General features: G+C 48.4%; 20 protein-coding genes and 1 long non-coding RNA gene across 39 annotated transcripts; 10 read left to right on the top strand and 11 right to left on the bottom strand.

Moving 5' to 3' along the window:
- Positions 1-9,766: 9,766 nt before the first annotated feature.
- On the top strand, positions 9,767-28,207 carry ZNF335 (zinc finger protein 335). 5 transcript variants are annotated; one of them, XM_045529555.1, is made up of 28 exons: positions 9,767-9,846; positions 10,492-10,742; positions 12,217-12,457; positions 13,308-13,385; positions 13,644-13,949; positions 14,050-14,184; positions 14,984-15,130; positions 16,400-16,652; positions 16,747-16,924; positions 17,851-17,963; positions 18,980-18,998; positions 19,124-19,240; positions 19,325-19,401; positions 19,481-19,641; positions 20,728-20,960; positions 21,947-22,040; positions 22,177-22,271; positions 23,536-23,795; positions 24,848-24,959; positions 25,043-25,417; positions 26,313-26,455; positions 26,532-26,686; positions 26,787-26,890; positions 26,981-27,058; positions 27,300-27,383; positions 27,473-27,538; positions 27,616-27,697; positions 27,781-28,207. In XM_045529555.1, the coding sequence occupies exons 2-28, from the start codon at positions 10,542-10,544 to the stop codon at positions 27,906-27,908; spliced, it is 4,035 nt and encodes a 1,344-aa protein (XP_045385511.1). In that variant the 5' UTR covers positions 9,767-9,846; positions 10,492-10,541; the 3' UTR covers positions 27,909-28,207. The 5 variants fall into 5 exon arrangements, with proteins under 5 accessions (XP_045385511.1, XP_045385514.1, XP_045385513.1 ...); XM_045529558.1 differs by lacking the exon at positions 9,767-9,846 and having other exon boundaries at positions 10,104-10,742; positions 14,053-14,184; XM_045529557.1 differs by lacking the exon at positions 9,767-9,846 and having other exon boundaries at positions 10,104-10,742; positions 27,784-28,207.
- A 617-nt stretch (positions 28,208-28,824) lies between these two features.
- On the bottom strand, positions 28,825-42,166 carry PCIF1 (phosphorylated CTD interacting factor 1). 3 transcript variants are annotated; one of them, XM_045529561.1, is made up of 18 exons: positions 41,789-42,166; positions 40,504-40,571; positions 39,629-39,925; positions 38,245-38,387; positions 38,030-38,154; positions 36,418-36,555; positions 36,089-36,219; positions 35,813-35,967; positions 33,701-33,848; positions 33,528-33,611; positions 33,145-33,244; positions 31,883-32,045; positions 31,008-31,180; positions 30,779-30,865; positions 30,508-30,692; positions 29,742-29,835; positions 29,458-29,633; positions 28,825-29,352 (listed from the first exon to the last, which is right to left on the bottom strand). In XM_045529561.1, the coding sequence occupies exons 3-18, from the start codon at positions 39,712-39,714 to the stop codon at positions 29,121-29,123; spliced, it is 2,220 nt and encodes a 739-aa protein (XP_045385517.1). In that variant the 5' UTR covers positions 39,715-39,925; positions 40,504-40,571; positions 41,789-42,166; the 3' UTR covers positions 28,825-29,120. The 3 variants fall into 3 exon arrangements, with proteins under 3 accessions (XP_045385517.1, XP_045385516.1, XP_045385518.1); XM_045529560.1 differs by lacking the exon at positions 40,504-40,571; XM_045529562.1 differs by lacking the exon at positions 40,504-40,571 and having other exon boundaries at positions 39,752-39,925.
- A 12,480-nt stretch (positions 42,167-54,646) lies between these two features.
- Positions 54,647-63,453, top strand: LOC123622173 (phospholipid transfer protein). Its single transcript, XM_045528337.1, has 16 exons — positions 54,647-54,735; positions 55,345-55,455; positions 55,553-55,652; positions 56,363-56,491; positions 56,765-56,920; positions 57,920-57,983; positions 58,068-58,131; positions 58,837-58,925; positions 59,946-60,122; positions 60,213-60,272; positions 60,928-61,092; positions 61,187-61,254; positions 62,341-62,383; positions 62,485-62,548; positions 62,632-62,708; positions 63,124-63,453. The coding sequence occupies exons 2-16, from the start codon at positions 55,356-55,358 to the stop codon at positions 63,265-63,267; spliced, it is 1,500 nt and encodes a 499-aa protein (XP_045384293.1). The 5' UTR covers positions 54,647-54,735; positions 55,345-55,355; the 3' UTR covers positions 63,268-63,453.
- Positions 63,387-69,240, bottom strand: CTSA (cathepsin A). The gene is made up of 15 exons (XM_045528338.1): positions 69,152-69,240; positions 68,799-68,983; positions 68,518-68,629; positions 68,202-68,252; positions 68,027-68,113; positions 67,638-67,793; positions 67,234-67,325; positions 66,779-66,863; positions 66,128-66,219; positions 65,969-66,047; positions 65,743-65,882; positions 65,004-65,079; positions 64,285-64,374; positions 63,999-64,103; positions 63,387-63,780 (listed from the first exon to the last, which is right to left on the bottom strand). The coding sequence occupies exons 2-15, from the start codon at positions 68,981-68,983 to the stop codon at positions 63,697-63,699; spliced, it is 1,434 nt and encodes a 477-aa protein (XP_045384294.1). The 5' UTR covers positions 69,152-69,240; the 3' UTR covers positions 63,387-63,696.
- On the top strand, positions 67,160-72,237 carry NEURL2 (neuralized E3 ubiquitin protein ligase 2). Of its 3 annotated transcripts, none has more exons than XM_045528341.1 (4): positions 67,160-67,482; positions 68,163-70,304; positions 70,814-70,840; positions 72,012-72,099. In XM_045528341.1, exons 2-3 carry the CDS (start codon positions 69,563-69,565, stop codon positions 70,825-70,827), a joined length of 756 nt encoding a protein of 251 aa, XP_045384297.1. In that variant the 5' UTR covers positions 67,160-67,482; positions 68,163-69,562; the 3' UTR covers positions 70,828-70,840; positions 72,012-72,099. The 3 variants fall into 3 exon arrangements, with proteins under 3 accessions (XP_045384297.1, XP_045384298.1, XP_045384296.1); XM_045528342.1 differs by having other exon boundaries at positions 67,161-67,482; positions 68,163-70,308; positions 72,012-72,068; XM_045528340.1 differs by lacking the exon at positions 70,814-70,840 and having other exon boundaries at positions 67,173-67,482; positions 68,163-68,275; positions 68,496-70,304; positions 72,012-72,237.
- A 586-nt stretch (positions 72,238-72,823) lies between these two features.
- On the top strand, positions 72,824-78,130 carry SPATA25 (spermatogenesis associated 25). The gene is made up of 4 exons (XM_045528344.1): positions 72,824-73,047; positions 73,418-75,377; positions 76,364-76,431; positions 77,599-78,130. Exons 1-2 carry the CDS (start codon positions 72,993-72,995, stop codon positions 74,038-74,040), a joined length of 678 nt encoding a protein of 225 aa, XP_045384300.1. The 5' UTR covers positions 72,824-72,992; the 3' UTR covers positions 74,041-75,377; positions 76,364-76,431; positions 77,599-78,130.
- On the bottom strand, positions 74,684-77,807 carry ZSWIM1 (zinc finger SWIM-type containing 1). Its single transcript, XM_045528339.1, has 2 exons — positions 77,697-77,807; positions 74,684-76,771 (listed from the first exon to the last, which is right to left on the bottom strand). Exon 2 carries the CDS (start codon positions 76,623-76,625, stop codon positions 75,255-75,257), a length of 1,371 nt encoding a protein of 456 aa, XP_045384295.1. The 5' UTR covers positions 76,626-76,771; positions 77,697-77,807; the 3' UTR covers positions 74,684-75,254.
- A 1,144-nt stretch (positions 78,131-79,274) lies between the features above and the next one.
- Positions 79,275-91,540, bottom strand: ZSWIM3 (zinc finger SWIM-type containing 3). Of its 3 annotated transcripts, none has more exons than XM_045528327.1 (2): positions 91,089-91,540; positions 79,275-81,677 (listed from the first exon to the last, which is right to left on the bottom strand). In XM_045528327.1, the coding sequence occupies exons 1-2, from the start codon at positions 91,241-91,243 to the stop codon at positions 79,745-79,747; spliced, it is 2,088 nt and encodes a 695-aa protein (XP_045384283.1). In that variant the 5' UTR covers positions 91,244-91,540; the 3' UTR covers positions 79,275-79,744. The 3 variants fall into 3 exon arrangements, with proteins under 3 accessions (XP_045384283.1, XP_045384284.1, XP_045384285.1); XM_045528328.1 differs by having other exon boundaries at positions 91,170-91,441; XM_045528329.1 differs by lacking the exon at positions 91,089-91,540 and adding an exon at positions 90,728-90,801.
- Positions 80,026-102,948, top strand: ACOT8 (acyl-CoA thioesterase 8). 3 transcript variants are annotated; one of them, XM_045528335.1, is made up of 6 exons: positions 80,026-80,269; positions 93,233-93,369; positions 97,773-97,998; positions 100,002-100,159; positions 100,699-100,893; positions 102,715-102,948. In XM_045528335.1, exons 1-6 carry the CDS (start codon positions 80,259-80,261, stop codon positions 102,831-102,833), a joined length of 846 nt encoding a protein of 281 aa, XP_045384291.1. In that variant the 5' UTR covers positions 80,026-80,258; the 3' UTR covers positions 102,834-102,948. The 3 variants fall into 3 exon arrangements, with proteins under 3 accessions (XP_045384291.1, XP_045384290.1, XP_045384292.1); XM_045528334.1 differs by lacking the exon at positions 80,026-80,269 and adding an exon at positions 91,658-91,890; XM_045528336.1 differs by lacking the exons at positions 80,026-80,269; positions 93,233-93,369 and adding an exon at positions 91,701-91,890.
- SNX21 (sorting nexin family member 21) lies at positions 95,103-108,528 on the bottom strand. Of its 3 annotated transcripts, none has more exons than XM_045528332.1 (4): positions 108,394-108,528; positions 107,834-108,101; positions 107,221-107,378; positions 95,103-95,181 (listed from the first exon to the last, which is right to left on the bottom strand). In XM_045528332.1, exons 1-4 carry the CDS (start codon positions 108,412-108,414, stop codon positions 95,152-95,154), a joined length of 477 nt encoding a protein of 158 aa, XP_045384288.1. In that variant the 5' UTR covers positions 108,415-108,528; the 3' UTR covers positions 95,103-95,151. The 3 variants fall into 3 exon arrangements, with proteins under 3 accessions (XP_045384288.1, XP_045384287.1, XP_045384289.1); XM_045528331.1 differs by lacking the exon at positions 95,103-95,181 and adding an exon at positions 102,945-104,013; XM_045528333.1 differs by lacking the exon at positions 95,103-95,181 and adding an exon at positions 103,494-104,013 and having other exon boundaries at positions 107,228-107,378.
- A 4,241-nt stretch (positions 108,529-112,769) lies between these two features.
- Positions 112,770-115,373, top strand: TNNC2 (troponin C2, fast skeletal type). Its single transcript, XM_045528326.1, has 6 exons — positions 112,770-112,855; positions 114,145-114,205; positions 114,313-114,456; positions 114,541-114,655; positions 114,806-114,942; positions 115,215-115,373. Exons 1-6 carry the CDS (start codon positions 112,853-112,855, stop codon positions 115,244-115,246), a joined length of 492 nt encoding a protein of 163 aa, XP_045384282.1. The 5' UTR covers positions 112,770-112,852; the 3' UTR covers positions 115,247-115,373.
- A 4,120-nt stretch (positions 115,374-119,493) lies between these two features.
- UBE2C (ubiquitin conjugating enzyme E2 C) lies at positions 119,494-123,198 on the bottom strand. Its single transcript, XM_045528325.1, has 6 exons — positions 122,985-123,198; positions 122,344-122,371; positions 121,485-121,571; positions 120,288-120,492; positions 120,123-120,182; positions 119,494-119,739 (listed from the first exon to the last, which is right to left on the bottom strand). The coding sequence occupies exons 1-6, from the start codon at positions 123,083-123,085 to the stop codon at positions 119,681-119,683; spliced, it is 540 nt and encodes a 179-aa protein (XP_045384281.1). The 5' UTR covers positions 123,086-123,198; the 3' UTR covers positions 119,494-119,680.
- An 840-nt stretch (positions 123,199-124,038) lies between these two features.
- DNTTIP1 (deoxynucleotidyltransferase terminal interacting protein 1) lies at positions 124,039-141,212 on the bottom strand. 2 transcript variants are annotated; one of them, XM_045528085.1, is made up of 13 exons: positions 141,047-141,212; positions 140,405-140,475; positions 139,521-139,617; positions 136,246-136,344; positions 131,158-131,226; positions 130,827-130,883; positions 130,521-130,579; positions 129,207-129,255; positions 127,071-127,129; positions 126,910-126,970; positions 126,143-126,214; positions 124,513-124,568; positions 124,039-124,408 (listed from the first exon to the last, which is right to left on the bottom strand). In XM_045528085.1, the coding sequence occupies exons 1-13, from the start codon at positions 141,149-141,151 to the stop codon at positions 124,270-124,272; spliced, it is 993 nt and encodes a 330-aa protein (XP_045384041.1). In that variant the 5' UTR covers positions 141,152-141,212; the 3' UTR covers positions 124,039-124,269. The 2 variants fall into 2 exon arrangements, with proteins under 2 accessions (XP_045384041.1, XP_045384042.1); XM_045528086.1 differs by having other exon boundaries at positions 129,207-129,252.
- Positions 141,213-141,244: 32 nt separating this feature from the next.
- WFDC3 (WAP four-disulfide core domain 3) lies at positions 141,245-154,118 on the top strand. The gene is made up of 7 exons (XM_045528084.1): positions 141,245-141,416; positions 143,275-143,370; positions 143,842-143,973; positions 144,590-144,736; positions 151,859-151,990; positions 153,120-153,305; positions 153,885-154,118. The coding sequence occupies exons 2-7, from the start codon at positions 143,289-143,291 to the stop codon at positions 153,899-153,901; spliced, it is 696 nt and encodes a 231-aa protein (XP_045384040.1). The 5' UTR covers positions 141,245-141,416; positions 143,275-143,288; the 3' UTR covers positions 153,902-154,118.
- Positions 154,119-161,249: 7,131 nt separating this feature from the next.
- Positions 161,250-162,638, bottom strand: LOC123622043. Its single transcript, XR_006729401.1, has 3 exons — positions 162,494-162,638; positions 161,862-161,870; positions 161,250-161,308 (listed from the first exon to the last, which is right to left on the bottom strand). It is a non-coding gene; the product is annotated as an uncharacterized LOC123622043 (long non-coding RNA).
- Positions 162,639-169,108: 6,470 nt separating this feature from the next.
- SPINT4 (serine peptidase inhibitor, Kunitz type 4) lies at positions 169,109-171,652 on the bottom strand. Its single transcript, XM_045528438.1, has 3 exons — positions 171,538-171,652; positions 169,636-169,813; positions 169,109-169,151 (listed from the first exon to the last, which is right to left on the bottom strand). Exons 1-3 carry the CDS (start codon positions 171,650-171,652, stop codon positions 169,109-169,111), a joined length of 336 nt encoding a protein of 111 aa, XP_045384394.1.
- Positions 171,653-174,152: 2,500 nt separating this feature from the next.
- WFDC13 (WAP four-disulfide core domain 13) lies at positions 174,153-189,108 on the bottom strand. Of its 3 annotated transcripts, none has more exons than XM_045528078.1 (4): positions 188,586-189,108; positions 181,529-181,673; positions 179,030-179,180; positions 174,153-177,634 (listed from the first exon to the last, which is right to left on the bottom strand). In XM_045528078.1, the coding sequence occupies exons 2-4, from the start codon at positions 181,611-181,613 to the stop codon at positions 177,595-177,597; spliced, it is 276 nt and encodes a 91-aa protein (XP_045384034.1). In that variant the 5' UTR covers positions 181,614-181,673; positions 188,586-189,108; the 3' UTR covers positions 174,153-177,594. The 3 variants fall into 3 exon arrangements, with proteins under 3 accessions (XP_045384034.1, XP_045384036.1, XP_045384037.1); XM_045528080.1 differs by lacking the exon at positions 188,586-189,108 and adding an exon at positions 183,765-183,883; XM_045528081.1 differs by lacking the exon at positions 188,586-189,108 and adding an exon at positions 181,861-183,174.
- WFDC10B (WAP four-disulfide core domain 10B) lies at positions 181,255-186,465 on the top strand. The gene is made up of 3 exons (XM_045528083.1): positions 181,255-181,632; positions 184,886-185,234; positions 186,162-186,465. Exons 2-3 carry the CDS (start codon positions 185,135-185,137, stop codon positions 186,290-186,292), a joined length of 231 nt encoding a protein of 76 aa, XP_045384039.1. The 5' UTR covers positions 181,255-181,632; positions 184,886-185,134; the 3' UTR covers positions 186,293-186,465.
- Positions 189,109-189,468: 360 nt separating the features above from the next.
- WFDC11 (WAP four-disulfide core domain 11) lies at positions 189,469-193,442 on the top strand. 2 transcript variants are annotated; one of them, XM_045528082.1, is made up of 4 exons: positions 189,469-189,755; positions 191,444-191,586; positions 192,605-192,753; positions 193,265-193,442. In XM_045528082.1, the coding sequence occupies exons 2-4, from the start codon at positions 191,493-191,495 to the stop codon at positions 193,277-193,279; spliced, it is 258 nt and encodes an 85-aa protein (XP_045384038.1). In that variant the 5' UTR covers positions 189,469-189,755; positions 191,444-191,492; the 3' UTR covers positions 193,280-193,442. The 2 variants fall into 2 exon arrangements, 1 of the variants encoding a protein (XP_045384038.1); XR_006729400.1 differs by lacking the exons at positions 189,469-189,755; positions 191,444-191,586; positions 192,605-192,753 and adding an exon at positions 192,761-192,926.
- Positions 193,443-195,687: 2,245 nt separating this feature from the next.
- Positions 195,688-197,180, bottom strand: LOC123622149 (WAP four-disulfide core domain protein 10A-like). Its single transcript, XM_045528287.1, has 2 exons — positions 196,963-197,180; positions 195,688-196,010 (listed from the first exon to the last, which is right to left on the bottom strand). Exons 1-2 carry the CDS (start codon positions 197,060-197,062, stop codon positions 195,862-195,864), a joined length of 249 nt encoding a protein of 82 aa, XP_045384243.1. The 5' UTR covers positions 197,063-197,180; the 3' UTR covers positions 195,688-195,861.
- Positions 197,181-199,456: 2,276 nt separating this feature from the next.
- Positions 199,457-207,046, top strand: WFDC9 (WAP four-disulfide core domain 9). The gene is made up of 4 exons (XM_045528243.1): positions 199,457-199,565; positions 204,998-205,144; positions 206,147-206,288; positions 206,830-207,046. Exons 2-4 carry the CDS (start codon positions 205,054-205,056, stop codon positions 206,879-206,881), a joined length of 285 nt encoding a protein of 94 aa, XP_045384199.1. The 5' UTR covers positions 199,457-199,565; positions 204,998-205,053; the 3' UTR covers positions 206,882-207,046.
- Positions 207,047-209,554: the final 2,508 nt, after the last annotated feature.

Genomic DNA, 209,554 nt, shown 5'->3' with positions numbered 1-209,554 from the left:
TGAATTAAGGGGAAAAAAACACTCTAAAAGGACTACAAAAGAATATGAGATGCTTTCCTTTTATAATCTTGGGGTAGGAACTGCCTTTAACCAACATTTATTGAATACTTACTCTCTACCTAACTTTGTGCTGGCGGCTACAGATGGGAACAAATGGAGGTCCCTCCAGAAACTCATATTCTAGTGAGGGTGATCTCCAACCATGGTTCCCAGGTTCTAAGATTTCACTAACCATTCGTAATAACTTGAAAATCCTTTTTAGAGAAGGGGTCCTCTCACCTTGGCCTTCTGAGTAGCTGGGACTAGAGGTTCACAACCTTTGCTTTTTAATAATCTTAGAGTGAGGAAAGCATTTCTATGCACAATACAAAATCTCAAAGCCATTATGAAAAATATCAATAAGTTTGACTATATAAAAACAAATGACAAAAAACCAAAATAAAACAAATGGCCCTGGTGGGAGGAGGAAATAGAGATAGATTGCTTAATAGACATGAGGTCTTCTTTGGGGATGATAAAAATATTTCGAAACTAGATAGAGGTTGTGGTTACACAACATTATGAACATACTAAATACCACTGAATTGTAAACTTTAAAATGGTTAATTTTATGTTATGTGAATTTCAATTTAAAAATATATGAGGTGGGGTACAGTGGCTCATGCCTGTAATCCCAACATTTTGGGAGGCCAAGGCAAGAGGATCACTTGAACCCAGGATATCAAGACCAGCTTGGGTAACAGAGCAAGGCCCCTTCTCTACAAAAAATTAAAAAATTAGCCAGGCATGGTGGCATACACCTGTAGTCCTAGCTACTCAGGAGGCTGAGGCAGGAGAATGGCTTGAGCTCAGGACTTGGAGGCTGCCGTGAGCTATGATAGCACTACTGCATTCCAGCCTGGGTGGTAGAGCAAGACCCTGTCTCTAAAAAGGAAAGAAAAAAAAAAAAGGAATAAGAAGAATGAGATGTATCTCTATGTAACATGAAAAACTACCCAAGACACAAGACAAGAACAATTAAATTGGGGGAGGATGAAGCAATGTCCATAATAGTCATATGATCCAGTGTGTACATATTATTAAAACAGTTCTGGAGGGTACACAAGGAACCAATAACCAGTTACCTTTAGGGAGTGGCACTGAGATTGGGGGACAGGAAGAGAGATTTATACCTGGATTTTACACCTTTTCATACTTCTTGAATTTTTTAACTATGAAATATATTAATTTTTCATTACTTTTTAAGATTTATTTCTAAATTATGAAATAGAATAGCTTAGGCATAGGAAAAGTATAGATAATAATGAAGCACACCCGGGTTCCCATCACCTAGAGTCATTTGACATGGCAGGCACAATTTGAAAAACCCTGTGCACTATTCTATGACCCCACTTCTCTCCTCCCTCCCTAGAAGCAACACCATTCTGAATTTTGTGTTCTCAGATATGCATATTTTTATTCCCATGCATTTAAAAAAGTTCTTATTACTTCTGTTTGTATCAATAAGCAATATACTGTTTTGTATGTTTTATCCCTTACATAGAAAGTGTTAATCTATGCAGTGTGGCTCTTAGACTGTGCACCGTCCTGCCTTGGACCCTGGAGCTTTAGAGGGGTCCCCTCTGGCCCTCTGCTGTCTGTGCCCCTCTCCATGGGGCAAGGAATTCAGGGGATGAAAGGAATGTGCACACTTGAGCCAGTGAGCCTCCCAGAGATCACACCCAGGATACCAGGGACAGAGGACTCCTAGCCCAAACAGCCTCCGGCCTGCCCCTAGCGCCTAAGCACGACTCTTTCCAAGGTCCACGCTCCTGACAGTGGACCATCTACCTACGTGTGCACCTCCATTCGCATTCCTGCCTTGGATCCTCCCTTCACACGCGTTAAATTCTGTGCATTTGGCAACTTACTTTTCCACCCAACATTACATTTTTAAGCGTTATCTATAACTCCAGTTTGTCGATTTTCAATCCCATTTATCTCCTTCAAGTTCTAAAAGTGTCAGATCCCTGGCCTGCATCCAGAAGATTCTGGTGGGGGGGAGGGGGTAGACGAGCTTCAGCATCTTTCTCTTTTGGAACGTCCTTGTGAGGCAGTCCGGCAGCTCGGCGGGGAAACACGGGGAGACAAACCCCTCTTGGCGTGTCCCCCGGCTCTGCACAGGCTAACACTGCCACTCTGCTGCCCCTCCGCGTGGGCCCCAAGGGCGGCCCGGATGGACATCTGCTCGGGTCCGCAGCCCGGCTTCCCGGTCCAGGCCTGGGAAACCTGGTGGGGGCAGCCGGCGCCCCCTGCTGGCAGCGAAGGGAGCTGAGCAGACCGGTCCCCCCGTCCCGTCTCTCTCCAGCCCCCCTCCACCCGCGCGCTCCTCAGCCCGCCTTCACCCCACCCTTTAGGGCTCACTTAAGGCCTGCTCCACTTGGACACCAGTAATTGTCATCTCTTCTGGCTCCAAAGCACGTTCACCCATAACGTATCCATTCTAATGGCCCCTATTTCTGGAGCCTTTATTAGGGATGGAGGAGTGGCTGAGTCTGCTGGGCTCAAATCCTGGTCTGTCCACACTGATCACTGTGTGACCTCTGGCAAGTCGCTGGACCTCTGAAAAACTCAGTTCCTCATGAATAAAAGGGGGACAGTAATACCACCTACCTCATAGGATGGCTCTGAAGATTAGAGTCAAAGTGTGAAGGGTTTAAAGCGGTGCCCAGCATGCAGCACACATTAGCTACTATTAGCTGCCAGACCTGGGGCTAATAATTTCAGCGACAGAGCACTCACTTGTGCCGGATGCTGTTCTACATTTTTTCCTGTGGATTGTATCATTTAATATCACAGCTCCATGAGGGGAGTGAGCTTATATTCACTCCCACTTTACAGGGGAGGAAACTGAGGCACAGAAAAAGAACTCATGGTGGTGGAGCAAGATTTGAACCCAAGAAAACCTCCAGAGCCCATACTTTAGGCACTACATCTTCACAGTGATCTAGTGAGACAGGTACTATCCCCATTATATAGATGGGGAAACTGAGGCTCAGAGAGGTGAAGTGACTTGCCTCAGATCATACAACTAATTAGTATTTGAGCCATGGCCTGGACTTGACCCAGTTCTGTCTCCCTGCGTTGTCTCCTGTAATACCATGACAACTCCATAGGCGTGGTGACCCTGTGTGACAAGTGAGGATGCTGAACTGAGATGGCTGAGTGACTTGCTCAAGGTCACAGAACAAGTAAGTAGGGAGCTTTTTCTGTTGGAGGTGGGGCCCAAGGACATACTCTTTGGGGCTCGGCACCTCCTCAGTGCCCTGCTGCAGCCCCTGGCCATCTCTTGTCTTTGTGATCACAGCTCGTCTTCCCAGGCATCTGACTTCAGCACTACTTGCTTCCAGGCCAGCCCCAGCACAGCTGTCAAAGTCATGGACTCAAGTTGTCACTCAGCCTGGGCCTGACCTAGGCGTTTGCTCCTAGGCCTCTTGCATGGCTTGGAGCTCAGCTTCCATTCCTCTGACCTCAGGAGACAGCTGGTACGGTGGAAAGAATGGAGGGCCGGAGCCAGACAGTCCAGAGTTCAAATCCAGCCATTCTCCGTCATTTTCTGCACAACCTTGGGCGAATTTCCTCACCCCCAACTCCAGAACTCCCATTTCATCACCTCTGAAATGGGGGTAATGAGCCATGCTTTGCAGGCTGTTGTGAGAATAAAATGCAATGAAGTGTGCAGCATTGGGTACACAATAGGTGCCCAATAAATATTAGATACCTTTGCTAGTCCTTTGCTCCAGACCCTTGTCTCCTGCTGTGCACGCCCCCTCCCCACAGGACCAGAAGTCCCCACCTTCACTTCAAAGATGCTCCCTGGGCCTGTGTAGGCTGTCTCAGCACCAGGGTTGGGCTGGTGTTACAGGCCGTGCATCCTCTGTGGGGCCTGGAGCAGAGGGGAAGGTCACAGAAGCACTGGACTCATGGGCAGAACAATGTTCTCAAACATAACTCAGTCATTGTTCAATGGCCCAACAAAGATTGATTGAGCAGCTATTATGTGCCAGTGACTATGCTTGGTAATGCAGCTCCAGTGGTGAACAAGAAAGATGCATATCACTGCGTGCTTACCTGTTTAATGTTCAGCCACACATAATGATACAAGAAGCATTTATGGAGCACTTGCACTGTTTCCTGCACACTGTTTCATACCACATGAAGTACTACATCATCCCTAATTTATAGGTGAGGAAACAGAGGAGTAGGGAATTAAGTAACTCAGAGTGGAGCTGGGAGTTGACTGCAGACAGTCTGATTCCAGAGCCCATGAGCTTACCTGTGCTGCCACACATTCTCCCTTTTGCTCCTTCAGGTTCCCTGTGAGTACTATTATCTTCCCAGAAACTGAGATTCACAGGGAATGAAGCCTAAGTTCACACAGCACATAAATGTGGATGCTGGGATATGCAGACCTTCAGTTGGTCTGACTCTATGGTTCCTTGCCCCACGTTATCCTACTCAGAGCTGACTCATTCAAAAACCATTTTCTGCCAGGGAGAGAAACAAATCAGACTCAGGTCTGGCTTTGGGAGGCACAGGCCATTGAGGCGGCTGGGGAGTAACGGGCAGCATCCCACTGCAGTGCATGTTCTGATACCGGCAGGTAGGAAATGCTAGAAAACTCAATGGAGGGAGATGGCAATTCTACTGGGAAGGAGGCTTCCTGAAAAAGATGATGCTTAGGCTGGACATGGAAAAGAGAAGAGCCTAGAAAGATCACATGGACTTGGGGGAGAGGCATCGCCTGACCATGCATACAGGATCTGATCCCTTCCTAGGTATGGGATTATTTGGGCCAGTTAATTTTTCTATATATCTCAAATCCATTCTCTGCCCTTCTCCTGCTCTGCTATGTATGGCAGAGGCTGAGGACTGCAAACCATGTTTCCTGGGCTCCCTTGCCAGCTGGCCTTTGGCAGTGGGAAATGGATCAGCCAGCAGGAAGCCCTGGTGACAGATGAGAGAGGAAGAGGAAGGGAGAAGCCAGTGTCTGCCCCCCTTCTCTGCCTTGGGAAGGATGGGGTGGGGGATGCTTCAGTAGTTGCAGTGACTCCTCCGTGGTCTTAGCTCCAGCTAGTCTGTCCCACTGGGGCTTCTCTCTGGGCAGCCCCAGTTTCTGGTCTCTAGTAATACCATCTCCTCCCTTTATACATCCAGCCCAGGGGGGAGGTAGCAGCTTCCTGAGGTTGCTAATCTCAGGTTTGCCTCAACTTCCTCTGGTTGCTATTTCTGCCCATCAAACAACTCTGTATTAAATTCCCTCTTTTGAATCATCTGGCATGGGTGTTTCTCTGGCTAGACCCCCGATATTCTGTGTCTCTGTTTCCTTGTCTCTAGAATAAGGGTTCATTCATTCATTCATACAACAGATTGCTATTACCTGTGTCTGCAAAACTGTGCTAAATGTTGATGATAACATAAGAAACAAGACAGATTAAAGGAGACGGAAATCCAGGCCCTGCCTACCCCTTATGCCTTTGGAATGATCAGATGACATGTTTGCCTACATGTCACCTGCTGCCTGGTGTCAGAAATTATACCATCGTATACAAACAGGCAAACACTATTTGGACTTCAGCCTATTTCCTGACTCCAAGTATGCTGGTCCTACAGACATTTCCGCACTACCCCATTCCCTCCAATCCTGAAAAAGAAATATTTAGGACAAATAAAAGGAAGTCTTCATTTACACCACGGGGAGTCAAGGGACCCATTATCCCAAGTGGTGGTACAGTTTTAAGCTATAAATAGGTTTTTAAAAACAGGTTTAGCTAAACCCGCAGATGGCAGCGGCCTGGACAGAGAAGGTACAGATGAGCCCCAGAGCACCCACCTGCTGACTGCTCTCAGCTCAGCTGCCCTCTTGGGGCATCGAGTACAATAGAAGGAGCACTGCACTGGGAGTCAGGAAGCCAGGGTTTGAACCCCAGCTCTGCTGACCATCAAACACATGACTTTGGACAAGTCATTTAACTGCTCTTGAGCCTCAATTTCTTCAACTGTCACATAGGGATAACAAGAGTATCTAGTTTCTCTGGTTGTTTTGATTATAGTTTAAAATGCAGGCTTGGGCCGGGCACAGTGGCTCACGCCTGTAATCCTAGCACTCTGGGAGGCTGAGGGGGAGGATCACTTGAGGTCAGGAGTTTGAGACCAGCCTGAGCAAGAGTGAGACCCCGTCTCTACTAAAAGTGGAAAAATTAGCTGGGTGTGGTGGCATGGGCCTGTAGTCCCAGCTACTCAGGAGGCTGAGGCAGGAGGATCGTTTAAGCCTGGGAGTTTGAGGTTGCTGTGAGCTAAAATGATGTCACTGCACTCTGGCCTGGGCAACAGAGCAAGACTTTCTAAAAACAAAACCAAAAAAATGCATATAGAGCACCTAATGCAACACCTAGTATTTTGTAAGTGCTCAGTTCAACAAATATTTGCTAGTATGATTGTTATCTACTGCAGGAAATCTGGCCTGGACACTCAGCCATTATCTATTAGACCAGGAAACTTGCTGTGATCTTGAGCAAGTCACTTCCTCTCTTGGCTTCAATTTCCTCATCTGTAAAATGGGAAAATAGTAACCACCCTGCCCGACTCAGAAAAGATAAAGTATTATCTAAGAACCAGGTATTTTCATTATTGCAAGAGAAATGGTACAACAATCTAAAAGTATGAAGTCTCCAGCCTGATTGCTTAGTTTTCAATTCCAGCTCCACCCCTTACTTAGGTAGATTCCTTTACTGTCCTGTGCCTAAGTTTTCTCATATGTAAAATGGAGATAATAATTACCTCATAGGTTGTGAGGATCAAATAAATTAATGTAGATAAAGCACTGTGAACAGTGACTGTCTCAGAGTATTTTAAGTGTTATGATTGCTAAGCATACTTCACATGCTACCTAAATTGCTTTGGGCTTTGGAATCAGACAGACCTGGTTCCATATCCCAGCTCCATCCTCTTGGCTGTGTGACCTTGGACAAGTCACTTCTCTCTGAGCCTCAGCTTCGTCCTCTCTGCAAGGAAGATGATAATCACCCCTGCTTCCTTAAGACACCATGATGCAGCAAAGCACACACACAGTGCCTGGCACATTCCCTCCTCTTTCTCTCTTGGCTCCTGTCCTCTACATCTTTTTCTCAATGGTCCACTTTAACGTCCTTGTGACCCAGAGTCCCTCACTGCTTCCAGAAGTCTCCCTGACAAAGCTGAGGCCACAACTACAGACTGCATGCTCTGGTGGGAAGAATCCTGGATTAGCAGTCACAAAACCAGGATTTGCTTGTTTGTCTTTGTAATGGAAGGATTCTGATATGCTGCTTCCAAAGAGCCGTGAGATCCTGGACCATGAGCTTTCCTTCTCTGGGCCTTGGGCTTCACTTCTGTTTCATGATGAGGCTGTACCTTCCATACCATGACATTTTACAGTCTGGTGATGTGGTGGCAAAGACCAAGGTTAGAGTTGAGTCTCAGTGGGGATGGGAATGGGTGCTGTGGGGCTACTCCTGAGTACCTTGGCCTCAGGGGACGTGACTTGGGCAGAGACAGGATGCATCCTACTGGCATGTGGGGCAGAGTCCCTCTGGATGGCTGAGGAATGGGGTCTATGTTGGGAAGCTGCCTGGGGAGTGCAAAACAAACCTGCCATCATGCCAGGGTTGACCTAGGTCTCCAGGGCTATTCTGCGGGCCTGGTCCTGATGGATGGGGAGGAGGGGGATGGGGGGCCTAACCCGCCCAGAGGCCTCCTGCTCTGTTCCACCTAACAAAGAGGGAAACCTAGGAAATGAAAACTTTACCCAGGAAAGGGCCATATTCATACTCAGATGCACACAAATAACAGCTCAAAGCACCCTTTGTCCTTTCTAGTAAGTTTGTCTATAGGAGTTTTTTGAGATGCTTTTCCCCAAAATTTGTACTTTTTTCTTTTTTGGGGGGGGTGTAGCTTAAAACAACAGAAATCTATTCTTTCAGAGTTCTAGAGCCCAGAATTCCAAAGCCAAGGTGTCCACAGGACTATACTCCCTCTGAAGGCTCTGGCGTATATTCTGCCTTGCTGATTCCAGCTTCTGGTAGCTCCAGGCATTCCTTGGCCTATGGCAGCATAACTCCAGTCTCTGCCTACCTGGGTCTTCACCGTCTTCACATGGCTTTCTCTATGTTCAAATCTGTATTTTTCTTTTTTCTTTTTGAGACAGAGTCTCACTCTGTTGCCCTGGCTGAGTGCCATGGTGTCAGCCTAGCTCACAGCAACCTCAAACTCCTGGGCTTAGGTGATCCTACTGCCTCAGCCTCCCGAGTAGCTGGGACTACAGGCATGCGCCACCATGCCCGGCTAATTTTTTCTATACATATTTTTGATTGGCCAGCTAATTTCTTTCAAACAATCCGCCCGCCTCGGCCTCCCAGAGTGCTAGGCTTACAGGCGTGAGCCACCGCGCCTGGCCTGTATTTTTCAATTGAGCAAAATAACTTAGAGGCACCAAGGCACCTAACTCCCTCTCTAGTGCTCTTCCACTGCAAATACTAGAAAAGGCTTAAACAGAGGGTGGCATTTTGGGCGTCCAGAAGGAAAGGCATAACCTTTCTTAAGGCTTTTTTTTTTTTTTTTTTTTGAGACAGAGTCTAACTCTGTTGCCCGGGCTAGAGTGAGTGCCGTGGCGTCAGCCTAGCTCACAGCAACCTCAAACTCCTGGGCTCAATTGATCCTCCTGCCTCAGCCTCCCGAGTAGCTGGGACTACAGGCATGCACCACCATGCCCAGCTAATTTTTTCTATATATTTTTAGTTGTCAGGTTAATTTCTTTCTATCTTTTAGTAGACATGGGGGTCTCGCTCTTGCTCAGGCCGGTCTCGAACTCCTGTGCTCAAGTGAACCTCCCTCCTCAGCCTCCCAGAGTGCTAGGATTACAGGCGTGAGCCACCGCGCCCGGCCTCTTAAGGCTTTTAAATACACTTACACCATCTACATTGAGGACAGCTGTGTGGGATGTCTTGACCTCCAGCTCTACTCATGTAAAAAAAATTCGTATACAAAGGTCAGGGCGAGGCATTAGCTCCTCTCTTTCAACTCTGCTCGTTTTTCTTTCTCTGGCGCCGGCCTATCCAAAAACCTTACACTCTCCATTTCCCCGACCCTGGCCATCCGAACTTGCCTCCCGAGTCTCCTTGATGTGATTTTGGACCAGCCCTTCCCATTTCCAGGCCTCAGTCTTCCCATCTGTACAACAAGGATTATAGGACCTCCTCCCGCCAGGACACATTAAGCCTAATGGGGCAGGATTCGATTAGGTTCGAGAAGAGAGTTACGTAATCGGCAACGAGCCAGGCAAAACGACTGATAACATTAACGCCTCATAACATCAACGCCTCTTGCGCCAAACCTAGGCCTCTGGTGGCCGCACGCTTTGCTGAGCCGTTCCGGGGGGCGTGGCCAGGCAACCCAGAGCCACGCCCCAAGAGAGCGGGGCCCGCCTCTGCCGCTCCCAGCCCGGCGGCCCAGGGAAGGGACCCAGCAATGACGTCAAGTACCACTTCCTATGTAACCCTCCGCCAAGGGAGAAAGTAGTCCCCAACCCATAGCGGATCTCGTTGCCCATATCGGGCGACATATAAAACCCTAGAGTCTCTTCGGACCTGATTTTGGCTTTGAGGCCTCGGATAGACCTTCCAGAACACTGGAAATCTGTCTTTCCTCGGGCCAGCGGAGGAAGTAGTTCCGGCCTACAGTAGGCCGATGAGTTCCTCCGCAGCGGGGGATAGAGGATGGCGACCTCGTCGATGCCGGAGTCGGAGAGGAACGTGGGTACGAAAGCCTCAGGTGAGGTTCAGGTAGAGTCAGGCCACCCCACTGTACCCTGCCGTGGAGTGAGGTCACACTGCGGGGTTACCCGGCGGCGAGGTCCCGGGCCGGCGGGGCTGTCCGAACAGGGCCCCGGGGTCCCAGGCCCTTTAGTCGCTCTCGCACTTGCCTGAGCGGAAACCGGGCGCCGCCACAAGATGGCGTCGGGCCTGGAGCGCAGGCAGCGCCGGGGACAGCCCCGAGTCGCCAGGCCCCGAGACCGTCGCTGTCAGCCCCCTCCGCAGGGGAGCCAGAGGAGGGGGGAGCGAACCACTGACCCAGGGGGCCTGCGGGCTGTACCACCGACCCTACATCCGGGGGAACTCGGGCGCTGAGCCCGCACGGGCCCATAGAGCAAACTGCTTCACAGGAATCGTGGGAGCGAGGGAAAGGGTCAAGATTACCAGTCATTGACCACCCTCCCAGGAAAGGGCCAGAGCCCGGCAGGCACGGCGTCTCCGTCTAGTTTTCCCAGAGTTCCCCTCTCGATACAGGAGAAAACCCCGCCCGGTCTGAGACTCAATCATCTGCAAAATGGGCGCAAGGGTGCAGCTGGGTTGGCCGCGGGGCCCGGGGCCGGGGAGGTGGCCGGCTTGTTCCAGCCCAGGTCGCCTCTTCTCACAGAGTGAAGGCCCTAGACCCTGCACCCCCCTGTCAGGCGGCCCCCTGAGCCGATGGAGGAGAACGAGGTGGAGAGCAGTAGCGACGCGGCCCCTCGGCCTGGCCGGCCAGAGGAGCCTTCTGAGAGCGGCCTGGGTGTGGAGACCTCGGAAGCCGTGTCCGCCGACAGCAGCGACGCGGCGGCCGCCCCGGCGCAGGCAGAGGCTGACGACTCCGGTGTAGGGCAAAGCTCGGACCGCGGCAGCCGCTCTCAGGTATGCACCTGGCTGGACGGCGTGGGTGGAGCCCGGGACCGCGAGGAGCAGTGCGTGGCAATCAAGAGGAAGCTGCCAGCAAGGCTTGTTTGTAGCTAATATTTGTTGTTTGTGGTTTACTTAGACCTAGGCACCATGCCAAGCCCCTAACATGGATTTTCTCATTTATTCTCTACACTTGGTAGCTACATACCACTTTTCCCCACGCTATACAGAAGAGGAAACTAGGCACAGAGTGCAGACAGAGCCAGGGTTCAAATCTAGGCTGTGGTCTTAGCTATTGTACTACCCACTGTCCTCACACAGGGGCAAGTTCAAGTCCTGGCCCTGCCTTCAGTTCACTGGGTGACTTCTTAGAGCCTCAGCCTTTCTGTCTGTAAAGTGGAGCAGGAATACCTGGGTTGTGAGCTCCTGCCAGACATTCTCTTGGACACACTTTGTAAACCATCTCCTCCTGGCTCTGCCACTTCCTACCTCTGTGATCTTGAGCAGGCCACCCAACTTCTAGCTCTTAGTTTTCTCATCTGTAAAGTGGGAATGATAGGCCAGGCGTGGTGGCTCACGCCTGTAATCCTAGCACTCTGGAAGGCCGAGGCGGGTGGATCGCTCGAGGTCAGGAGTTTGAGACCAGCCTGAGCAAGAGCGAGACCCCGTCTCTACTAAAAATAGAAAGAAATTATATGGCCAACTAAAAATCTATATAGAAAAAGTGGGAATGATAAATTTACCCGCCTCATAGAGTTTTCTTAACGATTAAATGAATTAATAAATGCAAAGCAATTAAAATAGTGTTCAGTGCATAGGAAGTACTCAGGAAGTAACAGTCATTATTATCTGCAAGCTAATGATCATATTTAAGACATCACCTGATAGAGGTACACAGCAGTAGCCCTTACTTTGGGGTCTGGCAAGGATGGGCCATGTGCTCAGCATGTGATGGACCCTGGGGATGCAGCAGAGGATAGGTTTGGTCCAGACCCTTGTGGCGCATACAGTTTGGCATGGGGGACATTACGATGCAGAGTGAACACAGGTGTGGTGGGGGGATACCAGCAGCTGCAGCACTGAGGATGAAGAAGTCCTAACTTGGCCGTGGGGTCAGGGTTGGCTTCCTAGAAGAGATACCAGCTAAGTGGTAGTGAGTTAGCCATGGGGTGATGCTGGAAAGAGTTTTGGAGTGAACAATTTATGCAAAAGTCCAGTGAAAATAGCTCTCCCTGGCTGTGGCTTGGGGGCTTGGGGGTCCCTTCCCTTATTCTAGAGTAGCCCCTGACCAGAACCAGGGCTCCTGGGGCTTTTTCTTGGGGGATTCTGTGACTGGAAAGTGTCTCCCATAAGTCATCAGTGGGGCTGACAGTGTGGGTGGCTCCACTTACCACGTCCTTGGGCCAGACAGCTCTATCTGGTGAGTGTGAGCTGGCAAGCTGCCTTCCCTGGCCCCTGAACTCCCTTCCTCCCTGTTGCCTGTCCCCAGGAGGAGGTGTCCGAGAGCAGCTCAAGCACGGACCCCCTGCCTCATGGCTACCTCCCTGATTCATCGTCTGTGTCCCATGGGCCAGTGGCGGGTGTGACAGGCGGCCCCCCAGCTCTAGTGCACTCCAGCGCACTCCCAGACCCCAACATGCTGGTGTCTGACTGCACGGCTTCCTCCTCGGACTTGGGTTCGGCCATTGACAAGATCATCGAGTCCACCATCGGCCCTGACCTCATCCAGAGTGAGTCAGGCAGAGAGCCCCATAGGGCTCCCCTGCAGAGTCCAGCAGCCAGCTGTGTGGACTCAGGCACATCACCTTACCACGCCGAACGTGTGAAGTGGGCACAGTAACATTGCCTGTCTCATAGTGGTAAATGACATGAGGATTTCATGAGACAATGCAGTTAACTTCTTAGCATAGCACCATAAATAACAGAAACAGTTATTGCTTACTTTGTGCTAGGTACTGTTCTCAACTTTACATACATCAGCTCATTTAATCCTCCCAGTAACCCCAAAAGGTAGATGATGTTATTATCCTCACAGTCCAGACAGGTCTGAGGCACAGAGGACACAAAACAATTTAACCACTGTCACCAGGATGTAGTGGTTGGTGTTGAGCTTTGAGTCTGAGTCCAGAGCACGTGCTCTTAAAGTACCATCCTGTACCTACTATTGTCAATGACAAGTATAGAGGCTGTAGCACCTCAAAAAGCCCTGGGATAGGCTGAGGAGCCAAGCCTAAGAAAGTGGTGTGGGAGCTGGGCCTTGACCCTGAGGAAGTTTGGAGAGGAAGAAGGAGGACTTTCCAGGTTTAGTGGTCAAAGTCCAGACAGCTGGAGTAGCCCTGGTCTCCTGTGTCATTATGGGCCAGTTACTGAGCCAGCATGTCACTCACACCAGACCTCCCAACAGCCCTGCCAAGGGAGGCAGCTGAGGCTCAGGGGCGACACAGCTGATTTGCATTCGCACAGGTGAGGCAGAACTAGTATGGGCCAGGCCTGTCATAGGCCCATGTAGGGTCTGTGGGGTGGGCCTGTAGCTGGGAACCCCCTGCCCAGGCAGTGTGACCTCCCTCCATGTCTGCCCAGGCTGCATCACTGTGACCAGTGCTGAGGATGGTGGGGCTGAGACCACGCGGTACCTAATCCTGCAGGGCCCAGATGACGGTAAGACCCCAGGCACCAGACCCAGGGAGGTCTGCAGTGGGCAGGGGAGCAGGAGAGGACAGGTTCTGCCACGCACCACCTGTGTGATCGTGGCAGGTGATTCACTGCTCTGGGCCTCAGTTTTCCTATTGGCAAGGTGGCCTGTGGTGGGGAATTTGGTTCTGGGCCCTCTGGGCCTGCCTGGGAAGGGTAGCTATAGCTTGAGGCCAACCCTGCCCTCCACTTAACCTCCCCTCTGGTCTCCTCACCCACCATCAGGCGCCCCTATGACATCGCCGATGTCCAGTTCCACCCTGGCCCACAGCCTGGCAGCCATTGAGGCCCTGGCTGATGGTCCCACATCCACATCCACGTGCCTGGAGCCACCTGAGGAGGCACAGGGTGGGCCCAGCTCCCCAGCACAGCCACCCCCGGCCTCTGATGCCGAGGAACTGGACCTGCAGAGCCTAGAGGCCATGATGGAGGTGGTGGTGGTACAGCAGTTCAAATGTAAGATGTGCCAGTACCGGAGCAGCACCAAGGCCACACTGCTGCGCCACATGCGGGAGCGGCACTTCCGTCCAGGTGCGTCAGTAGCAGCCTACCCATCCTGGACTGCATGGGTGGGGGGTGGGGCTGGGAGCCAGACATGGCAAACTTATCTTACCCTCCACTCACCCCCCAGCAGCAACAGCAGCAGCTGGCAAAAAGGGGCGTCTGCGGAAGTGGGGCACCTCGACCAAGACCCAGGAGGAAGAGGGGCCAGAGGAGGAAGACGATGATGACATTATAGATGCTGGAGCCATTGATGACCTGGAGGGTAGGCCACCATGGTTCCTAGGCCTGCCATCCTCACTGCCATCTACAAATATGCACTGAGCTCTTCCCCGCCCACATGGAGGACCAGGAAGGAGGGATTGGCACAGACACACCCCCGGTGCCTCCAGTATTAGGGAAGGTTGGGCTCCGGGACCAGGACCTCTGTGCAGTTGTGCAGGCTGCACACTGGAAACGACCACAAGGGGGCCCTGTTTACACTTGTCTAACGGAAGTATAATGCAAGCACAAGAACATGTGTACTGTTTTTGGTAGCCATATTTTAAAAAGTGAAAAAAAAAGGTGAAATTAAGTTTATTAATATATTTTATTTACCTAATATAGCTAAAATATTATTTTCAATATTGAGCCATAAAAAATTTTAGTTATTTTTTTCCTTTTTTATACTATTTGAAATTTATTGTATATTAATTATATCTCAGTTTGGACTAGGCATATTTCAAGTGCTCAATCGCCACATGTGGCTAGCAGCTGGTGTTTTGGATAGGGCAGTCATAGAATTTGTAGGCTTGAATGTTTCTTCAAACTTTTTTCTATCAGTGGCTGTAAAGTGTCTTGAGGAAGGGGCGCCTTTTTCTAATTCACATAAAGGTGCCATATGAGCTGGCGGTAGGTGCTCGGTGGAGGGATGCTCACGGTCTGGAGGGGGCATCGCTCTGGGCTTGAAGGAGGAGTGGGCAGGGGGCAGGGAAGTGGGCCTCTTCCCAGAGGAGCTGGGCCAGGGGTCAGGGCTGAAAGGGCAGGTTCCAGCCACTGTCCACCTTCTCTTACTGTCCCCACAGAGGACAGCGACTATAATCCAGCTGAAGATGAGCCCCGGGGCCGCCAGCTGCGGCTCCAGCGTCCCTCCCCCAGCACCCCAAGACCCCGAAGGAGGCCTGGCCGGCCCAGGAAGCTGCCTCGCCTGGAGACCTCAGACCTCCCAGATGGTGAGACTTGGTCATGGGAGGGGCCCATGTGGGTGGGTCAGGGGTGGCCTCACCTGCTGTGTGCTGTGGAGCTCTACAGTCTGAAAGTGGGGTGATCTGCAGTCCGTGTAAAGGAGAGTCCTCCCAGACCAAAGTCTAGGACACCCTAACTCTAGAAATGATATCTCAGCTTTATCAAAATGCCTTGCATTGGTAAATCGTCACAGTAAAAGAGAAATTTGGGTCTTTATAACTGAGCCAATAAGATATGTTTTAAATATTACTGAAATGAGGACAGAGGAATAAATCTGAGGCCTGAGGCTACATCATTGGAATCCTGGCTTAGAGCATCACAGGCTGGGACAGAAAGGCCCAGCTGTGAGTCTGAGTGCCAGCTCTGTCCCCCACAATCTCTGTGACTTGGAGCAGATCACTTTGCCTCATGAATCTCCTATTTCCTTGTTTATGAATGGAGGTGACAGTGGCATGTGCCTTTTAGGATTGCTTTAAGAGTTAAACATACACGGAAAAGTATGTGGTAGCTGTTTATGTACATGCAATTTGGAGGGGTTGTTATATTCTTCAGTCTTTTTCTCAGAATAACTTTTTACTGAGGTATATACGTGGAAAATCACACGTATCCTGCACAGGTCAAGGAGTTTTCACGTGGTGAACACATCTGTATAACCAAGCACCCATCAAGAAAGAGGGTGTTACCAGCATTGTCTGTCTCTTTGTTAATTTTTAAAGTGCAGTATTAATATTTAAATACTGTGGATCTTTTTTAAAGAGGTAACACATTTAGATTGTTCAGACTTCAAAATATTTGCAAGTGTGTAAGCGAAGTCTGCGCCCTCCCCTCAATCCTCCAGCCACCCAGTCTCCCTAAGAAACACCAATGTCCAAGCTTCACTATTGCTCCCAAGCCTTAGACTGTTCCTCTGAGGACACTAAGGATTGTGGCCTCCATGTGACAGATGGGGCAAACGAGACTCAGGGAGGGGATGGCTTTGTCTGAGGATGCACAGCAAGTCACTGACAGCCATGTCTGGAACCCAGGCACCTGGACGGGGAGGTCCCCAGCTCTTGCTGTGGCACCAGACAGCATCTGTCAGCTGTAGGGAGGGAGTGTGGTATCCATGCTGCCCTCTGAGCAGGGGCTGTTTGTGTCTGTCCTGCAACCTCATGGGCCCATGAGTGGTCTGTGGCTGGCTGGCTGGCCTCTGGCCCACCTGTTTGTCCGTCCTAATGTGTCTGTGGCTGATTTGTGACCTAGCATGTCTGTGGCAGGTGTGGAGGGAGAGCCTCTAGTGAGTTCGCAGAGTGGACAGATCTCTCTGGAGCCACAGGATCCCGAAGCTCCTAGCTCCTCAGGCCCAGGACAGCTAGTGGCCCTGGGCAAGGCTAGCAGGGCCCCGGTGGAACCTGGTGTCAGCCAGTCAGATGCAGAGAATGCAGCACCCTCCTGCCAGGATGAGCCTGACGTCCCACCCCGTCGCCGTGGTCGACCCTCTAGGCACTTCTTAGGCAAGAAATACCGCAAGTACGTGGAGCATGCATGGGGCAGGCGGTCAGGCCACTGGTGGCCCCTTTGGGCCCCCAACCCAGCCAGATGTCTCCCGGCACTCTCCTGGCAGGTACTATTACAAGTCACCCAAACCACTTCTGAGGCCCTTCCTGTGCCGCATCTGTGGCTCTCGCTTCCTGTCCCACGAGGACCTGCGCTTCCACGTCAGCTCCCATGAGGCCGGTGACCCCCAGCTCTTCAAGTGCCTGCAGTGCAGCTATCGTTCCCGCCGCTGGTCCTCGCTCAAGGTGCGGCAGCCTGGAGGCCAGGGTCACCAGGGAGGATGAGGAAGGGGTGGGCAAAGCCAACCGGTGGTGCTGAGGGAGGATGGAGTTACTGGAGCATCCGGGGTCACCCCCTCCTCCACAGGGCACGTGTCTGCCCCACTAGCAACTGAAGAATGCTTAGCTCACCAGGCCCTGCAGGAATATGCAGAGGGGGGCCTGTGAAGGGCTGCCGTGCACGATGGCACTGCACTTTGTGGACATCATAGATTTGCTTGTTCACCACCGCAGACTGCCAGATGGCTGTAAAACTCTGGTTTCCTCTGATTCAGTATGTCGGAAAGCTTTCCAGCAGATGGCAGTAATGTGTCTAAAGAACAGGGCTCCTTTTTCTCCTTAACTTGGAGGTGCTGTGGGGTCCTGCAGCAGCCCTGAGCGTGTCTCTTATCCAGTACCTGGATAATTTCATTCTCCTGCAGCCCAGTGAGGTTGTAGGTATTTATAGTCCCATTTTAGTGACCCAAGAAACTGCAGCTTGGCCTGGCTAATGTGCAACTTGTTAGTTGTGGGAGGGGGTCAGAGCCCTGTGCTTTGTGCACACTGCTCTGGGTTCTCTGGGTTCCACAGGGAGGATGCCCCTTAGCGCAAAGAGGGGGTATAGGCTGTGGAGCCAGCTCCAAGCTCTGCCATCCGCAAGGTCCCTTCACCCTGAGCTTCAGTTTCCTTCTTTGTCAAATGGTGAGCCCAGCAGAGAGCCTGGCAGAGTGGGTGTCCTTGCTGGGGAGAGTCCCTGGCCTTCATGGGCCTCAGCCCTTGCCCCAGGGTCTGCCGTCCACTGCTCCGTTCTGTGAGCCTGCTCCCGGAGCAGCCCTAAGGCTGTGGGCACGGGCAGGGAAGCGGCAGCAGGGGAAGCCAAGCCCCAGCCTACTCTCCTTTTGTGTTTGTCCCAGGAGCACATGTTCAACCACGTGGGCAGCAAGCCCTACAAGTGTGATGAGTGCAGCTACACCAGTGTCTACCGGAAGGACGTCATCCGGCACGCGGCCGTACACAGCCGGGACCGGTCAGTGGGTGGGTGGGATGGGGCAAGGACGGCCGGCGGAGTGGGAAAGTGGAGGCCCGGAATAACCATGATTCCTTCTTCCTGAGCAGCTGCTCTGGGCCAGCTCCCTTTGCTGCACTTTGCAGACATGATCAGAAAAGCAAGGTCTGATGGGGCTTTGAGGTCCCCAATTCTTTGTCTTCCCTGGTGTGAACTTTAGTTCTCATCTGTAAAGTGGGGGCAGTTGAGGAGATTGAAGGAAATTGTATACCTAAAGGTGCTCAGTAAATGACCCAGAGATCTTCCACACTTCAGGTCCATCTGCTCTTCTCAGTTGGTGCTGAGAGAGCAGACTTAGGACAAAGAAAGAAAAAACCTTAGGGGCCTATGCATTGCTCACTGAATTATGCTTAGATCTGTAGCTTCAGGAAGGAGTTAGCTTTACGGGGGGTAGTGTGTGAGCAGAGGTTGGATTCAGAGATCCTCTAGGACAATGACTCAAACTGTGTTTGTGGAAAATCCAACTCTCCAAGATGCTTATAGGGTTTCTTTCCTTTCCTCTTTCCTCTTTCCTCTCTTCTTTCCTCTCCTCTCTTTTCTTTTTCTCTCCTCCTCCTCCTCTTCCTTCTCCTTCTTTTCTTTTCTTTTCTTTTCTTTTTTTTTCTCTTTTCTTTTTTTGTCTTTTTTTCAAGAAGTTCTGTGGTCAAATAAGAGTAGGGTTACCAGGTTGAGTACCTGTTCAACAGCTGTTTTTCCTGCAGGAGTTCTTAGAGCTTTCAATATGCAAATATGTTTTGTGATTGAGAGAGAGAAGGAACGTAGCATTTCCCGAATGTAGTTGAGTGCAGAATGTAACTTAGGGCGAGCCTCTTAGCGTTTTCCCCAGCTGACTCCAGCTGGGAAACACTGTTGTAAGAGAGAGCGCCTTAGGTGAGCAGGAGGGGTGCTCAGGGCTGAGACTGGGCCTGGTCAGCGTGAGAGGGTCTGGGGTGGGCTTGGGGAAGCTGTGGTCTAATTCCTGGGCCTTTTTCCCCCAGGAAGAAGAGGCCAGATCCGGTGAGTCTGGGGTGCTGGCCCGGGAAGGGAGCCTGTCTGGGGGCTGCCTACAGGGGTGGGGCAGGAAGGGAGGACTTACCTTCCCCCCCTTCTCACTCCATCTGGCCCCTTCTGTACCTTCTCAGACCCCAAAGCTGAGCTCTTTCCCCTGCCCCGTGTGTGGCCGTGTGTACCCCATGCAGAAGAGACTCACACAGCACATGAAGACGCACAGCACTGAGAAGCCCCACATGTGTGATAAGGTGGGTGGGGGTCGAGAGCCAGGCTTGGGGGGTGGGTAAAGGCCCTGGGTGACCCCCCATCTAACTGCACCCCACCCCTCACAGTGTGGAAAGTCCTTTAAGAAGCGCTACACCTTCAAAATGCACCTACTCACGCACATCCAGGCTGTGGCCAACCGCAGGTACATCCCCTGGGAGGCCTCTGGGTATGGGAGCACCCCCTGCCCATCGCTGAGCTTCCCTCCTTCTGACTGCCTCCAGGTTCAAGTGTGAGTTCTGCGAGTTTGTTTGTGAGGACAAGAAGGCACTGCTGAACCACCAGCTGTCCCATGTCAGTGATAAGCCCTTCAAATGCAGCTTTTGTCCCTACCGCACCTTCCGAGAGGACTTCCTGCTGTCCCACGTGGCTGTCAAGCACACAGGTCAGGCTCAGCACACCTAGCCCCACCCCACAGCCCTTCAGCTCCCTGCACCCCCCATTGGAGGCTCAGCTCTTGTCCCCATCCTTCCCCCTCAGCAGCCCTAGCCATGGGAACAGCCCAAGTCCTTCATATGTAAAGAGCATTTCCCATGTGTGTTCACTCTGACTGGAGCTCAAATTCCCACTCAGCAGGCTACTCTCTGCATGGCTCTGGGCCAGTCGCTTGCCCTCTCTGAGCCTTCCATAGTTGTGAAATGGGGAAATCAGAAGTGCCTGCCATGTGGTTACTATGAAAGTGAGCTCCATTTGTTCCCTAAGCCCCCGTGTGTGCTGGGCGCTGGGGCTCATGTGCCCTTGGCAGGTGGAGCAGCAGCAGCAGCGTGTGCTTGGTCCACAGAAGCTGCACAGCAAAAGCTGGTTCTTTGTCCTCCTTGGTGCCTCGCCCTCTGGTAGGCACACTAGGAGAGAACAGAGAACGGGACCCAGCGGTGCCTTAGCCGTATCCCTGTCTACCTGGGGGAGATGATTCACACGAGGAGCGTGTAGTCACGTGACGTTGAAAATAGGCACTTGGCTGGGAACAGTGGCTCACGCCTGTAGTCTCAGTACTTTGGGAGACTAAGCCAGGAGGATTGCTTGAGCCGAGGTGTTTGAGACCAGTCTGGGCAACACAGCGAAACCGTATCTTTACAAAAAATTTAAAAATTAGTCGGATGTGGTGGCACGTGCCTCTGGTCCCAGCTACTCAGGAGGGTGAGGCAGGAGGATCACTTGAGCCCAGGAGTTTGAGGCTATAGTGAGCTATGATTCCACCACTGCACCCAGCCTGGGTGACAGAGTATGACCTTGTCTCTCAAAAAAACAATAAAAATCTAGAAAGAAAACAGGCACTTGCAGGAAGGTTGTGGGTACAGAGGGTGGCTCTGATTCATTTCTGTCCTGGCCCACAGAGTGGACAGTGGCATGTGTTTCCCTAAGCATGGGAATGAATCATTGCAAGTGAGTCAGTCGTAGTGGTCCTTGGGGTCAGGGAAGACTTCCTGGAGGGGGTGGGTAGATGCCAGCATCCCCTGATATGTGTCTACAGGGGCCAAGCCCTTTGCCTGTGAGTACTGCCACTTCAGCACACGGCACAAGAAGAATCTACGCTTGCACGTACGGTGCAGACATGCAAGCAGCTTCGAGGAATGGGGGCGGCGCCACCCCGAGGAGCCCCCCTCCCGCCGCCGCCCCTTCTTCTCTCTGCAGCAGATCGAGGAGCTGAAGCAGCAGCACAGTGCGGCCCCTGCGCAACCTCCCAGCTCTCCAGGACCTCCTGAGGTAGGGTCAGCCGAGCAGGCAGCAGACAGACGGGGTTGAGGGCGTGAGCCAGGATGACGGTGTGATACCACCTCTCCCAACCCCAGCATCCTCATTTGCACATTGAGGTCCAGCAAAGTGACCGGTGCCTCTCTAGGCTGTGTTAACGACTAGCTGAGTCACAGATACGCCAGCCCTAATACAGTAGGGGTGGCTTTCCAGTGCTGGTAATAGAGAATAGTAACACCAGTGGCTTAATCGTGATAGTAGTTTATTATTCTTGCCTACAGAAGAATTCCAGAGGTCAGTGGTCCAGGGCCAGTGTGGCAGTTCCATAATCATCAGGGACCAAGCTCTCTCAATATTTTTGCCCAGCCATCCTGGGCACAGGACTTCCATCTTTATAGTTGTCTCATGGTCTGGTACAGCTGCAGAAGCACCAGCCTTTCTAGCCACATCCCAGGCAGGAAGCAGGAAGAAGGGGTGGGGGAAGGACAGAAAGGATACCTGCCATCTGTCCATCTATATTCCTTGTGAACTTGCTTAGCCACATAGCCACACTTTATCTAGCTGCAAGGGAGGCCGAAAAATGTAGTCTTGTAGCTGGGGCACATTGCTTCCCTGATGAAAATCAGTTCTGTTAGCAAGAAAGAATGGGAGGATGGATTCAGCAGAGATGGCTAGCTGTCTCTGCCACGTGAGCTGACACATGAGTCCCAGAAAGATGGATCACAGTGTGCTGGTAGAACTGAGGCTCTGGAGTCAGGCAGTCTTGGGTTCAAGTCATAGCCCTGCTACCTACTAGGAGTGGGATCTTAGGCCAGCCACTTCACCTCTCTGAGCCTCAGTTGGTTCACCTGTAGCATCGAGCTGGTATATCTTGAAAAATGAAAACAAAGATGAAATAAACCAACAGATGTGAGATGCCCAACACATCAGAGGTGCCTGGTAAACGGCACTTGAATCTAGGCCAACCTGTCTCAGGTGTGGCCACATCCCTACCCCAGATACCCCCAGAGGCAGCACCTTTCCAGTCACCTGAGACCCCTCCGCTGCTTTGTTCTGACACCCTGGGCGGCACCACCATCATCTACCAGCAAGGTGAGTTCTGAGCAAGGGCGGGAGCTCCAGGAGTGGGGCAGGGCAGGGTCATGCTGGTGGGTGCTGGAAGATGGGGGGGTGGTGTTGGGTGCCAGTTTTCCAGCCCTTTGTCAGGATCAGATCCCACCCTACCCAGGAGCTGAGGAGTCAGCTGCGATGGCCACACAGACAGCCTTGGATCTGCTGCTGAACATGAGCACTCAGCGGGCCCTGGGGGGCGCAGCCTTGCAGGTGAGCTGCGTGAGCACCTCCTCCCCCACCCCTGCTACCTTAGGTGCGCAGCTCTGCGCCGGACCCTGGGAATAGAGGAGAGTGATGAATCAGAGCTCCCCTGCTCTCAGCGAGCTCCCTGTTAGCAGGAGAGAGAGCGCCACTGAAATCCAGTGGGCAAGCGCAGAGGGAGACCGGCTGTGCCACTGAGACTGCAGGAGGCCACAGATGCTGTGTGCACTGCTCCCGTGGCTTTGGGGGCCCTGTCCTTGTTCAGTTTTCCTCCCAGCTCTGTGGTCACCCTGTGCCTGTGGGTGCTCCCACAGGGGTCTGAACTAGCTTCCCATCTAGTGGAGTACCCTCAGTGCGTGACACCTCTGACAGGCTGAAGATGCCCACAGAGTAATCTGTCCTAGCCCTCTCTCTCTCTCTCTCGAGCTCCAGTGGCCTTGGCACGTGCACCTCAAGCCTGACATGTCCTCCTCCTGAGTTCATCCCCTTACTTCTCCTGTCCTCACCCAAGTGCCTGGGGTCATCTTCACACCTCCCTGCACATCCAGCCTGTCTCCAAGTCTTGCCTGTGTCCCAGCCTCTTGAAAAGATGGAGAGTGTGTGTTTGAGAATATAAATTCCAAAAACTTGGAGCAGTAACATGCTGCCAGGGGCCAGGGACAGAGAAAACTCCACAAAGGAGCAGGGCTGGCATCAGACCTGGAAATCTTCATATAATTTAGTTCATAGCTATAGAGAGGTATATAGAAGTTTTACATTTTTATTTATTTTATTTTTTATTTTTTGAGACAGAGTCTCCCTCTGTCATCCAGGCTAGAGTGCAGTGGCATCAGCCTAGCTCACAGCAACCTCAAACTCCTGTGCTCAAGTGATCCTCCTGCCTCAGCCTCCAGAGTAGCTGGGACTACAGGCGCGCGCCACCATGCCTGGCTAATTTTTTTTTATTTTTAGTAAAGACGGGGTCTTGTTCTTGCTCAGGCTGGTCTCAAACTCCCGACCTTAAGTGATCCTCCCACTTCGGCCTGCCAGGGTGCTAGGATTACAGGCGTGAGCCACTGCGCCTGGCCTGCCCTATTCTTATTGGTCTGTTTCCAGTTGCCGACTGGGATTTGGAAAACCAGAGTGTATTTTAGAAAAAGCTAGGATTGTGCGGATGAGTGGCGGTGGTACTGGGTCTGGCCATTGTGAGTGAGTTTCAAGGATGGAGAAGGGTCTTGCACACCGGCTCCTCTGCCACATTCCCTGCCCATTGTGCCCACTGGTGCCGTTGCAGGTGGCCGTGGTGAAGTCAGAGGACGTGGAAGCAGGGTTAGCATCCCCTAGTGGGCAGCCCTCCCCCGAAGATGCCACACCACAGGTGGTAACCCTCCACGTGGCAGAGCCCGGGGGCAGCGTGGCAGCTGAAAGCCAGCTAGGCGCCCCTGAACTACCACAGATCACCCTGGCACCAGGTCCATTTGGTGGGGCTGGCTACAGTGTCATCACAGCACCTCCTATGGAGGAGGGGACATCAGCTCCTGGCACACCTTACAGGTGAGACGTGCTCCCCACAAGGCCCCTTTCAGCCTTGTGTAGGTGTCCTGGGGCAGTCAGATTTGAGCCCTAACCACCCAAACCTAGTTGGCAAGAGGCAAAAATCCTGATACATATCAAGGGATTGGGAGGTGGTAGAGTCTGTCCTCAGGAAGTCAGGAGCTACTATTTTGGGGCCACTTAGATGTTCCAGGCACTTGAGCTCCTGATCTCACCTAAATCATTGCCATGAGACCCTCATTTCCCTCATTTTACAAATGAGGAAACAGGCTAGGGAGGTTAAGTAACTGGCGTAAGGTCAGACCTGCAGTAGGGGAGGATTTGAACTCTGGTCCCTTTGGTTCCCACGCCCAAGTGCTCGTTGTCTTAGATGATCCCAAGTGTTTCCTGCTTCTAACATTTGGAGCAAGCTCAGGCTTCTTTGCTGACACTTGAGACCTGGCACCTGCATTTGGCTTCCCTACAATGAGCCACTTTTGGGCAGGAGGAATATTTATATGTTTGGTGAACCTTAGGCCATCTGAGGGAGCCCTGAATCCAAGTCCCAAATTGTTCAGCTGGGACAGGAGTCAGGATTCCAGGGCCCATTCCCTTGGCTAGCACCTGGGCAGGTAGGTCTCTCAGCATCTGCTCTTGGCCTTTGGGCAGCAGGTCCTTGCTGGCCCTGCCCAGGGACCAGGCTCATGGTGGGGATTCCACCTCTGCTCCTTGTTAGCCTGCCCTTCTCCTGCCCCACTTGGCCAGATTTGGGCTGGACCACTGAGGCCCTTGGCCTCCCTGCCCAACCCCCCCCCACCCCACCCCACCCCCGGCAATGCCATGCTTACCAAGGAGGCAGGGTGCTGTGCTAGGCACTTGGTAACCATTTACAAGAGAGCCAGTGGAGGGTCAGCCAACAGGGCAGAGCAAGGGTCATCCCTGGGTCCTTCCAGCTCGAGTCCATCTGTGGTGGCAGGCACCCCTCAGTTGATGCGTGTTGTCCAGAGAGTGGGCTCCTGTGGCCATCCTGTCCTAAAGCCTTGCCTCCTCCTGCCCCTTCTCTGTGCTCACAGCGAGGAGCCCCCGGGGGAGGCAGCCCAGGCTGTGGTTGTGAGTGACACTCTCAAGGAAGCTGGCACCCACTACATAATGGCTGCTGACGGGACCCAGCTGCACCACATCGAGGTGAGGCTGGGGGTAGCCACCACTGCCCTGTCCCCCCGCTCCCTCCCCTCCCCAGCACCTCATGCTCCCTGGGCTCTCCACAGCTGACTGCAGATGGCTCCATCTCCTTCCCGAGTCCGGATGCTTTGACCTCTGGAGCCAAGTGGCCCCTGCTGCAGTGTGGAGGGCTGCCCAGAGATGGCCCTGAGCCCCCATCTCCAGCCAAGACCCACCAGGTGGGGGACCCCCAGAGCTCTGCCTCCCCACCTCCTGCAGCCAGCAAAGCCCTGGGCCTGGTCGTGCCCTCCTCACCACCATCTGCAGCCACTGCAGCATCAAAGAAGTTTTCCTGCAAGATCTGTGCCGAGGCCTTCTCTGGCCGAGCAGAGATGGAGAGTCACAAACGGGCCCATGCCGGGCCCAGTGCCTTCAAGTGCCCTGACTGCCCCTTCAGTGCTCACCAGTGGCCTGAAGTCCGGGTAGGTGTCCCCCACCCCCTTTCTTCTGCTGTCATTCATTGGGCCACTCATTTGTATTACAAACCTTTATTGCCGCCCCCTGAAGCCAGGTCCTCTGCTCCCCTCTAGGGTCAGAGATGACTCAGCAAGGTCCCAGCTCTTAGGGAGCTTGGTCTGGTGGGGAGGCAAACCAGACGTTACGTGACTAATGCAGACAGTGTCCCCAACATGAACCAAGTGCGCAGGGCAGGGAGCACAGACACATGGAGAGCAAGTCACTTGGACATGGGGTGCTGAGGAAGACGTCACAGAGGAGGGATGGCTGAGCTGGGCCTGCAGCAGCAAAGGCACAGAGATGTGATGGCGTGAGGCGTGGCTGGGACAGTTTGAGCTTTCTAGAACTGAAGGCAGAAGGTTGAGGTGGGTGGGGAGCTTGTGTGGAGAAGGTGAGCGAGGCAGGTGCCGGGGGAGGTCCACAGTCCATTTCCGTTTGCCGAGATTTCCAGTTTTCAGATGTGGCCATCCTCCCAGAGCTCAGTGGGGGAGCAGGGCCCAGAGCACCACCCTCCCCAAGGGGTGACCGAGGCCTCATTAGGCAGGACTAAGCCCTAGAATATGGGGCTGGATGGGACCTTCAGAGATCCCCTCATCCGACTCTTCTAAGTTACACACAGATAAACTGAGTCTGTGAGCTGGGACAGAATTTTCCCAGGTCCTGATGGTGGAGCCCATGGCGTTTCATACGTGCAACACAACACAGCTGCACCACAGCTTGGTCTGGTTTGTGCTGTTTACCCAGCTCCTCGTTAGTGCACAGGGCTTGGGTTTTCCTGGGCCTGCTTCCCTGGCCAGCTGTCTGCAGGGACCCGGGGATTTGTTGCCATCTGTCCTGACCCAGCTGGTGGCCCCCCTGCAGGCCCACATGGCACAACACTCAAGCCTGCGGCCCCACCAGTGCAGCCAGTGCAGCTTCGCCTCCAAGAACAAGAAGGACCTGCGGCGGCACGTGCTGACACACACCAAGGAGAAGCCTTTCGCGTGCCACCTCTGCGGGCAGCGGTGAGGCTGGGTGCTGGTGGGGAGGGGCCGCTGGGCATGTGTGGTGGAGCCGCCCTGAGCCTTCTGTCCCCCTCAGTTTCAACCGTAACGGGCACCTCAAGTTTCACATCCAGCGGCTGCACAGCCCTGATGGGAGGAAGTCAGGGACCCCTACAGCCCGGACCCCAACCCGGACTCCCACCCAGACCATCATCCTGAACAGTGATGATGAGACGCTGGCCACACTACACAGTGAGCGGCCCCTGGGCCACGGGGTGGGCACCAGGGTGGATCCAGAGGCACCTCTGGGCCAGAGTATGAGCCCTGGGTGAGCATCCTCCCCTCTGCCCAGCTGCGCTCCAGTCCAGTCACGGAGTCCTGGGCCCAGAGCGGCTACAGCAGGCACTGGGCCAGGAACACATCATCGTGGCCCAGGAACAGACAGTGACCAATCAGGTAAGAGCCAGGACTGGGGGGCCCTGCTGGCAGGCTACGGGCAGGGGTGAGGGCAGAGAACCAAGGCTAGAGCTGGTTTGGCCCTGGCAGGAGGAAGCCACCTACATCCAAGAGATCACCACAGCAGATGGCCAGACAGTACAGCACCTGGTGACCTCTGACAACCAGGTGAGCTGCTGCTGACCCCTCCTCAGCCATGACTCTGCCCTCCCTCTTGCTCCCCACCAAGCCCCCTCTTGGGGAGGAACAGTACCTTTAAAGCACCCCTCCCAGGGTCTGTGCTTGCCAGCAACAACTGCCATTATTGGTACTGGGTGTCTCTGGTCCTCCACTCTACCTGCTTAGCTGAGCCCCTGGGGGAGGGGGCGTGGGGGTGCTCAGCACCTGCCTACAGCCCACTCTTCCTCAGGTACAGTACATCATCTCCCAGGACGGTGTCCAGCACCTGCTCCCCCAGGAATACGTCGTTGTCCCTGAGGGCCATCACATCCAGGTAGGTGAGGCCTGGAGGTAGGGTGGGGCTGGGGAAGGGCTGCACAGCCTGCTCCCAGGAAGGATCACGGGTTGGCTTCCTCTCTCCAGGTTCAGGAGGGCCAGATCACACACATCCAGTATGAACAAGGGGCCCCATTCCTTCAGGAATCCCAGGTAGGGCCCGGGGAGACCGGGTAGAGCTGGGGCACGGGCTCTCCCAGGCCCAGGTCTCGTCATCATCTCTCCTCCAGATCCAGTATGTGCCTGTGTCCCCAGGCCAGCAGATTGTCACACAGGCTCAACTGGAGGCTGCAGCACACTCAGCTGTCACAGGTATGGGGCTGGACCCTGAGGACCACGGGGGCCGGGCCCAGCTCCTGGGCCTCAGGCTCACCATGTTTTCCCCTCCCCGGCAGCAGTGGCTGACGCTGCCATGGCCCAAGCCCAGGGCCTGTTTGGCACAGAGGAGGCAGTGCCTGAACACATTCAGCAGCTGCAGCACCAGGGCATCGAGTACGACGTCATCACGCTGACCGATGACTGAGCCCCAAGGGCCCAACGCAGATCTTGGATATTGGGGCCAGCCCTCCTGGGGGTGGAGGGGGGATCCACCAGGATGCACCTCCCTCTTCCACTTAGGGTCTCCAGATACAGGGCAGCCAGGATCCTGTCACTCCAAAGGAGCCAGACCTGTGCTGCTGGGGTTGGGCGGCAGCCATGGGCCCCGGCCAGGACATGCTGGGTGCCCCAGCCTGCAGGCAGGCTTTGGGAGAGAAATTTATTTTTGTTTGGCTGGACCCACTGGCCTCTCAGTCTCAATAAAGGGACCAGAGTCCAGCCCTGGCCAGCTTGCTTTGTCCACTTGCTGCTGCAGCCTGAACCAGAAGGGAGGGAGGAGCCTGTTCGCAGCTCCCGCACGTGGGCTGTGAGACGGAGGCTGCTTGGCTCCGTGGAGCATCCTGCCCTGCCTCTGTAAGTACAGCGGTCTAGCAGCAGGGCAGACCCTTGGTGCAGACCCAGCAGTAAGAGGTGGCTGAGCTGCGGAGAGCCCACCACACACCTTCAGACCCTGATCCCTGCTGGCCTCAGGGAGCAGGAGCTCTGTGCCTGCAGGCGCTACACACGGAGACCCTTGTGGCTCTCAGGCTGCTGTTCTCCTGAGCCTCAACTATGAAACAACACTCCGTGTGGTGGCTTTGGGCACAGCTGCCAGTCCCCTGTTCCCCAGAGGCCTCCATGCAGGCCCAGCTGTGGGAGTCTGGAACTAGGTGACGCAGGGCCCTGGATTCTTCAGACCTGCTGGGCACAGGCACAGACCACAGGGACCCAGCTGGGGGGGACCCTGGGATGGGGTGTGAAGGTCCAGGGGTCATGAGAAGGAGAGCCTGGATCAGTAGAGGGGTGTGGTCCCGGAAGTAGCCCCAAGTGCCTCAGCCTTCTCTGCCCTCAAGACCCTCATATGTTGTTGGAGGGGTTTCTGTATTTCCTTTTACAAATGAAACAAGGTGGGAACAGGGTGGGGCTGGGAAAGCATGGGGCCTATTTACAGGGGACTTGGAGTGAGTTTGAGGTGGGGTGTTGGGGGATAAAGGCAGGGAGGGAGAGCCCTAGCACAGCCATCATTTCCTATGGCAGTGGCAGCTAAGGTCCTGCTGCCACCCAGGAGGAGGGCCCTGGGGTCCACTCAGTTCCCACAGGGCCAAGTCCCAGCAGTCCATACCAGCATCCCTGGGGCTCCTCCTCCCCGCAGGATGTGTTAAGTGGGGTGAGGCTCGCGGCTAGGGCCCTGCTCACGGCCAGAGTCCCGGTCCTTGGCCTCCGAGGAGGACGATGAGGAGGAGCCAGAGCCATGGCTGCGGCCTGACTGCCGGTAGGCAGCAGTCAGCTCCTGCAGCCGCTCAGGCGTCGGCCCCCACTTGGCAAAGCCAGGGTCGTTCTGTAGGAAGAGCACAGCTGTGTTGTGGACAGCCTTGTAGTGCATTTCCTCCCTGTGGGCAAAGGCAGCTGCTCAGGCTGGGGCTTGGCCTGGCCTGGCCTGACCAGCCCCGCCTGATCATCCCGGCCCTCCTTCCCCTGCCCTCCCCAGCACCCACTTCTTGCAGATGTGCTGGGAGCCACTGCGGTACTCGTGCTCGAAGGCAGGCAGGACCAGCTGGTGGCGTTTGAAGCGGCTCTGCTCCATGCGGGTGAGCGCTGGTGTGGGGGGTTCCCGCCACTCGGGGATGAACACAATGAAGGACAGTGGCTCCAGTGAGCCCTCGAGCAGTTTCTGTGGGAGAGAGCACAGGGTGACATCAAGGGCTGCCCCAAGGTGGCTGGCCATCCTGCCTGTCCCCCACCCCCACCCCAGCAGCAGCACCAGCAGCAGCACACCCACCTCGAAGTGAGAGACCATGGCATCCATGAGCTCCTCGCAGAATGGAGGGTTGGCCTCAAAAGAACCACTCAATGGGGCGAAGTCTAGACAGGGCCTGGGAACAGGGGTGAGCATTTAAAGTCCCATCAGGACTCAGTCCCTCAACAAGAAACTGGTGCCACCCCTACCCCAGGCAGCCATGCTAGAGATAGCCCTGGTCAGGCCAGAGGCCAGCACCCACCCTTAATTTACTCTAGGACAAGGTCTAACCATCTCCATGGAAGGAACGAGGACAGGCTCAGGCTTGTATGCCTATGCCCACCAAGCTGGAGTTCAAATCCAGTTCTGAGCACACTGCCACCACAGAATATGCCACACCCAGAAACTCCCCAGGGTGCTGAGCTTTGGATCTCTTGATTGCTTGGGCATTTCTTCCCCCTGGAGAAAGCACCATCTTCCATCTTTGCTCCCCCTCTGCATTCCCCCCTCCTAGTTTATAAGGTCTCTGAGGTCTGTGTCATCACTTCTCATTCCTCTCAGGGCCTGGAACCACGTGTTCCTATTCCAACCCTGAGCTGAGGAACCCACATGCCTGCCACAGGGCCAGAAAAGCTGAGGCTCCCAGAGGTTAAGTTCCCACAGCTGGTAAGTGGTGGAGGCAGGGGCTACACTCAGGACTGCCTGACTCTAAAGCCCTAAAGCAGCTGGCCAGGACGGGACCTGCGCTCTGGAGGACAGCTTCCCGGGCCTGGGCGACAGGGGGTGCTCAGCAGCCCCTGGCTCTTACCCTCGGGAGCCAAAGTAGCCATCTGTGTCAGGGAAGGCAGAACAATACTGACGGAAGTAGCAGTTGAGGGGGGAGGCGAAGCACTCAAAGCTGACGCCGAAGAGCCGGTGGAGGGCCTCGAAGACGTGCACGGGCAGTGATCCCTGCAGGCCAGTCCCCTCATAGAGGCCCACGCCAAACATCATCTGCAGAGGGGCCATGGTCAGCATCTGGGGCTTGGCCTCCCAGCTCCCTCCAGGGGAGCCCTCCCCCGGCTGTCCCAGGCCTATACCTGGTACCGTCGGAGAAGACACCAGACCCGGGGCAAGAACCTCTCAAAGGCAGAGTCATCAATGCAGCTGTAGCGGTAAAGGAGCCACTGTGGGACAGAAAGTGGTGGGCTTCAGAAGGAGTCCCTCATGCCCTTGTCACTGGTCTCCTGCTAGGACTCTGGTCAAAAAAGACCCCAGGCCCTAACTCATGCCATCACCTGGGGCCCTCCTCCCCACCCCTGTTCTTACCAGCTTGCTGAAGTAGTTGCGGCTGACCTTGACCATCTCTCCCTTATACCGGATGCAGACCACGTTGTTCTCCATGTGCATCTCCACGCTAGGCATGGGGGGTGCAGTCACAGCCAGCCGCACTGGGTAGCAGTACACCAGGCGGGGCTCCACCTCGGGGGCTTCCACCTCCTCTGTGGGTAGAACGAGCAGTAAGGGGCTGCCCTGTCCCCACTCTGCTCAGTCTCACCCTGGGCAGCCTCGGTGCCTGCTGGGTGCTGCGTGCTTTACACACTTGCTTCATGCCAACGGGGGGAAAGTCTCGGTCCACAGTTCAGTAAACTGTGGGTCAGTTTCAGTAGAAAGGGAACAAAAAGCCATTCAAAACAAAAACCAACCCGACAGTTGGCAGGGCCAGAAACCAGTGGTCTGTGTCAAATACACTCAGTACTGAAGCAGGCCCCAGGTGGCCACGCTCGGGGCCTGGCAGGCAGGCTCCGGTCCGTGGGTCTCACTGCCAGGTAGAAGTATGAGCACTGCATCCCCTTCGTCGAAATAGTCATGATGCCTTACACTTGGGAATCTTTGGGCCATCTGTGGTTTACTTGAGTTACCTACGAATACTCACACTGCTGTGGCCAGGTGTGATGCCTCAGTCTGGGGAAACCGAGGCTTGCAGAGGATGGATGGAAACCCAGGTCCACCCCACGACCTATCCCCGGCCCATCTTTCTCCACCAACTTCTGGCTCCCCTTTCTCATCACTTCTCCGTTTGCCGGAGGACAGCAGGTTCTGCCCCAAACCCATCCCTGGCCTGAGGCTTAGCCTCACTTGTTACTTCCGTCAGGGATACAGAGTTGACGGCGTCACACCTGGCTCCCCACCACCTTGCTCACCTGGGATGTTGTTTTCCTTGAGGATGGCAAGGTGCTTCTCTCGGATCCGTTTGACATACTCCAGGGAGATGTGGTAGATCTTGCTGCAGATGCCTTCCACAGAGTCCTTGGCTGCAGCTGAGACATGGGGACCACACTGCCTCCGAAGGTGCTCCAGGCGATCCTGGAGGAGACACTTCCGATCAGGGCACCAGCGGAGGCCAGAGGGCCTCAGCTGGGGTGGCAGGTAACTGTAGGGGTGTTGGATTCCAGCAGTCCTCGTTTGAGACCAGCTCTGCTACTTGCTAGCTCTGTTACTTGGACAAGTCCCTTGGCTTCCCTGAATCTTATTCGGCAGTGTCAAGGAACACAAAATACCTAACAGGGCAGTTTGAATATTAAATGTGATCATTCCCCTTAGGGCTTACCAAGCCCCTGCCATACAGTAAGTGTCCAATAAATGCCAGAAGCTTTTCTTGGGGTTACACTGTACTACTTCCCATAACTACTGGAGAAACAGACAAACCACAGACCAGCACGTCCCAGCTTATAGCATTTGCAGTCTATCGGGGAAAGAACTGATTACAAAATGGGGTGCTTGGTTGTTACAGGTTTGAAATTTGAGCTTTTAGCTACTTGCAAGGATGACTGTAGGCAATTGCAATTTTGCTGAATCACACGTGTAAAACTGAAGAGTGAAATGAGTCACTCTGGCTAGTGAGCACACCTACCTTCATCACTCTCTACGTGTCAAGTACACAGTTACTATCGTGAAGTGCGAAACCTTGTCTCTTGTGAAAAATGGTCCTGAAAAGAAAGCCCATTGCTAGTGCTGGTGGAGATGTTTAAGAAGTGATAGGTTTTGGCCAGAAAACAGAATTGCTTTGGACACATTAAAAGTAGGGAACTGAATCTGATGGTAGCCCTTGAGTATGATATGAACACATACATACAGAAAAAGTTTGTCAATCTCTTTCCAAAAATCTACTCAAGGGAGATGCTGTACATTCTTTAAGTTGAAAAGGCAGCTACTGGTGGTATGTGGCCAAGCATGGGATTCCATTAAAAATGTTAATGGGAACATTCTTTGGGAGAAAGCCAGGAGCCTAGAGAAACATCTCCATAGTCAAGAGTTTGGGGACTGAGGAGTGTCAACGGTCTGTACTGCACAAGGATCGGCAGCTGGGGGAGGCCCTGCACAGCATGGACAGGCAGAGTAGGCTTCCTGGAGGAAGTGGCCACAGAGCCCTAAAACTGGCCTCTTCACCCTGGGGCCCACTCACCATGTAGTCCTCCTTGGAGGCTGAGTGGTCCTTCCGGAGCCAGCTGAAGGTGTCTTCCACGTTCCACTTGACCACCTTCCTGCTGTCGGGAGACGCACTCCTGCCAGTCAAGGGCGGGAGAAGGGTGGCTCAGCTCTGCACGGCGGCCAGCTGTTAAGTTGCCTGCTGCACCCTCCTCACTCCTCCTAGCCCCCTTTCACTGGCTTCTCGGGCACCAACCCCTAGGCTTACACTTGTAGCCCTTGTTCTGCCTTTGGGAGCCGGCCCCCACTTCTGCAACCAAGAGCAATGACAAGAGCCCTGTGTGAGAGTGGCTGGAGTGCCTACAACCTCCCCATCTGATCACAGACCCATCTTGCTTGGGGCAGGAGATGGAGCCACACCTGGACTCGATGAGCCGCCTGGCAGCCTCTGCATATTTAAAGAGCAGGCGCTTGGCTTCCTCCCGGAACTTGATTCGGGATAACCTGGGTTAGAGAGCAGGCAGAGTCAGCACTTCTATACATGACTGGGCACAGAAATCAAAGGGCCCAGGGTCATCCCTGTGGGGCTGTACCTGATAGGAATGTCATTCATGATTTCACGAAACATGGAAGGTGACACAACTGGTTCACAGTTGCTCGGCAACAGAGGGTCAGAGCCTTTGTCCACCACCTTGCGTTCCAGCATCCAGCGGTTGAAAGATTCCCGAGGCGGCTCGATGCCTATAGGACAGGAGAGGTCCTGAAAGCCTGGATTTAATCAACAGGTTCCACTCGGGGCCTGGCACACAGGAGGTACCACATTGGGCAGTTAAGCAAGACACAGTCTCTGTTACTTTAGAAGCTTACATTCTAGGCCACATTTCCCAAAGAATGTTCTGAGAATCACTAGTTTTTTGTTTTTGTTTTTTTGAGACAGAGTCTTACTCTGTCATCCAGGCCTGGAGTACAGTGGCGTCATCATAGCTCACTGCAACTGCAAACGCCTGGGCTCAGGCGATCCTCCTGCCTCAGCCTCCTGAGTAGCTTGGACTATAGGTGTGTGCCACCATGCCCGACATATTTTTTTCTATTTTTAGTAGAGTCAAGGTCTCACTGTTGCTCAAGCTGGTCTTAAACTCCAGACCTCAAGCGATCCTCCTGTCTTGGCCTCCCAGAGTGCTAGGATTACAGGTGTGAGCCACTCAGCCCAGTCAAATCACTAGTTTTAAAAAGAATGCTAAAAAGTATTAAAATAGGGTAAAAAAAAATGGGGTTGGGGGAGATTCTATATTTGAGCAAAATTAAGTAGGTTTATTTACTAATTATAAAAATTTAAAGCCAGACGCGGTGGCTCACGCCTGTAATCCTAGCACTCTGGGAGGCCGAGGCGGGTGGATCGCTTGAGGTCAGGAGTTCCAGACCAGCCTGAGCAAGAGCGAGACCCCATCTCTACTAAAAAATAGAAAGAAATTATCTGGCCAACTAAAATGTATATATAGAAAAAATTAGCTGGGCCTGGTGGCGCATGCCTGTAGTCCCAGCTACTCGGGAGGCTGAGGCAGTAGGATCGCTTAAGCCCAGGAGTTTGAGGTTGCTGTGAGCTAGGCTGACGCCACGGCACTCACTCTAGCCCGGGCAACACAGCAAGACTCTGTCTCAAAAAAATAAAATAAAATAAAATAAAAATTTAAAACTGCAGTCTGAGTACTGATCCATTTCACTTACTCCTGTAATCTGTGAGGTACAGATACTCTCACTTTTATGTTCTTTTACAGATACACGTTGAGCATCCCTAATCTAAAAATTCAAAATTCAAACTTTTTTTTCCCCTGAGATAGGGTCTCACTGTGTTGTCCAGGCGATAGTGCAGTGGGGTCATCGTAGCTCACAGCAACCTCAAACTCCTGGGCTCAAGTGATCCTCCTGCCTCAGCCTTCCAAGTAGCTGGGACTATAGGCACACGCCACCACACCTGCCTAATTTTTCTATTTTTTGTAGAGATGGGGGTCTCCCTGTGTTAACTAAACTGGTCTCAAACTCCTGGCCTCAAGCAATCCTCCCACCTTGGCCTCCCAAAGTGCTAGGATTACAGGCATAAGCCACCATGCCTGACCCAAAATCCAAAACCTTTTGAGTGACAACATGACACCACAAGTGGAAAACTCCACACTTGACCTCATGTGATGGGTCACTGTTAAAATGCAGTCAAAACTGTTTCTTGTAAAATTATTTTCAGGCTATGGATGTAGAGTATATGCGAAACATAAATGAATTTCATAGTTAGACTTGGGTCTCATCCCCAATATATTTCATTTTGTACGTGCAAATATTCTAAAATTCAAAAAAGAAAAACCCAAATCTGAAACAATTCTGGTCCTAAGCATTTCAGATAAGGGATACTCGGCCTGTATATAGTAAGGCACTGAGCAGTGCTTGGCAAATACGAGCACTCTGGAGTGTTCGTGGTGATCTTTGGTACTGATTCCAGCCATCCTCTATGCAGTCAGACAAGGAAACTAAAGTGCAGACGGGTTAAGCGATGAGCCCGAGATGACAGAGCCAGCGGTTAGTGGAGCCAGGATTCCAACAGGTCTGCGCCCTCCACAGCACACTGGGCTCCACTGTGCCACCCCAGCCTGTCTGGCCAAGCTGGCTCTCACTGGAGGCGGATGAGAACAAAGGAGGCCGCGGCCCGAGGCAGTTACCCTCTCGCTGCTGACACAGCTCCCGGTAGTGCTGCCGAAGCTTCAGGATGAGCTGAGAGCGGAGCAGCTCCACTTCGGGATGGGGGGGCAGCACCTCCGAGGGCCCCCGGTGCTTGATGACAGCATTGGTCTGGATGTCCAGGTCCCAGTAGACCCTTGGGGCAGAGACAGGAGCAATGAGGATGCCATGCCTGCCACTACCATACCCCACCCCACTGTCCTGGGTAGGCTGGCTGGCAGCAGCGGGTACCCCCAAGCCAATCAGCAGGGACTCACTCAGTGGGTCGGAGGAGAGCTGCCTGCTGTTTATCTTCAGGAGATGCACCCCAAATCTTCAGTGTTGGGGTTCCTGGGACGCTGGGGGAGCTGGGCACCGACGGGCCCGTGGGTGTCACAGGAATTTCAATCTAGAGCAAAAGAGTCACAGAGGCATCAGTTCAGGAGATTTGGCAAACAGGCTCCATCGAACACTGTGTACACCTGGTGAGCTGCGTCCCAGGCCCCCCTCCTGGCCAGCCTGCGGATGCCCGTCCCCTGCAGGGAGCCTGCTGGCTGCCTAAGCTGGCCACTCACCAGCCAGTTGCTGAGAGCCCGTAGACACTCACCTTGGGCTTCTTCACACCATTGCCGCTTGGCTGCTCTTCCGAGAGCTGCCGCTTTCTGGGCTTGTTCTCAGGCGGGGGGGTTTCCACCAAGCTTGAGTCTTGGGGCAGTGGGGTCGCATTCAGCCCCAAAGGGTCCGACTGGTGGAGGGAGACCAGCAGAGTTGCAACCGGGGCCAGAGGCCTAGGAGCCCCAGTACTTTACAATCCTCATGCCCTCCTGCCCCTGCTCCTACTCTTCAAAGAGCAGAAGGGCTGGGACGCAGGGAGAGAACACCGGGCTCCACTCCTGCCTGCTACTTGCAACTGTGTGACCTGGGTGAGTTACTTCCCTTCCAGTTCCCTCACCTTCGGAATGGCCATGCTGAGCCTTACCTTGCCACTGAGAACGTTATTAAATGAATCAGTAAGTATGTCTTAACATGGCATCTGGCATGAGATCGGTGCTCAGAGCATGTTAATGTATTTTCCTTAAGAACAGAATGAAAATCAGGGCTGGGTGCGGTGGCTCACACCTGTAATCCTAGCACTCTGGGAGGCTGAGGCGGGTGGATCGTTTGAGCTCAGGAGTTCGAGACCAGCCTGAGCAAGAGCGAGACCCTGTCTCTACTAAAAATAGAAAGAAATGATCTGGACAGCTAAATATATAGAAAAAATTAGCTGGGCATGGTGGCACATGCCTGTGGTCCCAGCTACTCGGGAGGCTGACGCAGGAGGATCACTTGAGCCCAGGAGTTTGAGGTTGCTGTGAGCTAGGCTGACGCCACGGCACTCTAGCCAGGGCAACAGAGTGAGACTCTGTCTCAAAAAAAAAGGAAAATCAGTAATAAAGGAAAAACTCAAAAGAAATGCTCATTTTTAAGAAAGCAAGACTCTGTGGATGGAACATCTTTGGTGACACCAAAGTATGTGTGTGTTTAGCAATGTACCCCTAAAGTCATATCAAGGTGTGAGTGCTCTGCCTAATTGCTTACTGTGAGGTCTTGGGCCAATCAATTCCCCTCTCTGAACCTCATGTCTTCACTTGCAAAATGAAGTTGCCAACTGGCTTGACTGTGCCCCATAAAGAAAGGCTGCTCTGAGAGGGACCAAAAAGCCCACACTCCCACCAAATAGCTCATGCCTGTATTTCCCATCACATTGCCGTTTCAGTTCCTAGAACACTCTTCTCCTCCCCTCTTGCTACTCTCACTTAGCTAAACTCCCCACCTTAAACACTAATTCTCAGAGTTAGTGTTTTCCTGTCCCCTCCCCTTCCCCAGACCAGGCCAGGACCCTGATGCACTCTAACACTATTCTTCATACAAGTACCACAATTGTGGTAGACGTGGGTGCTCTGAGAGGGCAGCAGCACATCTATCTTGTTGGCACCTGCATTGCTGTGCAGCGCCCAGCCTGCAGCAGCAGCTCAGTATCCTACCCTATTCTAATCATGTTGTCAGTCTCCTCTACTTGAGTGTAGGTTGTATGAGGGTAGGGAACGTGTCTGTCTTGCTTGTCATTGTATCTGCAGGTGCCAGAACAGCGCTAGGCCATAACAGCTGCTCAGGGTACATTTGGGGAAGGCCAGGTGCCAGAGGCTGCTCTGAGATCCCCACCCCAGGCTGGCACTCACAATCACATCATGTTGGCCCAGCACGGGCATCTCCCACAGGGACTGGTTGGTGAATCGGTTGAAGTAGTAGGGGCGGTTCTCCCTCCGGCTCCAGCACTTCTCCCAGCCCGCATGCACCAGCTCCTCTGCAAATAGGCGGGGGGACCAGCCAGGGTCAGGGCTGCTCCCAGGGTACCCTTCCTACCCCGCCACCCACCACTGCTCCCCGCCAGTACCTGGGAGGTCCTGCACCAGGCGGATTGGCTTTGGAGAACAAGGCTGGCTCTGATTGGAAGTGCCCGGGGAGTGACTCAGCAGGGATGCTTCTTCCCGGGGGCTGCCGTGATTCTCATTGGCCATCTCAGCACCCACACGGGACCTGTCACACACAGGATGGAAGACTGTCAGCTCCACCCCTCCACCCACCAATTATAATCCACTGAGGGCCCCAGTGACCACCCCTAGACATGGAGAAATCCAATCCTGTCCTGGAGGGCTGGTGTGGTGCCACAGGAATCCTGGGATCTAAGCTGCAGATCCCTCACCTATAAAATGGGTACACTCCTTCTGTTCCTTCTGCCTGAAATACCTGTCCCCCAACTCCCTGCCTGGCTTGCTGCTGGGTTCAGATCTTCCAGGAAGCCTTCCTTGACTCTCCCCTCTCCGGGCTAAGTGGTCAGAGTCCCTCCTCAGGGCCACGAACACCTCCATCATAGCACTCAGATGCCTTGGTCTATCAACTGGGCTTGTTTCCCCATTAGACTGTCAGAACTTCCAGGAATAGGAATTGGGTCCAATTCAGCTGTCTCCAGAGCTCAGCTATTAATTCTGCAAATATTTACAAAGTACCAAGAGTCGCAAACAATCAGAACAACGTCTACTCTTTAGAAGCTATTCCTACAAGAAGGAAGAGTGACAACACCTCTTGGGAGATGGGATTTTACTGCTCCCATGTAGTCAAATCTAAACGGAACAAAGCACAGCTGGGGAAGGGGCATGGACCTGAATCAGTCACCTCATTTTACACTGTGGGGCAGGATGCAATCTGTCACCGAAAGAACCAGTGCAACTGATTCTTAATTCAGTCCTTTGTAACACCCAGGTGAAAATTTACTTGCAGCAAGGAGGCCAGTTTCTTCAGATTTGTATTCCCTACTTGCCCCACCGAAGCACACTCAGTACAAGCCTCAGTGGCCAAAGTGGTTCTAGGCCTGGAGCTGTCAGACTACTAGAGACCAACTGTGATCGGACTGGTGATGCTACAGCTGTTTTCAGTATGTCACAACACCCAAAAGAAATCAAACCCTTACCCCCAATAAGACCACAAAGGCAAGTTTAAACATCAATTATGTTTGCATGCTGAAATTTTGTCAATTCATTGTGGTCACACTGTTTACCTCATGCTGATCAGAAGCTCTGATTGGTTGTTAACGACATCATAGGAATCATCGGGACATTGATTTTATTGTACACTCAGTCATAGACGTCTTTGTTAATTTGGAAAGGGGAAAATGAATGGTTACTCTATCAGTACAGTTTGGCAGAGAAAAATGCAGGGGGCAACAGAACATATATACAACAAAATAGGGCTTGATAACAAAAAGGTTTAGAACCACTAACCAAGGGAAGGAAAAGCCAGAGCTGCCTTGGTTCTCCTTGGTTCTCTGGGGAGGAAGAATTCCTGGTGCCTCAGGGGCCAGGCCCATAGGTTTCAAGGCTGAATGAGATCCCCCTTTCTCTCACCCTCTGGGGTCTGCAACGCTAGCATGAGAGGGTTTTCTTCTCCAGCCGGATGGACCCACACGTCACAGGGTCCCACAGAGGCAGAGGGGAGGCCTGCAGGAAGGCTCAGCACGGGTGGGTGGGCTGGTCAGCAGTGGAGCAGACAGGGACCCAGGGGATTCCTTGCATCAGCAGCTGGAGAGCAAACAGAAGAAAAGAGTGTCACAGATCTGTGAACAGCAAGAGGGGCAAGGACACAAAGCAAGTTGGGAGCTCCCAGGGCAGGACACACTGGAGGGCAGGGGTCCTGGAGATTCAGGGAATGAAACTGTTACTTCTCAATCTTCCCAACCAATAGGTTTGCCTTCATGGGCTTGTGATCTGCATGGTTGCACAGGGCTCCAAGTTTGAGAAAGCCCCGAGCTTGGTTTAATGCTCTGTTGTCACGTCTTAAAACTTTTAATAATGTTCCAATGAGGGGCCCACACTGTCATTTTGTACACTGGGTCCTGTCAACTAAAGTGCCTTTAGACCATAGAAAAGTGAACGAATATACATCTCATGGATCTGGGGCATAATCCCAAACCACCCACGGTAAGTAAAAGATACACTTCTTTGAATAATGCCTTGAAAAAGGTAAACACATGCAAACACATTTTGTAACGTATCTCGTTTGTCTTTATTGAAAAATTATTTTTCCCAAGAAATATCCTGTGATATTGATGCACCAGATAGATGAACTCCGCAGAAGGGGCAGAACGAGCATAGCTTACTTAATGAGAGGCCGAACAGGGACACTGCAGGTATTTCCACACAGAAACGGGCTGTGCATCAAAATTATCTGGGGGATCGTAAAAAAAAAAAAAAAAAAAATTCAGATTCCTGTACCTCATGCCACATATTAGGAGCCAGAAATGGCGAGGGGAGGTACATAAGAATTTTCTAAACGCACCCTGAGAATGACTGGGAGACGACGAGATGGCTAATTTTTTCACCTCACACCATTTGAAAAATTTACCAATTTTTTTTATGATTAACAAAAATTTAGCTTTTTGCCCTTCCTTTTGCTTGTCCTGCTGCAACAATGGGTCCGGTGGTCACCTGTGGCGTATGTACCATGCTCTGTAAACCTATATCCTGCTCTTGCCCTATAATCCTGTCTTTCTCTCCTCAATAAACCAAATTTTCGTGCTTGTCTAAAAAATAAAAATAAAAAAAATTAAAAAAAAGAGAGAGAGAGAAAGGAAAATGTAATTCCCTATGGAATCTGGGTGCAGCAGCTCTGCGTTCTGGGCCCGTCTGCAGCTTTCCGGCTTAAAAACGGGAACCACTCGACCTCTATGAGCACGGTCTGGCTAGCATATTGTACGCTCTCAGTAAGACACAGCTGCTCCTGTTAAGATAACATTTTTATTTATCCTGTGACTTGCCGACTCCCACGCACACCGCAGACTGAGAAGCTCGGCTTAAGGATAAACAACTCTATCGGCGAACCCAGTGGAAAACACCAGAAGGAAAAGAGTCCGACTCCAGGATTGGAGGAAGAAAGGGCGGGAGCATCCCAGTAATGTACCAATTAGAATTCTCCGGCCCAGTAGGGAGGAGTCAAAGGGCTTGCAAAGTGCGCAGGCGCACAAGCGCGCGCAGCCGGGGACGAGCCCGGCGCGCGTGCACCTTCCCCCTCCCCCAAACCCAGCGGGGGCGGGCTGTTTGGCGCGCGCGCGCCGGCCCATCTCCCGGGCTCCGCCCCCCGCCCCGCCGCGCGCTCCCGCCCCCGGGCTCAGGCGACTCAGAGTCGGAGCCCGACACAAAGGCGGTGGCGGCGGCAGCAGCGGAGGGGCCTTAGAGGCCGCTCCGCCCGCGCTCTCCAGGCCCACCTCGCTCACCTCGGCCACCGACCCGGCTGCCCACCCGCGGGTCTAAGATGGCGGCGGCGACAGAGACAGGGCAAGCGGCAGCCCCGAGCGGAAAGCGCCGGAGGGGCCACTGCCGTCCGGCTTCGGATCCCCAGGCCTTGGCGCGGCTCGCAGCGGGACCATGGCTTCATGGGACTCTTACCTGCCCGGAGCGGAGTCGAGGGGACGGGGCTACACGTTCTGCTCGACCGCCCGTTTTGCCGCCTCCGCCTCGCCCTCCCCAGCGCCGCTGCCGCCATCTTGTGTCCCGGGCAGGGACTCCGCGCTGCGCATGCGCTGGTACCGCCTTTGAGGGACCTCGCCACGGCAGGGCCGCCATCTTGAGTGTGGCAGGGTCGGCCGGTTCATCAGACCCCACTTGCTTTCGGCCCCCTCCCCTTCCTCCCGTCCTTCCCTGCTGCTCCATCCGCCTCTGTAGAGGGGGAGACAGCTTTGTCGGCCTTAGGGGGTGGACCGACGAAGGAATGAACTCACAAGCGCGCCCCCGCCTTAGTTTCCGCCGCCAGCACGCCCGCTGCAGCCCGAGGATCTGGGTGGGCGGTGCGCCGGCAGGGTTGAACTGAGTGTGCGCACTAGGGGGCGCGGGGCAGGTTTGAAACCTGTTGGCGGCTCTTGCTGGGGCTCAGGCTCTTCCGCCAACTCGGGGGCGGAGTCTTGGTGACGTAGGCGCTGGACGTAGCGGGGAGCTGGGTCCTAGCCCCTGGGCGCTCTGCCACGTCCAGCTAGTCTCTTACCCTCTCTGGGCCTCTGTCGTGTGTCGTGCTAGAATGTTTTCCAGCCTTGCCCCGTGTCCAGGGTACATGCAAATCGAACATTTTCTAATAATGAGCCTGCCCAAGTGGTAAGCGCTCGAGTAGAAGAAACTTAACCGTGGGGGAACGTGTAATAAAGTTGGCTTTTGGCAAAGTTGGGTAATTCTAAACGAAGTACATCGAAGAAGCTTTCCAACACTGACATATCTGTGGCCATTAGTTGCAGTTCAAAGCCTTACTGAGACCAAGCCGGCTACAAAGGTTAACCTAGAAGACTGGCGATTGCTCGGTGCTGCTTGCCCGCTTCCCTGCGGGCTTCTTTGGTAGGGACCTGCAGGCGTCTCAGAATAGTAGCTCCACCCACCCTTGGCCCTCCAAGTTAGCAGCCCTTCCAGTGCTAGCTTGAGAAGAGGACAAGCTTGCCACCTGCTGTCAGTCTGGTGTTTGTGTGAAGCCAGAGCTTTCAGATGCCCTAGCTGTGTGGCCTCTGATGTCCCTGGTCCTGGCTGCATGTGGCTTGGGGGCGGGAGCGCGGTGTCGAAAAACCGAGGCAGTGGTATGAACAGTAATGAAGAACTAAGGTTCTCTAGTTTCTCATTTAGTTTCTTTTTTCTTTTTGAAGCAGGAGTCTCGCTCTGTTGCCTGGGCTAGAGTGCCGTGGCGTCAGCCTAGCTCACAGCAACCTCCATCTCTTGGCCTCAAGCGATCGTCCTGCCTCAGCCTCCCGAGTAGCTGGGACTACACACGCCACCACGCCTGGTTAAATTTTTTCTATTTTCAGTAGAGATGTGTCTCACTCTTGTTCAGGCTGGTCTCAAACTCCTGAGCTCAAGCGACTCTCCCGCCTTGACCTCCCAAAGTGCTAGGATTAAAGGCGTGAGCCACCGCGCCTGGCCTAGCCTAGTTTCGAATCCCTGTTCCTCCACCCTAGATGTGTGGCCTTGAAGGTGTTAACCTCTTTAGTTTCATCAATGGAAGATAATAAATCTACCTAACCTCATAAAGATTTGGTGAGAATTAACTGGGCTAATGCATGTAAAGTACTCCCCAAGGTACCTGGCACTTCGTAAGTGCTTAATAAATGTTAGCTCTTAGCACCTCTCAGTGTTGTGAGGTTGCTCCAAGTAGATATGAGCCCTCCAGAAATAAGCCGCCTCTGTGTAGACACACTAGGTGCAGCAGTTCCTTCCCTCACAGAGCTTACAGGTCAGATGGAAGGCTTGATAGGAAACGCCTTGCCTGGACCCTCTCTCAGACCCACATATGGGGACCACATGTCCTTCACTTGGGACAGTCTTGGTTTATGACTGCTGTCCTGGCATAGTTATTAATATTGCCTCCTTTCTCAAAAGCGCCCTGGTTTGCTTATTTCCTAGGCTAGGAGTACTAGCTCTTCCCTCTCAGCTTGGAATACGCTTTTCTGTTAAATAAAACAAGAGGCTTAAAGAGGATCTTGACTTTCTACCCATTCTTCCTTTATACTCAGATTCCTTGGCTGACTGATTTCTGTTACTAATAACTCCAATTTGGCCAGGCGCAGTGGCTCACGCCTGTAACCCTAATACCCTGGGAGGCTGAGGCGGGAGGATCACTTGAGCTCAGGAGTTCGAGACCAGCGTGAGCAAGACTGAGACCGATCTCTACTAAAAATAAAAAAAATTAACCGGGCATGGTGGCGTGTGCCTGTAGTCCCAGCTACTCAGGAGGCTGAGGCAGAAGGATCACTTGAGCCCAAGAGTTGGAGGTTGCTGTGAGCTAGGCTGACACCACAGCACTCTAATCAGGGCAACAGAGTTTGTATCTTATTTCAAAAAAAAACCAAAACCGGATTTCAAGCCCAGGGTTCCCAATACCAAAACCCAAAGCTGGTTCCATTAGATCACACTGGCTTCCCTCTTGTGTGGAGAAGGGAATCTGGATTCAGGGGAGGTGACTTGTCTGAGTTGACACAGGGGTCCTGGACATTTCCACTTCAATATCGCACAGGCTTCTCTCCTGTGGAGTGCTGCACACTGCTCCGCACCTTTTCATGAGCCTTCCCAAGCTTGTGTCTCCCGATATGCGCCTCATGTCCCCCTCTGCCTGCCTTCCACATGTGGTCAAAACCAGCCTCTCCTCTCCACCCTCATTTCTGCTACCCAGTACTTTTAAACCTTTTTATTGTTAAGAATAGCACAGGTACAGAAAAGTGCACAAAACATAAATGTAAAGCCTAATGATTTATCCCAAAGTGAACACTTGAGTTAGCATCACTCAGGCCGAGGTACTGAATAGTCAAGCAGAAGCCCCCTGCGGGGAAGTTGCTGTTCCGAGTACTTTTGTGATAGTCACGTCCTTGCTTTTATAGTTATGCCACCAGAGAATGCATCCCTAAACACTATGGTTTAGTTTTGCCTCTTCCTTGAACTTTGTATAAATAAAATGATATGGAATTGTTTTGTGTCTGGTTTCTTTTGCAAAACTCATCCATGTTGTTGCATGTAGCTATAGTAAGTTCATTTCATTGCTGTCTTCTGTCTTTCACTGTACATGTAACTATTCTATTGTTGAGGGGTAATCAAAGCCTCCCACCCACCCTCTCAGTCTCCAAACTGGCCTTTGGGTCCTCCAGCCTTGCTTCTCTTGTAGCCCATAATCCTCCCCACAGCCACAGGGATCTCTTTAAGTCTGGCCATATTGCAAATCTCATCAAGTCACCCTGGGCTTAAAACCCTTGAATGCCTCCCTATTAACTGCAGGATAAAGTCCCAAACCCTTAGTTTGGCTAACAAGACCATAATTGTAATGAGCAGAGCATTTACCATGGACTGTGCCAAGCACATTACATACATTCATTTTATTCATGATCTCGACCTTCAAACCATCTCTTCTTGATCTGGTCTCAGTCACCTTGAACTTAAAATTTTCCTCAATGTGCCAGGTTGTCTCCTGACCCTAGGCTTTTGCATATACTATTTGCACTCACTCTTCCTCCCCTTTTGGCCTAATTCAGCCTTCAAGTCTTAGCCTAGATGTCACCTCCACCAGGCAGCCTTCCCTGAACTCCCATCCACCCAGGGTAGGTCAGGTTTCCTCTTCTGTATTCCCACAGTGGCCTGCTCTCATGGCATATGTCCATTTTCTTCATCCACTAGGCTGTGGGCTGCTCGTTCACTATAGCCCAGCACTGTGCCTGACCCTCTGTAAATATGTGTTGACCATGGGCAGAGCTCACTGGGTTGAAGTCTGGGTGACTTTTTCAGGCATCCCGGTTTCTATTCCAGGCTCTGGTTTCTGTGGTGGGAACACCAAGGCAGAGCCCATTAGGATGCCAAGGAAAGCACGAGCTGCCCGCTCTGGCAGAGTCTCTGCCAGCAGCCTGGAGTCCTGTATTCCCAAGATAGGGATGAGCAGTTGAGCAAAGCTCCTGAGGCTTTCAAGTACTCCAGTAGCTTTTCCGGACTACGAAGTCTCGTTGGACAGCAGATCTGGGTAGGGAGAGGTGATTGGCATACGCCGGGCTCCTCCAGCTGGGACCAAGGCTGGCTTCATAGCTTTAGAAAGGCCTGTGCTGGCTTTAATATTCTGCTGTCACTGTCTTAAAAATATTAATAATTTTTGAACAAAGTTCCCACATTTTCATTTTGCACTGAGCCCTGAAAATTATGTTTCCATTCCTGGCCAGGTCGTAGCTGCCAGGGCCTCTGAGGGGCCCGGCTTCCACTCAGGCTTCTAGCCCAGCGTCCACATTAAAGCAGAGATATGAACACATTGGCTCAGATTGCCACATCTCTTAACCCCCTTATTCTCTGCCACTGCAGCAAGAAGCCGGAGAGAGGGAACCACACATCTCTCCTCTGAGGTCCTGGCAGGTGGGGAAGGGAAACCCCAGTGGGATCCCGCTGTGAGTTGCCCCCACCCAGGCCAGGCTGGGCTTCGGCTGCTCATAGACCCTGTTCTGCGGTTTAAATTCCACTAAAGCAGTTTCCAAGGCAAGTGGGCCTGGCCCCAGGAAAGCTGTGGAAGGGACGCTTTCATCCCAAGCTGTGGTTCCCGCAGGGAGTGGCTCCCTGGCCATTCTGGACCAGATGAGAGAAGCCATTTAGGCCAAGAATAGATGAGAGGAATGGGGTGTCTCCTTTAGTTTTCCTGGCCCTGCCAGTGTCTGATGTGGTGTCCTGTTCGCTTTAGTTCTTCACTCGGCTTGGCCCCATACGCGTTGAGTCCTGTCCTAGGGCCTTGAGAGCAAGTGACAAATGAGACCGGCTGTCTGTCTTCAGGGAGCAGTGGGGGAGGCAGACACATAAACAAACCCTCTGCCTCAGGGAGATAAGGGCTCAGTCCGGATGGCTGGCCGGGGGGTGGACACACAAAGGAGAAAACCTCAGAGGAGATTAACTGAATCTTGTTGGAAGAATAGGATTTCTTGTAGGCAGGGAAAGAGGAAGGGTATAGCCAGTGCCAAAGCCTGGCAGTATGGAAAGGTACGGTGTGTTTGGAGAACTGGTCAACTTGGGCACTGCAGGGGACTGGGGAGGTGCAGGTCTTACCAGGGCCTTGGAGTCCAGGTTCAGTCCCTGTTTGGGGTTAGCGCTCAGCATCCGCTGGTGGTGTCTGGTCATAGCAGGATAGGGGTGAGGGGGAACCTGTGGTGGTCCCCTCTGCCTCCCACTCATTCCCTACGATGCCTATTTTTCTGCTTTGGGCAGAGTGGCCAAGAGTCAGGATGTTTACCCCCACAAGAGCTGAGTCTGCAGAATTAATTCCAGACTTCTCCAAAAAAGAAGCCGGGGTGACAGCTGGCAGCTTCCTGAAAGCCTAAGATCAGAGGAAACTCTGACTTAGAGAGGAGGGAGAGGAGGACACCCAACCGAGCCTGGGTCCTGGGACACTTCTAACCCACAGATCTCCACCCTAGCTAGCAAAAACTTTTTTAACAGCTTAGGGTAAAATTTACATACTATGAGATTCACCTATTTTAAAAATACAATTCAGAGATTTTTAGTAAATTTACAGAGTTCCACAACCATTACCACAATTCAGTTTTAGAACATTTCTGTCACCCCAGAAAGGGTTTGTTCACAGTCAATCTCTGTTCCCACCTCCAGCCCCCACTAAACACTGATCTGCTTTCTATTTCTATAGATCTGCCTTTTATGGACATTTTATATAAATATAACCACATGAAATGTAGTATTTTATAACCTGCTTCTTTCACTTTGCATTATGTCTTTAAGATTCATCCACATTGAAGCATGTATTGGTATTTCATTCTTTTTTATTGCTGAGTAGCATCGCATTGTACAGATATACCACCTTTTTTATTTGTTTACCAATTGATAGATACTGGATCATTTCCACTTTTTGGCTATTATGAATAATGCTACTATGAACATTCATGTATAAATATTTGTATGAACATACATCTTCCTTTTTGTTGGGTAGATGCTTAGGAGTGGAATTGCTGTATAGTAAATGTATGTTCAACTTTTTAAGAAACTGTCAAACAGTTTTCCAAAGCAGTTATATCCTTTTTATATTCCTACCTACAAAGTATGAGGGTGCTAGTTTCTCTATGTCCTTGTCAACACTTGTTATTGTCAGTCTTTTTATTTTATCCTGCTGCAGGAACTTTTAAAAAACACCCACTGATGCCTGGGCTCCATCCCAAACCAATCAAATCAGAATCTTAAAGTTTGGGATCCAGGCATAGGCATTCAAAACAAAACCTCCCTACTTTCAAAGCTGCTAATGTGCAGCAAAGTTGGGACCCAGTGATCTAACTTCAGGTCTGAAGTTCTGTCCTGCAGGACACTGAGAAGGAGCTCAAGCTGGCCAGCAGCCTCTCCCACACCAGGAAACACGTGGGCTTGGAGTGGGAGAAAAGACAGCCCCCAAGAAGGCATTTGCCAGTCCCAGAGCAGACCAGCCTTGCTGGAAGGCGAGGTGAAGGGGCCTTGGAGGGGGTGAGATTGTGGAGTTCCAGTTTCTGCACAGCCAGCTGAGGTCCCACGACCTCAGGGATCGCTCAAGCCTCTGAAGAGATTAGGAAAGTATGACATTCCTGGCTGCAGACCAGCTCCAGATAACCCAGGACAAATGCAAAGACATGGGTGGTACCAGCAAGAAGCACGGAGTTTAGAGGCTCAGAGAGGATTATGGCTGCACAGTCTGCCATAAAAGCTCGTCCTTTCGAAGGGTCTGTGGATGATAATAACCACCCATTCTGGAATTCAACAAATGTTTATTGAACACTCTCTATGTGCCAGAACCTGTGCTGAGCACTGAATATACAGCCATGAATAAGAGTGTCAGGCTCCTGCCCCCGCCCCCGTGGAGCTCACAGTCTACTGGAAGAAACAGCCAATAAAGAATTAAACAAACAGAATGACAGGTAATGATGGAGAGGGGGCCTCTCAGTGGGGGTGAAGATCGGAGTAACTATGCAAGGGTCTGTGTGTGAAGATCTGGTCCGGGGAAGAGTTAAGGAAAGCCCGAGGCTGAAGGAGCTTGGAATGTTTTCAGCAGTGGTAGAAGGTGGGGTCAGAGAGGAAGGCAGGCAGGAACGAGATCACCTGGAGTGTTTCAGGGATCATGGCCAGAGTGTGGGTTTTAGTTTGTGTGCGATGGGGAGGATTTTGAACAGGGTAGACAAATATTATAATTTTCATTTTTTAAAAGATCACTTTGGTTGATGCAGGAAGCCTAGACCTACAGGGAGACAAGGTGAGTTGTCCAGGTGAACAATGAAAATGGCTTGGACTAGTGTTGGTGTGACGGAGATGGGTGTATAGATGGGGGACATCTTTGGAGTTAGAGATACCAGGGTTTTCTGAGCATGGGTATAAGAAAAAGAAGGAGTCAAGGATGACCCCAGTGTCATTGATGTGAGCAGTGGGGCCAAAAAGCTGGTGCCATGATCTAGGATGGAGAAGATTGGGAGAGAAGCAGAACCTGGTACTGGTGCGGGGTAGGGGGTGCTCAAATATGGATTTAATGGGGAGGAAGCGAGGAAGAAGGCCAGAGGGCTGTGACGTCCTCATGATTCCTGGCTGGAGGTTGACAATCCTTGCTGGAATTATGTTGAAATCTCAGAGATGGCAATATAAGAGGAACTTGGAAAAATTCAAGAGTTAGAGTGTATTGGCTGCCGCTTGTAACCTTTAGGAAGACCCTACAAAACCAGAGACAAGCTTAGGTGGCCCATCCTAATTACAAAAGGAAAAAGTCACTATCTCCTGTGGCCTCCTCCTTTCAGTTACTTTGAAATGTTATCATTGGCTTATGAAATCCAAACATCTAGATGGCACCACCATGGCTCCCCCACCATTTCCTCAAAACAATAGAGGCTGGAAGGCCCCTACGAAGTGTAATGAAAGCGTAGGCAGTTATGTGGCTCAGAAGACCACAGAGAAAAAGGCCACCATGAGTCAGAGCCAGCTAGCAGGCTGCAAGGGGCATAGAAACTAGAAAGGAGGGTGGAACAGGAAGGAAAAAAAGAGAGGGAAATGGGATAGAAAGAGTGAGCTGCCCAAGGTTAATACTGAAGCCGAGATGGAGAGGCACCAGGAGTGGGGGTGCAAATGACCCTAGGACCCTGGGGAAGCAATGCCTTGTAGGAAACCTTAGAATCCTTGAGTTGCAAACCTAGATGTGACCTTAGGGACCAGGTGGCTGGCTCTTTTCCCAGAAAAACGAACTGGTCTTCGGGGAGGAAATGGGAAAGAAAAAGAGAAAGCAAAGACCAAGTCTCCAAGCTTTAGAAGCCACAGAAGGTCAGTCAACAGCTTTGCTCCAGCGGAACTCAGAGGTCCCTAGTCCTTTATCGCCCTTCTCCCCATTTTGTAAGTGTCCAGCCCCCGCGGGGACTGTTGTGTCCAGCTGCATTCTGGAAGCGTGTGGTCATTGTGTCTGTTTGGGGAGGTGTCATCAGGGTCTTCTGGCCTGACATCTGTCCTCCTCGTACACCCCTCCCTGCATTCCATGGGTTCTCTGTCATGGGTTCCCAGGCACACGAGCCGCAGTGCTCACGGGCTCAGGCAGAGTGAGAAAGCAGGGTGTCATTTCCTGAGGGATAGCTCGGGTGGACCCTGGGGGTTGGGGAGTGGTCAGGAGGGGCAATGGGCTCAGCTTCTCCAAGCCACACAGGGATCCAAAGAAAACACAGCTGGAGACAGGGAGAGGGAAGAGGGAGCCAAGGCTACCCATATTGACACCTTGGGCAGAAATCCAGCTTGGTGTCATCTGGCCAGTGAAGCCTGTGTTTACTGACTTGGACCAGTTACGTCCTCCTACTGCACCTCAGTTTTCCAATCTGCAAAACAGGGGCAATAATAGCTATCTCAAGGCATTGCTGTGAGGATTTCACAGGATAACAAAATAAGAGAGACAACAGAGTGGAGTAGTTCAGAACGTGGGCTCTGGAGCCAGACTGACTCAAGCTAATTCCTTAACCTCCCTGGGCTTCAGTTTTCTCATCTGTAAAATGGGGATAATGATATTTATCTTACAGGATGTTATAAGGTTTAAGTGAGCTAATATTTGCAAAACACTTTCTTTGTCAAACAACTAGTTAATGCCAATAATCAGAGCCATTCATTGAGCCTTTTGGTGTGCCAAGTACCAGGTTCAGCACGTAATGTACCTCACCATATTAAATCCTCACTGCCACCCAGGAACGTAGGGAGGTACTAGATCATCCTGATTTTACAGATGTGGAAACTGAGGTTCAGAAAGATTTAGTTTTTTATTTCCTCTAGAACAGGGGTTGGCAAACTATGGCCCGTTTGCTAAATCCAGTGAGCAGCCTGTTCGTTTAGATGTTGTTTGCGGCTGCTTTCGTGCTATGGTGGTAGAGTTGAGCAGCTGCACTAGAGATCACAGGGCCTGCAAGGCCTAAACTATGGACTATATGGCCCTTTACAGGAAAAGCTTGTTGACATCTGCTCTAGAAAAAGGCAGAAGCAGGATTTGCACCAGGTCGGTCTGGATCCAAAACACTTAACTGCTTTGCTATCTTGGTTTTTTGCAATATTGCTGTGCTGGGTACACCACTGATGCTAGAAAGCATTTTTTCCCTGTCCCTTTGGGTGCTGGGAAGCTCCCCCCTTCCCTCTTCAAAGCTAGGAGTGAAAGTGGGATTTGGGAATTCTGATCCCTCCATCCCTCAAGACAGGTGGTGAGAACTCAGGGAGGCTGTCAAAGCCCATCCTGGGCTGCACACCTGCCAGCATTGCTTTGAAGTATGAGGGTTGAGGGGGTAATGTTTCTGGGGACAGGGGAAACCCATGCAATGGAGAGGGGCAGGCTGAGTAGGCAAGTCCCTGCAATCAAGGCCAGTGACTTGTCTTCTCCTCCCCCAGCCCAGGTCAGGGCTGAATTGAGTCAGCTGAATTGAGGCCAACAAGGTGCAGGAGTTGAGGAAGGATCCTGGGATGGTGTAGGTAGCACCTGCTCCCCAGGGACATTGGAGGGCGCCAAACCAATTCAATCACTCAGCAAATATTTATTCAATACCTACTGTATGCCAGGCACTGTTCTAGGCACTAGGGCCACAGTGTTAAACAAAATTCCAGCTCTCATGGAGACAGACAATAAACAAGAAAGAAAAAATATTAAATCGTAATAAGATCTATAAAGAAAATAAACAAGGCTGATGTGCTTGAGAGTAACTGCTGGATAGGCAGGGAGGGAGGGCCTCTCTGAACAAGTGCCATTTAGGCTGAGGCCAGAACGACAAGGCAGATCAGGTGGAAAAGCATTCCAGGGAGAGGGAACAGCAAATCAAAGGCTCTGAACAAGAATTTGCATGTTAAAGGAAAAGAAAGGCCAGTGTGGCTGGAGCTTAATGAAAAGAGGTGAGTGACCAGATGGAAAGAGGCCCTGTCACACACCTGGGAGCCAGGGCATGGCGGCAGGAGTGATGAAAAGTCATGTATAGCTTATAACGCTAATGACGGTAGCTAACATTTTTTGAGCCCTTACTAAATGTGAACTGCTTATTAAACCCTTTCAATGCACTAACTCATTTAATCCTCACAATCAATCCTATGAGGGAGGTACTTTGATTATACTCATTTTATAGGTGAGGAAACTGAGGCCCAGAGAGGTTAAACACTGGCCCAAGGTCAAACAGCTACATTTAGAACTCACTGGGGCTATTGTGGGGACAGTGAATTGCAAAGGACAAGACCTTGTAAGAGATAAAAATTATACACAGATGAAACTTGCATTTCTGTTAAGAAAATCAGAGGAGGACAGGCACAGTGGCTTATACCTATAATCCTAGCACTCTGGGAGGCTGGGGCGGGAGGATCACTTGAGGTCAATAGAAAAATTAGCCAGGCACAGTGGCATAGGCCTGTAGTCCCAGCTACTCGGGAGGCTGAGGCAGGAGGATCCTCTTGAGCCCAGGAGTTTAGGTTTCTGTGAGCTATGATGACGCCACAGCACTCTAGCCCGGGTGACCAAGAGAGACTGTGTCTGGAAAATGAGAGGAAAGAAAACTAACATCCATCCGGTTTCCTATTTGAGCCATGCTCCAGGAAGGTTACTAGAGTTCAAAGGCACATAAGCACTTCCTCTTCTGGATACCCTTAGCATTTTCTCTGTTCCCCTCATACACTCTTTCTGCCTTGTTTGTTTGTGGTATGCACCCCTAATTATAATAGCTAGCATTTATTTGGCACTAGTGGTGTGCCATATACCATCCCAGCACATGCACTATGCCCATTTAGTTTATTCTTGGAATAACCTTAAATTAGACCAGGTATGGGGTGGCTCATGCTTGTAATCCCAGCACTTTGAGGGACCAAGGTGGGAAGATCACTTGAGGCCAGGAGTTTGAGACCAGCTTGGGCAACACAGCAAGACCCCATCTCTACAAAAAATTAAAAAATTAGCTAGAGAGTTCAAGGTTACAGTAAGCTATGATCTGGCCAATGCACTCTAACTTGGGCAACACAGCAAGAGTCTGTCTCAGAAAGGAAGGAAGGAAGGAAGGAAGGAAAGAAGAAAGGAAGGAAGGAAGGAAGGAAGGAAAGAACCCAAAACCTTACATCATTGTTTCCATTCTAGGATGAGGAAATTGAGGGTCAGAGTGCTTAAGTAAGGGTCCAAGGTCATACACCTAAGAATTGACAGCCTACGATGTGAACTCTGGTCTGACACAGGGTCTAAGCACTTAACAATGGGCTATAAAACCCACTTTTCACTCTTCCATGGACAGTCTATGGGTTCCCCAACAGCAGCCGCACCGTGGCCTCAACCCCTAGTTTCCTGCCAAACAGGAATAATAGGGCTCACAGGTTATCAAGGTTAAATAAGTTAACCTACAACTACGGCGACTAACCATCCTGGTTTGCCTGGGACCGAGTGGGTTCCCAGCAACAGTTTCAAAATGGGGAAATTCCCAGGCAAATCAGGACAAGTAGGTCATCTAAGTGCGTGGTGCTAGATACATGCTCAGTGGACACCACTATTGCTTCCTCTCTCCTCTTCCTTCCATCTGACAACAAAAAGGTAGCAAGTGCCTACTCTGTGCCCTGCCCTGGGAGCTGGGAACCCGTAGGCAGCAGATGGAGGCAGGGTGGGGGGACCGTGCAGAGAATCTTGCTCCAAGAGTTCACAAAAAGATCCACAGTCCTGGAGAAAGGCAAACCTCCCTGGGGCTGATTGTAGTTGCCTGCGTGGTGCTTCCTGCGTTGACAGCATTTGCTTCCATTTGCTTTCCCAAATAGGAAAGGTTTCCAGACCCTTATGATCTTCAGATAGTGACACAAACAGGGGGGAGCCCCATAGCAAAGCCAGGCAAGGAGAGGTCTTGAGATGATTGTAGGTGGAAGGAAAGAGAAAAGATGTGCCTTGGGCATTGACATCGTGCCTGGCCCTGCGTTGCAATAAAGGCCCAAGAGGTAGTTCCTATCATGCACATTTTGCTGGAAGAGGAATCTGAGGCTCAGTGACCCAAGTGAAGTGACTTGCCCAAGACCACGCGGGAAGAGATGAGTAACTGTAATTTGAAACATGGCCCCAGCGAAGCAGGATGGTTGGCGCTGACCGGGCTGACTCCTGCACTTCCCTCCCTGTTGCTGGGCTTGGGTCCCCCACTTGTCTAGACAGCGGCCGGGCTTGTCACGGGGCTCTGTACAGCCCGTTCTACCCTCCCGGCTGCCAGCGTCCCGCCCCGTCCCCTCCCAGCCCCGGAGGGAGGAGGGGAGAGCGGAGAGAGGAGGGGGGTCGGGGAGGCCTGGCTTTATAAAGGCGGCTGGAACAGCCCTGCCCGCCAGACCCCGTCGCCGGATCCCCTGCGCTGCCCGCCGCCCCACGTGACTGCGCCGCCCCCTAGCTCCATCGCTGAGTGAGTTGGGGCGCGTCCCCATCCCATCCCCAGACCCTCGCCGAGCCTCGTGGTGCACTGAGGCCGGGGTGGGGAGGGCAGCCGAAGAAGGAGGCGCTGAGATGGGGGGCACCAGGCAGAATCCCTAATGGGAAGGATTTAGGACCCGGGGGAGCCAGGAGACCGAGAGCCCGCGGTCCGCGAGCTAACCCCTCTTCCCCCGGCGCAGGGCCTAGGAAACCGCAAGCCACCCCCTAGGAATGGGCGTGCAGTCGTTGCCATGGCGACGTGCAAGCCTGCACCGGCCCACTGCTAAAGGAAAGGGGAGGTTGTTAGGGGTGTGGGGGCTGGTCCCCTGGATGTCCAAACTCGTCACGCGGCGGTTGCACGGGGGAACCGAGGACATTCCCTCCTCCGTGCCCCAAGTCCTCTGGGAGCCAGAGTGCAAGTCGCATCGCCTCTCTGAGCCTCAGTTTCCGCACCTGCCAAATGGAGGCAAAATTACTGGTTCCAAGTTCCCCGAAGAGTTATTTGGAGGGTGACGATCCGGGCCACCCCCCTCTTTTGATTGGACGTCCAAGGAGGGTTTTAGTGGCCCGGATAACTCCTGCGACCCCACCCCACCCCCAGGCCCGCTCGCCATGGCCCTACTCCGGGCCCTGTTCCTAGCGCTGCTGGCAGGCGCTCACGCGGAGCTCCCGGGCTGCAAGATCCGCGTCACCTCCAAGGCGCTGGAGCTGGGTAAGGCGCAGGGGCTGGCGGGGACGGGCGGCGGGGGGTGGGGGTGGGGTCGCCCCAGCGGCGGGCGCGGGAACTAAGGGTCTCGCTGCCGCCTCAGTGAAGCAGGAGGGGCTGCGCTTTCTGGAGCAAGAACTGGAGAACATCACCATTCCGGATCTGCGGGGCAGAGAAGGTCACTTCTACTACAACATCTCGGAGTAAGCGGGGGCCCGGGGGCGGGGCCTCGGTTTCCGGGGCGGAGCCTCGGCGGTGGAGGCGGGGCCTAGGAAATACGTTTGGGGTCTCGGGAGACAGGATGGCTGAGCGGAATGGGGGCGTGGCCAAGTCGATGAGGCGGGACTTAAGAAACTGGATGGGACCAAAAAGATAAAGGCCAAGCCAACGCAGGCGGAACCAGGCGGGCGGGCGTGGCCTGCAAAATGTAGTTGGGACAAGAAGGAAGCAGGACCAGCGGATGTGAGGCGTGGCCAGAGAGCACCAGAAAGGTGGAGTCAGGGAACCTGCTGAGGGATGAGAGTGGAATCTAAGGCGCGGGTGGAGTTAATGGGAGGAGTGGGGGAACTAAACCTGTGGTTTAGAATGCGGGAGATAGGGGAATTGGAATATGGGGCGAAGCTTAGGTGATGGAAGCAAAGTCAAGTGACTGTTAAAAGACCAGGTCTAGCAACCCCAGGGTGTGGGAGGGGAAGGAGTGCAAACAAGACTTCTGAGAGATGGGGTGAAGCTCACTTTTAACACCTGGGTCAGGAGGAGCTAATCTCTGAGCCTCCCAAGTCCCAACTGGACACTTGAGGGGCAACAGAAGAATTCATTCCACCCACCCCAGCTTCCCTAGGGAATGAATTTCCCATGGTTAGGGGAGGTCCCCTCTTCTTGGCCCTGTATCTGACCTGAGGGCCTCCCACAGGGTGAAAGTCACAGAGCTGCAGCTGACATCTTCTGAGCTCCATTTCCAGCCAGAGCAGGAGCTGACGCTACAAATCACCAATGCCTCCTTGGGGCTGCGCTTCCGGAGACAGCTGCTCTACTGGTTCTTGTGAGGACCCAGCACCCTTGGGGGTGGCGGGTGGGTCAGAAGGGCTGGGGGTGCTGTGGGGCTGTGGGCAATCTCTTAGCCTTTCCAAGTTTCAGTTTCCCCATCTATACAATAGGAACAATCATACCCACTTCGTAAGGGTTGATAGAATTTGGTAGTATGTCTGATAAACCGTGCATAAGAGAAGCCTTATTAAGAGGTATCATGATGTGTGGGGGCAGTGAAGACTCAATTAAGCTCCCAGCTGGGATGACCATTAACCCCCCTCGGCAGCTATGATGGGGGCTACATCAATGCCTCGGCTGAGGGTGTGTCCATCCGCACCGCTCTGGAGCTCTCTCGGGATCCCACTGGTCGGATGAAAGTATCCAATGTCTCCTGCCAAGCCTCTGTCTCCAGAATGCACGCAGCCTTCGGGGGAACCTTCAAGTAAGCCCTGTCCCCAACCCCAGTGCCCCCACTTTGAGTCCCACAGCCCATCCGCATAGTGCAATGCAAAGTGCACAGGCTTGGGGGTCAGAACAGCCGGGTCCAAATCTCAGCTCCACCATTTCCTGGCTGTGTGAACTTGGGCAGGTCACTGAAGCTTGGTGACTCAGTTTCCTCATTGGTGAAATGGGGATGATAATAGAACCTGTTTTATAAGATTCTTGTGAGGATTATTTGTGCTAATATATGTAAAAATATTTAGAACAGTGCCTGGCATACGGTAAGTGCTATCCACTTAGATAAGAGTAGTGTGAGGATTAATATGCACAGTTGGGTGTGCACTGGGTTCTCAATAATTGGTAGCTCTAAATAATAACAAAAATAACAACATAGTTCCAGGTTCTGGGCTGAGAAGGGGACATTGGTCTGATTCTGGAAGAGGGTGGGGGAGAGAAGATGGTGGATTTATCATCTGGTGTTAGTACACTGTCAGTTTTATTTGTTCAGCAAACAGTGTGTATGCCAGGCCCTGAGGATACAGAACGGAGCTCGAGCCTAGCTGAAGGGACAAAACATTTGTTATCTGGGCCTGGAGAGAAAGAGAGACAAAAAAGTACTTTGAGGATTCAGAAGAGAGTGATCTGGGAAGACTGCCTGGAAGAAGAAGCATCTGAGCCCAGACAGGGGGAAATGCAGGGTGGGAGCAAGAGGGTGGAAAGGAGGGGTGTCAGTAAGTGTATGCATGCGGAGATGCTGAGAGCACGTTTGAGGAACTGTGGGTGGATTCATTTGGCTGGTGGGGGGAGCGGGCAGGTCAGGAGGTCTTGAGAATTAGGCTGGAGAGGGGACTTGGGCCTGGATCTTGGCAGAACTCCATGGAGGAGCTGGTAGTTCAGGCTGAAGCTGAACTATCACTTTTCTCTGGTCACTGTGATTTCTCCTGGACCTGGATTGGGGCAGGGCAGGGTCTGGGCTCACCTGGCTCTCCTCACCTCACAGGAAGGTGTATGATTTTCTCTCCACATTCATCACTTCAGGGATGCGCTTCCTCCTCAACCAGCAGGTATGGGCAGTGGCAGGTCGGGGGGTGGCAGGGTGGGAGTGCCCTCTCTTTGAGAAGGCCCTGACTCTGGCCCCCACCTCCCAGATCTGCCCCGTACTCTACCATGCAGGGATGGTCCTGCTCAATTCCCTCCTGGACACTGTGCCTGGTGAGTTGGCGAGGCTGGGCGCTCTGGGCCAGGCCCGGAGTTGGTGTGGGGGTGAGGCTGGGTGTGCAGCTGTCATGCAGCATCTCAGAGTAGGTCCCTGCGCTTGAACAGTCCTGGGTTCAAATGTGGCCTCTGCTGCTGACTTGCTGGGAGACCTTAGGTAAGTACTCATTTCTCTCTGGGCCTTGGTTTCCTCACTTGGCTGGCAGTGCCTCCCCCTGGGGTTGCTGTGAGGATTGTCTGAGGGGATGGCTGTCAAGGTCCTCAATAAGTATTTGCTGATCGTTGGGTGCCCGTTTGTCTTAGCACTTAATAGTTGCTCAGTTAATGTGAATTTCCTTTTCCTAACCTGTGACCTCTGTCTACTGTGGGGCAGAGACCTTGTCTCATTATGTCCAACACACAGGGCATGGGAAGGGAAAGAGGAGGCAGGAGAAGCCAACAAGGGAAAGGAATCCTGTGCCATCTTGTTTAGTGATTTGATGAAACCCCTGTAGTAATAGTAGTAAAAATAAAAATAATAATAGCTAACGTTATGGAGCACTTTCTACACACTAGACACTAAGTGCTTTCCATACAAAACTAGTCTGACCCTCATAACACTATGAGGGAAGCATCACCGGTATCTCTGAGATAGAGGCCCAGAGAGGTTAAGTGCCTTGCCCACATCACACAGCTTTGAATGACTTGAGCCCCTCCTTGCAGTACGCAGTTCTGTGGATGAGCTCGTTGGCATCGACTACTCCCTCCTAAAGGACCCTGTGGCTTCCAGCAATCTGGATATGGAATTCCGGGTGAGCTGCCTGGGCTGGTATGCGTGTGACCTCTGACCTCCTCACCAGACTCCCTCCCTGTCCCCTAAGTTGCTGGTTTTATCTTTCCAAAGCACAGCTCAGATGAGCCACACTTAACACTGGGAGTGCTGTGGCTCCCGCTGCTGCAGAATTAGGTTCAGCCTCCCAGGTCTGGCATTTGACCTGGTTGATCTTACCCGGCCCCACCTTTCTAACTTCATCCTGCTTCTCTGCGACTATTCTTTCCCACACACGGCCTCGCTCCCCACTTCTGGGCCTCTGCTCGCGCACTGCCTTTCCTACCTCCCCCGAAGGAGCTGGACGTAAAGCTCTGTGCACACAATCTCACCCTCTCACCACCCTGTGAGTCAGGTGCGAACGTTACTCTCATTGCAGGGACGTGGAGACTTACTCCTAGAGGTGACATCACTCGCCCAAGGCCATATAGCTAGTGTGTAGCCACTACCTTTGCTCCTCCCAGGGCAGTGTGGCAGGGAGTTCCAGAGCCTGAAATTCAAACCCTGGCTCTGCCGCTGACTAGCTGCATGAACATAACCAAGGAAGTGGCTTCACTTTTCTGTGCCTGTTTCCTCATATGTAAATGAAAATAATAGAAACATAAGAAAACGCACGTTGTTATGTGGGTTAAAGGAGTTATGTGGGTTAAAGGAGTTGATCTACGTAAAGGGCTTAAAGAGTACCTTGCACAGCATAATTACTATGTACAGTATATACACACAATAGCTATTATTACCGCCTCTAGCCTTCAAAGCCCACTCAAATGCCAGGAAGCCTTTCCTGACCTTTCCTTCTCCAGTCTGATGGGATCTTGCAGCACTCCAGCTGGCCTCCTTACAATGCATTTTAACAGATGTGCTTGTGAGTCCCCCAAGAACAGCTACTGGGTCCGACTCCGCACCATCACCCCACAGCGCCTGGCGTAGGGCTGGGAGATACCTGCTGTCAGTCTGGGTGCTGGGCCAGTCTGCCTTGACCCTGACCCTGAGCCCTCAACCCCAGGGGGCCTTCTTTCCCCTGGCCGAGGGGAACTGGAGCCTCCCCAACCAGGCAGTGGAGCCCCAGCTGCAGGAGGAGGAGCGGATGGTGTATGTGGCCTTCTCTGAGTTCTTCTTTGACTCTGCCATGGAGAGCTACTTCCGGGCAGGGGCCCTGCAGCTGTCGCTGGTGGGGGACGAGGTATGTTCGGGCCCGTCTGTGGGACAGGTGAGCGGGAGCCCGAGATGGAGGTCCTGGTGACCCTGCCTCACCCCCAACTCCCCTGTTCAGGTGCCCCATGATCTGGACATGCTGCTGAGGGCATCCTACTTTGGGAGCATCGTCCTGCTGGTGAGTGTTGGCCGGAGCAGGGCACGCCACCTTCACGCCAATGAGGGACCAGGGAGGGCTGTGGGTGGAGTCCCCAGAGGCAGCCATGGAGGAGACAGAAGGCCAGGCCTCTTGCCTATGGCCAAGTCCCCTCATACTTTGTCAATCCTGTTTCCAAGTCCTGTGGAAGGGGACTGCTGATTCCTGCCCTGTCTCCTTCACACAGCTTTTGTGAGGATTGGCGAGAACCCAAGCTTTGCAAGTGTAGGGGCTTTGAGTGATTAACACCGGGTGTGCACAGTGGCTCACGCCTGTAATCCCAGCACTTTGGGAGGCTGAGGAGGGAGGATTGCTTGAGCCCAGGAGTTTGAGGCTGCAGTGAGCTATGACTGGGCCACTGCACTCCAGCCTGGGCAACAGGCTAAAAATAATAATAATAATAAAAATTTTTGTAAATAGATAAATAAAAAGAGAAGGGAGACCTCTTGGTGTGGGCCAACGCACAGAGGCTGGAGGCAGGTCTTGAGGGTTTTAGAAACCAGACCTGTCTTCCTCTTTGTAATCTTGGGGTCCCCAGAGGGCAGAAGCTCCGTCCCCGTTCCTTCCTCTTCCTCTGTGGGGGCTCTCAAGGGAACAGAGCAGGGGGACTTGACACCCCTCCCCCCTCTGTCCCCAGAGCCCAACAGTGATCGACTCCCCACTGAAGCTGGAGCTGCGGGTCACGGCCCCACCGCGCTGCACCATTAAGCCCTCAGGCACCACCATCGCTGTCACTGCCAGCGTCACCATTGCCATGGTCCCGCCCAACCAGCCTGAGGTCCAGCTGTCCAGCATGATCATGGTGCGAGCCCCAGAGTGGGTGCTACCAGCTAGGCGTCAGGGAGAAGCGGGCTGCAGCCCTGTTGGGTAACAGCCACCTCCCCGCTTTCCCGCAGGACGCCCGTCTTAGTGCCAAGATGGCCCTCCGGGGGAAGGCGCTGCGCACGCAGCTGGACCTGCGCAGGTAGGCAGATGCAGGGGACCTGGGCAGGCCCCTAACCTCTTTGTGCCTCGGTTATCTTCAGGAGAATCACACCCCCCCACAGGACAGTGGAGCCTAGATTCAGTCACGGCTATAAGCCACTGGGGCGCTGGGGTCTTTGTGAACGCACACAGAAGTGCTTTATTGAAGCGTCATTTCCTCTGCCCCTCTCACAACCAGAGGCAGGCAGAGCAGGTACTATGAGAGTTCAGCAAACTGGCCCAGCAAGGTTAAGTAAAAAACCCACCGCCACACAGCAAAGATGGTAAGAACCTAGGTTTTGACAAACCTCAGCACAGCATAGCTTTGTGACATTGAGGCGAATGATTTTATCTTTCTAAACCTCACTTTCTTCGTGTGTTAAATACAGGGAAAAATAGCATCTACTCTCTAGGGCTGTGCAGTCCCGTATGGTAGACATTAGCCACGTGTGACTGTTTACATTTAAATTAATTATAATTAGATAGTTCTTCAGTTGTACTAAGCCATGTTTCATGAGCCACATGTGGCCAGTGGCTACCACAGTGGACAGTGCAGACACCAAACATTTCACAGAAAATTCTACTGGACAGTGCTGTTCTAGGGGGTTAAATGACATAATGCAGGGTAGTGGTTAAAAGCCTGGATTCCAGAGGCAGTTTCTGACACCACCTGTGTGGCCTTAGGCAAATTACTTAACTTCTCTGGGCCCAATTTTCCTTATCTATAAAGTGCAAATCCTAATCGTGCCTACTCTTAGGGTTGTTATGAGGATTAATCAGTTGGTGCAGTATTTTAATATTTAACTTTTTAAACGTACTTAGTATCTGACAGGGAGTAAGTACTTCGAACTTTTTTTTTTTTAATAAAATAAATAATACCAGCAGAAGTCTGGCATATAGAAATGCTCAACAAATGGAAAGCGGCAGACCTGGAAAAATGGAGACCCCAAGAGGGAGAAATGACTTGCTCAAGGACTCCCACCTGGTGGGACGTCTGCCACTGAAACTCAGGGACCTCGTGGGCCTGAGGAAGGAGCTTCCAGGCTTCCTCCCCACTGGGCTCTCCGTGCTCATTTCTCTCCCACAGGTTCCGAATCTACTCGAACCAGTCTGCACTGGAGTCGCTGGCAGTGAGTTGGGAATGACAGGTGGGCCAGGGCGGGGGCCAGGGCTGCAGCCAAGGCAAGCCCCACCCACTTGCTGTTCTGTCTTCACCCCTCCTCCCTCGCAGCTGATCCCACTCCAGGCCCCTCTGAAGGCCATGCTGCAGATCGGGGTGATGCCCATGCTCAATGGTAGGGTTGGGGTTGTGAGGGAGGGGAGGGGAGGAGGCGTCAGCTGGGTGGGCCCAGACTGAGCCAGCTGCTCCCGCCCACAGAGCGGACCTGGCGTGGGGTGCAGATCCCACTGCCCGAGGGTATCAACTTTGTGCGCGAGGTGGTGACGAACCATGCGGTGAGTGGGGGAATGATGGGGATGGGGGGCAGAGCCTTCCCCTCTCTCTCAGCGCCCCAGCTTCTCCCTTACCAACTGCTCCTTCCATTTTAATCTTACATCACACTCCTCCAGCCCTTTGCACAGGCCATGCCTTCCCCTTGGAACACTCTTTTCCGAAACCACTCCAACGCCTACTAATCTTTCAGGTCTTAACTAAGAGGGCACCTCTTCCAGGAAGCCCTCCCTTGATGCCCAGTCCATGTTCCTGCAGCCTCCATTTTAGCACTCTTGACAGTTATGGGAAGTGCCTTGTTGCTCTGCCTCTCCCACTAGATTGAGAACCCCTGAAGGCCAAGAACTCTGTCTCTTTATCTCTAAACTCTAGCCTCAGTAACTGAATGACTAAACGAGACTCCCCTGTCCCACTGCACAGGGCTTCCTCACCATTGGGGCTGACCTCCACTTTGCCAAAGGGCTGCGAGAGGTGATTGAGAAGAACCGGCCTGCCAATGCCAGGGACGCCCAGGCACCCAGTGCCCCGCCGGCCTCCACCCCAGCCTCCACAGCAGCTGTCTGAGCCCTCAAGCCCGACCCTGGTGGCTGCATGCAGGACTCCGATCCCTCTCAGCCCCTCCCGCCCCACGTTCACTGCCTGTAGTGCCCGCCCTAACCCCCAGTGCCACAGAGAAGACAGGGTTTGAAGCTGTGCTCAATTTAATCCCATAATCAGTCAATCCATCAATTACAGTCCGTCCACCCCCTCCCCCTGGGCTGTCCTGAGCTCTGTTGGGTTCCTGGGATGGGATCAGTGCATCCAAAAGGGCATTATTTAAGCAGGGAGGGGGCCAGGCCACTCCAGTCGGGGACTGCTGCAGGAATAAAGTGCTGACTTGCCCCTGGGTCATCTATGGGAGGCTCAGGCTGCCCCTGTGCGTAAAGGACCTCTCCTAGTGGGAGAGGCTGGGAGGGGCTGGATCAGGCAGTAGGGAGCTGGTCCCCGTGGTCATCAGTACGGCTGCTTGTTCAGGAATCGGGAAAACATGGTGAAGGCAGCTAGGGGCTTGTCAGTGGGGACCATGTGTCCGGCGCCCTAAGAAGCAAAGCTCTGCGAGATTCTGGCCCCCACCATGCCCTCCTCGTGCAATTCCTCCTCCCAGGGCGCTTTATTCTTCCCAGCTCCTCTCCTCCCCTCAAAACTTGCCCTTACAGGGGCCAGATGGTCACCCAGCATAAAGGAAAACAAGGGGAAAGGGGGTGGGTTCTGCTCCTCCCCCTCCCGCCCAGTTTCCCTCACCAGGCCAGGCCTACCTTGATGGTGAGAAAGGCAATGTGGGAGAACTCCTTCACGAAGCCGGCGATTTGCTCCCCGCTCTCCCCGTAGTTCACTAACCAGGGCCGGCGCTGCACCTCCATCTGCCCCAGCGGGAAATGCATCAGCCTACAGCAGCCCCGGCAGCCCTGCTCACACCTGCCAGCAAGACCTCGGGGCCGGGAACTACCTCCAGGTTTGCGCTATTGGCCAGCCACTCCCAGGCACATCTGCCCCCTGCCCCTACACCCAACGTCATCCCGGGGCCAGGAACCCCTACCTTACCTTCTGGTTGAGGGAATCCACAAACCACTCATCCCCCATGAAATTGCAGGCCATGTCTACATCTCCATTGTATAACAGTATCTTGTATTTCTGGAGTAGAACGGGGAAAAATGACGGCTCTGGAATGAGCCCAGGCCCCAGCCCATCCCTGGTTCAAGTACTACCCACAAGGGAATTCAAACGGCTCAGCTAAATGGCACGAACCAGGACAGGCTCATGTTTTTTGACTGCTTACTGCATGTCCAGAGCTCTACTAAACACTTTATCTATGAAGGTAGATACCATTAGTATACCATTTTACAGATGGGGAAACTGAGGCTCAAGATATTTAAGATACTTGCCCATGGCTAGTAAAGGGACTTGTACCCAGGCCACCTGACTCCAGAGCCCCTGCTCTTAACCACTGTGTCGGACAGAACCTGGTGCTAGCCTGGCTGTACTACAGCCTTGGACAAGGTCCTCTCCCTCCCTGGACCTCTGTTTGCCATTTGTGACATGATCCAACTAGCTCTTCTCACCCTAAAGGCTCCTTGACTGAGGCAGACCTGTTGGCCTGCAGTAGAGCAGCATGGGGTGGGAACAAACCCTGCCAACCACAAGACCTTGGGCAAGTGACATCACCTCTCAGAGTTCTGGCTTCTCCTGTCCTGGAGGGGACTCTAAAAGGGCCCCCAGCTTGCCAGGCTGCTAGTGGATCCAGCTGTGCTGTCCGCACTCACCTGTGCGTTGAGCAGCTTCAGGTACTGAGAGTTCATGCTTTGGTAGAGACGGCGGTACTGCAGATTAACCAGGAAGCTGCCGGGGGCATAGGGGCAGGGCCCAGGAAGACCGGTCGGGGGAAGAAAGAGTTAACAGATCAGACCATCTCTCCTACCCCAGCCTCAACCCAGCAGGCAGACAACTGGGTTTCACTTCCCTTTTTGGCTGTGTTACCTCTCTAGGGCTGACCTAGATGGGGGGCTGGGATTCAGAAAGCCTCAGTCCACCCCCATTTAGAAAGGTACAGGGATACTTTTTGGTAGTTACAATGACTAGGATGCGATGGCATTTAGTGCCTAGGGGCTGGCAGGTGTGACAGTCACAGCATATAACAGGGTAGAGCACGAGCACTGACTAATCAGAACGGACCGCAGTGGCCCCTACTCTGCCAGGCATCAGCCTTTAACATGAGGTCCCGGGAGATCTGAGTGGCTGGGGATGGTATCAGAGTGGGCGTTCAGATGGCATCGATTTAGCAAATACCATGGAAGTAATAGCTATTAACAACCGGTGTGGCCACTTAGGGATGCACTGGCTGAGTAGCAGTCATCTTAGGGGTCGGGGATGTCAAACATCCTGCACAACAACGACTTTCACTGAGAAACCCTAAATAGACGATCCCTGGGAACCTTTCCAATGCCCATAAGCCCCAACAGCCTGCCACAGGTCGCCACGCCAGAAGTGGCCACAGAACCTCACTTGCACATGTCCCAGCGGGGCAGCTGCTCGGGGATGTGGAGGGCCTTCCGCACATAAGGGTCATTGAGGTAGGTGGAGGCGGCTGTGGTGTTGGTGCAGGGGGGGTCCATGCGCACCCTATTCCCAGTACGCAGCAGTGCCTGGGGGGGACACAGACACAGCATCGGGGCATTCGCTTCCCTGCCCCTCCCCAGCCCTCTGGAAGGAAGCCCGTGCCCTTGCACACCTGATGCCATGTCCGCTTGAGTGGCAGGCGAGTGAAGATGTTACCCAAATCCTGGACCACAACAGTGTCGTCCTCATACCTGCAAGTAAAGTCAGGGTATGGGGTTGAGCCTCCAGATGGGGCTGGGGTTGGCACAAGGGGCACTATGGCAGTACCTACCTTAAATGGCTGGGCACCCCCCCAGCGCATGGGGCATAGAGGTTGTAGATGTTGAGGCCAGAGCTGCTCACGATGCGGGACACTTCCTGAAGCTGCAACGACACACCAAGCCACCATGCTTTGTGACCCCTGGCTTCTCCGTGACCTCACCAACTTGTCCCAAAATTTACTGCTCTCATATTTCACCTCTTAGTATTACCCTTCACCCACTGTTTTCATAGGTAGGGAAACTGAGACCGAGTGGAAGGAATCTTTCAGACCTGGGTCCAAATCCTAACACCACTATTTCCTAGCACTGTGACTTCAGGCAGTGACTTCAAAATTCATGACCTCAGGTTCCTCATCTGGAAAATGTGGACAATACTATCTCCCTTGAAGGAGAATACTGAAGATTAAAAATTGGCATAAGCGGAGTTCAGCACAATGCCTGGTACTTTGCAGATGTTATGTGAAGAAGTCCTTGCCCTGAAAGTCACAGGAGGTGGTGGGAATACACATGCAGACGCGTGTCCCAGAGAACACGAAACTGCTGAAAGGTGCAGGATAGATAGCAATGGGGATGGGGGACAGGGAGTCCCCAAGGAGGGGATGTGGTCCTGTTCTCAGGATTAGGGGAGGCAGGGCTGATGCAAAGTAAGGGCAGAAACTCACATTGGTCACGCATTCTGGGTCTTTGTTGTCATAGAAGTTACACTTGTTTTGAGAGCAGCAGTGAGTCTGGAGGGAAGACCAGAGCCTATAGGAGATTGGGGTGGAAAGTGTGTCAGCCCATGGTGGGCAGGGGGTGAGCACCCTCTCCCCATTCTGCCAACTTCCCATCAGGACCTGACCCTGGGGGGCTAGGAAAGACAGCACAGGGTTTGGTGTGGGGGGTGCCAAACTTGGTTCCCAAAGCTGCCCCAGGGCCATACAGGCAGCCCTCGCAGTCCCTCTAAATTCTGATCTCTACTCTTAGGGCTGTTCGCACCAAGCCCTTCCAGCAATCCTAGTCCCCACCTCTGCTCATAAACCAGACCAGGACCTGGGATATCTTGTGCCTGAAGGATAGACCTGAGATCTCGTGCCTGCCCCACCTTAGAGGTTGCCCAACTGCCCCTGTTTCATACCTGTTCCCCAAAAGGCCATGGTAGTAGGCAAAGTAGACCAGGGAGTTGTCATTCTGCTCATAGGAGGAGAGCCCGTTGCCCACGGCGAGTCCCTGTGAAACACCCAGGGTGCTCAGCTCATCTGGAGGGTGAAGAGGAGGAGCCTCCCTTGACCTACACCTAGACCTTCAGCAGTCTGGAAGCTGAAACCCAGGCTGGGTGGGTGGGGCAGGCCACTCAATGTAAAGAACAGAGCTGGCAGCCTGACAGGTGAGCTTCCTGTTGTGGGAGGTGTGCAAGCAGATATAGGGCAGGGAGGTTCTGATGGAGGCTGGGGTGGATGGGGACGCTGCCCAGTCTGACCTTGCTAACCGCAAAGCTATGGCCACAAGGTGCCCCCCTTCCCTCCTGCAGCTGCTCTGCACCTGGAGGTTCATGCTGGGGTCCTGCATGACCAACACAGCCAGAGTGGGGATGTAGATGCCAGCATAGCTCTCTCCAGTCAGGAAAAGCGGGTTGTCCTTGTACTCCGGGAAGAGGGAGAAGAAATCTTTAAGGGCCTCAAAGTTGCTCTGGGCGACCTGGAGATGGGAGGATGGAGAGAATCAGGAGGCTCTGGTATTTGAGCTGGAAAGAAGCTCAGAGATAATGACACCAGCCCACCCTGTTGTGCAAGAGGAAGTAACTTGGCCACAACCACATTACATAGCATGTGACAGAGCCAGAAATGGACTCTGAGGCCATGCTGTCTTTCCCCACATCACACCACCTTTGGAGACCCAGGCAGTCTGGGCCAGATGGGCAGGCACCTCACCTCAGTGTCATTGGTTGCATAGCCCTTGTCATCAGAGTAGGAGAAGCCCACCCCAGCTGGGGACTCGAGGTACAACATGTTGGCAATCTAGGCGGGAGAAGGAAATGAGCTGAAGAGAGTCCCCCACCCCATCCAGGTGCCAGACGCCCGACAGGACCCACAGCTCCGGCTATACCAGGTTCCAAGAATAGGGGTTGTACTCCAGGGTGACACCATCTGGCTGGACCTGAGGAGGAAAGAGATGGTCCAGTAAGTCCCAAGGGCCATGAGGGTGGAGGAGCAGGGCCTCCATGGCCGGCCCTTTACTAGTGGGCAAAACTCCCTGAGAAGCACAGGTGGTCAAGCCAATGGGATAGATGAAAAAACAGGCTCAGGAGGAAGAAAACATTGCCAGAAAATTGCAGTCCTCATTCCCAGCCTTTCTCTTCGGGGCCTAATCCTCCCCTCTCTCTTTCTCGGGCTATGGGAGGAGAGAGCTGCTGTCCACTCACCAGGAAGGGGCCGTGCTCGGTGAGCAACCCATCTAGGGAGCTGCAGCCGGGACCCCCGTTGAGCCAAAGCACCACAGGGCTGTTCTCGGGATCCTTCTGGGACTCCACAAACCTGGGAGGGGGGTCAGGACAGGGTTGGCACGGGTGGAGGGGCCCCTTCCAGCCCTGCCAGCTCCCAGGCGCCCTCAGGGGACTTCGGAACGCCCCACCATCCGCCATCCCCCCGGCGGGCTTCGCAGCGCCTCGCTCCCAACCCCGCCCCAGGAGGCAGGGCGACAGACCAGTAGTGGAAACGCTTGGAGCCGGAGCCCTTGAGGTAGCCGGAGAACTGGCGGAAAGACGGCTGCTTGGCCAGCCCAGGGAGGAACTGGACCTCGTCCTGCTGTGGGGCAGCCTCGCCTCGGGGCGCCGAGGATCCGAGCAGCAGCAGCAGCAGGAACAGCGGCGACAGCGCGGTTCGGACCATCTGCGGGGGGCATCCCCGGGGCCAGCAGTTTACTCGCTCCCCGGGGAGGAGCTGGCGGCGCGGGAAGCCCGCGCTCCATCCCCAGGTCCCAACCCGCCGGGCCTCCTCCGCCGCGCACAGACCCAGGGCTCAGGGATCCCTCCCTTCCAGCCTCCGGAGCCCGCTCACCTCGGCTCCTCTGCGTCCTGGCTCTCCCGGAGGCGCCCGGGACTGGAAGTCATGTGTACGCCAAGTCACGTGGGCGCCGGCGTCACGTGACAGTTTTCCTTGGCCCCACTTTAGGCCCGGCGGGGCGAGGCGGGGCGGTCAATGCCGGGTCAAGGACCCGGGGCCTCGCAGGTCGTAGTCCCGGCGCCCGCGATCAGATGATCCTGGTGTGGACTGCCAAGTTCCCGCGGCCTCCCGGGGGCCCGCTCGAGGCGGGATGACTGAGCAAGCGGCGCTAGGACCCCTGGGCAGGGCCTTGGGGAAGGGAATTGGGGTGGGGGAAATGCCTTACATGGTCCCCTAGTGGTCACCGTCTGAGCCCGCCGCCCGAAATAGCTCCTGGCGCCTGCTGGCCGGCCTCATGGCTGGGAGATGGCTGCGGCCTCCGGCCCCGTGGAGTTGGGTGCACCCCGGGGACCCGCACGCCCGGAACCCTCTCCCACCCGCTTCCACCGGGTGCACGGTGCCAACATCCGCGTGGACCCCACTGGGACGCGGGCCACACGCGTGGAGAGCTTCGCCCACGGCTTGTGCTTCAGTAGCGAGCCGCTGGCCCCGGGCCAGTTGTTCCTGGTGGAGATCGAGGAGAAAGAGCTGGGCTGGTGCGGGCATCTGCGCCTCGGTCTGACTGCGCTGGACCCCGCCAGTCTGGCCGCCGTGCCCGAGTTCTCGCTGCCCGACCTGGTCAGCCTCGGCCACACCTGGGTCTTCGCCATCACGCGCCACCACAACCGCGTGCCCCAAGAGGGGCACCCGGAGACAGAGGCAGCGGCCCCCAGCCGACCCCCGACCCTCCTGGTGGAACCATATCTGTGCATTGAGCAGTTTCGCATTCCCCGGGACCGCCTGGTGGGCCGCAGCCGGCCAGGGCTCTACAGCCACCTCTTGGACCAGCTCTACGAACTGAACGTGCTGCCTCCGACCGCGCGCCGTAGCCGCCTGGGCGTCCTCTTCTGTCCGCTCCCGGATGGCACGGCCGACATGCACATCGTCATCAACGGCGAGGACATGGGCCCGAGCGCGAAGGGGCTACCAGCTGCCCAGCCCCTCTACGCGGTGGTGGATGTGTTTGCCTCCACCAAGAGCGTGCGCCTGGTCCAGCTCGAGTATGGCTGTAGGTATCCTGCCCCGTGGGCAGCGACCCCGCCTGGCCCAGTGTGGGCACAGGCAGGGTGGGGACAGGAACCTGCTAGGACTCCCTAAACAGCTAGATAGGCCTTGGTCTGTCCAGCACTAGTTTAGAAGTGGAAGAATCTGGCTTCAATTTGCACCGGTGATCTTGCACAAGTCACTACCTGGCTCTGGGCCACCTTGGCTGATTAAGATGCCCTACAAGTTCTCTCTTTTCATTTTGACAGTGTTTTCTGTATTATCCTAGGACAGGGATTCTAGGTCAATTTTATTTTATTTATAATTTTTTTTTATTTCAGCATATTATGAGGGTACAAAAGTTTAGGTTAGGTATTTTGCCCTTGCCCCCGAATCCCCCCCAAATCAGAGCTTCAAGCGTGTCCATCCCCTAGACAGTGCGCATCGCACTCATTATGTATGTATACACCCAACCCCTCCCTCCCCCACATCTGCCCCACACCCGATTAATGTTATTCCTAAATGTGCTCTTAGGTGATGATCAGTGAAACCAATTTGATGGTGAGTACATGTGGTGCTTATTTTCCCATTCTTGGGATACTTTACTTAGTAGAATGGGTTCCAGCTCTATCCAGGAAAATACAAGAGGTGCTATATCACCATTATTTCTTATAGCTGAGTGGTTCTAAGTCAATTTTAGATTGGGCCTCTTTGAGAACTGTATGCTCTTTACACTTGATCTTAGCGAAAAGGCCAAGAAGTGATTTTTTTTTTTTTTTGAGACAGAGTCGGGCTAATTTCTCTATTTTTAGTAGAGATGGGGTCTCTTGCTCAGGCTGGTCTCAAACTTCTTTTTTTTTTTTTTGAGACAGAGTCTCGCTTTGTTGCCCTGGCTAGAGTGAGTGCCGTGGCATCAGCCTAGCTCACAGCAACCTCAAACTCCTGGGCTTAAACGATCTTACTGCCTCAGCCTCCCGAGTAGCTGGGACTACAAGCATGTGCCACCATGCCCGGCTAATTTTTTCTATATATATTTTTATTTGTCCAGATAATTTATTTCTATTTTTTTAGTAGAGACGGGGTCTCGCTCAGGCTGGTCTTGAACTCCTGACCTCAAGCGATCCACCCGCCTCGGCCTCCCAGAGTGCTAGGATTACAGGCGTGAGCCACCGCGCCCAGCCTCAAACTTCTAAGCTCAAGCAATCCTCCCACCTTGGCCTCCCAGAGTGCTAGGATTATAGGCCGCGCCCAGCCTTGTGTGCTCTTTCATTAGAAAAATGCTCATATATTTGGGCGTATCAATTTAGAGGCATCACACACCCCGGATTGAGAGCTTCTTAATCCTGAGGTCTGGTTCATTATACTCCCTTTAAGCATTTTATTTATAACTCTGCTCATGTTTCATGAATTCAGTGAACTAGAACCCACGCTGCCAGGCCTGTGCTGGAGGCTGTGGTTGACACAGGCAAATCAGACATTAACCTTCCCCGCAGAAGCAAGTGAAAGGACAAAGGTTTATGCTGAGTGTAAAGACAGAAACAGCGCTGTGGCACTGTGATAGTTCTCAGGGAGAAGTGCTTATTTCAGCCACATGAACAGTCCCATGAAGCAGGCTGGGCCCAGAGGGCAAAAAGGACTTGCTTACGTTAATGGGCAAGACCTAGATCTTCTGGGCCTCGGCCTCAGACCCACCCTCCCGTTCCGTTTGCCTTTGACAACCATCTTCCCACAGTGCCGTCCCTGCAGACTCTGTGCCGCCTGGTGATCCAGAGGAGCGTGGTGCACCGGCTGGCCATTGATGGGCTCCACCTGCCCAAAGGACTTAAGGATTTCTGCAAGTACGAGTGAAGGCCTGCAGCTCCCTGGAGAGGGCCACAGGAGCGCATCCTGGCCCCAGAGCCGTGGCTGGTCTGAAGTTGGCCAGGCAGGGCCAGAAATAAACACGGCTAATGCTGACACTCTGATCATTGGAGGGTTTCCTTGTCCCTACAGCCTGTGAGAGGCACTTGTTTTAGAATCACTCTGGGTCAGCAGGTGAGAGCATTTTAGATGTCATCTAGACCAGTGGTCCCTAGCCTGGCTACTCGTCAGAGTCACTGGGATACAGAGTGCTGATGTCCCACACCCCATCTCTAGAGATTCTCATTTGATTTGTTGGGGGATTATGCGTGACATTGTTTTTGGTAAAAGCTCCCCTGGAGATTCTAATGTACAGCCAGGGTTGAGAAGCATTTTCCTAGAATAGCGGTACCAACTTTGGCACATATTATAATCACTGGAGGAACTTTGAAAAATACTGATATCCAGGCCTGACCCTGGGTCTCATGCTGCAGGGCACAAAGCACTTGTCTCCTTTATTTCGATCTCTGATCATTTGCTGTCATACAAATGATCTCCTTTCATCCTCACAACTCCTACTGAGGTAGTGGGCAGTTATCACCCCCACTTTACAGATGAAGATATCAAGGAACAAAACTGTCCAGGTGACTTGCCCAAGGTAAGGGCAAGAACCTAGAACACCCAGCTCCTGGTCCAGTGCTCTTTTAACCCCATCCCATTGTCTTGTACAGATTCTAGAATGAACAGGTCAATGCTGTGAGGTGGGTTCAAGGTGTAAAGGGGAAGGACTATGAGGTGACATTCTGGAAGGGTGGAGAGGCTACGACAGGAGGCAGATGACTATTCCCTCACAAACAGGGGCTTTGGGGCAGCCATGTCCTACTTTGTGTCTCCACAGACTCATCCAGGTCTTCTGCTTTCTGGTCAAGGTGAGAGGGGGGCACCTGAACTTCCTTTGAGAATTTGCTTTCTGGCTCTGGGGAGGTGGAGGTTCTGCTGGGCATTTGGGGGCTGGCCCTGGAGTCAATCCTCTTAGAAGAAAAGCCATTCCAAAAGTCCTTGCCAATCAATAACTTGTCCACTCATTCATTCAACAAACACTTCTCTATCACCTACTCAGGGCTGGGGACTGGAGTATGGATATGAGTAACACCTCGTTCCCAATCTCTAGACATTCTTTGTGGGCCGGTCTTAATTGCTTCTGTTCCCATGCCCATAGGAGCTCTGCTCCTGTGCCCTGCCCCTCAGGGCCTCCTCCTCAAAGAGACCAAGAATAACATTCCATCTCATTCTCTGCAGGTGGGGCTGCTTCTCCAGGCTCATCCCTTGGCCTCTATAGTCCTGTAGAGCCAGTGATGGTGGCCTCTGGTGGAGTAGGCCAGAAAGCTGAGCAGGTGGCACCTGCTGCCCGGGCCTGGGGCCCAGCCCTGGCAATGCCGGACGCCAGGGGCTGCCCTGGGGGGGCTAGCTGGGAGACGCTGCAGAGGAAGGAGTACAGCCGATACTGCCACAAATTCCCCAATGTGAGGCAGCCGGAGAGCTTGGGCTGGGAGGACAGCTGCTCCAGAAGCAGAGCTCCCCACCTGGGTGGCCCCAGCAGGCCTGGGCCCCTGCTGCTGTGTGGGCTGTCACCAGGGGTTCTGCCGACACCCTCTGAAGCAGGGGGGAAGGAGGCCGGGTCCCAGCCTGACATCTGCATCCTTACCCTGGCTATGATGATCGCTGGCATCCCCACTGTGCCCGTCCCAGGCCTGCGGGAAGAGGACCTGATCCGGGCTGCTCAAGCTTTCATGACGGCCCATCCGGAGCCAGAGGGAGCTGGGGAGGCAGCGCGGTGGGAGCAGGCACATGCCCACGGAGCCTCTGGGCAGGTGCCGCTGGTGAGATCCAGGAGGGGCCAGCCTCCTGGCTCCTGCTTGTAGCTGGATGAAATAGCACCAGACACAGAGGGTGGCTTTTCCGTATGGTTCTTGGGCAGACAGGGTTGGGGGCCTATGGCAAGGAGGGCGATAGGGTGGGTGGTTGAGCCACTTTGACAAATTCCAGTCCTTCAGTAGGGACTTCCTTACCCCAGGGAGTTTCTCCAGATACCACTAAGACAGGAGATAGGTCTTGTCAGATAGATACGATTAAAATTATCTGAGGTAGGGGGCCTTGCTCGAAGAGTCAAGGCTTCTTTTTATTGTTTTGAGGACTTGATCAAAATTTCTTGTATAAAGTTATAGGCAATGTGAACTCCCCTCTTGCCTTAAATTTCCCAGCATGTTGAAGGCAGGTCGTAGGATCACAGGCAAGCAAGGAAAATTAACATTTAGTTGAACACCCACTAGGTATGTCCACTCTTTAATCTTACTGCCTTTGTGGCCCCATTTTTACAGATAATCAAATTGAAGTTTAGAAAGGTGACTTGCCCAAAGTCCCATAGCTAGTAAAAAGTAGAACCAGGCTCAAAAATCAGACACAGAAGGAATCAGGATTCACAGGTAGTATCAGACTCCAGAGTCTATTCTTTCCATGATATACCCTAAACTGCCTTCTACAGAACAAGAAAAACTAGACAAGTGCTAGAATATGCAACACTAAATTTTATTGACCCCAGGATGGGGCAGGGAGAAAAATAGTGGAAGCCTGGCTAAGCCAACTGCCCTGAGGGGCCTCTTCCTCTGTGGGAAGGCTCCCAGGCCAGCTCACTCCAGGGAGGTAGGTCAGGTGAATCATCTCATGACTGGGGCGGCTGTTACCAAGCCCCAGGCCTCAATCTCACCGCCCAATCTCTTATCTCTTAGATCACAAGTTGCCTACTTTTGTATGACCCTTGAGTTAAGAATGGTTTTTACCTTAGGAAAAGGTTATCAAAACAAAACCAAGAATACACAACAGAGACTGTATGTGGCCAAGAATGTAAAGTATTTATAATACTATTGGGCCCTTTAGGGGGCTAGACACCTTCTAGGTAGCAGGCTATGGTAGATTAAAAGACCCTTGTCCTTCTTATTCTGGAAGGAGGGCCCATGGAAGTACACTAGTGGGAGTGGGAGTGTGTGTGTGTGTGTGTGTGTGTGTGTGTGTGTGTGTATGTGTAGGGGTGGACGTGAGTGTGTGCACATGCATGAGCATCTCTGGGCATCGAGAGTAATCAGAGTTGGACCTGCTCGTAAGGGCCGATCCAGCTGTCGGCCAGTTCCCGCAGGGTGCTGTACCTCCGCTCAAACTCCTCCTTACTGCAGTGCTGCAAGAGCCGACCTACCTCCTCGGTGAGGTGAGTCACTGCCAAGTGCTTATCCAGGGTCTCATTCCACTTGCTGCCCAGGATGCTGTCTAAACTGGTGGCACAGTCTGCTGTCCACTGCGCAGGGAGCATGTCAGGCTGGAGGACCTGGTGGCGGGCACTGAGCATGGCTAGGATGTGGCGGCAGGGCAGGTGGAAGGCCTGGTTAAAGTAGCAGCTGCAGCTGGCGGGGGGCTGGGGTTGCACCTTGTGAATGTCTTCCAGGATCTGTATGTTCATCTTTTCTGAGCCAGAGCCGATGAGGTGTGTGGATTTCTGGACCACAGCAAGCTCGCCCAGGCAGAGCTGGGCCGCTGGCGCTGTGCAGATGGCATTGAGAGAATGCTGGATGCGGGATTCCACTAACTGCTCCACTTTGGGGATTTCAGGGCTGATGTTTGAAGGGGCAAGATCGTTCTGGGGACTCAGGCCCAGGTGGAAGCTTCCCTTGTCTCCAGAGTTCTGCTGCATGTATCGGAACAGAGAGGCCATGCCCTGTTTCGCAGATGGGGTGGTGCCAAAGAATTGGCTGAGGATGCGGGTGGTGACCTCGAGGCTCTGGAAGTAGCGGCTGCTCTCAGCTCGGCTTCTCCAGCGGTGGGCCAGCCAGATACGGTCGTTGAGCAGCCAGTGGGAGTGGAGCTCAGGCAGCTTGGCTGGGGGGATGCAGTTGCTCATGAGGGTATACAACTTTCTCAGGTTGCCTGCTGTGGCTGAGCACATGGTGCTCTGCAGGGAGGTCAGGAGCACCCTTTCCACGGGCCTTTCAAGGGATAGCTGATAGAACTTGCCTTGGAGGAACTTACAGATGTGGAAGGCTGAGAGCAGGACCTCAGCTGTGGGGAACTCCATGGCTAGGGTGGGCAGTGAGACGAAGTGGGGATCCACCAGGATAGTACAGACTCTTTCCCATGCTGGGTTAAACTTCTTGAACACCTGGAACATCTGAGCCAGGCCTTCAGCATCCTCCTTTGCAGGGATGGCAAAGTAGACTGCCCGGGCAAGATGACCTTCCAGCTGTACCTGAGGTCCATCCACCAGGAAGGTATATAACACTTTGCCCCTTGGGTTATAAGTGCGGTGGATAAATAAGATCTCAGGGAAATGGGCAAAGACACCCTGCATAAAACTGCTCTGGTAGTTCAAAGTATCTAACTGGGCAGTCTTGCTAACCTGGTGCAGCAGCATAGGTGGGCTTAAGTCATTAACCAGAAGCCCATTCAGCATTGTCAGGGCCATGGGGGAGATGGGAGATGGCTAAATGCTGAGATCAAAATACTTTCTCTGTGGGGATGCTGTCCATGAGGCTTTGAGTCTGTCAAGCTCCAAGTAAGCTGAGGCCTGAGGCTAGACTGTAGTTCCCAGATCTTTTCCCAAGGCTGGGCCTGTGGAGAGGAACAGAAGTTTAAAGGGACAGTAGGGAGTTGCCGCTTCAATTATTCATCCAGATAACATTTATTGAACACTTACTATGTGTCTGCACCGTTCTGGGGGGAGATACACAATAAATATGTAAACAAGGATATATTAGATAATGAAGGTTACAAAGACCACACACTAACACATCAGAGAGCAAACTGGGAAAGGGAGGGATACTTTAGTTAAGGTAGTAAGGGAAGGCCTTTCTGAGGGGATGGAGGATGACACTGGAGCTGACACCTAAATGGTAAGAAGCCAGGAAGATACTGTTCCAGGGGATTTAAATAGCTGTGAAGGCCAGAGCTGCATGTGGCCTATTTTTTTTCCCTTAAAAAATAGCATTCTAAATATGTGTATAGCATTTTATATTTACAAATTACTTCTTGGCATCCATTTTTTCCTTTGGTCCTGGCATATATAAGATAATTGCAATTGCCCCAAACTTGCCGTGTGATTGGGCAAGTCAGTGACCCTTTCTGAGCCTGAATCCCTTCCACCATAAAATGGGGCTAACAAATGTGCATAGCTTCTCCTGCCTCTACTTATATCCCTCCACTAATTGCAATGCTCTATTCCAATGTTCCCTGTTTGGCCCTAAACTGGGCTATTGTCCCCATTTTACAGGTGAGAAACTAAGGCTCAAAAAAGTTAAGTGACTTGCCCACCATTACTCTGCAAGTAGCTGGAAGCCAAGTCTTGGGCTCGGGATCCTGACCGCTTCCCACAGTACCTGGGGTCCAAAAACCAGGAATAGAGAAGGAATACGGCCTTTGACCTCTCACCTCTAACCTAGGTGGGAGATGTGGATAGCTGACGTGCCCGTTCGGAGTACGGCTGGAGCCAGATGGGAAGTCACCCTCCCACCCCTTTGGGAGCTGTGTGATAGCTTACCGCGGTGAGCAGCTGCCTCACGCCTCCACCCCTTCAGAAATCACTCACTCACCCACAGCCTGGCTCCGTCGCCATTTCTCCCTATTTGACCCTGCCTGCGACTGTGACTGACGTCCAGGCTCACCAACCATAGCGTCAGCTTCGCGGTGACTCGGGCCAATGGCCTGAGGAGTTCGCTTTCGGGCTTTAGTGCCAAGGGCCAATCGTAGCCCGGCGATTCGTGGGCGGGTGGGGTTGCCAGGGTTACGAGGGCTCGGCTGGCGATAACCAATGAAAGACCGAGGACACGTGCATCTGGGGGAGTCTGAGCCCTGAGGCTGGAACTCTGGAGCCTCCCTTCGGGCTAGACGATGGAAAGGGCATGTTACTATGGAAACTCCCTCAAAGGCCGAAAATGAAAAGGAAAATAAATAGCTGTATTTTACAGAAACCTCTTTTTGTGTGCGTCAAATTCCAAAGCCGCAGGGGGTTAGGAAAGGGTGCATATGTGGTTGAACTGTGTATTCCACCTTATGCAGGAACTGAGGCTCAGGTCTCAAGTTCTGCCTCTCCCTCGAGGGTCGGGAGCCCAACCCTTGGAGTTGAGGGAATCCAGATCCCCTTGAGCAAGCCGAACCTTGGTGTTCCAGCCCAACCTCCTTCAGAACTTCACAGAAGAAACAGGTGCAGAATGGCGCTGTGACTTAAGGTCCTAGTGAACTAGTGCAAGAGCTGACTGCCATCTTTTGTCCTCAGTTCCCCTGAAGATGGCAGACCTAGAAAGCTGGGTGGCTATCAGGCTTTAGATGATTAAGATTACCAACTAGCAACACCAAGTCAGTGTTGGCAGTTATTACTGCATCAAAAACGTTTATATAAATCTAGAGGAGAAATTAGAGATTAGAACAGGCCAACATGCTAATTTTTACAGATGAGGAAACTGGGGTCAAAGAAATTAGGGACTTGCCCACAGTCCCCCAGCAAGTTGCTGGCAGTCAAGTCTAGGATAGAAGTTTCTTACCTCCCAGTCTCTTTGGCCTCCTCCTGCTAGACTATAAGGCAACCTGAAACCAACCTTGAAGGCTTGGCTGGTAAAAAGAGGGCAAAGCAGTCCTTGAATTTGAGACATCTGGTTTTCTATTTGGCTCCACAATGCCTTTAGGTTGATAATACTCAATTTTCTTTAAAATCAATAAATCTAGCCAGGCGTCATGGCTCACACCTGTTATCCCAGCACTTTGGGAGGCTGAGGTGGGAGGATTGCTTGAGCCCAGGAGTTCAAGACCAGCCTGGGTAACATAGCAAAACCCTGTATCTACAAAAAATTTAAAAAAATTAGCCAGATGTGGTGGCACATGCCTGCAGTCCCAGCTACTGGGGAGGCTGAGACAGGAGGATCCCTTGAGCCCAAGAGTTTGAGGTTACAGTGAACTTTGATCATGCCACTGCATTCCAGCCTGGGTGACAGAGCGAGACCTTGGCTCATGAATGAACGAATGAATGAATCCACCCTAGATCACCCACTTCCTGACAGTAAAGTCAGGAGTCCCACTGCTATGCAATTCTTCTTGCTTCCCAGATCAAGCAGAACACACTTCCCCTGCTTATTTGATTTTATTTAAAAAACAAAACAAAACAAAGCTTTAATGAATAAAAATAGTTACAAATAACAGATTCTTCATAAAGAGCAGCAACAGCTAAAGATCACCCCCCTCCTTCCCTTTGTCCCTGAAAATAGGCCCTTTTACCAGACCGATTTTGTCTCACCCTATCCTAGGGCAGGGGTTCATCTCTGTAGGGTGAAAAAGATGTGATCTCAGAGGTTGGAGGAGACAAAGAGTGACCTTTTAGCATGGAGATAACTTTGGCCTTGAACAATGAATGAGGCGGAAAAGGGCAGACTCAAAGGACTGTCACACAGTGGGGTTCTTCTCCCTATTGTAACAATCTTTCCAACTTTACCTAGGAAGACAATGGTTAAAATGCTGACCCTTAGCATGTCCTGCCCACTTTGAACTCTCAGATTTCTAAGGAGAGAGGTTTTGGTCCCATGTGTTAGTGCACGTGCTTCAGTCATAAATCATGGCTGCAGCAGGAGGGAGTTCCTCCCCTTCCTCTTGCTTTCCCCAAAGGAAAGGGAGACAGCCCACATCCTTAAAGTCTCCTGGCTGCTGACTGGACTCAGGCAGCTGACAGGGGTCAGCCCAGATGTCCACGATCTTGCGCAGGGTGGAATAGCGTTCCTCCAGCTCTGGCCCCTCAGTCTGCATTAGCAGGTTTGCCAGCTCCCTGCTTAGGTCCTGAATCATGTTGTTTTGTCCTTGCCTCTCAGGCTGGCCTGTGTTTGGGACCACACCCTGGCCCTGGAGCTCCCCACTGGGCCCAAGGAGGTGCTGGTACTTCTTCTGCCACCGGCGGCACACCATGGCTTCACCAACGGGCTGCTGGCTGGTGTGCAAAAGGGCCAAAATGTGCCGGCACGGCAGGTGGTACCACTGTTGAAAGGAACAGCTGCAGCTACAGCCATCTTTGCTAACCTGGTGAGAGTCCTCTAGCAGCTGAACGTCCACTGAGGAGCCAGCCATGTCCACCAGGTGGGTGGAATTCTGTACCACCTCCCACTCATTTTGGCACAGCTTGTAAGCTAGTTCAGAGCCACTCCGGTGCAAGGTGTCTAGCATGCCACCCTGGGAGGGCTGCACCTGTGGCTGCTGCTCCAGCTGCATCTGCTGTGAGTCTGGTTTTGTCTCTTCCACAGGGAGTCTGGTGAGGCTCCCACCACAAATTCTAAAAGCCTTCTTAGACTTTGGCGGCATGCTTGCCGGCCGGGCTCTCTTTAACTTGGGAGGAGCAGTGGGCAAGTTCTTCAAGCCTTTGGTATTAAAGAAGTCTATGTAATCCACAAAGCAGAGGATGCAGTCCAGCAGGGACTGCTGTTCCCGAAAGAGGCTTGACACTTTGCTGGTGACGATGTCTAGGCTGTCCATGTAGGTGTTACACGCGTGCAGGCCTTTCCTGACATGCATGTACCACAGCAGTTCACAGGTGAACCAGTGGGCCTGTAGGAAGTTGAAGAGATCCTTATCTAGTAGGGCCTGGGACATCTGACAAAGATTTTTCAGGCTGGCATCAGAAGTGACAAATACAGCCTCCCGAAGAGCTTCCTTCATGAGCCTTTTAAAAGATGGATGTGCTGAACTACGGTGCAACTTCTTCTCCAAGAGTCGGGTTGTGTGGTAGATGGAGAGGAGGATGCGGGCGGCAGGGAAGATCTCCTGCAGGACGGCCCGGTGAGGGAATGAAGGGTCCACAAAGACCACCTTGACCTTAGGCCAATCAGAGTTGAACTCTGTGAAGATGCTCAGCATCTTGGCCACAGAGGTGGCCGTCTCGGCTTTGAGCACAGCAAAGTGTACCACCCGACCTTCTCGTTCCTTGTTCTCCACCAAGAAAGCATAGAGGATGTGGCCCTGGGCGTTCTCCACCCGGTGCAGCAAGAGATTCTCTGGGAAGCGGATGAACAGGTCACTCATCTTGCTGCTCTGGAAGCTGAGGCGGTCCAGATCTTGGCTGTCACCCACACTGAAGGAAGCCATGGAACCCTCATCTACCTTAAGAAAGTTCTTCATCACTTTTGCTATCTTGGCCAGGTCAGAAGGAGTGATGCCTTCCTGCTCTGGCTTTGAGGGCACTTGTACCTTATCTAGGCAAAACAATGTTTCAACTGGGGACTTTTCAGTGTCAAGGTCTTTATTGATTGTTGGTTGCACAGGCTGGAGTTCCTGTAGGCACATTGTCTTTTGAGATTTGCCAGCGGTGTCTCCTCCAACAGCAGCAGTTTTGGCGTCACCATGTATATGCTGGGTGTTTAGCTCACTGATGAATAGTCTATCTAGTCTCTCGTTGTACCTCAGGAGCAAGTATGCCGGGCACATGTCTGCCTCCCGTGTTCTCTTCCTGTTTGACTGGGTCCGAATACAGACAAATTTCACCTGCATATATCTAGGGAAGGTAGAGGTGACAATCAGAAAGGTGCTGACCAACCCCCCTTATAAAGATAAGATCCTATAGGGATTTATATTGGCTGATATGTCTCTTGGAGACCACAATATAGTATAGAATTAAGGTTGGAAGGTTTACATTATCTTTCCAATCCCAAAGTATTCAGCTCTTTCACCTAGACCCTCTCCAACTACAACCCCCCTTCGTGTTCTTCCATGGCAGTTCTTAGCCCGAACTCCTTTCGTTCTCTCTGTTGCCTTCTGTAGCTGCCAACAATTCAATCTGAGGCAGTACAAGAGAAAACAGACAAGAGGCAGCAGCAGAGTGACCAGCTGGTTACCGTCATTCCTGTCCCTTGGGAGCTACTGCCTTCTCTTCCTCCTCCAGACTGCAAAGATAAAATGAGGCTCTAAGGACACTGGACTAGATCAGTAGTTATCAGCTGAGCTCTTCAGGGTCCTGCAGGGTTAGGGTGTGTTTGGGAAGATTTCTGTTTATCTTTAATTTAAAGGAAAATGTCCACATTCTAAGAAAGTTTGATAACCACTGGGCTAGACGATCTTTAGGGTCCTTTCTAGCTTTGCCATTCTAGGCTGAAAGTGATGATTTAAAGGAGAGGAGTAATTAAACTGAATATTTCTTCTTTTTCTTTTCCTATCCCCATTCAATCCATGTTTCAAAGGCCAAATCAGGTCCCACCTCTGGAAAGCCTTTGTGGATGTTTCCAAGACACAGTGATTGCTCCTGTCTCTGAATTCAGAGCATTCACCTAAAAGGCTAAGCAGATTCTCTGGGTGGCAGTATTTAGTGCTTAAACAGGGAGACACTGCTGGCTGACTGTCTCTGGATTTGAATCCCAGCTCTGCCACTCAGAAGCTGTTCAACCTTGGGCAAGTCACTTCACCTCTTTGTGTGCGGTTTCCTCATCATAAAATGAGGTGATCTCATTAGGGTTGTTAATGAGGATTAAATGAGCCACCGGCAAAATATTTAGCCCAGAGCCTGGTTCGGCCTTATATTTATACTAAATGAAAGCTAGCTATTGTTATTATTATAGTACCCATGCCTTGTGACACTCTCTTGAATGTTTATACAGTGCCTTTCCAGTTGGATAGGGATGTCTTCAGGTGTCAGGACTAAGTTATTCCTCAGTTTATCCCACGCACTAACACAATGCTATTCCTTCAGCAGATGCTTATCAACGTATGCTTATCGATCAATGAATGAGTCATGGACCACCAAAGGGTGGGAGAGGTCATACCCCTGCCTCCTTAGGGAGTGTCCCAGCCCAAAGACCAGTGGAGGGGAAAGAAAATCTCAGCCCCTGGCTTGACTTGGCATAGCCTGGAAGCCTTACCCACACTTTTCCAAATACTCTAATCCAGCTGGTCCTGTTTGCTCACCCTGTGGGGCAAGCTTAGGAAAACAGGATATGACAATCCCATAATAACAGGGTGGAGGGGCCTGGGGCTGAGAATGTCTGTACCTGTTGTGTGCACAGTGCAGGGGCGGCACCGTCTCCAGCTCCATGCCAGGAAGGGCTGGAGCAGTCCAGTAGCATGGCCAGGCTAGTGAGGGGTGACCACCGCGTGGCCCCTGCCTTATCTCCCCAGTCCTGTTTTTCACCCTTCCCCATCTTGTTTTTTGTGTCCTACTTCCGTGTCCACTATGCTGTGTCTCACCTGTGGGCCTTTGTGCACACTGGTCCCTTCATCTGGAAGGCCCTTCCCATCTTTCTTCATCTCAAAGCTTACTTAGCCTTCAGGACTACGTGCAACCGTCATCTTTTCTAGGAAGCTTTCTTCAGCCCTTAGATAGGGCCCTATCCTGCTGGCTCAACATCTTAGCCTAACTCTAGCTCATCAAATTATATTGACTTTATGTGCATTCAGTGAATGTTTGTTGAGCTATTCCAAAGAAAGATATTGGTCATTGCCGACCATAAAGCTCTTTCTACTATTCCTGGCTCCATTAATGTCTGTACTTTCCAGGATGGGAACCTGGACATTCTTTTCAATTCCCCCTTCTCATCTATATCCAGTATATTTTTTTTTTTTTTGAGACAGAGTCTCGCTCTGTTGCCCGGGCTAGAGTGAGTGCCGTGGCGTCAGCCTAGCTCACAGCAACCTCAAACTCCTGGGCTTAAGCGATCCTACTGCCTCAGCCTCCTGAGTAGCTGGGACTACAGGTATGCGCCACCATGCCCGGCTAATTTTTTTCTATATATATTTTTAGTTGGCCAGATGATTTCTATTTTTTAGTAGAGATGGGGTCTCACTATTGCTCAGGCTGCTCTCAAACTCCTGACCTCGAGCCATCCACCCGCCTGGGCCTCCCAGAGTGCTAGGATTACAGGCGTGAGCCACCGCACCCGGCCTTATATCCAGTATGTTAAGTCTTTTTAATTCTTCCCTACCACTGTTACACGTATTGAGGATTTATGATATACCAGGCTATAGTAAGCCCCTAATATGCATCATTTTATACTGGGGAAAAGGTTCTATTTTCACCTACATTTTATAGTTACAGAAACAGGCTTAAAGAAGTTCTCAAGGATAAGAATCTGGGATTTAATCCTCCAGCTAAGACCTGAGGATCTGAGATTTGCACTGAGTTTGCATTGTCTACAGTCTGACTAGTTAACCATTATACTGCCTGTCTTCCTTCAAAATATTTCTACTTTCTCCAAATTCCCATTTTTACTCTCCTCATCTTGGCCCCCAACGCATTGCTTAGTTCAATAAATTCTTTAAAGATCTCTAAACATACCATCCTTGCTGGCGTCATGAATTTCAGACTTAATGGGTACTAGGTTGAGTTATCTTTTTCTGCTTCCTTTAATCTTTTATATTGAGATATAACTTGCAGTGAAGCACACAAATCTTTTGTAAAAATTCATTGTGCACCATGGTTATTTTAGTTAACTGAATGATTAAATAGGTATATAAGTAATAGAACTGAATAAAGAGTGATTCACTCTCACTATAGGGATTGGTACAGATTAACTAAAGCTTTTCAGTTATTTTACATAAGATTTGTGTCCTTGTGGTATGTAAATTGCACCTTGAACAATGAATAGGATTTTATAGGTGGAGAATGAGTAAAGCCATTTTGGACAATATAACTTGAGTTAGGAAGAAGATTGTGGGAGTTAGAATTTAAATTTAATAAGTTTAAATTCCACTTATTAGCTATGTGACCTTGGACAAGTCACTTTACTTCCTCTAACTAAGCCTCCAATTTCTTATCTATAAATATGGAAATAACAATGATAGAGTGCTGATCTATGAATAATCAGTACCACTTAAAGTGAATTCATTAAAAAGGCTGGGACAGGAAATATGGATGCCAATCCAGCATCCTTTTGTCCCTTTCTGCCTTCCTAACAGAGGGCCAATTTCATTCAGGTTGCCATTCTTCCCCCACAGAGCTACGTGCTTCAGGGCTAGTCTAAGCCAATTAAAGTAATCTCATTAGGAATGGGCATGGACAATTCTGGACAAAGAAATATGATAGGAAATCTGCAGGAAACCAAGGAAGGCTTTTTCTTCTGGATGTGACTCCTGCATTTGTGCCATGTGGAGAAGCCATCCTCAGGGCAAAGCTGAAACCTGAGGATGGCAGAATGGAAAGATGTAAAGAGCCCAGGCCACTGAAACAATCATCTCTGGAGGCCCACCTCTGGGCTTCTAAATATTGGCAACTAATAAGTCATTTTGAGTCTGGGTCTCCAGTTAATTACAGCCAACAACATTCCCAGAAACACTTCATAGGAAATAGTAGAAAATAAGATTTGGGTGGAACTTTACCTTTAAAAATAGGACTAAAATTATGAAATTATTATTATATTCAGCAAAAGTAGGTTAAAATGGCAGCTTTGTGCCAATTCTTAGAATAATGAAAGAACGACTTGGAGCATCAACTGTTTTTTTTTTTTCCCTAGTATAATTTTCCCAAACACTTAGATAAATTTCCTGTTTCCCTTTTGCAATATACAAAGGTCAGTTTTGCCAAAATATTCCTGAGCTTTATCAAGTTTCCCAAGGGCTTAATTTCTTTGCTATAACAAATCCTCTGCTTTTCAAGTTTCTATCATCTCATCACCCTTGTTGATTTTCCTTCTCCATTTGTTAACTGGTATAAGGCTGGAGGTTCTCTATCATTACTTTCAAGGAATTCACCCAGTCCTACAACTCTTAGGAAATGTGCAATTTCGGTTTCCAATTGGTTTTATTTGCACTGTACTACCCTGATGTTTGCCACATCTATTCATTAGCCAGAAACTGACTACCAAACATATTGACTGGCAGGGATAAGCAGGAAGGAATGGTTCAATAGTGACTAACTTAATAACTAGTTTATTAGCATGATTTTTGCATCATGATTTTTGCTTTTCCACATGGTCTTGCAAGCTGATAAACAGGGTATAGCCAAAAGGTGTGGTAAGGATTAAATGAGACAATGCCTGTAAAGTCCCTGGAATGTTTCTGGAATGAGTTCCAAATAAATGTTTGGGTTTTCCTTTCTTTTTTTTTTTTTAGCCAAAACTAAAAGAAGCTACAAACAAGTGTTATAAAAAAGAGATAACAGGCCGGGCGCGGTGGCTCACGCCTGTAATCCTAGCTCTGGGAGGCCGAGGCGGGTGGATCGCTCGAGGTCAGGAGTTCGAGACCAGCCTGAGCAAGAGTGAGACCCCGTCTCTACTAAAAATAGAAAGAAATTATCTGGCCAACTAAAAATATATATACAAAAAAAATTAGCCGGGCATGGTGGCTCATGCCTGTAGTCCCAGCTACTCGGGAGGCTGAGACAGTAGGATCGCTTAAGCCCAGGAGTCTGAGGTTGCTGTGAGCTAGGCTGATGCCACGGCACCCACTCTAGCCGGGGCAACAAAGTGAGACTCTGTCTCAAAAAAAAAAAAAAAAAAAAAGAGATAACAGCTAAACTGAACAGCAATGGAGAGGGACATCAGAATACTTACTTCATAGACTATTTGAAGAACATCAATCCCCAAAAAGGCATAACAAAAACACGACAGCCATAAAAATATGAGAGGGGAAACTGGGCATAAAATCAGACACTTCCCATTTGATAGGGATGTTAAAGAACAATAAAAATGGAGGCCACAGTTTAGATATATCCCAAGGCAAACTGCCCATAGCCACACAGCCAAACTTTAAGGTATCCCGATTTCCCGGAAATTCTAGCTCTAATCATAAACAAAACACAAAATAGGCTTTGCACCCTTGTCGGCAGGATTCAGTGAAATTAAACAAATCAGTTAAAGACAAAACAGTTTAAATAGCTCTACTTGTTGTAAACAGAATGTTAATGTATAACAGCCAATCACAAAAAAGGTCCAAATACTTCTTCCCTTAGGCTTTATAAACTGCTGTGACTGCTGTGACTTGGGGCTTCCTACTATGTTCAGTTTGAAGTCTCTCTGTTCTCAAACTGTTCTTTTGTACACACAATGAAATTTTTAAGACTTTCTAACTTGATTCAATTTATTTGGTCATTTAGTGGTAAGTCTCAAAGCACATTTCTTTGATCATTTTTAAAGTGCCAACCACTTTCTATCATGTGTTATAGTTACAGCTTCAGTAAATATTTACTGAGCATTATTTTACAGGCTATAAGCATTTTCTTATTTAATCATCACCACACCCTCCTCATTTTATAAAGGATGAAATGTGTCACAGAAGTTAAAAGTCTTGCCCAAGGTCAAGGGTAAAGGCTGTCTCTCTTACTCCACAGCTCTTACTTTTAACCATCATGCTAGCTTTTCCTGAACTTTAAAGAATCGCCAACTACTTTTATATCTGCCATAACCACCCATATAACATTTGCACTATATTTTCAAATGGTTTTTTTTTAATTTTTTTAATCAAATGGTTTTCTTTAAATTAGCTCACTTACTTTATTATGACAAGGAACTTTATGTTTAAATATTGACATAAGAACTTACTATTAAAATAATCTAGGGCTGGGCATGGTGGCTCATGCCTGTTTAATACTGGCACTCTGGGAGGCCCAGGCAGGAGGATCGCTTGAGCTCAGGAGTTCGAGACCAGCCTTAGCAACAGTGAGACCCTGTCTCTACTAAAAATAGAAAAATTACTCAAGTGCAAGCTACTCAGGAGGCTGAGGCAGGAGGATCGCTTGAGCCCAGGAGTTTGAGGTTGCAGTGAGCTATGATGACACCACTGCACTCTAGCCGGGGTGACAGAGCAAGATTCTGTCTCAAAAAAACAAAAAAACAAAAAACATCTCACCTGACCACCCAGTAGTACGTATATTTGGCTTTGGAAACTTCTACTAACTTACCTCCTAAAAACACTTCCCCCATCTTCCCTCCAGTTCTCAAGAGCGGCAATCGTACCAAAACATCCACGTATCACTCAAAAAGCCCAATACAGTGTGCAATAAATGACCCAAGAATATCCTTTACAATATCCCAACCAGCAGCCAGCTTGTCTCTGCTAAAGGCCTGTACTGCTCAGGAACTTACCACCTCCTAAACTAGCTTAGTCCACTGTTGGCCTCAAGGGCAGAACTCACAATTTATTCATCTTTGTACCTCAGCTCAATGCTTGGCCCATCGTAAACACTTAGCCAAGTCTTACTACAAGTTCACTAAAGAAATAAATTAATAAATGACATTAAAAGCTATCAAAGCCCTGTGGTGAAATACAACAGTTAAAAGCTCTGGCAATGAATAGGCTGGGTATGATCTTCAGTTCTGACACCTAAGCGCTTTCTTATAGTTTCTTAAAATCTTACCCTACTTCCTGTTCTGACTTAACCCCTTCCTTTCTGTCCCTTCCCGTTTCTCTTGGCTTTGACTGTACCAAATTCAGACTTCCCTGGCTCACACTCAGGTAGTTTGGGAGGTGTGGGTGCTTTTTATCACAGGTTCTCTTCTAGCTAAGCAGGTCTCTTTACTGCTTTCTTGTTTGTATGTGCAAACATACATCACTGCTTTCTAATAGAAGCACGTTAACATCTGCACTGACTCCCACCATTTCTTCCTCCAGGATGTTAATCCTCCTCTGGTAGGCAAAATGACCCCTTAAAGATGTCTTTGTTCTAACCCTAGGTCCTGTGAATATGTTAGGTTACACAGCAAAGGGGAATTAAGGTTGCAGATGGAATTAAGGTTGCTATCAGCTGACTTGGCACAATATAATCACAAGGATCCTTAAAAGTAGAAGACAGAGGCAGCAGACAGGAGTCAAAGAAAAAGATGTGACAGAAGCAAGGTCTGAGTGATGTGATGTGAGGACTTAACCTGCCATTGCTGGCTTTGAAGATGGGGGAAGGAGGCTTTAAATCAATGAACATTGGCAGCCTCTAGAAGCTGGAAAAGGCAAGGCAAGGAATTCTTTCCTAGGGACTCCAGAAAGAAATGTAGCCCTGAAGACCCCTTAATTTTAGCCCAACGAAACCTGTGTCTGACTTGTAACCTAGAGAACTTAAAAATACTAAATTTGTGTTGTTTTAAGCCACTAAACTTGTGGCAATTTGTTAGAGTGGCAAATAGAAAACCAATACACCTGATACCTCCCTGTCTTTGAGGGCCTAGCGCAAGCCTCCCTTCTCTCTTCTCCAGCCCACAGTGATTTTTCTCTCTTCTGAGTTCCTACAGCACCCATTTCCCTGAATCACATGTTTAGTACTTGATAAGTCACTCATTCAACAATTATTCAATGCCTGAGCCAGGCACACTGGCTTGTGCCTGTAATCCCAACTACTCAGGAGGTTAAGGTCAGAGGATTGCTTCAGCCCAGGAGTTTGAGACCAGCCTGGGCAACATAGCAAGACCCAATCTCTTATAAAAAGGAAACAAAACCAACTATTTAATGCCTCCTATGGGCCAGGCTCTGTGCTAGACACTGGGGATGGTCTTCCTGAAGGGTGTTTAGGGGCAATTATCATTTTTTTTTTTTTGTAGTCCTCTCATTGCTTAGCAAGGTGCTACCCACACAGCACAAAATCCAAATACCTCACAATAGTACCTAAAGAACCAGCCAGACTACAACTGACTTTACCTTTTGTCAAGCATGGCATCCCACACTGTTTCTCTAACATGTCACCTTTCACATATCTGCATCTTTGCTCCCGCAGGTCCTTCTGCATAGCTTCTTCTGGTCAAACTCCTCTATGCTTCTAAGTAATTAACCACAGATCTACTCTAGTACTGTGCATTCATTAACAGCCCAGAGAAACCATTAATTCCGGTGCAAAGCCTTTCCCCACCTTCCAGGCATTTGTCACTTCTTTCTCTGCAACATCAGTTTTAAAGCATTTATCACATGCTACTTAGCTTGCCTGAGTCTAAGTCTATGCTACCTTAGGCTCTTTGGAGGTAGTTTGGATACCTATTCATCTTTATGTCATCTATACCTAGCACAGAGTACCAATGGATTTCAGAGTAGTTGAAAGAATATAGCCTGGCTCCCTAGTTGGGGAACTTTGGCCAAACATCTCAATCCAGGTCTCAAACTCCTATATACTTTAACTCTCAGAGGTGGACTACATACTATGTGTTAAAAATTGAATTGATATTTAATTTTTAAAAAATGGACAAGTTCACACAAACTCTGGATTTCTGACAATTCTTGCCCAAAATTCTAGCAACACCTTAGCTTCATTTTCACATGGAGTTGATTACATGGCACCTGCTTCTCCATTTTGCCCAGTTTACACTTCTGTTGTCCCTAACACAAAGACTTGGTGTCAGTTGTTATTTCATCATTCTTTTTCTAAAAGTAAAATTAAAAGTTAAACTTTCTTACACTAGGCAGTTTCACCTGAGCCCTGAAGGCACTTGAGTTTTCAACCCCTGTCGTGGCCTCTAAGCCTGTTTTCTTATCTGTCAAATGGGGAAAAGAATATCTACCTATAATTCTGAAAAAAAGCTCTCCAGGGTAAATCATGCATAAAGGAGAGAATGCTGCCTGGGACATGGAAAGTGTTCGAAAAACGGTTGTTAATATTGGGAATTCCAGAACCATTTATAAAATGAATGAAGGAAGGAACGAACTAACCAACAGATGGCCATATTACTGCTTTGTAAAGAGGAGACTGATGAAGGAGATTATCGCCAAGGCGTTTTTATCCATTGGTGAAGGCCAGACTTGTGCCAGGGTTACTGCAGGTGCTCAAAAAAAAAAAAAAAAAAAAGGTGGGGGGAGAAATGACAGTAAAGCTTGTGAATGGAGTCAGTGAAAGTGACGTGGGTAGTCAATACACAAGGCACACAGCAGGTGCTAAATGACTGCCTGTTGAATGAATGGCTACGTCGACAGAGAGCAGGGCCCAGGTGCATTCCCTCCTCCTCTACACCGCCCTCCGGAGGACTCTCAGGCCTCCTCCCCACCCTCCTGCCCCTCCCCGCCCCGCCCTTACAAGATGTCCTCGCGGATGGAGGTGCCATGGTTGAGGTTGTGGAACCGTACTGAGACGCAGTCCCTGAGAGTGAAGGAGCACCTGTTCTCCTTCTTGTAGGCGCTGAAGCACTCCTTGAAGTCCTCATAGGTCTTGAAGCAGCTGCCCAGTTCCATGGCCGCCCCCACAGCCCACACTAGGGGCTGGTCCCAGTCCACCCTCAAGATCACACCAGGGGTCAGAGGTCACACCATGAGGGTTTACAGGCTGGCGTGGGCCCAGAACGCCTTAAAGGCCCGCCCCAGTTAGGTGGCCCATTACGGAGCTGAGGAAGAGCCCTAGGCCTGACAGGATTATATGAGGCTGGGGGCGTCTTTGCTATCTGATAGAAGGGAAATGACACTCAGTCCTTATTATCCAGTCCCGAGGTTCCGCCCCTCACAGTCACGTCCAATCACACATGGGATGCCCAAACTGGCACTCCTTTTCTCCAATTGCTAGAGAAAGATGGTCACACCCACCAAGAGACTGACAGGAATACTGGCCAATCATAACCTGCATCCAGCTTTCTCGGGCGTCCGCAGACTTCCGGTTACTAGGGCCATTTACCGGAAGCACAGGGTTCCGGTAGGTCTCTCGGTGTTCTGTCCTGCCCTGCCCTGCTCAGTGTCTCCGGGCCGCAGCGAGTGAATGAGATGTCGTCCCCGCAGGCCCCAGAAGATAAGCAGGGCGGCGGCAACCGCGGCGATCCCCCCGGGGACCTCCGTAGCGTCCTGGTCACCAGCGTGCTCAATCTCGAGCCGCTGGACGAGGATCTCTTCAGGTAGCCGGCTGCACCTGGTCCGCACTCCCCTTTTGGACAGAGACGCCTAATTTTTTTTTCTCTATCTTTTTTATTTTCTGTACCTGATTAATCTTTGAGAGCTGAGAGAGTCCTAATCTTTATTGCCGCCGCCCTAGGCCACCAGCTTCGGGGCTAGGATGACTGCGTGGAATGCAAGCTCTGCCATTAAGAGAAATCTTGTTCTTGACAGAGCTCTCCTCGCTGCCCGGGCTTCTTTCCCCTCGGCGCGGGGTCTGCATAGCCCCACCGCTAGGAGGTGCAGACAACCTGGGCAAATATTAATAAAATGGTGACCTGAGATACTCTATCGGCAGCCTGCCCTTAGTCTCCCTTGGGGGAGCCATCCCAGAGAGGACGGTGATTTGCCCAAGAGCACACAACTGATCGGGCTCGAAACTTCTACGCAGTTCCTTGCATCTTCAGTATCGTATCCTTTTCCTCTCAAAATACCGCATCCCCAGCATTATTTGGTGGGTCTGGTGCTCATTCTTATCCTCAGGCCTGAGCCAGTTTCATTCCCAGCATCACCTAATTCTTGACTAGCTAAAGGGGTTTGTAACAGCTTTGACCTCCAAGGCTTCTGCTGACTTTATTGGAAATTATTTTACTTTGACCTCCCTTCCTTCCACTTAAGGAATTATAAATAACTTTCAGGAGGGCTATTTGCAATAAGTTGTTATGGAAAATGCTAAATGGCTGGGCGGTGGGAGGCTGGAGACAAATCCTTCAGCTTTCATATGCACAGGTAAGCATTTTCACCTCTGGGGCCAGGCCGCATCTGTACGCTAAAGGAGTAAGACTTGATGTTTGAGGGCCCTTCTGGCTCTGAATCTAGTTCTTGGAAGAATTGGGCTGTGGATGAGCAGTGTAAGTTGCAGGCCTTAATGCAGTCCACCCCCAGCTCAGCTCTTGGGGTTCATCTTGGTCCATTCAAGGCCTTGCCCTGGTATAAGGTGGAAGAAACACTGGACTTGAAGTCAAAAGACCCAGAGACTGCCCAGGATTGGCAATGTTTAAGCCATGTGACCTTGCTCAAGTCACTGTTTATCTCTGATCCCTGTTTTCTTAGTGTAAAATAAGGAGGTTAGCTCGTTATCCTTAACCAGAACCCACAGACAGGTTTGTACAGTCAAGGCTGTGGAATTTTATGCAGAGTGATGTAAAGACTTCTGCCTGGAGAAAGGGTCCATGGCTTTCACCATATTCTCAAAAATATCTCAAACCCCAATCAGGTTAAGAGATCAGGCACTAGAGGCTCACTGAGGGTAGTAGAATTTGGCCCAGCCCCCAAGTCTTTCCCTCTTTCCCCTTCTCCCCACAGAGGAAGGCATTACTGGGTGCCCGTCACCAAGCGGCTGTTTGGGGGTCAGATCGTGGGCCAGGCCCTGGTGGCTGCGGCCAAGTCTGTGAGTGAAGACGTCCACGTGCACTCCCTGCACTGCTATTTTGTTCGGGCAGGTAAATCCCCACTTGCTGTCCCCAACCCAGCCCTGGTGGCCCAGAAGCCACTTCTGGCTTTGGGGCATAACTGAGGAGAAAGGGGTAGAGAGGGAGACCCAAAGGGAAGGGAAGGCAGGGGAGAGAGCCTGCTCTAAGAGGTGCCTGGAGAGGAACAAGGTCTGGGGCCAACATAGAGCCTTGGACTTCGCACCTGCTGAGACTCAGCTGGCCCATAATGATGCCAGACTTTGTTGCTTAACTGCTTCCAATGGGCCTTTTGTTATTCATTCTTCACACAACTTTGGGTGGCCAGCACTGTACTAGATACTCAGAGGGATGCTGTAACCTCTGCTTGGGGTTTGGAGGTGGGCAGCTTGGGTTAGAGAACAGAGCACACGCCTAAGAATCAAGAGACCTAGGGCTTAGTTCCAGCTTTGTCAACAGTTTGCCACGCGACCTTGAGTGAGGTTACCTCCCTGCCTTGAGCGAGGCTTGATTTACTTCATCTGTAAAATGGAGGAGGGGCGGGACTAGGGGTATTTTGGTGGGATGATCTTTACAGCTACTAACAACTCTGAGGTCAAATAATTTGAAACCAATGCTTTTTTTAAAAAAATAAGACAAAAATCTCATTTGCTTTCTCTTCTTCCCTCTCAGTCTTAGGGCAGATATCCCCAATTTTAAGATTTACTGTCTTCTGCATAGACCCACCAGCTGAGAAGAGTTTGTGAGACTTTACAATACGTGATATGTATTAAGCAAACATTAGTGGGGGTTTCCCTTTATTTTACAAATATAGAAGTTATACCTGTAATAGTAAATGCACTTTTTTATACTATCCCATGTCCCTCACTCTTTATCCTTCTATTGCTCCTCTTTCCCTGACTGTTCTTGCTGTAAAGTATTTGAATACTTACTGTGAGCCCAGCCAGGTTCTTATTTATGTTAGTTGGGAGTAAATATGTGCTTTATTTCTTTAATTTGGTGGTAAGCTCCAAAAGTGCTAGCCTTTTGATACTGTAATCTTTCTAGACTAGTAAGATACCTGGCTGTTTTGTTTTGTTTTGTAAGGGTGGGGGCATTACTTGATCCCTCTGAATCTCTTTCTTCATCCTGTGATGAAAGAATTTTATGAGTCCTTGCAGGTAAAGTATCTAATGCAGGGCCTGGCATGCTGCTGGTTTTCCATACATGATAACTATCACTACTTTTTGATGATGAATTTATGGGAATAATTAAAATATGCATGATACAGAGCACAGCCGTGTACATTATTCATAAGTAAACAGGAGCGGTGGGCATTCCTGCCACCATTCTTACCTAAGGAAACTGGGACCTGAAGAGGTATTATAACCAGCTCTCACAGTGCTCAAGGAGGCAGAGCCAGGATTTGAACGTGGTTTATGTGTCTCCAAGTGCTGAACTCTTCCCTGTTTCTTTGCTTCTAACACTCTTGGGAGATAATTCCAAACCATGGGAGAGATGCCAGGATACCCATCCCAGGTTCTAGGGGAAAGATCCTGTCTCTGGGAAATTCTCCATCCAGGAGCAGCATGAAATAAGCCATGCCCAAGCTACCATTTCAAAACTAATCATCAATGATTTATGCCCCTACCTGCTTCTGGTTCCTCTTCTTCTTCTTCTTCTTTTTTTTTTTTTAATATTGATAAGGTATCCAGGCTGGAGTATAGTGGTGTGTTCATAGCTCACTGCAACCTTGAACTCCTGGCCTCAAGCCATCCTCCTGACTTGGCCTCTCAAAGTGTTGGGATTACAGGTGTGAGCCATCATGCCTGGCCTCTACTTGCTTCTTGAAAGTCTGCAAAATAGCTTAAAATAATTGGCAGCCATTATAGGACTATTAAAATAAAAGTCAAAGGGCAGCAGGCTAGTAGTAATGGGATTTAGAGAAAATGATTTTGGCAAAAAACTAGGCTAAAGATGCAGTTTTATACAAAATTTAGTTCCGAGCTTCCTGGAAGCAAAGCAAAAAGGGAAACTCTTATCAGTTTGTGATGTGACTCTCTATGGGATACATCAGATATTATAACCAACAATGATGTTTCAATGATCTTTTTAAATAAAAGAGAATGCAACGGGAGGTTGGTCCTTGGCCATTTATCATATCAATTCTTTTTCTAAAAGTCCAGGAAAGAATGTTTTGTCACTAAAAGCAACTATAGACAACATGTAAACAAATGAGCACAATTAATTGTATTACAGAAAATTTTATTTTAAGGCATCAGCTTCCTCATCTATACAACTGGGATAAGACCCACCCTATATAGTTATTGTGAGACCAACAAGGGAAAACACACCCTGGTATCTAATACTGTCTGGCACCCACCACTACCCCATACCATTAGCTCCTTTCCTCCAACATGCTTCAGGGCCTACCTTCTCTGTTCCAATAAAAATTTCCAGCAATAGGTTTGGAACTCATTCACACTGAAAAGTAAATCATAGTACTGAAAGTTCTGTGATTCTCCTCAGGGAATTTGCATTTTAGCAGCTCAAGGATTGAATTAGAGTTTTGGTTTTTCCCCCTCCCCAAGTTTAGTGGTAGGAAGGGCAGGCTTCCTTCCCAGTCCCTGAAATCAGACTTCACAAGTAGCTATCTCCAGTCTCTGGACTCATGGTAAGACTTCCTCAAAGGCTTTTGACCTTGAGGAGCTCCCATTCTATAAGAGTATTTCTTGTGGCAGTGCCTGATAACAGACAGCTGAGCTACCCAGCTGGCTTCAGAAAGTGCTGTTCATTGCTGTTGAATGAGCCCTCGGTGCCTGGTTGGCTCCCATTTGGATCAGGGTGGAGGAGGCAACACTTCTCTAGATCTGCTTCTTAATATGAAAGTTGAGGCTCTCCCTCCCTGAAATTCCTCCCTCATCTGCTTGTTTCTGGCTGATAATCCTTAACCAATGCCTTCCACTCTGCTTTGGAGCCCAGACACTGGAAACCAAAGGACCACGTGATTTCTCTTTACATCAGGGATGAAATGACTCACTGACAAGCCTTTCCTGAGAGAGACAATGGCCAGGCCATATATAAAAATAGAACTCTGATCCACAGTTAGCAGCAACCAGCACAGGCAGCCAGCCTGCTAGCTACAAGTCAGACTTGTGGGAAGTCAGACCACTATCTCTAGCAACCTGTTCAGGAAGTCAAATAATTACCCCTGTAACAATAAGCCCCAAACAGCTAGGGTTTAAGTAATAACTGACAGCTTCCCTAATTTTTGCCCCTACTTCCAGCTTAGGGCCAACTAAAGAAAGCTAAATATGTACCTCTAACCAATTATATAGGATTTCCCAGTTCTACTTAGGCCACCTACAGCTTCCCCAGGCCAACAACCTCCAATCGGGCACAGCTGAAGCTTTCTTTTCCTTTTTTTTCCACTGTAGAGCTTTTCCACTCCCATGCCTGCCTTTGAGTCTTTGCCAAAAGCAGATGGTCAAGTGCAGTGGCTCACACCTGTAATCCCAGCACTTTGGGAGGCTGAGGTGGAAGGATCACTTGAGTCCAGGATTTTGAGACCAGCCTGGACAACATAGTGAGACTCCCCTGTGTCTTAAAAAAAAATAAAAAATTAGTAGGGCACTATTGTGCATATCTGTAATCCCAGCTACTTGCGAGGCTGAGGTGGGAGGATCACTTGAGCCCAGGAATTCAAGGCTGCAGTGAACTATGTATGATGCACTGCAGCCTGGGTGACAGAGTGAGATTCTGTCAGTTTACAAAAAAAAAAAAAAAAAAAAAGCAAATAATGGTGGCCAACTCCCTGCTATAGCAGCTCTGAATAAATGTGTTCTTAAAAAAAAAAAGACAATAAAGAAAAAGTAGGTGGCAGGCCATATTTGCTGACTCCTTATCTAAAGACAAGATCCCAAGCACACATGTAGCAAGACAAAAGCTTGCTAAATATTTATTTTATTTAACAATCACTTATAGAGCACTATGTGCCAAATATTATTCCAAATACTTTGCAATATGAACTCATTTGATTCTCATTAAAAATCCTTCTCCCTCTCCCCCCCAACACTTCCCACTTCAAGGAACTCACTAAAAGCCTATATGGTATGAGCACTCTGATGATCCCCATTTTACAAATGAGTACACTGCTTAGAGAAGTTAAGTGACTTTCCCAGGGTCGCACAGCTGGGGAGTGGCAGCATCAGGATTTGAATGCATGGAATCTGGCAGTGTCCCTGCTGTTCTGTGCTGTTAGACAGAAGCTCCACCCCCACTGGGAGCAGCCTGAGGACAGGGCCTGGTGTTCTATCGGTATCCCTAGTACCTGGGGCTCAGTGGGCCTCTGTCAGTAGCTACTGAGCAGAAATGATATGGAGCACTGTGTGCAGGCACTGTGATGATGTCAGGGCCCGTGGGGCTCACTTAGGCTGTGTCCCTTGTGTCCACTGCAGGGGACCCAAAGGTGCCAGTGCTGTACCAGGTGGAGCGGACGCGAACAGGGTCAAGCTTCTTGGTGCGCTCCGTGAAGGCTGTGCAACATGGCAAGCCCATCTTCATCTGCCAGGCCTCCTTCCAGCACACCCAGCCCAGCCCCGTGCAGCACCAGTTCTCCATGCCCACTGTGCCACCCCCGGAAAAGCTGCTTGACTACGAGGCCTTCATTGACCAGTGTTTAAGGTGAGAGACTTGGCGGCTCCAGGGCAGTGTTTCCAAGCTGCGGTTGCTGTCTATTTGTGGGTCATAGAATCCTTCAGTGGGTCTTGACCAGCATTTAAAGAATATAGACTAGAAAAGAAGATACTAGAGTGTATTGTATGTAATAAGAGTAAGAATCCCTTTGTGAAACTTCAGTTTCAGTTCTGTGTGTGAGCAGGCGTGCATGTGTGTGTGCTGGGTCATGGTGTAAAACGCAGGGCTTAGATTCAGTGAGTACTGGCACTGGTACAGCTTTACTGGTTGTTATAATATTGAACTACTTCTAAACTACTTCTGTAACCACTTGGTGAAAAGCTACCTCCCCAGCCCCCCGAAGGATCCCCACTCCTCCTTCTGGCCCACAGTCCAGCAGCTTAGGAGTTAATGTGTGGCAGGGGTGAGGATCCAGCAGGCTGCAGAGCTATGGTCCATGTTTGATTGGTCACTGACTTAGTGCATGTTAAATAATTTGAATATCGTCTAGTAAATAAAATATATTTCTTATTTGGATCGTAGCTAATAAAATTTGAAAAATGCTGTTATGGGGGAAAGAGCTCTGGGTCCAGGCACATGGATTCTGGCCAGGGTTGTGTCTCTATCAGTGCTCACCTGCTATGTGACTTTGCCCAACTCCCCAGCCTCTTGGGGCCCTAGTTTCTTCATCTGAAAAATGGGAATGGTCATTTCTGCCCTGCCTAATTCCCAGCTGTATCATAAGGAGAGAGCTTCTCTATCTTGTGGGGAGGCAGCAGGGTGTGATGGGATAGATGTGGGTTTGGGAGCCCGAAAGGCCTGGGTTCAAATCTAGACTCTATCCTTGCTAGCTGTGTGAGTTTGGGCAAGTTGCTTTCCCACTCTGAGCCTATGCCCTATTATAAACTGATGCTAATCATAATTCCTACCTCATAAGGCTGCTGTGAGGATTAAATGGGATAAGAGATATAAGGCACTTAGTAGGTGCTCAGTAAATTGTAGTTCTACCACTGTTAACAGAGAGGAAAAAGCATGGGACCTGGTGTGTAGTTGCAACTCAACAAATGTTTGCTGAAATGAAAGGAAGACAGTGTTGTTAAAGGACCCTGAATTTAAAGCTGGGCTGTTCAGTAAGGTAGTCACTAGCCACATGTGGCTATATTAATTAAAATTAAATAGAATTCACACTTCTGTTCCTCAGTTGCATTAGCCACATTTCAAGCACCCAGTGGTCACATGTGGCTAGTGGCTGCCATTGCACAGTGCAGGCAAACATTCCATTATCACAGAAGGTTCTACTGTACAGCACCTAGAGGATAGGGGGTGAAATGGCAGTACCAGTGAAGAGCACTATGGGTGGCTGTTACTGTGTTGAAGGGTCTTCCCTGGAAATGCGCTCCTCCCCTGGGGGGGCGGGCACAACGTTCCCTACTGCTTAGGGTTAGGTAACTCAGTCCAAGTCAGGCAGCCTGTTTCTTGATTGTTTAGAATAACGAAGTGGTTAAGAGTATGAACCGTGGAGCCAATCGCCCGAGTCCAAATCCTGCCTTCTCCAGTTTCTGAGCAAGTTATTTGGATTCTCTGTGCTTACTCCACACATCAGACGGGGTTGATAACAGTACCTATCTCATAGAGTTGTTATGAGGAATGTTATTGTACATGCAGTGCTTAGAACAGTACCTATTATAGGGTATGCCTTATTACTATGATGTATTGGTTTTATAGCATTATATTGTTTTCTCCAGTGTTTTGAGGTTACTACCATTATCTACACTTTGCTGACAGGAAAATAGGCTCAGAGAGATTCTAAACTAGCACAGGGCCGCATGGCCCATAGGTGGCAAAGAAAGGATTCAGACACTATACTATCCTGCGTGACACGAAGGGAAGGGAGTTTTGGGGATAAGTCAGAAGTCCCCATGGAAGAATGGGGGGGGGGTCAGAAGAGACAGTGCAGATGAGAAGCTCCCCCTCTCCTTGGGTCTCCCCATCCCTCTCCCTTTTCCTTTCAGGGACCCTAACCTCCAAGAGAAGTATTCAGTGGTGCTGAACAGAATTACTGCCCAGGAGGTACCCATTGAAATCAAGCCAGTGAACCCATCCACCTTGAGCCAGCTGCAGAAATTGGAGCCTAAACAGATGTTCTGGGTGCGAGCCCGGGGCTATATTGGTAAGAGGACTCCATGGAATGGAGGAAAACACTCTCTAGGGGTCTAGGTCTGCCACTCCTTTGCCTTGTGGACTTGGGCACGTTACTTCCCCTCTCTGGGCCTGTTTCCTTATCTGCATGATGGGCAAGTTGGCTCAGCTTCTCACCAGGGCCCTCTCAGTCCTTTGCATGGGGAGAACGGGTAGGTGACTATAATCCCAGTGTGGGACCTTCCTGGGGAAGGCAAGGCACCTCGCTGAGGTTCTTATCCAGGTCTGCTGCTAACCTTAAGGTGCCTTTGTGCAAATTGTAAGATAACCCTTTCAGGGGCCCGGTGTGGGAGACTTGGGAGTGAAGACTGGATTTCAGTCCTCATTCACCTTTGCCCTCCCCACCTCCCTTATCCCGTCTCTCACACACACACCTTGGGCCGGGTGTCCTTGTGCAGTGACTGGTCTGCACATCCATGCATGGGAGTCCCCTTTTCCTCCACTTCCCTGCAGGTCCTGAGCTGGAAAGCCCAGGAGCCCAGGGCTGATGGGGGCCGGGACCTGTTGCAGGGGAGGGCGACATCAAGATGCACTGCTGCGTGGCCGCCTATATCTCGGACTATGCCTTCCTGGGTACCGCGCTGCTGCCCCACCTGTGGCAGTATAAGGCGCACTTCATGGTCTCGCTGGACCACTCTATGTGGTTCCACGCCCCCTTCCGAGCTGACCACTGGATGCTGTATGAGTGCGAGAGCCCCTGGGCTGGTGAGTGTGGGGTTGTGTGGGACAAAGGCAGTGACTTTGGGGTGGCAGAGGGCCTGCTTTCTTGGGTAATGTTGTCTCCCTCTAGCCTCCTGTGCTCTGGGGCACTGCACCGGTCACTTCCTCTCCTGCCCCCAGGCTCTGGCATCCTCATGTTCAAGAGGACAGGGTGAGGCTCGAGGCTAGGACACCTGCTCAGCTCTAAATTTCTATAACATGCTAGGAATATGATTCACTTTATCTCAGAGACCTCATTCTAGTCCCAGAACCACTTTGGATTCTCTGCATGAACTTAGGCAAATCCTGTCTCCTGTCTGAGGCTGTTTCCCCACATACAAAGATAGGGTTACGCTAGAGCAGTACTGTCCAAACCTGGCAGCCCATCAGACTGCCACTTAGGGGAGCTTTTTCAAAGTAGATTCTGACTCCACCCTCAAGATTCTGACTCAGCAGGTCTTGGATGAGGTCCAGGAAACTGTATTTTTTATTTTTTTATTTTTTTTGAGACAGAGTCTCACTCTGTTGCCTGGGCTAGAGTGCCATGGTGTCAGCCTAGCTCACAGCATCTTCAAACTCCTAGGCTTAAGCGATCCTCCTGCCTCAGCCTCCTGAGTAGCTGGGACTACAGGCATGCACCACCATGCCCAGCTAACTTTTTCTATATATTTTTAGTTGTCCGGTTAATTTCTTTCTATTTTTTAGTAGAGATGGGGTCTCGCTCTTGCTCAGGCTGATCTTGAACTCCTGACCTCGAACAATCTTCCTGCCTCGGCCTCCCAGAGTGCTAGGATTATAGGCGTGAGCCACCGTGCCTGGCCAGGAAACTATATTTTTAAGCAGCTCTCTAAATGACTCTGCTGATGACCTGGTTGGGGATCAGGGCACTAAGGGCCTCACTATTTGGACTCTCCTTGCAGGGGATAGAGAAAACTCTGACTCAATCCTCAGTGCCTCGTGCCTAGCTCTAGAACTCTGGCTTCCTTTCCAAGGAAGTACATTTCAAATGAAGCAAGGCCTTACTTTATAAAACAGGGACAAAACTTAAGGACTCTTAGTACTCAGATAAGGGGTACACTCAAGTACTAATAGCATCACAATAAAAGATGAACAACCTTACAGTCAGGACACTTGGGTTCAGGTTTAACCTGATCCTGGGGCCAAGTTCCTGAGCCTCTCTGGACTACAGTGTCATTGTCTGCAAACTGGGACAACAAATGCCTGCTTCATTTGGCTACTGTGAGAAGTAAGTGAGCTCTGCTATGCGTAAGGGAAATCGGCAGTTCTCTTTATAAACATCAAACTCAGGCCCAAAGCCAGCAAGGGAGAAAGGCTTTCCAGGTGGGAAGGGTGGAGAGGCCAAACCTCATGGCCTCAGGTCCTCTCCCCTGGGCCCTTCTTGCCCTTTTGGTGGCAGTGGTGGTTTTTTTTTTTTTTGATGAATTACCACTTGGAGGACTGAGGTTGATTTATTATATAGGGAACTGGTTGGGTTTCCTAACACAAGTGGCCAGAGTGCAGTAGATCTTAGCCAAGCTATTGAAGGAGAGTATTCTCAGAGCTCCTCCTTCTGTGATCTTTTTGAGGAAGCCAGCAGATATATGAAAGTGCTTTTAAACTGTCAAGTGGTGTTCCTGTAGGAGTTACCCCCAACAACTGTCTGCAACACAGGCTCAGAAAGGGGCGCTTGGAGATTTGGAGCAGCTACAACACTCAGTGTGCCCTTGTGTGGGGCAGCCCTGCCCTGGGCCAGACCCTTTTCAAGAAGCGCCTTTGGCTGTGCTGAAGCAGAGAGAAGGCCATTCTCACCCTTCTCCTCACCCACAGGTGGTTCTCGGGGGCTGGTCCATGGACGGCTGTGGCGTCGGGATGGAGTCCTGGCTGTGTCCTGTGCCCAGGAGGGCGTGATCCGAGTAAAGCCTCAGGTCTCAAAGAGCAAGTTATAACCTGAGGCACCACTTGGCCTGGAGCTTCAAGGACCTCCCTTCCACCACCGCTCCTAAGGCAGGAGTTACAGTCCTTCTGGCCTTCAAATCCAATAAAGAGACTGATACCACTGGAGTGGCTGGCCTTTAATTCCCCTGGGCTGGAACTGCAGCCCTCCTTTCCTTCCTCAACTGCAGGACTCCAGGGGCAGAGTCTCCGGCCCTTCAGCCAGGCTGCCTCGCTGGCTTGGAGGCTCACGGACAAGGTAACACTGACCCTGACCTGTGCCACGGCCCTGTGCTATTTATCAGCCTGTGTCAGACTTCTTCCCTGTACCACCCTAGGGCAACCACAGCCATAGCTCGCCCTGAGCCCAGCTCAACAGAAGAAGTAAGTTTCCTTAGTCTGCTGCGTGTTCTCTTTGTGGAACTTCTAGGGGCTCCCAGCACCCCCTGCAGCCTTCCAGCTGCTCTCCATGTCCTCATCAGCCCCTCCCCCTATAGTGGTCTTAAGTCAAGGCAAGGGTTAATCCAGCACCTCCTTGATGAGCAATTCTTTGAGACTGGGGGGTGGCGTTGGGGTAAGACCTGCCTCCTGCAGGGCCTGAAGTCGGGCCTCTGACTGGCGTTTGTCCAGGCCCAGGCGCCAGGAGAGCCGGACATGGGCCTCCAGAAAGGGTGCCAGTAAAGGGTGGGGGCTCTTGTCCCCCAGCAGCTGCAGGGCCCTTTCACAGCATGCCCGGGCCTCCCTGGGGTCCTCCAGCTCTTGGTGGCACACAGCCAGCCCAGCCAGGGTCAGCAGGGGGCGGTCTGGACCAGAGGGGGTGCCCAGCTGGGCCTGCAGCTGCCAGGCGTTGGCCCAGAGTGCCAGAGCCTCACGATAGAGGCCAGTACAGGTGAGGCTCTGTGCCCGTCGCAGCTCTGGCAGCACAAAGAAGTCCTGCAGGTCTGCGGCATGTTGCAGCTCGGGTACTGTGTGTAGGTGGCCCAAATACTGCTCAAAGGCCTGGCTACGGCGGGCAATGGTCTCCGCAGTAAAATTCCGGCGCAGGCGCTTACGGGGAAAGGAGATGCCAGCCATGGGGCCCCGGAACTGCCGCTGCAGGTTACGGTGCAGCCGTTCAAAGTCAGAGTAGCGGCGAGAGATCTGGGCTGGCTGGCGATCTGGTGGCCCCGGGCCCATCACGGCGAGGGTGTAGAGCTGCAGGGAGGGTGGGTGTCAGGACAGGTGTGAGGTATCCATGGGCCCCTTCCCTCCCCACCCCTACACTCCCAACTCTGCTCCCCCACCTCTTCCCTTCATCCCTGGGACTGGGCCCAGGAGGGCAGGAGCTGCTGGGGCAGCAGCTAGGGAGCCCAGTCCCATCTTACCTGAGGCTTGTCTGAAATGACCCAGGCCCAAGGCAGCACAGGGAAGGAAAGACAGAGAGGAGCTTCAGTGCCTGGGCTGCTGCCCTTTTACCCCTCCGGGATGCCCCCTTCCAGTAGGGCGGTCAGTTCTTCTGAGAGCCCCTCTGGAAAACCAGGTGTGAAACCCAGGCCGATGTCCAGGCCTCTGAGCCAACGTTTAGGACCAGCTTGGAGCTGTGCTCCACTCTGGACACCTGGCGCCCACATCCCGGGCCAGGCTATTCCAAAGCAGACTCAAAGGACAGGTCTTCAGACAGCCCCAACTCCCATAACTGTGACAAGTATACTGAACTAGGTCTCAGGCTCTAACCCCAGGTCATTACTCCCTCCCTGTCTGACCTCAGGCAAGGCAGTCCCCCTCTGGGTCCACTTCCATCTCTAACGAACGAAATGCTGGGTCAGGTCAGTGTTAACTCAAGAATGGGATGTGCACAAGTGTTGGTACCTGAGGTTTCCAGGTGGTGCACACTAGAGTAAATAACACTGCATCAGAGACAGGAGGCGATTCCCCCTTAATTCTTCTTTAATCTTTCTGACTACAAATTGAGAAGCTCTCAGTTTGGTTTTAAAAAAGCACTTCTCTAACACTTCTCACATCCATTTTTAGAAAAGAGCCAGAAAGCGAATCTCAGGTCAGGGCCTTATTCAGACAACAGCATCTAGGCAGGATTTAATGACACTGTTTTGTTTTCTCTACTTTTATTTTTATGGCTAGCTCCTCTCTATGGCAAGTGAGGCTTTCCACATACAGTAGTGCTGTAAAGTTGGCTTTTAAACTTATTTAAGAAAAAAAGATAAGTTCATTTAAAGAAAAATGGTAAGCAAAGAATGCTACAAGTAGCATTTTAGGACAAGAATCACGAAGGCGGTACTGGAATGACTGAGGTTTGGGAAACACTGAACAAGGTGACTACTAAGCTCCCCCCGCTACCCCCGGGGTCTGAGAACCTAAGTATGGATTAATCTATAATAATGCTGAGCCAACAGGTTTAAAAGGGGAGTTAGAAAGCATTCGATGCTGGAGGCATACTAACACCAAACAGATTTTTCTCTCAAGTTTGTTCTGTATAGCTGACAGTATTCTAGCCACCCCTGATCAGTTAGGTTTGTCTACTCTTCCTTCTCTTGAAGATTCACTGGGTACACTAATATTAAGGATTAAAAAATTTAACAGTGAAGAAACCTATTTTACTCTCATTCAACTCTGCATTCCCAAAACATATTGCCTGCAAAGCCTTTTATTTATTTAGGAACAGTTATTAACATTCTAGGGAATGAATTTTCTGCAGGACACACTTCAGGACAACAATTTTTTCTAGACTCACTGGTCTATAAATAACCCCTTACGTTCATTTAGCTTTTATTTTTATTGTTAATTTTTTTGGCCAAAAAACTCCATCTTATATCCATTATCTCATCTGATCCTTGTCCAACCAAGATGGGTAGTAATGACAGTAGTTCCATTAACCGAGCACTTACCCTGTGCCTCGTGCTGTACCAAGCACTTTTACATCTGTGATTTCATTTAATCAGCACAACAGCCCTGCAAGGAAGATGTCTTTATCTCTGGTTGACAGCTGAGGAAGTAGGCTCAAAGTGAAAGGGCTCAAAGACTTGCCCTAAGTCACACAGCTGGTAATGGCCTAGCCAAGATTCAAACCCAGGTCGATCTGATTCCAAAGCCTGTGCTCTTGACCTCCAAAAGTTATATGAAAACTTAGTGTTTCCATTGTATAGAGGAGGTAACTTGCTTCTCCAGACATCAGCTAGGGCCATCCTGCTCTATCTTATTATTCTCTTCCCATCTGGGTACCCAGAGTCACCCCCATTCCTCCCTGCCTCTGAGCTGCTCCCTGGTGACTGATCCTTGGTGTCCCCTTCCTGCATATGACCCCTTGTCTGCCCCAGAGCTCTGACACTTTTGCCACTTAAGCCTCAATCACTGGAGTCAACCCTTGCTCAAATTAGAACAGTCACCCCATGGGCGTGGCTCTCATTTACTAACAGCAATAGAGAGGGATGCAGAGGCCCAGATGTGGGACAGGGCTCCAGGCCCCCTTCCTGCTGAGTCAGAGGTGGAGGAGGGTGGTGAAGACGAGAAGAGTGTGAGGCAGAGAGCTGCCACTGCCAGGAGTGGCCAGCTCAGCTGGGTTCAAGCCTGGCCGGGTGCAGGACCTGGCAAGGTCCTCATTCTCCATGTCAGTCTCTCCTTCCCACAGCAAGGAAAACAAGGACTCCAAGGCTGTCCCCTACGTGCTCTTCACCCCAACCCCCATAAACCCGCTAAGTCTAGCCCTTAGTACAAGATTATTCTGTGCAGGATGGTGCTTGAGAATTGATTCACCTGGGTTACAAGGAGGCTACAGCAGGCCCTGGATGCCAGACATTTTCAATCCAAAGTTAAATAATAAAAATAATAGCTACCATTTTGTTGAGCACTTCCTAATGTCATGCACAATGCTAAAGGATTTTGTGCACCGTCTCACTTAACTCCTGTAATCCTGTGTGTTATCCCCACTGCTCAGATGAGGACACAAGGGTCATCAGGATTATACATCTCACCCAAAGTCAACAACTTGTTATAAGTGGGATGTGAATCAAGTTTGGTCTGGATCCAAAGCCCATTTCTTTAACCACTAACACATGCAACTTCGGTGTCAAGTCTGACCCAGATAATATACTTCCCTTTGTATCTTGCATCTTGCTATAGTTTGCAAAAACCCTGTGGGTGGGGTCAGGGAGAATACACACCAGTTCTCTCAGTCTCAAAACCAGGATAAAAGGCAGGTCCTTAATCTCCACTTTACTGTTTCAAGAAAACTAAGCCATTTGCTTGAGGACTTGCTAGAGTTACCTCCCCTTTCTGGCCTCAGTTTCCCCATCTGTAAAATGGGGCAGTCATTTATAACTACACAGTCAGATCCCTCAGGAAGTTGGAGTCTTCCCTACTCTCTCTTAGCCACACTTTTAGCCCAGGGGTTCCTGGACCTTCACTCACCACGTACTTGGAGGGCGGGTCCTTGACAACGTTGGCGCTGGTCACCTCGAAAAGCAGCCGCTGGGGTACCAGGGTGTTCCGGGACTTCTTCCAGAAATCCTGCAGCTGCCGCGCCAGGAGCTGACTGCCCCGCTGCCCATCAGGTGGGGGGCTCCGTTCTGCACAAGCACATGACCAGTCATATCTACGGGCCTGGGCCCAGGGTCGACATAAACTACGTGTCAGGACCTCACTCATCCTCCCAACGTGAGGTGGGCGTTATCCCCATTTTACAGAAATGGAAACTGGAAGATAACAGGGGCTACACAAATATCTCCGTCCCCAAACTTCGCCAACACATCATTATCATGTGTATCCCAAGCCCTGTACGTTTGATGCCTGCAATAACTCTGATATGGGAGTGAGTTCTTCCATTCGACACAAGGGAAAACTTGGCTTAGAGAGGTGCTGTGACTCTCTCAAGGTCACATAGCCAAGAGGTGACTGGGGACTCTTTAAGAAGTGTGGGAGTTTCGGCTGGATTAACTCAGGGCGCCCAGGATGCTCTCCAACGCGGCTGGGATGGAGGCCTAATCGAGCCCCAGGGTTCCCGCCTCCGTCCTCCCGCACTCGCCTGCGTCTTCTCCCGCCGCCCCGTCTCCGGGGGGCAGCGGGTCGGGGCCAGCCTCCTCGTCGTCCTCGTCCTCGTCGTCCTCGTCGTCCTCGGCGCTGGTGAAGCTGAGGGTGCCGCTGAGTCGGGAGGACAGGCCCTCGGCGTCGTCGTCCTCCAGCTCTGAGCTCTCCGGGAACTGCTCGGCCTCGGGCCCGACTGTCGCCTCCCCGGGCCCGTCGCCGGCCAAGGCGTGCCGCAGCCTGTGCAGGAGCCTTGAGGCCATGGCACCCTGGGGGGAGCGCCGACGCTGAGTCCCGGGCTCCGGCGGAGGAGGACCCCCGCCCCGCGCTGGAGGGGGAGGGGCGGGAAAAAGGGGAGGGGCGGGGCGAAGGGGAGGGGAGGGGCGCGGCAGAGGCTCCGCCCCTGCCTCCTAGGGGTCCTGCGAGCCGGGAACCCAGCCTGGGACTCAGCCCGCGTCGCGGTCCTCCCAGCACCCCCACGCACACACAGCCTAGGGCCGCGTTCTTCGCAGAAGCCTGGGACCCTCCCCACGTCTCTTTCTCCCCGCTGCGCGCCTCTACCTCCTGTGTCCCGCGGTGCATTCAGGGGCGCGCCGCTCCCCGGGGGTCCCAGCGCAGCCCCCCGCGGCTCACCAAGGCCGGCGGGGCTCTGCCCGGCTCCGCCGAGCCCAGGCAGCTGGCAGCGCCGCTCAGGCCTCTTCCTGCCGCCGCCCCGCCTCCTGCCCCGCCCGCTCCCCGAGCCGCCGAGAATCCCGGGCGCTTGGCTGCAGGAGGGCCTCGGGAATCCTGGCTCCGCCCGAGGGAGCCCCAGGCCTCCTGCGGAATCCTGCACAATCCCGCCCGGCGCGGGACCTCCTTGACTCCTCCCTCCCCGCCTGGAGACCCAGGTCTGCACAATCTACCCCCCTGATTTCCCCCCAGCGCTTTTCAACTTTACGAAGTGATTATGTGACATCAGGGAGCCCTTTTCTCCCGTGAAAAAGAAAACTGAGGTCAAGAGAAGATGCGTGATTTGAGTTGGAATCTGACCTCGCTAAGCCTAGGTTTTCTTATCTGTAAAACAGGGACCATGATACTAAAACTAATTTTGCCACTTTTGTAAGAACCCTAGCCGAGGCCGGGCGCGGTGGCTCACGCCTGTCATCCTAGCACTTTGGGAGGCCGAGGCGGGAGGCTCGCTTGAGGTCAGGAGTTGGAGACCAACCTTCGCAAGAGTGAGACCCCGTCTCTACTAAAATTGAAAAAATTAGCGTGCATGGTGGCGTGCCTGTAGTCTCAGCTACTCGGGAGGCTGAGGCCAGAGGATCACTTGAACCTAGGAGTTTGAGTTGCTGTGAGCTAGGCTGGTGGGACGGCACTTTAGCCAGGGCGACAGAGCGAGACTCCGTCTCAAACAAAAACCTAGTCCAGTGCCTGGCATAGAACAGGGGCTGATGAAATGATCAGTTACATAATGATTATTGTTTCTACAGTGTGCACAGGTTTTCACAATCTCATTTGACCCTCACACATGGGAAGTAGGCAAACGGGAAAACTGAGACCCAGAGAGGCTGAGTTACTTGGCCAAAGTCACACAGCTTGCCAGAGGTCCCGATTCTGGCGCCTTGGAGCCCAGGTGCCCTGGGTTCCGCATACTGTTCTTTTCGGATGTGGCAGGCCTGGTCATTTCAGCAGATCTCTGGAGCTCTGTGTTTCATCTTTTATCCTCAGAGCAGGAGTAGGTCAAGAAGAGTTTATTGTGGTTTCCTGTCAGAAGGCCTGGATATCAGTCCTTAGCAGGGCAGATTTTGATAGTTGTACGATAAAACAAAATCAAAATCTCTCTGATAGTAGCTCCTGCCCTTTTTGGGTAGCACAGGAGAGAGGGGTGGGGGACATAGTTTTGAATGAACAGAAGGTATTTCTGTTCCCTGCCCTCCCTATGAGCAGAAGGGCTGGGCCTCTCATTTTTTGAGGTTCCAATGTGTCCTACGTCCTGTTATAGGCATTTTACATATTGTCACATCTCACCCTCACAACATCCTGAAGAAGAGACTGTTACTCGGCAATAATGGGCCATTTTCAAGATGAGGAAACTGAGGCAAATTGACTTCCTCAGGATCCATATCTGGGAAATAGGTGAGCTGGGATTTAAACCCAAATCTGTGTAATTGATTTCAAAGCTCTAATTACTTTTCATTTGGCTCACAGGCAGGGCGTTGGGGCAAAAACATCATTCATTCATTCACCACTCATTCATTCACCAATCACTGGCTGAATTTGACTTGTCCTTTGGTATATGCCTTGCAAGTCTCGGTACAAAGCTGGTCTTCATAAAACCATGGATTGTCAGAGCAGGAGAGTTCCTCAGAAATCTGATTAGCACTTCCATTTTACAGACAGTTAGCCTGAGGCTTAGCAAGGGTAAGGGGCTTATGCTGGGTCACACAAACAGGGGCAGAACTAGGAGATCTCTTGATGTCCTGTATTCTCCACCGCTCTTAAACTCTGTACGGATATTTCCCTATGGCCTACCTGAAAGATGGTCATCTGTCTCCTGCTTGTGTATACCCAGCGACAGGGAGCTCATTACCACCTGAGGCCACCTGTTCCCATTATTGTTGAACTGTGCCTACTAGGAAGTTCCTCCTTATATTGAACTAAATGCCATTGGGTTCAGTTATTCTTACATAGAATACAATATTTATTGAACACCTGCTTAGTGCCAAGTGCCGGGTGCTGGGAAATTCAATGGTGAACAGGAAACGGTCTCTGGTCGGTGGAACTCAGAACAGATTGTGATCATACATAAGGCATGCTCAGTGCTATGACTGGAGACCTCCCTGGACGCACCTGGCCTGGGCAGAGAGGAGGAGGGATTCTGGAGGAAGTGATGTTAAAGCTGAGAAAGATGATAGGGAAGTAGGAAGGTGAAGAGAGGGAAGATGGGAGTTTCTGGCAGAAAAAGCAGCATGTGCAAAAGCCTGGATGTTTACAAAGGGTAGTGTTTGGGGCAGTATTTAGGTATTTACGTCTGACCAGAACAGAGCAGCATACGAGGTGGGGAGGGGAGGGGCGTGAGATTAAAGAGGCTGGTGGGACCTTGCTTGGCCACACAAGGAGTTTGGACCTTGTCTATTTCCCTAAATAAACAAAACAAATTAATGACCAAGGGAGGGCTGAGGGTTCCACATCCTCTGTTCCAAAGGGACCAAGTGGTTCCAGTGCTTGTGTCCAAATTGGAAACTCCTGGGTGTCGCTCCTTGGCCCTCCACCTGACCGGGCAGGCCTTACTTAGCCTGGCCTGGCCCTGCCGAGCTTTCCTTGGGAATGTCTATATATAGGGGGTGGGGGCAGCCCAGTTGCCACTGTCCATCTGCCTTCCTTGGTGTCCAGCTCCCCCTTCCTGGCCCCAGATGCTGTTCTCAGTTGTCTCAGTGCCCTTTCTGTCACTTAGCCACTGTCCATGAACCTTGCCTACTCCCCGGGGCCCAGCCCAGAGCTTCTGGATGCTCAGGGTGGGCTCCGGGCTCCTTTTGGACTTGGTCTGCCCCACCCTTTACCCTCCAGATGACCAGCTGGGCTCCTCCAGATTTCCTCACTGAGCTCTGTCTAGGCAGGGGCCGGTTGCCCCTTTACCACTTAAAGAACCTTCCCCTGCCCGGTCCCCATCCCCTCAAAAATGAATCCCAAATACCCTTTCCCTGGAGAAGGTAACTTTGGGAGATGCTTTCATTGACTATTTCTCCTCCAAATACACACCGTCTCCCTCCATCCATCCATACGCTTCTTCTGGACAGGTCCCCCAAGGACTCTGTCCCCACTTCCCCCCAGGCGGGATTCATAGTAAGAATCGCCATCATGACTTTATTTTATTTTATTGTATTTTTTGAGACAGAGTCTCACTCTGTTGCCCGGGCTAGAGTGCCATGGCGTCAGCCTAGCTCACAGCAATCTCAAACTCCTGGGCTCAAGCGATCCTCCTGCTTCAGCCTCCTGAGTAGCTGGGATTACAGGCATGCGCCACCATGCCCAGCTAATTTTTTCTACATATTTTTAGTTGTTCAGCTAATTTCTTTCTATTTTTAGTAGAGACAGGGTCTCACTCTTGCTCAGGCTGGTTTCGAACTCCTGAGCTCAAACGATCCGCCCACCTCGGCCTCCCAGAGTGCTGGGATTACAGGTGTGAGCCACGGCGCCCAGCAGCCTTCATGACTTTAGACTTTTATGATTTATAAAGCTCTCCAGTCAAACGGGGGTGATAACAGTTGCTATCTCACAGGACGAGTACTAGACGAGATCATGTGGTTAAAATGCTTAGCACAGTGTGTGACACATCATAGAGGTTCAATAAACGGTGGCCTAGCTATCACTTCCTACCACTTCTGTCCTTTTTCCCTTATCATGGTTCAAAGACAAGACATTCCGTATGCCAAGCACCAATGCCATGTACCTGGCACAAGCTAGGTGACTTATACTGGGCTCCTATCTCTAAGGTCTGTCTGTGAAGGAGACCCCACAGAGAGGTCCATCTCACATGCGAGGAAGCTAGGCTCTGAGCAGCATCACCACCTGCCCGAAGTCACATAGCTCGCTGAGGCAGGCCCGGGATCCTGGGTTTCAGACTTCAGGGCTGTGCTCTTCCCATTCCACCATGCTGCTATTCTGATCGTCCTTACCCATCTTGCAGCCAGTGTGCTTCCTTGGCGGGGAGGGGTGGTGGTGGCTCTCTAAGGGAGGGGAGCAGGGCAGGCCCTCCTCACAAGAATCTAGGACATCAAGTCCTGCCACCTGCTCAGAGGCTTAAATTTCCCTGCAAGGGCCCTTGGCTAAATTAGGTAATGGGCTAGGACTCTGGGAGGGGTGGGGCTCACTGACCCCAGGATCTGATTGGGCAGGGTATCCAGTGCTGGGGAGCAGGAAGGTGGGAGGAGAGGGTGACCCTATAAATCCTGGGGGGCTGGGGTGGGCCAGGGCATCTTTGGATGCTGGAGTGCAGAGGAGGTGGACCACAGCAGAGGAGTCCCAGTGACCAGCAACCATGGTAAGGACAAGAAAGGACTCGGCTCCTTCACTTGCTGGAGCATTCTGGGCTTCCTTCAAGCCAGACTTGGGTGCTCTGTAGGGCAGTATCTTGGATGTTTGAAGTTGGAATATGAAGGTTCCTGGAACCCAGGTGTCTTGGAGGAGGCCTAGGAAGAAGGCCTTTGACTTCTCTTGCAAGGGGAGGGCTGGGTGTTCCAGGGATCGAACCTCAAGTCTTGCAGATTCCCTGCCCACCTCCTGAGACTTCCAGCAATGTCATTCGTAGAGCTTTGAGGGGCTCTTAGCTTGTCTGCTTCATAGTAGAAATGGGGACCCTGAGGGCCGCCAGTGGCAAGGGTGGGCTAGAAGCCCAGCCAAACCTTCCTGCTGTCACTGAGCGAGGAAAAGCTCCTCCAGAAGGTGGGAGACCTGCAGGTCCTGGAGCCAGCCCGAGTGCAGGGCTCCAAGAGCCGGAGGGTGACTGGGAAGGGGCAGAAGAGGACAGACCAGAGTTAGAGACCACAGCCTCCCAGAGAGGGGTCTGATGTGCGGCTGTTCCTTTGAGATCCCCTCTCCCTACTTTACTTCAAGGAGTAACTAGACCCCGGAGGCAGCTGCTGTTGTCCATGCCTGACTAAAAATAGCCCACCCTCCTGGCATGCAGAAAGGGGAGGGGAGGAGGGAAGGGGAGAAGGAGAAGGGCTGGCTGCCAGTCCGCTGAAGAACTCCTTGGACGCCTGACCCCTTCCTCACCGACAGCCTTGGTCCAGAGCCGTCAACCCAGATGGCCTGGCTGGGATGCGACCTGGAAACTGCCCCAGAAATCTTATTTTCATGCCAAGGCCTCTATCACATTCTACCCAGCACGAGGTCTTTACTCCAGTGACTGAATCATAAGAAGGAAGCTTAAAATCTCCATCTATGCAAATTCTCTGTGCCAAGGGATGATGTATCCGTCTCTTCCTGGTGGTCCCAGTGCCTGGTCCACAGCCTGACACTTAGCAGGTGCTCAGTAACTTTGCGTTGCATTATTATTTACTTGAGAACAACCATTTATTGGGCAACTATTAAAGTACTAGGCACCACCGGGAGCTAGGGAAATCCGGAAAGTCATGCTGGAAATGGCCCTTTCACACCCTGACTTCATCTTGTCCCTGAAAAGCTGCTAAGAGATGCAAGCACACTAAGTGACTTGCCCAGTGTCACTGGGGGGGTTCTGACTTGCCCTCTAATTGACAAGTGGGAAGGGTTGGGCATAATGTGCTCCGGGGCTGCCCCTTCAGCTCTGACTCTGTGTTTCTCCTGCAGCCGACACAGACGGATCAGCAGGTCGAGGCCCGGTCCTACCTCAGCGAGGAGATGATCGCTGGTGCGTGGGCTGGTGTTGGGGTGCGGGGAGCGCGGGGGAGTAGGCGTGAGGCTGACGGTCAGTGGGCCTCACCTCAGCCCTCTGCTCTTCCCCTCCACCCCCCGCAGAGTTCAAGGCCGCCTTCGACATGTTTGACGCTGATGGTGGTGGCGACATCAGCGTCAAGGAGTTGGGCACCGTGATGAGGATGCTGGGCCAGACGCCCACCAAGGAGGAGCTGGACGCCATCATCGAGGAGGTGGATGAGGACGGTGAGCGGGGCCCCTCCGAGGCAGGGAGTCGTGGGGAGAGGCGGGGTCTGGGCTCGGGCTCAGTCCCCCGCCTGTGGCCCTCAGGCAGCGGCACCATCGACTTCGAGGAGTTCTTGGTCATGATGGTGCGCCAGATGAAAGAGGACGCGAAGGGGAAGAGCGAGGAGGAGCTGGCCGAGTGTTTCCGCATCTTCGACAAGTGCGTCGGGGCCTGGGAGCCGACGCGGGGCCGCGCGCTCCGAGCCAGGCGGGCGGGGCAGGGGGTCCGGGCTGGGAGTGCGGGACGGGGGTCGAGCGCGGCCAGGGGGGCTGCCCCGGCGCTGAGCCCTCGCTGTCCTTGGGCCCGAAGGAACGCAGATGGCTACATCGACGCCGAGGAGCTGGCTGACATTTTCAGGGCCTCTGGGGAGCACGTGACGGACGAGGAGCTCGAATCCCTGATGAAAGACGGGGACAAGAACAACGACGGCCGCATCGACTTCGACGGTGAGGGCCGTGGGACCTCAGGGAGAGGGAGCGTCGGGGGCGGGGCACCCCTGCGGCCGGCCAGGGTGCGGGTGGCCTTGGCCTTGCGGGTGGGGCTGGGTGTGACCCGACCAAGTTCCTCCCCCTCGCCGCCTACGCGCGGTAGGGAGCTCTGGGCGGCGGGGGCAACTTTTCAGTTAAGGACTAGGCACCTCCGGTGCGAGGCCGGAGCCCTGGCCAGGCCTCTGCGTCCCGAGTGGACCGCTGACTCCCTGCCCTGCCCTTCCCCGCAGAGTTCCTGAAGATGATGGAGGGTGTCCAGTAAAGAGCGCGCCGTCGCCTCCACCGAGATCCAGCGCCCCTCCAGCGCGGGCGGCTCCCTCCCGGGGTCGGTTCCCGCTTCACCAGGGAGGCGCGGTCCCTTCTGGGCCTGGGTCTGGAAGGAATAAAAGTCAACCTTGCAAAGCTCTTGGCCTGAGTGAGGGGAGCACGGGGGGCAGCGGGTCTCAGGGCGGCCTGGCTGGGCCGCTGTCCAGGGCGCCACCCTGGTGGGCGCCACCCAGGGCTCCCTGGAGTGGGGCAGGTTCACAGCCCGCGACCGGCAGCTGGCGCCGGACACCGCAGCGCCGCGGACGCGTGGCGGTGGCGCCTGGCGCTGGAGGCTGCTGAATCATCATGACCCTGCGGCCCCCCGGAGGGGACTCGTGACGGCAGGAAGCTAGAACCCAGGGCAGAGGGGTGAAGCTCCTTCACTTCCCCACCGTCCTTTTCTGGAACCTTTGGGTCTTGGGGGCCGTGGTTGCCACCTTCTGTAGGCTACTGGGCTGGGGACACGGGGAGTGGGTGTCAGTCCACGCCAGGCAGCACTGTTTCTGCTGACCTACTTCGTTCTTCCCAGCGCGCACTAGGCGCTCAGTACTGGCGACGGTAGGGAGGGCGGAGGCACAGCCCCGAAGGTTTTGATCACATTGTCACCCTGGATCCCTGCCTCAGTCTGGTGTCCCTGCCTTCAGCCCTCTCCGGTGTGCTCACCGGAGGGCCGTCAGCATGATCTAGTTGAGACAAAATCTGTCTACACTGTTGAGAGTCCTTCAGGGCTCCCCGTTGCTTCTGGAATCAAATGCAAATTCCTTCCACTCCCTTCCTCCCTCCCCTGCTTCCCACGTCCCTGGCGGGGCTCCAGCCACGCCGCAATTTATTCCTGATATGGACCTGGAGTGCGTTTTCAAGCCCTTGGGCCTTTGTACATGCTGTTTGTCCTCTCTGGAATGCCTTCCTATAAGCCTGGCAAATTCTTCAACGTACCGGATCCAGCTCAGACACCATCTCTTCCTTCATCCCTGACCCCACTGGCTGCAGCTCTATCTCCCGTAGTCCTTTGTATATAACAGGTGACAGATCATAGCTAATTAGGTGTAGTGATAGTTTAGCTTTAGAGTCAGGCTGCCTGAATTTGAATCCTCACTGCTTGTGACAAACCACCCTGTGCCTCAATTTCCTCATCTGTAAAATGGGCATTATGATAGTATTTACAGGTTGTGAGAATGAGTTAGTGTGTACAAAGTGCTTAGAACAGTGTCTGGCACATAGCAAGCATTTAATAAATGCTAGCTATTATTAAAATCATTATCATCATCATTCTTTTTTTTCTCATGTCAATATATTTAGAGGATACAAATGCAGCTTTGTTACATGGATATATTGGACACCAGGCACCATTCTTTTTTTGTTGTTTTCTTTAGAGACAGGGTCTTGCTCTGTTGTCTGGGCTAGAGTGCCACGGAGTCAGCCTAGCTCACAGCAACTTCAAACTCCTGGGCTCATGCGATCCTCCTGCCTCAGCCTCCAGAGTAGCTGGGACCACAGGTGTGTGCCACCAAGACTGGCTAATTTTTTTCTATTTTTAATTGCCCAGCTAATTTCTTTCTATTTTTAGTAGAGATGGGGTCTTGTTCTTGCTGCATCTGGTCTTGAACTCTTAACCTCCAGCGATCCTCCTGCCTTGGGCTCCCAGAGTGCTAGGATTATAGGTGTGAACTACTGTGCTGAGCCTTGCCCAGCTCTTGACAACAGTAGTTAACCTCCTCCCAGCCATTCATTTTACAGGTAGCCAACAAGATCTTTCTAAAGACAAATGTGGTCATGCCATTGCCCTACTCAAGGCTCTCAAGATAAAGCCCAAGCATTTTAATATGGCTTTACCGGCCATGGTGTCCTGACATCCATGTTTTCTTCGCCAGCCTGCCTTCCTCCCCTTTTCACCATACCTTTGAACTTTTTGCAATCCAAGGAACGTGCTTTCTTACATCTCCTTCAGGGCTCAATCCCCTTCTCCAGAAAGCCTTCCCTCACCCTCCTCTTCTTCATCAAGCACTCCACTTCTGAGCTTGCATAGCAACACATGAGGCTAGTACCCAACACTTAGTGAGTGCTTGTTATGTGCAAGGCACTGTCCTAAGGTCCTTTAACTATCCTATAAGGTAGGTGCTAACATTATTTTCATTTTACCAAGAAGTTAAGTCTGACTGCCCAAGTGTATACAAGCAACATGGGGGTGGCCCTGGGATTCTAACACAGTTCTCTGTCCACCTACCTGGTCTGAGCTCTTAATTAATGCTCTGTATGGTGCTTAGTTTACCCTGTTGATAGGTCTGTCTACCTCCTAAACTCCAATTTCTTTGAGGGCAGGGCCGTGTCCTTTTCTGTTTTATTCCCAGCCCAAAGCAGAGAGCTTTTACCTTGCAGGCATTGAATAACTGTGTTGAGTGATGGGAATACTAATAATCGCAAACTCTAATATTTCCTGTACTAGGCCTCTTTTTGTTCCAAGTGTCAGAAATCTAAATCAAACTGAGCTAAACCAAAAAGGGATTTGTCTGTTCGTGGTATGAACTGGAGGCCAGAGTCTCAATGTCATCTCTCTCCAATTCCCAACTATTTGTCTCTGCTTGGCCTTCTTGCATCTGGCTGTCTCCACCAGCAGCCTAGACTGACTCCCTCTTTTAGCAACCCCATTAGTAAAGTAATTTTACTGTTATTAATTCCAGAGAACACTGGTTCTAAAGTAGAGTTTAGAGTTGGGTCCCTATAACTGACACAAGGTAGGACATGTGACCGTCTAGGGGACCAAACACCATGACCAAGGACATGGAAAGGCTTCCCTAAGGCAGAAAAGAATACGTCCACCACCGTTAGCATTTATTAAGAACCACTTTTGCATCAGGTTCTGAACCCTGCCTTTCTCAGGCATTCTCTAACCTGATTTTCAAACTTGACAGTAGCAGAACCTGGAGAGCTTGTTGGGGCCAAGAATTTGCCTTTCTAACAAGTTCCAGGTGATGCTGCTACAGCTGAGAAGATCACGCTTTGAGAACACTGCTCTAAATCTGTTTCTTAACCAGATCACAGCAATGACATCACTGGAAACTCATTTGAGAGCGAACCTCAGGCCCCACCAGCCCTACTGATCAAAATTTACATTTTATAACACAATTCCAGGTGGATTTGTATGCACATTAGATTGAGAAGCACTGCTCCAAGCTCCAAGACAAGAGAGCTAAGTGCAGTTATAGGCATGAGGGTACCCAACTTTCAATTCCAGACCTGACAACTCCCAACTCTTTTCATAGGTGGCTGCTTGGCTGGGACACAGGGCAGAGAAGGGCCTATGTTAGCAGGAATGAGGAAGGAGTGGCTTGGAGGCCTCCTGGTGTCTCCTCCCCTTCCCCCGAAGCCCTGCACAACCAGCTGCTGGCAGAGCAGAAGGGGTTGGGTGCAGAGGTTGGAGGGCAACTGGGTGCTGTTTATCTACCTTGGAGATCTCCTTGTAGGGCTTGGGGCTGCGCTATTACCTCAGCCTGCTCTTTCCCGTGCGGAGGCCCAACTGATCAGCATGGGTGTTTCTTCCTGGGGCCTCAAAGGCCAGAGCCTGCGCAGGCCAACAGAAAGGTGGCCCCAGGGGTTGGGGGTCTGGGCCAGTGGGTGCAGCATCTGACGACCTGCTGGAGGGTAATGAAGCAGGCAGTGAACATGCCCCTTTGGAGCATGGATCCACCGATGGGGGACCTGGGGCCAGGACCCAGAGATGCAAGCTCAGCCCTGAGAGTCCTGCCAGGGAAGGGGCTTTTTCTCTGGCTGTTTGCCCAGACCCTGGGCCAGCTGTAGGGTGGCTACGGCCTTCTCTTTTTCAGGGCCAGAACATCTGTGAGTGGCCAGTCCTCTTGAACATATACATACACTTGTTCTTTCTACAGCTATAGGGATTTCAGCCTAAGGTCTGGTTCAGCCTCATGTGCAACACGCCTGGGGCAGCTCCAGTATTCATTAACATTCCTGGGGCATGTCTCAACTCCATGGAAATAGGCATTATTATGACACTCATAGATCAACAGATGGAGAGTCATAGAATAGCCAAGGCCACAAGTCCTAGTCACCCCACTATTGGGCTGTACAGCCTATCAGCTGTGCCCACCCCCACAGAGAGGAGAAGGCCAAGAACCCAGACCTTAAACCTAACCTCCACCCACCCCAAATACCTCCAACCTTAGGGTAACTGCAAAGCAGCAACTTGTATAAAAAACAACCAAAATGTATTTATTTAATATACATCACAAGGGCTCAACCAGAGACTTAATTTAAAAACAGAAACAAAACAAAAATAACACCACAGCTCAAGATACAGAGTCCTATACAGAAATTAAGGAAAGGACAGACTGTCTAAGGAAAAAAAATAACACAGGGAGAGTCCGGATAGCCCTGGTCAGGGCTCCTGGCTAGACACCTGCTTTGAGTAGGTTTCCTGCAGGTACTTCTTAAAAGCTGAAAGAGAACAGGCAAGTCTCGGTGAGTGCTGGAGACAGGAGGAGTTAATGAAGGTGGGCAAGTGGGCAATTTGGCCAGGGGTGCAGGGATGGAAGGAGGTTGGGGAGCCGCTGCTAGCCACCCCGTCAGCTCTCCTGGAAGGGCTTGCTTCCGTGGAGACGGGGGAGGGCACAGGCCAAGGCATTCTACTAAAAACACCCCTCAACCTGCATTAATATGGAAGGGGTAATTTCCCATTTTTTATAGCAAACAGGAGCATCCAGGGCAGAGGCGGAAGTGGATGGACCCCCATCCTCCTCTGGCCCAGCCCAGTCCCAAGTCACTGGGATCCTTTTATGGTTGGGGAGCCATCATCCTGTCATAAAGAATGAAGGACCCACCTGTGGGGTTTTTCCAGAGCTCGGCAGCATGTGTATTCAAAGGACTATCAATGTTGGGTTCTGTGGGTGGAGAGAAAGAGAACAGTCAAGGGGGTGGAAGACGCTGACCCAGAGGCATCCTGACAGGTTCCCAGGTGGCACGAGAGGGTTGGTCTCCCGAGTTACCTCCTAGCAGGCTCTGAATGGAAAGTAGGATGGTCCTGACATCATACAGGGCAGACCACTTGTCCTTCAGGATGTCCAGGCAGATGTTACCCTGGGTGTCCACATTCGGGTGGTAGCACGGCGTGAGGAACTTCACCGTGGGTGCATTGTAAGGGTAGCCACTGGGGAACTCCAGGGAGAGCTTATACCTCAGGTCTTCATATACCTGGCATTTGGAGAAACAGACAGGGAATAAGCTTCCCCATCCGGGCTTCACATCCCAACCAAGCCCCATCCAAGGGGATTGCTGGGACCTTTTGCGTTTCTGTCTGGGACTGGATAGTAGACAAGGCATTAAATATTTTCTGGTGCTTTCCTTTTATCTGGTGGAGACATCAGGGATTCTTTGGCCTAAGGGCTGTAAATTGGCACCCTGAGGGCCACCACAGCTGTGCTTTAGTTCAATTAGAATATTAGTTGCTGCCCGGGCGCGGTGGGTGGCTCAACGCCTATAATCCTAGCACTCTGGGAGGCTGAGGCGGGAGGATTGCTCATGGTCAGGAGTTCAAGACCAGCCTGAGCAAGAGTGAGATCACCGTCTCCACTAAAACAAAAAAAAAAAAAAAAAAAAAAAAGAAAAGAAAGAAATTAGCTGGATGACAAAAAATATATAGAAAAAATTAGCCGGGCATGGTGGTGCATGCCTGTAGTCCCAGCTACTTGGGAGGCTGAGGCAGAAGGATCACCTGAGCCCAGGAGTTTGAGGTTGCTGTGAGCTAGGCTGGTGGGATGGCACTCTAGCCCAGGCAACAGAGCAAGACTCTGTCTCAAAAAAAAAAAAGAATATTAGTTGCTAACATGTAAGAATTAGGATTTTGACACAGATCTTGACTTCTGATTTATCTTAAACCAGGTATGCAGCAATGAGAAACTGCCTTCTTGAGACTTGTGCCCTCACATTGGCCAAAGTCCTCACTCTATTGATTTCCTTGCTCTCTGGCCACCTGTAAGCACGTAAGATAGACAGCCCTGTTATAAACCCACCCTTTTATTGTACAGAGGGAGAGAAGAAGGCCACAAGGCCCAGAGCACGTGAAGAGGCACAAGGGGAGTGTCTTGCCCAGCTAAAGGCTTGAAGCAGCCCTGGCACTTGGTTCTCACCTCCCACGTTTCCAGTCTCAGCAAAGCCACACTCACCCACTCCAACCCCACACTTACTGTGCCAGCTGCTCCGTGGATGGTCCCTACCCATTTGAAAAGGTTGTCTGATTCAGGGAAGGCAGAAATTCCTTTGTCACCAGACATCTGGGGAGGAAACACAACATTGCTGTATTTCAGAGTATACTTTCAGACATAGTGAAGGGGGTCAGTGAGTGAGCTCCTTCCCCTTAATCTCATCACTCTGATCCAAAGTAAAGCAACCAAACAGAACTGATCAGCTTTTCTGAGCAAGATTATCAGACTCTTGGGGCTGAATACACCCGTCTGGGAAGGAGTATTGGGCTTGTAGAGGTGCATCACCAGGCCATGGGAGGAGGGGCTGTGCAGGGAAGCAAAAGGTATCTCTGTACCCACAATCTTGTTGGCTGCTGGGAATTCAATTAAACATGCTAGTTAAGTGCTGGTTATATGCAAAGCCCAGAGACTATTCACAGACTAAGGAGATATGCAATATGAGAACTGAAGGATTTGAGTTGAATGTTCAGGGTTAACATTCAGGGTAAAAAAAGATCTAAGTATGGAGTATTCCAAGGTATGCCAGGACTAGAAACACCAAGGAGGGTGGTGAGTTGGGCGTGGGTAAAGCTTGGGACCTGGAAGGACAGGGCAGGGAATGTCTTATATGAATTCTGGGAACTGTGTTTTAGACATAACTTTATTGTAGGGAGATGGAATTGAGAGGAGAGTCTGCTGGAAGAAAAAGTGTAGGTAGGGTAGATGAACTTCCCAGAAGAAGAGTAAATTATACTCATCTTTTTACCCGTGTCTAGCAAAGAGGCTGATGTAGGAAAGGGAGCTACTGATAATTGAGTGGGAGGTACCATTTGGCTGGGGGTCTGGGCACTTGGTCACTCACCATGAGGGTCATCAGCTCCTGCTGTAACCTGCAAAAAGAGCATTCCGCTTTACTTGGGACTCTGGATGGGCCAGGGCTCCAGGTGATGCATTCCTCCCACCCGAACCTCTCCAGAGGAGCTGTCATGGAGGCTTAACCCTTCCCCAAGATCAAAGTCACCCTAGGGTACACTCACTAGCTCCACAGAACGATCCTAGTGAGTCCTCACCCTCCTTAATTCCAGGCTCCTGCAGGATGATTCTGGCGTGTTTTTAATCCCCACTGCTTTGGCGTCTCTCCGCGTGCCAGATCTCAATTTCTCCCCTTCCCCGCCCCTGCCAAATCTCAAAGGGTTCCTGAGCATCTTCGTCTTGGCTCACCCGGGGAGTAGCCTGGCAGCTTTCAAGAGGGTCTCAAAGAGCAGTGTGAGCTCCTGGCGTGTCCCACTCATTTCCCAAATCTCACCGGTTTCAGAAGGTGGGGTTCCCGCAAGTCTCCGCCCTTAGCCCCAATGCCCAGGCATGCTGGGCCCTGAGCTCCCGGAGTGTTCCCCTGCACTCGCATATCTGCCCGTCCAAGAGGTTGGTGACGGGTCGCAGGAGTTCGGGTCCCAATGCCCAGGACATGCCAGGCCCGGCGAGTGTTACCTTCGCACCACTCACCTTTTGCCCACCGGGCCCCGGGCGGCGCCCCCGCTGGGCTCGGCTCCTTTACGGGCCGCCGCGACGCTGGCGGCGGCCGGATCGCGGTTTTGGGAGGCCATCGGGCGGCGCTGGCAAAGAGACAGGAACTCGGAAAACACGGCTGCAACTGCAGGGCTGCAGGCCCGCCCGCCCGCGTTTGAATTGTAACCCTCCGGCAGCGTCGGCCAATCAGCGGCTCGCTTGGGTTTGATCCAGCCAATGGGACACACCAGAGCGCTCTGTCGCTGCGCAACTGCTAGACCCACCCTCTACCAGAATACTATTGGGCTACGGGATTCGGCTTCTGACGGCCGATTGGCGGAAGAGGCTGCCATTAACTAACGAAGCTGTAGCGGATTGGTGGCCTTTGGAAAACGCCAACCATTAAAGGGCCAAGTAAACGTCCACGTGGGACGAACCCTTTAAGGTCAAACGCCTGGTTAAGCTGGGAAAACGCCCGGCACGCCCAGCCTTGATTCCACCTCCTAGGGCAGGGGAGTGTCTCCAATCCTGCCGTACTGGAACCCTTCCCCCAAACCGGAAACCCCCGCTCGTCCCTTAATTGTAATGTCCTGGGCACCTTTGTTGGGGTCCCAAGTATCTGAAAGTCCTAGTGAGGGGAGAAACTAGAGGCTAATGGCCAGAACAGCAAACTCCGTATTAGAAAACATAGGTTCACATCCTGCCTCTCCAACTGGTTTGCTGTGACTTTGGCAGGTCCGTTAGCGTCTTAACCTGTACAATGGGGGTAATAAAAGCCAAAGCTGTATTTCTCATATGGTCTGTCATCAAACCCCCCTGGGACTTGCCTTCACTTTTTGCCATGGCCTTGTATTAGTTCGGTGAACAAGCAAGAAATTGAGGGACAGGGAAGACTGGCAGGCTACATGGTGTTCCCAGCTTGGTCTCATCAAGCCCGGCTCTACTCTATACTGTAATGGCAGAGAGGTATCGGGTCCTTTTATCCTACACCCACTTCTTCTACAGCCCTTGATGTTCTGTCAGCCCCCACAAGGCAGACAGCACAGCAGGCTCACCATCTGTGTTTATTACAAACTGTTTAATTATTTCTTATCCCAATAACTTTACAAATATAGAACCACATGCCAGTCTGGAGGTGCTCTGCAGTGAGTCACTATAAACTAGCCCAGGCACAGCTTAATGCCGCTGAGATCCATCTAGGAGCAGTCCCAGCGCTGGCCTCAGCCACTGGGGGAAGAAGGCCTTGGAGGCAGACTGCCAAATGCAGCCAGGGGCCCTGGCCTCAGGTCTGAGGAGGTGCTTCAACAGCACGATGCTCGTTCTCTGTCCGTAGTGTCTCCATGTACTTTCGCATTTTCTCAACCATCCAGGAGGGTAGGACAAAGGATTTCAGTTCCTCTAACTTCAGGTCCAGGCATCCTCTGGAACAGATATTGAGGAGGGGAAGTTGAAGCAAGTGAGGATGAGCCCAGAGGCTACTTTGAGGCAGAGGGAGGGTGGAAGGTGGGAGAGCCACTGGTTTTACCTGTAGTCATCGCTGGCAGCAAGGTCCCGGATGTCTTCCTCAATGAGGAGGTAGGCCTGGGGCAGGAGCAAGGGAGAGTGGTCACTGCCTCTGACTCATTTCACTCTAACTCAGTAACACTTTATTAAACATCTGCTCAATGTAAGGCCTGCTACTAGCTGGAAGAGAGGGGAGTATAGTTTATAATTTAGTAGGGGGAGAGTAAGTAGGGGGGGACCAGGGCATGGTTCTTCAGATAATCTTTTACTCAAAGGGAAACCTTATGGGAGAGTAGGGACTGGTGAATAATTTATTTACCGCTTCCTCCTCTTTTAAAAAAGGACCCAAGGTGGCTTATGACAAAATGGCAAGAGCTAGCAAAAGATAACATGGAAACAGAAAATCAGGAAGAAGAAGCCATACGCTGGCTTCTTCTGGGGACTAAGATAACTTGGCTTTGAGCTTTGTGACAAAAGCAAAAACGTGATAAAGTGCATTGCTGTCTAGTAAGTGGGCTGTACTGTCCTGGGGCTCGCAGAACTGCTTTGGCACAATGCCATGGTCTGCAGTGGGTGGGGCCCTCTTGAGAGCTTACCATATAGAAGATGTTCATCACGTTAGAAAGTCTTCTGTGGGAGACTTTCTAGTATTAGGGTCAGGAATAATTGTGTATCTCGAGTAATTTTACTGTCTTTATCTTATGGGCGCTGTCAACTATGTAACAGATCAGGTGTCCTTGACAGGGGCCCAGACCTGAGTTTGCAAACACCTAGAGAAGTGCACAGGTCTCCCAGGTCAGCAATTAAAAAAAACATAACTTTTTAAAGAACTAGTCTTAATTTTAGGTCCTGTCTTTCCTCTATGTCCATCTATTTCTTATTTATGTTATGTTGCATTTTACATATCAGTGATAAGCTCCCTATTTTTTGAAATAAAGTGTGGGCATATATAGAGTAGTAAAATAAAAGGTAGCTTTCATTGCAGAAAGCAGATGGCACACCAGTTTGCAAGACCATTAGATTCTAATAGGAGCAGTACCATCAGTGGGACTAAGTGAATCCTCAGGTGGGGATATTGCATGTGATGGACAGAGTCCTCCACAATAATTTTAGAACACATGCAAGAATGATTTTCCTAAGGTTGTTGCTTGATAGGATCTGAGAACTCTTTAAAAAGTAGAGGTGAATCTGGAAGGGGTTGCCAGGTGTGGCAAACACATTTCATTGCACATGCTAACTACTATTGATGAGGGTGCTGCCTGGAGTAGTACTGTGTTGAGGAAAGATTCTACAGCTGCCTGGTGAAGAGCGTTGTAGTTGATGAGTGAATTCTATTAACAGGGACATGATGGAAAAGTAGTATTAATTGTGTCTTATACCTGCTATTCCCATGCATAGCTAATATGATCCCAGTATGTGGTGTTGGAGGGCTGGGGTGGAAGGGTGAGGGGGCAGAGGGAAATCTAGGGATAGGGAAGGGAATCCAGGGATTACAATCTACTCTTTATTATGAAGGAATGGACCTTATTCATCACACATTCCTCAGGCTTTGGGAGTCTCCCAGATTTGGAGGACAGCTGTCACCAACAGCCAGAATCCTGGTTCCCAGGCTGGGTTGGTCATTGGCAGTAGCATGTGTGAACAATGCTTACCATCTTCCCCCCTGTTGCCCGCATGTGATGCTGCTCAGCCAGCCAGTGCTTGTCCTGGGGGTCAGCTGCATACTGTGAGGGATGAAGTTACAGGAGGAGACATTAGCCTAGCGTGACGGGCTTTTCTTACCTGGCCCCAGAGCATACTCTTGGCCCCTCAGCAGTTCTCGCCAATAAGACCTTGTCCTAGCCTGGTGGATGTAGAGGGCTCACTGTTCTCTTCAGAGCAAGGTGAGCCAAGCCCCAGAGGCCAGGGCATGGGACCCAGTTCCCAGAGACTTAGTATAATTCTACTCTCAAAACACAGCATCCCTGGTGACTGGTGGGACTGGTGACTATTATTTTATTTCTGTTTATTTATTAAATATATATTTTTTGAGACAGGGTTCCTTTGTCCCCTAGGCTAGAGTGTAATGGCCTGATCATAGCTTGCTGTAACCTCAAACTCCTGGGCTCAAGTGATCCTCCTGCCTCAGCCTCCCGAGTAGCTGGGACTATAGCCATGCCTGGCTAATTTTCTTATTTTTTTGTAAAGATGGGGTCTTGCTATGTTGCCCAGGAAGGTCTCAAACTCCTGGCCTCAAGCGATCCTCCCACCTTGGCCTCCCAAAGTGCTGGCATTATAGTTAGCCACCATGCCTGACCACAAATAGATCTTAAATGACTCCCAGACCAGTGTTTGTTCCAAGCTTCTCTGTGCCATGTAGTGTTCCCAATGTCATCAAGTCCCCATGCAATGGCCTGCCTACCTCCCAGCACTCACTTACCTTAAAGAGGTGTGGGTGCTTGATGTAGATTCTCCCTCTGGTGCCCCCCATCCCTAGGGCCCTGAAAAGTAAAAGAGAGTGGTAAGGATTCCAGAAGGTGCAGTCACAGTAGTGGACCCTAGACCTGTCCCCTGTGTCAGTGCCAAAGCTCTTAGACTTACTTGTTGGCTCGAGATCCCAACACAAAGGTGGTTGATTCATTCAGGCGAGCCGGGTCCCACTATGCAAAAAGTAGAGAAGCTAGTGAGGGTGAGGTTTAATGTGGCGGGCAGGACAGAAACAACCCTCCCCCTGCTCTTTACTAACTATCACCTTTATCCATTATTCAACACTTTATTCAAGAAACTGAATACTTACAACATGCCAGTCCCATGCTAGATGCTGGGGATACAGAGATGAATAACATACAGTCTCTGTTCTCCAGGAGGCACAGGTACAGACACACGTACAGATAATTACACCATTATGCAATGGGGCAATGACACAGAGGAGTGCAAGGGTGTGCGGGGTGCTAAAGGGGAGGGTATAGCCAGGAAGGCTTCCTTAAAGAGGCAATTCCCAAGTTAATTTTGAAAGGATGAATGTAAGTTAGACAGGGTAGAGGGGAGGAAGAAGGGCATTCCAGATAGAGGGCAGCATGAACGAGGGCAGGGAAGAGGTAGCTTGGCATACTGGAGAACTACAAGCAATTCTGTGTTGCCAGTGGGGAGAGAGTGCAAATTAGGAAGTGGCAATTTCCCCCCTCAGGGGATGTGGAGGGAGGGAGCAAGGGAGGGAAGGACTTGGAAGTGGCAATTGATGGGGCTGAGAAGAGAAGCATGGAGGAGCTGGAGGCCCCAGTAGGCTACATTCAGGGTTTGCATTTTATTTCTTCTGTAGGCAATGGAGAGTGGTTGAAGGCCTCTAAACAGGAAGGGAGAGTCAGACTGATTTTAAAGATAGCTCACTCTTCCAGCAATGTGGATAATCGATTTGAAGGGGCAAGACTGTAGGCAAGGAAAGGAGTTTAGAGGCTGTTATAAAAAAGCAGTTTTGAAAGAAGACAAGGGCCTGAACTAGGGCAGCAGTAAGGATGAATAGGAGGGAATAGAAACTGTAATATATTTACGGGGAAAAATTGTCTAGGGCTTGACTGGATGTAGGGAGGTGAGGAAAAGAAAGAGGCCAAGATGATTACGGTAAGGAATATAAAAGAAGGTTGCAAGGGAAGTCTGATTTCAATTTTGAATATGCTGAGTTTGAAATGCCTAGGGAACTTCCAGGCAGAGAGGTCTAGCATAGAGTAGGATATACAAGTTTTAAAGTAAAAGAAGCATGGGATGAACAAAAAGGTATGGGAGTTTTAGCTTGTGGCAGTATTTGAAACCTTAAGAGTAGATGATTTACATCATCCAGAGATAAACTTAAAGTGGAGAAGTGGGCCAAGGAGAGAATTCTGGGACACCTGTTTATATGGGTCCTTGCTGAGGAAGAACTCATGAGAGAGAAGAGATGTTTGGAGAACAGAAAGATTCAGGAGAATGCAGGATCATCAGCTCCAAGGGAGTAGAATTTTAGAAGAAAGGCATGATCACCAGTGTGAAAGCAGAGAGGGTCAGAAGACAAGAGGTGGACGATGTCTATCGGATACAACTTCAATGAGGACAGGGGTGCTTTTTATCTACCTTATTGGGGTTCCATAGATGATTTTATTTAAATAAAGGATCTGATTGCTAAAAGAGCTTGCGAACAACTGTTCTGGAGGTAACAAAGGCTAATGGTTAAGAGCACAGACTTTGGTGTCAATAGACCTTGGGTTTGAGACTTGGCTCTATCATTTACTAGCTTTGTGACTTTGGGCAAGTCTCAAGTGCATTAAGTGTATAAAATAACTACATAAAATAATTTATGCCCACAGGGGACTTGGCAAGAAAGGAAGCTTCTCAACTATAGAACGGTAACAGAATCTATCTTATAAGTTTGTTAAAAAGATTAAATGAGATAATCCATACAGAAGATTTAGGGCAGTGCCTGTTACATATTAAGTATTGAATAAGTATTAGTGACCACTACCACTAGCTCTTACAGGGAGAGGCTTCAATAACGGCTCAAGCTCTTTTTCTTTTGCCTCTAATTCCAATTCCTACATGGGATCTCCTCTGGAGGCCAACATGGCTGGAGATGGAGGGGGGAAGATGGCTCTGGAAGGGTATGCACACATCCTTACCATCCCTAGACCCCTTCCCACATGGTGGGCCCCAGAGCCTTGGTTGAGTCTCCCTGAGACAGCAGTCACTGCCATGCTCACATAATTATACCTTGGGGCCTTCCCGGCGAATTGGTTCACAGGATTTTGGCTTCCACCTGCTTGGATGGAAAAAAGAAAGGTGAATTCTCCAAGGTGAGGCCTAGGACTGGAAGAAAACTTGCTGGTGGTGGTAGGAGTTCCTCATGCATTCCCACCTTGCCCTAGGTGCCCTCCTCTGTGGTAACCAGAGGAGGCAAAAAAGAAAAAAAGCATGGGATTAGAAGCCATTCTAGTGCTAGCTCTCATCTCACATCGCCATGTGGGCAGCTCTAGGAACCCTGAGTTGCAGTTTTCTCATCTGTCAAGAGATGACAGCAACTGCCTCACCTATCTTGTGTTTGTGAGGAACGAAATTGTTTCAGGCAGGAGAGAAATCTAAGGTCTGATGATTGATACTAGTCCATCTCCTAAGCCAATGGTTTCAAACTATCTCCACTATCCTTACCCAGACCAGCGTGCGTTTATCTGCTTTATAGATAAGGCTTCCATGTAAACAGTTTTGTTTGAAAAAAAGTTTCTGCTGCTTCAGAATTCTTGGAAAACAGAATAGGGGAGAAGGGATGAATAGGTAGAAAACAGAAGATCTTTTGGGCAGTGGAGGAGCTCTATATGATACTATAATGGTGGACACATGTTGTTATATATTTGTCCAAACTCATAGAATGTATGACACCAAGAGTGAACCCTAATGTAAAACTATGAACTCTGGGTGATAATGTGTCAAAAGTACGTTCATCAGTTGCAACAAATGTACCACTCTGGTGCCGGATGTTGATAATGGGGGAGGCTGAGCACGTGTGGGGACAGGGAGTATATGGGATATTTCTGTACCTTCCTCCCAATTTTGCTGTGAACGTAACACATCTCTAAAAAAAAAATTAAGTCTTAAAAAAAAACCAAAAACTTTGTAAACAACTATCCTGGAGGCAATGTTAACTGTTTGACCTCGGGCAGGTAGTTCTCTGAGTCTGTTCTTATTATATCTTCTTATATTAATTATATTTTCTTTAGATGGTGACTGTAAGGATTAAACAGTAAAGTATGTAAGATATTTAGACCAGTTATATGCATTCAATATATGCTAGCAATGAAGAACTCTGGTGTTTAATAAAGCTGGGTTGAACTGTTCTGGGGCAAAAACAGATACAAAATTTCCTCCTCACTGCCCTTCTTCCTCATCCTTCAAGCCAAGGAAACCGTCCTCCAGGGACTTAAGCAGGTGTGTCTGGTTTCACCAGGCACAGAACTCTGGCCTCTTTTCCTCCAGGGCCACTCTCTCCTTCTGCTCCCTTCGGCTCTTACCACACTGCTGGCCCCTACTCACACCATGCCGGCGCCTGCCCGGTCGTTTGACAGGATGTGTCCAGGAGGCCGTCCTTTCCTCTGCCACAAAGAACAGCTGTCAGAGGTTTGACTCTGTGGTTATTCCCCGCCCCACCCCCCCAGCAGGTCCAGGGTCACTTGGTGAAGATGGTTTTCCAAAGAGATCAAATGATGTTTGAGAGGTACAGGGAGAATGACTGCCTCTCATGCCTAGGAAGGCCCAAGGGTGCGTTTAGGAAACCCAGTCTTTTTTCTGGAGCTGAAAAGCCTCTTCCCAGCCAGAAGATGACATGAGGAAATGGTTTACCTTTTTAGGAACGGGGCTTCCTCGATGGGCACATTCCTCTTCTGCCTGCCGACCACGCTGGATGAAAAGGGAAGGGAGTCGGTGGAAGGTCAGTGCCCGGGAGCTGCAAGCCCTCTAGGATTGCAGAAGACAGAGCCCCTGGACTACAGCCCTCCGGCTCCACCCTGACCAAGGCTTCAGAAGCTCATTCCATGGGATGTAGGATGTCATTTTGACCTGGTCCTACAAATGGGTGATATGTAAACCTCCCTAGGCCCACATATTATATTTCACCTGCCTCCCAACCTGATTGGTCTCCCCCTGCAATACCACAGGACACAGTAACTCTGACCTTTATCCCTGGAAGCTCATGGGTCAATCTGGGTATTACTTTTTCTCCATCTGAGAACAGTAGCTTAGCCTGAAGGAAAAGACCAAGTTGTTAACAGTCACTATTTTGGTGCGTAAGCATACCCTGCCTCCGTTTTTACAGACATGACTCCAAATTGGGTTAAAACTTTTCCATGCTTAATACAAAGACATAAATACATATATGTATATTTATATGCATATGATAGATATCTAGTATTTAAAAAACCTGAGTAATTAATGATAAGAAAATGTAAATAAGCGAAATAAAAAATCAAATCTGAAATTCATTACCCACAGAAAACTACGGTTAATGTTTTGATGTAAATTCTTCCTCACTTTGTCCATGTAAATATATACTATATATTTTTTCTAATTAATTACATTAGTGTAATACATATTCCTCAGTAAACTGCTATTTTTCCTTTAATAAATACTGAGTACCGGCTGGGCGCGGTGGCTCACGCCTGTAATCCTAGCACTCTGGGAGGCCAAGGCGGGTGGATTGCTCGAGGTCAGGAGTTCGAGACTAGCCTGAGCAAGAGCGAGACCCCGTCTCTACTAAAAATAGAAAGAAATTATCTGGCCAACTAAAAAAAAAAAAAATATATATAGAAAAAATTAGCCAGGCATGGTGGCGCATGCCTGTAGTCCCAGCTACTTGGGAGGCTGAGGCAGGAGGATCGCTTGAGCCCAGGAGTTTGAGGTTGCTGTGAGCTAGGCTGACGCCACGGCACTCAATCTAGCCAGGCAACAGAGACTGTCTCAAAAAAAAAAAAAATACTGAGTACCCAGGACATAAGTGCTGGGGACACAGCAGTAAGCAGCGTAAGCTCTGTGGAGCTTATATTCTGTGGGCGATCTGGATGACAAGCAAAGAAACAAACCTATAAACAAGGTAGCTGTGGATCATGATGGCTGCTGTGAAGGAAAAACCCAGGTAGAAGTGACAGAGGATCGCCAGAGGAAGGGGCCTACACCAGGGTGGTCGGGAAGGCCTTGCTGAGAGGGTGGCCTCCGAGCTGAGATGGGAAGCAGGCTGTGAGAACAGCCAAGCGGAAGTGTGTTTCAGCAGCAGGGAGGAGTGCAAAAGTCCTAAAGTAGGAAGACTTGGCTCATTTGAGGAAGACAAAGATGGCCTGGCAAGCAATGGGCAGAGGGGAGAGTGGTACGAGGTCAGCAGGGGCCTGCAGGCCAGGTGAAGGGTTAGGAATCTGACAGTGCTGAGCACTCTGCCTTCTGGAAACACTCTTCCTACCAGCTCCTGTGGCCACACTTCCCTGTGTTCCTCCTACTTCTCTGGCCACTCTTTCTCAAACTTCTTTGCTGGCTTTTCCTCCAGCGTCTGGTTCTTTTCACTCTATCCTTTCATTATCTATTCTATCAGCTCTTGTCTATGATCACAGCTTCAATTAACATCGATAAACTGATGACTTCATAACTGTTTAAAGGTTATCCTTTGAGCTCCAGATTTATATACAAATAGTTTGCCCCATGTTTATGCTTGGATGGTTCAAATTTGCCAAGTCCAAAATTGGACTCATGGTCTTCTCCTCCAAATTTTGTCCAATTTCAACAAAGAGTGTACAAGTCTCAACGTGTAATTATGCACACATTCACGTGGTAATTTAATTCATACCTATCTGCTTAACTAGGCTGTAAGTTCTGTAGAACAGGAAGCTGTTTGTTCATGTGTCATTTGTTTGTTCATTAATTCATTTACTCATTCAGCAAACACGATATACATATTAAGAGCTATAATCCAGGGCTGGGAATACAGTGGTAAATAAAATCAGGCCTCCATTCTCGTAAAGCTCGAGATTTTAGCAGAGGTAGAGGTGGGACTGGGAGGGAGGCAAAAAATAAACAAATGAACATAATAATTTCAGATTGAAATAAATGGAAATAAACAAGTGAAGTGATGGTAACTGGAGGTGGGGAAGGCCCTGAAGTGGACAGGCTACTTTAGATGGAGTGGTCAGGGACAGCCTCTCTGATGGGGTGATATTCAAACTAAGACCTGAAGAAAAGAAGGAGCCAGCTATGCAAAGAGTTAAGGGTACAGCATGCCAGGCAGTAAGAACAGGAAGTGAAAAGGACCTAAGCTTGGTGTGCTGGAAGAGCAGACGTGAGTCTAGACAGACTAGAGTATAGCCAATAAGGGGGAGATTGGATGAAATAAAGTTAAAGAAATAGGCAGGAGATGGTCTAAGCAGGGTTCTGTTGGTCATGGTCAGATGTTATAATTTTTTTTTTTTTTTGAGACAGGGTCTTGCTCTGTTGCCCAGGCTGGAGTGCAGTGGCACTACCACAGCTCACCATAGCCTTGGACTCAAGTGATCTTCCTGCCTCAGCCTCCCAAGTAGCTAGGACCACAGGCACGTGCCATAATGCCCAGCTAATTAAAAAATTTTTTTTTGTAGAGACAGGGTCTTGCTATGTTGCCCAGGCTGGTCTTTAACTCCTGGCCTCAAGTGATCCTCCTGCCTCAGCCTCCCAAAGTGCTGGGATTACAAGCATGCACCACCCTACCTGGCCAAGGTGTTAGAATTTTATTCTGCCTGCAATGGGAAGTCACTGAAGAGTTTTAAAGACGGGAGACATGATCTGATTCAATTTTATAAAGATCAGTCTAGTTGCTGTGAGAAAAACAGATCGGAAGTGAGTAAGAGTGGCTGTAGTTCAGGGCTGAGATATAAATTTGTCAATTATCAGCAGTTACTTTGGTTTCAAAGTCACAGGACTAGATGAAATTACCTTGGAAGAGAGTGGGCCACGGAAGAGAAGGGGTCTGAGGACTAAACTGGAGAATGCACCAACAGGTAGAGGTCAGGGAGAGAAGATGAGCTAGCTGAGGAAGCTGGGAAGGGGTAGCCAATGAGGCCGGAGCCAGGAGTGTTCCAGGAAACATGAAATGATCCACTGTGACAAATGCCACAGAAAAGCTGAGTAAGCTGAGGACAGTTAGGGTCCACAGGGTTTGACAACATGGAGGTTACTGGTGACTCAGAGAAGAGGGGTTCCAGTGAAGTAGCGGGGACTGAAGCCAAAACAAAGTGAGTAGAATGAATGGGAGGTGAGAAAGTGAGCCAGTGATTATCGGCAACCTTTCCTGACGTCTGGCTGTAAAAGGGAACAGAGAAATAGTGTGGCAGCAGAAGGGGATTGTGGGGTCAAGGGTGGCCTGCTTTTGCTCACCACTGTATTCCCAGAGTCACAGTGAATAAGCACATATGTATTAAAAAAAAAATTACAGGGAAAAGACTAGAAGGAAGCACAACAAATGTTAATGGAATTTATTGCTAGAGAGTAAGATTATGAGAACTTTCAATTTTTTTCCTTTATATTTCCTCCTCCTTGTTTTTTTTGAGACAGAGTCTCACTCTGTTGCCCAGACTAGAGTGCAGTGGTGTTATCATAGATCACTGCAACCTCAGACTCCTGGGCTTGAGCGATCCTCCTGCCTCAGCCTCCTGAGTAGCTGGGACTACAGGCACGTGTCACCATGACTGGCTAATTTTTTAATTTTTTGTAGAGGTGGGGTTTCTGTGTGCTACTCAGGTTGGTCTCAAATTCCTAGCCTCAAGCAATCCTCTTGCCTCGGCCTGTCAGAGTGCTGAAATTACAGGCATGAGCCGCTACGCCTAGCCATAATCTATATTTTCTAATTAAAAAAAAAATAAATATATGTTTTCTAATTTTAATGTAACACTAGCAGCATGTAACTTTTATTGAGTCTTTGTTACTGATCTAAATGCTTTAAGAGCAACTTATAAGATTATTATTAGCAAACTTCTGCGCTTTATTATTAGCACATATAACAACTGATTATAATATACTACAGTCCTAGAATAAATTAATGAATTGGCCTCGTAAGAATTTGGTTAGCTTAAATTTAATAGTGTATACGAACCAGATCAACTTTCACTGCACTGACCAGGAGTTCTGTCCTTTCAAAGCTGAGGTCCAGCCCCTGATCTTGCTCCTTTCTACGGCTGTGCCTGAGTGGCTACCCAGCCAGCTTCCCAGAAGACATTTCACCCTCATTTCACTACAATTACCCTCATAGGACCCAACTCAAACTTGTCTTTGTGGCTCTGATTTGAAGAAATTTCCATCTTTGACAGCTGATGGTTTCACAGTTAAACACAGAATCTGGGTGATGCCAAGACTCCTATTAATAACAACAGCTGACACATGTAAACAGGTTCTCTACTATCTTTGGAACACAGTCATTTCCAGACCTGATGTCATGCCTCCTGACCACACCTGAGAGGCAGGGAGGTGGCAAGTGTGCTAGTTCTCATAATACCAAAAGAGGCCATGACTACTAAAGGCGATCCACCAAGCACTTGCAGAGGTGAGACAGATCTTAGATATTCTAATTATTTCGTATCCTAAGCCACAATTTTTCTTTTTTTGGTTTGCTTTTTCAATTTTTATTTTTTCCAGGTATACTGAGGTATAATTGACAAATATAAATTGTATATATTCAAGGGATACAATGTGATGAATTGATATACATATACACACATTGTGAAATGATCACAATTAAATTAATCAACACATCCATGGCTATATGGTTATTTTGTGTGTGTGTATTATGTGTGGATACTTAAGATCTATTCTCTTAGCAAATTTCAAGTAAACAGTGGAGCATCATTAACTATAGTCACCATGCTGTCCATTACATCCCCAGACCTTGTTCATCTTATAGCTGAAAGTTTATGCCCTTTGACCAACATCTCCCACTCTTCCCACCCTCCAGCCACTACTCTCTGCTTCTATGAGTTTACCAAGCCACAATTTCTTCATCTGTAAAAGAGGGATTAAAACATACTTTCTGTACAGGGTTTCTTCTGAGACATAAATGAAATAATGCATCTATCACTGTAACTGGTATATATTAATAGTAGCTACTCCTCCTCCCTTCTCTGTCAGCATAGCTCCAAACCCTATCTAGATAGAAGTGCACTGGTATTTTGGGCACTCCCCAAAATACCACTGACGATAGGATTACATTTCCTAGCTAAATCTTTTGCCTACATCTCTTGTCCCCTTTTGGTCTCACCTGCTCCAGGCAGCTCCTACAGGCCTCCTGGATCAGCTGCTCTGCGTCCACCTCTTCTCCGACATTGTCTCGCACGTTCAGTGCTGCCTTCTGGAAGAACTAGGGGAGCACAAAAAAAGTACAAGTTCAGAAGTCCTGCTAATTTGTGTCAACCTAAAGGAAACTGAATATAAAGCAGAAGCTTTTATCCTACCCTCATACTAAAGGGAAATGAAAAGTGGTTATGAGCATAGCTTTGGAATCAGATTTAGATTCATATTCCAGGCTCCACCTCCTCCCTTTATTCTCTTTCTTTTTCTTTTTTTTTTTTTTGAGACAAGAGTCTCGCTCTGTTGCCCGGGCTAGAGTGCTGTGGCGTCAGCCTAGCTCACAGCAACCTCAAACTCCTGGGCTCAAGCGATCCTCCTGCCTCAGCCTCCTGGGTAGCTGGGACTACAGGCACACACAACAGTGCCCAGCTAATTTTTTCTATTTTTAGTTGTTTGGCTAATTTCTATTTTTTTAGTAGAGACGGGGTCTTGCTCTTGCTCAGGCTGGTCTCGAACTCCTGAGCTCAAGCCATCCTCCTGCCTCAGCCTCCCTGAGTGCCAGGATTACAGGTGTGAGCCACCGTGCCCGGCCTATTCTCTTTCTTAAGGATATACTCATGGAGGTGTCCAAAGGATTAATATGCAAACAGTGCAAAATCAAAGAATAACCTAAATATCTAAGTATAGCTTACATAAATTATGGCATATCCATACCATGAAATACTATGAAAATATTAAAAATCACAGTAAGGATGATATAGGAGAATACAGTTTTGACATGAAAGGCATTCATGATATACTACCATGTGAAGGAAGCAGGTTATAAAATAATTTGGTATAGTGTGGGCCTGTTTATATAACACACTGAAAAGTGAATACACACAGACAAAAGAACTGTAAGGATATATATTTTCTTAAGTTTTGTATATTTCTTGTTATTTATTTATTTTTCATACTCTTTAGATATTAGAGAGAGGATATATATATCAAAGTAACAGTAGTGATATTACAGATGATTGTTTTCTTCTCTTAGCTTATCTATATCCTCCCAATTTTTGTAATGTACATTTATTACTCCTGTACAAGAAAAAAAGAATGCCTGTGGCTGAAGTGCATAGGCCAGGATAGGCCAGAAAAGATCAAGATAGCAGAAAGTCCCAACTGAATTCCGACTGCCCAGTCTGAAAGAAACATCTGTGGGATGGGGGACGGTGAGACCTGACAAGAGCCCCAGGATACCAGCAGCCCCAGCTGGCTGGGGAAAGGTAAGGCAGAAGTTTCCTTTGCTGGGTAAGAGGGAGAGGTTGAGCCTGAACACACCAGGGGACAAGTTGATGAGGCCCCAAACACACCTGGGAGGCACCTGGGAACACATTCATTAAAAACGTCCAAGTTATGTCTAGAAAAAATTATCAGTTCTCTCTGGGGTGTAGGGAAATTCCGGAACCTGTAACCAATGTTGCTACTATGGGAGACAACTATGGGGATGTACTGCCATTTTATATTTAACAAGATCAAATGCCTCTGTTGTTAACATCAAACCAAGGATAAAAGTGTGAAATGTTTGGATTAGAAATCTCAAGAGTTTAGGAGGAATTCTTCAGGACAAATTAAATGATTGGATGAGTTTGAATTTAAAATAAAAAACTAAAAAGTGAACATTAATACTGGTGTTTGACACTATTGGTTAAGTGAAAACCAGTTAAAATAATTTGGATATTTTACTACCAGCCTATGAGGCGGGCAGCGTCATAAGAGATATATGGGGGATGAGTGTAAGCTATCTCTGGATCTGAGAATGAAATCAGATCACGAATGAGACCTTCTCAAACACTGTTGGTAGAAATGCAAAATGACACAAACTTTTCACAGAGCAATGTTTTGAGGGAAAAATGTTTTCTCTTTACCTACCAATTCTATTTCTAGAAATTTATCCCCTAGAAATACTCTCACAAATGAACGAAGATGTACATTCAGAGTGTTCATTGTAGTATTGTTTATAATAGAGAAAAAGTGGAAATAATCTGAGTGTTCCAATTAAGTTATGGTACATCCATAAAATAGAACCCTCTACAGTACAACTACTACAATATAATCAGGGTGAGGTATTAAGCACTGACCTAGAAACATGACCAAAAATTAAATGAAATAAATCAAGCTGCAGAACAGTGTGTGGAAAATGATATGTAAAAAAAAAAATGTATGTGCACACACACACACATGCACACAAAGCTGGGAGACTACACAGCCACTGTTAACAGCTTGGTATCTCTGAGAGGGAATTTTAGTGATTTTTGGCTTTTATTTTTAAAAATACCTGTATTTTTCCCCCAATATTCCCTTATATAGAAACGTTAAAAGAATTATTCAATAAACATCTAATACCCATTGCCTAGAGTCTATTATTATTCTAAAAAATTTAAAGAAAATGGGTAGCTGAGATTTGGGAACATTGTCAAAGTGATCAGATGAGGTCACTCAAGAGTGTGAACTTGGCCAGGTGTGGTGGCTCATGCCTGTAATCCTAGCTCTCTGGGAGGCTGAGGCGGGCAGATCGTTTGAGCTCAGGAGTTCGAGACCAGCCTGAGCAAGAGTGAGACCCCGTCTCCACTAAAAAAAAATAGAAAGAAATTATCTGGCCAACTAAAAAATATATATAGAAAAAAATTAGCCGGGCATGGTGGCACATGCCTGTAGTCCCAGCTACTGGGGAGGCTGAGGCAGTAGGATCGCTTAAGCCCAGGAGTTTGAGGTTGCTGTGAGCTAGGCTGACGGCATGGCATTCACTCTAGCCCGGGCAACACAGCGAGACCCTGTCTCAAAAAAAAAGAAAAAAAAGAAGTACGTCTTGAATAAATGAATAAATACGACAGGAGGAGGTTTAGGAGGAAAAATAGAGATCAGTTCTGAATATGCTGAGTTTGAAAAATGCATGGGACATTCAGGTAGAGCTATGGAGAAGTTTACTTAAGGCTGAAAAGAATTTTTAAATAACAATAATGGTGATACTATTAAACAAGTAATAAAAACACTCGTTATGTTCAATAGCTCAGCAAAAAAGGTATTCAAATTACCCCCAAAGAGGAGAAAAAGTTCTTGGGGGATTCAGAATTGGAAAACTTTAGATATCCGTGAGAGTGACAGTGACATAGACAGATAGATATTGGTGATGCAGGGAAGAGGGAAGCACACTGGGCTGCCCATTAGTCTTTTTCCCTGTTAGTTTCTATCCTGTGTCCCTCTCACCTTCATGTACTTGTTGAAGACAGTCTGGATCTCCTCATTGATGCTAGGCTGCAGGACAGCTCGGAGGAGATCCATGGAGATAGCAGGATCTGTGAAACTGCATTTAGGAGGGAAACACAGTCAGGGGGCATGTCCCCAAAATATTCTTTCCCAGTATGCCCAGAAAATTATTGACATAGAATCCTTTAACAACAATACTAGACAGCTTTTACTGGAAACTAACTACATGCTCAGAGTCTGTGCAAACCATACTGATGCATGCCTTTATTGTAGCCTCATAATAACTCTACGAAGTGGGTACTATATTCAAAGTGTTTTATGAAATATAATATTTATACAGAAAAGTCTATATACTTGAACAAATAATCATAATTACAGTAAATATCCCTTTGATCACTAACCAGGTCAAAAAATATAAAAGCATCCCAAAGGCCCATCTTGTGCTCTCTCCCTTCCCTGAGATAGATACTACTATTAGCCCCACTTTACAGTTGAGAATAGAGGCACAGAGAGGTTAAGTGGCTTTTCCAAGGTCAACAGTTAATAAATGTCAGGGTCTGCATTAGAACACAGTTGTCAGACTCCAGAGCCTGTGCTCTTAACTTCCAGGCTAACTGACCTCCTTAGAGCCCTCAACCACAGAGCCAGTGAATGTGAGGGATCTTAGGTACTGTTTAGTCCACGACCCATCTCCATCTTCCCTCCATATTTTGTACATGAGCTCAGAGGGGGAAGTGACTTGCTCAAGAGCACACATAAGAGTTACAGAAGCTGAGCCTCGTCCCTCCTGTGCTCTTTCTAGGCTGTAGATCTCCTCAGCCTTGTGCAGGGAGGATCCCAAAGCCAGTGCCTAGGATATAAGTCCCACCCAGAGCCAGCCTTACCTTGTTGTCATCTGTGAGCGGCGTCCCCTTCGCTGCACCTGCCGGTGCTTTATCATTATGTTCCAAGGGTTCTGTGGGGACCAAGGGAGTAAATATCACTGAGGCCTGTGACACTGGGGTGGGGTGGAGATGGAGGATGGGTGTGAAGTTAAACCCAGGCATCCCTGCTTCTCAGATCCTTTCACCACCTCTCCCACCTTGGGGTAGGTGGGAGGAGAGCGGTTGGAAGGCCCTGGCAGGGATGAAGAACTGAGGAATTTTCCTGCCTCAGAAGTCCCAACCCCACCTTTTCTGGAACGGCAGGAGTAAGGAAATCAGTGTCTACTGAGGGTCTATTCAGTGGCAGGTGATGTGCTGGGCGCTTTAGCCGGCTTTATCATCCCATCCCCACAACTTGACGAGGCTGGTACTAATTATCTCCACTTTACAGAAGAGAAACCCAGAGCTCAGGGGGTTGACAGAACTGGCCCACGGCACCTAGCTAGGCGGGCGGCACCAGGATTTGAGGCCAGGTCGTCGGAAGGCGAAAACGCCAACCCCCTGGGCAGTACTAGCCTCCGCGTTCTTTCGCCCGCGGGCCAGGGTCCCGGGAGCCCGAGGCCCTGCCGGCCCGAGCCCGGGCCTCACCGAAGGCGCCCTCACCGTGAGAACCAGCTGCCCCGCTGCGCCCGCATCCCCCAACTCGAGGCCGCCCCGCTCGGTCCCGACGGGTCCCCGCGGCTGCTCGGCGTCGCCAGTGGCCCCCATGACGCCCCGGGCTCCCACAACTCCAGCCCGACTTTGCCACCGGCCGGAAAGTGACGCCGTGACGTCATTGAAGCGCGCCGCCTGCCGGCCCGGAAGCACGACGCGGGGGGAGCTGTGGAGTTACCATGGGAACCGAACCGCCGCCTCCGGCCGGGTCCGCCCTGTGTGGAGGTGGTCGGATCCTCCCACAAGGGCTGTGCCTCAGTGTGGTGTGGGTGTTGAGTGGCGGTTCAGTCAAGGGCCGTTCCCGGCTGGACCAAGGCCGGTGCGTAAGTGTGGGGTAGGAGCAGGGGAGCAGGTTTCCCCAGGCTGGGGTTGGGGAGCAGAGGGGAGCGTTTTGTACAGCAGCACCAGTAGTTCAGTCTTTGAAAACTCTAGATTTTAATATGCCGGGCACTCAGCTCCTGGAATTGGAGCGAGCCTAATGCCAGGATTGGGAAACCCAACAAGGCGGGGCGGTCTGGTTCGTGCCATCCCAAACACTGATCCTCCAGGTCTCTCCAGGCTTTGATCCCAGGGGCTGCCTCTTGTGTCTGAAGGCATCAGAATGATGTGCAGCCCCTGCACCCCCCAGCTCCTCCGAGACTCACCCGTCTGGGGAGAGAGGCTCAGCTCCCTCGGGCTGGGAAAGTCCACCAGCCAAGATCCAGCCTTCATTCTGATGCCTTCAGACAGCCGTGGAGTTCCCCAGCGGTCCCCTTAGCTCTGTCTCGGAGGTAAGACATCCCTGAATAGAACTGGATCCATTTGTGGGTGGTAGAGAACGTTACTTTTACCAGGTCACAATATGGAGTGGCAGAAAGTGCATGAGTCTTGCAATTAGAAAGATCTGGATTCAAATCTGGTATGGTATGGTATGGTGGTTAAGACCATTGGCTGTGGAAACGGACTGCTTGCCTTTGTTCAACCACTTACTAGCTGTGTAACACATGTTTCATAAACTTTCTGTGCCTCAGTTTCCCCAGTTGTAAAATAGTGATAATAGCATATAACTTATAGGATTGCAGTGAGGATTAAGTGAGTTAATTCATGTAAAGTGCTTAAAATGGTGGCACCAGTAAACTCTTAAACATTACCATCTGTCCTTACTATTACGAAATTCCAGTGGCTGCCACTTATGACATTTTTTTTAGCCCCTCTGAATCAGTTTTCTTACCTCTGCAAGATTACTGTGAGGATTAAAATAAATAATGTGTATAAAGCACATATTAGGTCATCAGCAAACGTTAATCATCTCCATTCTCCAACATCAGCCTTATAACAGTAACGGCAACTTCTTGGCACCAAACTCTGGCTATAAAGGAGGTTTTTACGTTTTGCCTTGAATATCCCCTGCTTTTTAACTCCACAAGGCTAGGCAGTGCCAATGGACACCATTACGTATCACGGCTGACTAAAGGCATGAACAGGAAAGATAAAAATAAGAAACAGAAAAAAAAATAAAGAGCATGTATATGGGCAAGACTATTTGAGTCACAGCAACTGTTCTCTTGGGTTCTGCCAACTAGCCATTCCAAGAATGGCCTGTGTGGGCTAGAGGCACCAAGATGTAGGTTTTTGGTGCATTTGTATTAGTTTTGAACAAACTCAAATATTGCTTTTCTGGAGTTTTTTTTTTTTGATAGTTTGTAAGTGGTCTGTTCCATTCTGTCTTTTCTAGGTTGCTAGGACGAACAGGAGCCACAATGTTATTATGCTTTTGTTATTTTATTGGCTATTTTCTTCTTAAAACATGTCTCTAGTCCTTCCCTCTATCATTTTGGCTGCAGCTATATCCTTCCAACACCCTTTAGGGCTCTTTTTGATCCTTTATCCAATGGCCATTCCCCCATTTTCCCAGCTACCGAACAGGTTCCTCAGGTTCCTCAGATTGTCCAGGAGTGTTGTGTATATTCCATTACAGAATTTGATCACCCATCACGTGTGCCCTTTGGTAGTGCTAGGAATTTTCCCACATACCAGCAGCCAATCACTCTTGTTGTTAGGAGAAGACATTCTTGGGGAATATTGTGGAAGGGGAGACTTTGGGACTGGGTTTAGGGCAATCCCCCGTCCTGCCCTTTCCTTGGTTGATACACTGGGCAAGGTGTATACCTCTGGCCTGACCTGAACTCTCATCTCAGTTCTCAGCATCATCATGATGTTAAGCTGCCTCTCCCTTCTGAAGGCACTTCTTGCTCTTGGGTCCCTGGCATCCTGGGCAACGGCAGGAGAACATGGTGAGCTGTCATTGGGGATCACTGGCTAACAGTAACAGAAAGTGACTAAAGGAGAAGTCATCCCCTGCCTTCTCCCAGAGCGAGGTAGCTTGTTTGTGGAGATGATCATCTCTGTAGGATGAGACTGGATGAATAGAGTCTCAGGACAGCCAGGGTAGGTCCTTCTTTACCTTCCTGGACAAGGAGATAGGACTTCCTGCTGGGTTTACTAGAGGTTCTAGATTTTCCCTAGAGCTGCTTAAATAAGAATAGGATTACCCTAACCTTTCTCTCTCTATCTGCAGAAGGGCTAGTTCTTTAGTAGTGTAGATGTGTGTTAGTAGTTGTGTGGTAGGAGGGGAAGGTGGGTGTAGAGATATTTTGGATAGGAATGTTTGGAGGGGCCGAAGGTCCTTGGAGTACATTTGGCTTCCATTCCCCATTTCTTGAGGCTTGGCCAGCCACCCCAAGATCACGTGCTATCTTTTGCAGTGAAAGAGAGAGAATGCCCTTCTGATAAGTACTCATGCAAAGAGCTGTGCCAGGGTGATGCATCATGTCCAGCTGGGCAGAAGTGCTGCACCACAGGCTGTGGCCAGGTTTTTCGAGGAGACATTCCTAAGGGTATGTTGGCATGAGGGGCAAAATCCTAATGTACTCTCTGACCTTGCCTCTGGGATACATAAAACCAGAGAGCTTCCTACCTCCTAGGTTGGGTCTTGAAATCTTGTTTGCCTATAGCACATCTTCTTTCCCCTTTTGGGGTCCCTTCTCTAATCATCCAGTGCCCCCAGTTCTTTGCCTTCTATCAGGAAAGAACACACAACTGATTGTCTTTTAGTTTGGACTCAGTTCCTGTGAAGGCTGGATGGCAGAGTTGTGAAGGGCAGCCTATGTAAGATAGTGATTAAGAGTGGTAGATCCTAGAGCCAGGCAGACCTTTTTAAGCCTTCAATAGGCCTTAAACAGCTCTTTTTAAATCTTAAGTTTTTAGCCTCAGTTTCCTCAACTGTAATTTGGGGATAATTATGATGATCAAATGATATGTTCCTGGCACAAAGTAAACATCAGTAAATGTTGGCTATTATTATTGTTGTTACTGTCTCTTTGCTTTGGCACCAGAGTTGACAGGCTTAAATGAAGCTCAGGCCTTCCTTCCTGTTTTCCCTCTCTGCTATGCCTTTCAGTGTCACTGGGCACTGTTATCTCCTTTCTGTGGCTATCTCCCTTTTTGCTACAGGGAGGAAAGGAGATTGTCCCAGGGTAGTTCAGAAACAATCCTGTTTTGAAAGGTGCATCACTGATGAGACATGTCCGGGTGTAAAGAAATGCTGCATGTTTGGCTGCAATAAGAGTTGTGTAGTCTCAATCTCTAAACAGAAGCTGAGTAAGAACCCATCCCTGTACCCCGTGGTCTTTTTGACTTGCTTGTTTCTTTCTCAAATACACACACATCATCTTATTGTTGGTTTTACTTTACTTTGAAAAAACAATAATTAAGTGCCTGCTATATTCTGAGAACTTTTAAAAAGAAACATGCAAAGGACACCCAAGTCATGATGATTTGTGCTATGTCACTGAGGCAGGCGGAGGAGGGTGCCACAAGGGCAATCTCAGCATATCCTTATTTGTAGGCAAGTTTGAAGGCTATGGGTAATTCCCAATTCCCATTGTCAGTTTCCATATTCTCTGTTAACGTCTTAGCCTGAAAATCTGCAGAGATAGAGAAATAGAATCTTGATACCTGTGGAAGGCAGCACACATTTCCCTACTCACTTGCTTCTGACACTTTGTGTCCCCTCTGTACACACACAGGATGGCCATCTCCTGTTGGAGATGGAGTCTGTTTTATTCTGGTTCTGGTAGAGAGGTGTTTGAAGGGACTCCTCCCTCTTGCAGAGTTCCAATGACCTAATTCTCCATTTATACATTCATTTCCTCAATAAATATTTATTAAATATTTGCTATTTGCTAGATACAGAGATGGGTTCTGGGTACACTTTGGTGAACAAAGTAGATCCCATCCCTGCCTTCATGGAGCTCATAGTCTAACGGGGAAGAAAGAAGTTTAACAAACATGCATGTACATGTATAATTTCAAACTGTGATAAGGACAATAAAGGAAAGTTAAAATGTACTGAGAGGTGGAATAATGAGACTCACTTTAGATTGGGTGGTCAAGGACGGCATGTCTGGGATGGTGACATTTAAGCTACAAGCTGGAGGAGGAATTGAAGTCAGCCAGATTGAAGGGTTTGATAGACATTCCAGGAAGAGAGAAACACGTGCAGGTGTCTTAAGATGACAGGGAGCTTGCCAGATTTGAGAAACTGAAAGGAAGCTGGTACGGTTAGAGTACAGATGGGAAGGGGAGAATGAAGCCAGCTGAGGATGGAGATGAGTGAGACTGGGGAGGTGGCAGTGGGGATGGAGAAATGTGACACAGTTGAGAACTTGGAGGTAGAAATGACAGAGCTTTTTGCTCTAGTCCTTGCCTCCTTCCTCATTCCATTGAGAGACCCCTAAAAGTTATTAGAAATTGATGCTGTATCTTCTATGTCTAGCCTCTTCTTATTCTCCTCTTGTTTCAGGACTTTTATGGCTACTTTTGCTTATTTGTGCTTTGAGATATATTTTATTATCATTGTCTATTTTATTAGAATGATGTTATATATAAATTAAGAAGAGCTTCCATTACTATACTATTGAATCTTTATGTTTTCCCATTGTTCAAGTATATTTGATATATTTGAGGGTGTTTTATAGTTTTAAAATATTTCTCTATAAACTTATGCCTGGGTATTTTCTGCTATCTTAAATGGGATAATCTTCCATTATGGGATAATCGTCCATAATCTTCCCTTATGTTGTCTAAAATAACTGGAACGATTCTGTCATCTGAGTGCATGTGGCAGCATATCAGAGTGGAAAAGCCTAGGTCTGGGTTATTAGAGACCTGGGTTCAAGCCTGAGGTTCACTGGTTACTGGCCAGCAGTTCCCTCGGCAAGTCTCTTCTGCTTCTCTGAGCCTCGGTTCCCTTCTCTGTAAGATGGGAAAAATAAACCCCAGAGGGCTGTTGTGATGATTCAAAATGTGTAAAGTGTCTGGCCCTCAGTTACATTGGCTTCCTTCCTTTTGCCTCCTAAGGTCTTAGGGCTGGGTCAGGAGTACAGTTTCTAACCATCCCCTTTTATCCAGAACCAGGTTAGTTTTCTTTGATCAATTCCTCTTGAGACCCTGAAACTCCATGACATGTGACAACCTCTTTCCTTACAACTAAAGCTCCTCAGGTAGCAGGCCCCTTCCCAGCACCCACTGGGTCTGCCTGTGCCGGGCATAGGCAACTGTCTTGGGCAGCCTGCCTGTAAGAGAGAATGGAAGGTTGTACTCCTTGCTGGGACCCTCGAGGCCCAGCTCTGGAGCCAAAGCCTGGGGATCTGTCTCAGGCGGGTCACTCACTGCTGGCTTGTAGGGCGTGGTACAATCTTCCCAGTGTTTGAAGCTGATGGCTGAATTGCGGGGGCTGAGGGCAAGGCTGGCACCCAGGTGCGGTACCTTTGTGGGCTGCATTGGCCACTGGCCAGCCCAGATGGAGCATCCTTTTCCCTTGGGGCTAGACAGGCAGGATAGAATAGCGATCTCCTGCAGATGTCTCTGGTCCTGCTGGCTGAGTGGGATTCCTTCCCTGGTGGGAGGCGACATTGGAAGCTGTGTCGGTAGGTAACTACTTTTCTACAAGTCCAGTCCTAGGGAAGGGCTGGGCCATTCACCCAAAGCTCTCCTTTCTGGACTATGAAAAATTCCTGCTTTCCTTAAGCTCTGACACTGTCAGAGGTTTGCTATAACCAGAGCTAGTCTGTTTGGCAAGGTGGCCGGGCAGTGAGATTGCCTAAGGGCACAGGGCAGGCACTGGGACCTGCTCTCATGAGGCAACTGTTCTGGTCTGAACATAGGTCAGAATCCTGTCTCTTCTGCTTGCTTGCTATATGGCCTTGAGCAAGTCCCTTCTCTCTGAACCTTGCTTTTGTCATCTGTAAAATGGGGATAAGGATATTTACCTCGTAGAGTAATGATACAGTTTAGAAGAAATGCATTTAAAAAGTCTGCACTAAACCTGCCAAATAATGCTCAACAGCTCATATAGTTCTGCCCAGCACCTCTCTGTTCAGGTTCCCTTCCCACTTATCTGAAGTCTGACCTGTCCATTTACTCACTCACTCGCTCACTTACTCACATATTCAGTATACATTGTGTGTCTACCCTACCTGGCACATGGGTATCCAGTGGTGGGCAAGGCAGTCCTGGTCCTTGTCCTCATGGAGCTCCCACAGGGTATGCACGCTTGTGATGTGAGAGACAGGAAATAATCAAATAAACAAATAAATAATCATCACAAATTGGGGTGAGTGCTATGAAGGAAATTAAAAGAGAAATACAGAGGCTATGTCATTTTAACTTGGAGAATGAGAAGGAGCTGGCTGTTGGGTGGAGAGCAATGAAGAGAGAACTGCAAGGGCAAAGGCCATGAGAACAGGAAGAGCTTACTGCTTTTACAGAAGTGAAAAGAGAAGGAGGGTGCTTTTGTTTGAGGTTAGAGAGGCAGGCAGGGCCCAGACTTTGGGTGGGGGTCATCAGGGCTTCTCTCTTTGGCTTTATTCTAAGTGAAATAGGAAGCTTTTAAGGGGGTCTAAAATTAGGAGAGGCTGTGTCCAGTTTTCATTTTAAAAAGACCACTCTACTAGTGTGTGAACAATAGATGGGGGCAAGTGTAGATGATGGAAGACCAGGTAGGAGGCCATTATGGCAGGCTAGGTGAGATGACCAGGGCTTAGACCAGGGTAGAGACAATCCAGACATAGGAAAATGGGAGGCTTGAACTCCTTGTGAAGGTAGAATTGATGGGACTGGGTGAAGAAGTAAGTGGCCATAGGAATTGAGGGAGAGGGGGTATCAAGTATGGTGCCACTGGCTGGGCATAGTGGCTCATGCCTATACGCCCAGTGCTTTGGGAGGCTGTGGCCAGAGATTGCCTGAGGCTAGGAGTTCAAGACCAGCCTGGGCAACATAGTGAGACGTTGTCTCTAAAAAAATCAGCCAGGAGTGCTGGTGCATGCTTGCAGTCCTAGCTACTTGGGAGGCTGAGGCAGGAGGATCGCTTGAGCCCAGGAGCTTGAGGCTGTAGTGAGCTGTGATTGTGCTACTACATTCCAGCCTGGGCAATGGAACAAGAACCTGTCTCTAAAGAAAACAATTAAGAAAAAATGGTGCCAGTTGTTCAACTTGAGCACTTGGGTGATGGTGGTACTCTTTAGAGTGGGATAGCCTGGGAGGAAGAGGCTTTGGAGTGCAGATAGATTCTGGCCTAATATTTGTCTTTTTAGCACCCCCTGCTGTCTCCCTACTGTATGAAACTTGACCACTCCAGATCCCCTGTGACCCTCTGTTTTGCTTATTACAACATATGCACTCTATCTTTTGTCTAGCTTGATGGTATGTGTTCCCTGTGTGTATGACTGACCTTTTTCTGAAACCTCCCTGCTGGTTGTACAGAAAAGAGTTAACATAGAAGGCCTGAATCTGCTATTCTTAGAAAGGCCTGCTGGCAAGATTGGCCCTGGGCTGGCTTCTGGGAACTTGGATTTTGGGAGTGTTCCTACTACCCTAACTGATAAGAGTGGCTCAGTGTGCCTAAACTGTGTTCAAACAGACCACATGCTTTCCATTCTGAAAGCCTGGAATCTTGGTATGTGCTAGGCAGAGGGTACTTAAGTGACCATCCCTAAATAAAAAAGCTGCACACTGAGTCGCTAATGAGCTTTCCTGGTAGACAAAACTTCACACATTTCACAATTCTTTGGTAGAAGAATTAAGTGCATCCTGTGTGACTCCCCTGGGGGAAGACTCTGGAAAACCTGAACCTGGTTTCCTCTGGACTTTTCCCCTTGATGATTTTGCTTTGTATCTTTTGCTGTAATAAATCACAGCCATGAGTATGACTATATGCCGAGTCCTGGGAGTCCTCCTGATGAACCACCAAACCTGGGAGTGATCTTGGGGATCCTTGACACACTGGTTTATAACTTGCCCCTAAAACTGTACCACTGGGTCTTCTCTTTTGGCAGAACTGAGCTGAGTGAGTCCCAGTGGTGCTTGGTTTGTGTTTGGGTGATCCTTGCTGGAGTGTAGGGGGTCATAATGTGGTTTGAAGAGCATAAGACCTCGTGTTGGAGCTGGGGGTTTGGGATTCTGTTCTGCTACTGTTGACCTTGGACCAAGCCCTCTCTCTTCCTGGATGTCTGTCTGTCCATTTGCAAGAGAAGGGGAGCAGATTTGATAGCTCAGAGGGCCCTTCTTGGTTTAAGAACTCCGGAAATTTCACTTTCTGCCAGGAACTGGTATCCTTCTCTCAGATATAGTGGAAGGTTGGAGCTGAGGCAACAGGAAAGACTGTGTGTATTCCCTGGGCTTCAGCTTCTCTGTTTGGTGACAGCTTGAGGTTTGGGGATGGGTACAGATGGAGGGTGGGATGGCCATCTCCATTCTGGCTACCATTCCTAGTTCTCATCCTGGTTCCTGGTAAGGTAATTGTGAGGTGATTGGGAGCCATGCCTTATGAGAAGCTGAGCTTTCTTAGCCAGGCAAAGCCAAGACAGTGAAAGATAGAGGATCCTGGCTAAAGGGGTGGCATGAGTCAGGTTGTTGCAAGGTCTCTGGGGATAAGAAAAGGACCATTGGATAGAACTTCTACAGAACCAGATTTCAGGTGAGTATAATGGAGTATGAAGGCTGTCTAACTTAAGTATAAGGATGGCATAATCTGGCTTGAAGGTAATGAGGACCCATTAATTCCAGATGTTCGAGCTGAGAGAAGGGGATTGTTTAGCAGCGATTCAAGCATAAGACATGGTATTGGACTGGGTGGCTGCACTGGGCACCCATCAAAAGGAATGTGCTCCAACCTTCAAGGCCTCAGCCTGTCCCCAGAGAGTACCTTCACTGCTTCTGAAATTTGGTGAAACCTCAGGGACTTCAAGGAAGTCTGACCTGGAAGAGAATAGGAGTGAGGTCTCTATGCCTGGTCCTAGGGATGAGGGCAGAGAGCAGCACAGTGCTCCTGGCATTGGTTACTTCAGGGACAAGCTCCGCAGAATGGTGCAATCTGGGGAATATGGTGCTGCTCTAGGTCCCCACTTTCTAGGGTACATGGTGTAACTCCATGAGAAATTTATGTCATTGGATTTCTCCATCAGGGCGATTTTTGTGCCCAGCCTTCTCAACTCTGGGCTAGAAGGCTTTTGTTCTTTGTTAAATGGATTGCAATGTTTGTCAAACAGGTGGGGAGAAGCAGGGAGATGCATCTGGTGGTTACGGTGATCAGATTTTCTGAATCAAAAATCAAGACACATGGTTTTGATGTGATCTCACAATAGCACAGGATATTTAAAATAGGGGCTGCTCAGGAAAATCCCAGGGTGCAGGGTTATTACACTTCGGTTGTTTAGCTGCGCATGTTCTCCTTGGAGTCCAACACGTGCTTTTTCCATCATGGCAGACTTCCTGGAGCCAGCTGTGTGCAATTACACTTACCTGTTCCTGCTCAGAGGCACTGGGCCAGTACTGCTGTGGTTTTCTACAAAACGCTTAATTGCCTGTCACATTTCTCTCCATTTAAAAAACTTGAAATAAACACTGAGATAAATGAGTCATGGTGAGTTAGTCTGGTTTGGATGCGGCCTTCTTTGGGTGTGTCTGCTCCTGAGGACCTGGCCAGCTGCCTGCATGTTTTAAGGATGAGATAGGAATGGTAGAAAGACTACTTCATTACAGATCAAGAGGTTGAGTTTTGTCCTGCTTTGCCGCTGACTCACTCTGTAGTTCTGGGCAAGATCCTTCTCTGAGTCTCATTATCTTCATAGGGCTGATGAAGGGGCACATCAGGAATGTGTTTGGCTGTACACAACAGAAAATCAACTTATATGGGGTTTGTTTTTCTCACATAACAAGAAATCCTCGGCTGGGTGTGGTGGCTCAGGCCTATAATCCTAGCACTCTGGGAGGCCAAGGTGGAAGGATAGCTCAAGGTCAGGAGTTCGAGACCAGCCTGAGCAAGAGCGAGACTCCCCCCCGCCCCGGGTCTCTACTAAAAATAGAAAGAAATGATTTGGACAGCTAAAAAAAAAAAAAAAAAAAAAAAAAAAATATATATATATATATATATATATATATATATATATATAAAATTAGCTGGGCATGGTGGCGCATGCCTGTAGTCCCAGCTACTCGGGAGGCTGAGACAGAAGGATTACTTAAGCCTAGGAGTTTGAAGTTGCTGTGAGCTAGGCTGACGCCACGGCACTCTAGCCAGGGCAACAGAGCGAGACTCTGTCTCAAAAAAATATGAATAAATAAAAAAATATATATATCTTAACATACACATGGGACACAATGAAAAAATGTATTTCATATTCTGGTGCACTTCTGGGCTCTAATGCTTTGATTCTATGGCAGCGTTTGGTGGTGAATGTCCTGCTGATCCCCTTCCGTGTGAGGAGCTGTGTGATGGGGACACGTCCTGTCCTCAGGGGCATAAATGCTGCAGCACCGGCTGTGGCCACATCTGCCGTGGAGACATTAAGGGAGGTATGTTTGCTCTTGTGGGATGAAGTCCTCCAGCACTTCCTGAGTCCCATCAGGGAACCACCCATGGCGCCTTCTCTTTCCCTTCCTGGGAGGGGCCAGAATTCTCATCCTCCCTATTCCTCTAGTCCCTCAACCCAGAGCAACCCCTCCCACTAGGGCCAAGGGGCCCACATTGGCATGGAAAAATGCAGGAGGAAGGCAGCGTGGGGCAGCAGGAAAGGCCCCTAGGCTGGACAACAAGCAACGTGGCTTCTGCTCTTGATTCTGCTGCAGATTTGCTCTGTGATCTTGAATAAACAAGTCCCTCTTGTTGAGCCCAAGTCTCTTCATTTGTAAAATGAAGGAGTTGCCCAAGATCACTAGTTTTCAGACCTAGTTTTTTAGCACAAAGCTTTCCCCCTACCCTAAATGAAATCTTAGTTGGAAGCAGCATATATGTAACAGATAAAAGCATTCCTGTTCTGATTCCTTTGGTTCTTTAATTAAAAAAATATATTTTTGAATGCTACTTTTGTGCCAGGCACTATGGAACTCCACTGAAGAATTATTGAGCCAAATGTTATCTTAATCCCCTTTTAGATTCCAAGGCAATGCTCAAGGTGGTCGGGACAGACTCTTGTCCTTATATAACTTCAGCCTATCAGGGAAGATAGACCATGAAATAATGAATTATGATAAAGTTTGATGAGAGGAGGCATGCAGGGTGGCACAGGTGCACAAGGCAGGGGCACCAAGCTCATCCGGGGTGGCAGAGAAGACCTGCCTGAGGAAGTGACACCGTGAAGCCTAAGCATAGGGGGAGAGAGTGGTGGTCTGGGAGCCTTGCCCATTCTGCACCCCACCCAGCTCCATCCCTAAACCTGCAGGGCTATTAATCCCTGAGTTACCTCTAGTGAACTCCCTTTGGGACACTATTTGAAAACTCTAGGCTTAGGGGTCTCTTGGGTCCCTACAGATTCTCAGATCCTCCAGCTTCATGGTTTTCCATCCAGTTTGGCTAAGGTCTAGTTAGGGTCAGGGCTTGATTCACCTGGAGGCTTTGTGTCTAAGTTCTAGATGTTCTGGATGGGAACTTGGAGAAAGTGGAACCGACATCCTGTCCCTATACCAGTGCCTGTTTTTCCTGCAGGGTGGGATGGTGATTGTCCGAAAGTTCTGGTTGGCTTGTGCATTGTCAGCTGCATGGTGGATGAGAACTGTCAAGCTGGGGAAAAGTGTTGCAAGGCAGGCTGTGGCCGCTTCTGTGTCTCGCCAGTCCCGCCACCCAAACTGACCATGAACCCCAACTGGACCATCAGGTCTGATTCTGAATTAGGTGAGTATAGCCCATTGTTACTAACTGCTATGTGCAAAGCACTGGCTTAGGTGCTGGGAAGAGGACTTTTGAAGGTCAAGAAGAGTCTATTTGGAGAGAAAGATTCAATGTCAGAGATCAGAACCCTCATACAAACAGTATGGGCTTACAGAAGTTCAGGGTGGGTGTGGCTCCCTGGGAAAGTCTTTCTGATAGAGATGGGATTTGATCCCTAAAGGCTAGGCAGATGTGTCAAAGTGAAGATAGCACAGAGAATGTGCCAGACAGGTAATCTGGTGATTGTTAGCAAGAGCACAGAGGATGGGAATGTATGTGACATGTTTAGGGAGTGGGAGATCAGGGGAGAGTGAGTAAAGAAAAAGACATATCTCCTGTTTTTTATAACAGGAAATACAAGGTTGACAACTGAATAAAAGTCTTCAATGCCTATTTGGATTGTATTGTCTAGGAAGAAGGGAGCCATTTAAGGCTTTTGAGAGCAATATATGGCAAGCTTCTCTAGGGTGGAGGGGAAAGAACGCATGTTGAGTAGCTGGAGCAAGGAGGGCACAGTTGACTTGGTATTTCTTCTGCTTGCAGAGTTCCCAGTGCCCTAGCTGTACTGATTTGTCCGGAGCTTCTTTGGTAACTCCAGGGGGCCTGTCCTGGCGACCAAGAGAGGGTGACATCCTGGGGCTTGTGACACTCTCAGGAGCACTCACGACCCTTTCTGCTCTGCTTTTTCTCCTGCTGGTGCCTGCGACATAGAAAACAGCCTTGGGATTGGGCAGCGGGTGTGTGGTGCTTCTCTTCCCCAATAAAAGCTGGTGCTGACTCTCTGGTCTGTACTGTTTGAGGGCTTGGGTGAGACAGGACAGCTAGGAGGTCTGAGTGGGGCTGTAGGGTTGTATATAGGAAGGATGGGTAACCCATTCTTTCTCGGGTGATTTGCCGTAGATGTCTTTCTCAAGCCCCGGGGCAGGGGTGGGAGTCAGTCCTTCTTTCTGGGCCTGCTGAACTTCCTTCTTTTATTGGAGAATGTGGGTTGGGAGTGGAACAGGAGTTGGTTGCTGGAATGTTCCCACCTTGGACCTTTTTCCTTGAGGGCCTGCCCTTGGCTCTAAGACAAGCAATTTGTCTCTTCCAGGTATCTTTATGTAGGGAAGGGACATCCCTAGGTTCTTGGGACAAAGGCAATTTTTAAAATTTATTTTTTGTGTACATAAAACGGATTATATTCTATATCTTGGAGGTTTTTCATGTTATTACATATATTCTTTTATTATTTATTTAAAAATTTTATCAATCCTGTTCCTTTTACATAAATACTCTTTTAATATAATTCTGTGAAAGGGATAATTTATTTTACTACTCATTTCTTGTTGGATATTTAAATTTTTTTATTTTTATTAAAAAAAATTTTTTTATGGACGGAGTCTCACTCACTCTGTCACCCAGGATGAAGTATAGTGACGCAATCATAGCTCACTGCAGCCTTGAACTTCTGGGCTCAAACAATCCTCCCACCTCAGGCTTCCCAGTATTTGGGACTATAGACATGTACCATCATGCCTGGCTAATTTAAAAAGTTTTTTGTAAGGATGGGGTCTTGCTGTGTTGCTCAGGCTGGTCTCGAATTCCTGGCCTCAAGTGATCCTCCCACCTTGGCCTCCCAAAGCACTGGGATTACAGGTGTGAGCTACCATGACTGGCCTTGTTGGACATTAATATCCTTGTACATATATATCTTGGCCTATATTTTCAGGTAAATCTGGGTAAATTTTTAGTAGTAGAAGTCCAGTTTCTGAAGTAGAGCCTGGTAAAAAATATTTGTTTTCGCTCAGCAAATATTTGTTGAATGAATGAAAGAATGAATGTAATTCTTTAATGTATCAATTAAGAATTTGTTGGGCTGCAAGTAATAGGAAACCCAACTCATGGTGGCCTGGCCAATAAAGACATTTAATTTTCTCACATTGGAGGGTGAGGCTGGCTCAGCAGCTCAACCATAACCCCGACAACCAGGCTCATTCCTTCCTTCTCCATCAACCTCAAGGTGTTGGCTTTTGTCCTTGAGCTATTCACCTCATGGGTACAGGATGGTTGCTGCAGCTCTAGATGCCACTGCAGGAAGAAGATGTGTGTAGAGGTCAGTGGCAAAAGATCTTTACCTCAAATGGCACTCTCCTTTTAATGACTTCTTTCCCAGAAGTTGCCTCAGGGTGGTTGAGAAAGCAAATATCTGCAAAAGGTAATGGGAAACCTGGCTTAGGTTAATCATGCTTCATCCCTGGGGCTTGGAGAGGGGCCTACTTGGACATAGAAATTGAGGTTCCATTAGCAAGGAAAAAGGAAAGGATGCTTTTGGGGTAGGCAGTTTACTGGCTCAAAGGGCTTATGCATTTTAAATTTGGATCGAGATCCCTAGGTAGGCAGGGCTTTTATAAAAAGGAAAAAGGTAGGTACCAATGCTCTTGAATATCATAAAAATGCTTTAATGGATAAAGGTGAGGTATAACTTTAAAACAAACAATTCCCCCCATTTCCTGTCGCTGCTTTGTTTTTGTGTCCTGCCCGCTTCCTTGCCTCTGATTTCACACTGGCATGGGAAATTCTGGTGTCCGCTAGGTTCAGGACAGTCATCTCTTTAGTAGAGATGTCAGTGTCGCTTGGAAAACAGTAGCTGGCATGAGCCTCGCAGTGACCGTCCCAGGGACCTCCGTGGCCCCAGGCTCATGTTGCAGGGAAGGGCCAGTATCAGTGTGATGAACTGCTGAACATTTTGGCAGATCCCTTTCCGCTGTTTTGCTTATCATTTCATTGTTTATTAAAAAACCCAAAATATTAATAATACATGCACATCGTTTTAAAAAATCAGTATGGTAGAGCTTTCAGTGAAAAACAACACCTTAAAATACTATAGGATGATTTTCTATCAGGGTGGAGAGCGGGACTGGAGAGGGAGGAGTGAGCCCCAGGCATGGCTCAGGGTGGGCAATGGGTCAGGGGCCTCTCTCAGAGCTTCCCTTCTCATCTGGAGCAGCCCACTCTGTCCAGGTGGGAGATGCCGACCTGCTTACAGGTAGCAATGCCGAGAGAGAGGGAGAGAGAGAATGTTGAAGGGTTAAATTTGAACTTGGGGTTGTGCTGGAGCTGAAGGTCAAGGTTTGAGATGGGGCCAAATTCCAGGTCTTGCCCCTCCCCCAGGCCTTTCTGGACAGCTTTCTCTACACCTGTACCCTAAACCGAAGAAGCCGTCGAAACCCTCCTCAGAGTTGAAGTCCATTTCAGCCTTAGTTCTGAGGAGCAGGTCTCAGTGGACCCTGGTCCTACTCTCTCACCTCGCATCCTGAAATTAGCCTCTGCCCAGGCTGAAAAGCCACACTCCTTCCCTTCCCCGATCTTCAGCTTCCTCACAGTGGGCGGGAATGTCTGGGGCTCTGCCACGGGCCAGTCCTCCAGCGTGGGCTGCCAAGGACCTGTTATTTGACCAGAGCCAGTGGGTCTCACTGCTCCTCCCTTCTCCGCCCCCTCTTTGACCACCTGGTTGTAGAAATCTCTGACTCCCTGTGTTCCCCCAGCCGCAGCAACACCATGGGCCCCTGCAGCTTCTCCCTGCTGCGGTCTGGATCTCACTGCTCTCTCTGGTGGGGCATAAGGTCATTGGTAAGCAAGGTGTGTGGTGTGAGAAGGGTGGGAGGCTCAGCATGCACCCCAGCAGGGGGGTTGCTTTTCAGTTGAGGACTTTCTTCCCTTCACTACCCAAGTTAAGCTCTCTTGTCAAGAGGATTGGTGCAGAGAAGATCAGCTTCACATAGAGCCACAAATTTAAGAATGAAGGAGCAAGCTCCCATGGGAGTGGAAAGAATTCTTGGCTGGGCACTTTATTCTCAGAGCCACCAGAGGGCAGTAGAAGTCTAAGTTAGAGACCATTTCCAGGGAAGAGAAACAAAATGACATTCCAGAAGTGAATTTAAAGGAAAAGTTTTCTATCTATTGTCTGAGTTCCTGGGTCCCTGCTGAATTGCACTTAATACATTAAGACCTAACATTATGCCCCCCTTTTTTCATTTGATGCGGCATACTTCTTCCATTCTGGTAACATTTATCTAGGGGATGTTGTCTATCACGTTGTATCGATGTTTCTCTCTCAAGGCCACAGGGTCAAATTCTATGTGGAACTCAAGGTCAGGGAAAAGCTTCTCTCTATGAACTAACTTGAGAATGGGCAGGGAAACAACTTACTGGGCATCGCCTGTCTCATCAGCCTCTGCAGTACGTGCTCTCTAGAGCTGATGGTTTCTTTTTTTCTTTCTTTTTTTAATTTATTTTTTAATTTATTCAGGATGTCGTGCAGATTCCCAAATCTCACCCCAGATATTTTGATTCAGTAGGTCAAAGATGGGAGCCAAAGGAACTGTGTTTATTCAGAGCAATATTTCAATTTTTTTTAGAGACAAGGTCTCACTCTGTTGCCTGGGCCAGAGTGTAGTGGTGCAGTCATAGCTCACTGCAGCCTCGAACTTCTGGGCTCAAGCGATCCTCCTCCCCCAGCCAGTAGCTGGGATTGCAGGTGCGTTCCTGTAATACCAATCATTCTTAAATGCCCAGTAAGTTGTTTCCCTGCCCCTTCTCAAGTTAGTTCATAGAGAGAAGCTTTTCCCTGACCTTGAGTTCCACAAGGAATTTGACCCTGTGGCCTTGAGAGAGAAACATCAATACAACGTGATAGACAATGTCCCCCAGATAAACGTTACCAGAATGGAAGAAGCATTAAGAATCATTCTTTTTTTTTTTTGAAACAGTCTCACTCTGTTGCCCTGGCTAGAGTGCCGTGGCATCAGCCTAGCTCACAGCAACCTCAAACTCCTGGGCTCAAGCAATCTTCCTGCCTCAGCCTCCCAAGTAGCTGGGCCTACAGGCATGCACCACCATGCCTGACTAATTTTTTCTATATATTTTTAGTTGTCCAGTTAATTTCTTTCTATTTTTTAGTCGAGACGGGGTCTCGCTCTTGCTCAGGCTGGTCTCAAACTCCTGACCGCGAGTGATCCTCCCGCCTCGGCCTCTCAGAGTGCTAGGATTACAGGCATGAGCCACCATGCCTGGCCCCAAAGAATCGTTCTTAAATGACTTTTTTTTTTTTTTTGAGAGTCTCGCTCTGTCACCTGGGCTCGAGTGCCGTGGCGTCACCCTAGCTCATGGCAACCTCAAACTCCTGGGCTCAAGTGATTCTCCTGCCTCAGCCTCCCGAGTAGCTGGGACTACAAGTGCCTGCCATCATGCCTGGCTAATTTTTCTAGTTTTAGTAGAGATGGGGTCTCGCTCAGGCTGGTTTTGAACTCCTGACCTCAAGCAATCCACCCGCCTTGGCCTCCAAGAGTGCTAGGATTACAGGTGTGAGCCACTATGCCCGGCCTTAAATGACTTTTAATTTCTTTGTCATATATAATTTTTTTCCTTTCATTTTCTCTAGTGATCAGATATGACTCAGGGGAAAGGACCAAAGTCAGTATTCTGTCTTTGGTGTGTACCCTAAGACCTAGTTTTACATTTGTTCCTCTTTTATCAGTGGTGGTCTCCGCAAAATATCTCACTTGAATTTAATGTGAAACCCACCTGGGCTTCTTGTGGATTTATGTCTGGTGTTAGTTCTTGGGTGTGTGGTTCTGTGTGAAGGCCTGCAGAATACATGCAGCTCTGTGCACCTTACTGATCTTTGTGGGTACTTGTGAAAATCTTCCTTCAGCACCACAAACAGCACGCACATACCTTTGTCTTAGAGGCAAATTTAGGATTGAGTGAGAAGGAAACTAGGGCAATTACTCAAGTGCCCAGAAGAAATATGAAAACTTAAAACTAGGATGAACTTTGGGTTGTCATAGTCTCCAATTCTTTGTTTCCAGAGAGTATTTTACTTACAGTAATTCTTTGGACTAGAATATAGTTTTGAAAGAATTTTCAAAGAAATTGCACTTGAGTCTTGTTTGTATAACACTGTGTTTCATAATAATCAGAGGACGGAAAATCTTCAGAATCCATAAATGGGCACCTGGTAAGTTATACCCCATGACATTAAGGCCCCAGAACAAGGTTTCATCTAGACACAGCATGGTCTAGGGTCCCAGACTTTGACCCAATATCTAGAGGCTACCAGAACCTTCTTGTTTCCTTTGTCCTTTTTTTTTTTTTTTTTTTTGCATAGGAGTAATTCCTGAGAGAGGGATTAGATGGTATCTTTAACCCACACTTTTTGCCAATTCCCAAGATTTCTCTAAGGTTATGCCCATACTCCTGGTGTTGAGATTGAGCTAAAATACCAAGTGGTTCCATCCTGGGCTACAGTTTAGTCTACTGTTTACGGCCCTTAGAATACTGGTATGGGGTGTTCATATCAATAGATTTGTTTGTGAGGCTTGGTCCTTGATAAGAATATGAACAGGGCAGTCAGAGGAGATGAGAGTGACCAGCCCCCATGATCCGATAGTAGAAGTTCAAGACTTGTAGCTCCCAGCTGTAAAGTCACAATTTCTATATTTCTGGCACCTGGGACACAAGAGACATTTCCCTAGAATATAAGGATTGTTGGGGGTTGAGTGCCCATTGATTTGCGGCAAGTGAAAGAATTTAATGATGATTATTTTGGTGTCTCTTACATGGAAATTCACTGGAGTCAGTAACAAAATGCAGGAAAAAACTCAGTTTTGGCAAGTCATGCCAAGGAGATATCAGTAATAGTAACCTTCACACATACTGACTCATTACATGGGTAAGTTGGTGCCTGCAGAGAGGTCGTTCGTAGTTTATGTTGGAAGAATCTAGGATGGGAGAGATGAATGAATTCAGACCAGAGATGACATACTGGAAATTTTCAGTTAAAATTGTATGAATCAGTACGAAAGGTAAACTTGGGTGAGGAAATTAAGAGAGAATTCTGAATTCAAAAATCTTCCAGAAATAGTCCAATTTATTTATTCAAGATTATTTTGGCTTAGTTTTTCGTAGAGAATACTCCTTTTTCCTTGTTTCTTCCTTCTGCCATATTAATCCACCGGTGGTCCTCCTTGACCTCTGTTGCTGTTAATAAAGTACACTTAGTGATTACTATGTTCATTGGTATGGACCCATTGATTGGGTCCTTAACATCTCAGCATAACTTCACAGGTGTCTTTAATACTAATATTCCTCCTAATCCATATATCTATTCATACGATATTAATGAGAAAGTATAGTGCTAGACTCTGAGGATATACAAATTAATAAAGTGATAACTTTGCTCTTGAGTGTAAGACCATTGTTTAGCCATCCACTATAGATACCAAACCATGATCCTTGTCTTGCCCTGCTCCCCTGACATTCCCATAGCTTTTCTTTTAACTATTAGACAATAAGGTGTTGGAAAGGATCTCCAAGTGCTAAAGGCCATCATGGTAGTACTGAGATGCTAGTGGAGAGCTAGGATCCATGTCCTTCCCCTGAGTAAATCTAGACAAGGCATTAGTCTCTCTGAGCTTGAATTTTTAATTTGAAATGAGGGTCTTGCTATGTTTGCTAGGCTGGTCTCAAACACTGGGCTCAAGCGATCCTCCTGCCTCATCCTCTGGAGTACCCGGGACTACAGATGCATGACTCTGTGCCTGGTTGGGTTTTAATTTTTACAATTTCAAAAGAGTGTTGTTGAACGAAGTGATCCAAGACATTGAAATTTATGCCTATGACCGACTATCCGTAACCTAGGTATAATTTCTTGCCTCCTTGCTCATTTCCTCTAGCCTGTCACATTTTTTTTTCCTGAAAAACTATGATCCCTAGTTTTGGTGTCATTGCGGGTGGGGTGAGGTGCTGAGAGACTTACCGTTCAGTAATACAATATTCTTCACAGATATATTTTTGTTTAAAGTTATTTCTGTTGCCTCCACAGCCAGTGAATATGAAAGGCTCACATAAAAATGTAAAAGTGTTGTAGTAGAATCTGGTCAAACTTAACTTACAGGTGCCCGCCACTGGAGGATAGTTGCAGTATTCTGTGTACGAGAATCCCAGAGTCAGATCTTCTTTGCTGCACTGTCGGCACTCTTTTCCTCATGGGCTCATACTACTAAAGTTCATCAACCCATGTAAATCCACCTGATTTTGTCATTGGGGAACAAGATAGAATTCCCTAAACATAAATTTCATGGTATATGTGATATAGGGCAATGATTCTAGACTATAGCCTGGGTCAATGACACAGAGAAATTGTTGGAGAAGGACAAGAAGGTAGCTGTACCACCTTAGAGCCGAAAGCTGAAAGACCTGAGGCTCCCTCCAGCCTTCACAATCTTCCTCCTTCACAGTAAACGTGTCCCATCTCCTAACTCTCCATACGCTGCCCATGTCACTGGAATTGAACATCTCATCTACTCCTGCAAGGACACAGCTCAAAGCCCTTACTTTCACTCCCCATCTTTCCCCTAGTCCAGAGTTTCTGCAAACACATGAGCTATAAAGACCTTTCACCTTCTATGCCTACCCCTGAAGGAGAGCCTTAAAATGCCTACAGCCAGCTCCCCCTTTTGCTTACCCATCCAGACTCACCTGGTTTGACTGAGACCATGGAGGTAGGTGGTTAGAGCAGGAGCCATGATGACCAAGTTGGAGGCAAAGTAGGCAATATTGTCAGTCTTCCTGAAGTCCAACTAAGTCCTTATCCACAATTGGGAATTTGCCCCCTTTTCTCCTGAGTGTTTCCTACATGCTTATTATGATTTGAATCAAGAGCAAATTATAGAATTTAAATAAGTAGAATGGGAATGCCCTACACATGTGAATGATGGTCTCTGCATCTCTGTATCAGTGGAAGGTAACACAGTGGTCCTATACATATGTGCTGAATAGAAATGAAATTCATTTTATACACACACACACACACACACACACACACACACACACACATGCATACAACACCCCAACAAAGGAATTTCTTGGACACCTCTGACATCAATCCAATTTTCATAATCCCTACTCTCTGGGCCTGACATCCCTTGGTAAAAACTTGAGTCTTGTACTTTCTATCTTCCTCCTTCTCCAATCCATGGAGGGAAGAGCCATATGGTTTGAAATAAAAAGGGGACTCGATCCTGGTTATTGGCAGCAACACCACCCAGGCTGCCTAGACCTCCTTCTCCTTCACAGTGTTCTACTGGTTTGCCCTTCCTGTTTTTCCTTACCTCCAAGATGTCCACTTTCACACAATTCTTTTCTGAGTGGTAGAGGAATTGCTTCCCCTGAAAGTGTGCGGAGGATCATGGAAAAGATGAGGAACCACAGAGAAAAGAGGGTCCATTCAGGCTTCATGGTGTTTCAGACAGCAGATAGAAGAGTCCTGGACCAGGCTGAAACTATATCTTGTGGGTGGAGCACCTTCGCTTTTGAGGAGTTGAACCCATATCTCCGATTTAATCTCTGCAGGACCTGTTCCTGGGCAGGGTTCTGGTGCGTCCAGAATCAGTCTAGTGAGCAGAACAGTAAGTTCTTGGGTACCCAGCCATGTAGCTTGAAAGACCATGGTTTTTCAGAGCCCTAGTGATGAACCTCAGCCTCCTCTCTTTCCTCCACAGTTAGGATCATGACCACTTATAGCTCAGGCCATCAGCATCTCTATAATGAACAGTTGTAAATAAATGATTATTAATGCTTTAATATATAAATATGAAAACTTGAAAGTAAATTAACTAAGCCTTGAACTAAGAAACTGGAACAAAAACAGCAAAATAAATCAAGAGAAAGTGGGCAGAAGATAACTGATGAAGATAGTAGTTAAAATTAACGAATTAAAAAAAAGAAATGCTAAAATTGCCAAATAAAATTAAAAGTTTGTACTTTAAAAACACCACTAAAATAGACAAAACACTGCTGAGAGTAGCTGAGAAAAACATGAGAAATAAACCTCTTCAATAATAGAAATGTAAAAAGGATAGAACTGAAACATGGAGGAGATGAAAAATTTACCAGGAAATAGTCTTATTGCTGATTTTAGGGGGAAAATTTTCAGGTTTCTACCACTAAGTGTTATGTTATCTGTGGGTTTTTCATAGATGTCCTTTTTAGGTTGAGGAAGTTCCTTTCTATTCCTAGTTTGATGAGTGTTTTTATCACAAAAGGGTGATGGATTTTTTGTCAAATGTTTTTTCTGTCTCTATTGAGGTGATTGTGTTGATTATGTCCTTTGTTATAGTAATGTGGTCCATGACATTGATCTATGCATGTTCAAATAACCTTGGATTCTTGGGATAAATTCTGCTGGATGATGTATAATATTTTTTGTATATTGCTGAGTCCTTTTTTTTTTTTTTGAGACAGAGTCTCACTCTGTTGCCCGGGCTAGAGTGCTGTGGCGTCAGCCTAGATCACTGCAATCTCAAACTCCTGAGCTCAAGTGATCCTCCTGCCTCAGCCTCCAGAGTAGCTGGGACTACAGGCACGCCACCACGCCCAGCTAATTTTTTCTATTTTTAGTAGAGACGGGGTCTCACTCTTGCTCAGGCTGGTCTTGAACTCTTGACCTCAAGTGATCCTCCTGCCTTGGCCTCCCAGAGTGCTAGGAGTACAGGTGTGAGCCACTGTGCCCAGCCTCTGCCTCTGTCTTTACATAGCCTACTCCTATGTGTCTTCTCTTCTGTCTGCTATGAGGACAATTGTTATTAGATTTAGGATATAATCCTAATGATCTCATCTTGAGATCCTTAACTTAATTAAATCTATGAAGCCCCCTTTCCAAAAGGTCATATTCACGAATTCTGGGGATTATGACACGGACTTTTTTTTTTCTGGTGGCCACCATGCAGCCTGTTACACTGCGTGATTTCTTCTTAGACTTTTTTCCCCCCAGGACTTATTAGTTATTGTTAATCAACCAAAAAATTTCACAAAAACAGAAGAGAGCAAAGTAAAAGATCAGATGTAAAATATATTTAAAAATTTGAGGCCAGGCACAGTGGCTCACGCCTTAATACTAGAACTTTGGAAGGCTGAGGCGGGAGGCTCGCTTGAGCCCAGGAGTTTGAGGTTCCAGGCAGGGAGCTATGATTGGGCGACTGCATTCTAGCCCCGGCAGCAGAGTGAGATGCTATCTTAAACAAACAAACAAACAAACAAACAAACAAACAAAAAATTGAGCTATAGGCACAAGAAAACATCCCTAACGTCACTTACATCACTGTAGTTCACAAAAGTAATTTTCGATACATTTTGAAAAAGCAATATACCTGTCTGTGCATGTTTCAGTCATAAAATAGTTTTTGTTGTTTCCCTTTGGGAAGGATACCAACACTTCTACCATATATATCAGAATAAGGAAAATAAATAATTTCCACATTGTTACAGTACAATCTATTTTTGGGTCATGCAGTCTCTCCTCTAAAGCATTCGAGGGAAATATCTGTCACAACACGAACTGCATGGGGTGCTATGTGTTTTCTAAATGTTTCCTAAAGAAAAACTGCGCTTTCTTTGGAGAATATATACTGGGAAAAAGAACTACTGAAATTCATAAAGTGCTATGGAATAATGAGTTGAGGTATTGTAAGTTTCTAGAAACTATCACAACTTTGCTTCACAGTTTAGGGTGAAAGATTAAGTAGGGCATAACATAAATGATTCTGGGTCAGGGGCCGGGCGCGGTGGCTCACGTTTGTAATCCTAGCACTCTGGGAGGCCGAGGTGGGTAAATTGCTCGAGGTCAGGAGTTCGAGACCAGCCTCAGCAAGAGCGAGACCTTGTCTCTAGTAAAAATAGAAAGAAATTATCTGGCCAACTAAAAAATATATAGAAAAAATTAGCCGGGCATGGTGGCTCATGCCTGTAGTCCCAGCTACTGGGGAGGCTGAGGCAGTAGGATCGCTTAAGCCCAGGAGTTTGAGGTTGCTGTGAGCTAGGCTGACGCCACGGCACTCACTCTAGCCTGGGCAACAAAGTGAGACTCTGTCTCAAAAAAAAAAAAAAAAAATGATTCTGGGTCAAAATGATCCTGTGTAAGTCCAACTAGTCCTTAAACTCTTGATTATATCCCCAGCCACTATGCATTAAGAATGTCAAAGCCAACTGGTAGAATTCTTGGCATTGACATTTGATACTAGAAATAAGGATAATAAGGGGGCATGAAAGTCCATGTGGAGGTGAGTATAGTGCCTCTCCTCACTCTTTGCCAAAATAAGAAATGCAAAGCAATGTCACATTTCTGGGAAATTACCAAGATTAGTATTACCATCAAAAAACATGAAAGATCTCAATGTGGGGAATATTGGCCAGTATTAGTTTAGTGGGTTTTGTATGCAATTTAGCAATACTTCCATCAAGCCACCCAAAAGGGAAGGGGCTCCTGTTGAACTGGGAGCTAAGAATGTCACCTGTTTATGTGGCTAGGAAAACAGACAAAAGATGGGTTGCAGCATTGCCTACAGTGATTGACCCTGACTATCAAGGGAAAACAGGGTTACTGTGTCACCATAGGGAAAGTGAAGTTTACAGATGCGGTTCCTAGAGCACTTAGTTGTACCACTATATTCAGTAGTAAAGTTAAATAGAAGATAGAATGCCTGAAATAGAGAAACTTGAAGTGGCTAGTGAGGTCTATCTTTTATTCTCAGGAATGAAGGTTTGATTCACTTCAGGGTGAAAATGCCAGCTTATCTGGGATCCTGGTTGAAGGCAGGGAACTATGGTATACCATGAAAGAGGGTTGGCATAAAGACCAGCTGTAGCCTTATACTGAATAGCACAAATAAAGCTACCTATGTTTCCTTGCTTGTTGTGTTATCAGATTGTGGGGGGATGAGGGAGAGGGAACTTCAGGGTACCAAAGGGGAAAGTCTGTGTTGCTTTCAGTCTCAGATGACACCTTGAATAACCAGACTTCTGGGCATCAGCAGCTAGTCACACCTTTCTCAGGGGCATTCATTCCTTCTGTAAAACAAACTCATAGATTGTCCTTGTGACCCTGGTGTTATCTCCTCCTGTTTGACAAAGACACAGTACATCAGCAGTTAATAATTGTGATAATAAGGGGTGCTGGGCAGGAAGCTAGTGGTTAACACGTGCAAGTAAACAAGGACCTAGTCAAGTTTTACATTATTTCAGTCATTAAAAAGTGTTGGGGTACTAAAATCTCAAGGAGCTTGGCTACAAAAGCAAAGTGTAATTCAGTTATAGAAACTGAAGTTACATTTCAGTGTATCTGGGTTTTAGTTCTGATACTGTTCCACTCTATTAATATGGTCAATACACGATTACCAGATATACCTCTATGCCATACTTTGTGCTGAGTTCTGGGTATAAGGAACTGAATAGGATATGATTCATGCTTTTATGTTTTTCATGGTAAATTTATGTAAAAGTGTTTAAACTTGACCCAACAGATGAAGAGTAGAATCTAAATCCTTGATATTTATTTCTCTATGGCAGGTGTTATTCAGCCAGTGGGAAGGAATCTGGAAGTGTTGTGCTCCATGGTTCCAACAGAGCGAGCATTTCTCTCTCCTGGTATAGCTACTTGGAAGGCTGAAGTGGGGGGCATCCCTTGAACACAGGAGTTTGAATGCAGCCTGGGCAGCAGAGACTCTGTCTCTAAAATAAATAAAGTGAAAAAAAAAAAAAAAAAGAGAAGCTTGGGTCATGCCAGAACTGAGTGGGAGGGGATCTAGGCTATGTTGACTTGAATCAAATATGTCTCAGGATATTAGATACCTTGAGTTTTGCATGCAGTGCCTCGTTATGGTCATGTGTAAATATGGCAGTAGATGTCCAGAACTGCATGCCTCTAGGGGCAGAAAGTGAGATGTTCCATTTCAGTGGGAGGCACAGAATGCAAAACTTTAGATGAAAGAGATGTGAGGCAGAAACAACGAAGGTCATTAACTTTCCTTTATTTATTTATTTTTTGTGATTGCGTTTTCTGCTCTGTCTGGTAGAAAACCAATAATCGAAGGCTCCTGAGAAATGCTTGAGGCAGCCATGTACCCAGTAGCATTCCATTAGAGAGAAGAAGGGGTCTGTACTAGACCAAGCAATTTCACTGTGGGCGTATTTCACTCCTAGTTATGTTGCTTTTTGCTGTGTTGCTACAGCTTCCTTCACTGCTACTTATGACCTCAATGGTAATTATTATGCACCCAGTAAAACAGGAAAAGGTGTTGTTGTTTTTTTTAATTTAAAGTGAATGAGCCCAACGATAAAGGGGGATATGGTTAATGCTTCACTGAAGGAACTCTGAAGTCCTAGGACATGTATATCATCCTCTGGTGGTAAAATTTCATGGAAGTTAGAAAGCATGAAAGCCTGAAAGATGGAAAGACTAAAAAACTACTGAGGAAATCCCACCATGAGCTCATATTTCTTCTGTCTATGATGTTGATTTCAGTTTCCCAGTGTGTAAAGAACCCAGCTCAATAGAAGTTCTGGCCAAAGATGAAGGGATGTGGAATTTTCATTGAAGGAGAGATGTTAATAAAACCAGCTACAAGCCTAACAAGAAATAGCACAAATATGCTATCTATTTTTCCTTGCTTATTAAATGAAATTCCCTCTTTTCCATTTTACCTGCTGTTTTATTTAAGATATGATGGTTGATGCTGAAACTTGCCATTTGATACTCTGCAGAATTTCCTCACAGGATTCAGATAGTGCTCATTTTATGTAAGTGTGAGGTTTGTTGTTATGTTTGATTTCAAGACCAAAAGGGAGCACAGGTTTGGTACTTTGGTTCCACTAACCAGCCCAACTGGACAAGGTAGGTGATACAAACTTGTGCAAATTCAGCTTGTCAAACCGGAAACAGTTTAGATTAAGTTACGCTAAGTGTGCATATATGAGCAACGGCACAGGAGTGAGTGGAAGACTGGTAGATGACACCAGTGACATTTCAGCTCTGAAGATCTGAATAAGGAAAGAGGAGAAAAATTCAGAGGACCCAGGGCTGAGATGAAGCCTCTTTCATTTTAATGGTCATACAGTTATGTTCCAGGAAAGACAAAACTAGGACCAGGAAAATAGCAAACTGATAGAAGTTTCAAAGATTATGGAAATATCACAGAGTTCTCAAAATTCATCTGAGTTCTTGCATCTTTATTTCAGATAGTGCATCAAGCAGTTCCTTGAGTTCATGTCCTCTCATTGTTTCCTGTTTAAGCAAAGAAAAAAAAAATCCAGATCTGTGTTACAAGTTTTGGAATGTCTCTCTGGATTAATGTAAGTCATTTTTGTTTTTTGAGTCTACCAAGTGGTTTATTTATTTATTTGTTATTATTATTTCAAAATATTGCAGGGGTACAAATGCTTTTGGTTCCATGGATTGCTTTTGTAATGCTCAAGTCAGGGTTATGAGTGTGCCCATCACCCAAACAGTGTTCATTGTACCTGTTAGGTAGGTTTTCGCCCATCCCCTGCCCCCGCCGCCCCCGTGGGTTTCCACTGAGTTTTACTTCTCTCTGTGCACATGTGTGCTCGTCAGTTAGTTCCAATGTAATAGCGAGTACATGTGGTGTTTGTTTACCTTTCGTTTTTATCTCAGGGGAAGCCCAGAGAAGCCCTTCTCTTTGAATGTGTCCCCTGTTCCTTCGATTTCTCTTTCACTCTTTCATTCACTCAGAACTTAGTCATTGCCTTTTATGTGCCAGGCACTGCAAAGATTCTAGGAATATAATCAGGAAAATGAAAGTTCTGCTTTTGAGTTACTTCCAGGGCCACTCTCCATCTCACTGTCCTGGGAATTGGCCAAACCACAGCACTGTTAGGCTCCATCGACCTTCTAGTTCCAATGACTGGGAAATGGCTCAGTGTGAGCGAGGAGCTTAGTTGTATAAAACAGCATGCTGCTCTGGAGAGTCTGCAGGTCTGGGAGTGCAAGGATTTGGTTTGGGTGATCATGTGCATATAGGGTGGTCAAGACCTGGGTAGTTGTCAGATTCGGTTGCAAACCTTGCTATGCCATTGAATAATGTAACCTTGGGGTTCTTGATTACCTCTACTGAGCTTGGTTCCCCCATCTGTCACATGAAAATAGTGACACACATCTACCTTGGGATGATTTTAATTTTTAACTTATATCAATATATATTAATTGCTTAGTGCAGTGCTAGGCACATGGTAATTGTTCAATAGATGGTTATTATTTTCTTTCTGGACTTTTGATTTCCTAACTGCAAAATGAGTGAATGATCCTGAGAGCCAACCCAACTGCCAAATCTTTTAATTAGGACAACCTCCTTCTTCCCACCCCAAACCAGGGTTAGCCCCTGATCAATTTTCTCTATCTCGGGATCTCAGAACCTCTTCTTTTCCAACCCCAAAGGACCAAGGACAGGATTAGATATCTTACGGTATTTTGTATTCTGCAACACAGGATATTTCACAGTCTATTATAAGCATGTAGTTGTTAAGGTTGCCATTGCAGCCAGTGAAGATAAAACTTTGACATCTTTTGGAGGTTTTGTTGTAGAAATATCTAAAGTGAATTTCAGAGCAGCTGCCAGCGTCCATTTCCATAATACAGGGATCTGCATGAGAAGTTCTCATTGAGTTACGGGGACTTGGATAGGAGGCAACAGGAGGGATTGTCTTTATGGATGGTTAAAAATTCCTCATGCTAGCCTGGAATCATTCCCATAGTCAAGGTCACTGAAAGATATCTGATTTTCTCTTGGAATTAGAGTTACTTGGCAAGGTTGCCCTTGCACAGTGCAAATCGATTACAACTCCAGGTTGTGATCTTGAGCCGTGTCTTGGAGAAGTAGTGAGCAGTGGAAAGGCTGGTTCCACCACTAGCTTGTATAGGGTGATGAGGTCCCCTACATCCCACATCTTACAATTTATTAAAGTGCGGTACCCTTCTGCTTCTCCACATTCTCATCTTTTAATTGCCCACTTAGGACTTACAATTTAGAATGCTCATGCTCTAGTTTTTATACACTCACTGTACTATTTACACCTCAAAATTCAGGTAACTGTGTCTGCTACTGTCCTCAAAACAGGATGCATACCAAGATCATAACCACGGATGGGGTAATGCTAGTTCATCCTCATGCCCTGTCATCCTTTCCCTTCTTGTTTTCCCAGAGGCAATCCCCCAGTTTTATTTTTTTTGAGACAGAGTCTCACTTTGTTGCCCAGGCTAGAGTGAGTGCCGAGGCGTCAGCCTAGCTCACAGCAACCTCAGACTCCTGGGCTCAAGCGATTCTACTGCCTCAGCCTCCCGAGTAGCTGGGACTACAGGCATGAGCCACCATGCCCGGCTAATTTTTTCTATATACATTTTTAGTTGTCCAGATAATTTCTTTCTATTTTTAGCAGAGACGGGATCTCGCTCAGGCTGGTCTCGAACCCCTGACTTCGAGTGATCCACCTGCCTCGGCCTCCCAGAGGGCTAGGATTACAGGCGTGAGCCACCGTGCCCGGCCGTAATCCCCCAGTTTTTATTGTTAAGAGTTGGGTAGTAAGTGGCTGGAACAGCCACAATTATGATTGTATCGGCAACTCAGCAATTGTTACCCACCCTACTCAAGCAGCCAGTCTGGAATTGACTTTCTGGTAAAGCTATTGAGGCAAAGTCACAGGTATAGTTTTATTTCATATTCACCAACACCCTCAGCAGCAGGCACTTTTCTGATCTTCATCTTACACATGGGAAAACTGAGGCTAAGCGAATGATAAGTGGTTGAGTGACTTGTCCAAGGGCACACATCTGCTAAATGACAGGGCCAGAGTTTGGAGTATCTACCTCCTGGTGTAGAATCTACCACTTTCTCCTCTTGTGGATGCTGAGTCTACGCACTATCTATTGAAGAAAGTCTCACTGCCTTTCACCTTTTCATTGTGAGCTCCTCTAAGCAGAAATCTTATGTTCAAGCGTTCTCTAGGTGCTAGAGCCCAGATATTGAAAATACTTTAATTTGCTCAGTCTCCAAGCCCCTTACTCTCTCATCCAAATACATACTCTTGAATGGTCTTGGATCTTTGAAATTTGTCACAAAACCCCTAATTCAAAATACTTCTTGTCCTTTGGACCTCCTATAAAAGAGCTCTCCATCTGGAAAGGACATATTGGGATCATACCTGTTTTTTTTCTTGTCAAATATCCATAGGACCCTTGGTATAAGTAATGCCCTGAGTCAAGGGACAAAGGAGGACCTTCCTGCACCACCTAGATAGCACATTATTTTCTAACATCTTCTCTCTCATTTATAATTGATCATTGGATTTATTTCTTGTGTTAACTTCATACCTTTGAATTTTCCGCATATCTTCTCAGTAAGTTTCTTAACACCACCCAATAATGGGGTAGTCAGTGAGTAGAAGATGAAGAACCCTAGAAGAAATCCCAGCTCAGCAGTCTTCATGGTGCAGCAAGGAGCAGGCAGGATAGTCTTGGTATCAACTGATGTTATATTTTGTGCTTGATACTTGAGAGCACTGAGCCTACCTTCCCCAAGGGCCAAGACTGGGCATTACTAGGTGTTGAGTTGAATAGTGAGTGCTTGGGTACCCAGCCATGAAGCTGAAGGTTCCACACTGATTAGACCCCTGATAGTGAGTCCCATGTTCACCTAGAAACCATAGAAACTTAAGGATCAGAGCTTCTGCATATGTTTAACCATAGAGGGTTGAGACATCAGAGCAAAGAATTAAAAAAGGATTGCCCTTTGATAGCAGAGAAGAAACTGATCTTGGCACACTAGAAAGAATGTAATAAGCACAGCAATAATAGTAATAGGGTTGGTTAAACCTCTATAGTACTTATTTCTTTCCAGGCACAATTTTAAGTAATTTGTATATGCTAAATCATTTAATTATATGTTCTTCACGAAGGTACAATTATTATCATCATTTACAGATGAAGAAACTGAGGCAAAAGTTAAGTTATATGTCCAAGGTCACTCATGTATAATATTATGTGGTGGAGACAAGATTTGAACTTGGCTTCACAGTTTATGTTCTTAATTACACTATGTTATACTATCTATGAACGTGAGGACACCTTGGCTCTGTTGTGTTCTAAAGGTTTTGAAATTTTGGCCCACATTTACATCCTAAAACAACCTGATGTTTATTTTTTTTGGTAAGGTATGAAATAAAGCTCCTTTTTCATTTTTCTTTCCTTTTTTCTTTTTTTGGAAACAGAGTCTCACCTTGCTCTGTCACCCAGGGTAGAGTGTAGTGGCACGGTCATGCTCATCATAACCTTGAACTCCTGGGCTCAAGTGACCCTCCCTCCTCAGCCACTGTCCATTTGTATGTCTTTTTTTTTTTTTTTTTTCTGAGACAGAGTCTTGCTTTGTTGCCTAGGCTAGAGTGAGTGCCATGGCGTCAGCCTAGCTCACAGCAACCTCAAACTCCTGGGCTCAAGTGATCCTCCTGCCTCAGCCTCCCCAGTAGCTGGGACTATAGGCATGCGCCATCATGCCCGGCTAATTTTTTCTATATATTTTTAGTTGTCCAGATAATTTATTTCTATTTTTAGTAGAGATGGGGTCTCGCTCTTGCTCAGGCTGGTCTCAAACTCCTGAGCTCAAAGGATCCGCCCGCCTCAGCCTCCCAGGGAGCTAGGATTACAGGCGTGAGCCACCACGCCCGGCCCATTTGTATGTCTTCTTTGAAAAAACATCTATCCAGGTCCTTTTCCCATTTCATTTTTTAATTGAGTTATTTGTTTTTTTGCTATTGAGTTGTAGGAGCTCCATATATATTTTATATATTAACCCTTTATCAAATATATCATTTACAAATATTTTCTCACATTCCATAAGTTGCATTTTCATTTTGTTGTTTCCTTTGTTGTGCCGAAACTTTTTAGTTTGATGTAGTTCCACTTGTTTGTTTATTTATTTATTTATTTATTTTTGAGACAGAGTCTCGCTCTGTCACCTGGGCTAGAGTGCAGTGGCGTCAGCCTAGCTCACAGCAACCTCAAACTGCTAAGCTCAAGTGATCCTCCTGCCTCAGCCTCCCAAGTAGCTGGGACTACAGGTACACACCAGCACGCCTGCCCAATTTTTAGTAGAGATGGGGGTCTTGCTCTTGCTGAGGCTGATCTTGAACTCCTGATCTCAAGCAATCCTCCTGTCTTGGCCTCCCAGGGTGCTAGGATTACAGGCGTGAGCCACTGCGCCTGGCCAATATTTTTTGGTTTTGGTGGTCAGTTTTGGTTCTAGAAATTTGTTCATTTCTTCTGATATTTACATTTGTTTGCATAAAGTTGTTAAAGATAAGATTTTATGACGTCTTTGATATCTATATAATCTTTAGTACTGACCCTTTTCCTCCTTGGTATTGCTTATTTGGTGTGTCTTTCTTCTTTTTTCTTGATCACTCATTTCAAAAAACCACTTCTATTAGAGTCTTCTCTATTGTACGTTTTCTATTTTAGTAATTTCTGTTCTTCCTCATATTTCGTTTTTTTCTGCTGTCTTTGGGTTTCATTTAGATGGAGTACAATTGGAAGAAAAGTATAGTTGTGGGACTAGGTGAAGGGAGGAACATTAGTCCATTTATTCTTCTGGATTCTTTAAACATATCCATAGATTACATCATGTTGGACCTCTACAGAACTACTGTCACTCAGTTGTGTGTTGTCAGCCTATGCCTGGTGACTCTTTAAAGAAATAGCCCCATGAAACTCTTCCTGGAATCTAACATGAGGTTGTCACAGAAGGTATTCTCTGTCGTGGTGATCTTTTATTACCCATCATTAATTAGATACCAGCTTTATATAGCTGAAAGCAGTGCTCTCCATTAGAACTTTTTGTTAAGATGGAAATGTTCTATATTTATGATGTGTAATGTGGTATTGACTAGCCACATGTGGTTATTGAACACTCGAAATGACTAGTAAGACAAAAGAACTGAGTGAATGTTTTATTTTATTGTAATTAATATAAATTTACATTTTAATAGCTTCTTATGATCAGGACCTTCAGTATTGGGAAGATCAAACTCAGATTACTAAAACTGCGATGGCTGTAGTTTGAATGGACTGACCTATATGGAGAGATCTGCCTCACTCAGATCAACTTGAACCATATCTGATCAGTTTCTGGTGGAAAAGGAACCTGTAGATTTTTTTGAACAGTACTTTCTTCTCTGGGCCAGGGGTTACCAGGGAGTTAGCCAGATTAGAGGTGTGCCATAGAGGAGAGGCATAAGACACGGACTTGTGATAAATTAATCTTGGGAGAAGTTCATTTAGACGGGGTGCAATTGGAAGAAAAGTAGCCTTAAGGGACTAGGTGACTACAAGTTTCCAAGTCAGTAACATTCACATGGGATCTGCAGAGGGAAGCGAAGCCTTCCACAATTGCTAGAGGTTTAGTAGAGGAATTGAGATCTCTGTCAAATTAGCTGATCCTTCATCATGAGGTTTAATCAAGGATGAGATTCACAGACAAGGAACCTGAAGGTCAGAGAGTTGAGGAGTACCCTATTTCTCAAGGATGCAGTACTTTCCGTAACTATACCTTGTTCCCTCTTAGGAAGATATTTTGAAGATCAGAGAACACTGACTGCACTTGTCTTAATTAACTTGAGTTAATTTATATGGAAGCCAGGGAAATTAAAAACCAACCAACCAACCAACCAACCAGGTAGACTGTACCCTATGATCCCTTTATAAGACAAGAATTTTGGACAAGGGAAGAATTGACAAGCCATGGATAATAATAATAACATTCTTCTTAGACTCTCTGCCAGCAACCTTGTATGTGCTTTGCATGTATCATCTCATTTTGTCTTTATGACACACCTGAGAGTTAGATATTCTTCATCTCTGTTTTGCAGATGGACAGACTGGGGTTCTGAGGACTTACGAGATGCCTAGCATCACGAGGCCAGCAAGGCAGAGCTGGACTGAGTCCCAGAGTAGCTAGGACTCTGGACTGTTCGGTGAAGATTTTCTTTGTAAAACAACTCATTAAATGTTAGTATTAATCGACTCATTGCCAGTCTCTTCTTGTCCCTATTTGAAAAGTCTGAATTGTGTCCTTACTATGTGTAAGGCATGGCACTAGGTGTTAGGGTTCTCTGGCAAAGAAGTCAGACACAGCACCTGCCTTGATGGGATTCATCCTCTAAGCAGGGAAAATACTAACTTGAACAATTGCAGGACAGGGTGATAAAGGTTGTGATAGGGGAAAGACAGGGCACTGTGAAAAGACAGGGAGAGTGTCCAATTCTGTCTGGAGTGAATTAGTGAAGATTCCACAGTTTTTAATTTAATATGAACCTTGAAGCAGGGGTGGGAGCTCATCAGAAATGTGGGAAAAGACATTCAGGGCAGAAAGAAAAGCAGGAGTGTAGAGGGGAGAGGGTGCATGGGGCCTTGGAGAGAGACCAAGTTTAGTGGGGCTGGTTTCTAAGTATGAAGGGGAACGAAGAGTTATGAGGCCTGAGTTGTAAGCAGGGGAAAGTGCATCAGTGGAAAAATTTGGTGGAAACAGGAAAGGGTGAAACCCCACTTAGCAGAAGTGAGTGGAGCTGCCCAAGTGGAGATCCTTCTGGGAGAAGAAAACTTCTTGGGCAGGCCAAGGCTTGGGTTTGGAGTCTAGCTCCAGCATTTACCAGCTGGCTGTGCTGAGCATATTTCTCAACTCCCTGGCCCTCACGTTCCTTGTCTGCGAACCAGGTTTTATGGTTGTTGTGAGGACTAAACAAGAAGAAGTCTGCAATAACCTAAAATATCAGTTCATGTTAAAAAGTTGGAAGCCCTTGACCACACCCTCCAGAGCCCAAGATTTATGTGGGAGACTGTGGCAAGGCCACGTTCCAGGAGGCCATGGGGAGCTCAGTGCTGCATGTCCTAGGGACAAGTTCAGCATTTTCTCAGGCCCTCCCTAGCATGCCCATCTCCTACTCACCTGACCCTCCCAGCCAACACCAGGGGTCAGTCCAGGGGAGCCAGTCTGCAGAGGACAGGCTGCAAGTTCAGGGGGACAAACACTCTGGCACGCAGATCTAACAGACATTACTGTTAATGTGCTCCATGAATGGTGCAGTCTCAGTTAAGCCTACCGGAAGATAACAGGAGCAGGGGTGCCTATTCCTGTAGAAGACACAGTGTTTTTCTGCCTGTCCAAGATGAAGTCCTGCCTGTTTAGGCAAAGCATTGGGATGGAGCTTCCGAAGGCTTATATACCTCCCAGCCATTTAACACTGCAATAAAAATACAGTTGCACCAGCCACCTTTAGTTAGCCTCTCACCTGGATCTAACACCTGGGTTCTTACTATGGCCTCAGTGTCTTCCTGCTGCATGGGCCCTGGATTATCTAACAATGCTGATGCATTGATTGACAGCTGGTGGGTGGCAGGAGCACTCAGTTATATCCAAGGTGCAGCAGGAAATGAGCATGGTGGGCTCTCCAGCGCCTGAGCAAGGCTGAAAGCCGCGCTCATGCACCTAAACTGCTCCACTGGCATCCACCTGCTACCACTTATCGTACTCCTTTGTGTAGGGTTAATAAAAGGACTGCGCTGAAATAGCATCATTTTAATTTGGAAACTCTGGTAATGTCAAAAGGACCCCTAGAAGACTGTAAACTCCTAATTATTTTTCCCAAATACTCTGAAACAAAATCCACTCAATTATGAATACTATATTTGTTTTGGTGATGGAGTTACAGGGGACTCCATTTTGTTCACCATTCTTGTAACATCAGTAAAATGACAAAGATGATCCCCCCCTTTTTTTTAAGAGAAAAAAACCTGGAAACCAGAAAGAGTGACATCGTAAGTGAGTTGCTGGCAGCATCTAAACTTTGCAGAGTCTTTGCAGTGACCAAAGTCTTCTTTCCATGTGGCCCCGTGTTAGCCTTGCAATACCTCAAGACGTGGATGTTGTCTTCATCTTTCATATGTGGGAGTTGACTGTCTCAGAGAGGTACAGTGAGATAGCTGACCAAGCCACACAGAGCATGAAGGGCTCAGCTCGACTCCCTACCCAGGGTGCTGTCAACCTGGAAGCTGGAAGAGCCTGTTCCCTGGCAAAGCCTCAGATCTGAGCGCCTCCTGTTCCCCTTGGGCCATGACTCTGCCTCCTTAGGTCACTCTGTGTTGCAGAATTCACACTAGACTGCAGCCTGCCCCACAGAGTGTGAAGAAAGCCCCTGGAGGAGGAGGATGGAGGAGGAGGATGGAGGAGGAGGCAGCATCCGGATGACAAGAAGGTTATTCTGACCTTGTGGGAATGTCAGTGGCCCTGGAGAGGCTAGAGGAGGAAAGTGAGCATTCCTGAGAGATCTCACAGTGGAAGGCCGAACCCTCGTACCTACAGAATGCTCAGGGAAACATGTCTCAGTTGTCGGGCGTGGTGCCTGAGCCCTGGGGTTTGATCCTGCAGAAGAAAAATATTTTCAAATATTATCTAGTGAAGTTTTCTTTTTGGAGGTATAATTTTTACTTTCCATTATTTTCACCATTAAAACTAGACTGTGAAGCTAGTTCTCCTGCCATTGGGAAGGAAGAACCTCAAAGAACTCAGTGACAACAAAGAGTCGTATTTGTGTGTCTGCATTCCAAATAGAGCCTTGAAAGATGTGGAATTGAATTGCAAGGGCCAGGCTCTTGAGAGAGAAGTGGCTGTCTAATCACTAAAATTTACTGAACAATTATTATGTGGCAGACAATGTTTTAAAGCTTACACGGACCATCTAATTTAATCTCACGATTATTGCTCCAGGCTTAAAGATGAGGAAGAAGATGCTCAGAGAGAGGTTAATTAACTTGCCTCAGGTGACGTAGCTAAGTAGTGGTAGAACCAAGAGTTGAGCCCAGGTTTTTGGCTCTGGGCCCATACTTGGTCACTCGACCCCCTGTCTTATGTGTTGAGCATTCTGCTCAGGGAAGGGAATCAGCAGAGAACAAGACAGCTAGGCTTCCCTCCATAAGCTCACTGGCTGAGTCTCCTGCTATGGGTCTTTTGAGACTTCATTCGGGCCTTGTGAAGCAGGAAAAAAGAGTCCCCATATTATTCATGAGAACAAGAAAGTGAAAAAGAGGGGAATTGTTTTACTCAAGGTCATAGAAAGACATAGTTGCAAAAGGCAATTAGAAACCATAGGTCTCAACAGTATCTCAATGTCCTTTCTCTACTCTGGGAGTGCTTGGGGTTAGTGCTAATGCCTGGGAGTTAACTAAAACTCCCCTCAGGCTGGGTCTCCAGAGCCCAGGAACCCTTGGGGGCCAAGGATAGTATCTGGCGAAAGGAAGCAAAAACACAGAACAAATTTTGCTTTGGAATTTTGGTTACACTTGCAGCCGCATTTATAGTGTCCCAGGCCTGTGGACAAAGGGGGATTCGGGGACAGGGGAAGATCTGTGGATGGAGGCATTTGTGGGTGTATTCAGAGAGGCAGAGTGAGACAGAGATTCGTGCATGTGGTGATGGGGAGACAAGGACTATGTAGTTCAGAATTGGAGGAGAGCTCTTCTCATCGGGACTTTCAGGGACATTATCCTTGGTAAGGAGAAGGAGAATGTTGGCAACATGGCAATGAGGGGGGATAGGACAGAAGAGCGAGAAAGACAAAGAGAGAGAGAAAGAGAGAGAAAGAGGAGAGAGCGAGTGAGAGAAAGTGAGAGAAAGGGGCAGGGAGAGACAGAGAGAAGTGGGTGGGGGAGAGAGAGAGAGAGAAAGAGATCAATCTACCATAGTGGCTATTAAGAGACTCTTCTCTTGGCCTCCCACCAGCATCTCTAGGATCAGGACTGGGCATGAGAAGTCCCTTACTTTTTGAGCTTTTGAAATTTGTTTGATGAACAGACTATCCCACAGAAGGAAGAACAGCACTGAAGTCCTTCCTTGCACTCTTCCTGCAGGTTACACAAGTAGGTACAGTTTTCAGGTTCCGATCTGCAGGGTGGAGGTTCCAAGATATACTCTGAAACACAGAACAGGTAAGAGAAGGGTCTGAACAACAGGCTGGAGTAACATTCGGAACTCAGAAAGCCCAGGGAACTGCTAGGATACCTGCCATCCTATCTCCCTTGTGTGGTCCCAGAGCTGCTAGGATACCTGCCACCCTATCTCCCTTGCGTGGTCCCAGAACTGCTAGGATACCTGCCACCCTATCTCCCTTGCGTGGTCCCAGAACTGCTAGGATACCTGCCACCCTATCTCCCTAGCATGGTCCAAGGGAGGTGGGATCAGACTTTGTCCTTACTTGCTGACTTCCTCTGAGTTCTGAGCAGGAACTGGTGCTTGGATATTTGATCAAGGACAGAGTTTAGCAGAACCCTGCACCCTTGGGTCATTTACTATCCTTGCGGGCCAGATGCCAAGTCCCCATAGACCCTAGTTGGGTCCATTTCAGGGGTATGAATGGCATGTGTGGTGAGCAAGAAAGAGGTTTGTGCATTCATTCTGCACTGACTCATTGTGTGGTCTTGAGCAAGTTGTACAGTCTCTCATTAGCAATATCGTTTACCCTGGGGTCAGCCTAACATGGGCTGTATGTGTATAGGAAGAATGGGTGGAAGACAAGTTTTGGTAAAGGATGAAGACCACACGGTAAACCAAAGGTATGGGATCAGAGAGCTAGGACCCAATTCCCAGGTAAGTTCTGGGAATGACTTCTTTCATGGTGAGAAGGGTGGGGATTTCAGAATGGGGTGCAAAGATTCAGCTTCTCCTTCTTCCTTGGTGTCTCCTGATGGGTCAGAGCCCCAGGATGCCCCCACTTTCTACTGTTACTAGAAAAGATAAACACCTTCCTTTGACACCCTATTTTCTCCCCCACTCCCAAGTATTTCAGTTGAAAGCTAAGATCCACCTCCACCAGGAGCTGCTGTCCTAAGGCCCCAACCCAAAGTCGCCTCTCTGTTCCTGAACTCTAAGGATGGGCTCTGTTAACCACTTTCCCCAAGCCCTGCCAGGCCCCAATTTTCTACCTTGTGACTTACCCTTTTGGGGGATCAAAAGTCAAAGGTGGGGCATTCTATTGCTCTCCTGTTGGTTCACTGCTCTCAGATATTTGCATTTAGAAGGGAATCTATAGGACATCATGATGGTTTGAAAGGAAGGAATGAAGAATGAGTGGAGACTATAATTGTAACAGCAAATGGCACCAGAGATGGTGTAAAAGGAGCTGAGGTCCAAGCTGTTGACAATGGACAGAAACCAGTCCTCACTCACTCCTGGCCTCTCAGCCATTCCATGGCCCACTGGGGCAGTGCAAGAAATTGGAACCCATCCCCAGTTTGAAGATCTTGGGGTTCAGTGGAACAGCATGAAGGAAAGAGGCTGTGAGCCAGAGATCTCAGAGAGGGCCACCCTTCTCAAGTTTTGTCTCCTCTTCTGGGCATCTGGTCTCAGTCTCACTCACAGCACTTACCAGCCTTTCAGAAAGCCTCTTTGTGTCTCCCCTCAAATTCTAGTCCTTGATTCCCCAATTAACCCTGGATACTCCCATTCTCTTGCAGCTTGCTTACAAACCTGCATCCCGTCTGGAACATCTAAAACAGGACCTGGCCTCCCCAGACACGTGAGCTGCCACACATTTCCCTCTTCTGAGCCCCCAGTATTCTGAAGATGCTCTCCCCATTGAAGAGTGCGTATATGATGAATAACAGTTCTTCTCCCATTTGGTACTGGTCAAGGTCAACGTTACTGTAGCCAGCACTCTTGTTAGAGCTGGGCAGCAGTGGTTGCTGAGATGGACTCTCCACTGTCCCATTGATGCTAATCATGGGTAATTGCTCAGCACCTCTAGATTTTCAGTATGTGGAATAAAATGCAAGACTTCTTTCCCTCCCTCCCAAAATATCCTCCAAGGCCAAGTGTATGTAGATTCCAGCTTGAGTCCTACCAACTTCATTTTCCTGTTTGTTTTGATGCTTGAAAAGTGGGACCCGGGATCCGTGAAGGAACCAGGGGCAGTGAGATTAAGCTCGGTGATGAGACTGATACCATTTACGGTAGTTAATACCTATTGGGCATTTCCTGTGGCCTAGTAAGAGTGCTCTGGGTCTGCACACGTTATCTGTTTCCCTTCCCAACTATTCTGAGATCCTTATATCCAATATGAGGATAAAATCTGAGGCCCAGACACTGCCCAGGGTCACACAGGAAGCAGCAGAAGAGGAATTCAAGCCTACATCTTGCCGACAATAAAGCTTGGACTCTTGCACATCGCACTGTTTTTCCACAAGGCATGTCAGACTGTCAGCCCTCAGACCCTCTCCTCTCCACAGATCCTGCTTCTGTCGCCGGGCCCAGACCAGCACTTACTCTGAAAGCGATGCTTGAATCTCCCGGGCACCGGCTGCAGTGCGAGGCCCAGCACCAGCAGGAGCAGAGGCAGCACAAGCTTCATGGTGCAGGCAGGATGGTAGGTGAGTTCTGGCTGGAGCCTGCTGGGTTTCACCAGGCACAGCTGCGAGAAGAGAGGGAAAGAGAGCAAGGTGGGGGCCAGGCTATGACTAGCCTTTCACATGGATTCCAATCAGGGACAGCCTGGCAGAAATCCAAGCACCTCCCAGCCCTCTACAGGCCAGGTACTATTTTCCTATCTGCACCTCCTTAATCCCGCTAATCTTGACCTTGTTTTGCCTCTCATCTACCTAGATCATATTAATGTCTCTTCAAACGAATTTTTAAGAACTTTTCTCTGGGAAGAGCGTCCATGTCTTTGTTATCTTTATTCCCAGAGGCTTGGATTTTGAAGATGGAATTGTAAATAATGTAACTCTTTAGTTAATTCTTTTCTTTGTGCTAACATAGAGAAATGGCTTTTGTATATTGATCTGTAACTAGTTAGCTTGTTCAGTTCTCCCATTGTTTCTCATGATTTCTTGGTGTATTCTTTCAGTATTTATCATCCGTAAATAGTAACTTTTCCTCTTCAAACTTTATGCCATTTTTCATGCCTCATTGTGCTGGCCAGTCCCTCCAGCACATTGCATAGAAGTGAGGATAGTGTGTGTTCTTATCTGGTATCTGATTTAAAATGAAAGCTTCTTGAATTTCTCCTTTTAGGGTAGTCTCTGTTTTAGGTTTCCCCTAAGCATCCTTTATCAGGTTTAGAAAATTCTCTTTCATTCCTAATATAACAAGAGAGTTTTTATTAATTTATGTCAGATTATATCTATTGATTTTTTCTGTATATGTTGAGATGATAACATTATTTTTCTCCTTTAATCCTTTAAGTTGTTAATGTAGTGAATTACATTTCAAACTTTCTAACATTAAGCCATTCTTGGTTTTCTATGGTAATCTTATCATTATCATTTTTATATTGTTTGGCTCAGTTTGCTATTTTTCAGGTATTTTACATTTATGTTCATAAATGAACCGGGCTTGTAACTTTCCTTTCTCCTACTGCCCTTGCCTGGTTTTGTAGCAAGCTTACGCTGACTTCTAAATATAAAAGAATGTGCTGGGCAGCAGCCATTTGTCAATTCTCTGGAAAGTTTTGTGTAAGATAAAGATAATTAGTTACTTGAATTCTTAACTCTGTTTTTCTTGAACAAATATGCTCATTTGCACTTTGTTGTTTTCATTTAAAAGTATATCCTGGAAATTACCCTAGAGCAGTTCCTAGTGATTTGCTCTTTGTTAGAGCAGGTACATACACCTTAGTCATATAGCCGATCCCCTATATGTGGGCATTTCTGTAGTTACCAAGATTTTGCTATTACAAATAAAGCTGCATTGAACAATCGTGTGCATATTTTCTGTATTGTTGAAGGTATAACATCAGGATAGTCCAATTTTATAGGTTGTCTTTTCATTTTTTTGATAAAGTCCTTCAGTGCTTTCTTTTTTTAGTTTTTTAAAAATTATTTAAGACCCTTATTAACAGGTGCTTGCAGTTTGTTGACTTTTTTGAAAAAATCAAGTTGTAAACTTTTATTACAAATTAAAAATGAAGTTCTTAAAAATCTCAGCTTGATCAGATATGAAACAATTTTAAAACCTTTAAAGGCATGTTGAGAAAAACCAGGCTTTTTTATTTTTATTTTATTTTATTTTTTTTTTGAGACAGAGTCTCACTTTGTTGCCCAGGCTGGAGTGAGTGCCGTGGCGTCAGCCTAGCTCACAGCAAGCTCAAACTCCTGGGCTCGAGCGATCCTACTGCCTCAGCCTCCCGAGTAGCTGGGACTACAGGCATGTGTCACCATGCCTGGCTAATTTTTTCTATATATACTTTTAGTTGTCCAGATAATTTAATTTCTATTTTTAGTAGAGATGGGGTCTCGCTCAGGCTGGTCTCAAACTCCTGACCTCGAGCGATCCACCCGCCTCGGCCTCCCAGAGGGCTAGGATTACAGGCGTGAGCCACCGCGCCTGGCCAAACCAGGCTTTTTAAAAAAACACATTTGTTATTACCAAAAAAGACGCCTGTAGCTAAAAGTAATAAAAACCACATGCTGCATAGATAATGCAGACAGTTCTAGTGATCTGGTCAATGGGCAAAAAGCAAGCACTTAAGGTCTTCAGCTCCAATCATTTGTTCATTTCTTACTGCTGGAATTTCATATTCATTTCTTCTTGTTGGATGACTGAACTGGAGATGGTGGAGATGGTGGAGACGGTGCAGACGGTGGAGATGGTGGAGACGGTGCAGACGGTGGAGATGGTGGAGACGGTGGAGACGGTGGAGACGGTGGAGATGGTGGAGATGGTGCAGATGGTGGAGATGGTGCAGATGGTGGTGATGGTGGAGATGGTGGAGATGGTGCAGATGGTGGAGATGGTGGAGATGGTGCAGATGGTGGAGATGGTGGAGATGGTGCAGATGGTGGAGATGGTGGAGATGGTGGTGATGGTGGAGATGGTGGAGATGGTGATGGTGGAGATGGTGGAGATGGTGGAGATGGTGCAGATGGTGGAGATGGTGGAGATGGTGCAGATGGTGGAGATGGTGGAGATGGTGGTGATGGTGGAGATGGTGCAGACGGTGCAGATGGTGGTGATGGTGGAGATGGTGGAGATGGTGCAGATGGTGGAGATGGTGGAGATGGTGCAGATGGTGGAGATGGTGCAGATGGTGGAGATGGTGGAGATGGTGGAGATGGTGATGGTGGAGATGGTGGAGATGGTGGTGATGGTGGAGATGGTGGAGATGGTGATGGTGGAGATGGTGGAGATGGTGGAGATGGTGCAGATGGTGGAGATGGTGGAGATGGTGCAGATGGTGGAGATGGTGGAGATGGTGCAGATGGTGGAGATGGTGCAGATGGTGGAGATGGTGGAGATGGTGGAGATGGTGATGGTGGAGATGGTGGAGATGGTGGTGATGGTGGAGATTGGTACATCCCAGACAGTTGACAAGAGGTACACAGTGAGAGCTGTGTAATTGTGATAAATTATGTGGTTTCTTTTTGAGAAATAATGACAATATACATATTCACATGATTAAATGAGGGTGACAGAAGATAGGTAGCAAAAGATGGGTGATTCAAAAATGTCAGAAAACAAAGGATTGCTTCTATTACACACACAGGGAAACTGTTATAAAAAAATAACACAATAGGACATGGGTTAATTTTAAGCACATCTGTTTCCAAAAAAATGTATTTTTCTTTTGTTTATATCTGCAAAATATTTTGTAATTAGAAAGCAGAAATAGATTATGTCTTTCAGAGAAGAAAAATGCTGTCAGCAAGAAGAGAGGGTTGGTTACATGAGAGGAGGCGTCATTCCTGCAGAAGCCCCATCCCACACAGAGGAGGACAGGGTAAGGGACACAAGAAAGGGAGGAAGCAAGGACAGTCTTGCACTCCCCCGGCTTGCCCAGGGGAGGCAGCAAGGAGCTGAGGATCATCTTTTCTTTCTTTCCCTCCCTCTCCTGGCATCCTGGCCAGACTTAGGGCTCACGCTGTGGTCAGAGTCATGCAGCCCCAGGCTCTGCTGCCCGTCCTGCTTCTCTGTGTGCTGCTGCTGCAGGCCCAGGGAGGATACAGTGGCTGGAAGAGGATGCAGACCATGTCTAGTTGGTGATGGGCTGGCAGGGGTTGGGGGGATCAGGGGAGGGGGCAATGAGGGGCTCTGGCTGCTGTGAGGAGGGCCTGGGAGTTGGTACTTCTCTGCACATCCAGCTCTGACCACAGCAGTGCAGATCCGGGCCGTCCCAAACCCTAGTTCTCCTGCCCTTTTACCCAGCTCCTGGAATAGTAATGTGAGTGAAGGGGAAACCTACACCTTTTCAAAAGTCCGGAGACCCATGGTACATACTAGAGTGAAAGGCGCATCAGGGCTGAGAATATGATGAGAAAACAAGACAATTGTTCTTTATTGTACGTGCATTTGTGAGGAGTAAACATCTGGAGATGGTTACGGGCCATGTGTAGGTGTAGAGATGGGCATAGGTGTAGAAAGAAAGACATAGAGCAGGCGAAATTTGGGGTGTAGAGGGAAAGTTAAACTTATCATTAGAAGGACCAGGAGGGTGGTGGTGGGAGGGGAACTAATGAAGGGGCAGGGTCCTGGACACAGTGACAATGAGGACAGGAGAGAGGGACAAGAGGCAAGTTCATCTTCCTCTCTGGACCCTGCAAATTCTGAGAGTGAGGGAGGGTTTAGAAGATGTCTCAGGCTTCTTTGAGCTCTCAGCATCAGAGTATAGATTCTATGAGGGTAACTTCACCCAGGCCAGGACCAATAGGAGAGATAGTGTTCTGGAGGCAGGTGTATGAAGGAGGTTACAAAGTCCAGGCATTGAGGTCTTTGGGGGGCAAGGGGAAGGTGGGGAGACAGGATTTAAGGTACTACTGATCACTAGTAGTAGATGATGGGCAGGAGGTCGTTCTCTGGAAAGTCTGGAAGTATCATGAATGGCACCTTGCTCCTGGGGTCTTGGAGGAGCTTTAAGTTTGAGAAAGTTTGATGGTTTCATTAACCCCCTTCTGTACCTTTTTAGGAAGCAAGGCCTGTAACACGAAGTTCAGCATAGATCAATGCACCCACCACTGTTCGTATTTCCAAAAGTGTCAAGAAAATGAGACATGCTGTTCTACCATCTGTGGGAACATTTGCCTGAGCATCTTCTGAGTGGGGGAACAGCTGGGCTATGCATCCTCCTCTCCAAGCCCCTTAATTCAGAGGCTACACCCAGGTCTGAAGCTCAAGGGCCTCAAATCACAGTCACAGGGACGTCAGCAGGCATGCTGTCCTCCTCACTGTTTGAACTCCTTGTTCCTGTCAAATAAATCAGAACAAATGCCCAGGGACTCTGGCTTTTTTTATTCCTGGTGCTTGTGATCATCGAGAACCCAGTGCAGCCCCCACAGATGCCCTGCCCTTCTTGGGCCCCCGTCTCTGATCTCTCTCCCTGGTTATGCTTCTCTACTCTCTCTCTCTTTGGCCCACACACCCCTGCAACCCCCAGGGGGCATAGCCCCCCTGTCGCTCTGCTCAGTGAACCAGTACTCCCAGAGGGAGAAACTGCTCATGTGCAGCATTTCCCAGTGCTAAGGAGAACACTCCTCACCCTGGAGTCAGAAGGACCTGTTAAGCATGAGTTAGGTGGAGGTTAGAACCTGGGGCACAGAGTGGGAGACCCCCAGAGACTGCTCTCCTCTCCTTAGCCTTGGTGCACCCCACCCCATGCTCCCAAATTCTTTGTGAGGTTCAGATTACCATGTCTTTAGAATGAGGATAATGAGTCCCAGGGAAGTCAGGTGAGATGCCTTAAGGCCACCAGAGAGTGGGAAGATATGATGTGGCTAAAGAGGGTGTTTCCTCTGGACTTTCCCTTTGCTTACCTCTCTCCGTTGACCTGAGACCAGAGGCATGCTAGTGAGCACTGACCCTCACCCCAAATCTGCTCCTGCCCATCGCCCACCAAAATAGCCACTCCTGTGAAGGGGCCTGAACTGGGTGTCAGGATCAGCGACCCCAGCACCTTCCATTAACTGAATGGTCCCTACCTTTCCCAAACACTCTTCCTTATGGGCTCATTCTCGTTCATTTTAAAATGTTTTAAGTTTTTAATTATCATGGGTACATAATAGTTGTATATCTTTATAGGGTACATGCAATATTTTGATACAGGCACACAATGTCCTTGTATCATTTGAAGAAATTTCCACCACCAGCCCTACCTTCATCAATCATCACCCTGATGAGTTAGCCGCCAACAACATCGAGGAAAGGCCCTTCACTAGCAAAAAGATTACAAGCCACTGAAGGCTCAGATGATTGTTAGCATTTTTTAGCAATAAAGTGTTTAAAAATTAAGGTATAATCATTGTTTTTTGGGACATAATGCTATTGCACACTTAATAGACTACAGTATAGAGTAAGCATAACATTTATATGCACTGGGAAACCAAAAAATTCATGTGACCTCATTCTATTGTGGCAGTCTGCAACTGAACCTGCACTATCTCTGAGGTATGCCTTTATTTCCATTCTTACATATGTTTAAATGGAGTTTCAGAGAGGTGAAAGGACTTACCCAAAGTTCATACAGTTAGTAAGTGATGAAGTTGCATTTCAAATCTATGTCTGATGAGCCTGAAGCCTGTGATTGTGGCCCTACACAACTGTCAACTTCCAGTTAGTAGCCCGCTCGCTCCTCTGACTTACCGTCTGAACCACCTGACCATCTATGTTGAGGGTCAGGATGAGGAAAAATGGGCTGACACAAACTCTGTTGGTACCAGTATAGCCTGAACATTACAAATAGACAATTGGCACTATTTATGCACAGATTGAATCATCTGTATCTTCACTATTACTTTTATTGGCTTTCTGAAGGAATAAAGAAATACTCAAGGATTTAATTATAATAATGTAACTAATAATAGTAAATAATTCCTAAAATAGGGAAAAACTGGACCCACCGAAGTGTTCAAAGATTGGGGACTAACTGGCAGAGTAATCTGCCAATTCATGAAGTTTTAGAAAATATTTAGGACTACAGGAAAATATTCATCATATATATTAAATTTAAAAATAGTCACAGGATTATCCACTATGTAAAAAATATATATGCACATAAGAAAAAAACTACATGAATATATGCATATGTGTTAGCACAGGGTGACAAGATTAACAATGATTTTTAACTTAGTTGTCATTTTCATAGATTCAGGCACTAAGCATGGGTTGCTGTTTTATTAGTGCAAAAGCAAAAATTGATGTTCTGGAAAGAAACCATTTTTTCCTACAGAGAGAAGTAAATGAGATGAAGTGATGAGGGACCCCATGAAAAGGCCAAGGCCAAGGATATGTTGTAAAGTGGGAGGAGTCAAGGAACAGAGCTAGAGAAGAAAATGTAGTGCAATCCATAGGTTTTGCTTCTCTTCGCCTCGCCCTCCTCATTCCAGCCAAGACTTACCCAGAGTCTTGCACAGTCAGCTCGGCCCCCAGCTTCCCCTTCCCATTATGCTGCTTGACTGGTATTGTGAGAGCACTTGGAGAGAGTGTGCTTGGTGGCAGGAATGGGCTCCCAGGCCTAGGAGAAGCCGGGGGCTTCGCCATCTGGCACACCTGGCTCTGGACTCATTTCCTTTTAAATCCTGTATCTGCCCCTCACTGGCTTTGTGGCATCAGGCAAGTTGCTTAATTCCTTTGTGCCTCAGTTTCTGCTCCTGTAAAATATTAATATAGTGGTACTCAACTTATGGGGTCGTTGACAGTATTAGTTAATACATGTTAGAAATTTGACACATAGTACATTTTGTGTTAATCTGGGTGATTCTGGATATGTCAATGAGTACTTCATTGGTTTATTTAACAAGCCTTACCTAGCACTGTCTGTATACCGCACATTGACTCTCAATTCCTGATACATAATAACTCATGGAATCCTCACAACAATCCTATGAGGAGAGTGCTGTTATTATTCCCATTTTACAATGGAGGAAATTGAGGCACAGAGAGGATGAGTGACTAGCCCAAAATAAGTGGGAGGTAGGATTTGATTCTATTATAGTTTACATCTAAGTTTTCAATCTCCATGTTATATGACTGCCTCCTCTTGGAAGAGATCTCTTTTTCATTACAAAAGCCACAAAGGATTGGTGATGAGGTAGTGTTAGGCTGATGGAGAAATTAATAAACGGATAAATTATAAATAATAATAAGTAATGACACATTAATGGATAGGGCTTTACAAAGATTGTCACACAATGTTAGAGAAAGATAGATACATAGATCCTCCCTCCACTTCCACAATCACCCAGACTTGTGTGTGTGTGTTGGGGGAGGAGAGGTTTTTACAGGTCCACAGTGTGCTAACTGTATCTATACTGCCTGCAGCAGAAAGAAAAAGAAAGCACTGCTTGAATGGGAATTCAGGGACAATGTTCTCTACGTACCCAACTTATGATTTGGAACAGAACTCACAGATCTGCTATGACCAGAAGCGTAACTAAAATCGGAGTCATTGAAATTCGTTCTGCTCACCACTTGCCCCCTGTGTAGGGGCTTTATAGTTCTTAGAGGTGAGGAAGAAGAGCCACCAGTCAAATAGTTACCAGCACCTCTACCCAGGACATCTTCAGAGGTAGGTGGAGGTAAGGATCCTGGGACTGAAAGCATGAGCCTGTAAAAGCTTTCATTTTGGGGTTTCTTGGATGGTTTCCCTGTCCAAATTGTAACCCAACCTCATGCCAGTACTATCCCTCTGTAGAATAAATTATTGTCCTTGTTCAAATGGAGAAAGTGAGGCAGAGAAAGCTAACATGGACGGGCATTCTGTGCCTCCACATGTGATATCCTAACAAGGACACAACATTGCCTAGATAGTATTTCCATCAAGAATGGATAACTTGGATCTAATCATGAAGAAATCTCACACAAACGCCAAATGAGGTGTATTCAATCAAAAGAAAAGGTTGGCTGTATTCTTCAAAAATGTCAATGTCCTAAAAGACAAAGGACGTTACCAAGTGAGCTGATAAAATGGAATACTCAGGGTAGAATAGCTAAAAGTCTATTTTATCAAAGTTAATTTTAATGAAGTTGATAACTGTAGTATGATCATGTAAGATAATTCCTCAATTAAGAAATACTTATTGAAGTATTTAAAAATAAGGGCCATGATAAATAACACTTAATCTGAAATTTTTCAAAATATATGAGAGACAGAGAGAGAGAGAGAGAAAGAGAGAGAGAGAGAGAGAGAGAGAGAGAGAGAGAGAGAGAAGAGATATTGGGCAACTTGAGTAAATTCTTAAATAAGTGAATCTGGGTAAATGGTATACAGATGATCTTTGTCCTATTCTTAGTCTTGTAACTTTGAAATTATTTTCAAATAATAGCGTAAAGGGAGTTAAAGGCAGCCCATCTAATGGACTATGTGCCTAAACTTTTATTTTTCTGTTTTATAATTTTTCATATATGCCAGGAGGAGAATAAGTTTAACTCTTCTCAAAAGTTGTGTACTTTTTAAAATGCCTGTAGGTATTAGTCATGATTTTGAACATTTGAAGGAATTTCAATCAATATGTGTAAGTTTTCTCCTGCTTGGTTGAAAATATTGAAGCAAAAATGAATACATCTTAGAGATCTGTTTTACAGCATAGTGCCTCTAGTTAGCAATACTCTATTTGCTAAGAGGATAGATCTTGTATTATGTGATTTTATCACACACCTCCCAAATAATAAGAAAAGTAGGCTGGTGGAAACTTTTGGAGGTGATGAATGTCTTTATGGCCAATGTGGCCAGTAGTTATATGGGTTTATATTTCCCTCCAAAGTCACATTGTATATGTTAAATATGTCTAGTATTTTTGTACGTCAATTATATCTTAATAAAGTGTTTTTTGATAAGTCATTAGATAACAACAAGCCTGATATGATTTCAGTTTTGTAAAAACAATTCTTATTCATATTATGCGCATATGAGAGATAGAATAGCTTTCACCAATATAGTGGAATTACCAGAAATATTTCATTTTATTTTTTGTGCTTTTTTGCATTTTAAGAATTTTATAAGCTGAATTCGAATTATCTTTTAATCAAGGGAAGGCAACACATTTAAAAGTGTTTTTCAGCAAAAGAAAAACATGAGGTGGGAGGCAGAGAGACAGACACCTTTTGACAGAGCAAAGGCTCAGCTTAGGTGTGTGTCTATTGTTGGGTGGGCAGAGGGCAAGGAGGAATAACTAGAAGATAAATTATGAAGAAATTCTATAAGCACTTTCTCTTGCTTCACACCCCCTTTCCCTATTTATATCTCTTGATCTCTAGGAAGAAAAAAAATCTCGCTGACAACATATTTCAACGTATATTCTGACGCATGGTCGGCAGTATGAAGCTATGTATACCTCTACTCATGACATTCTTCTGTGTGGTGCTACAGTCTGTGCTGGGAGGATTGCAGAAATACTATAGTAGGTGGTGATATGGGGGTGGGGACCAAGGGAGAGGGGTTGTGCTTTCTCCTGGACATGTGAGCGCGTACTGTGTATGCCATATTTGACTCAGACCCACCTTCCCAGGATCACCCATTGGAGAATCAGACAACTTGTATGCACAGAGATCCAAGATATTTCCATGCTGAGGTTCTTTAATGCTTCTTCTTCTAACCTTGAAAATAGCAATAAGTATCTGCCAACTTTTATATCTATTCCATAACCTATGAGGATATGATATTTTCCAATGTTAGGCTATCTTTGAGGGGGGCTTCCAATATAGAGCTAGCCTACTTTTTTATACTTCCACAAATTCTGTTCCCTAGCTGTGTTTTCTTTGATGAGTACCAAATGGGTATTTCTTAATATATAGCCTTTGTTTTAGTGGCAGGATCTTTCAGAATGTGAGAAGATAGAAAAGAAGCACGAGATGGGTTCTCAGCGGGGCAAAGTTGGAGGTCATATGATAATCAATTGAGGAGCTAAGAAAACTGAGTGAGAGAGTTAGGAATTTGGAGAGAGGATGAGTTATTAAGGGCAGGGTCAACAAGTAGGGGGAAAATGGGTGGAGAATCTGCTCCTTACTTTCCCTGGCCTAGCTTCCCACACTATGAAACAGGCATTGTAAGGAGGCTAGAGGATATCTTAGGCTCTGAGAGCTCCTGTTATGTAAGTGTAGATTTTACAGGAGGGCACACGAATGCTGAGAGTATACTGAGTCCGAACTCTGGGGTGTTCGGAAAGGACCCAGAGGCCTGCAACACTGATAAAACCTGTGGGAGCCAAGGAGGCAAAGAGGTCAGTGAAGATGCAATGGGATCAGTGAAAATGTAATGACTGGAATTTAAGGAGGTTCAGAAAGGGAATTTTCTCCTAAGGCAGATAGATACGTTGGTGGGGACTTGGGGCTCGAATTCTAGGAGGAGCTCTTAAGAAGGACTTCTCTTCCCATGTTTGGCTGTGTGGCCACCCCTCCCCGCTTACAGTATCATCTCAGTTTCAGCGAATGAACTATTACTTGAGGAGTGCTGGAAAGAGCCAAAGGCGCAAGAATGTGCCAGCAGGTGTTCTAAATACATGAGATGTTACAACAGAAATCAAAAGTGCTGCTGGAGCCAATGTGGATACATTTGCTGGCAAAATGATGTGAGTGGGGAGATAAGTGGTTGGATGTGTATCTTCACTGATTTTCGTTCTCTTCTCTGAGGCTGTTAGTCCTGAACAGAAGACTGTGGTACTCCAAATCCTAGGTACAAATATAGCAGAAGACAATGTCCCCCACACCTGGAAATTCACTGGCAAATAAACCAAGATACCAGGTTGGACCCCATTGCTTCTTTCATTATATAATCAATATCCATGCTGTCCTCTTTATCTTACTCAAGAGTTTGCTAGCTTCCTAACTTAAGTCCAGATTTTTGGCCACCGCCTCCATAGAGAGAGACCTTTCCATGGGCCGTTTGGCTCAGCCAGGCCCAAAGCCTCTACTGTTCCATGGACCAATAACCTGCCTACTCAGAAGTGGGCAACTCCTGTTGTTACATTAAAGCATTCTAGTCCCATTTTCTGGTGCATATGGGTACTACTAAGCTTGAAGATGAATGCTTGTGGCTCAGCGTTCCCTAGCCTCTAAATGTCTCACCTTTTCCTTTTACAGGAATCCTTGCCATGATTGCTAAAACCCAAACTCCCCACTGGCCCTCCACCTGTGTAGGCTGGAAGACATTTAAGAGGCCTCAGAAGTGTACTGTGTGGCTACTTTTAGGAACACCAGACTGTTCTTACTGAGGACTAGGAATGAGCAAACCTTTGTCAAATAAACTCATTTACCAAGACTGGGTTTAGGCTTTTTTTTTCCCCCCCACTCTATCCCACTAGTGTTGATTACCCTTATTACAACTCCCAATATTGTTCTCATTCTGCAATGTATATAAGCTTCTGACTTTTGCTGTCCTGTCTGGTAACCTTAAAACTGATAGGCTAATTTCATGGGCTTCACAGAATAGAAGTTTATTTCTCACATGCCATAATAATGTGGGGACTTGGCAAGTAGCCATTTCATTCAGTTTTTCAGACAGCTGTTATCTCGTAAATTTATTTCTCATAGCAGTAGGTTTAAACAATTCTAAAACTAGTTTTCATATATATAAGATTAAACAAATAAGTGAATAACTGGTAGATGATTGGAGTCAGGTTTCTAACTTTCAGAAAAAAGAAATTATAAATCAGCTGACCTCAATAGCTGCAGGTGTCAGGCCTGCCTGGAAGACTCAATCTTTGGGTCTGCTCCAATACCAGGTCAACTCCAGAGACCCCAGGCTCTAAACAGGGCCCAGCGCCAGATAAACCCTAGTATCCTTGGGCTTCAGGCCAATGCCAGGCCCACCCCAAGGCTAGGCCAGCCTCAAGACCATCACGTCTGGACCTCCCCTGACACCAGGCTGGTTCTGATGGCCTCAGACTTCAGGCTCACCCCGGTACCAGGTCAGAACCCCTGGCCTTAAACACCAGGCAGGTACCCATAGATACAGGTTCTAGGCCTGTCCAGTGCCAGGCCAGTCTCTGCAGACCAACCCCCCTAGTCAACACAAGGTCCAGTCCTATCTCAGTAGACCCAATAGCTGGACCAAACCCCCATATGCCCAGGCTCCAGGAAAGCCCCAGTGGCTCTCATCACCAGGCCAGTGCCCATGATCAAAGAGTCTATACCAGCTTCAGCACCAGGCTGCCCCCAGGCTTAAGGTCAGTCCCCATGGCTCCAAGCTCCAGTGGACCCAGAATCCAGGCCTGATCCAGCAGACCCAGGGTACACGCCCACCCCAATAGACCCCAGTGCTAGGCCAGGCCCCATGGACTGAGACTCCTAGAATACCCCTTCAGACCCAGGCTCCAAGATAGCCCCAGTAGACACAGGCTCCAGACCCATCCCAACTGTCCCAGGTGCCAGCCCCCAACCAGAATTTGGCCACTCTTGGCGGACTCAGACTCAAGACCCACCCAAGGACCAGGTTGGCTCCTGTGGACTCAGGCCGATTTCCATGGATAAAGGCTCCAGTCCTGCCCTTATGAACCTAGACTTCCGGCCCAATCTTATAGACCAAATCAACAGGTCTATGCCAGTGGATTGAGACATTGAGCCCAACCCTGTGGATCCAAGCACTAGGTCCAGCCACCTGCTTACCCAGGTATCAAGGCAGCCTATGTAAGAATTCTAGCAGCAAGCTCACCCTTGGACTATGCCAGATAGCCTGTTCATAATCTCTGGACAGGCTCATTGATGAAGGGCCTTTCTAGATAAAACCAGTCTGCAGAGACTGGAATAAGCCCCTACTTCTTCAAATGCACAGATATCAACATAAGGCAAAACAAAACAAAAACAAAAACAAACAAACAAAAAAAGACAATAGGACATAACACTACCAAGAGAACAAAATAATCTCCCAGTAGCTGACACCGAAGAAATGGAAATATATGAACTACCTCACAAAGATTTCAAAATAATTGTTTAAAGGAAGCTCAGCAAACTTCAGGAAAACAGAACGAAGTGAGCAAAGAGAAAGTCCAGAGGAAACACCCTTTTTAGCCACATCATATCTTCTCACCCTCTTGTGGCCTTAGACATCACCTGACTTCCCTGGGACTCATTATCCTCATTCTAAAGACATGGTAATCTGAACCTCACAAAGAGATTGGGGAGTGTGGGGTGGGGTGCACCAAGGCTAAGAAGAGGAGAGCAGTCTCTGGGGGTCTCCCACTCTGTGCCCCAGGTTCTAACCTCCACCTAACTCATGCTTAACAGGTCCTTCTGACTCCAGGGTGAGGAGTGTTCTCCTTAGCACTGGGAAATGCTGCACATGAGCAGTTTCTCCCCCTGGGAGTACTGGTTCAGTGAGCAGAGCGACAGGGGGCTGTGCCTCCTGGGGGTTGCAGGGGTGTGTGGGCCAAAGAGAGAGAGAGTAGAGAAGCATAACCAGGGAGAGAGATCAGAGACGGGGGCCCAAGAAGCGCAGGGCATTTGTGTGGGCTGCACTGGGTTTTCAATGATCACAAGCAGTGGGAATAAAAAAGCCAGAGTCCCTGGGCATTTGTTCTGGTTTATTTGACAGGGATAAGGGGTTCAAATAGTGGAGAGGTCGGCATTCCTGTTGACATCCTTGTGCCTGTGATATGAGGTCTTCCTGCTTCAGACATGGGCACAGTCCCAGAATAGAGGGGTGTGGGGAGCAGGACGCACAGCCCAGCCCATTCCTCTACTCACAGGGTGCTTAGGCAAACATTGCCGCAGAAGGTTGAACAGCATATATTATTTGCTTGACATTCTTTGTGAGATTCACAGAGGCGTTTGCACAGATAATATGCAGGCCGTTTCTGACAGACTTTGATTTCTGGGGAAAGCTCCATTTCTGAAAAGGAGCAGAAGAGCGGTGAATGAAAGCAGGTGCCTAGAGAGGACCCTTCTCAAGCTTAAAGCTTTTCCAGAACCCCTGGACCAAGATCCCATTGATGACACTCCTGGGCTTTTCAGAGAACAACCTACTGCCCATCTCCAAATCCTAGTGATTGGTAGCATCTTAAATCCTGTCTCCCCACCTTCCCCTTACCCCCTAAAGACCTCAATGCCTGGACTTTGTAACCTCCTTCATACACCTGCCTCCAGGACACTATCTCTCCTATTGGTCCTGGCCTGGGTGAAGTCACTCCATAGAATCTTTACTTTGATGCTGTGAGCTCAAAGAAGCCTGAGACATCTTCTAAACCCTCCCTCACTCTCAGAATTTGCAGGGTCCAGAGAGGAAGATGAACTTGCCTCTTGTCCCTCTCTCCTGTCCTCACTGTCACTGTGTCCAGGACCCTGCCCCTTCATTAGTTCCCCTCCCACCACCACCCTCCTGGTCCTTCTAATGATAAGTTTAACTTTCCCTCTACACCCCAAATTTCGCCTGCTCTATGTCTTTCTTTCTACACCTATGCCCATCTCTACACCTACACATGCCCCGTAACCATCTCCAGATGTTTACTCCTCACAAATGCATGTACATTAAAGAACAATTGTCTTGTTTTCTCATCATATTCTCAGCCCTGATGCACCTTTCACTCCAATATGTACCATGGGTCTCTGGACTTTTCAGATGGACAAGAAAAGATGTAGGTTTCCCCTTCACTCACATTACTATTCCCAGAACTGGGTACAGGGTCTGGAGGACTAGGGTTTGGGATGGCCCGGAGTCAGCACAGCACTGTGATCAGAACTGTAAGTGCAGAGAGGTACCAACTCCCAGGTCCTCCTCAGAGTGGTCACAGCCTCTCATTGCTAGCTCTCCAGATTCCCCCAACCACTGCCAGCCCATCACCTACTGGGTGTAGTCTGCATCCTCTTCCGGCCACTGTATCCTCCCTGGGCCTGCAGCAGCAGCACACAGAGAAGCAGGACGGGCAGCAGAGCCTGGGGCTGCATGACTCTGACCACAGCGTGAGCCCTAAGTCTGGCCAGGATGCCAGGAGAGGGAGGGAAAGAAAGAAAAGATGATCCTCAGCTCCTTGCTGCCTCCCCTGGGCAAGCCGGGGGAGTGCAAGACTGTCCTTGCTTCATCCCCTTCATGTGTCCCTTATCCTGTCCTCCTCTGTGTGGGATGGGGCTTCTGCAGGAATGACGCCTCCTCTCATGTAACCAACCCTCTCTTCTTGCTGACAGCATTTTTCTTCTCTGAAAGACATTTATTTCTGCTTTCTAATTACACAATGTTATACAGAAAATAAAAAATATGAATTTTTTGTTATCTGTCGTCTGCCACCCTCAGTTAATTATGCAAATATTTCACAAAATGTGGTTTCTATAATTACACAGCTCTCACTTAAAATAAATGACAATAGTCAAGTGTTTGTGTTGAACTAGTTACTGACATGCTAGAGAATGTCACGTTGAGCAGTTTTGATCATAATCCCTTGACTTCTTTGGACTAAAGTAAGAGAGGTAGAATTCCTGGGTACAAGAGTAAATGTGTATTTCATATATAAATATATCAATACATACATATATATACATATACAAATATGTATACACATATATTTGTACATAACAAATGTATATGGGGGGAGAGACAGAGAGAGAGACTGACTAGTGGGGGACATGCGAAGAAGGTGCTATGGGGGCAGCCAGTAAATATCTTAGGGATGGGGGAGGCAGGTTGTGCAGGAGGAGGTGGTCACTGTCCTTGAATATTGTGTAGAAATGGGATCTCTGAAGTAAAGATGTTTATTTTCCCCTAACAGGAGAAAGAGGGGACTACTTGGGGGCATTGGACTCCCAATAGGCATAGAAGCTGGGAAGAAGGTGGTGGGAAAGATTCAAATCCCATTTTGATGCTCTGAACTACTAATGCAGATTTAGGGGGCAGAAATTTTTTTGTTTACATGAATTGCATAGTGGTGAAGTCAGGCCTTTTAGTGTATTCATCACCTGAATAGCGTACATTGTACCTGATGGGTCATTTTTCATCTCTCACCTCCCACCCTCACTTCTCAGTCTTGAATGTCCATTATGCCAATGCGTGTGACCATACATACCCATCACTTTGCTCCCACTTGTAAGTGAGAACATGTGGTATTTGTTTTTCCATTCCTGAGATACTTCACTTAGGATAATGGTCTCCAGTTCCATCCAAGCTGTTGCAAAATACATTATTTCATTCTTTTTTTAAGGCTGGATAGTACTCCTCGGTATGTATGTATGTATGCTTACATATATATGCGTGTGTGTGCACACCATATTTTCTTTATTCACTCATCAGTTGATGGGCACTTAGGTTGATTCCATATGTTTGCAATTGTGAATTGTACTGCGATAAACATATGTGTGCAGGTGTCTTTTTTATATAATTTGTTCTAGAGTCCTATTTAAGCCCAGTGTTTCTTTGTTGACTTCTTGCCTCGATGATCTGTCTAGTTCTGCCAGTGGAGTGTTGAATTCTCCCATTATTATTGTGTTACTGCTGAAACATAACTTTTATATGCACCAGGAAACCAGAAAATTCTTGTGACTTGTTTTATTGTGATATTTGTTTTATTGCAGTGGTCTGGAACCAAACCTGCAGTATCTTTGAGGTATGCCGGTACCCTGGGAATAATTGCTCATGTACAGACATCTCATGTCACTATAAAATAATCCTGCAGACAGGGTTTCAGAAAAGGAAATCTTCTCCTTGGAAGCCCCTGCCTCTTGCCTGCTTGACTCTTTTCTAATGAGCTCCAAAGCATGTATATGTGTGCCCAATGCAATGCCCCCCTCTGGCTTTGGTGAACAAGTCAACCCCAATTAACAAGCCTGTGCCAAGATCTTGGTGCTAGATTTGATTGCTTTACTTCCTTCATTTGCTAGGTCGTCATGTACCATTTCTAAAATTCTTCCTATTCAGTCTCCTTTTATCTACATAAAAGTCAGAGGGCATTTGGTGGGAAAGGATGTTATACTTTGATTGGCAAAGGGGAATCAATACTGAGAAAGATGGAATATTAAATAAGACACACAAAAATTCAAAGATAGATGTAGACTCTATCCTTAGCTCCCTACCTATGGATGGACACAGATAGATTCTGGGGACAAGTAACTTTGTTCTGCGTGGGGTGGCCAGAGCTACAACCCGGGTACACAATGTTCTTCCCAGCTTATTAGAAGATCCCATCTGCAGCTAAGAAAATGTAGTGCTTCTGGATGAGTATCAAAGGAAAGAGCCTGTGATGCAGCCAACATGTAGTCCTGGGTAGTACTTAACAATCTATCACAACCAAAATCTCCATTAAGTTCTTGGCTGTGGAACATTGAGTGTTCTTTTTTTTTTTCTTTTCATTTTTTTTGCTCTTCTTCCCCCTGTTCTAGTTCCCATCCCCACCCCATAACAAGAGGTCAGATAAAAGAGCTATCAGCCAGTTACCACAGACATTCATCTCAGACACGTTCAGAGGTAGGTGGTGGGAAGGGTCTTGAGTTTTTATTTGTGGCTTGCTTGGATGAGTTCCCAGCTCAGATGGTGTCAACACCATTCCTATGAGGTGGGGATTATTGTCTCTCTTGTTTAAATAAGAAAATTGAGAGAGAGGTGACATGACCTGTCTGAGGTTCCACAGGTAAAAAGGACAGAGATTAAACAAGATACCGGCATTTTTTACTCTAAATCCGGAATACTCTCTTCTTTAACATTATCTGCACCAGGTGTCAGGCAGATGGGAGGGAGAGGAGGAGATGGATAAATTCACAGCTAATGGGTATGGTGCATGATGTCTGGGGGTTGGGCACACTTAGAGCTCCGACTTGGGTGGAGCAAAGGCAATATATGTAACCAAAGCATTTGTACCCCCTCATAATATTCTGAAATAAAAAAATAATAATATAAAAGTAAAGGAAAAAAAATTATCTAGAAAGCCGAGGATCTCAAATTTTGGAGATGGTGGGGGAGCATCAGTAGTTCTGTGTCTTTCTGATGCCTGGGGGCATCAGAAATTGTCCTGCACTCTATTTCAGGATCACTTAGGAAGTCACCCAGAACTCTGTATGTGAGAAGCAGCCATCCTGGGCCTGATGATGTTTCTTTTCTCTGGGATCATTTAGTACGTGTGAGGCATGCAAAGAAGGGCATTGGGCATCCCCAGGATCCTAAGGCATTTTTGGAGGCAAGTAGGAACTAAAAAAAAAAAAAAACTAGAATAAGAATGAGGCCTCATAAATGAACAGATCTCAAAGCTCTGGAAAACTTGGGTCTAGGGTGATATTTTTTAATACAAAGAAACAGCCTCATAGAACCCATTGCTTTAGATGTATTGTGTTCTTGTCACGGCATGGCAGCCTTCCCCCTTCTTTATTCAAAAGGCAGGTACCGGGAATCCAGAGGCCCACTCTCACCCTGATATTCCACCTGTAAGTGGACTGAGGGGAGTTAGCTACACTCCCAGCAAAAATCGGGTCCCTTTGGCAGGGGTCATCACAAGAGATAAGGACATAATAGAAAATAGAAAATAATAGAATATAGAAATAAAAGAATACATGGAGACGAAAGTGCAGTTTTATAAAGTATAGATTTTATAAAAGTTGGGGGATCAGGAGACCTCCATCATTGCCATAAGCTGTGAGGCCCCGAGTGAAGTTTTACACCAGTATTTCTTGGTACAGTGATTGGTTGCCAGGGGTAACAGATTTACATAATAACAGGCAGTTGGTTTTAGGTTAAAAGTCTCCCCAAAAGCTTCTAGAGATCCTTTAATTAACTCTATCTATGTGAGCAAAAGGTTACAAAATCTTTCTAAGACAAACTTCTAAGATAAAGCTATCACTTAGCAGAAAGGCTAAACAGAAATATAGTGGCTCTCTATTTCTTTATCTAGGTTATGTGGATTGAAACAGGTAGTCAGGAGTGAAGCAGGAACTGTCTCTTAGGCTAACTGCTTTTAGCAGCAGGTGTCTGTCTGTCAGGCAGGCACTCTTTGATCAGTTCTCATCTTGTGGCTTCATGTAAACCCACTTTGTCATACAATACAGGCGAAAGCCAAAGGATTTGAGACACAGTGTCACCTTGGAAAGCAGCTGCCACTGACCTGTGAGATGCCCTCCTGAGGCGAGACAGCTTTTGATATGTGAACTAACACGTTCACATATTCCTTCAGAGCAAAGCCCTGCAAGATCCCTGAAATCATTGCTGTCTCTATATAGCAATATTAATCTATGGAGCAACAGTGGACAACAGAGCATCTGCTTTACATACCTGTTTTTCCATGTGCTGGTGTAGTCACATGATTAGAAGAGCACTCTGAGCTTCAGGCTCAAGTCTGCCTCAGCGTGGCTCGAGGAAGCAAAATTGGCTAGTTAAGATGTTGGGAATTCACTAGGCACAGTGGCTCATGGCTGTAATCCCAGAACTTTGGGAGGTTGAGGCAGGAGGATTGCTTGAGGCCAGGAGTTTGAGACCAGGCTGGGTAACATAGCAAGACTCCATTTCTCATGTATACATATAAAAAAACTAGCTAGGTATGGTGGCATGTACCTGTTGTCCTAGCTACTTGGGAGGGTGAAAGTATAGGATTGCTTGAGCCCTGTAGTTTGAGGCTTTAGTGAGCTATGATTGTGGCAGCCTGAGCAACAGAGACCCTGTCTCTAAAAAAAAATAGGTATAAGCATCTGAGGGTGGAAGCCCCCAAACATCTGATCTTTCATAATTTAAAAGGGCTTCTCTTCTCCTTTTCTTTCTCTCCCTAATCTCCTGCTCTTGCATCTAATGATTCACATTTCTAAAACTTGTATTTTCCCCACTTCCCAACTTTATATATGCCAAGGGGAGAATGAGTTTTCAAACCCCCCTTTGAAAAATCTTGCACCTGATCTCTAGTATAACAGCTGATTTTGAGCAGGTGGATTCATCTGGAGTAGCATTGTTTCATAACTTTCTACATCTGAGCTGTCCAATATAATAGGGACTAGCCACATGTGGCCATGGGATACTTAAAATGACTAGAAACTGAATTTTAATTTAATTGTATGCATTTAAATAGTCACACGTGGCAAGTGGGCACCATATTGGACAGCACAGAGGAGCTTCTTTTGCTTGGTTGAAAACTTCTGAACAAATATAAAGACTTTGAAGGGGAGGGACAATCTCTGTTACTATGCAATTCACACAGAATTTTACCCTTTTCTTTGACTCTTATTTTCTTTCCTTTTTGGTTCCAGGAAGGTAAAGCAACAAATAAAGAAAGAGGGGAGAAGATGGGAGAGGGCTAGGAATTTTGAATGGTAATTAAGGCTCCTCATTTTCCAACTACCCCCACTCCTCAGCTGCCACTTGGCATCTGGCTATTTTATCTCATTTTGTCTCCTTGTTTTTCTCCTTCCCATGTACCACCATCTACATGTTTCCTTATTATCTTGTTTACCTAGAATGCCAGCTCTATGAACATGAGGATGTTTGTCTGTTTTGTTCACCACTCTATTCCAGTGCCTAGAACTTGGGATATAGTTAGGCACTTAAGCACCTATCGAATGAATGAACTTTCCCTCCACACACAGGTATACATTCTAGACAGATTAAAATGTTATGTGTTTAAAAAAAGAGAAAAAGAAATTGTAAATGAAAATAGTTTTCAAACATCTGGAAAAGGAAAGAAATTCTGAGCTTAAGATTAACAGCTAACATTTATTGAGTGTATACTATATTACAGTTACAAAGCTTAGGGTTTCATACATATTAGATTATTTAACCTTCCCAGTAAGCCAATGAGATGAGTTTTGATATTTTTTCTATGATACATATGGGAAAACGAGGCCTGGGAATTATGTGATTGGCCCAGGTTCTACAGCTAAAAGCAGGTGGAATTGGGATTCTAGTTCACAGCTACCTGACTCTGGTGCCTGTGTTCTTTCCTTTGTAAAATACTGAACAGTGGCGAGGCACACTGGCTCACACCTGTAATCCTAGCACTCTAGGAGGCCACAGCAGGAGGATTGCTTGAGGTCAGGAGTTCGAGACCAGCCTGAACAAAAGCAAGACTCTGTTTTTAAAAAAAATAGAAAAAATGAGCTGGATATTGTGGCCTGCACCTGTAGTCCCAGCTATTCTGGAGGCTGAGGCAGGAGGATCACTTGAGCCCAGGAGTCTGAGGTTGTAGTGAGCTGTGATGACTCCACAGCACTCTAGCCAGGGGGACAGAGTGAGAACCTGTCTCAAAAAAAATAAATAAAGAAAGAAAGAAAAATGAAAACCCCCCAAATTAAATACCCAACAGTGTGGTGACAGAAATTCTTTGTATTGCCTAGGGTAGAACAGGAGGTGGGGAACATGCATCTTATGTCCAGTAGGTAGAAATGTAACCGAACTCTTTGTGAGAAAACTGTGACAGCCACTATTCAAAGCTTGAAAGAGACAATGTCTTTTTCCTAGAATTCTTTCTTCATTAGCTCCTGCTACAAAAAGAAGACTATATGTGCAAAAGCTTTACTTATAAGGACGTTCGTCAGGACATTTTTATAACAAGAAGAAATGGGAACTATTTGGGCCTTCATGACATGGGGAATAATCATAGTATTTATAATTGAATTGTGGCTATGACTTATACAATGCATTCATACTTTTTTTGGTCTCCATCTGTATACTTTGTTCCAAATGGTTCACATATTTCCCTGTTTCTTCAGGAAAATTTATAGAGGTCCCCACAAATTTTATGTGACTCTTCCAGTTGCAAAACGTCTTCTCAACTAAAATGTTCAGGCCTGTGCAATTAGCCACAGCTCCACAATTTGTTCAGAATAATGGACGCTCCTCTCCCTTAGAAGCTCCCATTATGGAACAGGGATGTGGTCAATCTCTCTCTCTCTCTCTCTGTCTCTCTCTGGTTCTTTGTGATTCTCTTCCTCCACCCCCACCCCACCTCGCTAAAAAAGTTTTTGTCTCCTAGGTAGTAGAGGGAGGTAGGAGAGGGAGTAGGAAAGTTCTTAGACAAGAGATATGGTCATCAGCTGGCTTTGTGCTTCTGGTCCTGACTCTTTCATGGGAGATTTTAAGGGTTCACTGGAGACATAAAATGTCTCCCCACCGTTTATAGTTTGGATACTTCCCAAATTGCAGCCGTCTTCTCTGCTACTACAGGGCACTTTAACCAAATCCTCACCCTTTAGGGGCTTTAGTCATGACTTGAACACAAGTCTACTGTGTCCCCGTAAACCTCTGGGAACATGCACTAAGCTCTACGAGTAGTATTCATTAAGCCTTTTCTTTCAAGTTGGAATCAGAAGGCAGCATCTCCGCTTCCCCGAGCAAAGCCTTTTACCAACAAAATCTTCAAAATCCTCTATACGATTCCTTCAACTCTGGACCACTTATGTGAATGAGAGTTTTGAGTCCCTTAACAGCTCTTAGCTATCGTCTTTTCTCAAGTCTCTGTCTCATAACCCTCTCTTGGTTTGCATTAGTGCCTTTTGTCGTAGGATCTTCACTAAAACTTCCTTATAGCATCCTGTTACATATGTTTTTAAATAAAATATCAGGACACTTAATGCATCTGATTTCATGAAAATAATGATTACAACGTAAAAGTACATACATATACCGATTATCTCTAGGTGGTAGAATTACTAATGCTTCTCCATTTCCTCTTTGTATTTCTTAATTTTACAAATTATATCACCTGAAAAAAGCAATTCATTTTAAAAAGAAACAAATTTTGCAAAGGAAGGGGTATGTACTGTGAGATGGGAAGAAACCTGGGGAAATCACTGGCCAGCTTCAGAGTCGATGTGCTTTTGGATAGCCGAGGGTAAAAAGGGAAAATAGGGGAGAGAATATCATAGCATTCACAAGCACTTTCCTTGTGTTTCCTACCCTGTTATTCTCAATCCCTTCTCTTCCTCTCGCAGCACTGGGAAAAGACCTGTCTTCTGCCAGAACTTAACCCAAATACACAGAGACCACCATGAAGTCCTGGGTTCTCCTGCTTCTCGTGTCCATCTCTGACGTTGTGATCATTCTGCCTGTGCTGGGAGGCTTCAAGGAATATATTCCCCGTAGGTGATGTGAAGAGGGAAAGGCCGCTCTTCCTAGTCCTGGGACGTCTGTCAGAGCTGATTCGAGGCCCGCATTTCCAGAATCAGATCCTTTCTTAAGCAGATTCATCCAAGCAAGATTAGGTGGGACGTTTCCAGTCTGCTGTCCCTTCAAGCTCCCCCTCCCAGCTCTGAAAGCAAGCCTAGGTATATGAAAAGGGACCAGAGCTTTTGTAAACATTCCATAATCATATTTTCCAATGTCAGACCAGCTTGGTTAGAGGATACACCAATATAGCTTCCCTCCAAGCCCATATTTTCAGAATCTCTATGCCTCAGTTGGGTGAGCCTTTCATGAATAACAAAAGGGTAATATTTAACACATTCATTTAGTTGCGGGGGCGGGGGAAGAAATCTTTTAGAACATGTAAAAACGGAAAACCCAAATAAGGGGTCCTTAGTAGATCAAAGTTTGGGTTCACATGATAAGAAAGTGGGGACAAGGGACTGAGCAGGAGGGTTGTGAGCCAGTGAAAGACATGAAATTTAGGGAGAAAAAATAAATTTAGAGAGAGGTTGAGTGCTTAGGTGGTATCATCAGGGAAGCAAATAGAAGGGGAGAAAAGTAGGTTTTGATTCTCCCTCAGCTCAGTTTCCCATTGTGCAAATTCGGTGTGGAAATTAGATCTAGAGGATATTGCAGGCTCTGAAATCTAAGGTTTATATGAGAATAAATTAGGTAGAGTGGTGTCATACATGGTCAGGGTGTTCCAGGTCCTAATTTTAGGAGCCAGAGTCCTGCAATGCTGTGGGGACATGTGGCAAAAGGGAACACGTGTCACAGAAAGATGGTCTCTGTTGAAGAGACTGGTTAAAATTTGAGGAGGATATTATCTTGGAAGGCAGAGAAATACACTGTGGCTTGAATCTCAAGTTCCAGATGGGGTTGTCAAGCTTGAAAAGGGTTTCTTTTCCAAGTTGTGAATGGATGAACCCTACTAACTTCTACTATTTCAATTCCAGTTGTAACAAAACTACCTGAGCAGTGCTGGGTGCAGCCTCCACCTAAGTATTGTAAAAAGAGGTGCACTATAATCACCGCCTGTGTAGACTGGAATTATACATGCTGCTGGACCTACTGTGGAAACATCTGCTTGCATAATGGGTGAGTTGGTTGGGGTGGGAAGGTTGGGGCCTGGCCATGCTTCATCCCTGCTCCTCATCCGCTATCCAGAAGCTGTGATCAGGAGCAGAAAATTGCAGTCACCCAAATCCTGCTCAAGGGAACAGGCAGTGAAAGGCAATAGGCTTCTAGCTCCAAACCTAGGCTGCCTCTTACTGCAAAATAAATCAAGACACTGACATGGGGGCCTCTAATTTTTTCTTTGCTCTTGTTCGGTTCCCTTTGCTTCCCTCAAAACATCACCCACAAGTGTATACAACCCTCCTTTGTCCAAGGTCCCAATTACTGTCCCCTCAGCTGGGCCTCTCCACCGGCCCCCTTCACTAAGCCAGGCAGAGACTTGGTCTCTGCCTGTCTGCTCAGTCAGCAAACCTCATGGGAAAAATTGCTTAAAAGTTAGCAACTCCTGATGTAACATAAAGAATTTCTAGTCTTCTTATCTTGAGCCTAGGGGACTGTTAAGTTTGGAAATACATTTCCCCCAGGGTTCTTGCCTTTTGACTACCTGGCTTTTCTATTTCAGAGAGCCCTTCACATCAATACTAGACTACGGGCCTCCTCCAGATCTATGGTAGACTACCACCAGTGTGGGCTGGAGGATGACCACGTGGTCTAAGAAGACTGCTGCCTGGTTCCCTGTTGGAACACCCACTTGCCCCAGCTGAAGACCTCTCTGCTCTTTCTTTGGCCTCTTTACCCTAAGAAGGCTCTAGTTTTTGCCAAATAAATGCATACACCAACCTGAGGGCTCTGCACTTTTTTCCTACTCCATACTTATGACTAAGTTTCCCTCATTACAACCTCCAACAGTCCCAATAGCTGTTCCCATCCCATCATGGGCCTAGGTACCCAATTCTGCCTTCCCAGTTAGACGTATGTACTAGCCAACCTGTAGCAACTATACAAGGAGATTTATTTAAATCTCACGGGCTTGACACAGTAAGAGTTTCTGTCATTCACAATGCATGTCACTGCGGGTGGTCAGTGGGAAGTCATCCACGCCATAATTTAAGGAACCTGGATTCTCCGTTCTGGAGCTCTGTCATCTTCCAGGGCCTCTACATCCATTCTGTAGCACATGGATCAAGGAGTCATTTCAACTTTTAAGACTATTTTTTTTTCTATGTCTTGTAGAGATGGGGTCCCATTTTCGCTCAGGCTGGTCTTCAACTCCTGAGCTCAAGCAGTCCTCCTGCCTTGGCTTCTCAAAGTTCTAGGATTATAGGAGTGAGCCACCGCACCCAGCCCAAGAGTTATTGTTTAAGAAATACATTTTGGAAGGCGATAGTTGCTATAGATAGTGATTCCTTTGATGGATCTGGGCAATGTAAGTTGAAAGCTTTCTGGAAAGAATTCACTGTTCTAGCTGCCATTCAGAACATTCATGATTCATGGGAGGAGGTCAAAATATCACCATGAACAGGAGTTTAGAAGAAGTTGACTCTAACCCTCATGGATGACTGTAAGGGGCTCAAGGTTACAGTAGAGGAAGTCATCGGAGATGTGGTGGAAATAGCAAGAGAACTAGAATTAGAAGTGGAGCTTTAAGATATTACTGAATTGCTACAATCTCATAATAAAACTTGAATGGATGAGGAGTTGCTTCTTATGGATGAGCAAAGAAAGTGGTTCCTTGAGATGGAATCTACTCCTGGTGAGGATGCTATGAACATTGTTGAAATGACAACAAAGGACTTAGAATATTACATAAACTTAGTTTACAAAGCAGTGACAGGGTTTTAGAGAATTTACTCCAATTTTGAGTGTTCTACTGTGGGTAAAATGCTATCAAACAGCATCGTATTCTACAGAGAAATTTTTCATGAAACACAGAGTCCACTGATGCAGCAAACTTCATTGTTTTCTTTGAAAAAATTGCCATAACCACCCCAACCTTCATCAGTCACCACCCTGATCAGTTGGCAGCCATCAACATTGGGGCAAGGCCTTCCACCAGCAAAAAGATTACAACTTGCTGAGGCTGAGAGATTGTTAGCATTTTAAGCAATAAAGTATTTAAAATAATATTTAAGGTATGTACATTTTTTAGATATAATGCTATTGTATACTTGATAAACTACATAATAGTGTAAATGTAACCTTTATATGCACTGGGCAACCAAAAAAAATTGTGTGATTCACTTTATTGCATTGGTCTGCAACTAAACGTGCAATATTTGAGGTATGCCTGTAATTGACATCTATAAACTACTTCATCCAAAAACAACAGAATACACATTCTTCTTGATTGAACATTCACCAAGAAAAACCACTTTCTGAGCCATAAAACACTACTCAACAAATTTAAAAAAATAGAAATCATACAGTGTCTGCTCTTAGCTTACAATGGAATCAAACTAGAAATCAATATCAGAAAGATAGCTGGAAAATCCTCACATACATGGAGATTAAACAGCACACTGCTAGACAGCACATGGATCAAGTAAGAAATCTCAAGAGAAATTTTAAAAATATTTTGAACTAAATGAAAATGAAAACACAACATACGAAAATTTGTGGGATTCAGTGGAAGTAGTGTTTAGAAGGAAAATTTATATTCACCGTACTGACTGAATATATTAACAAAGGAGAAAGGTCTAAAATCAATCATCTAAGATACCTATTAGCATGGCACTGACAACAACAAACGCTGCTGAGGATATGCAACAACAGCAGCTCTCATTCATTGCTGGTGGGAATGCAAATGGTGTAGTCACTTTGTAAGACAGTTTGGTGGTTTCTTACAAAATGAAACATACTTTCACCATATAATTCAGCAACTGCCCTCCTTGGTATTTTCCAAAAGTATTTGAAAACACGTCCACACAGAAATGTGCACATGGATGTTTATAGCAGCTTTATTCATAATTGCCAAATCTTGGAAACAACAAGGATACCCTTCAGTAGGTTAATGGATAAATAAACTGTGGTACATCCAATGTAATATCATTCATTGCTAACAAAAGAACTATCGAGCCATGACAAGACATGGAGGAAACTTAAATATATGAAGGGTTGTCTGGAAAGTACACAGCCACATGGATTGGTGGGGGCAGAGAGGAATATATATCTGGTTGCTGTCTCTATGGGTATGTTCACTTTATGAAAATTCACTAATGGTCTCTGCATGTATGTGTGATGTACATGAGGAAAATATATGGCAATTGCCCTAAAAATCATTTTATGGAAAATAAATTATTTCTACAATATTTGATTAAATGAAAAATGTTAGAAACAGCATTTATAAT

Source organism: Lemur catta, chromosome 17 (genome assembly GCF_020740605.2).
Source record: "Lemur catta isolate mLemCat1 chromosome 17, mLemCat1.pri, whole genome shotgun sequence".
NCBI lineage: Eukaryota > Metazoa > Chordata > Mammalia > Primates > Lemuridae > Lemur > Lemur catta.
The sequence above is the reverse complement of the archived record's forward strand: the minus strand, read 5'-3'. Positions and strand labels throughout refer to the sequence as shown.

Coding starts and splice junctions, on each gene's coding strand:
- UBE2C (XM_045528325.1), bottom strand. CDS start 123,085: ATGGCCTCCCAAAACCGCGATCCGGCCGCCGCCAGCGTCGCGGCGGCC. Junction 122,372..122,984: donor CGGGGCCCGGTGGGCAAAAG/GTGAGTGGTGCG, acceptor CTCTTTTTGCAG/GTTACAGCAGGAGCTGATGA. Junction 121,572..122,343: donor AGGAGCTGATGACCCTCATG/GTGAGTGACCAA, acceptor TTTCCTCCCCAG/ATGTCTGGTGACAAAGGAAT.
- ACOT8 (XM_045528334.1), top strand. CDS start 91,763: ATGTCGTCCCCGCAGGCCCCAGAAGATAAGCAGGGCGGCGGCAACCGC. Junction 93,370..97,772: donor CTGCTATTTTGTTCGGGCAG/GTAAATCCCCAC, acceptor TGTCCACTGCAG/GGGACCCAAAGGTGCCAGTG. Junction 100,160..100,698: donor GCGAGCCCGGGGCTATATTG/GTAAGAGGACTC, acceptor GACCTGTTGCAG/GGGAGGGCGACATCAAGATG.
- ZSWIM3 (XM_045528327.1), bottom strand. CDS start 91,243: ATGGAACTGGGCAGCTGCTTCAAGACCTATGAGGACTTCAAGGAGTGC. Junction 81,678..91,088: donor TCCATCCGCGAGGACATCTT/GTAAGGGCGGGG, acceptor TACCTTCCCTAG/ATATATGCAGGTGAAATTTG.
- SPINT4 (XM_045528438.1), bottom strand. CDS start 171,652: ATGAAGACTGCTGAGCTGGGATTTCTTCTAGGGTTCTTCATCTTCTAC. Junction 169,814..171,537: donor GATATGCGGAAAATTCAAAG/GTATGAAGTTAA, acceptor CTTCTCATGCAG/ATCCCTGTATTATGGAAATG. Junction 169,152..169,635: donor GTTGCAGAATACAAAATACC/GTAAGATATCTA, acceptor TTGCACTCCCAG/ACCTGCAGACTCTCCAGAGC.
- ZSWIM1 (XM_045528339.1), bottom strand. CDS start 76,625: ATGGCCCTGACAATGCTGAATGGGCTTCTGGTTAATGACTTAAGCCCA.
- CTSA (XM_045528338.1), bottom strand. CDS start 68,983: ATGGTCCGAACCGCGCTGTCGCCGCTGTTCCTGCTGCTGCTGCTGCTC. Junction 68,630..68,798: donor TCCAAGCGTTTCCACTACTG/GTCTGTCGCCCT, acceptor CCCCCCTCCCAG/GTTTGTGGAGTCCCAGAAGG. Junction 65,080..65,742: donor CCCCGCTGGGACATGTGCAA/GTGAGGTTCTGT, acceptor TGCCCCCGGCAG/CTTCCTGGTTAATCTGCAGT.
- WFDC13 (XM_045528078.1), bottom strand. CDS start 181,613: ATGAAGCTTGTGCTGCCTCTGCTCCTGCTGGTGCTGGGCCTCGCACTG. Junction 179,181..181,528: donor ATTCAAGCATCGCTTTCAGA/GTAAGTGCTGGT, acceptor TCTGTGTTTCAG/AGTATATCTTGGAACCTCCA. Junction 177,635..179,029: donor AAATTTCAAAAGCTCAAAAA/GTAAGGGACTTC, acceptor TTTCTTCTGCAG/GATCAAACCCCAGGGCTCAG.
- SPATA25 (XM_045528344.1), top strand. CDS start 72,993: ATGTCCTACTTTGTGTCTCCACAGACTCATCCAGGTCTTCTGCTTTCT. Junction 73,048..73,417: donor TCTTCTGCTTTCTGGTCAAG/GTGAGAGGGGGG, acceptor CATTCTCTGCAG/GTGGGGCTGCTTCTCCAGGC.
- SNX21 (XM_045528331.1), bottom strand. CDS start 108,414: ATGCACCGCGGGACACAGGAG. Junction 107,379..107,833: donor GGCGGCGGGAGAAGACGCAG/GCGAGTGCGGGA, acceptor GTGCTTGTGCAG/AACGGAGCCCCCCACCTGAT. Junction 104,014..107,220: donor ACCCGCCCTCCAAGTACGTG/GTGAGTGAAGGT, acceptor CCCTCCCTGCAG/CTCTACACCCTCGCCGTGAT.
- NEURL2 (XM_045528340.1), top strand. CDS start 69,563: ATGGCTGCGGCCTCCGGCCCCGTGGAGTTGGGTGCACCCCGGGGACCC. Junction 70,305..72,011: donor GGTCCAGCTCGAGTATGGCT/GTAGGTATCCTG, acceptor ATCTTCCCACAG/TGCCGTCCCTGCAGACTCTG.
- DNTTIP1 (XM_045528085.1), bottom strand. CDS start 141,151: ATGGGGGCCACTGGCGACGCCGAGCAGCCGCGGGGACCCGTCGGGACC. Junction 130,580..130,826: donor GAAGCCCCGTTCCTAAAAAG/GTAAACCATTTC, acceptor TCTTTGTGGCAG/AGGAAAGGACGGCCTCCTGG. Junction 124,569..126,142: donor GGGCAACAGGGGGGAAGATG/GTAAGCATTGTT, acceptor CTCCTGCCCCAG/GCCTACCTCCTCATTGAGGA.
- WFDC3 (XM_045528084.1), top strand. CDS start 143,289: ATGATGTTAAGCTGCCTCTCCCTTCTGAAGGCACTTCTTGCTCTTGGG. Junction 143,974..144,589: donor TCGAGGAGACATTCCTAAGG/GTATGTTGGCAT, acceptor TTTTTGCTACAG/GGAGGAAAGGAGATTGTCCC. Junction 144,737..151,858: donor AATCTCTAAACAGAAGCTGA/GTAAGAACCCAT, acceptor ATTCTATGGCAG/CGTTTGGTGGTGAATGTCCT.
- ZNF335 (XM_045529555.1), top strand. CDS start 10,542: ATGGAGGAGAACGAGGTGGAGAGCAGTAGCGACGCGGCCCCTCGGCCT. Junction 23,796..24,847: donor GCTCCTGGCACACCTTACAG/GTGAGACGTGCT, acceptor CTGTGCTCACAG/CGAGGAGCCCCCGGGGGAGG. Junction 26,687..26,786: donor GACGCTGGCCACACTACACA/GTGAGCGGCCCC, acceptor CCCTCTGCCCAG/CTGCGCTCCAGTCCAGTCAC.
- TNNC2 (XM_045528326.1), top strand. Junction 114,457..114,540: donor CGAGGAGGTGGATGAGGACG/GTGAGCGGGGCC, acceptor TGTGGCCCTCAG/GCAGCGGCACCATCGACTTC. Junction 114,943..115,214: donor CGGCCGCATCGACTTCGACG/GTGAGGGCCGTG, acceptor CCTTCCCCGCAG/AGTTCCTGAAGATGATGGAG.
- WFDC9 (XM_045528243.1), top strand. CDS start 205,054: ATGAAGTCCTGGGTTCTCCTGCTTCTCGTGTCCATCTCTGACGTTGTG. Junction 205,145..206,146: donor CTTCAAGGAATATATTCCCC/GTAGGTGATGTG, acceptor TTTCAATTCCAG/TTGTAACAAAACTACCTGAG. Junction 206,289..206,829: donor AACATCTGCTTGCATAATGG/GTGAGTTGGTTG, acceptor TTTCTATTTCAG/AGAGCCCTTCACATCAATAC.
- WFDC10B (XM_045528083.1), top strand. CDS start 185,135: ATGCAGCCCCAGGCTCTGCTGCCCGTCCTGCTTCTCTGTGTGCTGCTG. Junction 185,235..186,161: donor GAGGATGCAGACCATGTCTA/GTTGGTGATGGG, acceptor GTACCTTTTTAG/GAAGCAAGGCCTGTAACACG.
- LOC123622173 (XM_045528337.1), top strand. CDS start 55,356: ATGGCCCTACTCCGGGCCCTGTTCCTAGCGCTGCTGGCAGGCGCTCAC. Junction 58,132..58,836: donor CCTCCTGGACACTGTGCCTG/GTGAGTTGGCGA, acceptor CCCTCCTTGCAG/TACGCAGTTCTGTGGATGAG. Junction 62,549..62,631: donor GGTGATGCCCATGCTCAATG/GTAGGGTTGGGG, acceptor TCCCGCCCACAG/AGCGGACCTGGCGTGGGGTG.
- PCIF1 (XM_045529561.1), bottom strand. CDS start 39,714: ATGGGCCTGGCCCCTGAGGCACCAGGAATTCTTCCTCCCCAGAGAACC. Junction 38,155..38,244: donor CCTGGTGCAGGACCTCCCAG/GTACTGGCGGGG, acceptor GCCTATTTGCAG/AGGAGCTGGTGCATGCGGGC. Junction 35,968..36,088: donor GCTCTCCTCCGACCCACTGA/GTGAGTCCCTGC, acceptor CTCTGCCCCAAG/GGTCTACTGGGACCTGGACA.
- WFDC11 (XM_045528082.1), top strand. CDS start 191,493: ATGGTCGGCAGTATGAAGCTATGTATACCTCTACTCATGACATTCTTC. Junction 191,587..192,604: donor AGGATTGCAGAAATACTATA/GTAGGTGGTGAT, acceptor GTATCATCTCAG/TTTCAGCGAATGAACTATTA.
- LOC123622149 (XM_045528287.1), bottom strand. CDS start 197,062: ATGCAGCCCCAGGCTCTGCTGCCCGTCCTGCTTCTCTGTGTGCTGCTG. Junction 196,011..196,962: donor GAGGATGCAGACTACACCCA/GTAGGTGATGGG, acceptor GCTCCTTTTCAG/AAATGGAGCTTTCCCCAGAA.